Source organism: Sturnira hondurensis, unplaced genomic scaffold (genome assembly GCF_014824575.4).
Source record: "Sturnira hondurensis isolate 20B ecotype Veracruz unplaced genomic scaffold, ASM1482457v3 Scaffold0008196, whole genome shotgun sequence".
NCBI classification, from domain to species: Eukaryota; Metazoa; Chordata; class Mammalia; order Chiroptera; family Phyllostomidae; genus Sturnira; species Sturnira hondurensis.
In genome coordinates, this window is record NW_028080827.1 from 11,462,037 (window position 1) to 11,750,394 (window position 288,358).

Consider the following 288,358-nt stretch of genomic DNA (forward strand, 5'->3'; position numbering starts at 1 on the left):
AAATTTGGGGTAAAATTTAATGACCAAATTCATGACAACCGAGGTTCTGTGTATGTTTGAGTGTTAGGCTGGACCAACCACCCTCCTCCCTGCTTAACATTCCCAGCGACCCTCCTAGGCTCCGAATGAGTGATTCTTTCACGCAGCCCTGTCCCTGTTCTTCACTGCCCCTAGGAAACTACTGGCTTCTCCAGAGGGGATGATTCTCACGCTGCCTTTCATTTCCTACAGCCCAAAGATACTTGGCACATTAAAAATACTCAGTTATAACTTGCAATGTACTTGATACATTTACCATCGAGTAAATAAATAGATGAAAAATAAATGAATGAAAGTGTGCAGTTCTGCTAAGTGGTGTGATTTTTGTTTGTTTGTTTGTTTGTTTGAATTGGCTGAACTGGGGCTCTATTCTGATCCTTATTTCAAATTGGCCTGAATGATATTCCAGGCCCACTGGACTGAGAAGGATTTATTTCAGTTAAGTATTTATAGCGAATAGTGCTTTCCTGTGGAGTTTTAACTCCTGGCATGTTTGCATTTGTTTGTAGCCAATAAAAATAAAATAACCTAATACAAAATAAAAATGCCCACCATCCAATGTAAACATGTTGAACAGAGTCACGTCCGAGGAGGCTGCATGGAAGTCTGCAGGGAAACCCGGAGTTAAACGTGTTCAGTCACGGTGCATCTTCCCCTCCCACCCTCAGAGAGCAGGTGGAAGGTCTCTCTTCCCCCAGGACAGGAAAATGTTCCCTGCTCAATGGGTTTATTGAGGGAGGGGCTGCAGAGGGCGGAAATGGGCTTCCAGTGCGGCATCCTGCCGGGAGGCAGGATGCGGGGGAGCCCAGCACACGGGCCCCCTCTACTCAGGCTGTTTCCTTTTTTCGGAGGTCCGAGTGGTGGCCTGTATGATGCAACAGGGATAATGCATTGTCCCGAGATCTAAACTGGGGAGGAAGGAAACGCCTGGCATTTATGGTTATTTGCCCACTTGTTCCTGGAGAAGGTTATCTGGGGAAGATAATGAACACAGTGATAAAAGGCGGAGACATTGAAGTCATCTGAAGCAGGTCCCACAACCAGGCTAAGCTTCCCGGGTCTTCAGCTCAACTTTCTTCCCTCGATTTTGGGGTCCTCCCAGCTTTCATACTCTGATTGCCACGCCCCCAGCTTCTGGCATCATTTCCCTGCACCCGTCTACACCGCTCAGGGCCAAGGCTCCCCCACAACAGGCCTTCTCACCGCCACAGCTACCCCGGCCTCCTCTTCCCTGACTCCTTCTCCCCTCCCAGAGCTGGGACTGCATGATCCGATCTTCGCTAATCTGTCGGGAAGAAGAGACTACAGGAGACGGCCCCTCTGCTCCTCTTCTTTTAGTAAGTACTTTCCCTGCGCGCGGGTTTTACTTATATCACTCATTTAATCCTAACAACCTAAAAGGCAGTGACGATAACCATTTTTCCCATTTTACAGGTTGAGAACTGAGGCTCTGGGAAGGAAATTAACTACCTCATAATGAGAACCCATGTGATCTCAACTTGGTGTGAGGCAGAGACCTCACTCCTCCTCAGCACATTCCATTTCCTTCCTGCTACTTGTGGGCACTGTGACTGTCTGGGACGACAGGGATGCATCAGGCAGCCCCGCCCTTGATGAGTTCCTCATCACACAGAGAGTAATGACACACTGGCAGAAGCACAGCACCAGCAGGGATGGTGGGGGCGCGGGGGAGTAGGGGACAGTGCTGAGGACACCAGCTGCAGGGAGAGGTGGATGCTGCTGGCTCCCCGGAAGTGCCCAATTTAGGCCTCCTGCCCAGGAGAAGCCGGGCGCAAAGGCCCAGCCTCCTTGCCTCAGTAAGGCACAGCTCTGAAGGGCCACCCCCACTCCAGAGCACCCCACAGGCCCGGCCGAGGACTCAGTGTGACTGTCTCAGGCCAGCCTGCCTCTACCAGTCCCGCTTCCCTCATGGCAGGACCCCTCTGCACACAAGCCGACCTCAGATGTGTGTCCCAAGGAGCCCAGCACACACAGAAGCATGGAGTGAAGGGCGCATAGCATGTTCCAGAGAGTGAAAGTTGTCCGGGGCTGCCAGGCTGTGGGATGCGGCGGGCGCGGAGCAGACTGCGAACGTGCAGGGAAGGACCCGGATCCAGTTTTCTGCACAACGCCGCCTGCACCCCTGCACAGTGCCACAGAGGCCTGACGCATCATCAGAGCAAAAGGCTTACCATTTAGGGGAATGGCAGTTCATAACCCGAGTAATAACCACCAGGAAAAGTTTGGGAATAATTTTTGTTGACTGATGCTTTCAGAATGTCAAAGCTAAAAAGCAGCCTTAGGCGCATCCAGTCCAAAGGCCCTCAGTTATCATGCAAAAATGTGAAACCTCAGAGAGCTGACAATGCCTAATGTCAGAACCACGTAGGAACCCAGTTTCCTGGCCTCCAGTTCCTTGGTCTTTCCACCACTGCTCGGAAGGCCTATTCACGATTCCTGGTAAGAACACACATGTGAGCCCTCGAAGATTCACTCCTCACGGTACTCTGACAACAACTCCCCCGGAGAGTGCAAATGCTCTTGAAGACGGCTCGCCACCCATGCAGCCTCCCCGAGGGCTCTGGCAATTCTCCACAAGGCTCCGCAAAGTGAGTGCATTGCTGGTGCCGGGCACATCCTGGTTCCGTGTTGTTCTAGAGCCTTCCGTACTCCCCCCACCCCCCGTCAGATCAAATCCAGCTGGTCTTCCTCCCACCATGGTTAAGGGAGACGTGGAAGCCCCAGAAATCACAATGACGGCCGCTCTACCTACCTACTGGCGCACCTGTTCAGTGTTTAGTGTGGGCTCCTGCCTGGGGTCAGTGACTTCTCTTTACCACGTTCCCTGAGGGAGCTGGGCCCATCCCTTCTCTAGGGAAAGTGTTATCAGGTATGCTGACCTTCAGCCAGGGCACTTATGATGACCGATGACAGTTCTCAGGTGCAGTACATAAACCTCTGATAAATGGACGACTCCAGACCCATCGCTGGGTTGGAGAGAGCAGTGCTCCATCTTGGCTGCCATGTCTAAAACTGAGACTTTGTCCTTTCATGTGCCTTCAAGGCTTGACAATTATTAACCCACATAATCAGACTCCGTGTGAACTTCTCTTTCCAGATTAAGCATGTTCCAGAAACCTGCCTTAGAGCTGGGTCTCCCCAGCTTGGATCCGCGCTTTGCTAGCTTCCTGCGAGCTCAAATGCATTAGTTATTCCATGGGCTGGGGAGGGTTTTGCAGTTGTTAAAGTTGGAGAAGCATAGTTATTGATCTTTGGAAGGTGCTCCATCTACTTTAGGACCATAAAGCCTATCTTGAACCTGCCTACTCTTGTTTAANAGACTCCGTGTGAACTTCTCTTTCCAGATTAAGCATGTTCCAGAAACCTGCCTTAGAGCTGGGTCTCCGCAGCTTGGATCCGCGCTTTGCTAGCTTCCTGCGAGCTCAAATGCATTAGTTATTCCATGGGCTGGGGAGGGTTTTGCGGTTGTTAAAGTTGGAGAAGCATAGTTATTGATCTTTGGAAGGTGCTCCATCTACTTTAGGACCATAAAGCCTATCTTGAACCTGCCTACTCTTGTTTAACTTAGGTTTTGCCAACTTGATTTGACTACAGAAACTTTTTTCATGTGTGGAACATATTTTGACCTTGAAGGGGCACAACCTTACCTCTTTCTGAGCCCAGTTGCTCTCCTCTGTCCTGGTTCTTACAACTGGGCTTTCGGTCTGTAGCACTCTAGTGGGGTGGTTGTTCAGTGTCTCCCCAGGGTCCCTTCTGCACACTGGGGTCTGGCTTTGTCCTTGTAGCTTGGCTCCCTGCCTCTTGATTCCGCTTCACCTGGGACTAATGGGGTTTCCTGGACACGACACTTCTGATGCTAAAGCTGAGAAAATCCCAGGCAAACCGGGACATGTTGGTCATCTATCCTGAGCCTTGCTTCGTGCCTGAAGTCCCTCAGCTCCCTGGCAGCCACTCTGGTGCTTCCCAGGCCTCTCCTGGGATTCCCTGTTGCTAGGTTCAGCCCACCTGGTAGAATGCACAGCTATTTCACCTTCAACTCCCTGCTTCTGATTAATGGGCTGGGGCTGTGACCACACGTTGATTAAATGCCCACCCCCATCCTCGCCTTTCAACTAACTCAATCTCCTTATCACCCCCCTCCTCTGACTCCTAGGCTCTGACAGGTTTAAGGGGAGCTGAGTGGCTCTCAAGTGGGGTCACAGTGATGGGACCTCAGCTGAGAGGGAGCTGATGGGCAGGGGCGGCCCCGACATGTTTGTGTAGAAGGCAGAGAGATACCACATCTCCTGGGAACAGAAGCTGAGACTCCCAGCCCCTCCCCCAACCTTTGTCCTGTCATCGCCTTAAACAGGGTTTGGGAGATTGGGCCTGGGACCAATGACTGAGGAGGCATCTCTGGGCCACACAGGGGTCTGACTGATGAACGAGCAGTCTCCGACGTCAAGAGGCCCCCTCACAATTGTGGGGGTGACAGAGCGCGGGATCAAATAAATGCAGTCTAGTGTAGGATGTGTCAGAGCACAGTTGGTGGAGTGATTATCTGTCCCTGTTCCAACTGCTGTAAGTATTTTTCCTTATTCTCCGGTCCTTGCTCCAGTCTTTCTATTCCCTCGTTCCAGGGCCTTTTCTGCAGGTCCAAATTAGGAGTTCCTTTTGTTCATTAAAGCCCTAACTTATTGAGAGACCATCGACGTTTATTCTCAAAGGGGCGGGGGGGGGGGCGGGGACCTGTTGCTTGGGGAGGCAGAAACAGCCGTGTCAGGGAGGTCTGGACCAGAGCTAGAGGTGTTTCCAAGCCTGGTGAACAATGGAGCCAACACCAACGCTGCCCAAAGGTGCTGGCGGCTCAGATGAACCGATCTGAGCTGCTGTCACCCTGGGGGCCATAGCAAAGGACCACTCACTCATTCCTTCAAGAATGAGCTACTGGATGTCTATTCTGTGCCAGGCACTGTGATAGACCCCGAGATTAGAGGAATGAGCAAAACAGATGACTACTCCTGCCCTTGTGGATCTTGGATCTTAGTTAGAGTTGATGAACACAGACTAAATGCACAAGACTTGGGCTTTTTCTGAAGAGCTGTGAAGCCATTGGCAGGGCCTATGCAGAGGGATGGGTTTAGAATGACCATGGTAGCCTCTGTATTGTGATTGGCCTCCAGTGGGGCAGGGGCAGGGGCAGGGGCAGGGACAGGGTGACCAGTTAGGAGGCTGTTTCTAGGATCTAGGGAAGAGGTAATAATGGCTTAAAATTGGTGATAGAAAGTGCTTATATTTGAGACATGTTTTGAAAGTGAAGCCGATAAGGAAAATGTAGGGTATGAGATTAAAGGGAAGAATGAAGAATAACTCCAGGATTTGGCCTGAACTACTAGAATGGAGTACCTGCCCATTAACTTAACCAGGGAAGGCTGTGGTAGAAATTTGGGGGAGAGGTCATAGGGGGAGGGGGCATCTTACATGGAACTATCAGAACACCCATGCCCCTGATTCCAGGTGGGGCTGCATTAGCCTATATGGTTGCCTGTGGATTAGAAATGACATCCCTTCCTTTAGAGGATATAGCACCATGCTGGGGTCACAGCTCGGCAAGGGGACACATTAGCTCTTCCAGTTGGAAGCCCTGATGCTGTGAACAACCTTCACAACCACACAGAAAGGTCTGCATGAAGTGACTTTCCGCATATCAGAAAGACCCCTGCAGGCAGAATGGGGCCAGATGGATACTTAGAACAGAACAAACTGAACTTAGAGAAATAATTGTCCATATCCACGTTTAATAGGAAACTTTATACTTGCCTCAGCGGCTATAAAGGAAGCTTGTTTGCATGAGTTCATTAGAGGTATAAAGGCAGAAAAACAATGTTAGGAAGTGTTGTTGGTCTTCATAGGATTAAAAAAATGAATGCTGTTTTGTTTTGAAGTTATATGATCCTCTCCCATTACATGATAAGAGCAGATAAGTTCTTTTAATTAATCTTTTAGCAAAGCAATCAAATACAGGAAAAGGATGGCTTTTATTCTTTTCCAAATGTCATATTAGTATAGAACACAATAAATTTGCTTTGACGAAGTTGTTCCAGGTCTGAAGTGTTCCATCCTCTTTCACACTCAGCTTTACCCCAAATGGCCAGGTAATTCGTGGTTTTCTTTAGAAGCTTCCTCACAACATGCTGTAGTAATATAGTTTATACATTCATTCAAGCTTTACAATGACTCTAAGAGGTGGGATTATTATCTCCCATTTCACAGGTGAGAAGATTAAGGGTTGGAGAGTGGACATGACTTTTCTGGGACTTTCAGTTAATATGTGGAAGAGCCTGAAAGTAAACTCAAGTTAGTTGGGCTCCAAAGCCCCTGAGGTCTATTAAACAATGATCCTCAGACTGACTCCTCTGGTGGGAAACCTAGCATTCCACAATTTCAGGGCCACAGATTCTAGAACTTGTACATAACAAATGCATATATTCTATGCTCCCTCCTCCATCTATACCTGAGTGATCCGTGATGAGATGATCATCTACACCTGAGTGATCTCTCTAGTGATCCGTGATGAGATGCCTTCACCAGTGGTCCCGGGCCCTGGTCATAGTGCAAATGCTGAATGATGGCGTAAGGAAAAAATGGGAAAGCCTATTAGAATGTAGATGTCCGAGTGTTATCCCATGCTCACTAGATGAGGGTGCCGGTGGGTCAGGGCCCAGAAATGTATGGTTAGCAAGTCCCCAGGTGGCTTTGGTGTAGAGCTGGGCTTGGGGACCACTGACAGAGGCACGGTCCAGTGATGGGGAATGCCTCGTCTCCCTCTTGTGTCAACCCTGCCCATCATTTATTTCTATCCTTCTCAATTTTCTTTCTTTATTCCCTCTCCTTGGTTAGCTCTGGCTATTAAACTATTCCCTAGATTGCACTGAACTCCATCTCCCTGTAGTCTTTACCAACTGGGCCCCATTCTACATTTTGGGTTATACAGGTCAAGTCTAACCATTCTGCCACAGTGACGATCCTTCAAGAATTAAAGGCACCTAACACATTCCACAATCTCCTATAGAGACAATATTCCCAATGCTGTCATCAACATCTCCCGTGATTTAGTGTAAAGTTCTTGTACCATCTGTGCCATGTCCTTCTGTACATGGGCCATGTACCATCTGTGGCCCATGTCCTTTTAAACTGGGACATCCAGAACCGAAGGCCCCACTCTGGGCATGGTGGGATCCACACCACATAGTAGGGAGTTTTGCTTTTCTGGTTCCAGACCCTGCCTTCCTCTAAATGCCACTTGAAGTGAGTCACTGAATGGTGGGCTCCTATGATACTACTAAGCTGGGCCCGCTGTACCCTCTGATGGTGCCATCACTGACTTTGGACCCAAGGTTAAGACCTTAACTGTATTCCTGCTGGTTCCCATCTTGTCAGATTCTGCTCCTTGCTCCAGACTCTTACTATTTTTGGACCCTGCTTCCTCCATCAGTAGACTGAGTGTTCCTCTGACTCTTTCAGACTGTCGGTCTTCATACTGTTTTGTGCCAGACTCTCTGAGATACACTGTAGCTTCTGGTCATTCTTGTCCTAGAAATCTTTACTCTGAAAATAAATATTATACAGCCCTTGGTTTCCATGTACATATCCAGATTTTATATAGATACAAAATGGAGATGTAGTGGACACAGCTGGTGCCCACCCAAAGCTCCTCGGGTCCTCTTCTACCAGCTCTGTGTGTCTGTTTCTCAGCTCTTGTGTGATTTGATGCTGATAGTCTGTCCCTGTGACCTTCAGAGGATTTCTCATGGCCAGAGAGGTTCCTTGCCCCTCTGGAGTGCCACAAGTGCCTGGGAGTGGTGCACCTCCCCAGCCCCCCACCCCCCTACCTGGGAACCACTGACTGGTGGGGAAGTACAAACATGCAGCTCTTTTATCTGGAGGTTGGGCTAACTGAGGTGCAACTTATACCCTAAAACTGCCAATAGGATCAGGCTGGACCTGCAACTTGGCCCAAGATGATGCCCTTGGTCACTTCTTCCCCTTCCTGCATCTCCACTCCCTTCCTGGTTTCTCCTGGGAGTGCCTTCTCTATAACCCCTGCACGTGGGTTTTTGACTCAGAGCCTGCCTCTGGGAGAAGCTGACGTAAGATGCTAGTCATAGCATGAAAAGCTACATCAGACATTCTACATGAATAAACTTACATAAATATTTTAGCACTTCAAAAAAATGCCCCAAATCCTTTTTATAGATTAGCTCTTCCATTTCTGGTATAAATCCAAATATATAATGGGGTGGGCAAAAACACCCCAGAATTTATTTATAAAAATGTATGTATTTAATCTTACATGTTTAAACTTCAGTCACCTTCAAAGCACTCTCCATTTGATGCAATATGCCTACTGAAATGTTTTTTTCCACTGCTCAAATGGTTTTTCAACTTGTCAATTTTGATGTCTTTTAGTGCTTCTGCCATTTTTTGTTTCACCTCTTCCAAAACGTTTCCCTTTGAAGAATTTTTTTAACCAAGGAAATAGAAAAAAGTCACTTGGGATGATATTGGGTGAATAGGGAGGGTGGAGCATGGGGGTTGTGACATTTTTGCTCAAAAGCTGTTGAGCACTCAGCACAGTGCGGGCAGGTGTACTCATAAATCACCCATCATGAGATGGGCAAATGCAGTGAAAGAGTCTTCATAAAAAACTTCACTGAAGCTGGAACACAGCCTCTCACAACAACACCAGCTGGCACACTGTACAGATGAGTTCCTACAACACTCACCTAGTGGGAGAAGCCTGTACTACAGGGGCTCACCCTTCAGAAGATAATTCCATTTTGGGGGGTCCCCTCATATGTATTAATTATATTTTAATTGGTCCAAATGGGAATTACTGACCAGTCACCAATCAGTATCTTTCGGAAGGAAGCTCCTAAATTACTCAGGGAAGCACATGGCTGCCAAATGGAGGTGTGTTTTTGTACCATACTGCTCAGGAAGGCCCCAAATTCCTTTAACATTTCTCATCTGACTTACTCCTTCCCTTCTGTGGCTAGTTGTTTATTTTCTTTGACATTGGGTGGAGTCTGCTTCCTCTTCAAGATAGTCACCAGGATGTCTTCCTGAAAAACTAAATACACAGCATTACCGCCTGTGCAATGGCAGTTTTTCTCCTCCTTCAAGCCTATTTATCGACTTGGAAAAGTCAGAAGGATGCCTTGGTCTAGGTGGATGTCCAGATTGGCCCCTCTGTGCTCAATGCATGGCAAAGCCCAAGGCGGAGAAAGGAATCACTCATCCTTTATCTACTTTCTTTACTGCTTCCCTTTCTATCTATGAATCAGTCGACTACTCACTAGGGTGACTTACAATTCACAAAAATCCTCCAGTTTTTGGTTGATTACTAAATTTTGTTGATTTTCCGATTTTGCATTTGTCTCCTCGGAGTGCCCTAGTTCAGAGCCTCTTTGTCTCGTATTAATACTATTTCTGTAGAAGCCAAAATACATGTGACCCTTGAGGAACACAGGTTTGAACTGCATGGGTCCACTCACACATGGATTTTTTCCCAAAAACAACTGTAAATGTATTTTCTTTTCATTATGATTAAAAAAAACATTTTTACTTTAGCCTACATTATTGTAAGAATGCAGTATGTGGTGCATACAACCTAGAAAATATGTGTTAACCGACTCTTTAGTTATTGGTAAGGCTTCCTGCCAACAGTAGGCTATTTGTGGTTAGGTTTTAGGGGAGTCAAAATTTACACACAGATTTCTGGTTGTGCAAAGGGTGAGTAAGTGCCCCCACACCCGCGTTGCTCAGGCGTCAGCATACTTGCCCTGCAGCCTCTGCCTTCCGTCTGTACTCTCCTTCCTGCTGCCTGACCTCGCCACTGCCCTGGTTGCAGGCCTTCCATAGCTATCTACCAAATCAATTCTCAACTTTATTCAAGGCCTTTTGCAATTTTCTTCCACCTACTTTGCCTCTGACCATTCCTCCTGCCCTAAAGTTCAAGCTAACTTGCTAACACACATTTCCCAGGCCCTCTGACCTCACTGTTTCTTGTGACCCCCTCACCCACTAACGCCCTGACATTTCCTTCTCATTTTCCAGGGCCAGCTCCTGTGCTGCCTTTCCCCAGAAGCCTTCCCTGTTCCCTGCTGCTGCAGCAGCTTGGATTCCTCCTCCCATGTCCATCACAATGCTTTGGATGCAGCTCAGGTCTGTGGCTAACCGAGTATAGGAGGTGAAAAGTCAAGTCCACAGACCCTGGAGCCATCTTGCCTGGGGCTGGAACTTAGCTGCACCACTTACAAGTGTTGGAACCATACTCAAGTCACTTCACTTCCCTGTGATGTGATTTTCTCATCTGTAGAATAGAAGACATAATGGCATCTTCCTCGCTGAGTTGCTGGTAAGACTCAATGAGTTGCTGCATTTTCAGCCTTTTGTGCCAAGTGAGTGCCATATAGTGTTAGCTATTATTTTACTAAGTACTTGTCTGTCTTCCCAAACTGTGAACTCTTAAAAAGCAGGGACCATCTTACGTCCACATCCCCAGTGTCTGGCACACAGTAGGCACCTGGTATAAATTTGTTCAATAAGTTGGCTTATTATTACTCTGCCAGTGTTTCATTTGTTTATGGGTTGACTGGTGAGTGCAGGGTTAGTTTCAACAAGTTTATATTCTCTACAGTGGGCCAGCAGCAGGTTCAAACCCTGGTGTCTAGACAGGTTTACAAATGCTGTGAATCTGGGTGACTTGGCCGGGGCCCAGGGTTCCTCTCAGTCTGCTTTCCTTATCTGTAGGCCCTGTTCTCTGCTTCTCAGACACCCTGTGAATATGGGGTGTTTCTTGTTCCACTTTATCCAAAGAGGCTTTGTAATTCAATACCCTTGTCCTTGGATTGGAGCTGTGTCCTTTTTTTTTTTTAATGTGAAAGTTTGGTGTCTATCTGACATTCAGAAGAGGAGAATATGCCAGGACCAGCTGAATGGAAGAGAAAGAACAGGGAAGCCTTAGAAACGTACGGTAAACAGGGCGCAAAATAGCTGGAAGCCTAGCATTGCTTGAGCTCATCTACTCCAGGTCCCTGTCCAGGGGTTCAATTCCTGGTTGTTTCTGCCAAGAAACACCGATCGTCCTTGCTGCTTAGGACTTTGCTGGAGAAATGGGTCCTCAGCTGAAGGTGCCAATGAGAATTTGGAGAGGGCTCAGCAGAGGACAACATGGACAATTCCGAAGGCAGAGGGTGGAAGGATATGAGAAAAATCTAGGAGCAGGATGGGAGAAGGAGGTGCGATTCAGTGGTTGAGTTTAAGAAAACAAAGGGAGTGTATACAGACATCTAGAATTTTCTACGGACCTCTGCTTTAGCTGAGAGATTTCGGACTGCTCTTAGGAATGTGTGGCTATTACTGTGGATACAAAGGGATGGCAGCTAAGACAGTTCTGTCATAGCTCCTGTGCTCTGCAGCCCAAAGAGCGGCAACGCTCTGTCACCAGTGCTCAGCGAGGCCCTAGAGTGTACTGGGGCAATGTTGAAGGGGAACAGGGTGACCTTCCATACCAGAGCTCTGCCCCTGTCCCTCTCATGTCTGCCCCTTCCAAGTCTTAGTTCTGTAGACCAGAGGGAACTTCTGGCCTGGGCAGAAACTCTCAGCCTTTGATTCCTCTTTCGAAAAGAGCCAGTTCTTCCCTTTTATTGTCTCCCAGAACTGTTCATAGAAACCTGTGACTATGAATTCATTTTTGACTTTTTCTTTTCACTCCAGATCCACCTTTCCATTTTCTTAATCCCTGCTTGTCTTTCCATTTTCCTTCCCTCTCCTTCTCCTCCACTTTCTGGGGCTCCTCACTCTCCTCTCTAGTGCAGTACCTTATGTGTTGGTCCGGCAAAGAGGGGCTGTGGCACAAGCCAGAGCCTGGCATTTGCCCAATCCCACCACCCACAGCCCTCAGTGACAGCCAGTATGGGGACCCTTCCTGGCTGGGACCATCCTGGGACTTTGGCTGCTTCAGCTGATAAACTGCTTGGAGACCCTCCTCTATACCTAAAAGCTGGGTTAAAGAGGATCTTGGTTTTCAAATTGTTTGACCATGGGTGGGTTGAAATACGGGTCTGTAACATCATATCTTCATTCACTGAATATTTACAGTGCACTTACAACATGCCAATTACTCTTCTGAGTACTGGGCAGGAAGATAGGTAAACATCCAGTTTCCACAAGGAGCTCGCAAGCAGATGTGCAGTCTGCTTTTGTAATGAACCGTAACATGCTGGGGGAAGTTTTCTATTAACAATATGAAAAAGATGCGGGTAGATGGAGGAGAAATGAACTGGCGGGCCATGCTTCCTCTCAAAAGCTGACTCTGTCCTGTGTGGTCCCTTGGGTGGTTGCCGTAATGTACATAAACATGGATGATGGCATGTTATTTTGACTCCTTCTGAACAGTAGCCCATTTCCTTTCTGCTCATGACAACACAGCAAAACAACAAGAACCATTAGCACCCCCTCTTTTTTTGTTGAGGTAGCCAGGCAGGTATTTCTAACCCATGTTGACTTTCATCAGCCACATTTTTACCACCTTTTATTGAAAGCAGACCCAGATTTTAGTCTTATGAAACTCTCCCCAAAGGAAGAGCCACGTGGAAATACAATGGAAAGACAACTTTCATGAATGATCTCTTTTTACAAGAATGGGTGAATGGGAGGCTATAGTAGACCTGGACTTAGAAGACAAGAGGGTTAGTCCCACCTGTTCACCAGTTAACCTGATGTTCCTGGGCCTCAGTTTCTTCCTTTGCAAACGGGGATGATAACAGTATTCATCTTGTTGGATGATGGTGAGAATTTGATGAGAAAATGTATATAAAACACTTAGAATGCAGGCACAGCGGCAGTGATGATGAAGTCCACACTTCTTCATAAGCAGAAGGAGCAAATGTCTGTTCAGCAACATTTCTTAAGCATCTTCCATATTGGTGCTTCACTGGGGGTTCGGAATGATCCAGAAGCTCACCAATGGGGAAGGACACACACACACACACACACACACACACACACACACACACACGACTCTGTAAGAGAATATACAGTCCCAAAGAGTTGCTAGGTTCACGAGTGTGGGTGTGCAGGGCAGGAGGGCACTGGAGAGCTTGGTGGGGAGGCAGTGTTTGATCTGGGTTAGTCCCTTGCACTGGGGTATTTTCAGTTTCTCAGAAATATAGTATCCCTTCTCTTTCCTTCCACCCATCTTTACACTTGCCAATTTGTTTGACCTGAAACTCCTCCTTTCTCTGCTAGAGGGGTAGCATTGTGGACAAGCAAGTCCCACTAAAAAGGGTCAGATTGTGGAGTCTGACCTAGCTTTGCCATTTACCAGCCACTGGGGCCCCGGCTGAGTTACTAAATCTCTTGGTGAGTCAATGTTCTCACCTGCAAAATGGAGATACAGAATAATAGTGCCTACCTCAAAGGCTGACTGTGAGGATTAAATGAGGTAATACCTGCTGAGTATTTGCCAGCCCCACCCACAGTAATCACTGAATATTAAACAGGAGGAGTTGTGGTGAATCCTCTGTCTGCCATGCTCCGACTTGTATTCTTGGTCTTAGCTTAGTCATCGCCTCGTCTTGGGGGACTTTTCATACACAGGCCAACTCCTAAAGCCAGGTCGAGTGCTCCCATGGGTATTGCATCTCCTCTTCCACCGAACTACCAAAAGCTCTCATCTCTGTGTCTCCACTAGGTTGCAAACTCCACGAAGACAGGGGACAGTTGATTGTAGGCTGCTGGGAGGGACACATGGTAGGCACTCAGTAAATAATGAATGACTTCAAGTGAAGGTGCCAGCGACCGCCGAGGTGTGGCAGAGCCTCCTGGGGCAGTTAGGGTGGGAGTGGGCCGCTAGAGCCCTGTGAAGATGGACAGACAGGTGGGCCTTGACACCACCGAGAGCAGACAGCCTGGGTGCCCGGGGGGGGGGGGGGGGCGGGGGGGGNTGACACCACCGAGAGCAGACAGCCTGGGCACCCTGGGGGGGGGGGGGTCCAGGGCAACTTTACGCCACTGGATGGACCCCGAGCAGACGCGCATCACCATGCAAATTTGGCCGGTCCACGAATTCAGGAGAAACTGCCGCCACTCGACCAGTGGGGTGAGCACGCTCGGCCCCGCCCGTGCTCCTCCCCCGGGCGCGGCCCCGCCCCTCCCGCTCCCGCCCACGGCCCCGCCCTCCTCGCCGCGACCGTGGTGGCAGCTTGCCCGTGGCGCCCCCACGCAGGTGGCCCCGCACGCTTATTCCGCCAAGAGCAGCGCAGCTCAGATCCTCACCAACCTTCGCTGCGGGATGCTGCGCTCCACGTCCACGGTCACCCTGCTCTCAGGCGGCAGTAACAGGACGCCCGGGGCACCCAGCAGGAGGGTGAGTGCCTGGGGCTGGGAGCCGCCGCGATCCCGCTGCCTGGTCCCAGTCGCCCGGCAGTAGGGGTCGGAGGATGGGGATGCGCGGTAGCTGGTCCCTGCCCCTGTTGCTCCACCGTGGGCTCAACTTTTCGACCCTGCCCCAGATTGGGCCCTGACCCTTCTCGACCCCCCGAGTTGCGCCCCAGGCTCGAAGGGTTTAGGGAACTCTCTGGAATTCCCAGAGATTTCCTTTCCTTCCTGATTCCCCTGTCAGGACAAGTTTATAGGCACCAGTTAAAAAAAAAAATAACAAGGAAGGGAGACATTTCTGTAGTATCTCTACCTTGAGATTCAAAGGTAAAGAACGGCTTTAACAGCCAAACTTTCCTCCTTCCAGCGATTCAGAAAAAGGGTTGCTTGTTCCCACTGGTGATAGACTAGCACCACTTGCTACTGGAGTGGGCTTAGCCAAGGTAGGCTTCACCTGACAAAGTAGGGTCAGCAGCTGGAGCCCAGCTGCCTGTGACTTGGGTTTATGCAAACTGTTTTCACTCTGATTTAAATATTAGCACAGAGGTAGCAGAGGCAGCCCTGGTAGCCTTGGGCACCATCTTCAGGGTGGTTGCCCTTTGGAAGTGCTCTGTTTCTCTGTGATCTGTTTTTGCATCTCTTCTCTCCTCTCCAGGCATTCTGGGGAACCCTGCTAGGCACATGCCCTTTGCATCTTTCCCATTCCGTGTCTCTCCCAAGATCAGCACCTCAGAGCACTCTGCCAGGGCCTTGGTTTGAGCTTTTCAGTTATCTGTTCATCGTGATAGTCAGTACTTAACATCTGATGCCTCTTTTCTGATGGCTCTGATGCCTCTTTTCTGTGGTTGAGGCATCTCTAATGTGTTTCCCCAAGGTTTAGCAAAATAAGTCCAAGTAAGGCACCCTTTGATACTCTAATTGTGTTCTAGTTTGTAGATATGTGTGTTTGCGTTTTATATACCTCAGCCAAGTGATTAACAGTTGCCTTATATTCCATCTTTGTTTAGCTCTAGAAGAAAGGCATAATGTTACCTTTGGGTATGGGCCAAGTGATGGGTACTGGGGAGTGTATGCACACACGTGTATGTGCATGAGCACATACACCAAATATTTAGGTTTGACAGAATTCTGGTTGTTCAGTCATTAGCTTCATAAAGCAAGATCTCCATGAGGTCTGAGTGAGTTTCCAGCCAGGGTCCCAGCTGTATCTAGTATTTCTTTGGTTGTACGTATTTTGCTGTGTGGCACAGTGGACACACTATGGAGAAGGCTTTGCCTTTTGAGTAAGACAGCCTACATGCTTTGGAGGGAAGGGGTCAGGACCCTGCATCAAACCATACAGGGCTGTTCCGAGCACATGAGTGCTTGTTTTGAAAAGATATCTAGAGGTTCTAGGATTCCCTTCATGATTTTTTACTCTACTCATGATTTGCAAATGTCACAAGTACTGTCTGTGTGTGTGAGGGGATGTGGTGGGAGGCTGGGCTCCTCTGATTGATTGATTGACTGATTAAACAACATTTACAGATTTCCTTCTGTGTGATACAAGGCTGGGCATTGGGTTCACTCTACCCTAGCCCTGGAGGGAGGCAGGCTACTGCCATACAGTGTGATGGCCATCCAGTGGAGTAGAGCGTTAACAGAGTTGGGTGGGAGCTACGAGACAGGTTCTTCCGAAGCATCTGAGGAGGGCCTCCCTTTGCAGGAGACATCTGAGTTTGGTCTTGCAGGATGAGTAGGGTTCTTGACACTGGGGTACTGAAAAGAGGGAATACCGTTCTTCTAAATGGAACTCTTGACAAAAACTGTGTAATAGTGGCATATTGGACCTGCTTTAGATCAAAACACTTACTTCTTTTTTGGGAAAACAGGAGTAAGATGTCTTGAAAATAAAATTGTAGACCCAACAAGTAATCGTGAAACGTGTTCCCGAAGTTGAACGTTTTTCTGTAAACTCTATTGTTCTATATTTCCTTTGTAATGTTGGACAAGTGACGGACTTGAACAATAAGGTTGGCCATTAAAATAGCACTTCTGTTTCATCCCAATTGCTTCCCAAATTAGGGGGTGCGAGGGGACCAGGCTGTGTTGGTGCGGCTGTTCTAGCTGACCAGAAATGGTGGTGACAGCTGACACTGAGCAGGGACTTCTCTGAGTCAGCGGCCAAGGGTGGTGCAGCCAGACCTGACTGTCACCAGTTCTCCTTCACTCAGTGGCCGCCACCTACAGTTTATACTTCCTCCTTATCTGAAATCATCTCTCAAGACAAAAAGGAACAAACAAACAACAGGTGGAAGAGTAATTTCTGTCAGCTGATAAAACAAATCTCTAAGAGGCATTTCTGGATGCCAACCAGCGGGGGATGTGAAATTTTAAAAAAATCTGCCTCCGAACCAGTTGTGCTCTAAAAATAGTTTTATCTATGGCAACAGCAGGAAGATAAATTGGCTGGAGAATAACCATAGACAGAAAGATGACCTTGAAGAATGGGGAAAACCTTTCTTAAAATGTTGACATTGCTTCATGATTTTGAAAGGAATTTTGAAAATGCAGTTAATCCCACTGAATGAGCCTTTGAAAAGAAAGGTCAGTGGTGTGGCCTGGTTGTGCACTTCCGGGGGCAGGCCTGTTTTGCTTGGCGTAGCCAAATATTTTTGGTTAAGCAGTTCAGCTAGGGTTGTGTGAGACCTGCCGAGGGCTTCCTCCAGCACAATATCTCCTACTGATAATAAAGGGCCGTTTGCTAATGTTACCGTTATCATGGGCCCTCGGCGGCATATAAAAAACAAAACAAAAGTCAACCAGGCCACATTTCTTTCTATGTGGCAAAAGCTTCCTTCTGTTAAATACCAAATGGGTCTGCCAGTCATCACTGCCTACCTAATTAATGCAGCACTCTCCTGGGTCCCATTTCTGTCTGATTGGCTTAGAATAAAGCATTCTCTTTAGCTGGGCAGTGAATGGGTCAGACAAAACTTTACTTCATTTCCTTTTCCTTTTCACAGAAACATTGTGTGGGTAACTTCTGTGTTGTCCTACAGGCTCCAAGGAAGGGACACAGTGTGTTGTGGGACCTCGGTGTCTGGAGAAGGAAGTTGTTGGCAGCATCCACCAGGGAGGGCCTGGGCAGGGGCCCTGCTGCCCCAAGAAACAGGCTGGCCCCTCACTGGAGCCCTCCTGACAGGCCAAGTTGTACGGTTTTGGATCCCTGGCATCCTCAGGGCTGAGCCAAAAAGCATCTGTCACCAAAAATTGACATTTGTATCTCAGGAAAAAAATGCCCCAGCCTCTTTGCTTTGGTTCACCCGTCTTGCTGTGTCAGGTGTAGGATGAATGGCCTTGAGTCCTCGGGACTTGTAAGGAAACTTGAGACCTGGAGGCTCTGGTCCCTTGGGAAACCCTTTCAAGTCAGTCAGCCTCAAAAATGGTCTAATCGGGTTCAGGGAGCCGTGGATCCAGTGCTAACCAACCAGAGACCACATTGAAATGCGCTGATCTAAAATACTTTCAGTGATTCCGTGTGTGTGGGCTTAGAGCTTCCTGTTTCTCAGGCTGAAACAATCCCAGAATTCCCCAAGACACTGAAGAGTAGCACAGTGGTGTTTGCTGCTTTTCCCTTTTTAAATGAGCGATACTTCCTAAATGTCAATCACATTGCTGACTCCTACTTGTTTTTTAAGGCCAGAGTGAACTACAAAATTCAGTCACCTGACTCCTGCTTCAAGAGCCCCTCAATACTGCCAGGACAAAGTACATCCCCCTTAGCTTAGCATCCGGGCCCCTCTGTTTTATCTTGTCTTCCCTGTTCCCCTCTCCATGCATACGCTTTCCAGATATTCCAAACTACTTGCCATTCCCCAAGCTTTCCGTGCTTTCCTTGTCTTTTTGCCTTTTGTGTACCTCTCCTTTGGTGAAGGGTCATCTTCCCCAGGAAGCCTGCCCTGAAGCTTCCTCTTCCATGTTCCCCTAGAGGCCTGTGCACCCCATCATTGCTTGCACCACCTGTGATTAATGACTCTAGGGGCCCTCCCTCCCCAGGCCTGCTGTAATGGGTGCTTAAAAAGAGGAGTGCCACCAGGATCCTGAAGGAGCTGCACTTAACATTGAATTGACAAAGGGGAAACAGGAAGAGAAGCTTGGCGTTAAAGCCAGCCCATCACCTTTGGCCCACCTGGGCAGGAAGCAGGTGACAGATGGGAGTGCTGGTCCAGGTGAAGAGTCTGACATTTCTGGGAAGGCCTCCAAATATTCCAGTTACCTCATCCTGTTGCATACTTGGAGTTTCATTCCTTTGGTGAAGTCAGTGGTTCTCAACCCTGGTTACACATAGCATCCTGAGAAGCCAAAAATATTTATGCTTAGGTCCCACCCCAGACCTTCAGAAAGAACTTCAGAAAGTAGAGAAAATACCTGTGTTGTGTAGGAAGCTCCCCAGGTGACTCTAACATGCAGCCAAGGACCGGAACTCTTCCTCCCAGCTTTGCTTTCCCCTTACAGCTCTTGTGGAAATGCAGACACTCTGGGACCGTGTTCTGGAAGGTCCCTTTGGCCACGTGGAAGGGCAAGGCTTTTGGGAGGGTAGATTGGGGGGGGCGAGTCATAACACTCCAATTCACATTGGTATCTGAACATTCATTTACCTGTGGCTTCTCCTTGATCTTGGCTTCCAGGGCACATTGTGTGCTGGAAGTGTACAGGTCACTGTCCTCCTATGTGGCTTGGGTGCTATGAGTTTTGTCTGGAGTCAGCTTGGACACGGAGGCTGGGAAAAGTGTCCAAATATTTAGATCAGGGGTCAGCAAGCTACTGTCCTGGGCCATATCCAGCCCTCAGCCTGTTTTATATACTTTGAGCTAAGCCTGGTTTTCACACTGGCCTGGGAAACCTAAATGTTTACTCTCTGGCCCTTACAGAAAAAGTTTGCCCCACCCTGATGATAATCAGGCCTCCAAGTTCAGGGCCACATCAGAGATAAGAGGCCTACTCCAGAACAGGCATGCCCTGTTGCACACAGCCTGGCCCGAGATGTCCAGGGATTTTATGCTTGTGCTGAGCAGAGGGAGTGTGCGATCCATCCTCCCGGCCACAACCACAGGGTCCATACCTTCTCTTGTTTGGTGGAGCTGGGCATGGGCCCCACAGTCAAAGCGCTAACCAGGCCTGAGAGAAATGTACATGCATTTGGCTAAATTCCTTAGGAAAATCCATCTTTGTAAACAGATTAGCAACCCCTGTCACCTCTTGGGGTCATCTTTTCCACTCCTTTTTAAGATGGATGGTTTTCCTCAGGTGAGCCCAGGTGCCTGAAGCTGAGAGCATAATGGTATGTGGAGCCCCAGGATGGAGACCAACCCTCTGCTCTCACAAAGGGGGTCAGAAGCAAGCCCCAGAGGGCCTGCTTAGCTCCCTGGTGCCCTGAGTGGTAGACAAGGGCTTGCTTGTGTGTTTTCTTGTGGCAGAGGCTTGAATGCTTGTGGTGGAGGCTTGAATGCTATCTGCCTCTCCCTTGCTTTCCCTCCCATGGGTATTAGTTTGAAGAATGTGGAAGGCTCTCTAGAGAGTTTCAGGTATATTCTCCTTACTGTGTTTTATTTCAACCCCCAAAGAAACCTGTACTGATATTTACTGAGCAAGTACCTATTTTGTGTTGATACTATGTTAAGCCCTGTAAGGGCTACCAGTGCAATTAGGTGCAAAGCTTTCTCCATCTCTCCCTCTATTTTTTCCATTCTTTCCATGTTGTAGCATGTAGAACATAACAGGAGGTATTTAATAATTGCTGTCAAGTCCTTGAATTCAGATTTGAGTGTTAGTCCCTTCCTCCAAAGATGGCTTCTCAGTCTTCCACTAGAGGCCTTGCGTCTGCAGCAGGCATTTATAGATTGTTAGAGGTCGACCTCTGCCTGTTTGTCCATTTTCTCTCTCACTGGAGCTTAGGATGCTGTCCCGCTTACCATTCTTGGATCAGACCAGCTTCTGTGCCTTTGGCCATCCTGGAACAAATACCTTGCCTGGTAGTTGTCTGTTATTTTGACGATGAATTCTCCAAACCTCACTGACCTGAAAAGTTCTTCTGTACTTCTATACCCAGCTCAAACGTCATTGCCAGGAGCCTTCCCATATACTCCCACCTCCAGTTAAAAAAATAATTGTTCTCCTTCCTGTATTCTCATAGTAATAAAGGACACTTACAGAGGGCTGTCTAGAGAAAGGGAATTCTGCTGCAGTCCCTGAGGGCAATGCTAGGTCTATTAGGTAAGAGTTCTGAGGGAGCATGTAGGCTCATTACCAGAAAGTCAGAGGTGAGGTGTAGCAGAATGGGGGGCTTTGGAGGGACGTGATGGTGTATGTGGAAGTGCTAACACATGTCCTGAATGCCTGTGCATGGAAAATGTCCCTCCCAGACTGGGCACCCATCTGCCAGTTACATTGTTAGGTGTGGGGGTTCCTTCATAGTGCTGACCAAATGTAAATGAATCATGAGGCTTTGCTACAATTGAAAATGGCAAAGTTTTATTCAAGGGTCTTAGGATTTGCAAACTGGAGACAACAATTAGGCAATGTCCCAGAGTGTTCTGAAGAAGAAAGGAAAGTTAAGGGTTTTTATGGTAAAAAGTACATTCTTGAGAAGAATCAGCCCTCCATTCTTAGCCTCTGGATTGGTCTGAGATGGTAACCTTCCAGATGTGTGGTAGTCTGCATAAGGGATGGCAGGTGGTCTGGACACGTGAACGCTCTTTCTTAAGTTCTCAGGCAGGTACCCAGAGGGTTATCTATAGGTTATATATCTGTGTCTGTGTCTGTGTCTACATCTGTAGCTGTCTCCAGGCATCAATACACAACTGGAAAGTTCAAAAGTTTAAGGCCTCAGGCTAGTTAAAATAGAGAAAATAAAATGAAATCTATTCCTCATGCCTTTGCCCGTTTGGTCTGAACCAGTTTTGTCAGCTTGACTATACAGACTTCGTTTTAAGTCAGTCTAGCTGTACTAACTTAATCTTCTTTTCTTCACTCATTACCCCCATAGCATGGCAGGTTGGACTTAAAGGGTCTTTTACAATCCCATCCTACCCAGGGCTTCTTGGCTGCAGGGCAGTTTTGCTCAGAGACCACCCTGTGGATCAGTGCAGACCCGTGACCTTGCAAGCCAGGTTGGGGGTATGTTAGTTTCCTAGGCCTGCTGTGAAAAGCACCACAAACCAGGTGAATGAAACAATAGACAGTATTGCCTCACACTTCTGGAGCTAGAAGTCCAAAATCAGGGTGTCAGTAGGGTTGGTTCCTTCTCAGGGCTGTGAGGGAAGAGTCTGTTCCAGGCTTCTGTCTGGGGTGTGTTCACATGGCATTCTCCCAGTATGTGTGTCTGTCTCCAAATTCCCCCTTTTTATAAGGGTGTCAGTCATTTTGGATTAGGGCCTATCCTAATGGCCTCCTTTTAACTTAATACGCGTCTAAAGACCTTGTTTCCAAACAAGGCCACCTTCTGAAGGACTGGGGGTTAGGACTCTCCCATGTGAATCTCAGAGAGACACAGCTCCATCCATAGCGGGGCAGGCAGCACTCCTGTTGAGTCAACGAGCCCATGTAGCTGCGGGCTGGATGCTCTGGGTGCTGATGGAGCCCTCTTTTTTTCTTATGCAGGATCACTTTTCCCTGGAAAATGTCACAGCAGGACCAGGCTGTGACATTAGGGTGAAATAGATATCATGTGGCATTAAGTATATTCTCGTTGTTGTACAAACATTACCACCATCTATCTCTAGAAGTTTTCATCTTCTCAAACTGAAACGTCATGCCCATTACATAATAACTATTCAATCCTCTTTCTTCAGCTCCTGGCAATCGTCATTCTATTCTCTTTCTGTGAATTTGTAGTATTGGCTTAGTGTACTTAGCATAATGTCCTTAAAGTCCATCCATGTTGTAGCATTTGCCAGGATTTTCTTCCTTTTGAAGGTTGTATAATATTCCACTTTACATATTGGGTTGGACAAACAATCCATTTGGTTTTTCCATAAAATAAAGGATACATTTTCACCAATAACTTTATTGATTTGGGTATTTTGAGTATGTTGGCGATCTCCTATGTGGTATAATGTTGATTGTTCTCAATTCATGTCTCAATTTAATTGTCATCAACTTCTAGCCAACCATGGAGCATTGTCCAATGAGAAATCTCTAGCATAAAACTTTGCAAACCACTTTTGACACATTCACTAAGTCCCAGCATCTTCTCTGTACACTATCCAAATCTTCTGTTTTAGTCTTTCAGTTGCATTTTTACCTTTCTTGAAATAATAAAGCATAACATGCCAAAAATGTTGCATATTTTCTTCCATCTTCAGCATTAAAATGGCTACACACAAATTCACCAACTTTGATGCTTTTTTAATGCACACTGATAAGACAGCTGTTAGCATACAATCTAACCAACTTGTTTCAAATGAAGTTAAAGACAAAGTGTTACTAGAGCCAACTTATGGAAAAAACGAAACGGACCTTTGGGGCCCCCAGTCCATGAGGCATTTTATTCCTCCCTTGCCCCTGGGTGGGCAGTTGCACCGCTCCCACCTTTTGGCTGCTGTGAATCATGCTGCTGTGAACATGGGTGTATAGTCTTCAAAACTTTGTGACTGAGCGTGCACGTGTTTATTGTAAAATTGAACATGGAGTCAGGTAGAAAGCACCCTCGCACCCTAGTCACCGCTGTGTGTGTTTGGGCCTCTCTCTCTCCAGCTGTATTTTGGACTATGCATGTGAAATGAGATCATCACATATACACTGTTCTGGAACCCAAGCCATTTAACAAATGTTCGTGGTAGTATGAAATCACTCAGTACTTTCCTTGTCTTGAGCAGCAGTATGTTGAATGTGGGGGAAGGGCCCAGGCCAAGGCTGGCTTATCCTGAAAGTGCCCTGTGCGATTATCCCCATTGCTAAGCAGGCAAACAGGCTCTGAGAAGCACAAGATCACCCAGCTCTTTCTACCCCAAACGTGAGTTCATAACCGACCTCTTTATTCTGTCTCTTGTAGGCAAATGTCTGCAGACTGCGGCTGACTGTACCGCCCGAGAGTCCAGTTTCTGAGGAAAATGAAAAGAAGATTGAAAGAAAAGAGCAAGTAAGGCATTTCTGAGGCAAAGCTCTAACAAGTTCCACTCTTTGTACTCTTTTATGTTAACCCTCCCGTCCTCTACCCAGTCTGTTCACAGAGCCCGAATGTCAGTAACTCTGCTGATGGAAGGCCCTCTCGACCTCGCCACCCCATCTCCTGTCTTCCCAGAAGTCAGACCGCCCAAACCAGCTGGCTCTGCCAGCCCTGTGCCCCCGCTCTTGTTGCATAGTGAACACTGGCTCTGTGTTGGCTTTAGTGACAGGTGCTGTGGCAGCGAACGTGTTTTTCCTGAAAGAACCCAGTCCAGTAAAGTCAAAGGACCCATTGTGAGCCGCCGGTGGGGCTGAGTCTTTCTCAGCAGCAGAAACTGGGGCTCACTCAGGTCAAGCTGTGGAGAGTTTGCCTGCAGAGGAAATGCCCAGCAGGCTCTGGCGTTTCCAGAATTGTGGCAAGGGTAAGGGCACTTGGCTGCAGATAGGAGGTACTGCAGCTGACTTTTCTGTGCCAGCTGCTGTGCTACGTGCTGGGCTGTGAAGATAAGTCTGACCTTGTCCTTGCCTTAGAGGAACTTGCAACGTTTCGAGTGAGGCAGAGGTGACCGTAAACAATGAGGACGTGATGCTTCAAATGTTGGGATCCAGAAGTGTAAGGAGGGCTCTGGGAGCACAGGGAGGGAGTAACAGACTGTTGGGGGGTGGCATGGAAGCAGAGACTTAAAGGGCACATAGCAGATCCTGCTCACCCCTCGGCCTGTGGTCTGAGGGAAGTGGCTTTTCTCATTCACAGACAGTTATGGGGTGCCTGCTTTATTCCAGGCACTGTTCTTGACACTGTGACTATATTAATGAGCAAAGCAGTAAACAAAAAAAAAATGCCTGTCATTCACAGAACTTGATATAAGTCCTATTGGGAGGACAACAAAAATTTAAAAATGAAACACAATTACAGAGTTTAGAAGGTAGTAAGTGCTGATGGAGACAAATAAAGCAAGAGAAGGGGGCAGGAATACCAGGGTGTAGGTGGTGGTTTTTCTTCCGCATGTATTTTACATAAATATAAAATAAAATAATAATATATGATATAATATAAATCTTATATATAAGGCAATACCTTCTCAAAATACAAGTTATGCTATGGAAATAACGAATCATGTGGTCACTTATGTAAAAGGAAGTTTTTCTTTGACTGGTAAATGGTGGCTAATGTCCCCAAATTCACTGTAGGTTTTGGTCTCTCCTTCCCTTGTCTTACACCCATCTTTTCCCCACTTGCTACCAAGGACAAAGAGCTATTGTGCTCATCTAAATGATGAATGACTGGGAAAGGAGGTAGGGAGGAAGGAAAATGAGGTTATGACTGGAGCAAGGTGAGAGAATGTAAAGATGCTTATCTGCTGAGAAGGAGAGGATGAGTCCCACCAAAAGGATCCAGTAACGCAGCTGGTTCCAGGTGGGAGCCGGGAGAGTGGGGTGAGTCTGGGACATGCACTAGAGAGCAGGGTCGCGCTCAGAGGCAAACGGGGTCATATCAACAGGCCCCCGAAGCTGGTGTGAAAGGGCTTTCACTGGCAAAAGTGGAACAATTTGGGCATCTGGTAGAATAATGACAGCAGTGGGTCCTGACACACTGAGCAATGAAAATAGCCCCTGTGGCTGCAGAGTGATAATGAGAGAGAGGCAGGGACAGAGGGAGGGGGCTCTTCTTTAGAGGACGTCAGCTGATAAGTTTAGAAAATCTCTGTGTTGTAATCCTCAGGTTGGGGCATCAATGGATGCAAAAACTAATTTGTGGGTGAGTGTTATGGAGCAGGACATTCACCTGGTGTCAGAGTAATACCTCCCAGTTTAAAAGCACAGTGACACAATCTGAGCGTTTCATAGTGCAGTCAAGTGAGCCAGTGTAGCAACCAGGGCTGGGATGGCCTGATGCTATGTGACTGCTGAGGGGATCTGATTAAGAAGGGCACAGTATTACGTAAGTGGTATTCACATGAAACTTGTTTAACTGAATCCAGTAATAAGCAAGCAGAAAAATCCAAAATGTGGGAATATCTGCAAAACAGTTAGCCAGAATGTTTTAATAAATTCAATGTTTTTTAAAAAGATGAGAATGTTGGAGATAAGAGACTTACATCAAATATAATAGGTGAATCTTGATTAGGGCCTGGATCAAAAAAAATCTATGAAAACACATTTGGATAATTACACAATTTTGAATCTAAACCACATATTAGATGTCGTCGAATAAATATTACTTTTTTACTTGTAATAATGGTATTTTGGTCATATAGATGAACTATTCTTTCAGCTTCTCTGTAGCTTAGAATATTCTCCAAAGAAAACATTCGCAGGTAAAAACTTGTAACCAAAAGAGAATGGGAATGGCCAGGCTTCAGCTACTGGACCCTTGTTGGTGACCAGGATTGCATGGGGCCCTGCGTGGCTGGGGATGTGTTTGTCCCCTTCTGTCCTCACTGACCCTCTTTTTGTTCCTTTTAGAGCTGATAGATTTGTCAGAGAAATGGGCCTGGGCTATGTCCAGGGGCACATGGGCAGCTTAGCACGTGGGGTCTCAGAAGGAGCACTTTTTGAAGAAAAAACCCAAACTGGAGGGAGTGACAGGACAAGGACCGTGGTGGCTGCCCGTGTATGCAGGGTGGAAGATGTGGGGGGTTAGCTGAGTTGGAGTTGACCCAGCTGCGTGCCTGGGGAGAGGTCTGTGACGGGTCCTGGCACGCACAGTGGGGCAGGAGATGCTGTGAAACCCTGGACGGCATGTCACCGCTACCGAAGAACCCCGTATTTCCAAAGAAACAGGCACATGCGTTCTACAGTCAGGTGGGAGTTGGTAACCAAGTTGTGTACCGATTAACCTATTAGTCTTGAACAGTGCTCTTCAAACTTTTTAAAGCAATAGGAGGCTCTCTTTTTTTCTTGATCAAAATGTTACCCTAAACCCTTACATAGGGTTGAGGCAAAAGTGGTGATGGTGGTGGCCAGAGTCCCCTCAGTCTCCCTCGACACTGCTCCCCCCGGCCTCTCTGGCCTGAGGAACTCCAGGAACACAGGGTAGAAACCGCCAGCATAGATTATGTGCCATGATGCTTGTACTGGGTGGACCTGAGTGTCCACCCCGCGTGCAGCCTGAGTGTCCGTCTGTGGTGCATGGGTGACTCACTGCAGAAGAACTGGGGTAGAGAGGAGGAGGGTGGGGCTGGCTCTTTCCCCAGGACTGAAGTCCTTGGGTGGTGGCAGCACTTGAAGGCACTGGTGGTAAATGTGAGGCTGTTCTTCGTGATTTCGTCACTAGCCCTGGAGGGGTTCCTGGTCTTAAGTCACTGGGAGCCAGAGGCAGGCACCAGCGAGTGGGCCCTGGGCGTGCCACCTCCTCTGATGTGCCTTCAGTGTGACTGCCCTCCCTGGGATGTTGTAGTCCACACCATCGCAAGGTGCCAGGAACTCTGGATGACCCTCTCTGGTGAGATGACTTTGGTTTTCTTGAAGGGAGTCTGCCTTGCGCAAAGGCTAGGGACTGAGGCTGGCCGAGACGTGGACGCCAGAAGACATTAAAGGGCCCAAGTGGCTGCTGATGCAGTGGAACTTCTCGGGGGATTCCCAGGGCCCTGTTAGAGCTGCAGCCAGCCCAGAGCAGGGCTGGGCCGTATTCTTTCCCACGGTCATGGCAGATGCTTAGTGTGCTTTGGGGACCTAAGGTGGCAGAAAGCAGCCGACCACACACAGATGCCACTGCCACTGGGCCATTTTTCTGTCCAGTGTTCCCAAATCACTGGAGAGGGGATTTACTCAGAGTGCTGTGGCACTTGAACGTGTTGCCTAGCTTCGTGGTGGTGTGTGGTGTGGGGGGCAGTTACAACAGAAGCAGCCTCTTTTTCTGGACTCATGGGGTTACTGGATGGGTGTGGCGGCTGTCTGCTCCTTTTTCTCTTCCAGATGACATCAGCTGCCCTGAGGCTGGTTTCTGTGGGCCTCAGAGGAGCTCCCAAGTACTTTCTCGGCCTCTCAGTTTCTTCATCTTTCAAGTAGGCACAAAAATGCAAAAAGCAAATGAGCTAATATATGCAAAGGACCTGCTGCAGTGTCTGGCCTATACAATTGATCAGAGAGGTAGTGACTAAATGCCAAATTGCTTCCCTTTGAATGCCCAACCCAGTGATTCTTGTTCTTTGCTTTTCTCCCTGGGATCCTTCTGGGGTCAGTCGGTCAGTCCCCTTCGTGGAACTGCCCATCCTGCGTCTCCTCTGCCCTCTTGGGCTGTGCCTGTTGCATCTTTCTTGGTGTTATTATGTCTTTTCCCATAAATCCAAGTATTCCTCTGCTCGCACCACCAGACTTCCTTGAAACTTCAAATGGAACAAAGGGTCAGAAAACCTTCTGACCCTATCAGAACAGGCAGCCCAGGGCATCTTACCTTCTCATTTCCCTGTTACCAGTGAGAATGGCCATCCTGTCTTATGTTTGTTCATTGTATGTATTTCCTTCAGAGCCATCTGAGTTTCATCTGTTTCCACAGGGATTCTGCTGGAGTCATTTCATGAAACCAACTCATTTCCTGGTTGGTCTGCCCTCACTAGGCAAGTTCACATATTGTCTTCTAAACCCCTGGGGTCTGCTTCGTCCTCAGAACCTTTGCTAAGTAAGACTCAAGCCCAGGCCTGGAGTCTCTTCCCAGCTGCTCTCAGTTTATCCACATCTCCCTAGTTCTTCAGGGCCTGCTTCCCTGAGGCCTTCCCTGACTGCCTGTGCTTTGGTGATTATCTCTCCTGAACCACATGTACCCAGGCTGCCCCTCTTTCCTGGCACCCAATCACCTCCGCCAAGAACTCCCACATGTCTGTTTACCAGTACATATTCCTGTGAAAATCGTGTACAGCATACACTTTTGCATGTGTACACACATATAGAAATGAGGTGGTGTCTGTTTCTCTCGCACCTGCCTTGCACATAGTAGGTGCTTCACGAATGACTGTTGATTATGATGATTCAGTTTTATATTGGTCTCCTAGGCTAGCTGTCATAACAAAGGGCCGCGGACTGGGTAGCTTAAATAACAGAAGTTTACTGGCTCACAGTTTTGGAGGTTGGAAGTCTGGGATGAGGTGTCAGCCAGCAGGGCTGTGCTCTCTCCGAAACCTCTAGGGAACAATCCTTCCTCGCTGCTTCCAGCTTCTGGTAGCCTCTGGCAATCCTTGGCCATATTACGGCAGCATCCCTCTAGTCTTCACGTGGTGTTTTCTGTGTCTGTGTGTGTCTCTCCTTTTTATAAGGACACCAATCATGCTGGAGTAGGGCCCACTTTAATGACTGCATTTAAATTGGACCCAAGGTCCAAATAAGGCCAAATTTTGAGGTCCTAGGGATTAGGATACCAGCATATAGTTATTTGCAGGACACAATTCAACCCATAATAAGCTTCTTTGTAGAATATAATCATCTTAAACTGTACTAACAACTCAGATGAATTAACCATGGACTTTTATTTGTCTACTAAAAAGTCAGTAATAATATGGGAGAGAAAATGTTGGTTATTTTGTAGGCACACATTTCATTTGAGAAATTGATAAATGTGGAATGTGATCTTTATTAAATTGTCAAACATTAAAATTAATGTTGGTAGTAGATAATTTTGAAATTAACCCCATATCATTTTCTAAGAACTTTGTGAATGTAGGTATGTATATTTCTATCCAAATCTGTATGCAAGGTATTCTTAGGTACACACACACACACACCTTTACACATAGAGAAATAAGAGACAGAAGCAACACCAGCTATGAGAGATTTATCATGTTGAATCAGGTTTTTTTCCACATAGTTGAACTTTTGAGAATATAATCTGAGCTTTGCTGATTTTGAGTCTGTGTGGTGGTGAAGCCTTTTACAAATTGACAAAGGAGTTTGGAGCTGATAATCTTTTTTTTTAAGATTTTATTTATTTATCTTTAGAGGGGAAAGGAAGGAGAGAAGGAGGGAAATATCAATGTATGGTTGCCTCTTGTGAGTCCCCTACTGGGAACTAGCCTGCAACCCAGGGATCGAACCGCGATCGTGTGGTTCGGAGGCTCGTGCTCAATCCACTGAGCTACACCAGCCAGGGCTGGAGCTGATAATCTTTATAGTAGCTTTTACATATACCTTTTTTAAAAATTGATTTATTTTTTGAAGAGAAGAAGGGGGAAAGATAAATATTGATTAGCTGTTACACTTATTTATACATTCATTGGTTGATCCTTGTATGTGCCCTGACCAGAAATTAAACCCACAACCTTGCCATATTGGAACGATGCTTTAACCAACTGAGCTGCCTGGCCAAGGCTAGCAGTAGCTTTTTTTTAAAAAAAGATTTTATTTATTTATTTTTAGAGAGAGGGGATGGGAGGGAGAAAGAGAGGGAGAGAAACGTCAATGTGTGGTTGCCACTCACGTGGCCCCCACAGGGGACCTGGCCGCAATCCAGGCATGTGCCCTGACCGGGAATCGAACTGGTAACCCTGTGATTCACAGCCCGCGCTCAATCCACTGAGCCACACCAGCCAGGGCAGCAGTAGCTTTTAATATCCCACCATTGTAGGTGTCCTTCAGTGACCTGTGTTTTTAAAGAATCCGTTTCTTTCTAGACCTTTGAGAACTCTGAGTGAGAGAGAGCAAATATACATATATGTATGAAAAGTTGGAATTTTTATGGCCCAGTAAAATGTTTAAAAGGAGGAAATCCTTGCCCTTGGGTTTTATAGTCTCCTTTCCTTAAAACCCCTGGATGAATAAGCCTGCTGAGTTCCTGTCTTGGCGTGATTGTTTGTAAAACAGCACAGGCCGTTGCCAGGGGAGGGAGTGTGCTGCCTGGCGCAGGTGGGGCTGGGGCTGCCCTGGCCGACAGCACGCAGGTCTCTCTTCCTCCCAGAGGCAGTGGCACCTGGAAGGGGAGCACAGGAAGGGGCTTGGGTCCTAGTCCAGGCCCTGTTTCCAACCTAGAGAGTGTTGGGGCAGTCGGGACATCTCTAAGGGCCTCATTTTCTTCTGGCAAATGGAAACATTAGCCTAGAACCAGGATGTCTCCAGGCTTTGTTAGCTGTGGAACTCCACTCCAATGAACACGTAGGGAAGTGCCACCAATAAGAGGGAGAGTGCGGCAGCTGTGGTGTCTCATGGGTCAGGGCTGTGTGCTGCCCCAGTGGTGTCCGCGCTGCCCTGCAACTCCATCAGACACTGAGGAGGGGAGGGTTTGCGGCTCCCTTGGACCACACAGCTCTTCGTTTTTCTAACCTTCCGGGACTCTGTGATTCTCTCCCCATATGAAGGACCCAAGCAAGTTGAGAGGTTAGTAAATTTGATGACTGTGATGGAAACAATGGGAAAAAAAAAACAAGAAGAGAGAGGTGAACAGACAGAAGCATCCAGACCAATACGTAGACTTTAGTTGGCACCCACATCCTCAGAAATGCAAAGACACCGCCACTGATAATAGAACCCGTCAGTATCTACTAGTGCGCCCAGCAGCCTGCTAAGTGTTTTGTACGTACTACTCTGCATGTTTCTTAGAGCGACCTTCTGAAATATTATCCCTGTTTTGCTCTTCAGGACTCTGAAACTCAGTCAAGTGAAAGGCTGTGCAGGGCCACACAGCTAGTACCCAGTGGATTTGTAATTCCAACTGGTGTCTGTGACTGGGCCATGTTGCCATGGGAACACCAACTTCCAGTTTCTCCTATCAAGAGAAGTCTGTTTAGGGTATTTAATCAGTCCAGGTTACCTAAGGTGTCTACTGTAGCACTGAGTTCCAGAAAAGAAGTTCCTGACCACCTTTCCCCACCCACCTCACCCCAATATTGTCTTTTTCCTTGGGGTCGTGAGGCCTAAGCATCTATTGTCTGCTCAGAGACCCAAAGTTTCATCTTCAAGAAGTAACTTTCTATCAGGATACTATATTTAGAACTGCATTCTCTTTGGGATTTCTGCATGGCTTGAAGTTTTTCTTTTTCTTCTCATATATAAGTATTCAAAGTGACCGTTCCCCCCCCCCCCAAGCATGATTTTATTTAGGAAGGGATCTCTGTCAGTCTGTGAGGTTGTCAGAAGTAAATATCTTAATAAGCCAAAGGTTTCCGTTTCTCTGAGGAGCCTGGGATGCCCATCCCCTCCCTGTTTCTCTAGTAGCCTGTGGCTCAGCTGTTTTGTTCATTGTTGTCATAAGGCCAAACAATGTCAAGTGTCAGTAATGACCAGGGCCTAGTAATTTGCTAAGATGGACACACAGGTCGGACAGGTCAGGGCACATTCTTGAAAGTGACACCCTGCCTGAAGGATGGATAGCGTGCCCAGCGGCCCAGCACTCAGCTCTCCTGGGTCAGCTGCTGCCCTCAGGCTGGAAGACGAGGTCCAAAGCAAGACATTTTAGACATAACTCAGCTTCTAGTTTGCAAGCCATTCAAGTCATGTTATGGTCCATCTTTGTGGTATTGGCAGCCTGGAGGTATGACCGTCTGCCCAGCTTGGCCTCTGGGGCCGAGGCGGGCTGTGGCCAGTTAGCAGGAACAATTTGGATTTATGTTAGATTGTGTTCTGCTGTTCTTCATTCCCCCAGAGCCCTTCTTGTCCTAGGGGCTTCCTTCCTCTGCCCAGATCAGTGTCTGGGGTGACCAGACACTCCAAGTACTCGGGTGCAGACCCACTTCTAAATATTTTGCTGCCTTCCTTCCTTCAAAACATATTTATTGAGCATCTCTTAATGCTGAGTATTGGGGATAGAGCCCCAAATACAGCAGATACTATCTCTTCCCCGATAGAGCTTATCTTGTTGTAAGATCACAGGTTCTGATTTAGGGTTTGGAAGATATGGGCACCTGTCACTGTCCCCGCTAAAGCCCTTATAGCAGGAATTTAGGCTGAGTTGGATTTCCATGGCTTCTCCTTCCTTCTAAGGCACTGGCTGATAAATATCTCTTTAGGGAAAACAGCCATAATGGGAGCCTGTAAGTAAATGTCAAGCTATACCCCAGGGAACGGTCTCTCTCTGTTGTACTGATTATGCCTGTTGTTAATTCTACTGCATTTCACATGGGGATTCTGGGATGGCCTTTCTATTGGTGGTTTCCTTTTCCCCTCGTGGCAGTAACTTTCTTTGCATTCCATGCATTTATGACAGCTTTTGTTTTCAAGGAGATTTTGCCCAGCGTTGTCTCATGACCTGGAGACCATTAGTGGTCCTAGTGTACATTTTTTTAATTTGATTTTTAATACTAAGCAGCATTATAAAGAAGCTTGAGAAAAACTTTATTTTGGAGCATTTCAAACATAGACAAAAGGAGACTAAAGCATGTAATGAGTTGTTGACCCTTCACCCAGCCTCGGCTACCCTGAACTGCAGTCAGTCCTGCCCTGTCTACACGCCATCTACTTCCTCCACCTGGTACCTAGATGCCATAAATGTTTACTTAAGTACATTTCTCTGAGAGATAAAAACTATCTCCTAACATAATCACAGTGCTATTATCATGCCTGAAAAGTTAATATTTATCTTATAGGGAGATATATTAAAGATGTGAGTGCAGGAAAATTCAGCCACAAACATAGTGACAAAAATCACTTTTTTCATTTTTCTCTGTGTTCTCCAGTTTTTGACCAAAAGCGTACTGCCATTTGGTAAAGACGATAGTGCTCTCAGCTCCTTTGCAGCTTTACTGGGTATCAAATTGATGGTTGGGGAAAAACCATCAGCACACCTGCTGCTGCTCCAACACCTAAGAGGAACCAAGGGTGTTCCCTCCTGCGGGAGCCAATGTACGTGTTGTGGGTAATTCCCCAGAACCTCTTCCAACTTCTAAAGCTCCATATTGGTACAGCAAATATTTACTGAGAAACTCACTGCATCTCAATCATTGTTAGATGCCAGGGATTATGGTGGAAAAGAAGACAAACAGGGCCCTAGACTTCTAGGAGTTTCCACTTGATAGGGGAGCAGGGCCTTCATACATAACTCTACTAATAATCACTTCAGTGTGGTTGTAGTGAATGGCAGGAAGCCCAAGCAGGCTGAAGGACCGGGGAAGCCAAGCAAACAGCCTGTGTCAATGCCCAGAGCCAAGAAGGAAGTTGGCTGATGAAGGAACTGAAAGGAGGCAGTGAGGCTGGAGTTGGGTGGAGGCTGAGGGGGAGCTGGATCGTGGGAGGCTGGAGGAGAGCCTCCCCATCCTGGGCCCGCCTCTTCCCGATGGCCCAGGACCCAGAGGACTGACTGCCATGCGGGCACATGAGTTCCAGATCCTCTCCTGACTCTTGGCCATTTTGAAGGCATTGTAGTCAGAGAGCTTATGTTTGGGGACACACAGACAGGCACTCAAATGCTGCCACCTTGGAAGAACTAGTAATAGTTACACAGAAGGTTATTGTGGGGATTAAAAACCATTGCATAATCAAATGGCTAGGCAATAAACATTTCCCCCTTCTTTCTTCATAGATGCTCCTTCCTTTTCCCTGTCACAGCCCCGCAGCTCCTCACGCTGCCTCAAGAATCCCCTCCTTGAGGAGAGGCCCCTGGTGGTGGCCCTGCTCCTGAGCCCAGTCATGAGCTGGGCCCTTCCTTGGGTGGGGGGCAGGGGGGGCTTTCTTTCAGACCCTGATCTTGTAATAGTTTTAGTTCTTTAAAAATTGAAATAAGTCATTAAGTAAAAAATAGTGTCTTTTTGGCCCCCCAAATCAGAGAATATAAAGGAAAAAAAATGAAATCCAATTTGACGGAGGAAACTGGCATGAAAGGTTTGGATTCTATCTTTCTAGATGTTTAATATGCACACACATTTTTAAAACCAAAAAATGGGAATATGACATTACTATTTTTCACTGAGTGGATCTTCAGTGCCTTTCCCTGTGCATAACTTTTAGATCTGCATCTTTAGAGCGGCGTTTCGCAGACCCTGGGTCCCCGGTGGTGTGTGTGATGGCTGGTGGCCCTCATCTCCCCTCGTGCAGGGAGGCAGCGTCCTCTGTGTCTGACCAGCCACACATTTTCCTGGCAGCCAACACACCTGTGAAAGCCTGTGCTCTACAGAGACACAGTTCACCAAAGCTTTCTGTCGTCATTTGCTTGCTTTGCAGGAACCAGGTGGAGGCCAAGACTGAAAGAGTGTGCTTTTGTTTCCGGTACAGGGGGAGTTGCATTAGAGCTTTTCCTCTTTGTAATTACATGCCCAGTAAAGCGGGGATGTCTACCGCCAGCTTGTCACTCACTCCACCAGGACTCATTCCACAGAGCACTCGCCTCAATGTGATGTATAGATTTCAAAAGTTCCATTAGTGTTGTGGGACCCAACTGTAAGAGACTCAAGTGGAAGCACTTTCCAGAATCAAATTTAGAGTGTTCCAGCTCCTCATGTCCCCTGACTCCCCAAGTGCGTGCAGAAGGGTGAGAAGCAACGAACATTCTGTTTTCTTACTATTTAAAATAGCTCACATTGTAAGCAGGTACTACGGAAGGGCATAAAGAAAATAACTGACAGTTATCCTGACCTCTAGCCCCACTGTCCCACCCTGCTGTCCTCTCCCTGCTGTCACCACTATTTCTGGTTTGTCATGGATTTTTCTAAACTTTTCTAAACATTGAATGGATGAGACCATAAGATATTCATTATTCTTCCATAAATGAATGATTCTAAAATACAATTTACAGTTTTGTATGCCAAAATATTTTGCAAGTGCATGGGAAGAAATGATGCAAAGATGATTTAAACATTAGGGGGAAAGCAGAGTGGCCATTATTGAATTCAGGCTTCTGTACAGTGATTGGTAAAGTACTGGGGTCATCCCCCAGGGAAAATTGGGGGTCAGCCAATTTGTTTATGAAGTCTCAGTCCCTGGTCTTGATTTTTTCCTCGCCCCTTCCTTTTAAGGTTGTGGAGGTCCTGACTGTCCTCCTACATGTAACAAAGCCCACAGTGCGGGGAGGGGTACTTCGAGCAGGCAGAATTGGGCTTGAATCCAGCTGCATGACTGTTGTTAGCAAGTTACTTTTCTGAACATTAGTTTCCTCAGTTACAGAGAGGACAATCACTAAGTCACATACTGGCTGTGAAGATTAAATGTGCTAGGAACATTTTTCCAGCTTACAGTATGTGCTCAACAAGTCTTCATTTCTTTTTCTTCTACTTCCTGAGCCTTCATTCTAGGAGGTGTATTAGGACTTGGATGTGTTACCTCTTCCCAAGAGCATTTTTCCTCCAAAACTGATCAAAGCTCTAACTGAAGGAATGAAGGAGCAGAAAGATTCTTTGGCAGTGAAGTCACGCCCCTCTGTCTGGTTTTTCAGCAATATTTCATGAATAGTCATAACAGGTTGGGTACTCACCACATGTCCCTTTCTCAGAGCTGGCCCCAGAGTCAGTCCTAGCCTCAGAGGATAATTTGGCTGCCAGGTGGTGCCAACATTTCCCCTTGAGTGTCTCAATCTCATGTATTTCAGGCCACATATTTAGTGAGGAGGTTGAAGACGTACAGAGGAACTGGTACAAGGGGAGGACCCACGTTACTATGAAGGTTAGAGTTCAGACACTTGCTTTTGGTGTTGGGTTCAAAACAAGTCTATCTGGTCCTTTTATGAGAATTAGAAAAAGGCCCCCCCCTCTGGGAAGATGGGGCCCTGCAGATGCACTTGTACGTAGGTGGAAAAGCCTTAGTAGAAACTAGTGAAGGGTACTTGGCCTCCAGGGTAAAGGCAGACTCTGCCCATGCCAGGTGTACTTGGTGAGCAGAGGCCGGGTTTCTGCTGGCCTCTGCCCGCTGCCTGCCGGGCACCCCAGTGCTGGGCACAGCCTACTCAGCCATGTACATTGGGCCTTTATTACAGTAGTTGTCACTCAGCCTAAAGAGTCACTATTCCTTTCTCTTCTCCTACTTTCTTCCAGCATCCTGGCCCAAGCAATGGGGAGCCAAACAGGAAACTTCCTCAGGGTGTTGTCTATGGCGTGGTGCGAAGGTCAGATCAAAACCAGCAGAAGGAGATGGTGGTGTATGGATGGTCCACCAATCAGCTGAAAGAAGAGATGAACTACATCAAGGACGTGAGTCATTTAAGGATTTTGTTTGTTTCTGGCTTATAAGAGGGTAGAACTGGAAGCTTTGATGTGAATGTAAAAAGGCATTTTGGAAGAATTCTTAGCATTATCATTTTAGATGAAAATGTTTCTACATAACTTTATGCTCTTATTTAGAGTTCAAACGTAATTCTGCAATAGGGCATAGAGTGAGCTTCTGGGTAGTACTAAATAGGGCTACTGGGGAGACTGATGACTTTCTTCTTTAGTGTGGTTTTGCTCTTAAGTGGTTTTGCTTATTATAGTGGACACTCCTAATGCATGAATTTGGACAGCTGTATAAATTGGGATGCTTTTGGACACAGGCAACAGAAAAGCCAACTCAGAAACAAAAATTTGTCTCCTGTGGGGATAAGCCTAGGTGCACGTGGTCTCCAGGCATGGCATGTCCAGACTCCTATTGCTCTGAGTCTCCCTGAGTTCTTTCTGCCTTCAGCCCCAGGCTCATAATATCATGTGAAAGCATGACAGTGTCTAGAGGAAGAAAGGAACCCATTTAATCTCTGGTTACTTTACAAAGGCTTTACGTTAGGCTTCTCATATCTCCCTCACCAGGGCTGAGGCACATGCCCATCCCAAATCCAGCACTGGAGAGGGGAATGGGATGACGGTGGCTGGTTAAGACTAGTTGGGTTGCAACCGAGACTGAGAAGTCAACCACAATAGACATTGTTAAACCCAGGCCAGTCAATGCCATTTCTTTGTGTTTCATATTACATTTTTAATCTTTTTAAATCATGGAGGTTGATTTTTTAGAAAATTTGGAAAATACAAAAATATAATAAGAGGAAAACAAAATCCCCAACCCATAATTCCACCATTATAACCAGAGCAGTTGTTAGCATTTTGGAGATTTTCCTTCTAAATGTTTTCTTTCTTTGTTTCTTTCTTCCTGTCTGTCTATCCATCCATCCATCCTTCATATATCTTCATTTCTCTTTGTTTTATTTTTTAGTCTCTGTAGATTGACCCATGAATGCTTCTATTGACCAAGCCAGAGTGATTACTTAGGAAATGAGCTGCTCTGACACTGATGGTCCTCAGACCCTGACCTGTGGACTAGAGGTGCCCATGGGGAGCAGAGGTTTTGTGGGGCCGTGGAGCACCCATGGACCTTGCTCTCAGATAGGCCCAGCCAAACTTCTGTGCTGGCTAGGTTCAGTTTTCTCCTGCCTAGGTCAAGCGGCTAACTCATGCATAGGAAGGGGCCCCTGAGATCAAAACCTCCAGCTTTGTGTACCCAATTGTATTTGGGGGGTTTGTGGGTAAAACACAAAGTCATGTTGTCAGCTTTTACGTGTTTTAAAAAAAACATTTATTGAATATTGAAAATAATAAATAATTTGGGTGTTTTCTTTAATGGTTCATGAAGGTTTTAGATACTTGCATAATCACAGGGAATTAAAAAAATCTTGTTTTGATGAAAAAAATAATAATACATGCTTAACAGAGAAAATAAAGTTCAGAAAAGCTACCCACTTATACAAATGAACAGGACATGTGGGACAGTCACTCGCATCAACTCTCCAGTTATTCAACTGCCGAAATAGAATTTTTAACCTTCAGAGTATCTTAGTCTTATTTTTCCTGTGTAGGAGAAGCTTGGACACTTTGGGTTTTGGGTATTTTTCTCCTGGAAATACGTAGTCCTTCATTTACGTGCCCCAGATGACATGGCACTGCTTCAGAGGTAAACCTTCCAAGCAGAGAGGAGAGCTGCAAATCACTCAAGACAAGACAGCAGGTTTAGGCTGGCTGTGAACGAGGGTGACATAAGTCCAGCTCACAGGAGCGGTTCTGACCAGAATTGCCCACCTCCATCATTCTCTGCAACTGAAAATTAGTTTCCAGGTCCCCCTTTTGCAACTGGCTTCGAATCTGTCCCTGGACTGCTCATTCCTGTGCAGTTATGGGATTGTTTGTCGTCTCCCACTGTGAGTCATTCTGGTCCAGCTGGCTTCCTGAGTATTTGCCACCAGTTCAAGATCACACCTCCCTGCTCCCCACCCCACCCAGGACAGCAGCATGCGGGCCAGCTCAGGGCCACGATGAAAGGCATGCCCACAGTGAAAAGTAGTGATTTGGGCCTCGTTTTCTCAAAATGTTTGTAGTTAATGGCAAGAAAGTAAACAATTATTAGCTTTTATTTTTCAGTTACATTCAGTATTATTCCATATTAGTTTCAGATGTACAGCAAAGTGGTTAGAAAATTATGTACTTTATAAAGGGGTCCTCCTGCTTCAGATACCACCTGGCCCCATGCATAGCTATTGTCATATTATTGACTATATTTCCTGTGCTATAGTATACATCTCTGTGACTGTTCTGGAACTACCAATTTGTGCTGTTTAATCCCTTCACCATTCTCACCCAGTCCCAACCCCCCTGCCCCTCTGACAACTGTCAGTCTGTTCTCTGTGTCTGTGAGTTTCTATTTTCTTAAAAGTATACTATTATTAGAGTTCATCTGGAGAAGGCTTGGCATCTTAACTGGCCCCCCTAAACCTCCAGCAGTATCCAGACACCCCTAATAAACATACAGTCTAATTTTAAAATGTGCTAATTCTGCAAATGCAGCTTCAAGATTAAGTCCCCCATGCTGTCCCCTATATGCCTTTGGTCATTCTAACCAAACAGCTGCCTTCGCCCTTCCTGTAGTAGAAGTTGCAGAGATTCCCTGTTCCTTTTCTTTTTTTAAATTAAAGATGTCATTTATTTATTTTTAGAGAGGAGAGTAAGTAGGGAGAAAGAGGGGGGGAGAAACATTGATTGGTGGCACACTCCCCGACCGGGGACTGAGCCCGCATCCCAGACATGTGTCCTTACCAGGAACTGACCAGGCGACCTTTTGCTTTGTGGGCCAGTGCCCAACCAACTGAGCCACACTGGTCAGGGTGAGACTTCCTTCCTGTTCTATCTGAAGATTCCTGAGCTCTTTGTCCATCCTGGGTACCAGAAGAAGGGAGAGGACAGGGACTATTTGTAAGTGCCACTGCAGAGAATCTCAAATAGTATTTTGTGAATATGTGTTTGGGAGATCACCTTGACTGCTGTTGTATTTAGTGCCTCGTGTATTATTAGCAGTCATTATTGAGGAGCTGACTTCCAAATTATGGGCTATCCCATAATTATGGGCTATCCAGGGCTCATACTTCCCTGCATTACATTCCAGACATTGGGTTGCTTTTTGGCAGTCAGAGCAGGGATGGGGGAAATTAGAGGTTGCTTTCGTTTTTTGGTCCTCTTACCCATGTTGTGTTTGTAGTCAACTTGTTAAAATTTTTCTGCTTGTAACAAATTTGTGATAGGAAAAGGGGTAAACTTTGCCTGAATTGTGGTTTGAAGGTGATGGGTGAATTTCAACAAAGCATTTTTTTCTTCAGAGTTTATTATTTGAATAATTAATACTTATTAATAACTATACTTATATAATAATGTTTATCATTATTACAAATGTAGTTCCCTTGGCTTCTAATTAGGTATCAAAAGTGATCTTATTCCTTAATTTCCCAAACTGTCTGTTCTTAAGATTTTGTTTTTGTGGAGTCCTTTTTATATTAGGGTTTCTTAAAAGATTTGGAAATCATGCATGGAAAATGTTATAGCTTGATATCTAACTAGTGGTACTCTTTGTGGGCTGCAGGTGAGAGCCACTCTGGAAAAAGTAAGGAAGCGAATGTATGGAGACTATGATGAAATGAGACAGAAAATTCGACAGATCACCCAGCAACTCTCAGTAAGTCAATAGCTTAGTGATGTGGGAATATGAGGGATGATGGTGCTTAGAACTCCCTCCCAGTGGCAAGTGTCTGAAGATATTTGATTTTACAGTGTTATTTATGAATGGAATCATATTTTAAGTGAACTGAGGGAATTTTATTGCAGAATAAAGTTTATTTATTATTTAAAAGACTTTTTTGTAGCAAGAATACCCTTCCTTATATCTAAGCATTCCCTCCAAAGTCAGGAACAAGACAAGGAAGCTGTCTGTCACCATTGTCATTTAACATTGTGTCTGAGGTGATAGCCAATGGAATTAAAGAGAAAAAACTTAGAGGTATAAAAACTGGACAGGTAGATATAAAATATCTATCACTATTTATAAACTATATAATTACTTAACCCCAAAGCCCTAGTGATCCAATGAAACAAAAAACTATAAACAATAAAATAGTTCTGCAAAGTAGCAGGGCAAAAAAGTAACAGATACATACAAAGAGGCTTCGTTGTATAAAAACCCATGAATTAGAAGAAATAACAGCAACAACAACCACAGAACCTCCCAAGCCTCCAGGAGTGGCCTGCAACGAGTGGAAAGATGCACCAGGTGCCTACAAAGGAAGACTCGGAGGCATCGTGAGATGTCAGCGCTGCTGAGCGAGGATACAGACTTCGCACAAGCCCCAGATACCAATGGGTTTTTATTTTATGCTCTTTTTCTACAACTGGACTAGGTGATTTCAAAGTATACAGAAAATAAATACAAAGAGCTGGGGAAATTCGGCGGGGTGGGGGTGGGGCGGGGACCAATGAGGGAAACTAGCCCTATTGCTATTACAAGAAAGTGAAAATGCCTCGGAGATTGAAATAGAGTAGTATTGGCATATAAATCAATTTAAATAGATTTTAAGAATTTAAGTAGGCATCAATTTAGAAAATTCAGAGATGTACCCCAGTGTGTGACAAGTGTAGCATCTCATGTACGGGGAAAAAAATGGACCAGTCAGTGTTTGCTGTCGGGGTGCAGTTATATACGAACAAATGCCAAGTAGATGAGTGCTAAGAAATGAAGCGTGCAAGTGCTTCAAGTGCCAGAAGAAAATATGTGTGAATTCTTTTGTGTTCTTGTGGTGGGAAAAACCTTTTATTATTATTATTATTATTATTATTATTATTATTATGACATGCAGTACCAAAACCAAAAAAGAAAAGGTTGCTAACTGTGACCACACTGAAATAAAAAACTTGTGCTGTCAGAAACATCATGATCCCAGTCAAATGACAAACAGGGAAAAATTAATTGCCCTTCATGGAGATAATAGGCCAATTTTCTGAGTATTTAAAGAGCACCTATGAATAAATAAGAAAAAGCCTGCAATTCATAAAAATAGGCAAAATATTTGTTACTGATAATTGACAGTAAAGGGAAGATGAAGCGCTCTTAGCTGCATGACTAGATGGTCTGCCTCTCTCTCCATGAGAAATTCAGATGAAAAGCATCCTGAGATGTGGTTTTTCTGTCGTGGATCAGCAAAACTGCAGGAGGGGACAAGGCACTGTGTTAGTAGTGCTGTGGAGAAGCAGGCAGGTTACTGGGTGGGGGGTAGTTTGGGGTTTCTCTTACGCACAGCAATGTGCCACTGTTTGCCAGAATTATAGGTGCCTATATCCTCTGACTCAGCAGTTCTATTTCTAAGAATTTATTCTATAGATAAACTCTCACATATGTGAAGTGATGTATGTGTGAACTTGGTCATTACAGCGTTGTCTGCAGTAGTAAAATCATTGGAAACCTGAGTGTCCATTAAGGAGGAGAAAGTGAAAGAAATTATATTTCTACAATAGAATTGTGAAAAAAGAATAAAAAAAGAATAAAAAGAGTAAGCTCCTCAAAAGAAGGCATGGGAAGACTGTGAAGATTGTAGAGTAGATGGTGAAAAGGCAAGATGCAAGAAAATATAATGTGCTACCACTTATATAAAACAGGAGGGGAAATAAATGTATCTACATTGTTTTGTGTGTGCACAAAAAGTTGCTAAAAGGATAATGAAGAAAGTAATTAAGAGATTCTTTAAAAAATGATTTTATAGAGAAGGAGGAAGGGGAAGAGAGAGCAAGAGAGAGAAAAACATCAATTTGTTGTTGCGCTTATTTATGCATTCTTGGTTGATTCTTGTACGTGCCCTGACTAGAGATCGAACAGATTACCTTGGTGTGTTGGGACGATGCTCTGACTAACTGAGCTACCTGGCGAGGGCTGAACAGCCATTCTTAATTGAAGAGCAGAGTGAGAAGGTGGTAGCTGAGCAGATGGCACAGGGAGATTTATTTTAGTTTATACCTTTTAAACTGCTTGAACTCTGTAATTGTATTACCTATTCAAATATTTTAAAAAGACAACCTTCCTCTGGTTTAACCAAACTAATGCTTGTGAGAAAAAAATAAAAAAATATTTGTGATTAGTAATCGTGAAGAAAAAGAGTCCATGTATATATGACATACTCTCCGTAAGGTTTAATAATTGCAGGTCAGAAGCACAGTTCCAACAGCCATACATTACATTAGAGTTTACTTCAAGGCTTGCCGTGAGAGTATCTGCTTAAGCAAGACCTATTGCCTCGATTATAGGGGCAAGGGTTTATAAACATATCCACCCAGCCCATTTGCCCTGGCATGTAGGAAGAGATTTGTGAAATTCTCCCCTACTTATGGAAATTCATTCTGCTATCCACTGACAGACACTAACACCTTTAATTAATGTCAAAGGATTGAATTTGCAAGAGATACATAAACAAGTCTTCGCACACCCTTGTTTCCTCATGCTAGAACTATCACGGGAGCTTGTGTCTCTGCCTACAGCCTCCTCCTCCTCCTGGCCACACCACATACTGCAGCCAGACTGATTGCTAAATTACTGCTGTGTGCACACGCCCCTGGACAAGCACATGCCACCTGTGCTGGGTCCTGGCCTGCTGTTCCAACCGTCTCCCATCCCCGGGGTGCACCTCCTTCTGTATGGGGCCTGACTGCTTTCTGTGGCCCTCACAGGGGTCCACCCCTGAGCCTTCCCAGAACTCTTCCCCCAGCTCTGCTGCCTACCTGCTTCTCTACACGTGGTCCTCCTTTAAGGTCTAGCTCAAGACTGGCCTCCTATGATCTCTCTCAGACACGTCAAATGCACACTACCCAACAAGGACAACACAACAACAGCAGCAGCCATAAAATGACTCTTGAGAATTGGCTGAGCCCAAAGTGTATTCTTTCTGTGGTGGGTAGAGAACGGGAGGGCACAAGGAGATGTTACAACTGAGTTTGCTTCCAGCTGTGCCGCTTCTTAGCTCTGTGTGCAGATCCTTTAAGTCCTCTGATTCTCTTTCTTCCCTATAAAGGGCGGCTTCTGGCTGCTGCACAGTGGTGTTGTGAGGGCCGTGGCCCAGTAGGTGGATGTGTAAAAACCAAAGGAAAAGGATTCTTGTCTTTCTGATCTCTGGGCCATGCAGATGTTGACTGCTTCAGTTTAAAGCTGTACATGACATGTCATTGATGTGGCTGTGGCTTCTATCAGGAGACAGTTCCAGCCTGAACAAAGATTGTTGTAGCTGTGTATGGATTGGCTTTGTGTAACTGTCTCTTCCACCTGTCCAGGTTTCACAGGCGCAGAAGGACTATCTGGAGAGTCACATCCAAACACAGTCGTCAGCCCTGGACAGCTTTAATGCCATGAACGCGGCTTTGGCGTCAGACTCCATTGACCTGCAGGTATTCCTTTGCTCACTGTGCGATGGGGCGCCCTCTGTCGTCGTGCAGGCAAGCTGAGCCTAGAGTGGACCCTGTCCCTTTGTGAAACGCAAGTCACAACAGGATGTCCGCAGCTCAGGACTCGGAATCCTTTAAGTGTGGCCACAGTGAAGCCGTGCCAGGAAGGGGATGCAGGAAGCACTTCCAAGCTGATGCTCTAAGCCTTTGTGTTGTGTTTCTTTTGCCCTTAGTAAAATGGGGGCTTGGGTCCTGGGTTTTGTGATGGAGATGTCACTTGCTCCACTAGATACCCAAGTGGTCTTAAGTGTCAGTGTCTAAAACAACACATCAGCTCCCACCCTCTGCAGCCCTGGTTTCCAGGAAGTTCCACTGAGTCATAGAGAAGACAGACTGGACCAAAGGCAATCTGTGTTCATTTTTGGCAGGTCAAGCACTTTTTCCAAATTCAGCAATTATTTTGCAGTAAAAGAAATCATGTGCATTTTAAAGACTCTTATAGTACCCAACAGGGAACAAGAAAGCTCCAGGATCTTACATTTGTGCAAATGTGTGTTGCCCACCACCTGCAAGGGGCTTGCTGTCTTGATTAATTCAATTTGCTGGGAATTTACCCTTCAGATGCTGCCATTGCTGTTCTTTCCACTGAGCCCTCCCCACTTGAACATGCAAATTAACTTGAAAATGACCAAAACAAAGCGTATATTCACTTGAAACAGTGTCCCTTGGCTTCAGTGTCCAAATATGCAAACAATAGTTTCTGCCCTGCTTCCAACTTTATTTGGCTCTTATCTTTTTACCCTTCTCTTAAAAGTTCCATAAGCTATTTCATATCCTCTCTGGTTTTATATAAATAGTTTATCAGATAAGCAAACAAATGTTCGTGTTCGGGTTATCCACTTCCCCTAGAAGCTAGTGTTCTCTAATAACAACTGTTGGGGCAGCAGGGCCACAAACAAAGCTAGGCCACTGTCCCACAGCAGGCCTGGGTGGGCCCCTTGTTTGGATCTGTCTGGGAGGCCCATTTCTGGCGGGGCCTCTGCGTCCCACCCTTTTCCTGGCCTTCCTGGTGCACGCCAGTTGTGCGCTGGCCGCAGGCCAAGCCCTACCTTTATTCAGTGGCCTTTGTTTTCCCTGACTCCTTCCCCCAGGGGTCTCACCGAGGCTCCCTTTCCTTTCTCCTGTACTTCTTCTCACTCCTGGCCAACTAGGAAATGCAGTACCTCACCTGAGCTCACCCTGGCTGTTGTCCGGGCTAAGTTTCTGGGTTTTCTTACCCATGTTACTTCTGGTTTGCGATGCTACTGACACTCCAGACATTTACTTCAGAGGTCAGCTGTCAGGACAGGCTCCACCATAACCCAGGCCCCTTGACTGATTCCTAGTTATGGTCCAGCCCCTTAGTCCCAGGCAGACAAAAGAACCTTCTAAGGGAAGAGATTAAAAATCATTGTTAAAAAGAAGGAGAAGGAGAAGAACTGGAGGAAGTGGAGGAAGGGGAAGAAGAAGAAAAAAAAGGAGGGAAAAAAGGCAGAAAAGAATGGTACCATCTCAGAGCCAGGAAACTCAATGGAGTCTGAATGCAGTTGGTTTCTTATTTCTGCAAGGCCCCAATGTCTTCCATTGCCCGTGCTACCCCATTTTTTTGTCATTATGTACAGTGAGACCAGACCCTTGGTTTGATTTCATAGAACATCAGAGCTGGAACGGGGGATCCCAACCCCCTTATTTTATGGATACATAGACGGAAGCCAGATGAGGGAAATGACTTTAACAGGTGTCTAGCTAGTGGGAGAGCCAGGACTAGAACCGTGGTCTCCTGGGCCAGAGGTAGGTTCACGAGCACAAGAGAAGTATCGGGAAAGCCGGTGGGGCCCGGAAAGGGGAGGATGAGCCATGTGGTTTCTGTAGCCTCTTGCGGCTTCATTGTATAGTGATTCCATGCTTCCCAATGGCTTCCATATTTATTACCTTTGAAAGTGCTGTCTCTGATTCAAGTATGTTTAGGAGTGAGGCTTTTTATCCAAAGTAGAGGCTAAGGATTTAGGGGAGGGAGCTTTAGACACTGATCCTCTACGAAGAGGACAAAGGTGTTAGACAGTTTGTCCACCACCAGAGTTTCCAAATCTCCTGATTTAAAATAGCGGATGATGGCAGGGAAGTGGTAGAAGGCACCCAGAACCCAGCGTCCAGTGTAGGAATTCTGGGAAGGAAGCGTTTCTCTGTAAGGAGAGTTAAGTAAGTAGAATGTGAGGCATCAGTAGCAACACTCCTCATTTAAACATTCTTACTCCAGTGGGTGGCCGGGACTATAATTAACAGGCTTTTGACACTTGTCAGGCGCTTGTCTGAGTCACCGAGCTCTGTTCCCTGGTACTCCTTCACCCCCACCCTTCTCTGCCCGAGGGAGCAAGGGAAGCGGTTGCAGGCTTTACAGCAGCCTCAGCCAAGTTGTCTCTGTCCTTGCGAGCAGTCTAGAAGCACAGAAAGAAAAATATCTCTATTCTACAAAACATGTATTTTGTTTTGTGATTTCACTGTGTGAATTTGGAAAATAAAGAAAAATCTAAGCCCTGGCTGGTGTAGCTCAGTGGATTGAGCGCGGGCCTGCGAACCACACGATCGTGGTTCGATTCCCAGTCAGGGTACATGCCTGGGTTGCAGGCCAGTTCCCGTCAGGGGACTCACAAGAGGCAACCGTACATTGATATTTTTCTCCTTCTCTCCTTCCTTTCCCCTCTAAAGATAAATAAATAAATTTAAAAAAAAAGAAAATCCAAAGAGGAAAATCAATGTCATCTATAATCCTATCTCATTGGGAAAACCATTATTTGGATTTTGGTGAATTTCTTCCTAGTCTTTTAAAATTTTCTCTATGTAAACACATTTGAACAAGTGCTTGTACATTGTTTTGAATGAGTTTGTTCTGTAGTGACTATTTTTCATGTGAAATGATGTATTATGAACCCTTGTCCTTGGAAGCCTCCGTGTTATTCCATTTCCATTCATCCTAAGCAGTGGGATTGGCAGCAGATGGGAGGTGCTCAGGGGAAGGGTCCCCCCATCCACCTACACAGAGTGGCAGACCTCTTGACCACCGTGGGGCCTGCAGCCCTTCAAACAGCAGGGTCCCCGGTTTGTATCTCTGGTGGCCTGACCTCCACCTCAGATGGTTGATGACCAAGATGCCCTAGTGCATGTGTGACACTGGTTGTGTTTTCTCACACCACGAGATCTGCTGTTGTTTTTATATTCGCCCCATTAGAAAACGCTTGTGGATGTTACTTTGGAAAATAGCAGCATTAAGGATCAAATCAGAAATCTGCAGCAGACGTACGAAGCGTCCATGGACAAGCTGCGGGAAAAGCAGAGGCAGCTGGAGGCAGCACAGGTGGAGAACCAGCTGCTGAAAATGAAGGTAAAGGCGGGGTGGGGTAGGGGTGGGGTGGGGTAGGGGCTGTTTCCTACTAACCTCTCTCCTCCTCTCTCCTTTTTCCTTCTCTTCTGTCTGCTCTCACCTCTGCTGTTCCCTTTTCTCTGTTCTCTTTGTTGAATTTCTCACCCTTTTGTGGCCAACCCTGCAAGGCTTGGCTTGAAGGCACCTTGGAGGTTTCTGTGTTCACAACTGTCAGTCCAGATTGGGGGTGCCCCATAAAACGCCCCACTGGGCACTCCTGCCTCACCCCCAGGACTCAAGGGCTGCTGAGACAGGCACCATGGCATTGCTGTTAAGTACTGAGTGGCACTGGGATGCCCCCGGGCCTGGGACTTCAGCATCTTCACTGTTCAGATTTTCTCTAAGGCCCCAGTCCTGTCTATGTAGCTTGACAATAAAGAGCTGAAGTGCACACACAAAGAAAATTGATGTGTAACCAAGGACTCCGGGCAGTGTCCCTTTTGCCTGCTGGGCTGTGCTTATTCCACTGTGGGGCTTCTGACGCCCTCCCAGATTGAAACAGTGGTAGATTTCCTACCCCATGGCAGGAGCAGGTCCAGGAAGGTCAGACAGAAGGCACTCAACAATTTGTTTCCTGAATGAATTCATCTTCAGTTAAATCTATGGTTTTCACATTGTAATCAAGTCAGCCTTAGGCGACCCTAAAAGAGAGGGCCTTGTTGGAAGTGTATCCAGATAGCTTACTGCTCAAACCAGAATAGATTTGGGAGTGAATGGTGGTGCTATTAAGAACGTAGCTAGGGGAACAGACTGGGATGTGTGGTTCCCTCCCCGCGGCTGCCTCGGGTGGGGAGGAGGGGCTGCCCCACTGCAGTGCGAGTCCCTGTGACGGCTGCCCGTGGGTTGTGATGGCACAGTCCACATGGCCAGGCGCAAGTCCCCTGGGGAGGAGTGGGGACAGGGAGCTCTAGAACATTCAGCTCCTCTTTACTTTCACTTCCAACGCAGCTGCTCTTCTTACTGTTTCACATGTTATATTTCTCAGTGAGAGTTACTTTGAAAAAAAAGGAAAAGGAGGTGTGTTTCTGAAAATGTCTGAAATTACTGTTTTAAGCCTTCTCCGCAGCTCAGGAGCTTTATCTAGTCATTCACTCCACAAATACAGGATGGGCAAAAGTAGGTTTACCATTGTGAGTACATGAAACACAGTTAATTCTTGTGTTATTATTTTTAATGATTTATTAATATACCAGACAAACAACTGCAAACCTACTTTTGCCCCACCCAGTATTGAATGTCTACTATGTGTGTCTGTCCTGGGCATTCCTGTTTGTCCCAGGGGTGGCATCAGGCTGTTACAGAACAGAGGTCCGAGGGGGGCCCATATTTGGACCACCCAGGGACGCCAAAAACTGTTACAGAATGACAGGGGTTCCCCCCAAAGGACGGTATACCAATACTGTCCGGACCACCTACTGGGCTCGTCTGTCCGCCGCCAGAGGAAAGACGTCTCTCAAAATCAGAGATTTGTGGAAAGGAAAGGAAAAGTTTATTTAAAGCTATACAGACTTAAAGTAGTGACCCAGTGTCCCCATGAAAATATCAAAGTCCTTTTGGATACCCACAGATGCCTGTAGTGCTTTCTTCTCCCCCTGCCCTAATTTGGGGTACTGTTTAACTCATGAAAAGAAGCACACATCCGTGTTTCAGGCTCCTGGCACCGTCAGCTGTGTCGCCATCCAGGCAGGATCTCTAATGACTCCAAAGCCATGTGGCACCTTCTCATGGCCTACTGGCAAAGCGTTCTTCCACCCTTCTTCCAGGCAAAGTCTCTCCTGCTTCCCAGGTCACGTGGCCAAAGGGAGCACCCCAAAGCCACATGGTCCTCTTCTACCTGCGGAGAGGGTAGGGTCACCACTCTAGCAAAGCTGAGTGGCGATTCTCTGCAAAGGCTGCATGGTGATTCTCTCTCCCCCCAGCTGTGGGGGTCCCCACTCTGTCTAAAACCGCATGGCTCTCTCTCTGCACTGCCACAGTGGCGTGGTTCCCTCTCCTCTTCTTACATGGCTGTGGGGGTCCCCACTCTGCCAGAAGCACGTGCCTTTCTTCCCTTGCGCTGCCACAGCCGCTTGGTTCACTCTTCTTAAATGGCTGCTGTGTCTGCGTCTAAATCCCCACGCCAGTCCTCCTTTGCAGCCCCATTTCCGACTCCTCCTACAATTGGCTACACTTGCCAGCATTCCTGTATTATTCCAAGTTTACTTGGCTGCCATTGTGAGTCTGGGCAGGTGTGGCCCCATGTCCTGGAGCCAATCATCTCTAAGCTCTCACGCAGGTGCTGTAACTCAGGGGACCTGCCCCCCAGTTCCATCTTGGGGGGACGTGACTTCCATTCCCCTGGATCCAAGCCTGGCCACAGCTATTTAACATATCCAAGTGACCTGCCAAAGGCTATAGATATGTTAAATGACCAGGCCATGGATTAGCTGCAAGGATTAACCTCTGTTAGGATTTTCCATTTTGTGGCCTCTGGGTACCAAAATATGTCTAGTGACAACAAGGGAGAATTAGGGGGCATCTTTTTTTTTAAATTGGTTTGAGAGAGAAAGAGAGAAAGGGAGAAAAAGAAGCAGCAGTTTGTGGTTCTGCATATTTATGCACTCATCAATCGCTTCTTGCATGTGCCTCAACCGGGGATCCAACCTATAAGTTTGGGGCCGGCAAGGGCCTAGATAGAATCTTTGAGTAAACATCATGCAACCTATCAAGGTTGGACTACATCTCACTCATCCAGGGTTAGAGAAACTCAGCATTCTAGAGCAACAAGAAGCTGAAAGTAAGGGTCACAGACATGAAGGTCGCAGACAAAGATGGGGCTGCCTTCACCCTAAGCCCTGCCTGCCCACAACTCCACTGACTTTTTCTCATCTCCTAAACTGGGTCTGCCCAAGCCATGAGGAGCTCCTAGCTTAGTGTTGCCTAAACCAGGTAGGAATGTTTATTCAGCCTGCAACAGAATATACGAGGATTAAAAAAGAATCTTGCTGGGGCCAGCTAGGGTAAGGACCTTTTATTCAGAAGAAAAGATTTATTAAAACTGATAGAATAAAAAATAACCAAAATTCAGGGTCAAAAGAAAAATAAACAGAAAAAGTCATTAAGGAATGGGTTAATAGGATAGTGGAACATGGCCACATTTTGGAGAGAATGCAATTTAAAAATGGTTAAATTTGGGGGGCTGGTTCAATACTTAGGTAAGATCTTGTCTTTTGAAAACTTCACTCATGCAGAACACCTTTTCCTGATAATATCAAATAAATTAGCATAAAGTGCCGTGTTTTCCTTTCTGTGCATCTGTTCACCTCTTTTCCTCCTGTTTTCTGTCCTTTGCCATTAGTTTCTGCTACCTCTTGTCTGCTGCGGGTCCCCCCGGTGGATGGCTCCACTCCTCTGTGTGTCCGCACATGATGGTACATACAGAGTGACAAGAGTTGACGCCCTGGTACCTGCAAAAGCTGTCTCTCTGAAATGCGTCTCTCTGCAGGTGGAGTCCTCCCACGAAGCCAACGCTGAGGTGATGAGGGAGATGACCAGGAAGCTGTACAGCCAGTACGAGGAGAAGCTGTGCGAGGAGCAGCGGAAGCACAATGCGGAGAAAGAGGCGCTCCTGGTATGTCTGTCGTAGCTGCAGAGAGGAGAACAGGGTTGTTGGATCATTATTGTCAGTGAGGTTTAAGTACAGGGGTGGGCAAAAGTAAGTTTACAGTTGTTCATATGGAAAATAATACAATGATTAATAAAAAAGAATGCAAGAGTAAACTCTGTGTTTCCTATATCACCACCATAAACCTACTTTGCCCACCCCTGTAGTAGGGCTTCTTCTTGCAGGTGAGTTAGTGGACTGACTACTGGACAAGGGGTCAAGGAATTTATTGTTTGCTCCTTCATTCCCTCCCCACAGCGAGAGGTATCCCTGCCTTTGGGAAGCCCCACGCTCGTCCTGTTCTTTGCTGTGGCCTTCTGTCGCACCTGTTATTAGAGTGGGGATGTACGTCTCACATTTTGGCTTCTCTAGGACAGTGTAGGTTCCTTGAAGGTACGGACTCCATGTCTCCCATAACCTTACAGGCATAATAAATGTGCTGAATGATTGACTGAGCTGGTGTTTTGCCATAAGGGAGAAAGATGTGGCCATTCTGCATTCAACCCCAGCTGTGGCCTTAATCTCCTTTACATTGTTGGCACATACACTGACATTCTGAGCATCTAGTCAAGGGATAAATGACAATTGCAGGCTCTTTTTAGACATAAGGACTCAAGGGGGGAAATAGGTGTATGAAAAAGCATTGATGTGTCTTTATTTATAGAGGAGAATCAGAATCATGGAAGTTGAGTTCATGATCTGTGAGTTCAAAATCTAGGCCCCAAGATCACACATTTAAAGAGGCATCGTGATTTAGCAAGACCCTAGTTGGTAGCCTAGGGGCTCCACGGCTGCTGAGGACAGTGTGTTGCTTTTTCAGGAAGAAACCAATAGTTTTCTGAAAGCGATTGAAGAAGCCAATAAGAAGATGCAGGCAGCAGAGATCAGCCTAGAAGAGAAAGACCAGAGGATTGGGGAGCTGGACAGGCTGATTGAACGCATGGAAAAGGTAACAGACACAGCTTCTGTCTCTTGCCACGAGGCCAGATGCTGCTGCACTTCCGCAGTTCTCCTGCAGGCCTCTCTGAAGGTCTGAGCTCCCTTCAACACTGACACCTCTCAGCCCTGCAGTATGTGAGTTCCAAAAAAGACAAAACTATAAAATACAGTGTGAAGAAGTCCAAGAAAGTTCTAATGTTTCAATGGCAACTATTTTGATGCTTTAGAAAACATTAAATATTAAATTATTTACAAAAAAAAGAATATTTTAGTGGCCCTGCTTTGACGGGTCCTCAAGCATAAACTTAGTTTATTTGTTGAGTGGTCAAGCCCTATTTAGATATTGTGTCCAGTCCCTAAGCCTGTTGTTTCTGAGGCATGTGTCTGAAGGGTTAGCTTTTCTCTGACATGTCACATCTCAGAGTGAGGGACACCACACTTCTCTGTGGGTAGGGTAGACATGCTGAAGGTGGGGCTAGTGGGATGTGTGGGGAAGGCAGGAGTTCAGCTGAGATAGTGAAACTAGCTGAGAGAAAGGGAGGAGGCCAGAGATTAGGCAGGAAGTGGAGAAAAGGGAAGAAAGGGCAGGGAGTGGAAAGAGCAAAGGAAGGAAGGGAGGGGGGGAAAGACAGGACAGTGACCTTTTGTAGGTGACAGCTGACTCCTGGGGGAGGGGTGGTAGCTGAGGGCCAACATTGGGACTGATTTCTGGAAAATGGCTCTCTAGCTGCATGTGAGTTTGCAGAGCAGTGGTGACTTGCCGAGACGGTGGGACATGTTAGCACCCTGTACTCACGCTGGGTGCTGAGATTCTCCAGGCTGATGGTGGAGGGAGCGGGGATGACAATGGGAGCAAGCTCCACATCTGAGCTTTCTTCTGAGAAGAGACCTCCTTACCCCTGATGTCTGCAGCTTCAGCTCCTCCCCTAACAAGGTGAAGTTTAACCGGAGCGAGACCTACATTGAATTCAGTGCCGTGGAGCTTCAGGGTTTGCTGCAGGTTCCTATGTTAGGGAATATCTTTATTTGGGAAGGATTTGAACAACTAAGGAGTCAATTACCACATCACCTGTAGCCCTTGGGAAAACAGAATCTTCTCTTTTATTGAAAAGGAGATAAATGACGTGGTTAAGACGGTCAGTATTGGTTCCATAACCGAACATAGGTCCCGCTGCCCCCTCTACGAAAGCCAGTACTCGAGAGGCAGGTGCTGATGTAAAGGAAAGTGGCTTATTTGCAGACGCTGACCATCTAGAAGATGAGGGACTCATGTCTCAAAGCCCATCTCCACCTCTTGCTGGAGGCAGAGGTGTTTTATAAGGAGGGAAAGGGGAACAGAGCAAAGAGATCGAGGAAGAAGGTTGCAAAGTTCTCTACGTGCAGGCGAGCACAGTGCATTCCAATAAGGCAGGTGATGGTCCAGTGTGCGTCATCCTGGTTTAGCCATCATGGATTTATAGCACCATGACTTCATGTCATCCTGGCTCCGTGGTTGAAGGTCACCAAAGCTCTCAGAGCGAAGGTGTGTGAAGGTCAGGGCCTGTATCTTTTGAAACTAGTTCCTAGGATTCTTATACAACCATGATGTTCATCTACAAGCTACATATAGTCAGAGTCAGCACTGACAGAAACAACGTCAGAAGAATGGAGGAGTGGGTTCCAGTTTCCCACCCTTGGAGTTGGAGGTGGTGGTAGTGAAGGTCAGGCAACATGGGCATGTTCTGGAACTTGGGAGAGCATTCTCTATATTACCACTCTCCTCCAAGAGCACAAGGTGAGTATTAATACAAATGCTCCCAAAGGGTGACAGGTTGTCTTGCAGGATAAAGAAGCAAGGTGGGCAGGTAGGGGCAGGGGCTGGTTTGGGCTGGGAGCCTCTCTTACAGCGACTCTGTTCCTGTAGTGACTAGGAATGTAGGTTTTCATTTATTTTGTTTTTTAGATTCAGTTGTTGATAGATATGTATTTATTGCCATTTTATTGTTCATATTTTTACCTTTTTTCTTATTCTTAAAGAAGACCCTGAGACAGACTCATAGATACAAAGAATGTTTGATGGTTACCAGGTGGGAGCAGAATTGCAGGGATGGGTGAAAAAGGTAAAGGGATTAGAAAGCACAAGTTGGTAGTTGGTGGTCACCGCATAGCCACAGGGGGTAAAGTACAGCATAGAGAATGCAGTCAGCAATGTTCTGATAACTGTGTGTGGAGCCAGCTGGGTATGAGATTTATCGGGATGATCACTTGGAAATTATATGTGTCATCACCTGAAACTAATACAACATTGTATGTTAACTGTAATTTAAAAATAAAAATGATTTTAAAAAACATTATAGGTTTTACAATCAGACAGTCCTAGGGTCTGAGTCTCGCCTCTCTTTCTAGTTGTGGCTAGTGGCTTGTCTTTTCCAAACTCAGTCTCCTCTTCTGTAAAAGGCTGATAATCACAATTTTTATTCTTAGGGCTTTTGTGAGGAGTGATGAGAAAAATCCATACAAAGTGTTAAGTGCAGCGTCTGGCATGTGCATAGTAGAGGCTCAGACATCGGGGGCTCTGACTTTTATGTTGTTAGACTTGCTTAAGTGTCTGCCCGGAGTCAGTTTTTTTTTTTTTTAAAGCTCGATCTGTTTTATGGCTTATCTTTTTGTACCCTTGGAATTTGGAAAGTTTCCCTCTCTTTCCCGGATTTCCCAGTGGAGGCCCCGTGGTGAGTGTATGGGTAGAGGCCCAGGGTGGGGAGGCGGGGTGGTGGTAAGACCGGCCCTTCCTGCCAGAATTTATGTAATGCAAAGTGTTTCCTGAATCCTGATGGCTTTTTCTTTAGTGATTGAAAAATTTATTGTCCTTTCCCTAAATCTTCTTTTCCATTTAGCCTGGAGAAATCTTTGCTTTATTTAGCTAAGATTAGGGCACCGACTGACTGCTCTTCCCGCTTCAGGGATAAACCTTTGCGAGCAGGAATTGTGCCAAGTCCGTGTCACACACTAATGAGCAGCGTGTCCACAGGCCGGAAGGGAGGCAGTGTGTGTCCTGCTTGCACCGAGTTTTGGAGTTTGCTCAAAGACAAATTGTGTGCCTTTGAATGGCCTCTCTACTATATACCTTAATATTCAGTTTCTCTTTTTGAGCATTGTATTCAGAACACTTTTCTTTGGTCAGTAACAGTCTTTTAAGGAGCATGTTCTCCCAGGACCCTTCTGCAGATTAGATAATATTCGACGCCTAGATCTGGGTAGTGGTTTCACCAGGTTATCAGGTATATGCAAATGTAAGGAATTATTGGGCAGTGTACACTTATGATTTGGTTTACCTCAATTTAGAAACATACTGAATTTTTAAAAAGAGTTTATTTACTTATTTTTTAAAACAGATTGGAAGGGAGGGAGAAAGAGAGGGAGAGAAACATCACTATGTGGTTGCCTCTCATGTGCTCCCTACTGGGGACCTGGCCCGCAACCCAGGCATGTGCCCTGACTGGGAATCAAACCAGTGAACCTTTGCTTCACAGGCCTGTGCTCAATCCACTGAGCTACACCAGCCAGGGCTCGAATTTTTAAAGTATGCTATGAATTAGACCTTGCCTACTTTATGATAACTTTTGGGGGGTACTGAAGGGGAGGCTCACTTGTGAAAGGTTCATCACTAAACTTCTAGCCAATAGCCTACCATGCGGAAGTAAGGGCTGCATTCTGCTCTAGCTGGGCACTAAGAATGTGCATTTGCTGTACAGACTGAGAAATAAAACAGCACCCCACTCAAAGCTGGTCTTCCTTTATGACTCTAATAACATCAATGGTGACACATTCTTCCTGTCAGGGTGAACTGCTCCCACCTCTTGGGTCTGTTCCCTGGTATATCACAGCTTAGAGCTTCAGATGTTGTGGGACTTGACTTTGCAACGATTTGCTTTTAATGATTTGGCAGAAAAGAGGTTTGGAATCTATATAATGAGTAAGAGTTTGTTAGGGGAGTGTTTCTGAGAACAAAGATGAGGCACAGTAGTACTTAAAGGAGGGCCTAAAGTAAAACAATCTCCTCCCAGTTAGTGAGCAGGATTTGGTAGACTTCATTTTAAGGAAATTTATTATACAAACATTGGTAATGTATTTCTAGTACAATTTTGGTTATGAGAGGCCCTATGCTTTTATTACCATTTCCCACTGTCTCCAAAGAAGTAATTGTCCAGATTCTATATTGCTTTTTGAGTACACGTCTAAATTTATATGTAAACAGCAAAGTTTACAAGTCTTAACGTTCAGCTTGATGTATGTATTAGTTTTTCATTGCTGCTGTAACAAATTACCACACTTAGTGGCTTAAAACAATGTGAATTTGTTATCTTATCGTTCTGGAGGTCAGAAGTTGTAAAATCAGTGGGCTGGTGGGGCTGGGTTCCTTTTGGAAGCTCTAGGAGAGAACCATTTCCCAGCCTTCTTTTTCATTTCTTGAGACTGCTTAAATTCCTTGACTCACGGCCCACGCCCCAGCTTTAAAGCATGTAGCATTTTCCAGCCTCTGTTTCTCTCTGACTCTAAGCCTCTTTCCAATAAGGGCCCCCATTAACTTCATCACAGCTGCAGTTCCCTTTCCCATGTAAGGCAACACATTCAGAGGTGTCAGGGAGCAGGACATGGACATAGTTGGGAGCCACTGTTCTTACTGCCACAGCACAGTGTTACCAGGGAACGTGCCTGTGTAAACACCCCAGCTTAGTGTACAGGCTAAGTTCCAGAGCCTCTTTGTTGGTGATAGAGAAAATCATCAAGAATTTTGCTGTGTCACAGGCCACTGATTTAAAGCATTGATTAGCATTATTTAGCACCGTAATTTCACAAGACATCTGAGCCTAGGCTGACAGAATATTTGAATGGCTTTAGCCAAGATGTTCAGCTCTAATTCATAAATATACCTATAAACACACCAATAAATTTGGCATTTTTGAGCTTTGTTTGGGCTCTGGTGAGTGGGTGTGTAAAACCCATGGGGTGTTTTATATGGACTTTAACTCACTAGTGCTGGAAATGATAGAGGTACATATTCTCTGTGCAACTTGGTTTAATCCATTGATGAAAATGGTGTCTGTCTGTTTTAGGAACGCCATCAGCTGCAGCTACAGCTCCTCGAGCATGAAACCGAAATGTCAGGGGAAATAACTGATTCTGACAATGAAAGGTAGGATGCAATGCCCTTTATCTTGTAATGGGATTTGATGGTGGGCGTGCCGTGTGTTTGGGGACTCGCTTGGCCCTTCCATTTTCACTCCTCTGGTCATCTCTTCCTGCAGACCTACACATGCAGAAACGTCGCTTGAGCACTTCCAGTGTGGAGGCTGGTTTCTTGAGGAGCTTAGCAGCCTCATCCCACGGCCTGTGGCTGGTTGTTAGTGCAGTGGGGCACAGTTTCATTTTGCACTGTCACAAGTGCAAGAGTTCGGTCTATCAGGGTTCTCCGGGACCTTGAACTCCGCAGGATGCGCCTTGTGGATGAGAAACATCGCCTGTGATTAATATCATTGTCACGGAAACTAATTTTAAAATGTCTTTCCTTGTTTCTAAACATTGCTTGGTCAAACATCACCTTGTCCCCTGTCTCTGAGCATATAAAGCCTTGCGTGGGAAATGCGGAAGTAGTTCACGGTCTGGTCTCTTTTGGCCGGGAGGCCACACATAGCCCTCTGGTGAAGGAGAACAAGGTTGGGATGCAGTTACTTAACCTCCCTGAGATTCTTTGCCTATCTGGAAAATGGGAATTTTTTTAAAGGAGGAGAGGATTGTGGTGATTGTAACAGTGCCTGTCTCACAGCGCCACTATGAGGGAACTGTTGGGCGTATTGCTGGCCACATAGCACTTGCCGAACAAAAAAATCAACCTCTTTTCCTTCCTCTTATGCAATTTCAGTGTTTGCGAAGTTATAGGCATCTTCCCTGGTCTGTAGGTGGTGCTGAGGAGGGGCCTGGCAGAGGTGGGGCGGGATGAGCTCCCACCACACCCTTGACCCTGTGCTCCAGTCCAGAGGCCCCCAAGGACTGGAGAGTCCCTCTGCTGGTTCCTTCAGGTTCTTTGAAACCAGCAAAGTCAGAGAATAATTTTTGCTTTTTTAAAACCAAAGTGTGAAATGTTTTATGATGTGGTTCGCTCCATTTTGATGCAGGGGGGTCTTTCAACATGTTTCCCATTTTCTCAAAATAATCGTATATAGAACAGTGATAATTCCAGACTTCCCAGGACTCTGTTGGGAGCTCTGATTTTAGATATTTTGTTGTGTTGCTAGATGTCTCTCCTCCTTTGCTCTCCTGATCAGGGTAATTCACTGGATGTTCCGATATTGTATTCACTATAACACAGAGAGCCTCTCATACCTGTAAGTGGTGCCAACAAGTTGTCTCTCAGTGCCAGGGTGGTGTAGTAACTGACCTTCCACAGGGTAACACTTACAAGTGGCAACTTGAAAACGAGTCCTGTATTTCTTCTATGGCGGAGTAGCTGAGGAGTAGTTAGTCAGGTAGGATAGCACAATGTTAAAGTGCATCTTGCAGTTCCCTTCCTTGTTCTCAGCAGTGTTCCTTTCAAGCGGTGACTTCCTGTGCTGCTGCTGCTGCTGCTGCTTTGGTACAGGACTCAGTTGCTGTCTCTTCTGTCTGTGTTAGGTATCAGCAGCTGGAGGAGGCATCCGCCAGCCTCCGGGAGCGGATCAGACACCTAGATGACATGGTGCATTGCCAGCAGAAAAAAGTCAAGCAGATGGTTGAGGAGGTAAGCCCTTGTCAAAGGTCATGGGCCTGGGATTGCTCCCTCAGCCCTAGAGCCAGACCTGAGTCTCAGCTCAGTTTTCTGTGATTCGCAGTGAGCTTGCTCAGGTCACTACCATCTGGTCCCAGAGGGGAATTTTCTCAGATGTCCCGCGTGGTGACTGTCCCTCTAAAGGGGTGCCTTTTCCAGATCAAAAAGTTACACCTGAGGTGCACTACACAGCTCACCCACTTTTAGAGGAGAGTGATGCCCACTGCCCCATGTAGGTGCCTACAGCTCCAGGACCCAAGGGAAGTTCCCCAGGGAAAGTTCAATTCAGCTCTGGTGTCTGCACTCCCCACGGCCCACCTCTCCCCTAGCTGTGGCTCATCCTTTTGGTCCCGGGTGTTTCTCTTTCATTCCCTTTTCCTGTCTGTTGCTCTCTCTCTCCTCTGCCTTCTTCTCTCATTCTCTTCTCCTCCTTCTATTATTCATCTTTTCACTTTTCTACCACCCTTTCTGTCCTTAATGTAGTAGGAGAGAAAGGGTGGTAGAAAAGTGAAAAGGTGTAGTTTATGTAGTGTGAAGCCAAGTTGTAGCTTTACTATGTAGGCTGGGCATAGTTTACTGTTCTATTTTCTAAATTAAAAGAAAAACAGGTAAATTGAGTATTTACATTTCTCTAAGAGGAAGAAATTATTTTAACCTGTGTTAACGTAATCTCTCTCTTGTGATGATTGCCCAATAGAAGAAAGTTTATGCTGCTATAAAGCGAATAACATATTATTGTATTTTTTCTTGCTCAATAAAGAAATCAGTCAGATAAAAGAGCAGTTAGTACTAACAAGACTGTAAGGATTCTCTAGGATCTAATTCTTTAACTCTCAAAGGGAAAAATTTTCAATTTAATTAAACATTTGGTTGGTAGTGGGAAAGAACTGAAAAATAACCCCCCAATTCCCTTATATAAAGCAGTCCTCCGAAAACTTGTCTCTCTTATTAATGAATTACTAAAATTAAAAGTATATCTATTTCTAGTAAATAACTTGCACACAGGACACACATAGAAGTTTAAAGTATATCTCTTATCATAAAATAATTTTATTATTACAAGTGTCAGAGGTATTAGAGTGGGATTAAAGTCAGGGAATTGTGAGGATGGGGAGGGTCACTTTTTCACTGTGTGTAGGATAAGCGTATATATCAGAGAAAACCTGCTTCCCAAAAGGATTCCCAAAAGGAATCCAGTCACGTGGTGTGGAATCCTATGAGTATTATATTGGGTTCTGTGCAAGCCTCGAGGAGCAGGAGAAAAAAGGAAGAGGCAGCAGAGGTTCAGGTGAGGAACCCAGGCACACACCTCGGCAGTCCCTTTGCACACCTGTGTGGGAGCGCTGCCGGCAACAGTGATGGGTAGATCCTGCCCAATGTCGACACTAGTTCCGTGTCGGGAGTGTGTTTCCCTAGGGAAAGCATCATGTTGTCACGATTAGCATCTCAGGGAGCCATGGCTACTGGAGCATAGCTTTCCTGTTTCTGAATTTCACACAGGTGAAGTCTGGGGTAGGGCTAGTCTTCCCTGCCCGCGGGCTCCTTGAATGTGGACGCTGCACTTCCCCCACCTCACCACAGGGTGGTGGTCTGTATTGTTTTCCTATCTGATGTTAAAGAACCAGGGACCAAAGCCTCAGACTGGTGGGCTTCTGATTCAGTTATCTATAATGTTTACGACTGGCACGAAAATCAGAGATACTTTTTAAAAAGACATTTTCAAAGCAGTTTAGGATTCTCTGTTTTCTAATTCACTTCTAGAACATAATGGGCCTACCAATTTGAAGGGAGTGGGGGAAAATCTATGTATGAAAATAAGGAAGCACATAAAGATCACTGCCCATGCCTTGCTTTTCTGCCTGTGACTGATGTTTCCCCAGTGAGCTTCTCTAAATCCTGATGATGTGCCTGGAAAACCCAGGCATTGGAAGGAAATCACAGGCTGCAATTTAGGGTGGTACCATCAGGGAGGGGCCTGCTGGATTTCAACAGTGGATGGAAACTTAGAGAGAGAAAGGGACTTTTTATTCTAAATTTGAAATCTAAATCAGGTAGTAAGAATTAATGTGTTTGTCCAGTACACTGTGTTAACGTACACAACAAAAGGGTGGTTGAACATCTTAATTGCTGTAGCCATTTATGTGGATATATTTTTTTTACCAGTTAGAAACATGGAAAAAGGGATGTTGACAAGTAAGCACAGTCAGAAGAGTAGGATCAGGTTGGAAAGGAGTTGAGGAGTCTAGCAATTCAGGGAATGGCTGAAGGCCTCGGAGAAGAGATGGCCAAGGAGAGCCGTGAGAGCTGAGGCAACTCTTAGGTGACAGTCCTTGAGAAGAGGGAGTGTGTTCTGGTTTTGTACTGCAATGCAAGGCCAGTCGGGAACCACTGGGTGGCACTTGCAAAAAAGAAAATGTCAGCTCCTGGTTCAGCATAACGAAAGCATTGCTAACACTGGCTGCCCTGGGAAGATGTTTAGCCTTTCGCTGTGAGTACATCCTTTTTGAGATAAGAAGTTGCGATCAAAGCTCCTCATAAATAAAGAATTCTCTCTTGCTTACTAGGTGGCGCCTGTGTTATGATCTCAGCATTATTATTACTTTTCACAATGACCAAAATAAGCAAAATTATAACCAAACCACTTTAGGACATTTGGACCAAATTTTGAAAAAACAGACTACTGGATTAGTTACTTGTGGAAACTTGAACTCTGACTTTAGAAGAGAAATATATTTTTATTTATGAGCTCTAGCTACCCAGATATTAAGACAAATTTGACCTAGAAACAGAGGCAGCAAATGTTAAGGGCAGTTTTTGTTCCCTGTTAGGAAGCCCGAAAGCTCGTTGGTGTGATAGCTTCCCATTCACCAACAATGGGACTCCATCCCCATCATTTTAGTCCTAATGTCTATGAAGAAACTCAGTTTACTAAAATGCTGTGCTGCTTTTATCAGTTCATCCAGGCATTATTACTGAGGCTCTTGGAATCCTTAAATGTTAAGTAATATATTTCCTTTCACCTCAGCAGAATGTAATTTCTTAACAACAACAATAATAATCTGAATAAAATGTGACCAGCCTAGGTTTTACAATCCGTAGCTCAATAATGACTTGATTTTCATTGTATGGTACAGAATATTTCAGTGAGGACTTGGGCGTGTAGGAAAACCTTTTTGAAATGAAGGATTAATGTATATGTAATGGGGTCAAGTTCGTTGGAAAAGACAACTCGATGAATTTTGTGTGAGATTTGGGACCAGATACTCTCCCTAGGCTAGATCTTGGTTCTGACTGAAGTCTCCTTTATGAGTGCATGTCAGGGACTGGTTGTCTCCCTCCATCACTTGTTCTAACTGGTTCTAGCTCTGACAAAAAATAGAACAAAACAAGCCCCACATAAGGTCCTTCAGACTTTCAAGTGTTTGCCAGAAAATCTAGAGGGACTGAAAAAAGAGCACCTGTGGGGCATTTCCCTCATTCCCGCTCCCTGGCCGCCCACCTGCACTTGGCCGCTGCAGGGCATGGGGAGCGGAGCAGAGCAGAGCGGCTCTGGGTCTTCCTGGCTGGTGTCAGTTATCCTTGTGCGTGGGTTTCGTGCTCCTCTTGAAAAACCACCCTGGATTAGGCCCTTTGCCTCATCCTTGAGTTTGCCAGCAAAGGAGCCAGGGGCTCAGGGCTGAACTGAGGCCGGAGCAGCGAACACCCTGGCACATCTGTGTTTCCTCAGTCAGCAGGGACGTTCACACCTTTCTACCTGCACTCACCAGGGCCCAGTCCCCGGCCAGCCAAGGCACCTTTTCCGCCAAGGGGAAAATTATCTGGAGGAAAAAACAAATTCTTATTTTTATTTTAATTCTTATTAAAAATGGGCAGACTCACTGTTTTGCCAATGGGCAATGATACTATTCAGCTGAATAAATAGCAATTTAATAAGAGTTCCTTTACTCTTTCATGTCAACCTTAGCATCCTTTTGTTTTATCACTTCCTTCTAATTGCCCATTGTGATTGTGACGGGTAACGTGCTTCTTCTAACAGAAAGTGTCTGGAGAGGTTGCCTTTCTGTTTCAGAGGAGGCATTATTTTTTTAGAATTTTCTTTTGCAGAAAGCAGATGCATCCCCCACCCCGTTCTATAATTTAGATGTTTAATGAGTGCAACGGTGCAACAAATTGGTTTTCTTGTTAGTGCTTCTCCATGCAGGTGGCACATAGAATCATTGGGAAATCTTAAAAATTCTAGAACCCAGCAGATAGGAGTAGGGGGAGGCGCTGGGTATCGGAGGGTTTTTTGGTTGGTTTTTAAAGCCCCACAAGATGCCAGTCTGCAGCCAAGATTGAGAACTGACGTTCTAGATTCTTAGAACAGTGGTATGCGTTTCCATGCTGGGTTTTCAGGTCCAGGTCCTTAAAGAACTTCTGTGCCTGAGGCAGAAAGCTGGTAGTAAACTTGGGGTAGGAAGGGTTCAGGGGAAGAAAGCCAGGAGGCCAGTAAGCAGGGACCAGGCGCACTGAAGTGGGAGGCTGCTCCAGGTGTGTAACCCTCTGAAGGTCAGCCCCATCCAGACAGCTCACTCTCAGTAGCCCTACTGACCTGGTGGTGTCCACATGGTAAACTTCCCAGAGGCTATCCATGTCCATCTGGAGAGAAGTTGTTACTAAGGTGGGTAGTTTTAGGCACACTTGTTAAACAGATAGTAGAGACTTAAAGAGACAGAATCCAATTCCAGTGGAAGCCGAGAACCTACCACTAACAAAGAGGCCAAAAGTGGTTCTCATGGATCCTCTTCCCCCAGTGCTTGTGTGTGCACGTGTCTGGCCATGCCCTGGTTTAAGTCACCCACTTCTTTCTACACAGAAGACCTTAGTCGTGGCCACACTGACCTTCCTTAGAAAGAAAATAATACCTTGTTTAAATAATAGTATTGACAATGACCGCTTCTCAAGTGCAAAACAGGGCAGAACATTTTTGCAATTCCTAAGAAATGGTTTCTAAGTATTTAATTATCATCCCTTAGATTTTTAAAGAGTGACTCTTGTTACAATGCAACAGTTTTTGTGGAGACAAACTGGATGAGGGAGGATAGATGATAAGTAACTTCTGAGAGTTGAGGTTTGAGTTACTAGTTTCTGGTTCTTGAGCCAGTAGCAAAGCAGGGCTTCTCATTTATTTTTTCAAGTCCCCGTGACTCATCTCCCAGACCCAGAATCTGTACGCACCCCCTGTAGTAGAGACCTCAGAAAAGTGCAGTTAGAGAGCCTTCTGTGTATATACAACACAGGTGTGCCTGGAATGGAGACGAGTGTTGATTTTTTAGAAGCAGACATACCTGCATTTACTAGTTGTGGGACCTTCAAACAGTTACTAGTTTCTTGTCTGTAAAGCAGGGTTAATAACAGTCTCTACCCAAAAGGATGTTTTGTTTAGGGTTGAGATGATGTATGGTTGATTCTTGAACAACGTGCTGGTTACCCCATGCATCAAAAATTCATGTATAACTTTTGACTCCCTCAAAACTTAACTACTAAGAGCCTACTGTTGCCTCGGAGCCTTACCAATAACAAGCAATTGATTAACACATATTGTGTTGTAAGTGTTCATGTGTTGTATTATATGCTGTATTCTTATAATAAACTAAACTAGAGAAAATCAAATGTTAGTAAAACAATCATAGAGAACAGAAATAACATTTTAAGTACTTATTGGAAACATACCTGCATATAAGTGGACCTGCACAGTTCAAACCTGCGCTGTTCAAGGATCAGCTTCAGAAAGTACTCGCGCATATTCCTAGAAACACAGGAAATAATAAATCCTAGTTGCTTTTATTATCATTGTTACAGATGTGTGGGTTCCTGCTGTGTATACCCAAAGTAAAGTTAAATGGAATAAAAGCAAAACCCACTGGGCTGCCTTTCTCTCCTTTGGGAGTCTGACTGGACACATGGGATCTTGGGATGAACTTCTTTCCTCCTTCTGTGCTTTGTGCTGTGTTTAGCGTGGCCATCCACCCTTTGAATAGAACATTCATACACAAAGCAGTTTAAAAAATTAACTCTTCTTCTCCTAAGAATCTTCCATTTTTAATGGGTCTTCCCCCATTTAAATCTTCCATTTGTTAGCACACAATTTATTTTGAAATTACTATGCAGTGTGCTGAAATGTACAGCACAAAAGTACGTTTTTGCCAAATGCCCCATGTTTAGAGGATTCAGAGTAATATCCAACACCGACAATTAGCCAAGTGGGGGCAGGGGGAAGGGGCCGTAGCCCTGAGCCCACAACCCTAATCCACTCAATTGAACTGTTTCCAGATCATGTCACACGAGCTCTTCTCCAGATTTAGTTTCCGGCTGTTTGGAAGATGACAAAATGGTAGCCTGCCCTGGGTTGGAAGCAGTTCCTTTTATTGTGATTAGAAGAACTCTTGTACTGTCTCTGCTGGGAAGAGGTGGCATGTATCTGATGAGCTGGTGAACAAAACAGGAAGGACATGCGGTTGAAAGGAAAACTTGGCCATGTAGGGGTCTGGATTGTGAACGCGCCATTTTTGTGTATCCTCAACTCGTACAGCCTCACACTTCCAGAGTCACAAGAACTCCAAGATCCACAGAGTATTTTTAGAAACTTGGGTTCCTAGACATCAAAGAAGGAGCTGTGATGAAAAACAGTGCTAAAAATAGAACTCAGAAAGTACCCAGTGGAGGCTGGTCCTAAGGTCTTGGACAGTGGAGCCTCACGCACGGAAGTGCTGCCAAGTGCACCTGCTCAGGAGACAGGAACTGGGCTTGAAGGCCTCCAGTGTCCCCGGAAGGACGTGCTCCCCACCAGACCGCACCCCAGAAAATGCAGAAGCGGCCGAGTGTCCACGTAGTTTGATTATATTTGTATCTGAGGGGTGGCCCCGTGGATGTCCTCACCGAGTGGAGGTCAACAGCACCAGTCAACCCAGCGCTCTTCTGGACTGTTTAGGAATTTTGGTTGGCTTTATCACCGCACGTGTTTTGCCTGACCAGGTCGTTCAACTAACTTCATGAAAAGGAGAATTGTATCTGATGAAGAAGGAAATAGGTTCACCAAAATATATTGAAGTGAAATACGTATACTTTCTGCCTGCTTTATTTTTCTGCGGGTCTTCTTGAGGCAGCCACAGGGGCCGCTGTCTCCTCAAAACTTAGTGTTGCTGAAATCTAGGTAGTGGTAGCATCACGGGGGTGAGAGTCATTGGGTGGCATTAGCCCACATGGGCTAGTAGACTGGTCTCATCAAGTGAGTTCATTAAGGGGGCAAGAATCAATTAGATGCTGGGTCCTTCTCCGCTCCCACCACTTCTACCTGGCAAGTGGGCGGGCAGATACTTTTTTGTCAATAGTTGTCTTTGGTCTTTCATTGAGTTGCTTCTGTTCAGCTTAAGTAAATAGGCAGAGAATGAGAAAGGAAGCAGATGAATAATTTTCCATATTAGTAGTAAACTGTTAATGTAGTTAACCTGTGTTGGTACTCTGTTTAAGTGAAGGTCCCCAGATGCTTCTGCCAGGGAGATCTGAGTCAGATTTGAGAATTGCTGATCTACATCTCTGTAGTGCCGTGACCTACACCATTTATAGGGATATGTATCTTCACTTTCCTCATATTTTTCTAAGTCTCTGGTGGAAAAGTTCCTGGCATTTGTTCTAGTGGAATCAATTTGTTACCCAGCTTCAAAAATAAATGAAATAGTATGAAATGGAAATGTAAGGACTTGTAGAGGAAGTGGCCATGATGTCAGCCGCTCTCCCAGAACCTTGTGCTCCCCTCCTGCGCTCAGAGACCCATCCCCCTCTTGCGTGATAGGCAGTGAGTGCCTGGAGGCCCGATGGGCTTTGTTCCGGGGTGCAGAGCATGGGTGAGGTGCCCAGCCTTTTGGCAGGCCCCTGAGAGTGCCTCCAAAATTTTATGCCCTTGGCACCTCATGTGCCTCCCTGAGAACTGGCACTGGGTCTAGGCTAGCTGGCAACCTCCTTGATCAGGGTCCCAGCCTTCTGCTCCTCCCTGCCTTTGCCTGTGTTCCTTGGTTCTGCCAGTGTTGTGATACTGTGTGAACTTAAATGATGTTGCTGTTGGGTCCACTGACTCCTAACCGGCATTCATTCTTTATTACTTTTTTTTTAATTGACAACAATTTTAAATACAGGAAATGATAGAGACTGATAAAAACAAAAACCCTGGAACTCTCCTGTAGAATTGACAAATGTTAACATTTTGGCATATTTCAGACTTTGCTAAATAAAAGAAACATTATGAAGAGGAGGCTCTCTTTTTATTCCTCCCTAGTTCTGATATTTTTCCTTCTTCCCCCTTCCTCCGTCTTCAGAGGCAGTTTGGTTTCTATGCAGACCTGGTGTTGATGCTTTTACTACCTACATATGTGTCTATTATCAGTATATAGCTTAGTTTATGTTTAAACATGTATGTAAATTTTTATTCATAATATGTAAATAAGTAAAAAATATATATATATACCAACTTCTTTTCTCAATTTTGTTTTTGATGGTGTTACATGTAGAGATAAATTATTCCTTTTAATGGCTGTCTAGTTATCCATTATATGAATATATTGTAATGTATCCTGTTGATAGACATTTAGGTTTCTTCCTGAGTTTTTATTTTTACAAACAACACCCAGCGTGTCTCTGTGCTTCTCCGACTGGGGACTACACTTAGAGGAGGATGCCAGAGCCTGGGTGTAGGCACCGTTTCACTCTGCTTGGTGCTGCCCAGTTGCTCTCCAGACTGTACAGACACTGCCACTGGTCACGCACGAGAAGGCAGAGTCTCCACGTCACCCCACCTCCCGGCACTGTTGGGCTGTAGTTTTTGCCGTTGCGAAATGGTGTCTCTTCATTTTGATTTTAATCTGCGTCAGCCTGATTCCTACTCATTAGCCTGTCTTTCTAGGCTTATGTTATGGCTGTTCAGGCCTCCAACCTTAGTAATTGGCTCTTCATATCTTTGTTTATTTTTCTCTTTGATTGTTTGTCTTTTTTTCCTGTTGATTTGTAGGAACTCTGTATACTATCAATATTCATTATTTATCAAAAAATATTTCAATGCCATTATCTTCTACAAGTTGGTGTTTTTTTGTTTATGGTGTCTTGTATATTATAGAAGTTTTTAATTTTGACATAAAGTTATTAATGTTTTTATGCTGTGCTGTGTGTCTTGTTTATTTGTCATATGGGTTTTTTTTTGGGGGGGTAATAGTTTTAGAGCTGTGTGTTTAGCTGTAGGTCTTTAGTTACAGCCCTCCCCTCCCCGTGCTCTGCTCATACCGCCATCCTCTTTCTTCTCTTTCTCCACTGCTCTCTATCGCGTTATCTTGCCCTATATCCTACACTTACCTGTTTTGCTTATTTATGAGATGTCTGTTACCATCCACCAGAATGTGAGCTCCCTGCGGGCAGTGGCTTTTGTCTGTTTCATTCCCAGCTGTGTCTCTAACACCTGGAATAGTCACTGGCATATAGGAGCACTCAATAAATGTTTGTTGAACAAATAATAATCCCTGTGGAATTTACTGTCTGCATACGTGATATGAATAGGCCTGCACTTTGGGGGCGGGGTGGGAGATGGTGGAAAGCTTGTTTCTCTCACAGCATGAATCGAATGGTCTTTCCTTGCCCCACTCATTCTTTTTCATGCCGTCACCATTAGGCTGGAGCTGTGTCCCCTGTGCCACCGTCTTTAAATATTTCCGTTCTCCTGGCCCAGTGCCGCAGCCTGCGGGAAACTCTGCCCTCAGGTTTAGGGGTAGGAGTGGGGGTGATGAGCCAGGTCCAGTTTAGGGGCCTCTTCTCTGATTTGTCAGTTACTGAACATTCAAGAAGCACCTTTTAGGAGCCAAATGCCAAAATGGATGTGAGTTTCTGCCAGCATAGGGCTTTCTAATTGACATTAAAACCTGTTTGATCCTGAGGCAGAATGTGGTAAGTCTTGCACAGGGCCGTGAGCTGTGCCCAGGCACGGAGAGTGGAGACAACAGTAAAGCTCACAGACTTTGAGTGGTGAATGGAATCTGAGCTGGCCTCCTGCCTCTGTTCCTGGCTGGGCTCTATATCGTTAGTGAGTTTCTTACTCGTCCCAACACTCAGTTTCCTTATCAGCAAAGTGGAAATAATGATAATAGCACCTGCATCAGAGGTTGTTGTGAGGAGTGACTGACATAATGCATGTTCACTGACTCTGTGTTGGCGGGAGTCTCTAGGGAGGAGGTGGTATTTGACCGAGTCTTGCGGGATGGATTGGATTTTTCTAGGCAGGGATGGCATGGGTGGAAAAGGACATACCAGATAAGATATGGAATAAGCATAAAACAAAAACATAAGTGTGGGTGAGTTAACTAATCTAGTTTGACTGGACTGTGGGAGGGAATTGTGATGAAGAGGCGGGAAGTATAGGCTGAGACCAATTGTGGTGGGTTATCCGCACTAAGCTGAGAAAATGTCCTTTACTACTTTGCTCTCAATTCTTAATGTCTCTTCAGGGCATGCTGAGCAATTAGGAGGGGAAAGGGACAGAAAGGACAGTTAGGCAGCTCCCAGGAGGGTCCTGGCCAGTGAAGGTGAGGATCCATATTCAGGGCACTTGAACTTTTTTTTAGCACCAGCTTGGTGGACCTGGGTACATCTCATTACATAATCTGAAATCATTCCCTCCGTGGATAGTCCTGTGTAGTGTGTGATTTTTGTCCCTGACCCTGCCTCCACCCAGGGAAGCACAGGGACAGAGAAGCTGAGACCACCCTCTTCTCCCTCCCACCTTCCTCCTCGGAAGTCACAGAAGGGCAAAGAACAGCTTCGAAGATGTAGGGCCCCAGAAAATCCTTTGCCACAGAGACTGTCACCTTGTAACTTTGTTCCCAGCCTGGCCTACTTTCTGGGCAGCATGGCAGCAACGGGTTGTCACCCAGGGAGGACGGAGACAGCCCTCTGATCGGTGTGGTGTGAATGGCATTGGATGGCGCAGGTTTAAATCTCAGCCCCACCAGCATCAAGCTCTAGGTGACCACTGTCCTGGTTTGCCTGTGAGCGGGAAGTTCCTAGCACGTGAGACTTAAGTGCTAACATCTGGGAAGACCCAGGCAAGCGGGGATGAGCTGGTCATGAGCCCTCTGGCCTGAACCTTTCCCTCACCCCAACAGCATTCGGCAGGTGCATGCTATATTGAGGGGTACCAAATATCACCCTGCTGGTTCCCTATAGTGCACTTACTTGTGCATTTCCCTGCCCCCTCCATTTGCTGCCTGCCGTCCTCACTGGTACTTTTTTTTTCCTGTGAAGGTGGAGACCAAGTGTTTCTAGCTCACCCCTGTGCTCCCGGTCCCTAACGCTGGGTCCAGTGCATAGGTGACCACGGGTGATCATGGAAGGGTGAAGGGCTGGTGAAGCTCTAGGAACCTCAGTTTTTCTCCTCTTTGGGATGATCCCTCTTAGGGCTGTGCCTGAGGGTGACGAGCTAACCCAGAAAAACCGGATACCCAGTTTTGGGGTGCCCAGTGCCGACCTTCCTTTCTTCCCGGTGAATGCTCACAGGTTGCAAGGCCGGTGTATTCATCCGCGCCCGCTGTTGCCGGAGCCAGGTCCTGCTTAGGCGCCCGGGAGACTCAGGTTGTTGCTCTTCCTCTCCTTCGGGAGAAGTTGGGTTATCTTTAATGTAAGGTAGAAATCAGACCAAATTAGGTTATTTTACCTCAGAAGCCAGTTTCAGCGGATCCTTTTGAATGGTATAGTTCTATTATTATATATTACTTCAAACTTAATAGAAAAAAATTGATTAAAATATGTGCCCCACTCATATCTAGCCTGGCTGAATGCCACAAGACACATTAATTGAAAATGAATTTCTACAAACCCAATCAAGCTCATGAAGATGAAAAATGTACCTTTTTCCCCTCCGTTCCTTCATTGATTTTTCATTTTCCCCACTCACAGCTTCATTTAGCAATTTTTCAGTTTCATTTTGTTGTGGCCTTAATTCATTTCCTTCCCTCCCCCACCCTCCCAAATGAGATAATGCACCCTTTTCCTTGTCCTTTTAAAACTGTTCTTTCATGCTGCATTAGTGCAGGCAAGATTTGGATCTTGCCGTATTTCTCTGTCCTTTATTATTTCTTAGGAAAAGAGGGTAACATTATTTTTAAAATTCCTACTGTGGTGGTTTTTATCACGGAGAATGCACTTTAAAATGCACAATTGTGAAATTACAGTGTTTTAAGACTTCTAAAATAGAATTAAGAGACACTGGCCAAAAATTTTTAAAGCACCTTTTCAGAGGAAGAGTGTGACATATGGGTTATTACCATTTTTCATGGTGGGGCACTTGAAAATCTGACATGTTCCCTGTTTTGTTTAATAAAACGGAGACAACTGTTTGCCAGAGCACAGGAGGTTTGGGTTGAAATCAGGGCCCTGCTGGGACAGGAGGAGGCAGAGGGAGCCAGTGGCTGAAGCCCTGAGTGAGCTCTAGCAAGTTTGTGTCCACTCTGGTCTGGTCAGTTCACTGGTTCACTGCATCTCCAGGGGTCTTGAAAGTAATAATGGGATCATCAAGCTGTTTCCTTGTGATATTTTCAAATAATCTCACAGCATAAATTTCCTGTGAAAAGTCTACAGCGATTTACAATACAGTGTCATGTTGCTTTAATTTGACCTAGAACTCAGAACCCTGATTTATGTCATTTTGATCTGAAGCTATGGTTTGCTTGTTTGTCTTTGATACATTATTCAGTGGGGAAATGATTTCTTTCCTTATCAATGCAGTTTAAAGCAGGAAGTCTTTTCAAGTGAGGATCCCAGGGAAGGCGTAGAAAAGCAGATGTATTAGAGGTAGAGGTTGGGAAACTATTCATGTGTCTAGTGTCATGACAGGCGTGAGCAGACACACACAGCCCTCACACTTGGATTTTGAGTAAAAGTGCCTGTGGGCTTGAATTGGTTATTCTTAAAATTAGAATGAAAACAAAATAAATTTCCAAGAAAATAATATCACAAGTTTCGTTTGAATTTTAAAAATCTAATTTCAAACAATTTGATTCAATGTGCATGTCAGTTTTAGCATACCTGCTGGCATGACACTCTTTCGCAGTGTTTCCAGTTTCATTTGTCATTTTTCCCATAACATGCATGTCATCATTAGCTAGCTGGTAAAAGAAAGCACCCCAACACAGTTTCTTTAAAAGTCATATCAAGCTCTGTCTAGTATTTAGTACTTATTTGCTGATGCCATTTCTGATATTCCTTAATTTTTGTCCACATCCCCAACCTTGATATTGAATTCTCTTTCCTGAGTCTTGCACAATTGGGTACTATTCACGTAGTTCTCACTACTGGGCTGTATCATAGTCTGTCATCTAACACAAGTGACCCCTGTCCTCTGCATCTGTCACTAAAGGTAGAAACCTCCAGGAAGCTGAGAAGCCTTGCAGCTACCAGGGCTGCTGTGAATGCATACATAACAGGACTCTACCCAATTCTGGTACACTTTCATTTTGGTCTGGTTGACACACAAGCTCTTTTTGAAACAGATTGGGAGGAATCCTTTCACTTTAGCGGTTAGCAATCTGTTTCCAAAGCAGCTTATAAAATTGTGTGGATTGATGAGGGTGATTTCCCCTCCTCAGAGAGCTGTTCTTTTCTACGAGGTAGTTGGTACACTGCACACTTGTTCCAGGTGGGTTTGCTGGCTAGTGCAAGGGTAAGATGTAGATAAAGGGTGGTAATGGCAGGTATGTGTCCCAGCCTGTGGGACTTGGGAAGACAGGCGGGAGGTGACCTTCCTGACAGCGGGAAGCTTCCTCGTGGGGAGGCACATCTGGGCAGACACCAGCCAGTGCAAGGGCCCAGGGGCAGGACCGTTGTGTGTCCGCGGAGTGGGACTGTTGTGTGTCCGCGGAGTGCTGAGAGGACAGAGTGGCTTTTCTGTAGGATTCATAGTGAGACAGGACAGGCAAGAAATGAAACTGGGGAGATAGAGTAGGGCCACGGCAGAAGGGCCTGTGTCCACGCCAGGGAGTTTGAATATTTAGAGCGTGGGTGGGTTTTTAAGCAGGGGAGCGATTTACTCAGCATCTCGGGGGCAGAGCCCAGAAGTTGGTGTTTTGTAAGCACCCCCGCCCCCGCAGATGGAGGGAGCCAGGTGACTCCAGAGTGTGGCTCTGGATAGGGGAATCACCAGCTCAGGCTACCTATTCGAGTCTCTCAGTTGTTGCTCATGTGAAGAAAAGCATTATTAGTTTGAAGAAATTTAAAAACCTCCCTTCCCTCCATAAATATTGAACTGGTCTATAGACTTGGAGACCTAATATCCTGCATGAGCAATTAAGTTGCAAAACATATATTCAGTGTGAGTTACCAAAAACATGTCAATGAAGATGAAAGTTAGAAAAATTCTATTAACATCAATTAAAAGCTTTCAGATTTTTACCAAGGTGGGTTTTTTCCCTTCGTTTTATAAGGGGATCTACAATTTGATAATTCAGTTTAACTGTTGCAAAAAGATTATCCTCTTGTATAGATAAAATAGGTTAGGCTTCTAATTTCTAATTTCCTAATGCCCTGACTTAAGCCTGGGGACTTGAGTCATTTACCACCACCTGGTGACAGGTAGACCTAAATGCAGCTTCAGGAAGGGCACATACATCTCTTGAAGGTCAAATTTACAAACTTAAACACGTCAAAAAATGACAGCAAAAGGTACCCAATGGATTTCACTTAGAAGCTGCATGGTATTCTGGATTTGGGGTGGCCCCTGATTTTGGGTGCAGGGTATTTCTGGGGGCTTGTCTACTATGGTTTCTCAAGGTCTCCAAGAGTCTGTTCCAGATAGTTTGCCCCTGAAGTCTAAGGGATGAATTGTTCAGAGATGATGGATTTGTTGATTCATTCATTCATTCATCATCTGAGAATATATATATCACCAAGGTCTTTATTCTCAAGAAGCTCACAGGGAGGGAGAAATTCCGGTAATACCATAGTAGTAGCTAATTTTTTTTAGTGTGCATCATATGCTGGTACTGTAGGAGACAATAGTTCAAGACTCTTTGAAGTGGGGAGTCAAAAATAACACCATTTCCCCACAAACGTGTGATTCAGCCATTGTGGACAGAGAACTAGACTTGGTACCTAGGACCTTATCAAACCCAGAAGCATGTGAGTCAGCTTGTTTTAGAAATTTATCTTCTCACATGGGAGAGGCATGGTGTGTGCTCCCAGGGCAGACTCCAGGGAAGGCGAAGCTGGGATGCAGAGTTGGCACCCTTGGTGGGGCACGAGGGGCCTGCCAACCCCGGTCACAGAATGTACCATGCCAGATGCTTCTGTAAGAAATGCGCAAGGCTGAATGGAAATCCGCACACACAGCATTCATTCAGCACAATAGCACCATCGCTGCTTGAAGCACCGGTGGCTGAAAAACGCCTGCCTTGTTGTCAGAAGCTTCAGCAACCCCCACGTCCTTCCCTCAGCTTCTTCTTTCTCCTGAGAATGAGGTGCTTCTTTGCTCTGGAATCAACCTTCCATCCTCTTGGAATTCCCAGAATTCCCCTCTTAGCTCTCTCCAGACGGTGTCTCTGCCTTGCATTTCTTTCTGTCTTTTTTAAAATTGAAAGTGCTCCTCTGAGCCGTTTGTTAGGACGCCTTTCCTCCTGTTGACTCACAGGCCACTCTGATTACTTCAGGGACAGTGAAATGTGTGTGACGTTACTTTGTATGTTGTTTGATGAAATGTTACCTCTGACCTTCTTAGAACATTTTAGTTAATTTCAGTACCTATTTTGCCTGTCATTTAAAGATTTTAAAAGTCAACTTTTAAAAATCTTAACACAATAGGAAAGAATGAAAAAGGAACAACAGCTATTATAAAGATAATTTTCAAATTTTTTCCTACAAAAGTTGAAGGAAATTTAAATAACTTTTTTGTTTTTGTCTGTAATCCTACCCCAGTCTCAGACCGATTTAGTTTATCTAACTTCTTTTCCAGGTTTTACCTTTATCATTGTAAACTTTTGTATTTTTCTAATCCCTTGAGGCTTTTTGTAAATACTTTCCCATTTTGCAATGTATTTGTTTTTAGTGTTTCTGTAATATATTCCATCAAATTGATATTCCATAATTTATTATCCATTCCTTTAGTGCTGGACATTAAGGTTATTTCCATTTTCTCTATTATAAATAATAGGAGCAAGAACATCTTTGTATATATAGCTTTTCTCTTACATCTGAATTATATGCTTAGGAGAAATTCCCGGGAGTGGGATTAGTGGGTCAAAGGGTATGAACAGCTTTATGGCTCTTAATATTTATTGCTGAATTGCCCAGAGGGTCATTCTAATTTACAATGCCACCTGCAACACAGGAGAGTGGCTGTCCCTCCCAGCTCTTCCAGCACTGATTTCGTCAGTCAATATTTTGGGGCTAATTTAAAAGGTATTAAATGATATCTCATTACTGTTTTTAATTGTTCAGTTCTTTGATTATTTTGAACATTGGACATTTTAAAATCATGTTTATATCTTATATTCTATTTTGTGTGTTTGCCTTCATGTTAGAGGAGTATTTTTGGCACTAGGCAGAATTTAAAATATTTTATAATGAAAATGTCAAATGCACTTAGGACAGAGAGAATAATCGAGTTCTCTAAACTCATTACCCAGATTCAACAAATAGCAAAGTTTAGCTGTATTTGCTTATTTGCCTCTTCCTTTTCTCATTTTTTTGCTTGCTTCATGCAATTATTTTAAAGTAAATCCCAGAAATTTAGCATATGTTTTCTATATACTTCACTGTGCATCTCTAAAACATGTGGACTTTTTCTTGTATAATCATGCCATTGTCACACTTAACAAAATTAATGATAATTCCCGGGTATCACTTAGCCCGGGTATCAGTCTGTAATAAAACATTTTTGAAATGTCTTTAAAATGTCTTTTCCTGATGATTTGTTCCAATCAGCATACAGAGAAGGTCCGTGGCTTTTGGTTGTTGTATTTCCAAAGTCTTTTCATTACAGCGTGCTGCCCTCCGTGTGCCACGCCCTCCCCAGCCAGTTTTGCCCCCACCAGTGCGACGATGCAGGAGCTGGGTCAGCTGGCCGATAAAAGTTCCCACATTCTGGCTTTGACTTCTTCTTGCCTTATTAGCTCTAGAAGCTTTACTAGAATCTGTTTCAACTGTGGGTGCGTGCGTGCGTGCGTGCGTGCGTGTGTGTGTGTGTGTGTGAGGAGAGGCAAGGCTCTTCATGGTGGTGCCATATGATTCATCTTGTACCATTTTGGAGCACAAGTTTGAGCTCCTCCTGCCCTGAGAATACTCCGGCTAATGGTGGATTCGGGTGTGGGGAGCCCAGACTGTCCTGTTGTTGTTCCCCCTCACCTTTGCCCCCCCCCCCCAAATGCTTCCTCCACTCCTGATGGTTCCTGAGTCAGGCACTTCGTGGGGATTGAACAATTTATCATTCTTCCTCCATGTATTAAGTGGAATTCCGAAAAGTAAAACTTTTCCCTTGTAAAGGACTTTTTTTAGTCATTTCAAGATGTAGTTTGTACCAGAAAGATAGAACATATGCTTTATGCTTTCCTCTAAATTGCTAAGTTTGTAAATAAGGGGTTTGTGCCTTTCGATTCTGATGATGTCTAACAAGTTGTTGCTGCTTTGTTTCTGTTTTTGAAGAATCATAAAATACTCAAAAGTTTTGAATATGTACATTCCATTTAATTTCATTAATTATTTGTTTTGATGCTCAAATTGTCCCATTCTTGGCCTAAGGAAAATTCTTTATGTCCTTATTTTCAGGCATAACCTTGTTTTCAGAGTCTGTTTAGCATATTTTTTGCCCCTTGAAATGGGCCATTTTTTCAAGATGTCCTGTGTGCGTTTGCTTTCTTGTTTGTTTTTGGTGAGCAGTGGTGTTTAGAGACCACTGTCCGGATGTATTCTGTGCTTATTGTTATTGTTTCTAAGTTTTCTCAGAGGACAGAGTTAGGAAATGCATATTTAACAAAAGAAAATAAAAGATTGTGAGTTCATACTGATACTTTTCTCTCAAATTTAATAAAGCTTTTTATTTCTTTGATTTCATACTTATATTTCTTTCTCTTAAACTCAAAATCTTGGTTCCAAACATAACACTACAAGATGCCAAATAGTTTCAAAGTAACAATACTGATGTTATTATTATTAACAATATTCCTAGGAAGGAGAGGGTTTTTTTTTTGCAGTTCTATTTTGCAAATACATTCCACTAAAAAGCGTAGTCCAATTACCTTGTTCAAACAACATTTGAGTGAATTCTTTTCACCAATTTGGTATACAGTTAAGTTCCTTTATTTCAGTTTGTTTTCAAGATTTAGGATTCACTTATTTTTTTCATTTTCGTTTAGTTTTATTTTTTGAAACTGCAAAAATTTGCTTTCAAAATTAAACCTGCGTGTACAGAAGTTTTTCATCTGTTCTACCCCTCCTTACTGCTATTTCTTAACAATTAAGATTTTTAATCTTTGCAGTGTTTCCTTTTGCAAACATGTAAGCATTCATCTGTCCTCACCTGTTTTACGCCAAAGCTAGTGTATCATGTGTCCCTTACAACACACCATGTCAGTGTTTTAGAGATCTTGGTTTTTTCTTGAAAGTTAGGTAGATATTCATTGTTAAGATATACCATGGCTATTTAACCAACCACTTTTTGATAGAGTTTTGTTTCCTAAAAAAACAGAGTCCCATGTTCATGTTCAAGTCATTTCATATTTTGGCCAATGTGTGTTTAGGATCTATTCTTAGAAATGGAATTACTGAGTCAAAAAGTAAATGCAATTATATTTTTGTGTTTTTTCTAGCTATTATTAGAGTCCCTTCTATAGGAATTGTGTCATTTTTGCATAGAGAGGGATTTTTTAAAAGATTTTTCAAATGCTCAGACTTAATATACAAGCTTGTTGGAAAATTGGTGCATTCTTCGAAGTCCTAAGTTACCTTGGGAAAGCACACACTGTTTCTCCTCGTACCTGAGACCCGGCCCGGCCCAGAGCGCCCTGGTTCCTGCTCTCAGGGCACCTGCAGTTTGTCTGTGGAGACATGATGCATGTGTGAAAAATGAAGAGTAGTCCGAGATACGATCCACGTATTAGAAAAACAAAGGTGATTGAGCGCGGGCCTGCGAACCAGAGGATCGAGGTTCGATTCCCAGTCAGGGCACATGCCTGGGTTGCAAGCCAGTTCCCTGCAGGCCAACTCCCAGCAGGGGACGCATGAAAGGCAACCATACATTGATGTTTCTCTCCCTCTCCTTCCCCTCTAAAGATAAATAAATAAATAAAATCTTTAAAAAAAAGAAAGAAAGATAAACAAAGGTGAAAGCCCAGCTCAAGTCTGTCTCTTTAGGGGCCCTTCTTTGCTTACCTCTGGCCGCTCGAGTCCCCAGTCCTCTGAACTTCAGGAGCACTCTCAGTGACAGTTACCCTTTCCCCAGACCCAAATTCTTGACACCTGGGAGAAGAGATATGAATGTACTAACAGGAATAACAGAGCCGAACATTTGACAGGGTGCCTCATAAATTTAAACGGAGTAGTTATGTTGCATAGAGTTGTATCTGCATGTCCCAGAGCATGTCCTCTGGGACACCTGTGGGATGGTGACAAGGGTTGCACTGCAAAATCAGTGCAATAGGTTGGGTTGGACAAACCTAAAGACGTGTGACTCCAAATTCTTGCCTGATGTCCCAGGCTTACCTGGGCACAGAATCCCCTTCCCATGAGCATCTCACGTCAGTACTGTTCCAGGAAACACAAAGAACCAAGTTTAGGTTTTGCTGCAATGAAAATCAAAGGCACCTCTTCCAGCTGGTTAACTGGTACAGTTCTGAATTTTTTACTAACAATTTCAATTTTTTTCTTTCTAGATCGAATCATTAAAGAAAAAGGTGCAACAGAAACAGCTCCTAATACTACAACTCTTAGAAAAGATATCCTTCTTAGAAGGAGAGGTAAGAAGCTATGTTTCTTTAAGTGGTGTCTTCCCTACCATTAAATTTTACATTGCTGAGCCTCCCATTGACACTTACTTAAAAATAAGGCTATTTCCTGGCCTTGTAAAATTGATTAAAGGTTAACTGCCAACACTGAAAATGAGGTTCTGACAGCTAGTTTTTCCTTTCCACCTGGCTCTTCTCATCTCAGCCTGTTGCTCACCTCTAATTTTGGCTCTTGTTTTTCTTGTTCAGGAATTTTCTTAGCAAGTCTGATAAGCTTTTGATTAACACTGATAATTGCCCACATTTGTGTAAGTGCTTTATAATTTGTGAAGTATTTTCATATACATTCTTCACATGATTCTCTCAGCAGCTTTAAGAAAAGGCAAGACAAGGATTATTATCTTTGTATTAACAAGTTTTTAAAAAGGAGGCACCGAGAAGGCAGGTGGCTTTGCTCACGATCACCCAGTGCCAGAGCCGGGCTGAGAACCAGACTCCTCATCCGTGTTCTTCCAGGAAACGGAGTCAGCGTGTCTCAGCAGTGACTGCACTTTGCCTGAAACTTTAAAACTATTCAGTATTCCTGACTTTCTGGCTTTTTGAAAGTCATTTTGGAGATTTTGTATAGGTTCCAGAGAAGGAAATTACAGAGCTGGAAGAACCTTAAGGGCTTAGATGGTAACAGAAGGAGAAGCCAGAATTTGCTCTGAAGGGCATTTATTAAGAGCTTGGCACTGAGCCTCTTCCTTCTGAGCCTCCATGAATCTCTCCTTGTCTGTCTCTTCACTGTAGTCCTTTCCCAGGGACAGCCTGCGAGAGAAGGACGAAGTAAGGGGCCAGAAAAAGAGCGACATTTATTAAGCACTGAGTATTCGTTGGGCACTGTTAATTACTCTATATCCTTTGTTTAACATTATAGTTAATAGTGGAGTCAGATTTCTGCTTCTTATTAGCTGGTGGCACTGGGGACATTTCTTTTAAAATGAGTATTTTAATTGCACCTATGTGCATGTGACTATGCAGTGAGAATGCATAGAAAGTGCCCGGCAGGTACTGAGTAATGCTGAACGTGTTAGCATTGTTCTCTCTTCATTCAGAGGGATGCCCAGTGAGCTAGACTACATTTCCCCCATTTTGTTGATGGGCAAATTGAGGTACAGGCACATTATGGAACCTGCCCGATGTGGCAGAAGAGATGGGTAAGTCTGTTCAAAGCCAGAGCTCTTAAACGCCACGTTTGTCAGGGTGCTGAGCTGGGCCTTCATTTACTCTGTTTTTGAGGGACTGCCTGCAAAAGTCATAACCAGAGGTCCTTTGTGGCCCATGGGGCCCTGGCAGCAGATTCAAGGTCCAAGAATCTCCTGATAGCTGAGTAAATAGACACTTGTCCCATGCCATCCCTATCTTCCCCTCCACAGTCACTGGGTCCAGCTCCCACCTTATGAAGGAGCATTTCTGTTTTGAAGGATTGCCCTCTGAAATTATAGCTCCTCATGAGGGGAGTCACCCCTTGCCCAGTGAGAGCCATAGAGGGAGTGTCCCAGTGGAAGCTCATGGGTCTACAGAGAGGGTGGTTACAGCACAGAGTGGGGAGGTGCTGACAGGAGAGACAGAAGGTCACCCAAGAGAGTGCGTGCCACCCCTCCCCTTCCCACCAGCCAGACTACTCAAGCCAGCTCTTGTGCAGGTAGGTTACAGATCATCCTAGGGGATATTGTGCATGGAGAAAGGCCATAGACGTATTTGTGCTTTGTTTAATGCTTGATTTCTTAAACCCATCTCCACTTCTATTTGGGTTGCCCAGACCCTGAGACGTGGATATGAGTCCATAGAGTTTATCTGGGAGCTGATCCCAGGTAGTGCCGGTAGGGGAGTGGGGCAGTGAGACAGGGAAGGGCCACAGGCCAGTCCCGGGTACCTTACTGAGGAGGTTACCACGGTGGGGTCTCTAGGAGACCTGTGCGAATGGCCCTGCATCATCCCTTCCCAAAGTTCAGAAAGCCAGGGTGTCCATCCACTGCCTCCCGTCGGTCATCGGCTGAGGCCTGCTCCCGGGGGTTGGGCAGCTCTGCCCTGTGCAGAGTGGGTTGGACTCCGCTGGTCAGAGGAGGCTGCAGGTGAGGAGACACAGGTGGTGTGTCAGGAAATGGGGAGTGTCTAGAGGGTATGGGGGGGCCGGCAGGGTCTACTGTGTGTGTCTATTAAGCAAGACTTCGGAAACCAGTTTTTCTTGAGCATTTAAAAATTGGTTATAAGTCTGATAGATTAAATTCCCTTCACCTATTTAAACTCCCTTCACCTGTTTAAGTCCACTACAAAGGTAGTGTGGCTAATTCCTTTTGACCACTTCCCAAACATCCACCTTAACCAGCAGACAAAACTGTACAAATAAGTTACTAATGACAAAATTGAATAATACATTACAGTTTAACCTATTCTAAATTTAAATATCGTGGTTCTAATTTATTTCATTGTTTTTGTTCTTGTTTTTCATATCTTCCAAAGACTGTTGTTTTACTTATTTCAGTGTTCCCTTGGACTTACCATCATTCTGGCACTTTCTGGACAGAAGCAGTGGCCTTTCCCATCCAAAGGAGATAGAACCCCTTTCCTGAATAGCTAGGGTCAGAGGGTGCGGGTAGGTGACCCGCTGATTCTTGGGTCACAGGACTAGGTGGCTTTCCAGTGATTCACACTCAACACCCCTTATCACTGTGGTGCATCAACCTGGTTGTTGGCATTATTAGAAATGTATACATTCCTTATTCATAGAAGTGTTTTACTGTACTTATTTGGACCACGTAGAGATGTGATATCCTAGGACAGTGATTTTCAGCCTTTCTGTCTCATGGCACACATCAACTAATTACTAAAACTCTGCAGCACACCCCAAAAATGCCACGTTTGCTGATCTGACCAAAACATAGGTATACTTTTGATTCATTAACACCAGATGGCTATTGTTGTATGGACAATTGTCATTTTTTAAATTTGACAATCTAAGAGAAAAGAGGTCAGTGCCTCCAGCTAGAGTCGGGTATCGCATGTTTAAAAATTTTTGAGGCACACCAGTGGAGAATTGCTGATCTAGGACAGGAGAAATTGAGTTTGAGTACTTGGTTTTCCTTGTTAGGCTGTGTGGCTGGCATCTGAGGTTACAGACACTCTGCCAACTGTGGGTTCCTTGCCCATGGTGTGTGACCAAGCACAGATGCCAGTGAATTGCTGCCCCTCTTTCTACCTGGTTGTGTGGCTGCCAGGGCCAACTCGTCTCTCCATGAGCCCTAAGGTCCTGGGATGACCTTGACTTACAATAATTCCTTTTGTTATTCTTTTCTACTTAACGCAGAAGTTTTACAAACACACATATAATGGATACTCTGCAAAAGAAACTATATTGCCTTATATATCAATGCTTCCCAGTTGCAAAAATTTGTGCAAAGTATTACATGCTCACCCTTTTCTATTAAAACTATATTTTTGTACAGTTTCCATTAACTTTCCTTTTGAGTGACATTATGAACACAAGGCAATTCTCAGACCTTCCTTATTTGCACATAATTGTTTTCTTCTCCTCTTCCTTGTTTTGTTGCTCAAATGGTCACATCTCAGCTGGGGAGTGTTCTCCTACCTTAATTGCTTTGCCTGGGTGGTAGGGTTCCTGAGGACCTTGGAGTCATTCTTGATGCATGGCAATGAGACAGTGTTTCAGACCTGTCCACGTTTCTGTCCTGTCCCGGGACAGGGCATTGGCTTGTCTCTAGGGAACTCGGGCTCATTTCGGTGGAGAGCTACACTGAAGGCTATCTGGGCATGAGAACTGGTAGTAGGCCGAAGTGCTATGCCAATTTTAATAGTGACAGGATTGAGGAAAATGTGTGTTTTTTAAAGATCATGAGGTCACACCAGTGTTCTCCAAATTTACCTAATTATGTCGCTTTACAATACAGGCTCTGTCGGCCACTGGGCATTTCTACTTTGTTGACCTGTCATACTACCAGTAATTTTCACCCCGTGACTTCCCATCCTCTGCCTTAAACCGTACTGATGTCAACAGTGGGGTTTCAGATCTCTCTGACAGGTCCTGATGGACAAATCTGGTAACCTCCTATATTCCATCTTATCTATAAAGTAGCTATTTTCTTTTAAGGGAGCCAGATTGCCCAAGTTCAAATCTCAGCCCTGCCACTTAACTAGTTATGTGATCCCGAGCAAATTGCCGAGTGCTCTGTGCCCCTCAGTTTGCTCATCTGTAAATGGAAGTCCTCCCTTTGAAATGGTATCCTCCCCACAGAGATGTTAGAAAGACTAAATTGGTTAATACTAAGCAATTGGAAAAGTCTATGTGTTCATTATATCTTCAGTTGTCTAGGGGCTAGACTCATTCATTGTCATTGATACGTATTTTCTCTTTTTCCTCCCCCTCTGTCTTCTTCCCCCTTCTTCTTCTTGTAGATATGGACAGTGTTGGGCCCTGAATTCATCATTTGCACTTACTGATGCTTAACCTCATTTAATTTTGCGATTCCTGCCCCGTAGCTCCCCAGACATTTGTCTAGGCTAGCCCCATCAGACTGTTTTCATCAACTGATTCAGAATCTTCCTCATACAAAATGTGCCTTCCTTTTTTCCTTTTTTCCAGATTTTTATTTGCTCACTTCTTAAAATGAAATTACAAGCATATATCTTCATAAGGTTGATAAGCTTCCTGAAATTCTGAATAAATCCCATTTTATTTTCCTCTGCTGAAAATTCTACACATACAACTTAATTTAAAGGTCAGAAGGAAGGATTCAAATGTCTTGGCTTGATCCATCCTCCATTTAATGTGTGCTGTGTGGTCCATAAACTTCTCCACATGTCTGTTGAGCATTCCTGAGACTCTTATTAATTGTCCCGTGTAAAGCTGGGGCGGCAGTCCCTGGCCCTAGGGCTCTGTGTACGCACTTTATTGGACACACATTCTTGTTTCGTGCGTGTGCTGCAGCTCCGCTGCCCCTTCCCTGGGACTAGGGCAGTGGGGGGAGGTGGCGACTGCCATACATCTGTGACATAATTTTCAAAAAACCACCACAAGTTACCATACCAGGTCCTTCCTTCCCGGAAGGCACATAGTCTCCCAAGCCACCAGTACTATGCATTTCACATCGAAACACAAGGTGGTGGTATTTGAAAGCAGGAAAACCCCAGAACTTGGATCTCAATCCTAGAAGCAGTGTTTTACAGAGCACGGGCCAGGCGCTGTCAGAGCTGCTCTGTCAGTCCCCTTTACTCACGTTCTGCAAGACTGGGCGCGGGTAGCCTCTGTTCTCCTATCTCAAGCCCTGTCCATTGTATTTCTTAAAACTTTCCTTTTCCAACTCTCCTTGTACTACCCATGTTCAGGCTCTCACCATCTTTTATTTCTTCCTTGTCAACCTTATTATACATTAACTTATATAAATAAATTGCATCTATTTAACATGCACAGTGATGGGTGTTAACCAGACTTACTGTGGTGATCATTTAGCAGTAGATACAAATATCAAATCATTATGTTGTATATCTGAAACTAATATTATGTATGTCAATTGTACTGTAATAAAAAGTGAAGTGTACAATTTGATGAGTTTCGACTGTCACATGTACGTGTGAAACCACCACCACAATCAATATACGGAACATTTCCATCACTCCCTGTAACTCTCTGTTTCCCTTGGCAACCCTTCTTTCCAGGCAACCCCTTTCTTTTTCCCGGGAGGGGTCACTTTTATTGCTTTTGACACCGTGACCTGTGCATTTTATGTAAGTGGAATCATGTAGTATGTACTCTTTTGTGTCTAGCTTTTTTCACTCAGTGCAGTGATTTCAGATATGCATAATGACTTCAGATGTATTGCAGAGTGGTATTTCATTGTATGAATATATCACAACTGATTTATCCATTCGCTTATTGACATGCATTTGAGTTGTCTCCAGTGTGGTGCTATCTTCAGTAAAGCTGCTATGAACATTAGGATTCAAGTCATTATGTGGACACGTTTTTATTACTCTTGCGTTAATCCCTAGGTGGAATAGCTGCATTGTACTGTAGAGAAACTGTGAAACAGTTTGGTAGAGGGGTTGTGATATTTTATATTCCCACCATCAGTTAGAGACTGTTCCAGTTTTGCCACATCCTCACCCTGACTTAGTGTTGGAAGTTTTTTTAATTTAAGCATTTTAGAGGGTATGAAGTGGTATCTCATTGTGATTTTTTATTTGCATGTTGTGATCACCAGTGATGTTGAGTATCTTTTAAAATGCTTATCGGCCATTTATATTGTTTTTAGAAGTGTCTGTTTAAACCTTTGTCGATTATTTTAATGTGTTTTTAGTTTTCTTATTATTATGTATGTTTTGTATATTCTGGATAATAGTTCCTTGTATTGTGAATATGTTCTTTCCATTTGCTTTTTCACCTTCTTGATATATTTTGAAGCTATTTTTATATAGGTTTTTATTTTTTATGAAGTTCAACTTATCACTTATGATTTATGATTTATGCTTCTTGCATCCTGAGAAGCCTTTGTCTGCTAAACGGTCACAGAGACTTTCTCCTGTGATTTCCTCTAAAATGTTATCATATTTGCTTTTTAATTTAGATCTATGATCCATTTGGAGTTCATTTTTGTGTTTTGTATGAAGACTTGAGGATCCCCCCCCTACCTTACATGGGTATCCAACTGTTTCCTTTCAGTATCTCTTTAATTGTTATGATAATTTGTGCCACCTTCCCTCCCTTCTTTGACCAGTTTAGCTAGGAGGTTACCAATTTTGTTGATTTTTGAAAAATTAAAATGCCATCTGGCTTTATTGACTCTGTTGTTTTCTTATTGAGTTTTGCTCTGATACTCATTATCACCTCCCCACTACTAAGTATTACTTTGCTCTTCTTTTTCTAGCTTCTTGAAGTGGACTTTAGGTCATTGATTTTAGACATTTCTTCTTTTTTTTAATATAAGCCTTTAAAGCTATAAATGTCCCTCTAATCTCTGCTTCAGCCACATCCCATCAGCTTTGATAGGATGCATTTTCGTTATGATCCAGCGCAAAATATGCTCTCACTTCTTTTGAGAGTCGTCTTTGACTAATGGGTTGTTTAGACGTAGGTTATTTTACTTCCAAAGAGTTGAAGGTTTTCTTTTGCGACTTTCTTTTTTTTTTAAAATATATTTTATTGATTATACCATTACAGTTGTTCTATTCCCCCCTTCAATCCCCTCCACCCGCACCCTCCCTCCCCCACCATTCTCCCCCCTTAGTTTATAACCACGTGTCTCAAGTTCTTTGGATTCTATATTTCCCCCACTATTCTCGCCCTCCCCCCATCTATTTTCTGCCTACCATCTATGCTATTTTCTGTGCCTTCTCCCCCCTTCTCCCCCTCCCACCCCCCTGTTTCTAACCCTCCATGAAGGTTTTCTTTAAAAAAGATATCTTATAGTTTTTGATTTTTAATTTAATTGTTATGGTCAGAGAACATACTTTGTATGGTTTTAATTCTTCTAAATTTATTGAGACTTGCTTTATGGCTCACCATATGGTTTCTCTTGGTTTAGTATCATGGAAAGAATATATATCCTGCTGTTATTGTGTGTGTTCTATAAATATTGATTAGATTTAAGTGGTTAATAATGTTGTTTAGATTATTTATGTTTTCCTGGTTTTTATGTAAGTGTCCTATCAGTTGCTGAGAGTGGTGCTGAAATCTGTTACTATGGTTTTAGACTCTGTTTTTTTTAAAAATTCTGTTATTTTTGACATCATGTATTTTGAAGTTTTATTATGAGGTACATATATATTTTTGATTGTTATGTCTTGGCAATAAATTAGCCTGCTCATTATTATGAAGTGTGGGTCACTACCTTTGTTCATACTCTTTGTCTTAAAGTCTATTTTATCTGATATTAATATAGCCTTTGGCACCTTCTTCTGTTTCACATTTGCATGGTATATGTTTTCCACCCACTTATTTTCAACTGATTTATGCCTCTGTATTTAAAGTGTATCTCTTATAGACAATATAAAGTTGGGTCTTGCTCTTTTTAATACATTCTGATAGTCTCTGTCTTTCCATTGGAGTATATAGTCCATTGATCATTAGTCATTGTTGATATTGTTGGATTCAGATCTATCATTTTATCATTGATTTTCTTTTTTTCCCCCCTTTGTTTGTTTTGCTTATTTGTTTTGTTTCCCCTTTCCTTTGGACTAATTCAATGGTTTTTAGAATTATACTTTAATTTATCACTAGGAATTTTGCTGTTTTACTTTTCTCTAATAGTGACCGCTCCAAGTATTACAATGTGCGTCATTGACCATTCACAGTCCACTTAGAGGTAATACTGTACCACTTCACATGAAATGTAGAAGTCTTGCAACGATACAGGTCCATTTACCTCTGCCCCCTGCAGTGGCAGTTATCACACATATTGTATCTGTATGTATATTAGAAACCCACAATACATTGTTACAATTTTCACTTTAAAAATCACATGTATTTTAAAGAAATTAAGAGAAACTATATGCAGCCATTAAAATGTTTATAATAGGAAAGACATATCAATGAAAAGAACAAACTACAAAAGTATTTACAGTATAATCTAATTACATATGTGGGAATGGGGAATAGCAAAAGCCCAGAGGACATATGCCAAATATCAAATGTGGCTTTCTTTGGGGAAAAAAAGAGAAAACTTATTTACTCATAGACATTTACTTCTGATGTTTTTCATTCCTGAACATCTGAGTTTCTGTCTGAGAGCATCTCTCTTCCACCTGAAGAACTTTTATTCAGCATTTTATGTAGAGAGGGTCAGATGCTGACAGATTCACTTAGTTTCTCTCACCTGACAGTAAGGTCTCTGTTTCACCATCATTACTGCAACATATAGAGAGTTCTTGGCTGACAGTGTCTTTCTCTTAGTACTCACTGTCTTCTGGCTTCCATGGATTTGGGTGAGAAATCTTTGGTAATTAAAACGATTGCTCACTTATACAGAGTTGCTCTCAAGATTTTTCTTTAGTTGTGGGTTTTCCTGTGACTGTGAAGTGTCAAGGTGTATATCTCTTATAATTTATCCTCTCTGGGGTTCATTGAAATTCTTGAATTTGTAAGTTTGTCTTTCAAGTTTGGGAAGTTTTTAGCCATTATTTCTTTTAATATTTTTTTCTTTAGATTCTCTTTCTTTTCCTTCTTTGATTCCAGTACACTATGTTAGGCTTTTAAAAATTGTCCCACATTTTCATGAAGTTCCATTAATTATTTTCAACATTTTCCTTTTATTTTATTTTGATTAAATTATTTCTATTAGTGTGTCATCAAACTTACTGATATCTTCCTTTGTCATTGCCTTTCTTTTCTCTTAAGCCACTGTAGTGATTATTTTTTTAAATTTTAGGCATTGCCTTTTTCTGTTCTAAAATTTCCATTTGGTTCTTTTTTATGTTTTCTATTGCTTTCTGTTGATTTCCTAAAACTACTTTATCAATTATAAGCATGTTTTTCCTTTACCTCGTTGAACGTAGTTATAATGGCTGTTTTAAAGTGCTTGTCTGCAAATTTCAACATCTGAGTCAATTCAGGATTGGCATCTGTTGATTCTCTTTTCCCTTGGGAGTGGGTCACATTTTTCTAACTCTTCATGCCAAGTAATGTTGGATTATAACCTGGGCACTGTAAATGTTTTCTTGCGCAGACTTTGGATTCTGTTTTATTGTTCTGAGGAGCATTGAGGCTTTCATTTCAGGAGGCCATGAATCTGGTTATACCCCTTTTCGTGCCTGTAGTGGGTGATGCCTCAGATCTCTGTTCAGTTCTCTTTAAGCTTTGGCTGCAAGCTTTTTTGTGTGCCCTACACATGTGTGGTGCAGGGGTCTGCCAGAGATGAGCTGGGTCTCTATGCAGAATTTAGGGTTTCTGACTTCTTTCTCTCCTTTTTGACTTCCCCCGTCCATTTTGGTAGCCCTGCTCGTCCTGGAATCTCTTCCTTGGTTTATTCTACCAGAAATATGATCTTCCTAGTGAATTGTTATTGTATCTGTGCTGCCAGCACCGTGACTGTGTTGCTCTCAGGCAAAGCTGCGAACAGATAAACAGGCAAAGGAATCACGAAGTAGCCATTCTATGCTTGTCATTTGCCCTAAGTTTTATCTCCCCTCTAAAACTTGCCTGTCCTTATTAGATCTCCAGAGATCTCAATGATTGTTTTTTGTCTTTGTCCAGAGTTTATAGTTGTTCTTTGCAAAAGGATTTGTCTGTGAACTGCTTATTTCTCTGTACTAGAAGTGCACCTCTCTCTCTCTCTTAAATGGAAAATGTTAATCACTTGACTGATCTTCCTTCCTGTAGTCTCATTTCCTTTCAGTACAGTTTTTACTTGGGACCCCTAGTGATTGACATAAAACCAGTGTCGACCTTGGTCTCATAGGATTGGGTGTAAGGTGTTTGTAATAGCATACATAGTCCTTTGTAACTAATTCCTGCCCATCTGTATACTGCAGTAAGGTGCCTTTTCCTAGGCGGAGAGTCCAGGTATTGTTGGTATGTTTCCACAATTCTGGAGCACTCATCCACTTTGTTTCTTTACCTTTGTTTCCCTGCCTAACTCCAGGAGATTTTGCACTTACAGTTCAGTCCTCCCACCATCTCCTCTGAATTTCCCCTTAATATCCTCTGGGTCCCTTTGGCACAGGCTTATCTTTGTTCAGTTATTTTCTGCTTAGTTTTCTGTGGTCCTACAGATGAAGCTCCTCAAGGGTTGCCAATCGTCTTTATTTCCTTTAACTGCCATCTCCCCTCACCTACTTTTATATGCTATGTATCTGTTACATAGTAGATACTCAATTTTTTACTGATCACATTAATTTTTGTAAGTTTTTGGTTTCAGTGCTTTAGTAAGTATCTGATGTGCACACATAGAGTTCCTATGAAGTAGAACAAAGGACCTGGGGCTACCTGTCCATTCTTTTCTGTGCACCAGTTGGGGCATATTTGCTAACTTGTCTTTTATGCTCCCTAACTACAGGCAGCAGTCCTAGCATTCTGGAACATCCAAATGATTAAAGTGTGCACTGAGAAAGGGATAAGATGACGGGATCGCTGGAACTTGTTAGAGGGCAGCCCTTTTCTGCCTTTCTGTGCCTTATGAATGGGAGAGTACAGATATTGTCAGAGAAGCTCGCTCTCTCCCTCTCTCTCTCTCTTTCTCTCTCTCTTTCTCTGTGTGTGTGTGTGTGAGTGTATGTGTGAGTAAGTGAGAGAGGGAGAGAATGCTATGTGCCCCTGGCAGTGAGCCAGCGCCATTCTCCCGTACTGAGAGTCAGGTGATAGAGCTGACGTGACTTGTTAAGGAATCTGAAATGAATTCTCTTCCTTTGCACCATTTCTCATTTGTAGAAAGAATTTGTAGTTCTTTAGATCCTGCAGAACATGAATTTGTACCAGAGCTGCTGCTTCACTCCTGGTATCATCCATTCGGAGCAGGAGCTACTGAGCTCTAGCCCACACTCTTTCTTTCAAACAAATGAGCTTCTGTTTCCATAGAACTTTTAAACTTTTATGTGCTATCTAGTGCCTTATAATAGTGCTTCAGCTACAGCTGCAACCTAAAAAGAAGAAAAGACAAAGACTGTGAAGTTTTTCTAGTTGTATAAATAATATGGCCACTGTAAAAACATTTATACGTTTTTATTTGATAAATATTTATCTTGCATCTCTTATATGCTATGCTCTGAAGATATAACCAGTAAAGTAGATGTGGCCATTGCCTCATGAAAATTTAGTCTAGCATTATAGGAAAATAGTAGAACTTTTCAATAAACATCCGAAAATATCAGTGTAACCACTGTTACTCTCTTTCTGAATGTTCATGTATGTTTTTTGCCCTTTATATTTGAGGCACCGTCACTTCATGTGTTTTCACTCCAGTGTCCGCACTTTTTTGCTCCCTTGTCCTTCATTTCCCCCGTGGGGCAAATTTCCAATTCCTGAGCATGTAATCATCAACCTACGTAATGTTTGGCCCTGGCCTGAAAAAAGAAACTAATTAGAATGCTAATTTTAATCCCAAAGAGCTTGTTCTGTTTTATATGTTTGAGATTCTGAATTTTCCACACCTATGAAATACTAATTATTAAGTTATAGAGGTATTTCCCACTAAATTAAATTAATAGACTTACTCATTTTACAGTTTAATAAGGGAGTATTAAAAGCTGTGCTGTACCATGTTTATAATTGCAAAAAAGCATTACATATCTAAATTCCCATCAATAAGAGACTAGTTAAATAAATAATGTACATCTATACAATGGAATGCTATGAATGCATTAAAATAGTTTGTTGACATAAAAAGAAAACTAATAAATGTGGAAAGGTATTCACAACAAATTGTTAAGTGAAAAAACAGATTTATGTATAGATCAGTATATTTAGTTTGTTTCCATTTATGTAAAATTGGATACATGTGTATGTACATGCACAGAAAGCTATCTGTAAGGATGCAGTCAGTATATTTCTTCAATTTCTACTGTATAAGAGGTGTTCAATAAATACATTGTGATGGGGAAAATCTGATAATATAGGTAAATTGTGCCATGTATATTTGTCAGGGAACATATTTGCTTTACTAAAAATGCTTTTCCCCCTCATTTCTAGAATAATGAACTACAAAGTAAGTTGGATTATTTAACAGAAACCCAGCCCAAGACTGAAGTGGAAACCAGAGAGATCGGAGTGGGCTGTGATCTTCTACCCAGGTATTTAGGAATTTCCTGTTTTTCTGACTCAAATTCTTCTTTGACTTAAGAAAATACTTTCCTGGACTGTTATGACCAGAATTGCATTCTTTCTATCAAAAAATATTTCTGCAGAGATAAGTGGTGGCTGCTGAAGCATCTGACAGGTTTCTGTGGGAGTGGGGACATTGCGTAGGGCAGAGGGGGTGGCGAAGGAGAGGTCTGGGCAGCTAGTTCAGAGGGAAATTAGCCCACCCTCCCTCCCTCCCTCCCTCCATTCCTTCATTCCTTCCTTCCTTCTGCAAACATCTCCCGAGGGCCTTCCCTGTGCCCCACAGTTATGACCTGGAGAAGAATGAGATTTAGTTCCCGTCCCAGAGTGCAGTCTGGAAGGGGAGATAGATATTTAGCAGTAATCCACAGCAGTGTGAGAGGGACCTGCGAGGTGCTTTAGTTGTACAGAGGAGAGAGGGTCTCCATGTTGAATAAATTCTTCGATTTCCCAGCACCGTAACAGACTATTGTCAAGCACTAAATCAGATTCACGAATAAATGATGTACTTCAGTCATGAGCAGATACAGAATAACTACAGCTGCTTCACTCAGCTGTATTTCTGAGCGAGAGGACTGACACAGTCGATGTGAAGCTACATGCGCTCATGCCTGGGTATTTCCCTAGTAAGATTAATGCATGGGAACCAGTAACAACCCATCATCTCTGGGTGCTCAGAACTGTACTTGGCCCAAAGAAGATACAAAAACAGTTTCTAAGAAGGATGCGGATGACATGGGGCTTGTAATGTAGGTAACCAGAATTCAATGTCACATTGTTCCCATTTACGTTGCTTGCTTTCTGCTGAAAACAAGGCAATCTCATCATTCTGATATGATTAACAGAGAAAGAAAGAAAGAAAGAAAGAAAGAAAGAAAGAAAGAAAGAAAGAAAGAAAAGAAGAAAGGAGAGAAAGAGAGAGAGAGAGAAACTAAATGTAAATGGACTCCAGGGCTCATCCGCATGGGGGACAAGTACATGATAAAAAATATAGGCAGAAGGAATGATTGATCATATTCAGAGAATCCTTTTGAAATATAAATAGTTCGGTCATTTCCCTCCTTTTTTATTTTTTTAAGAACCAAGTGGCTTAGTCCACTCTAATTGCCCACATAATAAATCTTGTTTGGCTAGGACAGGTACAAAACTATGTCTGAAACCAATCACTTGTTTGTTTTCTAATTCCCACATTTTGGCTTAAGACAAGGTTTTCAATTTGTGTGCCGAAGGATTGCCTGAAGCAAACTTTTATGGTGAAGTTATGAAACCACAAAGCGGTTTCATAATGGAAGTGCTGACAGACCCTTAACTTATGGCCACGGTGAACTTGGAAGCCACTTCAGTATCTAAAAGCAGCTTTTCCATAAATGTAACATTTGGTTTCCCCCAGGATCCATCTTAGCACTTTAACTACCCAGGTCAATCAGCAAAGGAAATGAAAACTACATATCTGCATTTCCGAAAAGGCAGAATAATATTTCATTTGTTTCCTCACAAATATTTATTAAGTGCCTACTATGTGACAGGCGTCATGCCAGTCCAGGTAGTGAGGACCATGGTGTCTTTAGAGGTAACCCAGGGCAGAAGTTTTCCACCCATGTTACTTGGACCTGCCGTGTTCTGGGCTAGGGGCTCTGGGGTGAGGACTCCCCCACACCTCTACTGCCCACCCCCATCAAAAAATAAATCTGAGAAGAGCTCAGCTTTTAGGTTTTTTTCTATGTTGGATTTCAAGTAAGGTTTTGTTTGAATAAGTGTTGTGTGGTCGAAACAAATTGGGACCCCTTGGTTTAGTTCAACCTCCCTGTTTTATACACGCCAAAATTGAGGCCCAGAAACATAGGGTGAATGACAGGGAGCCACACAGCCAGGATCAGAACCTGGCCTTTGGGTCCTGGTGTGGTATGTTGCTGGTTTGACATTAATAACTTAGGAGTTACCAAGTTGTGTTCTGTATGTTCTAACAAAATTCCTGGTTCTTATTTAGACTTCAAACTTGCATCTAACCAATGAAAGATTCCATAGTGTTTTGCAGAATGTTTTAAAAGCAGGGTCCTCCACAGTGTTTTAGATCAATGAAAGTATTGAATTAAGCCTCCATGATGCAGGCTCACTCCCTGTTCTTCTCCCACCAAGAACTTGGCAGTGTGGTCCAGTTGGGGGACCTCAGGCTTCAGGGGTGCCCTGCTCAGCCGGCTGTCAGCTAAGCACAGCCCTGGGCAAGCTACTCATTCTCTCTTAAGCCTCAATTATTTCAGCCTTAAAATGGGAATGAAGATGGCCATGTCAGATCTCATAGAGTTGCTATGAGGATTACATGAAAACAGGTGTGTAAAGTATTTAGCATGGTAACTAGAGTGAGGTTAAGTGCTTAATAAATAATAGCCATTATTACTATTAACTAAGTAAAAACTCTGACTTTACATATAAGACACTCTATGAAATATAAATGAATTTGCTTGTGCTAAGACAGTTTTATTAATTTTATTTGTGGTTATCAGTGATTTTATTAAATGTGTAAATAGCTTAATCAAGTGTGTAGTACTTTAATAGGCACTGAGCTGTCCAGTTAAACTATCAGGGGACTGAAACCCTCTAGACAGGCCTAGAAGTCTCTGCAGCCGGGACGTCCGAGTGGTCCCAGCATGTTCCAGGCACCAGGCACAACGTCTCACTGTGGAGCCGCCCAGCACCCGTGACTCATTTCTCTTCACACCTGCGGGGTGTGCTCTGTGCTACCGCTGCAGAGTTTCACTGTTAGAGCTTCTCTGTTTTTATGCATTGCTGGAAAAAATTGAAATCAGCCTTTTCTTTACTTATAGAGCCATCAAGCCCACTTACTACCCCCACCCCACTCCATGTTTTCCCTGTCCCCCCTAACACTGGGTGCACCACTGGGCAGGGACCCTAGGCTGCCATCCCCTTGTCTAGCATTTATTTGATGCTCAATAAACATTTCTTGGCTGAATGAATGACCCAGGGATGTCCAACCTGTGGCCCACAGGCCACAAGTAGCTCAAGATGGCTGTGAATGCAGCCCAACACAAAATTGTAAATGTACTTAAAACCTTTTTTTTTTTGCTCATCAATTTTTGTTAGTGTTTGTGTATTTAATGTGTGGCCCAAGACAGTTCTTCTTTCAGTGTGGCCCAGAGATGCCAAAAGGTTGGCCATCACTTGTGGAGATTTAAACAGCTAATCTGTACTATAATATAATTTATTTAATAAAGGACTCAGAAAAACATTTCTTGTTTATATTTTCCATCTTTGTGTTTATTATCTTTCTCTCCCAGCTAGAATGTAAGCTTCATGAGGGCAAGGATTTTCATCCATTTTACTAATTAGAGTCTTTCTATGACTTAGAAAGAGGTACTTAGAATGGTACCTCGCACATAGCAGATGCTTGATACTCGTTGATTGGACCCATCCCTCCTGTCAATGTAAGAAGCGTCCAAACCTTTAAGTTTTATGAGTTAGTTTGAACCAGACTGATGGCAATTGCTGGGAAGCAAAATCTCAACAGATTGAGAAAATGCTCTAGAAAATGGCAATTTTACACTGTGTTTTATACATTGTAATCAAAAGAGGGGGACTAAGGGAGTTGTGGGCTATCATCTACTGGTGATAGGTTAGGGAGGCAGGAGAAAGCAAAGCAGAAAATCTCTGGGATTGGATGAAAAGCAATGAATAGACATATACTTGCTTTACATTCATAGGATAATTAACAGCCTGCAATGAACAGGGTAAAATAGCAATGTGGGGATTTGTGGTTGTGCTGTGAAGGATCCAAGAAAGGAAATGACTTTGACATTCCAAAAGGATGTTATCATAGGTGCAGAAAGACAACAGACAGGCTCAGTTAAGGTAAAGATGGACCTCTGTTAGGGAAAAATATCACCCTAGGACATGACTACCCACCATGAAGGGCTTTTGTAGAAAATATGAATTTCAGACCATCCTGTGTGGTTACTTTATGTCTCTGAGTATGTGAGGCCGCCGTGCAAGCCTCCCCTGAGTTGCTCAGGTTTGGTGTGTGGCCCCTTTTCGTCCACACTCTGTACCTTTTGATCGTTCTTCTCACACAGAAGAATGTCTGCTTCTTACCCTTGGAGGACTTTTCTCTCCTGGTTCTCTCCTACTTCCGTGGCCTGTCCTTCATCTTTTTTGATGGTTCCTCTTTTTCTTCTAAGATCTCCCTGTGGAAACTCCTCATGGTCTATCTTAGTTACGTAGTTCTGCAAAGATGGCATCTAGTCTCCTGTTTTACCTCTTGCCTCCCTGTGGCTCAGCTGTCAAGTAGTTGAACCTCTCTCTAGCATACAAGCCCTCATTTCCAGTTGCCTGCTGGGCACTCCCAGCCAGCATCTGCTAGAGCTTCATATGCATCAGATCCATCACTGAGCCAGTCATTCTTTTCATCAAAGGCAGTTTCTCCTGGTAGTGGTGAACCCTGGCTGGAAGTTAATCTGGGTTTGGGTCCTGCTTCTGCCTCTTCTTGCTACATTGACAGCTTTGGTTGGGCAAATTCCTCACCTTTTTGCAGGTTGCTTTTGTCACCTAGAATAGCAAGATTTTGATAGTAATTCCCTCAGAAGCTTGCTGAGATGAGTGAGACATGGGCATAATGTCCGCAGTGCAGTGACCACATTTTTATATTTTTCTTTTGCTTCCACCACTTTCCCAGTTACCTAAGCCCAGTATGCTGCAGTCACCTTGAAACTTGAATTGTTTGCTCCTAGACTCACTCGCAGGCACAGTACTGTCTTTTTTCTTCATGACTTGCTTCATATCTATCTATTCCCACTGCCACCAACCTGCTGGAGACTAGTGTGGTCTGTCTAATCTAATCAGCGCCATCTCTGCCTTCTCCTCTTTCATTGAACTGTGTGTTACACAAATTCTTGGAGAGCAAAGCTGTCTTAGTAGAGCAAGGAGAGAGGGTAAGAAGGTAATCACTGGGGTTTCTTGGGCTTTTAAACTCTTATTTTTAAAATATAAGATTGAAGAGCTTGATTTGAAAGGTTTGAATTATGTTAATTAAAGAGATTGAGAGCAATTTCAGGTCAGCTGATGTTAATTCAAAAAGAAAAGTGGAAAAACAAAAAACAAACAAAGAAAAAAAAGAGGCATCTTTCTTCAGCCCCAAGTAAAACCTGGTTTCTAGCAAACTCATAAATTATGTCTTAACAGGTACAACTTAATGAAAAATATTCCCTGTGGTCGTAAGTGCCGAGCACACAGTGAGCACTTTAAAGTGCCTACATTTCCGAATTTTTGTTGTAGAGACCAGAACACAAAGTAGCTTTTGTCAAATCTTTAGTTGCTGATTCTGCTGTCATTCCCCCAGGGGAACTGCCTCTTTATGGATTTATAAAAGGTGAACAATAGCCTTAATGTGTTAAAGAAAATGGTCAAATTTCAATTCTGTAGTTGAAAAGTTATTTGTGTTCTTGGAATCTTGTTGTTTCCTAGTGATCAACTAAATAAAATACCTCACCTCTTTTTGGTCAGAGTATAAGAGCCTGTTTTTGAGACCCAGAAGGTCCACCTTTATAAATATTTCTGCACTTTATGGGCTTTTAAGATATTGTCACTGGAGACCGTTTCTGTTATGTGGAATTTTCACAGTAGTTGGCAGAAACTGCCATCTGGCTTCTGCCCCTGGCGCTCCAGAAAACTGCCTGCTGAGGTCCCCGAGGATCCCTGCATTGCCAGATCCTGTGGCTTCCTCTGTAGGGCAGGTGACACTCTGACCACTTCTTGACATCCCTTGTCCTCTGGATCCCTTTGCATGTGTGTGTGAAGTGTGGGCTCTGTGCCTGGCCTGACTGAGTGAGCCTCTGACATCATGAAGGTGACTGAGATATGGTTTTCACCCGTTAATAAAGTATACCCAGCAGAGGGGAAAAACGCCTAGACCAGTGGGTATGATGAGTTGCTTCCAGGGGTGTGTCAGAATCCTGTGCGACAGGGTGGAGAGCATGGAAGGGACATATTGAATCAATTGGGGAGAGACATATGATGTTTAATGTCCCCCACGCCCCCAAGCTTCTGATGGACCCCATTAAGAAGCTGTCTCTTTACTGCTCTTTAGTTGAAAATCACTGCCAAGTAATGGGAGGTGTTAGTGATTGGAAAATTTAGCAAAAGTGTACCTTCGGGAAACAGGAAATTGGACAGCGCCGCTCAGGGAAACTGTGAATGTATAAAGAAAGGAAGGATCGTTTCTATCACTGGTGTGGGGAGTCGGGGAAATTGTCACATAGGAGGTGATGCTTGGTTTGAGTCTTGAAATATAGGCAGGAACTCATCAGATTGATTTGAGTAGGGAAGCATTCAAGGTGGAGAGGTCAGCCGGAGAATGGCAGGCAGGTGTGCAGCAGGGCAGTGAATGGTGGAAACTGTGTGTTGGTTTGCAGGGCCAGCCAGGACATAAAACAGGAGACGGCAGAGGACCTGTAGACCAGGCAGAGGAGTTGGGCTTCACCCAGGAAGTAACGGGGAGACTTTGAACAGTTTTAAGAACAGTAATACGCTCTGATTGTCTTTTTAGGAAGATGTCCTTGACAGTGGATTCAGGGAAGTGGAAGACTTTGCCAACACTGGAGTCAGGGAGACCATTTAGGATACTATTTCAATATTCAAAGATAAATTATGAGAGCCTGAACTAAAGCAGTGGCTGAGGGAATAGAGAAGACAGATGACAAAACAGTATTTTAGGAGGTAGATTTCATGCCACTTGGTAAGTAACTGGACATGGGAAGTTAGGGAAAGGGGGTTGAATCTTATACCTCATAGACACAATTGGTCATTGCATCAATCAGGTTAAGAAATGTCATTGCTGTAATAAACAGTCCGGAGACCTTGGGGGCTGAACACAGTAAAGATTGACTCCCCACCATAGTCTAAGGCAGCTTCGTATGAGCCTTGCTCCACAGGGTTGTTCAGGAGCCCAGGATTCTCCCATCCAGTGACTCTGCCTGGGTTTTGGAGTCCTCTCAGGTCCTTTGCTGTATTCTCTGCACGAAAGGAAAGATCATAGAGATTTGTGTAGGAGATTTTTACAGACTAACCATTGAATAATGCAGGAATTAGGGGCACCAATCCCCATGCAGTGAAAAATCTGAGGGTAGAAAGTAGGCCCTCAGCAAACATGAATTTCCAACTACAGACTGAGGATACCATTGTCCCTAAAAGAACATGAGTCTGAACTATGCAGGCCCCCACTTACATGTGGATTTAGAAACCCATGCTGTAATTCTCCTATGGCCGGTTCAGTTCAAACCCATGTTCTTCAAGGGTCCACTGTAAATGATTTCTCCTCATTTAGTCACATGGCCCACTGAATTATAAGGGAGGCTGGGAAATATAGTTGTATATATGTCCAGGAGGAAAAAATATGGGATATGTCTCTATCTTAGTCAGTAAATCCTATTAATTCTACTTCCCAAACATCTCCCTAACTTTTCCTTGCTACTTCACCTGCAGTGCTACTGTTAGAGTTCATTCTCATGGTCACCTCCTAAATAGCAAAAGTCTCCTAACTAACCTTCAGCCTCCAGACTGACCCCAGGCTGTCAACCCTCAACAGTACCAAAGAATTTTGCTAGAATACAGATATGAGCATATCATGTCCCTAAACCCCTTAGGAGCCTGTGGTGGTTCCCTGTCCCCTTCTGAACTCCTTAGCAGAGCATACCTCCACCTGAAAGCCCTCCTCCACCGGTCTTATCTCCAACAACTTCCCATCATGAAGTCTTTGCTCCATTTGAACCAAGTGTATCTATCTCCTTTCCACACCTGCGGCCTGTGTGTTCATCCTTCTTTGCCTTTGTACATCCTGCCCCTTTTGCCCAGAATTCCCATCTCCTCCTTTGCCCACATGAGGAATGCCTAAAAATCCTTCAAGACTCGTCCTCCTGTGGGAATTTCCAGGTGCCCTCCTAGTGATGTTAACTTGCTCTGCCCTCAGTTTGCCCATAATATGTTAATTGTCAAATTTAGGGGGGTCCTGGCTGGAAGGGAATATTGAAGAGACTTAAATGAAGGGATGATTTGTAGAGATGTGAGCAGCTTTACGGAAAATACCTGAGGGACAGGGGCAGAGACTGGAGCTAGCCACAGTAGAAGCTGTTACCAGCCTGGACCTGAAGAGGCGGGGGTGAAAGCTGGCAGAAGAGACAGAGGGCAGGGCTGCACCTGTAGCCTTTGCCAGAGGAGTATAGCCACTGCAAGCTGCCTCCTGGCCAGAAGGGAACAAATGTGCTCACCTCTCTGTGCTTCTGGCTTTTCATCTTTGGCAACCACACCCCAGTTGATCAAAGCCAGCTGGAAGCTAAAGGGTGAGGGCATCTGTTGGTAGTGACCTTCAGGTCAGCTTCCAGGGCTCAGAATGAGGTGGAGAAGGGGGAGAGTAGATCCGAATGGGCAAATGGAGAACGTGCAGCACGGCTCTTCGTGTCTCTGTTACAGCGGCGCCCTACGTCATATTAAAATTGTTTATGCACGTATCTTTCCTACCACTTTATAAGTTCCTTCAGTGCATGTTTTACATTTTCCTGGATCATTGATGCCTTGTGCGTGCTGAACCTTTAAAAGTTGCTACAAATAATGGTCCCTTATGTAACATTAAAATGAAATATTCAACTGCATTATTGCAGTCTATTTTCCAGTGTTGGAAAACCATTTCCTAGAGTTGTCTCACCCAAGAGCATGGAGAGTTTCGTTTTATCTTCCTGACCAGCCTTTTTTCATTTCTCAGTGAAGCAAATCGGACCCGTGAAATTGCGATGCCTTCCAGGAACTATGCCCCATATGCACGCGTGCTGGAGTTGACCATGAAGAAAAGTCTGACCTAGGCACTCGGAGACGTGCAGCGCACTTTTTACCGGTGGACAAAGGCCCTGGAACCCTGCAGCTTGAAGTCTGGAAAGGGTGACTGTTGCTTCTTCATACACACAGTTTAAGCCAGAATGGAAATTCCTGAGGTTCTGATCCATTTCTTAAAACATGAAGGAAAGTGGAGGGGGAGGGGAAGGGGAGGATAGAGGTTTACAAGGTCATATTTCAAACCCCAAACCAGCCTACCCTGCTGTACTGGGCCATCATTAGTTTTCCAAGTACACACTGAAATCCCGCCAGAAGAATTCTCTTACAATTTATTTTGTTTTACTAGACTTCAGTTGGGAGGAAAAAGGGCATTCGTTTGAAATTTCATGTTACTCATGCCAGGACCATTTGTTACTGCATGGAGGTGTGGTTTACCCGTGAAAGTATTAGAGGCAATACTTCTCTGGTACAGAGAAGCCTGTCCACAAGAGCATGGGCGCCCCTGGAAGCCTGGCCCTGGGAGGGAAGGATTCCCAGCACAGGTGCTGTCTCCTCTCGGTGCCGAGGTGGAGTGCAGGGTTGTGGCGACCACGGGAGATGGTCCCTGAGTGGGCAGACATGCTTCATTCTGACATGCGGGTCCCTCAGTTTAATTCGTGCCTTATGCCTTTATGGAGCCAGCGGACACCACTGTATTTATTACTCAACCCATGATTCTCTCTTCTTTCTCACTGTAACTGAAAGAAAATTTTGTTTGTTGTGGAAATTTGATCATTTCATGTTTTCAGTATTGATTGGTGTTTTTGTTAAATGAATGAGTAACTTGTTCATGCCTTCTCTACTTTGATATTATAATAACCTGTATCACGTCTGTTTAATAAATGCCATATATTTTGTTCTACTGATGCTGTTTCTGTGTTTTACCTGTGACTGTGTACAAGGGCTAGAATGCAGAATCGGACTTTGGAGTGAGTGTCAAAGTCAGGGCATGGTGAGTTTTCAGTCGGAATCCACAGGCGGCCAACACAAGGCCCGTGGTTGAATCCGGCTCTCTAGCTTGTTTTGTTCGGCCCAGCACCTTGTTTCTACCCATGGCAGCACAAAATCTCACTTAACAGTTAAAGAGTAGTTACATTTATACAGTCCTAAAATTACATTTGGCCTTTTGACGGCAACTGTGAGTCTGATGTGGCCCCAGGTGGAATTGAGTTTGACACCCCTGGATAGTCTATAGAAGCATTTGTAAACTGTAAGGTAGGGAATGTGTGTGTGGATTTTTTAACTCTGAAATTGAACTAGTTAACTCACCTTCTGAAAAGAGTAAGATACTGTACGTACATGGTTATGAAATACTAGTTTTTACTTAAAAAAAATCAGTCTCCCTGTTGCCTAGTCTTCCTATGCCCTACCTCCCCACTTCAAAAAAAAAAGTGCCAAAGGAAGAAAACAAAGCAATTCAGTTGGGTAAATCCCTGTGAGTCAGGATAGTATAGAAAGGAAACTGTGTATTGTATTTTGAAACCAGATTTGTATTGAAGTTATGGCTATAGGACCTTGGGCAAGTCATCAAAGCTCTCTGAATGTCACCTTCATCTTCTAAAAACCTGGGATAATCACACCTACCTGATCGGCTGCTGTGAGTGCTTCCTGAGGCGTTCACACAGAGGCACGGCCTGTGGCCCAGTGTGGGGAGCTCTGTGCCCCCTGGCTCCCCTCCCTCATGGAGGTGCTCTGGTGGTGAAAAAGCTTGCCCTGGGCAAACCCTAAAAAGGAGCATCTTGGAGAAAGTCAATGCTTAGGAACAGGAGAGGGAAGCTGGACTCTGAGTGACAGAGTCGGAAGCCCCTAGGCCTCTGGAGAAGCTGATCAGGAAGTCGTTTCCTAATGAAATGCAATGGCATAAAGAATGTCAGTTTTACTGGGACCAAGACAGGGATGGAAACTGCTCCGCAAACACCACCATGTTCCCTCTTTTCTCTTCTTCCTAAAACAAGATAGGAAAACATGTAATGAGTAATTTTACATTCAAAGGGTACTATGGATCATTCCTCAGCATTAACGGGTCTCTATTTGGGCCCTGTGTATTTTTAAATATGTTTTCAACATGAGGAGAATTCTAAACATTATTTGAACTATTCAGAAAGACAAAGTGAAATCCGCAGCAGTACAAACTGAAACTGAACGGAATAGAGAGGATCCTTCTTGATCCTTTGCCAGAATTAACTCTGGCAACTCCAGCCCTCCAGCCCTCCAGCTGAAAGAATTAACCCCAGCCCTCCACCTGAAAGAATGAGAGTCTTCAGCGCCCGAGTACAGGTTGTGTGCTGAATGGCTCCAACACGATGTGGTAAACGTACTCTACTGAGACAAAGAACGGCAGTGTAAATCATTCCCCAGTTAATGCTTTTATTCTGCTCCTTGCAGACTTTTACACACACACTCCCTCCATTTATTTGTTTTGTTCTCACAGCAGATATGACCCACCTCTGAGCTGCAGAATCGAGGTATTTAGAAATGCGGAATCTGGGGTCTCTGGAACCTGGTCGCTTAGTGCATGCCTTGGGCAAGTCACGGAATCTCTTCAATCCGTGTAAAATGGGAATAGGGACAGTCCTTTCCTAACCTGGGGTGGTGTGAAGATTAAAGAAGTTAATATCTGCGAAGTCCTCCGAATAGTGCTTGGCATATAGCAAGCACTCAATAAATGCCACCTATTAACATTACATACTTGTGTAACAAGTCTTCACTTACTATGATAATTCTTTATATATAACTATCTCATTGTTTCTTACGATTAATTGAATTCCATTTTATTGATATACTATGATTTACTCAACCTATTCTGGATTCTTGGAAATTTAAAGGTTCTCTTTACTCCTCTTTGAACAATCTTCTGATGAACTATCTTGTACAATACGACTTTCTACACTTTCCTTATTATTTTCTCAGGATATATTCCTAGAAAAGGAATTGCTGGGTCAAAACTTATGTACACTTAAGTCTTTCAGTGCACATGGTCCAATGTGGCCTGTGGAAGTTTGGATCCACTGAAACTCTCACCAACAAGATAAGAGTGTGGTTTCCCGACTCCTTTGCCAACATTGGAAATGAGAAATGGAGGAGTATATAAAGTTGCTTGCTTCAGGCAGACGCGTCCATCCCCCAAACAGGCAGTGAAAAAAAGTTCTTTCAGGATATTGCCTTTGGATACCTGAGCTCAGGGACTGCAGGTGTGATCTGCAGGCCCGTAGGCTTCCCCAGGGCCCAGAGAGTGTCTGGGCAGCTGACAGGAAACAGGTCTGGGCTCAGAAGGAGCAGGTGTTCCCCAGGACCCTGGAATCAGAGAGGGCCTGCTGCTTAGTGAGCCAGAAGCAAGAGCCAGCTGTGAGACAGAAAAGAATCAGGCCATGGGCCTGACAATGGGGTTTGAGTCTGTCTGGGACATGCCCCAGAGGGCAGCTTTCAGAGCTAGCTAGGGAGGGAACGTGTGGGGAGTGCTTGGAGTTGGGTGATAGGACATGGTCACCCCTTGGAGGGCACACTAACCAAGGATGACCCTGAACTGGTCTGTATGTCTACTCCAGGCACCCATTTTCTCTCCAGCAAATGCTATCTGCCTGCTCTAGGAACTGCGGGGTGGTTCTCAGGCAAGGGGTAGGGAGCTCAGGATACATCGGATCATCCAGACTCGTCAGGGGCCCAATTCAGCTGAACCAGCACGTGCGGGCTGCTGCATGCCAAGTGCTAGGGAAACAAAGGTGTGCACCTCGAGACTCTGTCATCTCCAAAACCTGTCTCGGAGAGTCAGGCTCCTCCTGAACTTTGGCTGTTTCTGTATCCTAAGGGTACTTGTTTTCAAGTACCTTTTCAAAGCTTTTCTATTCTTCCATCTAATGATCAATCCTTACATCCATTTTCTGTGTCTGCAGTGATGTAAGGGCCTTGGGGGCAGTTTCCCATAAAGGACACATAATTTGGAAAGGACCATTGCAAACCTTGATGAGCATGAAGACATCTACAAATGAAATGTATTCCACAAAGAGCCTTGGCTAGAGGATGCAAAGGAGAGCAAGATTGCCAAGATAGCACAGCCTACACATACTGAATCTTCACAACAGTTCTGTGTGGAAGATATTATTACCTTCATTTTGCAGATAAGGCAATCAAAGCTCACAGAAATGAAACTCAAACTCAAAGCCACACTGATGCCAGGACACAGGTGGGAAGCATGGAGTTGGTCGGTCCCAGGTCTGCCAGTGAATGGCGGTACCCCCTTGGTCAGGTCATTTCAGCTCTCAGGGGCTTGGTGCCCCAGGAAGCAGCTTTGCTTAGGAAGTAAATGGAATTGCACTCCCCCCATAGTCTTGCTGTACAGACCATGCAAAAGAGCATGGAAAAATCCAGCCCTGCACCAGAGACATGCCAATTGATACCCGCTATTATCACTAGTAACTACTAGGAAAGAGGTGTTGTATCATGAATATTTGCAAACCCAGGGATTTCCTCTTATTGGACTCATACTAGAGACTTGGATTGTGCAGAAGGGAAAGTGGGGTGGGGAATGTGGCTGGTGGGTAGATAAGCAAGAGATTAAGTAGTTTTTCCTTCATATGCAAACTTGAGAATAACTCATTTGACTTTGTCAGGGAAGGAAAAGCTCGAAATGGAGACTGAAGATGCATTTCTGGAAAGAGAGACCAGAGGCAAAGAGGCCAGAGGTAGATGCTACTAAATTGGGGGCTAATTTGATTACACAGAATCAGATTACTAATAGATGGTGAGAAAGATAAGTGAAAAAAGTTTTTTTGCCCTTAGATATTTAATTGTTTTAGCACCGTTTGTTGAAAAGTCTACCCATTTACCCATTTTCCACTGAATTGCCTTTGTACTATTGTAGAAAGTCAGTTGGCCAGATAGGCATAATTCTATTTCTGTATCCCCTATTTTGTTGTATTGATTCAGTCGCCTTTCTTGACACCAATACCGTGCTGTCTTGATTACTGTAGCTTCATCATAAGCCAGGTAGTGCCCAACTTTGCTCTTCTTTTTCAAAGCTGTTTTGACTATTCTAGGTCCTTGGCATTTCCATATGAACTTTACAGTCTGTCAGTGTCTACAAAGGGGCTGCTGGGATTTTGACTGGGATGGTACTGAGCAGATAGGTCCCCAAAGAGAACACCGAGAGCTTGCTGTGTTAGGCATCGTTGGCAGGGCTGGGTCAGCTCTCAAACGTCAGGAGTGGCTTCTCTCTTCATCAGTTGGGAAGGTACCAGGTAAAAACTTGCATAATGTATTTTGATAAATATACAGTATAATCTTTGTGGAATTCCGAACAAAATTTATAAGAAACGTTAATGTGTGCCCAAGGACCATAAAACTGATGTAATTTGAATGCAATAAAATATAAATAAATGGCAAACAGTTCTTGGGGGTTTTCTCTTAATTTTTCAATACATACTTTCGAGTTTTAACATATAGCATTTACAGCATTCACCTTCCTGAATTAGGGGTAGGAGAGGGGTTGAGAAATAATTAGTAGGCAATTTTTTGGCCCTGGGACTTTTCTTGTAAATGTTTTCTTTGGCAGCCTAACTCTTGAGAACAGGAAGTTACTCTCTTGTTACAGATTTAAGAGTTTTCTGAGCCAAATAACAGAAAGCTGGATTAGTTCTGAAATGAAGGGGGAAAAAACCAACAACTCTAGGCTCTTGCTGGAGATTAATGACATCTTGCAAATATTTTAATTCTCCCCTTTCCTCTTAATTTGCCACCTCCTAAACAAAACACATTCCACCAGAAAAAACTGAACTGGTCACTCTGTGGCCCAACCCTAAAATAAAGTGTCTTTATGGTACCCACAAATTTATTTAAACATTTTGGGGGGCTGAAGGGAAGGAAATTAAGGATTATCTCATGTTAACCTTTTTTCCTTATGAAATTTTCAATATGAATTTAAAGTAGAAAATGAAGTTGTAAAGATGCTAATGTGTCCATGGTGATCATAAAAATTTATAATTTTCTTTGACCTCTTAAAATGTTTTTTTGTTGTAGATAAAAGGGTTATATCGAGCTTTGTAGACAATGCTTATGTTTCGTTTGCCATGCTTGCAGACAGTTCTCTAGGAATCACTCAGAATAACAAGATCAGATGCTTTCGTTAGAGCACTTACCATCCTGACTATAAAATAAGGAAACTGGTCCCCTCCCCCTGAGAAAGGCCGTCCTTTGGGATTATAATTCACTTTTTACACTTGACTCCTGTGGAAACATAAAACAAAACCCTGTATTCTCAATGAAGTTTATAAAATGGGGGGACATTAATTCTGTGAATTATCCGAGAACCATTTGTGGGGATTCTTAAAACACAGAAGTCTTAGGAAGACTGAGAGGTAGAGCTAAGGAGCACTTTTCTGGAACAAGTGTATGTCTCCTGCTAGTGATTTTTCAGGAAATTTCTGTGATATAATTTCTAGCCTCTGTGATAAACAAAGAGTTGGGAAAATTTTTCACTTGTATTTGCATCACACCTCCCAAATCAAATGCCCTGGTGCCCAGAACATTTGTAAGGGGCTGAGCGGCTGGTGGGAGGGCAGCGGCAGGATGCTTGCTTGCCCAGGGGTAAGCACATGCTCCTCTTAAAATCATTCAGATTCGCAGTTCTGAAAATCTCCTAGTGGACAAACAAATTCACATCTGATAGATTGGATATGGCTAAAGACCCACAAGTTGCAACCTTTTATCCACATTGTTTAATGTTTTTTCCCATGCATTATATAAAAAAATACTTACACCTTCATACTAACTTTTCCCCAGTCTGCTCGAAATGATGTTCCTCCCACATCATTAATTACAGTTTGCTTGTCTTCTGCTATTTTGACAACTTCAGTTTTTTAAGAACCTTATAAACAATCTTAAATTACTCAGAGCTGTCATCTAGTAGATATAAAAATTAAATGAAGCCCAAGAATTCTAGGTGATGGAAAACATTATCCAGTCTCATAAGATACAGGCAACTGTGGGAGTCTAGCAAAGGTTGATAAAACCTGAAACTTCATCAGTGTTGGATGAGTATTTATTTAAAGGGAGCTACCTGCTTCCTGGTTTACTGCATACCAAATATTTCTTCTCAACATTTATGAGCTTAAATAGATGCAGATGTTGCCAAAGAATATATTATAACATTAATCATCCTGGAATCATATAATTTAAGTGTTGAAAGGCATCTTGGAGTCTGTCTGGTTCAATACCCTCATTTTAAACAGGAGGAAACTGAGGCCCAGAGAATTTAATTGGCCACAAAGTTGGTGGTATCCAAACCCTCTTCCCCAAAAGTCATAGTAGGGGATTGAAACAAATTTCCCCACCAGCCCTTCATTTTCTGACCTGGATCACCTTTATTGTCCTTTATACTATGTCTGACTGTTGTCTCCTCCAATTTTGGAGGAAGAAAATCAAGGAGGGCATTTTCTTTTCTTAATAATCCCCCAGACTATATTATATGTTCTATGGGCAACCCGTGCTCCTCCCCTTCTACTTCCCCTAGCTGAAGCTTTTCAGAGCTGTGTTCTTTGTTTCACACAAGACAGAAAGTTGAAGGCAACAGACACTGGGTTCTGGCCAGGTGTAGTGAGAGGAGATGAGTGGTTAGTCTTCTCTGACTTCATTCTGCTGCTGATGACCAGTTCCTTTATTTTACGGCCTCGGAGGCACATCATACTCCAAAGGGTGAGACATCTGGTGTGCTGACATTATTGGAGAGACCTGGTTCTTCTTTTCCTCCACTAAAAGTACGGCTCCCACCTCCCTTCCTGATGAAACTTGAAAGAAAATTATGAAATCTCACCCTTCAGTGACTTTGCAAATTACCTCCCTTACCCTCCTTTTCTGTTTTGTGATAAATGTATGTGAAACCATCGTCCCTCAAACATAGAAGTAGTATAAACATATTTATCAGGACATGTTTTACTAATGAGATAATTCTAATAGCCAGACTTATATACTAGATAGATGCCTTATGAAAATTTTAGATGAGGCCCATTTACATACAGGAGGCTCTGCTTCTTAGCATGGAATTGGAAACAAGTCTAAGTAAAGTTTGGTTGTTACAGCCTCCCTTTTCTGCCTGCCCTTCACATTCTCCAAATCCTGGAGAGGAGGTCCTCTAGGGTCTTCCTGCTATCCTAAACTCACTGCTGTGATACTCTCTCTGGTCTAGTCTTCCTTTCCGGTTGCTCAAAATTAATTCCATTTTTCTCCCTTTCCCACCTATCAAATTCTACTCTTTTAGTGCAAGTCATCACCTCAGCTGGGCTTTTGTGAGAAAGCCATTTGGAACAAATTCGCACTCATGTGTAAATGACTTATAGTCCACAACCCTTCTGGAAAGATCTGTGGTCTCAAAGGAAGATCTTTATTAACCAAAAATCTTATTGGTGTAATTTCAGCTAATATGTGAAAGGAAAATGAAGTCAATCAAGGGGAGGGGGAGATATTTCAAATGTTGCTTAATATTCTGTCCCCTACACTGAGAGGAGGGGCCTCAGCTACAATGTCTGAACAGTCTGTACCAAAGATCAGCACATGTGATGTTACAGGACATTCTTTTTTCTGGTTTGTGAGTTTATTCAAATGAAAACTTATGGAAAGATGCTATTCAATCACAGTCACATATCTTCCTCAAAATAAAGTCACTTGGAGCTTTTGAGAATTAAACATTTCACAATTTCTTTTTCCTAAATGATTTCCCACACTATCAAAAAGATCATAAAACACTGTGGTGGCCTTAAATGAGAGATTTGACACCAAACAGCACTCAACCACGGGAAAGCCTGGAGAGGAAACAAAATTTCTCCCCCTTCAACTTGAACCTTGTTTGGCTGGGATTTTCTCACCAGAGTCTTCCTATTTTTTTTTTTTTTCCATGGGCAACTGCCCTCTTGATTAATCCCATTTCCCTCCTCTTCGTTTTTCCAAGCAGCTGAGCAAACAAAGATGCAGGCACCCATTTTAACGCGCTTCCTCCCCCCAGCCCTCTGGGATGGGCTGTCTGTTCATCCTGTTCATGCACCCGGAGCCTGACTGTGCTTGCACGGAGCAACAGGGTCTGCTGTCAGGATTAATTTTAATAGGCCACAGTCTGTCAACTGGGAACCACAGCTCCGGTAAATGGCTTTAAATGACTATTTGCTGATAAAGAGGGAGATATGAGCTGAAAATTTGGTCCCTCGTTTCAAACAGTTTGGATAACTAATGCAAAAATTTACTTTTAGTGTGGAGTACATGCTCTTTACAGCCTAAACTTGTGGGCAGCTGAGGAAAACCTTTCGCTGCAGTGGGATCGCCATGGAATACAAAGAGGGGACATATGACATTTTGTAGACGTGTAGAATTTTAGAGCTGGAAGGGAAATGAATTTATCTGTGAATTCCTCAGCACAAAGCTTCCTGTGAAGCTCTCTGTGTCTGATTCTGTGCAGAGAAATGTCATCCCTCCTGCTGCCACGTCTACTTGTCTCCCTCGTTGCCAGTTCCGTTCCTTTCACTGTGTCGTTCTAATGCTCTCTGTTTCCTCCCTTACTGTCTCTTGAATAACTGGCCAGGGCTCCTGTCAGTGATGTGTGAAGTTCTGCACTGAGGGACAAACAGAAGAGGCGGCAGTGCAAGTCTGGCCCAGAGTTGGAGGGGTCAGGGGGTCGAGCACTCGTCTCTCCCTCTGTGCCCTGAGCACGGTCCCCAGCGCACTGTCTCTCTGCGAATGCAGTTTGGAGAGTGAACGGAAGAGGAGGTTTGGTAAATGGCATGTAGATGTCAGCTCTTATTGTTCAATAAAGTCTTTGGTTTATCATTCTTTATTAAATTTTTATTAGCTATGGCTGCTATGGTTTGTTGGAAAATCCAGCATGTTCCATTACTAAATGGAAGCTTTAAAAAAAACATGGAAGATAATAGAATTTTCTCTGAATTTGTTTCTGACACACTGGTTCCCGTCTCCTCTCCACGTGCCCAGCACATAGCAGGCGCAGGCCAAGAGCTAGCCTTCCTGCTCCTTGGTCAGCTCTCTCACCCTGAAGTCCAGGTATCAATCAAGTCTTGACTTTCCTAACAGATCAATGCTATTGGATTCTGTAAAATGAGTCTCTTATTTTTAGGATTTGGTTCATGTGATTATCACTGCAAGATAGTCCAGAAGCCTGGAGACCCAGGGAGAAGCCCAGTTCAGGTCGGTCGGGTACCTGCTGGCAGAATTCCTTCTTGCTCAGGAGAAGTCAGCCTGTGTTCTAGCAAAGGCTTACCTAGTTGGATGAGGCCCACCATGTTATTGAGGGCAATCTGCTTTACTCAAAGTCCACTGATTTCAATGTGAATCTCAGCCAAAAAAATAACCTTCACAGAACTATCTAGAATAATGTTTGACCTGATATCTGGGCACTATGGCCAAGTTGACGCTTAAAATTAACCATCACAGGCTTCTTTGTTGGTGATCTCTGCTTCTAATGGCCTTGTCTGGTTTCAGTACCTGACCATCCACTCCTTTAAATTCTCTTTGGGACCAGTTTCCCACTAACCATAGTCTGCTGCTCAAGTTTGGCTAAATATTTTATTCTCACTTTCCTCACATGCCAGTGCCACAACGACAATGAGCTTCTGCCACGTTGGCCAACCCTAGGCAGAGAGATTGGCCATGCTGTGCCTGGCCCTGGCCATACCGTCCTCCCCACAAACCCCCAGTAACACCAATGTGGTGGCCAGACCGTCTCTGTGTGCTGAGTGGTCCAATGAGTGTGGAACTGAGCACTTTCAGTCCTTGCTGCCTTGAGACTGGTGTTTTCCACATCAGTATTCCAAGGTGAAGGAAGCAGAGTTAGATTTAAGGAAAACACCTGTCTGGCAGCAGAGGAAAAGGGCAGCTTAGACTACAGGTCGGGAGATCTTTTAGGAGATACTGTTGTGGTTCACTCAAGGGCTTGGACGGAGACAGTGGAGGCAACCACCGGTGTATGGGAAGGTGCTGAGAGGGTGGCAGGAGGGAGAGTGCACAGAGAAAAGGTGTTTGGGCCACAGGATTTCATGACTAGTTGTGTTGAGGGAAAAAGAATAGTCAGATATCAACACCGAGTTTCTGGTTAGGGCAACTAGATGAATGGTATTGCCATTAAACAATGTGAATTTTAGGAAGGAAGAGTGGGCTGGGGGAAGAAAATATGAGTTCAGTTTTAGACAAGTTGAACCTAAGAAATCTTTGGGACATCCAGGTGGTCAGGTCCTTACCCTGACTCTCCTTCCAGTTGCAGAAGAAACTGCAGAGTTGAGAACCCTGGCGAGACTAGTAACATGGGATTTATGGTAGGACAGAGTTTTAAGGAGAAATTCATGAACAGGGTCAGATCCAGCAAGGAGGAGAAAGACTAAAAACTGCTCCTCGGGTTTGGCAGCCAGGACAGGGTTCCTGGCACTGGGGTGAGTGGTGACAATGTGCTGTCAGAGAGAATGGATACGCCATTTGGGAAGCCAAGCTCGAAAAAAGAAGAGGGTGGAAGCTAGAGGGGCGCTTTCAACAGCTCTACTGGGGGTATAACTGACATGCTGTACCCTGGACATATTTAAGTGTATGATGTGATAAGTTGTGTCTTATCAACAATCAAAATATCCATCACCCCCAAACGTTTTCTCCTGCCCCTTTGTAATTTTTGGCTCCAGCCTCTCCCTGCCACCCCACATCGTCAGGCAATCACTGATCTGCTTTCTGTCCCTATAGAATTTCATATAAATGGAATTGTACTGTATGTACTCTTTTTTCCTGGCTTCTTTCATTGAGTATAATTGAGATTAATTGAAGCAGTTACATATATGATAGTATTTAGTCACATGGACATATCATAATTTGTCATTCACCCAGTGATGGACATTGAGTTATTTCCAGTTTTTTAAAACCAGATTTTATTTTTTTATTTTTAGAGAGAAGGGAAAGGGGGGAGAAAGAGAGCGTAATAAACATCAGTGTGAGAGAGAAATATCAGTTGGTTGCCTCCTGCACAGGCTGGAGGACTGAATCCTCAACCCAGGAATGTGCATTGACTGGGAATTGAACCAGTGACCTTTTCACTTTGCAGAACAATGCCCAACCAACTGAGCCACATTGGTCAGGGCTGTTTCCAGTTTGGGGCTATTACAAATAAAGCTGCTGTCAACATCTATGAACAAGTCTTCATATGGACATACTTTCATTTCCCTTGAGTAAAAACCTAGCCGAGGAAGGCTGGGTCATATGGCAGGTTTTAAGAAACTATGAAACTTTTTAAAAGTGGCTGTACTATTTTACATTTGTATTAGTTGCTCCACATCCTTTCCAACACTTGGCATAGTCAGTCTTTCTAAGAGTGGTATCTTAGAAAGAGATAATAATAAGTAGTATCTTATTCTGAGAGTTGTGGAGTGGTATCTCATTGTGTTGTTAATTTGCATTTTCCTGATGGCTAATAACATTAGTCACTTTTCATGTACTTATTTTCCATTTGTTAATCTCCTTTGGTGAAATGTCTGTGCAGATCTTCTATAATCTAATCTCCAGTGATACTTCATCACTTTTACCATTTGTATCACTTTGGCCATATTTTATCTGTCAGAAGCAAGACAGAAAGTCCAGCCCACATTCAATGGGAGGGGATTACACTGGGCCAGACTGCTGGGGGTCACCCTAGATGCTGCCAATGACAGATGGCTTCCTATTTCTCTCGGAATAAAATTTAATCTCCATTTCCTGGTCTACAAAAGCCTGCAAGATCTAGCTCTTTTTGATTCTTGTTTGGCTATGCTGAGCTCTTTTTTCTTGTAGAGCCCTACAGTTGTTCTTCTGTCTACTTGGGATGCTTTGATGTCAGTCTGTTCCCATGGCTAATTGCTTTTTGTCATTCAGGTCTCAGCTTATGAATTACCTCCTCAGAAAAATGAACCTCAATCACCCAATCAATCAAGGTAGCCCCTCAATCACTCCTTATCACATCACCTGACTAGATCTCTATGTGGCCCTTATGCTGTCTAATAGAATGTAGGTTTGAGTGTGGCAGGAAACTGGTCTCATTTATCATTATGTATCCAAACCTAAGTAGAAAGATTGCCTATGGGTGTTGCTACAAAGTCAGATAGTTATTATGACATCTTGAATTCCTGAGCTAGGTTATGTGAAAGAGTCTATCCCATACTACGGAAAATATCTTTACAGTCTTTATAGTTAATACTTCTATAAAAAAGCTTAAGATTTGTATATACAAATGGGACATTTCATTAAGAAGAGGAGTGTGAGGGAAAAGCAGGGAGAAAAATTATGAGAGGGAGATTTAGCCAATATGTGTTAGGGGAGAGAGAAAGTACCAACATAGACTCCTTATAGAATTCTCAGACTTTACAATTTTATTAGAAAGGATAAAGAAATCACCATGCATAACACAATTGGAGAGGCATAATATGCTTTATGTAATGAGGTTCTAACTCAACTAAGCACTGTAGTTATGCTCAAAAAAGAGCAGCGGTTTGGATTGAAATAGTCTAGGGAGGTGGCGAGACTTGAGCTAAGATTAAAAATGGGCCAGGGGAAAGGGGCAGCCTTCCACAAGAGGAAAACAGCTGGGGGCAAAATTCTGAGACTTGACAGAAAGGCATCCTTGCCTCGAAGACACCTGTGGTCCAAGATCAGAAGAAGGGGTTCACTACTGTAGTGAAGGGGTTCACTACACAGCCTTCAGCTATGACCCAGGAAGAAGATGAGGGAGTTTTGGAGTAAATTGCCAAGGGACAGCCACGTAACCGAAGGGTTTTACTCAAGTATTTCTTATTTAGCTAGGGTTATTGAAGTCCTTGAAAGCAGAGTTAATGTTGAGAATTTTGATACGTGAGTTAAATCTTATCAGAATTGACTAGATTGAGAGGATAGAGAAATGGTTTCAACTATGCTCCCTGGAGTAGCTTTAGATTTTATCTAGAGCTTCTGTCTGATTAGGGGGAAATTGCTGTTTTTATTGTTAGCACCTTACATAGCATAGAGAAAACTTACATTTTCTGCGTCAAAGAATGGGGTGGCAGTGTTGGAAATGATGGGAGCATTCAAACCTCCCAAATGATATTTGCTGTGACTCTTGCATGCTTCTATTCTTTCCTTTCAGGTCTGGGAGCTGAACTATTGAGGAAAAGGCAAAAGCTGGGTGTGATGCTTATGACGCTGCCTTCCTCTTCTCCGACAGTCTTTAAAACACTATCAATAATTTTAAACATTTGGAAATAGGCATAAAGTGAAGGAGATGTTCAAATTAGTGTTGTAGGAACAGCAGCTGGGCATTTGAGTGTGAAAGCTGGTGCCGTCACTATTTTGGGCACTGTAAATATTTACTTTGTTTTTTTGTGCTTCTGTTTTCCTATAGGCAAAATCTGAAATCGTTAAAGACAGTTTCTCAAGCCAGACACCTAATGTCTTGTAATAAATGCTAGAGGCAATGCCGCAAAATGAATACAAGTCTGGCTCCAAATGCCACAGAGTCCCATTAAGAAAAGGTGGTCCCTAAGGATCCTTCCAACTGTTAACATTTCAAGACTCCACTTGAGTTAAAGCGCGCCACACCGTAGCCCAGTGACTCCCAACCTCACCAATGGCTAACTGATCACTCAGGTTTTGACTTAACATTTCACTTTTCTGGTGCCCACACCAATCTTTCTATTACATTGTTTTATTATTGTCTGCCTGACCCCTCCATCACTTGCAAACGCCACAAGGGCAGGGTCTGTGGCTATTATCAGGGTCACAGTGGCACAGGGCAAAAACTTTTCGATTCGACAGATGAAGTGCTAATGCACAGAGAAGTGACAAACTCCGCGAGCGAGCGCCCAGTCGTGGGTTGATGCCAACCTTCCGTAACTTCCGCCCCTGCCCGCTCCTCCAGAAGCCCCTTCTCCTTGTCTGTGTTTTGGTTCCGGCGTTTCAATAAAGTTCGATTCGGCTCCCGAAAGACCAGTTCTTCCGGGAAAATGGCGACTCCCTCTCGTGCCCCGGAGTCCCCGCCGGCCGCGGATCTGGCGCCAGCCGCGGGGGCTGCCGAAGAAGCCGATTGCCCGCCGCCTCCCCAGCCTCAGCCCCAGCAAAATGTCCTTGCCGCCCCGCGGCTTCGAGCCCCAAGCTCTCGAGGACTTGGGGCAGCGGAGTTTGGCGGAGCTGCGGGAGATGTTGAAGCGCCAGGAGAGACTTTTGCGCAACGTGTAAGCTTGGGTCCCGCCGAGTCAGCTCCAGGCTCTGGGTTGGGGCTCCCTGGGACGCGCCCCTCCCTTCCCCAGCCCCATTCCCTTCCCTAGAAGGTGACCTCGCCCCAGTCAGCTGCATTTCAGCCCCGGCGCCGAGCGGACGGCCTACTGTCGCAGGGCGGGCCGCGTCCTGGCCTGGCGCTGCTGCCTGTGGGGTTGGCTCGTGTGCGGAGCCGCGGCTTTGCCAGTCCGCTCTTCGTCAGCTCCCTAAATCCTGGCTGGAACAACTTGTCAGTTTCATCTGTAGATTCTGTTTTCCCAGGGACCGTGGGAAATGGAAAGAGTGGGATATTGAGTGGTTTGTTGGGCAGAGAAAGTTTGACTCTTAACTGAGCTTGCAGACTTCATGGACTTGAGCGGGGCGTGATGTAATATGACCGTGATTTTAAAGGAAGCTTAAATTAGCTTGGTGCAGGGTGTTTTGAATGGAATAAGAAGCAGAAGACAGTAGGAGAGTATTTGCAGAGAGTTTCCCGGCAAAGAGGGTGAAAGAAGTGAACTAGAAAAGTAGTTGTGGGGTTGGGGAAACTACATCAGGCTTGGAATACTTTGGATAAGTAGTGGATGGACATGGCTGAAGTTTGCGGGGCGGGGAATAGACCCGAGGTTGATTTTACACAGGGTGTGCTGAGTTGATGGGAGAGTTAATCATATCTAGTTAAAAGCTGGAGAAGTGGACATGAGGCCCAAGAGAGAGTTGAGAAGGCTAGTAAAATGTAGGCATCTCAGCTGGAAGGCCTGTTTTGTTTTGTTTTTTGTTTTTAATTTTATTTATTTATTTATCTTTAGAGGGGAAGGAGAGAGGGAGAGAGACATCAATGTATGGTTGCCTTTTGTGCGTCCCCTGCTGGGAGTTGGCCTGCAGGGAACTGGCCTGCAACCCAAGCATGTGCCCTGACTGGGAATCGAACCGCGATCCTCTGGTTCGCAGGCCTGTGCTCAATCCACTGAGCTACGCCAGCTAGGGCTGGAAGGCCTGTTAATAGTGGAAATTGTGGGAATGAATGTAGTGTCAGAGAACAAATGTAGGGCCTGAGATGTAACCATCCCTCCACATTTATTCTATGGCTAACACGTGGGGTATCAGAAAAGGAACTTTGTTGCTTAGCAAAAGGGGCTAACAATCACTTGGGGGCTTCTTAAAGTATTTTGACTCTGTGAGAGTGGGTTTTTAATCTTTAGCAGCAAGTTAACTTTTTGGTCTCAGGACCTCTTTCTGCTCTTAAGACTTACAGAGTATTCCGAAGAGCTCTTGTATGTTTTATATCTATTGCTGTTTGTCAGTGTAGTAGGAATTGCAAGTGAGAAATCTTAAAAATGCAGGAATACACAAATGCACACATTATATTGCCCAGCAGAGAAATAGAAGTCACACATCTTGTGGCTTCTGGAAAACCTCACTCTCCTCATGGAGGAAATGAGAGTGAAAATGGCAAATAATGCTTTAGCATTATTACGGAACTACTTTGGCCTTGCAGACCCATCCACCTCCCTTCCTCAGGCAGGTCTGGAGATCATACTTTTAAAAGCTGTTGATTTTTAGGATGTCTTATGTAAGTATACGCTTTAAATACTTTTGCTGAAATCTTAATTAACTGAGACAATGAGGCATATTCCCTATCCTCCCTGGATCCCCTTGCTTTTTGGGGAAGGGTGGGTGGGTATTTGGATAATAACATTTCTGCTTCAGGGCAATTGAAAGTCAGATTTTTTTTAACTTAAAGATTGATATTTCTCCCTTTGAAGGTAGTGCTTTTTCTTGGTAGCCCAAGTTTAAAAACAAGGCTCTAATGTACACATGTTCTTTTCCATTTAACAGAAAATTCATTTGCAGATTGCCCGACAACGGTAAAAAGATCTTAGACTCTGTTGCCAAACTGAAAGCTGCCATTGCAGAACGTGAAGAAGTTAGAGGAAGATGTGACCTGTTTCATCCTGTTAGTTTAGACTGTAAGCCAAGGCAAAAAGCAATTGCAGTTGATGTGGACGTAGAAAAGGCCCAGAATTCTGACCAGATACTTGATTCTTCATCACTGGTTCCTGGCTGTTCTTCTGTAGATAACATCGTATCATCTGAAACAACCTCACAAGAACAGGGACTTGCACATTCTACTCACAAAGGCGGTGAAGAGGCTCCCGAGGTTGGAGACACAGTGAACAAGTGCCCAGGATCTAGCAGCAGAGCCAGTGCGCCTTCCTCACCTGAAGCTAGTGAGTGTCTCCCTCAGCATCGTGCATCAGGTCAAACAGAAGATAATTCCAGCAGCCCTGACGACCTATTTGTTGATAGATTACAGAAGGTCACCATTGCAGACCCAGGTGAACACCACTCAGAAGAAAACACGAGGACTGAGACCTTGACAGGCCTTTGTACTGGGACAGAGAAGAAGCCTCATTACATGGAAGTGCTAGACCTGCGAGCCAAAAACCCAGTGCCCCCAGCACGTAAATTTAAACCCAATGCGTAAGTACCATTCAAAACAGACCTGTCGTAGGAACATACTATTTGTTAAAATTAAAAAATTGGGAGCATGCTTTAAGATGAGTGGACTTCGTGTGAGACTTACGTGTAGTTAGGAACGAGCTTACTGTGGGAACAGTAAGACCAGCCTAGCCCGAGTAGAGGATTCCTGTTGAAAAATCCTTCAATATTTTAGCCAAATCATTGAAAAGGTTTTAAATAACAGATGAAGTATTAAATTCCAGGATACTTAGCTAGTATTTCATAATAAACAGATAATTTATTATGACTTTTTTTCAGAACCATTTTCTGGTATATAGCTCCTCTTTTGATTGAACTGTCAGCTAAGGAAAAGGAGATTGCAGGAGCTCATAGACTTTCTCAGCAAAAAATGTGTGCCCCCTGGGTGTAAGCAGTAGGTGCTGTGGTGATACAGAAGTAAAGATGCTCATCAAAGGGTTTAGGACCTAGGTGAGGACCCACGACTTACATTCTTGGACGAACATTAAATATATAACAACTTCAGAGGGAAGGAAACTGAGAGGGGTTTACAAAAACTGAAGACAGATTGAGGCCAGAGGGGGCAAAGTAACTCTGCTTCTAAGTTCCTTTTTATAGTTTCTGAGATCTTCAGAGAAAGGAAATCTGTTTGAGGAGAAAAGAATGTTGGTATGCAAATGTAACTTTCAAGTCAGGCAGCAGCAGCTGGTACAGCCTAGGTTCACAAGGGCATAGCATCGTCGGATACGAAGTAGTTAAAAACACCTACAACCATTTTTATTATACAGAGACGTTAAAGTTTAGTCCTACCCTAATTTAACCTCAAAACATTTTATTTCATGTAGAAAACCAGGATTATGTTACATTGATTTGTATTTAAGAATAAAACTAATCTTTGGTTAAATTTCTTTTTGTGTGCAAAGAGGTATCTTTCTACTAGGAAGACAGAAATGCGTAAGCGTTATTTAGTTAGTAAGTATAACAGAATACCCCATCCCGGTTTTTTGTTATGGTCCTTGAGCTGGAAGGGGTGGAGGGGAGGGAGTAGCAGTGAGAAGTAAGGATGTTGAAAGAGCAGCTCTTCTTGTGCAGTTAGAGCAGAGGAGGGAAGGCTGGGCCTTGACAGTCAGTAGGCGCAGGGGGAGGGGGGCTGAGGGGAGCCTGAACAGCAGCTTGGAGGTCGGAAAGAAGGGTAAAGTAGTGTCCTTTGGCTCCTGTACTGCCCTTCCCTTGGCCTCTTACCTGTTCTGGCTCCATTATCATTGGGATGCTGGAGGCTGCCCCCCCATCTACCTTTAGCCGAGGTCTTTCTAGAACTTGAGATTTACACTGCCACTTACCTATGAAATGTGACTATGTGGGTGTCTGTGGCACCTCAGGTTTATCGTATACAAAGTGGAACTCATTTCTTCCCAAACTGCCTGTCTCCCATGTTCCCTAAGTTATTAGTGTCACCTCCTTGCTTCCCCCCCCCCCCAAGGTGCCTTCCTGTTTCCTCATCTGTGTGTCTTCTAGCCACAAAGACCTACATAATATATTTCCTTGACCTTCATTCCTGATCATGCTTATCTTCATTCTCTCTCTTCAGGGAGGGCTGTCATCTCTCTCTTGGGCTATGACTATGGTCTGTTTAGCCTCAAGTCCTAATGCTTTACCAGTCCATCTTCTCCAGTGCTTCCAGAGCAAAATTTGTAAAATGCAACTCAGAACCTGCTACATGGAGTATTACTCTTCACTGTGGTCTGGACCCAGCCTACTTCCCAGGCTTATCTGGCCGCCTTTTCTGTACCTCCTGTGTGCTGCAGCCACGTGCCTCTCGGCCGGGGTGCCTTCTCCCCTCCTGTGCTCCCCTCCCGGAGCACCTTTTCCAGGACTCCTGAGATTTCACTATTCTGATGTTTTTCTGACAACCTCCCTGTCTCCCATTAGAACTGGCTGTTACTTCTGTACGTTCCCGTGTACAATGCATAGATGTGAGTCATGGTACCTGCAGTATTGTATGTGTGGGGGCAATAGTAGGTTTATAGTTATTTGGGAAATAATACAGTAACACAGGAATAAACTGTGTTTTGCATACTTATAACTGTAAACCTACTTCTGCCCCACAGTAGGTTGTACTGAAAGGGTTGACAATTTTATTTTCCTCTACTGGAGAGTAAGCTCTCTTGCAAATGTTTTTTGAGTGGGGGAAAAATGAAAGAAAAGGCAGCTTCAGTTCAGGTACAGGTTTGAGGAGAAATGGAAAGGGCAAAGAGCTAAGGGTGAAGGCCACTCTTGTGTGCACGAGTGTGTAAATGTATGTAAGATGGCCTAAGGCTCCTCTCCTTCAGGTTACCTTCCAAACAGCACGATTCATCCAGTCACCAGCAGAGAAGCGGGTCTCCTGTTTCCTCCGAGGAAAGACGGCGCAGGGACAAGCAGCATCTCGATGACATCACAGCAGCTCGGCTTCTGCCACTTCACCATATGCCTGCACAGCTGCTCTCCATAGAAGAGTCTTTGGCACTTCAGCAGCAGCAGAAAAAGAGTTATGAGGTATTTAAGAGTACCCGTTGTTTTCTGTCTGTATGTTAGATGCTGCTTACATAAGTCAGAATTTACTTTAGGTAGTTCAAGGAGGACAGCATTTAACAGAGGGACCAGGTGTTAGAGAAATGGTCAGTGAATGCCATTAGCTGTCAGATGTGTACCTCTGCTGTTCAGAGTCTTGAAGTTGCTAGAACTGCAGGAAGCAGCTGGAGGTGATCGCAGCTGTCTGCCACGTCAGACTGGTGTTGGCCGGGAAATTGGAGGAGAGTACCGCGAAATTCACATCTCTGAAAGCCCGTGTCATTAGACTAGTAGTGGTGTCACTTCTCATGTCTTCTAAAAACTTGCGAGAGCTTCTCCGTGGTGGAATCTAACCAAGAGCCCTGCAGAGAGAATCAGGAGAATGTGGTTTCCAGTTTCCGTCTCCTGTGACAACATGGGAGAGTGTGGACGGGGTGGAGGGACAGTATTGGGTTGCCAACAGACAATTGGACACTAAGCTTAAAAGCCTAATTTGCAGACCTCGTGAGGATAGAAAAATCTCAAATGTATGTTGCCTTAATCAAGTTCATATAGGACTGTCTTCAAAGATCTGTATGTTCTACACAGAACTTTAAATGTGCATATTGATGATTTTTGTACAGAATAATGAAATGGGAGAAACAAGTGTGAGAACCATAATGAGAAAAGAAAGTGTTCAATATACTTAGTAGTAATTTGAGCCTCCAGGAAAACAGCAACCTAGCTTCCTAATATTGCTTAGTTAGGTCTTTTTTTATTTTTAACTTTTTTCTTTTAAAGATTTTATTTATTTATTTTTAGAGAGAGGGGAAGGGAAGGAGAAAGAGAGGGAGAGACACATCGGTGTGTGTGGTTGCCTCTTGCATGATCCCCTACTGGGGATCTGGCCTGCAACCCAGGCATGTGCCCTGACTGGGAATCAACCAGTAATCCTTTAGTTTGCAGGTTGGGGCTCTGTCCACTGAGCCACACTAACCAAGTATGCTTAGTTAGATCTTAATCAGTTGTTATACACCAGTTGCTGCAAAACCAGGCTGTTCTTCTGCTTTGGCTTTTCAGACATGCTCAGTTTGCATGGATTAACATTTTCTCTCTCTTTTTTAAAAAGACTTTATTTATCTTTAGAGGAGAAGGGAAGGAGAGAGGGAGAGAAATATCAGTGTATGGTTGTCTCTTGTGCATCCCCTGCCGGGAACTGGCCTGCGTCCCAGCCATGTGCCCTGACTGGGAATCGAAACCCCAAGCTTAATCCACTGAGCTACATCAGCCAGGGCAGGATTAACATTTTCAAGGCACTTCTTCTTAAAGCCATTTTTTCTTCCTGTTAGTGCTTTAAAATTATTGCCTACTTACAGCTATAACATTGGTGAATTGTTCTTAAAGTGATCTATATGGTCCTAATTGTTTATCCTAAGACATTTTTAGGTTGAATAACAAGTACACTTCAGTTCAAAGTTGACCTCTTGGCAGAGTAGTAGTAGTAGCTCCCACTTTAGTTTTACCTTTTCAAAGTTCACGTGTGGGAGAAAGCATGGAAAGCATGAAGAGCTGAACTGGAAATGAGCATTGCCTCCTGCCATCAGTCGGCAGTAGTGTCCTTGGGTGTATACAAGCACATTTCCAGTATCTGGAATTTACTTGGACTTTTGGCTACATAGTAATTTCCAAGGGACTTTGTTTGGAGAAGGATAGGCAGCTTGGTAGTATTAATTTTTTAATTTCCACTGTGGTATTGAAATGTAACTCATAAGCCTAGAAGCTGTGATCTGATTTAGGAAAGATGATTGCCAGTTGGAGAGTCAGCACAGCATGAGTGGTTTTTGACATTTGGTAGCTCAGATTGTTCTGTGAGTTTGTATATGTGTGTGCCCACATACGTAAAAATATATCCGTGCTTGTAACTGTTGTAGTGCTGAGCTGGTTACTCAGTTTGTCCTGTAGAGGTGGGACATTTCCATGCCCTGTTCACTGGTGGACGTCTGTCACTACAACCGAAGCAGACTGGCAGCTCTCACGGCACAGCCCTGCTGTCCGTGTGGCAGACGCAGCTGCCAGGCTCGTTCCATTGCTGTAGGGCCCCGAGTGGAGTGGCATTCCTCTTCATTCCCGATTCTGTTTAAATGGCTTCACCTTGAAAAATTGTAGGGAGAAGATGTGTCTAACTTTTTGCTTTATGTTTTATTTTACAGGAGATGCAAGCCAGGCTCGCAGCACAAAAATTAGCTGAAAGACTGAATATTACAATGCAGAGCTATAATCCAGAAGGGGGGACTGCGAGGAAATACCGGGAAGTGAGGGATGAAGATGACAATCAGTCCTCTGATGATGGACTCTGAAGATGGACACTGGGAGACTCTCCCAGCTCGCTGCCTGCTGAGATGTCATTGGCTTCCACTGGACTTTCTAACAAGTATCGAGATCAGTGTCAGACATTGCTGAGGGAAATAATTTTATAAAGTTACACAAAGGTAGCTGTCAAAACAGTCCAGTTTGTCTTTCAGAAGATAATTTTCATGTGCTTGAAAAGTTTAATATTTGAATATTGTGTTTAACCACCTTGTATGAAAGTTTTGCAGTGTGTTGTGTGGTCTGATACTTTAGTGTATGGTAGAGCACATTTTTTTCTGTAAGCCAGATGAAAGCAGGTATCTGTTTTTTCCCCCTCCTTACCTCTATCAATATCTTACCTTTCAGGGAACTGTTTCGTTGTCCCAATCATCACCTAAATGAATTAGGAAGATATGGTTCCCTCTTTTTTTGAGTAATGAAGGGAGCAGTGTAAAGAATTTTAGGCATGTTTGCATGGGGTTATTGAGGTATTGGATGTGTAATACCTAGGAAGACACTTAGAAAAATGATTAAATGTTTTTTTCCTTCTGTCTTCCCTTGGAAGAATGTTATCTTCTGATTACAAATAAAGAGTACAGTTGACCCTTTAACAGTGTAGGGGTTAGGGCTGCCAACCTGCTTGGTAGAAAATTACAACTACATACTGATAGTTGATGCTGGAGGGTGGATGGTCTTTCTCAGTGACCAGGTGTTTGCAGAGTAACATGAAATACAGAAAAGCCTGGGAGGATTGATGAAGGTGACGGGAGTAGCTGTTCCTATGCTTGACCTGACCGGAGTAATGCTCTTAACAGACGGTAGGTTCAGTTCGGTAAAAAAAAAATCCAGTATTTTTCTTTAAGCTACAATTCAATTATTGTCAGTAAATTGTTTCCCCTCCCCCCCAAGAAGCCTTTATACATAGGCTGCAGAGACCTCAATCTATAAATACATGTTTATGTAACCTGAAAGGATTATATGATTGTTTCCAGAGAAATTAACCCAGTATCAAAGATTTCTTTAATATGTTGTGGCCTTTAAACAGTGTTAAAAGCAAGAATAAAATATTAATTAGAGGAACTTAAAAATGTTAATGGTGTGTTTTACTGGTGCTTACTTTAAAAGAGACTTTTCATATCTGTAATTTGATGGAAATGTATTCAGGGCAGACGTACATGTGAGAGGAGGAAGGTCTCCGTTCTATACTGTGCACTTCCGGGGGTCGCGCCCGCTTCCCATCCCCCTCGTCTGCAGAAAAGCAAACATAAAACTATACTGAGCTAACAATTCCACTGTTTTTAGTTATTAGAACTATTAGAAGATGATTTCATAACATAAAATTATTGGATGTTCGTTACAGAACAAAATAATACATGTTCTTTCTAGGAAGTTGGGAAAATATGAAGGGGTTCACATCACGTACACTTTCCTATACACATCACATACAGTTCTTAGAATTCTACCCAGAGAGAGCTTCTGTGAACATTTGGGTATATGTTCTCTTACATACTTTCCTCTGTGCATATGTACATTTATATTTTCAATAGTGCAGTCATACTATACATTAACTCATGGTTCAGTATGTTGTGAACGTTTCCCATATTAAATATTTTGCATTTTCAACAGCTGCAGAATATCCTATTTTATTGGTACACCATAACTTTTAAAACCAGCTTATTGTTTAATAATTTGATAATTAATTATAATACAACTGTAAATGATATAGTCAACATCTTAAAAGATAGCCACATCTGTACAAAAATGACTTATTTCTAGAAGATCCTTTTCAAGAAGTGAAATTGCTAGATGAAAGAAAAGTAAGTTTTTGAGCATCTTGATATGTGTTGCTCATCGTAGGGATCGTGTCCTACATTCCCACTAGCACTGTGTCAAACTCCCAAGATTGAAAATTACTGTTTAAAATATATGCAAATTGAATAGTTGCAGAAAAGGATCCTTTCAAATTTGTGTTTCTTTGATTACTTAAGGAAGGTTGATTGTTTTTTCATGTGTATCGACCACTTATGTACATTCTTTTAGGCATTGGGTAGTCATATCTTTCCTGTATTCTTGGAGAGCTTTGTGATTTGTGTTGGTTTGAAAGTTACAAATTATTATGTCCATCCTTTGTTGTTACATTATTATTTTAGTGTATTATTTTCTTTTAATTTAGTTCATGGTGTTTCAGTGTGGAAGTTTTCTTCAGGAGTGTACCTTTGAGGTATGTGTGAACATGCCTTTCCCACCCCAAAGATGGATACGTATTTATCCTTACCTTCTGCCAGTGCTTTTTAAAAATTTCACTTTTATAATTACCTTACATTCAAAAGGAAATTTTTGATCAGATCTCAGATTTATTTGGGGATATTGTATGAGGTGAGATTTAATTTTAATTTTCGCCAATAGTTGAAAAATTGGTTTGGTATTATAAACCACCACTTTCCCACTGATTTCTAATGTCATAGGATATTGTTTTGTGTGTTCTGTGTCTTGGACCTGTTTCAGGGCCTTCAGTTTTCCCCACACTTTTTAACAATTATGGCTTTAATTGGCATTAATATTTGGTAATGCAAGTCTCCCCTCATTCTTTTAAATTTTATGAAATACAGCGACAGAAAAGTACATACAACAGGTGTGCAATTTAATGGATGAAACAAAGTTATGTAATCACAAAGCAGATGCAGGAAGGCCACTGCCACTGCACCAGAAGCTCCCTGTGTGTCCCCTCTGGCCCTCCATTTGTCCGCCCAGCAGACACTACTATCTGCCTTTATGGGCATACCTACTTTCTCTTTAAAAATTTGTTTTACCAGTTATATCGGAAAGGCCATGGTTAATTCTGCTCACTTTTGACATAAAAAAAAATGGAATCACTGTTGTATCTGGTGTCTTTTATTCAACATTATTTATAAAGTTCACACCGTGTGTAGTGTGCTTTATTTATTTTCATTGCTATTTTATGTGCAATTCCATTAATACTATTTTATTCTGTGATAATCACTTCCATGGTATTTTCAGTTTGGGGCTGTTACAAGCAATGCTGCAGTGAGCATGCTTGTGCACATACATTTTTTGTGGGGTATTTACCTAGGAGTGGAGATACGAGGTGTGCGCATCTTTAACACTTACTGTTCCCACCACCCCGCATCTGCCATGTGTGAGAGTACCAGTTGACAAACATTGATATTGGCCAGATTTTAATTTTAGCCAGTAGGATATTTTTTATAGTAGTAATTTTGGTTTTATTTTGCATATCCCTAAGTAGTAATGCCATTGAGCATCTTTACATGTTTATTGGCCACTGGATTTCCTTTGAAAGTGCCCATTCAAGTCTTTCCTCCATTTTTCTTTTGTGTGTCAACTTTCTTTTTCTCATTGATTTTTAGGATGTATTCTTGATACGAATCATTATTTGGTTATATTTCTTGTACACATTCTTATCCTATTATGAATTCTCATTCTCTTTCTGGTGTTTTTGATGGACAGAAATTCTAAATTTTAATGGTAAGTCTGTCAATCTTGTAGGTTTAGTATCTTTGTGTCTTGTTTTCAGTAATCTGTTGCTCCCGAAGTTATGAAAATACTGCCCTTTTAAAATCTTTTTAGTTAAAAAATGTTTATAATTTTGCCCTTTCCATTACTTTTTGATTCCACTGGGAACTGGGTGTGGCTGTGCGAGGACGGCTCCTTCCGCAAAGCTGCGTGTCCTGGTGCTAAGCGGTGCCCTTCTGCCCCACGCCAGCGTTCAAATGCTACTCCTGGGTTCTCTCTTTGATTCCTTTTGCATTTTCATATAAATTTTAAAATCAGCTTGCCATAGTCTACAAAAAATATGCTTGATAGTGCAAATCTGCACTGATTTAAAAAAATGTTTGGTATTCTGTCATGAATCGATTAACTTTTTTTCCCTGAGATTGTATATTTTGAAACTTAGGAGATTTGGAACCTTGCCACTTAGAAACTAAAGTATACTTACTCTTTTCAACTAAGATGACTGTTTTTTAGTGTATACAAGTTAAATAGAAAATTCAGAACACTGTTTTAGTGTAAGTATATATTGCATAGTTTTGTCAGAAGTGTTAGCAAGAGCTTTTTAAATATCAAATATATATAGGTTTAAAACAGGAAAATGGAATGAATCATCTCCTCAATTTTCAAGTGATTAGTTTAAGAGAAGGAAGTTGAATGCTAAAGTTTGGGATTTAACCTGAACCATGGAATATATTAACGAGGATTATTACATAGTAGTCATCTATAAGGATAATACTTTTTCATTTTCATAGGACCTGTCTCTAATCTACCTCATATTCTCTGGGCACCCAGGAGCTGTGAGTCAAGGTGGAAGGTAAAGAATTCGTGGAACTATCTCTGTTTCCTGCAACTGCGATGTTGAGGTGATTTGCTCAAGGTCACAAAGAACCCAGCACTTGATTTCTGGGCGCTGGATGCAAGGCCCTGCTCATTAATACCGCAAATCAAAGTTGCCTTCGGCTTTAAAAAGTGCTAATGCTAGGCAAGAGCTCAGATTACTCACAGGGAATTTGTCCTGTCTGTATGATTTACACTACAAAAGAGCTTTTTTTCTTCTGATAACTTTTGTTCTTGGAATGTTTTGTTTTTAATCACCTTAGAACTGTTAGACTATTTGGCCACTGCCGGTATCTTCAGTCTTCCTTTCTCACTTGATAGTTGGCTGCATAAAACTTTTGGAGAAGAGATGCAAGGTGTTACAGGCTTTATTCAGGGGACCCAGTACAATCCGGCAGTTTAATCCTTTGCAGGCGTCATGAGACTGGAACGCTGAAAGAAAGTAAAGTCGTTAGGGAAGGAAAGATCCTGTCTCTGTGCAGAAAAAGTCGAGAGTGCCTGTGCTTAAGTAAATACACGGATTATATAACCAGCTTGTATGGAGAGCATACATAATCATCCAAGAAATATGGCAAATTGCATTATTGACTAGTTCCTTGACAGGGAGGAGAAACTTAAAGCTATTATTTTAATTTCTGGCTAAAGTGAGGAAGCTTTGATACTGGGCCGGTGAAATAAACCTAGTGTTGGATAATACTGAACTGGAGCCAGACCACAAATCAGAAGTGATTCTGAAAGCACAGCATAAAAGCCTGAACAATTAAATATGATCTATTACTTCCCAGATGATTTTAGAAAACTTGGAATGAAAAAAGGGCGAAAAAGAGGGTAAGCCACTGGAATAGCATTAGATTATTAGATTTAGGATTTAAATGCCACTATTTCCTTTGAATCCAGTGGGAAGTCATGTACTCTCACGACGGTTAAGTCTGCAAGATGAGGTCAGTGACCCCTTATCTAATGTATGGGGTATGTTTTGAGAGAACAAAATTTCAAAGTGTGGTCTTTATAGAACACTTTGAGGTCTAAAAGAGATTCTAGATGAAAACCTTATTGTAACAATGGTAACAATTATGACTGGAAGTGGTTTAGGAGGCACCTTTTGGCATACGAAATAAAATGTTCTAAAATCACCACCATATGAAAATTTTAATTTAGTGTTAAAATTAACTGAGAACAATAGAGACTCCCTAAAAAGCTATTTTGACAAGGGGAAATTAGGACATTAAGCTAAAGACAGACCAAGCTTCGCATGGAAAAATTTCACATTATTAAGTCAAAAGAATGAGAGTTGTAAATCAGTCCTTCCTTGGAGCGGGCACAAATGCTCCTTAAAAGATGGAGACTCAGCTTGGTGCTTATAAATTTTGTCTGAAAGTATTGCTAGTAAATGCATCAGTTCTCTTAATCAGTACTATGTATATTTGTATTAAATTAAATAGCTCCTCTCGTGATTGTATTATAAAAATAAAAGCATATCTTCTGTTGATTATTTAGATTTTTAATAAAAAATATTACTCCCCTTTGGCTACATTTAGTAGGGTCAAAATGAAGCACGTTAGGAAACAGCAACTGGCAACTGAAGGCAAATCTTAACTCAAATTAGCATCTTTAGTTCTTAGGGAAGGAAGAAAAGAAGCTTTGATAGCATTTGTTTTGCATCCAGAAATGGGGAAACTGAGGCACTGAGGAACATGGAGACTTGCCTGTGGTTGTGCAGCTGCTTCTGACAGCCAACTCTTTCTGCCTGAGCATTTGTTCTTTGCTTAATGTGGAGTCTACTTAAAATCAGTACTATCACATATTTTTGCACAATTACAGAAAAAGCGTAGGGCAGAAATCTAGTGAAACTAGGTTCAGTTACTACTGAAATAAAAGTGGATAGTGTATAAAGAAATAAAGTGAAATAAAAATGGATAAAAAATTGGATAAAAATGGTTATTATTTATAAGTTTGACCCTATTTTTCTTTTTCACTGCGTGACTGGGTTGGTGTCAAATGTCCCACTTTTATAACACCTCTTCCTTGTGTCTTCAGCAGTTTGACTTCCACTCATTTACCCAGACCTCCCCCACAGCCCTTCTGGGGCTTCTCTGTCTCACCATCCTCACTCATGGTGGGCATTCAGTGTGGATTGACAGGGTCCTTGAGTGGTACTGCTCAAGGCAATGACCTCAATGTTGCCATGATTTCCTCAGTTGTGAAAGTTTATTTCACAAGTTTATTTCAGATTTGCGAACTGTGCAGGTCAAAAGCAGGCATTGGAAAGTGATGGACGTGAGCACAACATGCTGTCCCTGGTTCAGTGTCTTTTGTCTCCTCCAATCCGTGGCTGCCATGATTTCCTCTGGGGAAAAATTTATTTATCTATCAGAGTTCTTTGTTAAAATACACATGATTCTGCAGGCAGCAATACATCAATAAGCTCTTATGGAATCAATCTCTTAGTGTGTATCAGCTTATTAGATTACTTTTTCCTGAAGGAAAGTGGGGCTTAAGGGCATGACATGTTTTGGGGGAGGAGGGGAAGGGGGACTGGAGGAGGAAAAGGACAGGGACAGGAAGTAGGCCCGAATGGACCTGGACAGCCAAGGGCAGCAGGGAACATGACTTGGAAAAATTATCTTTATTTCGCTGTTTTCAGCTCCTTGCATTTTCTCTCAAATTCACTTCAATCTCAAGTATTTTCTCCCCAAAAAACCTCTTGTCAAGATTACCAGTGGCCTTTATGTTGCTAAATTCAGCAGTTAATTCTCTGTCCTACTTTTTCTTCACCTGTCAGAGCATTGACATGGCTGATCACTCCCTCTTTCTTGAAATGCATGTTTTGTTGGTTCCCGGAATGCCATTCTCTCTGGAGACACTCAGTAAACACTTCCTTTTAGTCTGTGTTGCAGGTTCCTTCTCATCTTCCCAATCACTAAACATTAAAATGCCCAGGGACTTCCCCTCGAACCTCTTCTCCACCTTTGCACACTCCTGTGGCACCCTCATCCAGCCTTGTGGTTTTAAATACTGTTGATACATCATGGCTCCTAAGCTTATATCTCCAGCTCTGAATTCTGGATTCACATTCAGCTGCAGCAAAAGTGCTCTGAGGAGAGCCCTGGGCTCTTGGGCTACGAATCAGGATATACTGGTGGTGGTGGCAGTGGCGCCTAAGTTCTTGTTTTGCTTTGAACAAATTGAGTATTCTTGGCCAAGCCATGTAACTTCTTGGAATTTGAGTGTTCCAGTTTCTAAAATGAGGGGATTGAACCTGGTTGGTGTCTCCCAAATGTGTGTCTTAAAGCAGAAATCCCGAGGAACAAGGGATTTGGTGGTCAAAAGAGTTGGCATGCCTTGCTGCCTGGATTGGTGCAGGGGCCCCCACCTGGTTTCCCTGCATTTGCCCTTGCCCACACTGCAGTGGGTCTCCACACCTCAGCCAGCGTGATTTCTTTTAAAGACTCATCAGATCAGATCATTCCTCTGCTCAAAGGCCTCCAGTGGCTCCCATCCCGTTCGGAATAAAACACCACATGACCCTGCCCTAGGCATCTAATGGCAGCACTTCACTCCAGCCATGCAGGCCCCCTGTAACAGGTCTACAGTGCTCCCACTCGGGGCCTGCACCTGGCTGTTCTCCCTGCCTTGGGTGTTCTTCCCCCTCATACCAGTGGGGCTGGCTCCTCATCTCCTCCAAGTACCCATCCAGACGTCACCTTATCAGGGATGTCAATGAATATAAAATAACTCTCCTTAGCTCTTTATTTCTCTCCATAGAATGGTGTAGTTTCCTCTTGGTTTATTGTCTGACTTCTCCCACTACAAGATGAGGGCAGGGATTTTTGTTTATCGCTCTATCCCCAGTGGCCAAGAGCAGTGGCAGACATAGTGAGAGGAGAAGATGAGAAGGAGAAGGGAGCACTTGGGGAGCCATCTTGACACACACCCAGGTGCCTGTTCACTTCTGTGTGTGATCGTAATGCCTCACGCTTACAGATCAATGTGTTACTTAGGACATGATTTCACATCTTACTTCTCCTATGTGCTCTGTGAGGTGGGTATTATTATTCCAGTGTTTTCTGGAGAAGGAAACTGAGGGTCAGTGAAATAGTGACTTTTTCAGTCATATACTGTTAAGACCTGCGTCTGTTTTTCTCTGTCAAATGCCCTTTTCAATTTTCCATGCTGCCTTTCCTATTTGCCCTGTTTGCTTGAATTCCAGACAGCCTGTGTCTGGTTTCACTGGGGGCTGGCAAGAATGGGGTGGTGGAAGAACCCTAAATTGTGTCACCAAAGCCTTGCACTAAGCCCATGGGTGGACCCTCCCCCTGGTGCTGACAGAAGTGCTATGACAGCCCGTGCCTTTCATGGACAGTTTCCTTAATGATAAGAGACAACAGGAGGAAACAGGCTAAAAGCATGAAAACAGCCCAAGGTACAGCCCTTCTCTAGCTGGCTCCCTCCCAGGTCTTTGATTCCAGCTTCTGTGGCCACTGCCCCGTGCCCACAGAGCTGCCAGCACTTAGGTCCCCGAGCCAGCAGCTCAGACCCACTACTTACTCAAGGGTAACATTGGGCAAGGTACCCAACTCTCCAAGCCTCCTCATCTGAAAAGTGGGAACGATAAGGATAGTATCACCATTTCAGGCTTGTTGTGAGGATGAGGTGACCCTAAGTTTACAACAACTGTTAGCAGTGATTCTTCTTGCTTCCCGCCTGGCTCCCTGAGGAGGAGGTTTCCGTTCAACACCTGTGCATCCCTGACCCTGAGTGACTGCCTCCTGCAAGGGAACAGGAGACTCAGGTTGCCAACTAGAGCCCTTCCATGGGGCATAGCTTTGCGGTCCTCAGGAATGATCCTTTTAAAATAAAATATGTATTTATTTCCATTTCATTTATTTATTAGTTTATTCATAGATTAAATGAATATAAAATTTAATATATACAACATATATTAGTTATTCATAATTATTAATATTAAAATTATTCATACACATAATCTATTTATGTATTAAAATTTTATTTATTTTGTTTTATTGTTCAGTTACAGTTGTCCCACCCTTCTCCCGGTTGCTCACCCCTACCCTGTTCCCCTCCACCCCCTGCCCCCATTCCCACAGTCAATCCTTGTCCATTGTCCATGCCCATGAGTCCTCTACTCATGTTCCTTTGTTTGCCCCTTCCTTTTCTTTCCCCCCTTATCCCCTCCCCTGGCTACTGTCAGTTTGTTCTTTATTTCCAAGTCTTTGGTTCTGTTTTGCTTATTTGTTTTGTTGATTAGGTTACACTTATAGGTGAGATCATATGGTATTTCTGTTTTGCCACTTGGCTTATTTCACTTAGTGTAATGCTTTCCAGTTCCATCAATGTTGTCACAAAGGGTAGGAGTTCCTTCTTTCCTTCTGCTGTGTAGTATTCCCTTGTGTAAATGTATCACAGTTTTTTGATCTACTCATTCACAGATGGGCATTCAGGGTGTTTCCAGTATTTACATGTCACAGAGGCAGCAGCATTCAAAGAGTAAGAACTAGACATCCTTTTAGGAATGGGAGTTGTTGTGTCACATTGTGGTTCTTAAACAGGGGAGCCAGGGTTGGAGGGATTGAGGTAAGGAAGAGATCAGGTTTGAGAGATGACAACATGTGCATTAGGTTTGGACTTGGACCTGCAGGGGTCCTGCAGGAGATCTTGCAGACATGTGGGCAGGACCATTGGAAAAGCAAGTCTGACCCTTGGGAGAGGAGTCAGGACTAGAAACCAAGGAGAGGTCCCTCCTTCTAGAGGAAGTAGTTGAAGCCCATACGTTAGAGGCCCAGAGAGAACATACAGCAGGAAGGGAAAGAACCATGGGAAGTATGAGAGAGAGTGGGCAGGCATAGGCCTGACATGTAGCAGACTCAGGCTGGACTCAAATCCCACCCTCGTGGACCCTATAGAGTTGCCACATGCATAACTAATTCTTATCTGAAGTAGACAGTCAAGGAAATAGGAGAGACTAAGGACCTCATTCCCAGGCTTGGAGGTCAGGAAGACTCCACAAAGGTGGGAGGACTTTGAACTAGGATTTGAATCAAGCTTTGAACCATGAGGGGGATGTGGACTAGCAGGATTGGAAGATGGTTCGATACAGCATCAGCAAAGGCAAGGAGGCAGAAAAATTTAGGACATCTGGCAATATTTGGCCAGAGGTACTCACAGAGTAGTGCAGAATTAGATTCGAATTCAAAAGCATTTAAAAAAATTGTGAGCCAAACATTGGGGTTTAGGGAGACTTTGAAATGTCTACTATTTTTGCAGACACTGAGATGGAGAGTAGTGTCAGGACATCTATTAGGGAGAGTCCCTGGAAGAAACAGGGGTGAGCCCCTGAGCTCTTCCAGGGAGAGTCCCTGGAAGCAGGATCAGACATGGAGGAAATTGAGAGGTGCTGAGGTCTCCCTAAAGGCCTCCGGTGACCTCACAGGGAGCTTAGAAGCTCAGATGGCCCCTCAGACCAGTTTCGTTATGGAAGTCCACGGGTTGATCAATGGCCCCAGAAAGATATGTCTAAGCCCTAACCCTTAGTACCTGTGAATGGAATCTTATTTGCAACTATAATTAAAGGTCTTGAGATGAAATCATTCTGCATTTAGGGTGAAGCAATGACCAGTGTCCTTGTAAGAGAAAGGAGAGGGAGATGTGACACTCAGACCACAGGGAGAAAGCCTTGTGAAGACAGAGAAGGAGACTGGAGTGACACATCCACAAGCAAAGCAATGCCAAGGACGGCCTGCAGCCACTAGAGACGGGGAGAGAGCCTGGACTAGATTCTCTCTCTGAGTCTCCAGCAGGAACCAACCTGTTGATCTCAGGCTTCTGGCCTCCAGCACTGTGAGAGAATAGATTTCTGTTGTTTTAAGTGTCTTGTTAACCTGTGGTGATTTGCTATGGCAGTGCTAGAAATGAATATAGGAGGCCGGGCCTTTTCACATGTACAATCGATCAGTCATTGGATGTGGACTGGCCCTGAGAGGAAGCGTGACCTTGGGTGAGCCAGTTTTCTTCAGTGGGGCCAGTCTGCAAAGAGCTCCTCCCAGCAACCTGGGGATTGTGCTCTTCACTTCTAGGGATCTGGACAGTGCGTCATAGTAGTCACTTCTCTGTTCCTTAGTTTTCTCACCTACATAATAGGGATGACAATAAGATCCATCCCTAAGGTTGCTAAGAGACAGAAGTAGATGTTAATACTAGCAGTCCACAGTTATGGAGCACTTACTGTATGTAAGCCAGGCAGGCCTGTATATGAATTCACACTTGTATGCTGCCCAGCATATTGTAAGCACCCAGTAAACAGTAGCTGTTGTCATAGGGGGTGTATCCAAGGTCACACAGCTGCCAGAGACAGAATCAGAGCCCAGATTTCCTAACCCTCAGGCAAAAGACCCTTGGTCTGTAACAGGCTGCCCTGCCTGCATGCACCTAAAGTAATCAGATCTTCTTTCGTGACACTGATAGTGTATTTATGTATGAAACAAAATTTGTGCTTCCTCAAAGAAATATTATTTTGCCTTGTTATCTGAAGGGAAGTGCTTTGGGTTGTCTGAAATTCAGTCACACTCTCTCACACTGACTCTATGTGACCAAAGACATTAATTTGCAAGACAGTCTGGGGCAGGAGGGGCAGCTGGGTCTGGGCACAGGTCCCTGCTGCCTACAGCTAATTGGCTCCACAGGCCCCACACCCCAGCATCTGCTGACATGGCATTCCTGGGACGTGGGGAGAGGCCAGACACTATCGTTTTAAAGAGGACAAAGTGAAGGACAGCGAGATTAGCCGATTTGCCCTCTTAATTATGTGGTGAACTAGAGATGGAGCCAAGAATTGAATCCAGATTTCTGAAGTCCCAGATGGGTTTTTTCAACAGGAGGTCTTGCCACATTCCTTCCCTTGGAACCGCCCCCTCTCTGGATCCCAGAAACATACCTGGGTTGAGTTCAGGGTGTGTGTCTACACGTTACTGCCCCCTTCACATTACACTGATTCTTAAAAAGAAAATGCTCTTACCCTTACAAAGGGTCACTCAATTGAGAATAGCATAGATGATACACAGATTACTTAAATGCTCTTAACCACATCTATTTTTCAAGAATTTTGGCTTGGCACATTGAATGCCCAAACAGAAGGGTGTTGACCCATATATGTCTTCCCAGGATTTTCTTACAGAAGCACTGTGCACATTATTAAAGTTAAAAGGAGTTTTCTCCTCCATTAAAAAATATGAGATAAAATTTGCATTGATACAGTTGGAGACTAGAAAGAGACAGTGGCCATCCAGAAATTTCCATATATACCTCTTTCCACTCACAGGGCACTTTAAGAATAATTCGGTGGGCTTCACCATTAGGGGTCTGGACCTAAATTATACACTTAAAAATGTTTGAGTACAGCTGGTACCCATTTCCAGATTTTCAGGCAAAGTTAGCTTTCTAACAAGGTAATCTGTCACAGATTACTGTTACTGTTGACTTTAGATCAACAGTATGCATTAGATCCATATCCCTGTTATGTGCCCCTCCCCCGACTAAATTCCATATTTTAAAAGTATGGACAACACAAGAAGCGAAACCAGCTTTCTAACTTTTATCTAATTGGCTTCGGTAACTCTTTTTGTGAAACCAACAAGGTGAATGCTATCCCATGAAGCAGCTTGGTGATCATTCTGCCTGATCTCTGTCAGCCCCTCTGTCCCAGCCTGGAAATTCTTTGGAAACAGACATGGTTTCCGCTTTGAGTTTCCTGGTGCTGGTGGGCGGAGGGGTGTTTAGTCATTCTGTCCTTCAAAGAGCTATAAAGTCCTTTAAGACAATAAGCAACTAGTTGGTTCATTCCATTGGCCATCCATTCACACATTCATTTATTCAGCTGATGTTCACTAACACCTGTTATGTACCAGACTCTGAGAAAATGTAGGGCTAATTCCTTGCAATGAACAGTGTGGTGGAGGATACTAATAGTGCTGAACGTAGGAAGTGTGATGGAAAGGTGCTATGGAAGCAAGCTTGAATTTTAATCACCCCCCAAAGTTAACAGCTTCCTTCTCTCTCTTCCACTTAGAAGAGACCACATCTTGTTAAAATTATTACAGCATGCCACCAGGTAATGCTGTGTTATCTCAACTATTGGGTTTAAGAGGGCATTTTTGGGGGGCTCCACTTGAAGGAAAAATAAATATATTAGCAAGAGAGTAATAAAAGTTCTCTGAGAAAGAGTCTTGACCTCTTATATCAAGATATATCTGGTGCCAGGGATGGGGAAGGTGGAAGAGGATAGCGAGAGGGTAGAAAGTTCCTGCTTTGCTGTTAACAAATTGAGGGCTTGGCCAAGTCACATAACTTCTGGGGATTTGAATTGTCCATTTTCTAAAATGGCATTGGACCTGGTCAGCATCTCCCAAAATGTGACTCTTGAAACAGAAATCCTGAGAAAAATGGAATTTGGAGGTCAAATGAGTTGGGGAAATGCGCATAATCTCTGCCCCGCTTCACTCACTTCCCCATGGGGATTCAAAATCACCTTAGTATATTAAAGGTTTTGATAGGCCCTAGAGTAAAAAGCCTGTTTAACTTTATTTAACTCAGCATTTCCCAGATGTATTGGCCTGGAGATCCAATTTTATGTACTACCTATTAATATAGAAATGTTAGACTAGATGGTCATTGAAAAGCCAATAAACATTTATTGAGCGCCTACTTTGTGCTAGGGAGTTACCTCTTGGGCTGTATTACGTGAGTTTATGAATCTTATGATTTAATCAAACAAACAGTGGAGATGGCGATTTTTTCTGTAGATAACACCTTCTAATTAATCTGTCCATAGTCCCCAGGAGTGACTTCTTTCCTTCCAGAGAGCACCATTTAGTATCATTAGTGGTTTTGCACATTAGTCTCATTTTTTCCTTCACATCGTATTGGAATTCAAATCAGATTTAATTCTTTGAAGTTAATAAAGCGAATGGCAGAGAGTAAGTAGTGTTAACCAGGTGCTGGTCTTAACTGTCCATCCGATTGTAGCCCAGAGGCCTGAACCAGCCTTCAGATGCACAAGACCTTTCATGTGAACGTTCACACAAACTTCACTTACTTATGCCGCCTTTCTCTGGGTTCTAGGTGCTTTAATAATTTGGACAAAATTCAGTTAGTTTTGGAGAGGAGGAACTTTTGGCACATGTTTCTTTTGCATCACGATTATCAAAAAAATCTTCATCTGGTCAGATCAAATATCTACTCATCTTGTCTTTCGGCACCTTTGTGCAAAGGAGAAGGGCATTGTATGCCTGAAAATACTCTCCTCATTGTCTTATTCCACAGAAACTTGGGGAAGTGACTTTTAACAGAGAGCCTGGTTTTCTTTATTTTAAAGTCGTCTTACTTTAGGTTTTCAAAAAGAAAAAAAAAGGAAGGATATATGAGACCGAGGGAGAGGCAGGGGTGCACAGGGCTCATAGTGGGAAGTTCTATTGCTTCCATTGCTTGTTGTAACTTTGCCTTATCTAGCTAGAAAAAAAGAATAGGCAGGAAGTTAAAATCTGCAAGTTAGGCATTCTAAAATCTGGATTCTGTATTTTTTTCATTCTCTGAAAATTGATTCTGTGCTGCTGACTGCAATGCCTAAGTGATAGCTGCTGATAAATATTATCTTTGTGGAGATGTAGGGCATCATCATATGTCAAGTCTGCAGACTAATTTTTAATGCAAGCCCAGCAGATTTTTGTGGATATGAGCCAGGAATTTTAATGAAAGAAAACATCAAAGATGCAGAAGAAATGAGAATATTAGTCAAGGAAGATACACAGCGATGCTCTCTGATAACCCTGTTATTGACATAAGAACTCTGTGGGAGCAACTTAAATAAACATCTGGACACCGAGTTTAGACATTTTCAGTGACAAACCCCAGACAGATCTTTTCGACTTGCAATAATAAATATTTCAGAGGCTATATGAATCAACTGAAAATCCTGTTTTCAATTATTCTCGTTTTATAAATAGAGCATAGTTAATTATTCAAGTATAGAATTTCTTTTGAAGATTAGGTGAATTTTATATTTCCTTTGTCCATGTTATACTTCAGTTTTATTATTCATATCAAATTTATGTCTGTGTGTTCAAAAATAATATAGTTGGCTTGCCAGATACTATTAAATCAGAATCCAGCTGAGCTTGATTTTTTTATTGTTTTATTTTCAGCAAAGACTCTTTTACAGCCCCCAGCACCACTGTTCCGTGAACTGGTTCAGCGTGACCAGCCCTGGTGAAGGACACCAGTGGTAATAAAAGGGGAAGATGGACTCCGTAGGTCTTCTTACCACAGTTCTTTGATTGTTGGGAATCATTTGGCCATCAGTTAGTTAGGAGAGAACCAGAAGAACAGTGTGCTGGTAATACATCAAGAGAGCCAAACTTGATGAAAAACCTGACTGAAGTAAAAATAGCTATGGCGTCTGTGAGCAAAGCTACTCCAATGGTCCTGTTGATTGCTATTGTACATTTTGTAATATAAATACAGGCTTTTCCCTACTAGTTGAAAATAAAAAAGAGAGATGTGATGAATTGCATGTATTACCTCCAGAGAGCCTAGACTCTCGTGCATTAAAAGTTAGCATCTGCGGTGGATAGCTCTATATCTTTATGACTCAGTCTGGAGGGCCATCTTGGTGGGAGAAGCTGGCTTAACACCTAGTGAAAGCTTGTTACGTGGCACTTACCAGAGTGTACTTTGTGAAATAGGCACAGACTTGTTCTTCACCCTGACTGGACTGCAGACTGACACACTGGCACTAGCTCATTGGTGGGTTGGGCACAGAGGAAGCCCTTTTAACATGCTTTGATTAAGAGGTGCTAATTTTGCTTCTGGTGATTTGGAAGGAGAAAGCTTTAGGCAAGCCACAATGTCTCCATTTGTTCTGTTTTAGATCTAAAGTGTGATAATTTTAGTCAACACTCATTGAGCTCTTATTCAATACAAAGCTTTGGATTAGGAGCTACACTACAGCCATTCATGTATATAATACAAAAAGTCAGATAGAACTAGGCATATTGTGAAAAACAGCTCTTTCCTCCCCAACCCCATCCTATCCCTAAAGCAACTACTTTAGTTGTTTCTCAGTTAATTTCAGATTTCTAAATAGCATGGTTATAGTGCTATTGTTTAATTTTTAAAATAGACATTATCTACTGATTGAAGAATGTGGTTAAGCCCCTATCCCCCACTCACCCTCTTCCACTCTGCCCCTCTGATCATCCCAATGTTTAATTAAATATTCAGAGTCTAAATTGTAATGACTATAAACAATATTTTCTATTGACAACCTTTTCAAGTATTGTCAGATTACATGTCCTTCTTTGTATAACTTCTGTTTGCTCTGGGGTTCATAATCACTTTATTTGTTTGCCTGACTTTCATATGTGCCTAGAAAAGGAAGTCTCACTTTTCCTGACAGAAACCTAAGGCTCCTCTCCATGTTGTCAAACAAATCAAATAAACATCAGTTTTCTTTTACTTGGAGTCTTTCCTGCTAGAGCCCCTGTCCTGACTGGTCTCTTGAGACTTCTCTTCACTCTCATCCCGAAATTCCCTTCACCTCACTCTTGCATATGATCTGTTTTCTGGATCTGCATCTTTGTCTTCCCTGGCTTCCTCTCTAGCTTTTACGACATACATCTTTTATCCAATGCACAGCAGAGAGGCAGCATAGGAGATAGATTCTGGCTTTGCATGCATGATGGTTTTATGTTTAACCTTACTCTTGATTCACAGTTTGGCTGGGTATAGAATTCTATGTAAGAAATCATCTGATCTTAGGATTTGAAGGCATTAATGACTCTATATTTTATTCTATTTTTTGTTTTGATTTTTAAATTGTTGTTCTATTGCAGTTGTCTCAAGTTTCCCCCATTGCTCTCCCCTGCCCCACCCCCCACCCTTTCCCCCATAGTCAATCCCCACCCTGCTGTCCATGTCCATGGGCCATCCTCACCTACTTGCTGATTAGACCTTTTCCCTTCTTTTCCTCCCATCACCCTCCCCCCTTCCCTCTGGTTGCTGTCAAGTCTGTTTCTTGTCTCCACGCCTCTGGTTCTATTTTGCTTGTGTTTTTTGTTGTTGTTCATTAGGTTTCTCTTATAGGTGAGATCATATGGTATTTGTCTTTCTCTGACTGGCTTATTTCACTTAGTACAATACTCTCGAGTTCCATCCATGCTGTTGTGAAATGTAGAAGTTCCTTCTTTCTTTCTGCTGTGTAGTGTTCCATTGTGTAAATGCACCATAGTTTTTTGATCCACTCATTTATTGATGGGCACTTATGCTGTTTCCAGCACTTGCCTATTGCAGATAATGCTGCTATGAACATAGGTTTTTTTTTGAATTGGTGTTTCAGAGTTCTTAGGGTATAATCCCGGCAATATATTCACTGGGTCAAAAAGCAGTCCTATTTTCAGTTTTTAGAGAAAATTCCACACTGTTTTCCAAAGTGGCTGTACTAATCTGCCTTCCCACCAATAGTGCACTAGGGTTCCCTTTTCTCCCCATCCTTGCCAGCACTTGTTGTTTGTTGATCTTTTAGTGGTGGCCACTCTGACCAGTGTGAGGTGGTGTCTCCTTGTGGTTTTAATTTGCATCTCTCTCATGACAAGCGATGTTGAGTATCCTTTTATATGCTTATGGGCCCTCTGTATGTCCTCCTTGGAGAAGTGTCTGTTCAGATCATTTGCTCATTTTTAATTGGATTGTTTGTCTTCCTGGTGATGAGTTGTATGAGTTCTTCATACATTTTGGAGATCAAACTTTTGTCTGAAGTATCATTGGCAAATATGTTTTCCAATATGGTTGGTTCCCTTTTCATTTTGCCGATGTTTTCTTTAGCTGTGCAGAAGATTTTTAATTTGATACAGTCTCATTTGTTTAGTCTTTCCTTTATTTCCCTTGCTTTAAAGGATATATTGGTAAAAATATTGCTGCATGGGATATCTGAAATTATACAGCCTATGTTTTCCTATAGGATGTTCATGGTGTCATGGTTTATGTTTAAGTTTTTTGTCTATTTGGAGTTTATTCTGGTGTATGGTATAAGTTGGTGGTGTAGTTTCATTTTTTTGTGTGTACCATTCCAGTTCTTTCACTATTTGTTGAAGAGGTCGTTTTTAGACATTCCAAGATGTAGGCATAGGTAGAAATGCTTTGCTTCCTCACCCAGTCAAAAGAAGGATAACAACCAATTTAAAAACAAACAAACAAAAAAAAACCCAACCAGAACTGCCAGAAAATCAAACTGCATGGAAGTCCAACAACCAAGGAATTTCTAAGAAGAAACGTTCATTTAGACTGGCAAGCAGACAGAGATGGGAAGCTGTGGTGGAGAGGACACCTGGCAAGGCAGCTGACTGGGTGGGTGAGGTGGCAGCTGGTGGGTGGGATTTCCATTTGCTTTCAGATAAGCTGGGAAGAACAACTGGGGAGCAAGACAAACCATGCAACCCAGGGTTCCAGTACAGTAAACTAAAGCCTTAAAATCTCTGGCTGTGAAAACCTATGGGTATTGCAGTGGCAGGAAAGACTTCCAGCCTCACAGGAGAATCCACTGAAGAGACTCACGGGGTCCTACAAAATACACAAGACCAACCACCCAGGAATCAGCATCTGAAAGGGAACAATCCACTTATGGGAAGTGAGGGAAGTGACAGAAAGTGGGGAGAGGGCTGAGCAAGAGAGAAAGTGACATTGTTCCCTCTCTGATCCCTCCCACATATACAGTGCCACAATGAGGCAAAGTGGGTTGCCCCACCCTAGCAAATACCTAAGGCTCTGCTCCTTACAATGTAACAAGCCCTACTGAGACAAAGAAATGTGGCCCAAATGAAAAAACAGATCAAAGCTCCAGAAAAAGAACTAAGCAATGAGGAGATAGACAACCTATCAGATGCAGAGTTCAAAATACTGGTGATCAGGATGCTCAGAGAAGTGATTGAGTTTGGCTGCAAAATAAAGGAGCAAGTGGAGGATATACAAAGTGAAATAAAGGAAAATATGCAGGGAACCAACAGTGAAGGGAAGGAAATTGAGACTCAAGTCCAGGATTTGTAGCAAAAGGAAGAAATAAACATCTAACTGGAACAGAATAAAGAAACAAGAATTCAAAAAAATTAGGAGAGGCTTAGGAACCTCTGGACAACTTTAAACATTCCAACATCTGAATCATAGGGGTGCCAAAAGAAGAAGAGGAAGAGCAAGAAATAGAAAATTTATTTGAACAAATAATGAAGGAAAACTTCCTCAATCTGGTAAAGGCACTAGACATGCAACTCCAGGAAGCTCAGAGAATCCCAAAGAATTTGGATCCAAGAAGAAACACACCAAGACACACCATAATTAAGTCACCCAAGATTAAAGATAAGGAAAGAATCTTAAAAGCAGCAAGAGGAAAGGAGGGAGTTACCTACAAAGGAATTCCCATAAGACTATCAGCTGATTTCTCAAAAGAAAACTTGCAGGCAAGAAGGGGCTGGAAAGGAGTATTCAAAGTCATGAAAGGCAAGGCCCTACATCCAAAATTACTCTATCCAGCAAAGCTTTCATTTAGAATGGAAGGACAGATAAAGCGATTCCCTGATAAGGTCAAGTTAGAGGAGTTCATCATCAGCAAGCCCTTATTATATGAAATGTTAGAGGGACTTATCTAATAAAAAGAAGAAGATCAAAACTATGAACAGTAAAATGACAACAAACTCACAACTATCAACAATTGAACCTACAAAACTAAAACAAAAAACTAAGCAAACAACTAGAACAGGAACAGAATCACAGAAATGGAGATCACAAGGAGGATTATCAGTGAGAAAGAGGGAGGGATAGAATGTAGGAAAAGGTACAGAGAATAAGAAGAAAAATTGGTAGATACAAAATAGACAGGGGGAGGTTAAGAATAGTATAGTAAATGGAGAAAACAAAGAACTTATATGTATAACCCATGGACATGAACTAAGCAGGGTGGGGAATGCTGGATTGTGGGCGGGTACAGGGCAGAAAGGAGTAAAGAGAAAAAAATTGGATAACTGTAATAACATAATCAATAAGATGTACTAAAAAAAGAAGAAGTTATTTTTGCTCCATTTTATGCTCCTTTTATTTCACAAAGGTGTGAAATATTAATGGACCATAGAGACATGGGCTTATTTCTGGACTCTCTATTCTGTCCCATTTTCCCCACTTTCTGTCACTTCCCTCACTTCCCATAAGTGGATTGTTCCCTTTTAGATGCTGATTCCTGGGTGGTTGGTCTTGTGTATTTTGTAGGACCCCATGAGTCTCTTCAGTGGATTCTCCTGTGAGGCTGGAAGTCTTTCCTGCCACTGCAATACCCATAGGTTTTCACAGCCAGAGATTTTAAGGCTTTAGTTTACTGTACTGGAACCCTGGGTTGCATGGTTTGTCTTGCTCCCCAGTTGTTCTTCCCAGCTTATCTGAAAGCAAATGGAAATCCCACCCACCAGCTGCCACCTCACCCACCCAGTCAGCTGCCTTGCCAGGTGTCCTCTCCACCACAGCTTCCCATCTCTGTCTGCTTGCCAGTCTAAATGAACGTTTCTTCTTAGAAATTCCTTGGTTGTTGGACTTCCATGCAGTTTGATTTTCTGGCAGTTCTGATTGGGTTTTTGTTTGTTTGTTTGTTTGTTTGATCTATGTGTCTGTTCTTATGCCAGTACCAGACTGTTTTAATTACAGTGTGCTTGTAGTATGGTTTGATATCAGATATTGTGATCCCTCCTACCTTGTTCTTCTTTCTCAAGATTGCTGAGGCCATTTGGGGTTGTTTTTTGTTCCATATACATTTTTGAAATATTTGTTCTAAATCTATGAAGTATGTCATTGCTATTTTGATAACGATTGTATTGAATCTATGGATTGCTTTAGGTAGTATGGACATTTTAATGATGTTAATTCTTCTAATTCATGAATACAGTATATACTTCCATTTATTTATAATTTCCTTAATTTCTTTCTTCAGTGTCCTATAGTTTTCCGAGTATAGGTCTTTTACCTCCTTGGTTAAGTTTATCCCTAGGTACTTTATTTTTCTTGTTGCTAAAGTAAATGGGATTTTTTCCCTAGTTTCTTTTTCTGATATTTTATTATTGGTGTACTAATGACTGTATATTTTAGCTGCTGAGAAATTTGATTGCATTCTTACCCCAAATCCTTTGCTTGTAATCTCTCTTTCTCTCTTTCTTGTTCTCAATCTCTCTCCTGTCAAATTTAGGGTTTTTTAAAAAATCCTAAGATATTGAAGTTTCATGATGAGGTTCTTTGGTATTTGCCCTTTTATTTGTGTGGAGGTGTGAATTGGGTTGCTACTGGTTGGACTTTTTCAATCTAGAAAAACATTTCTTCATTCCTGGGAAATTTTCTTGTATTATTTATTTGATAGTTTACTCCTTTTCATTTTTTATCTTCTCACACTAAAATTTCTATTAGATTGGATCTCTTGGATAGTTATTGTTATATTGTTATTCGTATTCATTACAGTTTTTAAATTTTATTTTGCGGGCACCCAGGCGTTCTTTGGGAGATCCCCAAATCTCAGCATCTGTCCATCTTTCTCTTGTGCTGGTCAGATTCTTCAGAAAGTCTCCTGTCTTTGGGGTATTCCCTAGTGGTGGGCATTCTGGGGAGAGTGCTGGGACTCACCCCACTCAGCCTGCAGTTCCCCTATTGTTAATGAACTCACATCTTCACTGTGCATCCTTAAGTGTCCTGAATCTCTGGTGTCCCTAGAGGGGCCACCACCAGATTCAGGGGTTGGAAGAGGGGTTTGGGGCCCTCCCACCCACTTTGCACATCATCAGTAAATACTCTAGCTTTTAGCCCACCTAGCCCAGGTGGACTTCCTGCTGCCTCCATTTCTGAACCATTGTGGGGTTCAGTGGTGTGAGTTAGCTTGTTCTTTATTGCTTTGTCCCTGCCTGCAGACAGTTATATATCAGCTTTCTGTAATCAAGTAAGTGGGTTGGTGCATGGGTTGGTAAAATTTTTATTCTTCTACTAGGAGAACTTCAGGATAAAATGGATTTAAATGCATGTACTCAATCTACCGTATTTAAATGGAATTCTTAAGCAATCTCTTTAATGACCTTATAATGTAGGAATAATTATTCCCATTTTACAGATGGTGAGACAGGCATGGTTTAGGCCACACAGCCAGGCAGTGATAGAATTTAATATTAAACCCAGCTCTGCTTGACTCTCTGCCTCAGCAGTCTGGGCTTGGTGGTCTTTGAAACAATGCTTCTCAGCCCTGTTTGACATAAGAACAGACCCAGGGAGTTTTTTAAAATGGTAATACCTAGGCCACACTGAAACCACTTAAACCAGATGATGAACTCAAGTACTTATGTTTTTTAAAGCTCCCACGGGAGACTCTAATGTGCATCCTGGATCGAGAACCACTGCTCTGCATTCTCCCCCAGCTCCAGGATTCCTCTACCCTTTCCCTTCAGAGCAGAGGATCACCCTGCGCGGTGACAGCCAGTCTGTCTGTGAAGCTCCTCAGGCTCCGTCCTCAATTGCTCCCCCTCCCTCCCACCCCTGCTCACCACTTCTATGCAGATAGGGTTGCTAGATTTGGCAAATAAGAATACAGGACACCCAGTTAAATTTGAATTTCAGATAAACAACAAACACGGATTTCAGCCTACTGTCCCATGTAATTATTGTGACCTATTTATGCTAACAATTTCTTTGTGGATTCTTTGAAATCCAAATTTAATAGAGTGTCCTACATTTTCCCTGGCACTTCTGTGTTCAGAATGCCAGTTTGCACACACTTGAGGTTTGTGGAACATTCCATCTGGAAGCAGCCTGCCTTCAGGGTCCCAGGTGCCCCTGGGCATTGCCACCCCCTACCAGTAGTGGGCAGTAGAATCCAGTGGGTGGGCAGACCAGAGCCCCCATCATGCCCCCTCTCTTTTATAAATAGCACATTCGTATTTCTCAGTGCCAGCTTACAAACCACCTTCTCTGAATGCATCTTCCCTGTTTTTCCCTCAGTGTCCCCACAGCTTTGTTCGGGACTAATACAGGTTGGGGCTATTGAGTTCATGCTGTGTGTTGTGAGACACTGCATGGCTGTCTCCTCAGTTTGATTGTCTCTAGGACTGAGACCTTGTCTTGTTCACCCTCTAGTCCCTTCAACCTTTGTGTCTCCAAGGTGTGGGAGTGGGGCCTGGAGGCACTTAGAAACTTAATGTTGAGAAGTTGTGTTTGCCAAAGTGAGAGACTCCCTCCTCCCTTAGGCTGGCCCTTATCTGGCAAATCTATTCCAGGCTTGCTAGGCACTAGGTCCTACAATTTCAGGAGGAACTCGCGTGCAGTATTGTGCAAGTCCTGACCCTGTTCTTGCTGATACTGAGAGTTAAGTGCCTCCTTAAATTTTACACCCCAGTGTTTGCTTGCTTCATCCTAGTCTGGTCCTGCCTCTTGGGGAAGGAGAAAAAGAAAACTGGCCTGGAGTCACCCAAGTAGCTGGGTGTGTTCCCCACCACTGTGTTTGAATTGTGTCCCCTTGGCCTCATCCAGAGCATGTGGATGCTGAGGTTCAAGCCTATGGCCCAGTGGCACCCCCAGTACATGGCTACCACATGAAAGCGTGTGTGTGGAACACACTCTAGGTACACAGAGGGGTCTCCAGAACTTTATGAAGTCTGAAGTCTGCAGACAAGTATTTAGGATATATGTAGTAAAAATGAGAATCAGTTTCTGTTCTCAAGGAATTTATGTGTGTGTCTTAAACTAAAAATATATACCTCTCTGTTGATAAAAAATATATTCTGCCAAAAAGAAAAAAAGAATCACAAAACCTTCTGCATTATCTGTAGCAGAAATAGGGTCTTTGAAACCATCAACTGGCTATGTTATTGTAGAAGTCACTTCACCTCGTGGGCCGTGGTTTCTTTATTTGTGAGATGAAGGGGGGTCAGATGAGACAATCTCTAGTCCCCTCTGCATTTTAAGGGGCTCTGTGATTTCTTTTATCTCAGTACCTCACTTTCTACTAAACTGACACTTTTCTCCTACCAAGCGATAGAAATATTTCTCCTTCAGGTATCTTTTTTTGATTTATCCCTTGTCTTAATCTAGTTCCAAATCCTGGCATACTGCTTTGTCTGAAACCTGTATTTTAATTTTTAAATGCAATTTGTCCTTTATAACTCTTTTTCATGTCCCATAAAAATGATGGATAGGGGAAGCTAGATAAAGCTACAGATCAATCATAGATTCTGATAATCTAATAAATGCTTTGAGCACCAATCTTGCAGTTTATGACCTCTTGCCAATTGATTTATGGCCTCGTAGTAAATTTTCTCTCCCACTTATGCAATATTTATTGGAACATCTTGTTCTTAACAGACAAAGTACTGTATAAAACATCTGTCAAAACAAAAGGCAATTCAATTAAATATCTTTTACTTCCAAATTTACTTCTCTGGTTCCCTCCAGCATCCACATTGCAAAACAACAACAAGTGATATTATGTACACATTTGATCAAGGTCTTAGGAACATAAAATGTAGTTGAAAAAAATCATTAAAACAAACATTAATCTGAGAGAAGTGAAATATCCCTATTTACCCCACAGTAGAGGTGGGATCCTGCCCACACTGATGCTGCCCCACCCTGTGCCTCCCAATCTCTTCATCGGTAAAGGCTCTGTTGCTCATTCCCCCCACCCAGGGACCCCACAATCTGAAAGATTTTCTTTAGAAACCAACTTTTCTTAAACCTGACATGAACTAGCTTGGTTACTAACCTAAAGACACGTTAACCACCAGCCCCCCCCCTCCCCCCACCCCGGTGGGTCTGTGATGGCCCACATTCACTCACTCACAGACAGAGCTGATGCGATTCCAGTCAAAAACAAAGGAAAAGAATGGTATGTACAATTTCTTTAGTTTTTTTGGAAAATTAAATAATATCAGGGCCTCCACTTTCTACTCTCTTTGAATGAACCACAAAGTAGGTACAACCTGAGAAATTTTTCACTCCATTAAATCCTCTTTTTCTACTATTAAGTCCATTGAGGGTGGGGGCGGGGTGGCAAAAGCCTCATTCTCCAGGAAGTGCAGTTATGAGAGGGGACCCTGGGCTCTTTGCACAGAGGTTCACACATCTGTACTTGTAATGTTTCCTTTGTGTTAGGACCAGACGTACTCCAGGCAGTGTCCTTGACCCTCTTTCTTAACCTGCAAACCCCTGAGCTCTGCTCTGAAGGCCAGTTTATGGATGGTTTGTGTATATGGCTTAGTGAGCCCCGAGTCACAGCGTCTCCATAGTTTAAATTTCCCCGGAATTCAAGGTTCCAGTTTTGTTGTCGCTGTTAAATTCTCCCCAAATGTAACATAGGTTGATGACATATTGAAAGCATATGCATGTTTACCTCAGTATTGATGTCATTTCCTGTAACACTGGGAATTATATGTGAAGTGCAGGGAGGTGGGGTGTGAGTGGCGGGGGGATCTGATGAGCAGAATAGAGGGCCAAATGCACTCCCAGAGAGGACTTCATAGTATTCTTGGTGTTTAAGTCGAAACCTGAAGTATACTCTCATCTGAAGGGGGAAAAAGCACTTCGTTGATGGACATCAGTGGTACCTGAGCCATTTTCTCTTCTACTTTAAGTCACATGAAATTTTGGAGGTGATCTTATCTATAAACTTTCATATTAATTGTCGCAGCAGCGGCTATTTTTCCTTGGTGCTTAATGCTGCCGTCGTGAGATTCCTGTACTCATAGGGAGTAAGGATAGAATAACAGATAACTCTAATCAGCAGAATCTCAAACTTGCTTCCCAGGCCTCTTACAGAATGGCAAAGAAAGTGGCTCAGGCACCAGGGATGTCCACCAACAAAACGAAGGTTCGTGGAGCCCTTGCTGGGGCTGAAGCCTGGGATACAGCAGCAAGCAAGACAGAGCTGGTTCCTGCTCTCACGGAGCTTCCAGCTGAGCAGGCAGAGAGCAGCCAATGTCGACGCCCAGCAAGGGTCCAGCAGTTTTCTTTCTAGGCCAGGCTGCATGCACTGCCTTTCCCAGGATACTCACTCCCCGGCCACCTCCAGCCTACCCCATCCACCAGAAACTTGGGCCATTTCTCTGTGGTCTTTCGTGACCCCTCACTGTTGGAAGTCCACAGTACACTCAGGTCATGGTCCTGGAGCAGAGCTGTCCACTTACGTAAGTCTTCCTGTACCTGTGGCTGGATGGGACCTGCAGCTGACAAACAGAGAGCAGAGAAAGAAGGCGCTTTGTCCAGCAGGTTCCTCACAAGGGATCTCAGTCTGAAGTCTTCAGGCAGGCCCAATGGGATCAGTGCTGAGAGACGCTTCCTCTGCCTGACATTCCCACTGATTAGTAGTAGTTTCAGTAATTCAGAGAATCCTGATGGAACTTTCGTACGTGAGAAGCAGTGTGCTAAAGATTGGACACCTCCTATCTTACTTAGTGCCCTTAGGAATCTTTGACATCAGCACTATAATTACCCTGATTTTATAGGTGAGGAAACCAAGGCTTACCAAAGCTAAGCAGCGTGCCCAGACCCCAGAGTTTGTCATCTGTGGAGCTGGGGTCTGAACTGTTTTGTATTCTCTTTCCTGTTCCCTGAAGCTTCTGCTAGAGGTGGTGCAGACACTTCTTTCTCAGCCCGAAGCTTGCTGTTTCTGATGTTCAGCTTTTATGCCACCCAAGGGCTTAGGTCTAGTTGACATTCAGGGTCTTCCACAGCCAGAGACCAGTGAGCCCCCTGTAGCCTCCTCTCTTAGTCACTGCAGGTGGCGCTCCATGTCTGCACCACAAACTGGACACCCTTGTCCCTCTTCTGCCAAGACCTCTGCAGCCTCCAAAGCCTGGGTGAAATGGCACTGCCCCCACCACAATCTGCAGGACCTTGACTCCCCGGTTCTCCTGCAACACCCCAAAGGTATCACCTGTCTGAAAGGTCAGCTCTGCAAGCACCAGTTCGTTGTCCTCCTGTGACTCCTAGCACTGAGCATTGCACATTAAAGGTCCTGGGTGTGTGTGTGTGTGTGTGTGTGCAATTTTGCCTCCAGCTGAGTCTGCATTCCCCATTAAGTAGACATGATATGAAAGCTTAACCACAGGTAGGCTGTTAATCTGGCCACTTTTCATTACCACTTGTTTTCTTGTGATTATTATCGCCGTGTTGACTAGTTAGTCAATAAACAATAAGAAATGGCTGGCAATGATGAAATGGGCAACATGTATCTACTTTGTTGCTTGTCTTACCTCTTCCTGTTGTGCCTTCAAGAGCCCAATGACCTGTCACTTATCCTGGACAATGTGCAAAATTTGCTTGCTGAGCGCTCATTCACTCCTAGGCACAGTGCTCTTCCTGGGAGCTGCGACCTATTTTAACTGGAACCAAAGCCTTAAAGTAAAGGAAAGGAGGTTCCATAGAGAGATTATGGGCATCCTCAGACAAGGCGGACCTTGCTCAGTCTCCTGAAATTCCACCTAGACTACGTGACTTCATTCTTCTTCGACATTTTTGCTATTCCCTAAAGGACGATTTTTTTTCTCAAAAAGATCTCAAGGTGGGAAGGCTGGGGCCCTGATGGCGCTGGGAGTTCCTGCCAGCTGATAAGTGTATCTTTCAGCTCCCAAAGAAAGGGGCCCCCTAAACTGACCTTGCTCTTCTCCTCTTACCTCTTGGGCTGCCCCTTCATGGGTGTCTGTCCTTCCTCTTGCTCCCCAACAATGGGCTTCTTTCAGTCCCTGCCCCTTCTCTTTGCCACGCTGCTCACTGTGAGCTCATCTATTCTCATGGTTTCATTAACACCTCTTTCTAGATGACGTGCAAGTCGACCTTTGCAGCCGTGACCCTTTCCCGTGCCCCAGACTGCATTTCCACCTGCTGACAGGATATCTCCACTCACGGATCCCAGAGCCCCTCAGCCTCAGTGCGCCCAGAGCACAGCTCTCCATCTGCTCACGCCCTTTAAGACACGCAGGTGCCTCATCCAGGCATCCATTTCAATCAAGGCTCCTGCCAGGCTTTCAAGACTTCTGGGCTAGAAATTTTGGAGTCAGTTATCAAAAGTCTACTGAAGGTCTGTTGTGTATCAGGCAGCATGCTGAGCTCAGGGTGGAGAGATGAATAAAAGTCACTGAGAGACCTGAAGGTGCTCAGTCTAGAGAAGAGGAGGTAGGCATAAAGAATTCGGGGCAATCCTAGGGAGAGAGTGTGCCGGGAGCCACGCACGGCAGCATTCAATCGAGGCCGTGAGGGGGATGTCAGTCTTGGTTGGTCTTGACTTTCCTTTCCACCCCCCACTGCCACCATCTTGGTTCAATCCTAACATCACTCACACCTGAATTACTTCAACTGTCTCCTCTTTGTCTCCGTGGTCGTGAATTTCTCTGTCACCAGCTAGTTTTTCTACAACACCACTCTCATCAGTTTACTCCAGTTCTCAAGGGAACAACATCAGCCCGGTGCCACACCCCTCCTCTGCAGCCTTATTTCAGCACAGAGGTCGGTTCCTGGTGTCAGATGTGCTGTGCTCAAATTTTAGCGGAGCTACTCATGCTGTGTGACATTTGGCAAATTATCTGACCTCCCTGTGTCTGTTTCCTCACGTGTAAAGTGGGGATTACTAATGATACCTACTTTATGGAGCTGTAAGGTCAGGGTGAGTTAATATAGGCAGAAGTTATAGTAAGCACTGAATAAGTGGTAGCAGTTCTTATTATGCTTTCCTAGTGCTTTCAAATAGTAGGGTCCTTCAGTTCCTTTGAGGCCTCTTCACAGGCCCTGGACATCTCTGTCTCCCATGATGACACCCTTCCCTGAAACACCAGGCTTTCCTGGTCATGTCCCTCCTGCCCACCTGTCAGACTCAGCTCAGTTCCCTGGGTTGTCCCCAGCTTCCTCAGCTCTTGGTGATCTCTCTGTCATCTGGGCTTAAAGTCAAGATATAATAGAGACCCTTAAATAAAGTGGACTTCTCCTAGATAAACTGCCCTTCCTTCAAACAAGTCAAGTCACTGCCTGGAAGGTTAAAACCGGCAGCAGTGAACATGAAAACACTATCATCTCCTACCCAGAGTGCGGGAGCAACTTTCCACCTGCCATTTGCACCTTCTCTGCTCAGCGGTTGGCAAACCTGTCCCGTGTAGGACCACACAGTAGCGATTGGAGACACTGCAGGCCCTGTGCCTACAACTCAACTCTCAGCTATCAACGCTGTGGTGGTCCTGCGAGAGTAGCCAGAGCCAGCATGCGGCTGTGCTCCTGTCCAAGTTTCTTTGTGAAAATAGGTGGTGGGCCCGATCTGGCACACGAGCTGGAGTTTGCCGGCCCTCTCTAACTGAGGCCAGTTTGCCGGACAAACCCCTGTGCGCAGCCAGCCTCCCCGAACTTTCCTCCCCTTAGCAGATTACTTCCTCACTGTTTGGACGCAGCCAGCCTCAGCAAGTGTTTAAGTGGGCCGGGGTGACCAGGAGTGTTCCCTGTCTGACAGCCTCGTTCCTGAGATCAGCCAGAGCGAGGGAGGACGGGCCCAGGGGACTGAAGACGGTTAAGCAAAAGGAAGCCCGAGGTTTCCCCCCTCCCCTTCTTCCTCCCTAACCCACACTCCACTGCCCTCTGCCTCATTCCCAGAGGTAAATAAATATACATTTTATAACCACCGCAGACAGATTTTTATTATCAAGAAAGGAAATTAAAAGTCTCTAAAGTGTAGATAATATGCGTTTGCTAGACAAATTGACAATAGCCAGGAAATTTGAAGCTGAGGGTTCCAATCTCCTCCAGTGAAGTGCCTTCGGCCCGTCCTGTCTTTGGGCTGGACGGGTGTCAGGAGCAGTGGGGCAGCCTCACGGGACGATTGTCAGGCCGCAGTGGACCGGGGCTTTATCTATGGGCCGGCCACTTCGCCCATTATTGATTTGGCATTTGGGGGACCCCTCTGCCGCAGGGTCGGTGAGGAAGGCAGTCAACTGTCCAAAAAAAGTCCCAACTTCCAAACCCTGGGTTACCTCTGTTAATGCGATCTTTCTGTGAGGGAGACAGAAACGTCTCTCCAGAACCGCCTGGCTTACACTCTCCGTCACCCCTTTGGTTGTCACCAGGGGAGTAATTATAGTTTAAATAGATGGGCACTTGAGAGAAGGTGAACAGTTTGCCCTCCCCCAGCACTTGACATTTTGAACATAGGACAATGAAAGGTGACTTTGTTTATTTATTAAAGCTCTTATGGCTTCGCGCTAAAAGGGTTTCCTGCCAACAGCAGAAAGAAATCTCCTTTTTGGGATTAAATCTTTAGGCACAGATTGCTTTGTTACTGGTCAATATTTGGGGGGAAAATCCAGTAAAAGCTATATTCAGTCGATAGTGCATACATTTTTTTACATCTCACTGGGTCCGTCGAAAGTAAATGCTTTCTCCAGTATTTCCAACATCTGGTCTTAATATGTGAAAGTCTTTGTTTCACGCACTTTTGATAGACAACATTTTTTGTGTGTGGAGCATTTTGTTATTAGACTCCATGAAATGTTGATATTAATCTGAGCTGCTCTGGTCTTCATGGAAAACAAGGCCAGCCTGAAACTACCCTTCAGTGCATCTTTGGGAGAGTATTTTGAGGATCATGCAACATATTTTGACATCCTTCCAAGGGCATCTGAATGTTTTGTGAAAACACTGTGTGTGCTTTTAACCCGGAGGGCCCCTGGGCAGGGTCACTGCTTACTTCAGATCTCCCCAACCAGTGCATTGGGTGCTGTTACAAGGAACATTGGCAAGTTAAAAGGTCGCAGGTCAGGATTTATCTCCTCCACTCGGTGTTCCTGGATCCAAAGCAATGAAGGGCTCTGTGAGAAGAGTGAGTTGTACTTCCAAGGGGCCTCCGACATTTTCTGGATCTGAATGGACTTGGAAACTGAGGCCTGTGTTTGAGAAGGCGTTTTCCAGCTCAGAGGACAAGCTGTTCTCCAGACTTGGCCAGACCTGCGTGCAAATGGGCATGCATGACCCGGTCACACGCAGAGTGATGCCACTGTTACCATCAGCGTCCTGTTTAGAAAAAACTTTTTTATCCTCACCCGAGAACTTTTCTTCATTGCTTTTTTTGAAAGAGAGGAAGGGAGAGAGAGAGGGAAATCTGCGTGAGAAAGAAACATTGATCAGCTGCCCCCTGTACGCTCCTGGACCCAGGATCACACGTGACCGAACCACCCCGACCCTCAGCCTTCTGGGAAGATATTCCACCAGCCGAGCCACACCGATGGGGGCACCATCAGCATCTTTAAGGAGAAAAACATGTGCTAATGAAAGTAAAATTTAGGTTTGTTGACGTGTAGGGTGGTGGCACAATTTTCATGGAAGAATTTAGAATGAGGAGGTATGGTGAAGTAGAGGCAAGGTGATTTGCAGACACTAGCATCTTGGACCTGGGGAGTTTGGTCCTGGCTGGGGGCAAGTTAGTGTGAAGAGCAGGACTGTGTCACGAGTCCAGGGCTGGGTGTCCCCACTTAGGAATCTCCATTCTGTATTCTGGGGATGGAATGGAGAGGAGCTAAAACTAGTACACTAAGAACCTTAGGGATATAGTGATGTGTGGACTGCCCCAGAATGACCCCCCGAAGCTGCTCCCTTCTCGAGCCTTTTTCAACAGGACCCATCTCACCCCAAGAGAATGCCAGGGGCTTTCATTTTCAAACCCATGTAATTCTACTTTGAACTAAACATCCGTACTGGGTGTTGATTCACAGATGCTCTCGAGTTCACTGAAAAAAAAATTAAAGAGAAATGCACGCAACACAACAGAAATTTATCATCCCACCTAATAAATTGTGGTAGAATTAGAAACCCTGGATAAGAAAAATCTCAGCACATCCCAGGCCAAATGTTAGTGGTGGCTCAAAAGAGAAAAAGATCCTTTAATCCCCGGGATGAACATTCATTTTGGCAATCACTCATAAAGACTTATAAAGTTACAGGGTGCTCTCAGAGTCGTGGTGGGTGGCCAAATTTGCTTCAATTGCACTTATTGGAAGAAGGATCTTTAAGATGCGTTGTCCAGAGAAATGACTGAAGGGAGAGTGATGTGCGCAGTAAGTTACCGTACATTAAAAGATTAAAAAGCATAATTGTATCTGTATAGAATATGTCTGGAAGGATGTATAAAAGCTGGCAAGTCTGCACTCTGAAGATGCACTGGGTGGCCAGGGTCCAAGCAGGAGAGGGCCGAGCTTCTCACTGTGTCGCCTGGTGTGTCCTCTGGAACCTGGATCACGTACATGCATCACCTATTGCTCCCTCCCCGTGAATAACCATTTGCTGAGCTCTCGGTCTACTCTGTGTAGTACTTCAAAACCCAGCTTTCTAGAAGAAAATAAAATTCCCCAACCTAACTTACACAAACAAAAATTCCTGTTCTAGCTCCTCTCTATCCCACTGACCAATCCACAGACACTCCAGTGCCATGATTTTTAATAAAGAAAAATCTTTTAAGTGTTTATATCCTCCCCCTTTTATTTTAGCAGTCATGGCCCAGAAAAACTGTGAACAGGATGCCACACGTCAGAAACGGTTTTGCCTTTAGGCTGATAGCCTCTGACGGGTACAAGCAGGTGGCTGTAAGTGGAAACGGGGCGGTGCCTGATGGTTAGCAATCCACCTGCGGAGGGATACACTTATTCACAGACGAGCACACCCAGGGACCGGCTGTGCACTGAAGGCCAGGGTTAATGATCAAATAAACAGAGGTGACTTTCTAAAAATGTCATATGGGAGAAGGAAACGAGAGTGCGGGGGAAACTGACATTTATAATCCCTTAATATTCCAAATACAATGGCCACCTGACTCAGAGCTTTTCAGAGGTTATGGTGCATTGGGCATTGTTTTAGTGGCACATCTTTGTCACTAACAAAATAATAACTCGGAGGAAAAGGCTGTAATGCTGTCACCGCAGAGTTTAAATTCCTTGGTTACGGTCTCATTTTCTTCCATAGACCCACAGGGATCTCCTAGGAATGAGGCAGGTCAAATGCATTTCCCAGGGTTGGGATTTTTAGGTGTTGCTCCTTTGGGGGCCAGGAAGTGCAGAATGGGAGTGGGGCTGGAGCTGGGCTTCCTGTTCTGCCTGCTTCCTAGCTGTATAGCTTTAGACAAGCCATGCACGGTGTTTGGATTTTAGTTTTCACATCTGTACGATGGGGCTCATAATACCAACCTGGACGGGCTGCTATGAGAACTAAGAGTGGAAGTCGCTATGCAGCTCCCGCACACACTCAACACTGAGAAATGTTGGCTCTCTTTCCCTTGTAGAGAGCCCTGGGTTAGAAACCGCTGTCCCCTCGTCGTGGAGACCCATTCTTTTTTGCAAGCTGCCTGGGTAAGCGTTCTGGAGCCTGACCTTCCACTGAAATCAGTGAGTGCTTGCTGGAAGGCCCGTGATGTGCTACAGATGGCACTACCTGTTGGAGACGCAGCTCTCTCCAGAGGAGCCTGCATTTCCTGCGCGTGGAGAAATGCTATTCCACAGTCCCTCAGTAGGTGTCAGCAGCACAGCAAACATCTCCCTGTCACCGTGGGAGCAGACTGGTTTAAAAACAACTTTTCCAATTAAAAAATTAAAAGAAAAATACCAGTGCTCCCCTTTGCCATTCTCTTCAGAAATCCCAGAACCAGAACAGTAAGATCTACTAGATCTCAGTAGATTCTTGACCGGATTACCAAGGGTGCACTTGCATGTTCAAGACAACCCTTCCTTCTTGGTAGGGAAAACTTCAGCCCCGAAATGGTTAGGGATTAAAGCAAACTTTTTAGAATTTTCTGCAAGTTCGTCTTGCATTTACCCTCCAGGCAAGAGTGAAATAATAGAAGATGTCCAATGTTTTGCTTCTTTCTGTGAAGTAAATCAAAACCGTGGGAATATTTTCCCCTAATTGAATTTACTGCTGTCTCCTCAAATATATCTTTTATTGCATTCAATTAATCCTCTGATTGCGACCACAGACAACTGCAATGAGGTCAAAGAAAAAGGCAAAATTTTCAGAAAGAACAGGGATGATTAGGGTCTGTGGCCATGTAATATTTGGATGTGGATATCAACCCAGGGTTTTGCTAATGCCGTTTAATATATAAACTGACTCTCCTTCCACTCTCTTGTCTATTCTTGCCTGCCCCACCCCCAGGTATGACTGAAGTGGGTCAGTACTGCTAAGGGGTGGGAATGTCTCCATTATTAACAGACCCTTTCATCCCTAATAGAAGGTAACTGTGCCACCAAACTTGACTTCATACTAGCTTGGCTTTGGGATTTTGTATTTACTTTGCTGCTGTTCCTCACATCTTTTTATCGAGGCTCCCATCTGTGGTTTCCTGCCAGTCCTATCATGGCCTATGCTTTGGTTGAAGGGAAATAAATAATGCCCTGGGTTTGAGAATTTACAGCTGCGTCTTTAGGTAGTGAGCTCCCTGTCACTGGAAGTATTTATTCATCAGTGTTTCTCAACCATGGCTGCACACTTCGATCATCTGAGAAGCAGACAGCTAGAGTGACCAATCTCATCAGTTTGCCAGGGACTGTCTCAGTTTTATTACTGACCTTCTCACGTCCTGGGGAGCTTTTTTGTTGTGGGCAAAGCAAGATGCTTGGTCACCTTACCGCTGCTTTCCCTTTCCAGAGATTCTGGCTTAAAGGAGCATTGGGATTAAAAAACAAAACAAAACAAAAAACCTCTATCCCAGGTGATTCCAATATGCAGCTAAGGTTTAGAACCATTGACCTTGAAACCGAATGACTGTGGTCAGAAATACTATGAAGGGCTCTTGGATAAGCTGTAGGGAGAGTGGCTTTGTGGGTTTCTGTCGCCGTCAGAGCCTTGAGCAGGGATGTAGCAGTGCAACTAACACCGCTAGCCACGATACCCTCAACTAGAAAGGGCGAGGGCTGGGGGTGGGGCATGGCAGGGGGGCCGCTTGCCTCGTGCACAAAACTTAGGGGCACCCCAAACACAGTAATTAATGTAGATAAAAATATTTTAATACAGTACTTTAAAAATCAAAATTCATGCAAAAATTTGATGCTGAACAAAATATTAAGCTCTTAAATAAAGGGAAGATCAGTAATTGTGCTGTGCAAAGCCGTTATTGGCGCCTGGGGCAAAAGGAAATTTTTGATCTTTTATTTATTATGTTTTTTGCATGAATTTTGATTTCTTGATGTATATTTTATATTGTGAAGACTGAGGTTTTAGGTGCCCCTTAAATTTTATACTTGAGGAGAGTGGTTCCCTTGCCTTACTCTACTGATGGCCCTGGAAAGAGTGAACCCCCAGTTCATCCAACCAGAGAGGGGCCCAGTGGGTTCACAGGTGGGCAGAGCTGTCTTAGTCCACTGTCTTCAGAAGGACGTAGGCATCCTAGAAGTGGTGGCGGGTGGGTCTGAGAGAGCGCAACTCTCAAGGGCTGTGGGAGGTAGCCAAGGCCTGCGGTCCTCAGCACACTAGCCAGACCTGGGCTGGCGCAGCCCACTCGGAACCCCATCTAAGGCAACGTTGCTGCCTTCTCACAGTCTGTGCTCTTCCTATTTACCTTGCTTACCTAATTAATTGCTTACTTCAATATGTATGTTAGAGCCTGCTGTGTGCAGCAGGCAGGTGCAATAGATAATACTGTGAGCAGATAAAGTATTTTCCCACTAAGTGTCTACAGGGGTGTCAAACTCATTTTCACCAGGGGCCACATCCGCCTTCAAAGGGCCGAATGTAATTTTAGGACTATATAAATGTAACCACTCCTTAATAGTTAAGTGAGGGCTCGGCACTGCTGCTGGGTGGAAACAAAGTGGAGGTTGGATTCGACCTGCGGGCCTTGTGTTTGCCACCCGTGGTCTAGTAGGAGACAGGATAATACACAGAAAGCTGTGAGGCACAATAGGAGCTATGAGCAGGAAAGGAGCAGTTTCTCTGGCTGGAGGAATCCTCGAGGATCTCATACAGAGGTAATATTAGAGAGGGGCAGTGAGAAAGGCTGGGCATTTGCCGAGCTGGGGGAACAAGGCATTTGACTGGAAGGCACAGAGGTTGGGGGTTTGTTGAGACGTGTATGGGAAAAACAGAGGCATTTCTTTGGCTGGACTATGGGGTATATGAAGGGAACTGTGGGCCAAAGTCTGAAAAGATATGCAGTGGCTGGATGGGTGGGGACAGTATGGACTCCATCACTTGAGCAGCTTTGTCCCTGAGAGAGTTTGAGTGGGGGAGTGGCATGATCACAGGTACAGGTTCAGTCAGCTGTGAGTAGAACATAGGCCCTCTGCAGGCTTGTCCACAGCCCGACCATTGTTTCCCAGCTGACCGGTGAGGCCCCAGTGAGGGCAGCCAACCAGCTTCAGGTAAGAAGTCTCTTTATCTTTTCTCCTTGGGATTTGAACAATTCAGTACGTTTATGTGGAACACGCTTTCTGTTCCAGGCATTGGGCCAGGCCTGGGGTCCAGTGTGAACTAGATTTCATGCCTGTCCCCAGTCTAGTGGGAGAAAGCGTCGGGGGTTTTGGCTGTGCTACAGTGTGGTCATCCCAGTGTGTGGGTGCACAGCTGGTCCCTCACTAGGGCTGGAGATACAGATGCAGGGGGAAAGGTCAGGAAGGATTTGGAGAAAAGAGGCTAACTACTTAGCTAAGACCCAGAGACTGAGCAGAGTTATTCAGCTAAGGTAGTGGGGAAGGAAAGGGCCAGGCAGCCAGGCAGAAGGACCAAGCAGTATAAGCCAGGCGCTGAGAGGGCAGGACATGTGGGAACCTGCAAGCAGCTGAGTGGAGATGGAGCCCAGTGTCCAGGATGGATGCTGAGTCTTATCTCCAGGCCAAGAGTTCCCCTTTCTCCTGAGGGCACGGGGTCTGTTGGTAGGTTTAAGTTTGGGAGAGACTTGATCAGACTTGTGTTTTGGAATGAGGACCTTGGGTAGGGTGATGATTGCTTGGGTTGGAGGAAGTGGCTGAAGCCAGTGCCTTTTTCCAGGCCAGAGACAATAGTGGTTAGAGCCAGGGCAGAAAGGCTGGGGCTGGGGTGCAGGCAGAAGCATCAGGGCTTGCCCTGGGGCTGAGGGGAAGGCAGAGGGAAAGCCGGAGCCCGACACCTACTAAATTTAATATGAGACCTCTGTATTGAAATGTTTTCTTTGAGGATTTTATTTATTGATTTATTTAAAAATTTTATTTATTTATTTTGAGAGAGGGGAAGGGAGGAGAAAGAGAGGGAGGGAAACATCTGTGTGAGAGAGAAGCACCGATTGGTTGCCTTTTGTACACGCCCCAACCGGGGCCTGAACTCCCAACCCAGGCAAGTGCCCTAACTGGGAATACAATTGGCAACCTTAGCGTTGTGGGGTGATGCCCAGCCGACTGAGTCACACCAGTCAGGGTGTTTTCTTTGAGGATTTTAGAACAATTTAAAATCAATCCTCTGCTCCTTCCAAACCTATTGAGTCTTCAAAGTGCACCCAGGTGATCTGTCCCCAAATTGCGATTTTGCTGCTTGCTGGTTCTGGTGTTGGACACGCCCACCACAACACTATCAGTGCTATAGAAGGGACATTGGAAAGCAGTGCCAACCTCCTTGTGTGGGTGAATGCATTTACAATCTTGTGCAAACACTGTTATTACCATTTCCAGAACTTTTTCATCATCTCAAATGGAAACTGTATACCCACTAAACAATATGGGCAATAGAATTTTCCGGAGCTTCAGAGCTGAGTCCAAATGCACTCATCTAGACCACTTGCTCACTACATTTAATGTCCCATCAGAACTCTGAGCCCTCCTAAGGTGAAGCCTGACTTTGGCCCCTGAAAGGCCCTTGTATCACTACTTCCGTGTCACTTGCCACCCAGCAACAAAGGAATTGTAGGCTTTTAGCCCTGAAATAGTTTTTGAGGATGAGAGAAACAAATAGTAAAATATTGAAACTTCGCAGTGGCCCTCTGTTTTCACAGCTCAGTAGGGAGCAGTCTTGGGCCCAGTTATTACAACGATGGAGTTCAACTCTCTGAGGCCTTGTCAGCTGTGCATTCTCAAGCAAATCAAATTCTTAGGGTCTCAGTTTCTTCACCCGAAGCCAGGTAATTTAAAAAGGGTATATGTACATCCATAAATGTCTGCATTAGAACACAGAACGTTTTCCCGGATCTCACTTCTTTCAGGGGGTTACCAAGGCTTCGTTCATTTCACACTCCTGTGCTTTGCTAAGTCACTGAGCTACCAGGCACCAGAATAAGTGCACCTGCCCTCCTCTGTCCCTCTCCCCTCCCCTCTCCCCCCACGCAGGGCCTCATCCCCTGCCTGAAGGACCTGACATGTGGTCAACACCACGAGCAATCATGCTCTTGTTCCCACAGATATCCGTTAAATAAAAAATCTTTCCATTGCCCTCTCCATTTACTCTGAACTCTCAACCAAGTGCAGATCTTTCCTAAACCAGGATCGATTTTGTTTGGGCTGAGATGATTCTGGTAATTTATACACAGTCTGAACCTCCAGGAGGAAATGTCAGCATGTTACTAATACATTCAAAATATATACCGTCACATACATTTTCCAACTTATAATAGCATATGTCAGCTTATTAAATCGCTGTGTGGCACACGGGGCTGCATTTGCACTCATGCGAGTTTTTACTGTATTAGAGTTGAGATAAATTTTGCTTGAAGACTTATAGATACTTTTTGTTCGTGGTGGTCTAGCTTTGATTTACATCAAAATGAGTTTGGTTACGTGATTAAACCAAATGCTTTTTTTCTTATGGGGATTTTGGAATGTATAATGCTGATAAATACCAGTAATATAAGATTGAGCATCAGGCTATTATTTCTATTTTGTAGCTAGATGTTCCATTTATGGGACATCAGTGAGAAGATGGAGTCACATTACTAAATATACTTCAAAATTGCTGAATATATGATATATGTGTGGGGAAGCAAATGTGAGGGGTCCACAGGGATAATGTCCTGAAGGGCTTGAAGTCCCAGGCCAAATATTGGTGCTTTATTCCCTGGACCAGGGGGCACAGACTGCAACACCTACTGTGGCTCGGCAGCAGTGGGTGAGGCGGCAGCAAATAAAGGGGTCTGATATAAGAAATGGCAGCTTTGATTGTGTTTTTCAAATCTGACACAATTTTCCTATAAAAGTTATAGAAAAAAGTCACGGTTATGAAGAGCTATGCATTCTCACGTTTTTCTTTAATGTGTGGCCTTTGTCCTGGCTGGGTGGCTCAGTTGGTTGGAGTGTGATCCTACATACCAAAAGGTTGTGGGTTCGATCCTTGGTCAGGGCGCATGAGGGAGGCAATTGACTGATGCTTTTTTCTCTCCCACACTGATGTTTCTCTCTCTCTAAAATCAATAAACAAATCTTTGGGAGAGGATTAATAAATAATAAATGTGGCCCTCATAAACTCTTTATTTGTTCTACTCCTTAAAAACATTTTATTGAATTTATTGGGGTGACATTGGTTAATAAAATTATATAGGTTTCAAGTGTGTAATTCTCGAATACATCATCTGTGTATTGTGCTGTGTGCTCACCATTCAAAGTCAAGTCTCCTTCCATCTCCGTTTATCCCTGCGTTACCCTCTTCTAGCTGTCCTCACCGCCTTTCCCTCTTGTAACCACCATGCAGTTGTCTGTGCCTGTGAGTATTTTTTCTTAATCCCCTCACATTTGTCACCTAGCGCCCCTCCAATTGGCCTCCTCTCTGATGGACATCAGTCTGTTTTCTGTACTTATGAGTCTGTTTCTATTTTGTTTGTTAGTTTATTTTATTCATTAGATTCTCCATGCAAGTGAAATCATATGGCATTTGTTTTTCTCTGACTGGCTTATTTCACTTAGCATAATATCTCCAGGTCCATTCATGCTGTTACAGAAGATAAAATTTCCTTCTTTTTATGACCAAGTAGTATTCCATTATGTAAATGTAACATACAACATAATAAAGGCCGTATACGACAAACCCACAGCCAATATCATATTCAATGGGCAAAAACTAAAAGCATTTCCTTTAAGATTAGGAACAAGGCAGGGATGTCCACCTTCATCACTCTTGTTCAACATAGTACTAGAATCAGACGAGAAGAAATAAAAGGCATCCATATTGGGAAGAAGGAAGTAAAGTTGTCACTTTTGGCAGATGACATGATATTGGATATAGAGAACCTTCAAGATTCTACCAAGAGACTGCTGTAACTGACCAATGAGTTCGGTGAAGCAGCTGGAGACAAAATATGTATCCAGAAATCAGTTGCATTTTTGCACATGAATAATGAACAATCAGAAAGGGAAACTAAGAAAACAGTCCCATTTACAATTGCATCAAAAAATACCTAGGGATAAATTTAACTAAGAATGTAAAAGACTTGTACTTGAAAAATTATTTGTTCTCCTCTTGATTGAGGTAAAGAGAAATACATTTCTACTATAAGACAATCAGTGTACGTGGGATCATATATAGCAATTCACTCTCACTTTGGTGTGAGGAGGGCTGTGGGGAGGGGTGGTCACTGTGGCTGATAACCATCCAGTCCCCGCCTAAAGGGGACCTGTCTCTGTTTAGCTCCATTTGACGGTATAGTTCCAGGGAACATATGCTCCACGTGGATAACTCTGAATTTTTAAGAAATGTCAGAAATTCACTTTCCATGACATCTTTTGTTTTAAATATTGGCCCAGTAGCAAATGAAAAAAGTACATGCAAAACACACACAAACAGAATACACTTGTGTAGGCTGGATGCCATCTGGAAACTCCATTTTTAGAGCTCTGCCAACACCCAAGAGCTTTGACAGTGTAAGAGATGTGACCAGTCACATTTCAGGAAGATTCATATTCAGTTGCATATTAATAGCAAGGGTGCTAATTGGTTAAAGTAGTCTCACTGGCCTCTTTATTTTTAAACATCTTTAACAGATTGCCACATAGTGTTAACTATACCCCTGAAGGTATTTTAAATGTTTTGCAAGCATTACTCATTCTAATATATATATGATTTTATATATATATATATATATATATATATATGTATATATATATATATATATATACTATTACTATCCTAATTTCATAGATAAAAACGGAGACATAGAGTCACAAGCCTATTGAGAAACAAGGCTGGGTTAAGAACTCAGACAGTCTGGTTCCAGAATGTGGCATTTAACCATTGTGCTCTCTTGCCTGTCAAGAATCACTAAAACTTGTTAATATATATTCAGAAGATTGTGTGGGGGCAAGAGGTAAAAAAGAGAGACACACACAGAGAGAGAATGGTGGGTATAACTTCTTGACAAATAATTAGATTGTGGTTGAGAAAAACATGGAGAAAAGGAATCGGTGTTGGTTAAACAGCATTGCTAGAGGACAAAAATTTCTCTGTGGATAATCCAAGCTATTTGAGAAAACCTGTAAGTAATAATGTAGTCTGTGAGGACTCTGAAGGAAGGGAGAATGAAAATCCTAGAGATTTTCCTCAGATCTGGTAGCCTCCATTGAACCCTTGGTGGTGGTTCACTCTCCTGCAGTGTGGTGTGGGAGTCGGGAGAGACAAATGAGTTGTCGCTTTGGTTTTCATAGGGAAGAGTGTCCCAAATGCCCATGGGCTCTGTGGCCTCCTTCTTCAGCACTCACCTCCCCCACCAAGATCAGAGCTTCTCCCCGGCCAACGCCCAGGCAAGCAGAATGTTTACTTTCCTTGGGGCCCCAGAGTGAGAGACGGGTGCAAACACTGGCTCTGAAATGCTAAGTAGACATGACAGCTGAATGCAACATGGGACCTAGGACTGGTTCCTCGGCCAGCAAATGACAGCTAGTGGGAGAACTGATGGAATTTGAATGAGGTGTGTGGTGTACACAGTAAACATTGAGGTGATGTGAGTGTTCTGATTTGATCCTTGTACTGGGGTTGTGTAAGGTGTTCACTTTTAGGGAATCCAGATGAAAGGTACACGTGTATTATTGTCAAAGATTTTTGCAAGTCTAAAATTATTGTAAATGAAAATTTTCAAAAATAAAACACAGTGTAAAATAACAGGCTCTTGCGAGGGGTAACTGTCCGAGTGAAGGGCGGCCATCGGCGGTGCATGGGGAGCTGGCCCTGGGAAAGCTCTGCAGCAGCTGGACCATGAGCCCTGTTTGCAGGGGCCCAGGTGCTGTGCTGTTGTCCTGATGTTTCCAAAGGGCTTTGGTTTACGTGAGAGTGATTCAGGGAACTCATTTTGCTCTGATTTAACTTACACGTTGATGAAGACTATTAAGAGGATCCACCCTTGGACCCTGTGGTGAAGCAGCGGGGCAGAGACGTGGGAAGGCTCTGGGGGCTGGACATGAAGGCTCAGGTGGCCTGGGCCAAGGCAAAGTACATCTGTCTCGGTTGGCTAATGGTGTGCGCACTCCACAATCTAATAACTGGGTCACCACAGACAGATTTCAAATGTGCCAAGAATTCAAATACAAGGAAATACACTTAGCATTACACAAGTAAACTAAACACACTCTAAGTTTTCCTTAATGATTCAGAAGGCCTTCCAGATTGTATAGCATCAGCATAATCGGCATCAGTGGATGTGAATAATCCCCAGAAGTCTTGGCTCTCATCCTTTTCTACAAAGAACAGAGTGTCTCAGTTCCTTCTGACCATGCTGTTCTTTTCCATGTGCAAATACCTCAGGAAGTAAAAACCCATCTGGGGACTTTTAGTCCAAAGGGGATGATAGTGACTAAAAGGTGTAGTAGTCTCAAACCTTACACAGATGGTCCTCAACTTACGATTGGCTAGGTTCCAATAAACCCATCTAAATTGAAAATACAGTGAGTCGGAAATGTGTTTGGTACACCTAAACTACTGAGCGCCGTAGCTTAGCCTAGCCGACCTTGAATGTGCTCAGAACACTTACATTCACCTTCAGCTGGGCAAAGCCGTCTGGCTGCTGCCACCCAGCATCACGAGGGGGTATCTCACCATAGGATTGCTAAATTCAAAGTATAGTTTCTACCGTATATGCATTGCTTTTACAGCATTCTAGAGTTGAAAAGTTGGAAGTTGAACCATTGTAAGTCAGGGACCATCAGTATTTATTAATTGCTTTGTATAATTTGGAAGAATTTGTATATGTAAATTACTAGGAGTATAGATCAAAAGGGTAGTAATAGAGTCCTCAGCAGAATAGGTTAGGACAGAAAAGATTAAATACTTGGACTTCTACAGGTGTTGGGAAAGGTCCCGGTTAACTTTACCTGGGAGCAAGAGAAGGATGAGGTCCCTGGGACACCCGGCCCACTCAGGGTCCTGAAGTCTGGTTCAGGCAGATTTGTCCTCTTGCACAAGAGTCAAGAGAATAGGGGGAGAGGGGCAGAGAGAGTCCCCTCTCTTACACAATCTCACAACTTTCTAATTATACTTTTGCTTTAAGTCCCCTACCAAGTGGCTTGTTGTTTATTTGCAATATGGTTGCTCCTGATAATTTTTCAAGTTGGACCATAGCTTCTAGCTTTGGTGGGTCACAGATCAGCTGCCCCAGTGCTACGTGGGGTGTGTGTCTTTGGTCCTATTGGCTGGGGCCAGGGTGCAGGGTTACATGCATCCTAACTACCTTAGAAAAGAGTTCCCCTGTTTCCCCAGTGGTCCTCTTGCCAGGAAAAGTGCTCCCAGCTTCTAGCCTTGGAGCTTTTCTTACGAGAATCCCCCCTGGATGATGTATTTCCTCCTTGTTATTCATTTCAGTCCCTTCAAAATGAATTAAATCATCCTGCCTTTACATTTTTAAATGTTAAATTTATTTTACCAAATCACTTTCTGGCATTTATAGGGTATTTTTTCCTCTAGAGAAAAATTGGGGCATCCTTGGAGTGCACATGTAAAATAATCCCTCTCTTAGGCTTCACCAATCTGAGTGAAAATTAAGTCACATTAATGTCAATAACACTGACTTCCTGTTCTTTCTCCCCTTATGCTCATAAGAGTCCCCCAGTTTCCTACAAAGCCTCTCCAAATATTTTTGTGACTTACAAAGGAAGCCCCTTGAGACCAAAAACCAGCTGGCAGTTTACAGTCACCGTGTGGCTCCTGCCCTGGCCGTCTCCCTGCTGCTCCTCACTCAGTGTCTTTGGTTGGCCGGTGGCAATTCCAGCCTCTGCACCCAGAGCCCTTCTGCTCCCAGAGCCCCCCTCAGGCAGTTTGCACGTGAAAGAGGGAGAAGAGCTCTTTCCCCTGCTTGGTGCTACTTTGTCATCCGGATCCCCAAGTGGCTCTGCTTTTGTTATGTCTCAGGCAACAGCTTCTTTTCTCTTCTGTCCTAACTTCTTTCTCCCCCTGGACTTACGAGAGACCTGATAGGGAATGGGCCCCTTGTGACAATCCTTGTTCTTGTCTCTCTCCTTTCTCTTCGGATGCCCTGCCTTTAGCAACAGTAAAAGCTTCCTTCCTCCTGCTCCAGCCCCAAACCAGAACTCTCCACTGCTGTGAGGTTGTGCACACTCACATGGGGTCCCCTGGCTCAGCAGGACCACGAAGGGCAAACCTTGGAATTCCTGACCGAATGACCTAGAATACTCTTCTCTCATCTAATGAGCCAGAGATCCCATAAATGTAGAGAGATTCTTGAGTTGAAGTATGAGACGTCGTGAAGTAACATTTTTATTGATTTAGAACTAAAGATCTAATCAAATGAAGATTTTCTTTTCCTTTTTTGAAACTCACTAAGAGTCCTTTTAGCTAACTCTATTCTTTTTATTTTCCTTTTGTTTTTTTTTTGTATTTCGGTAAAACATACATAACATAAAACTTACCTTTTTAACCATTTATAGTGTACAGTTTAGCAACATCAAGACCTTTGCATTGTCGTGCAACCATCTGTCACCAGAACTTTTCCTCTTCCCAAACTGAAATACCATTCCCAACAAACAACAGCTTCTCTCCCCTTTCCTCCCAGTACCTGGCAGCCACCGCCCTGCGCTCTGTCTCTACGCTTGGCTACTTCACCCAGCGTAATGTCTTCGAAGCTCATCTACATTGTAGCCTGTGTGAGAACTTCCTTCCCTTTTAAGGCTGAACAACACCCCATTCTCTGGGCGCACTTCCTTTGTACACCTGTTCACCTGTCCAGGGACCTTGGAGGTGCTGCCACCTTTCGGCTGTTTTGAATCACATCCGTAATTTAAAAATTTCTAGTAGCAACATTAAAACAGTAAGAAAAAAGGAAGATTAGCGAAAATATATGCTTTATTTAACTGAGTGCAGCTAAAATTTTATCGTTTCAGCATATAATCAATGTGAAACATCTACTAACACGTTAAACTTTTTTTTCATATGGAGTCCTTGGTGTCTGATGTGTATTTTGCACTTACAGCCCAGCTCCATTTAGACTGATTACATTTCGAATGCCACATGTGGCCACTGGCTCCTCTATTAGACAGCCACTGAGCACTCCTGGCTCTCCACAGGAGTAGAGTCTGGGGGTCCTAACAGTACCCTCGTTCCACGTCCTTGGATCGTCTCTGAGGGAGCCAGTATCTCAAATGAGTCCTTGGCAAAGAATAGATTGCTGCCGTTCTCAGCTGGCTGCCCAGACAAGCGCCCGGAGTCCTGAAGTTCCGTGGTTCCAAATGTTTTAGCTCCGCGTTTGAGCAGCTGAGCTGACATTTCGAGAATGGAGATTGATTAGCATTCTCCCAGGCGGATGGATACGTGCTATCATTTATATACTTCAAGTATGTTGTGTACTCAACACATTTGAGGCACCAAATATATTTTATTTTTATATATGATCCAACATACTGATTCTACTTCATATGGATGTGTGTGTGCACCTGAAAATAATATTGAACCACAAGCACTTGTTTATTCATGAATTCATTGACTATTTATTGAGCTCCTTTGATGGGCCAAGCCCACATGAGGCACTAGGGGTTCATCCACAAGGAGATGTACACAATCTTGGTTCTTAAGGGCCTCGAACAGCAGGTCACGATAATCCCTCCCTGCCAGCATGCTTGAAATTGGCTGACATGGAAAGAGGATTCTCATCCCTCTCCAGAGGCAAACCTCTGGAGTCCTTTTCTCCCTTCCAGCCTGAGAGAGGATCCTATTCTCTGGATTGATCAACCCAGTGGAAAAAGTAAAACTTACTCTTTGGAACCTCATGAGTTACTGTGTCACGTAAGTGATGTGGGAACTAGGGAACTTACGCTGATAAATATAAAAGTAAATTGCTACAAAAATTACTAAAAACTAAAGCCCACTCAATGACAGTTGGGTGGCCAGCGCAGGTTTTCTCCTCATCACCCAACTCCCCCAATAGGAGGCCTGGGTTTTATTTCACACGAGTCTTCTTTCTGCAGCTAATGAGGACCCAAGTGGCATATTCTATGTCATGATATGCGTGGTTCCCGCAGAGAGGTTCGCCAATCTGTGGTGTACAGGCGCCAGTGGATTCTGAGTCTGATTTCTTCCCTTTGTTTATACAAAAAACACGGACACGATGCCTGAAAATGCCTTCAGTCCTCTCCTTCATCCCACTGTTTACATTCACAAGAGCGTCAGACTGTTGGGAACTTCAACACATGGGCTGTTCCTGAGCATGGATTTCTCAGTGCCCCCTTTGATGGAAGTTGTGGAGCTGTACCCCACATTACCCTAGGGAAAATTCCTTAAAATCAGTGGGTCTTTGCCAGCTACCTCACTGTAAGAGCAATGTTTCCATCCAGCTAATTTCTAGAGTTGGAGATGAAACTGTGTGGATCTGGATGGAGGGTATCGTCCTTCCCCTCAGGGCACAGTGCTGGGGACTTCAGGTCAGAATTCAGTCGTGGTTCCAGCTTCTTCGTTGGTCCCTGTTATATCCAGGAGGCCAATTCAGGGCACTAGTCCTGCAGGTGGCCTGAGAAAAGCCACATTCGCCTCCACTGTGGGTTTTTCCCATCACCACCGGCCAGCTCAAAGAACCGGCCCCTCTTCTCTTTGCCCAACCAAGAAGCCTCTCCTGTTGCCCACACACGGCATTGGCCACCCAGGCCTTTTCTGCACAATTTTCTTTGTTCACAAGTTTTCCTGTTTCCCAAAGCCGGATCCTCCACCACCACCTTCAGGAAGCCTCTGCCCCTCACCCCCACCTTGTTGTGGTGCCATCCCCAGACCCTCAGAGTCACTTGTGGAATTTGGCTTGTCAAACTTGTTCTTTCATTTCAATCCTACCCACCCTCCCACCAAAAAAATAAAAAAGAAGGCAGAAAGATGAGAAAGAGAGATTCTGTTTCCTTCTATACTGGGAAATGTAACTCTTTTTCATCCTGAAGCAAACTGTTTTTCTCTGAGGACTCTCCCCTCCCAGCCCTCTCTCTTTCAGATGTGAACCTAGGTCATTTCTAATGTGCAATTCTGATTGTCTAGCTGTTGGAACGTTACATAAGTTAACTTATTCAGTGTCCCAAAGGTGTCAATCTTATTATCAACTGATTTTTAGAAGGAGGGATCCCAGCTGTGAGATGAAGTGGTTTGCTACTGGGTAGGCAGTGCACAGGCAGTGACTGGCCCCAGGGCTGGTGACAGTCAGCATAGACGCAGTTCTGCTGCTGGGTCCAGGCTCGGTGAGTGAAGGACAGGCCCCCGTGTGCTCCTCCAGCTGGGCACAAGCGCACACAACCCTCCGTTCTCATCCCAGTCTGCTGTCTGCATCCTGTGCTTCCTTTGTTCTTTCTCATTACAGCAAAGTATCTCCACTTCCTGGGACAATGACAGGAGGGAGGGACATGGGCAGGAGCCATTGCTCTTTCTGAGAAAGGTCAGGCTTCTAGACCGGCAGCAGAGGCTGTTGGCTCTTTCAGGTGGTGTTAGGAACATGGGAACCTTCCCTGCCTGCTGGCGATTTCACTACGAAGTGTGAGGTTTGATTAGGGATCCACTGTGGACTTTGGGCTGTGCCTTTCAGGTGTGCAAGTCTTCGGTCATCTCTCCATCCTTCTAGATTTAAGTTTTCTCAGCTGAAAAATGAAAAAGGTCGATGAAGTCACCATGTTTTTAAAAATTGCGAATGTAACTCACATACTATGAAATGCACTGTTTTACAATAAAAGTACAGTTTAGTCAGTTTAGTGGCTTTGAGTATCTTTACAATGCTGGGGAACTGTCACCACTACTTAAACCTGACAGATTCTCATCACCCCCAAAAGGACTCTTGTGCCTGTTAGCAGTCATTCTCAATCCCCAACTCCTCACAACAGCTGACCTGTGGATTTGCCTATTTCATTTCATATAAATGAAATTACATGATATGTGGTCTTTTGTGTCTGATTTCACTTAGGATATATTTTCAAGATCGATTCATGGTATAACACTGATCGCTGATTTTTAAACTTTCTTTTGCAAAGCAAAGTCCTAGGAACGGAAATTGTGGGTGGAACCCCAATATGTAACAGACAGAAGCAGAGGTGACCTGATGGAAGCTGGGCAGAACCTCCTGCCTCCTTGACAGCCCTCTCTGCGTGGCGTTCCCAGCCCCAGAGCACCTCTGCAGAACCCCGGGGCTTCAGTGAACACAGGTGGGAAGGCTCTGAACTAGACCATCTCTCAAGTACTTTTTGGTTCAAAGACCTTGTTTCTCTAAGGGATGTACTTCAAGAATGCAAATCATCCTATGGGCCATTTTGACCTGAATTAGTTCACAACACCCCTCTGTGAAATAATTCTCAGAGAGCAGAACATTGAGCAAATGGAAGTCTGGTGAGAGAAAAGCACAAGATGGCTTTGCAGCTTTGACACTGCCTTGGAGAGGCAGCGGGAGGAGTAGGAGCTCTGGATGTCCTGGCGAGGGGTCGGCACCTGGAAAGAGAAAAACCATATGGAAAGGAAAAGACTAAAGACAGCAAAGGAGGTTGCTTTTTAATATTGCTGTGACCTGGCCCCCAGTGATGGACTTCTCTGAGAAATGTCCTTTCCTCTGAGCCTAAATGGATTGTATGGTTTGCAGCTGACCAGAGCTCTTTCCCCCCGCGTCCCCACCCCGGAACATGATTGCCTTTCTGGGCAAGGGAAAAAAAATCTCTGTCCAAAGTCAATTATGTGAGATGTAGAGCAGTGCAGCCTGCCAATGGAAACTGCCGGTCATTTGTATGGGGCCTGGTGTGCAGGGCGCCTCGGACAGCTCTCTGGCTCATCCCCCCATCCTCCCAGGAGACCTCAGGCAGCTGTGGCTGCCTCTTCACCTGTGGTCCGCCTGGAGCTCGCCCTGAGCAGGGTTAATATCTCCGAATCAGTGTCAGCCGTCTTGGCAATGATGTGAAGCTGGCAGGGACCTCGCCTCCTTCTTCCTCACCATGGTCCCTGAGCCCAGCATAGGCTCTAGAAGGTAAAAAGAGCCCTGAGCGGTAATCAGGAGACCCAGTGCTGACCAAGAAAGGAGTCATGGGTTTTAGTGTGGGCCCTTCCTTTTCTTAAGCAAGTGATAATATGCAGGTCACGTTGTTTCCATGAGCCCTAATTTTCTCTTCTGTGAAATAATGCATCGGTTTCCCATCTTGCTCCAAAAAAGATTGAAGGCAACTCCTCTATAAAAGTAAGAGGTTCGACCAGAAGACTTCTTATTAGGTCCCTTTTTGGTTGTTGTTGTACAGGTTGTAAAGACTCTTCTGTAAAGTGGGTGCTGATTTGCGATTTAGAGCCTTTTAACGGTCCCAACAGTCTCCCCCGCATATCCGATCAGCCACTTGTCACTTGTCACCTTTGAGCCCTATTCACCCAGTGGGACCAGATTCCTACCGATTAATTTAAGTCCTCTTTAAAATGCCTGCCAGATGGGAAGACTGTTCCAGATGAAAGGAGAATGAAGAGCTGTAAGCACCAAACACAATGTGTTCCTTAACAGACTCTAGGGTCAATAAAATAAGATAAAACAAAACAACAATGAAACCAAAACCAGTCACCTACAATGTGTGTTTTGGAAACAACTGAGGTCTGAGGCCAAGAGCTCCCTGGTGTCCCAGAATGCCTTCTTCGCTCTCCTTGCCCCTTCCAGTTCTCGCTCATCCGCCAGGGCCTCACGCAAATCTTCACTCCACTGTCCTTCCCCAGGTTCTCTGCCCCTCTCACCCCTCTGTCCTCTTGGCCACTGCACCCACTTCTACTGAACTCTCTCTTCCCACTTCCCCTTAGCTGTAGCATCCCTGATAAAGGGAATTGCTTTGTCTGTGCACATGTGTAGGAGTGGAAGCTGGTAGAGACCACAGGGCCTGCCTTCTGTGCCATCCCCAGGCACCACATTCAATACATAGTTTTGCCATTGAACTTTGAGTTATTCAAATTCAAATTTTGCTGTGTATTTTTTGCTGAAGGCAAAGTTTCATTATTCAGAGGTGAGGGCAACGTGGCCAGGATCAGAGGATCAGCCTGCATCCTGACAAAGCCCAGTCTCCTCCAAGCTCGGAGCCCCATGTTTATTTTACAAGAATTAGACACAAACAGGCTCCTTCCCAGGCAGGCTAATATATCAGGCCAACTTGAGGGAAGCCCCTGTTCAAACGTGCCTAGTGCAAGGACCTTGAGCACAGCTTAAAAAATTACCCTGGTGCCCTGGCTGGTGTAGCTCAGTGGATTGAGCGGGGGCCTGCGAACCACACGATCGCAGTTCAATTCCCAGTCAGGGCACATGCCTGGGTTGCAGGCCGGTTCCCAGTAGGGGACACACAAGAGGCAACCATACATTGATCTTTCTCTCTCCTTCCTTTCCCCTCTAAAAAATAAATAAATAAAATCTTTAAAAAAATATTAAAAAAAAATTTACCCTGGTAACAGGATGTTGAGAGGTACTTTCCTTGTTTCTCTAGAAATGGTCACCAGGGTCCCAATCAGGGGGATGGGAGGGGGTTCGCAGAAAGATCTGATCACCTCCCACTCAGAAGAAAGCCCCCTGAGAACCAGGGTCCAATAGCCCTTCAGGGCCAACCTATCACAATCAACCAGCCCTTCCTCTCCTCACCCCCAAGCAGAGACTGGAGGGGATGGGAGAGAGCTCTTCAGAGCTGTGACTTAGCTTAGTGGGATGCTATGGTTTGTACCCCTCCCCTGGTCTCCTGGCCCCCCTAAGCAAAGTGTGAGGGGCTGCACAATGTCACAAGTAAAGACTAGCTCTGCTTGCAAGGAGAGAGTGGCATCCTGTTATCCACTGGATGCCTGCTTCGGCAATAGATTCATCCACTGGGGATCATTTGTAAGCGTCTGTAGACATTTTTGTCAGAAGTGAGAAGGTGTTACTGGCATCTAGTGGACAGAGGCCAGGGATGCTGCTAAACACCCTGCCATGCACAGAACAGTCCCCCTTCCCTCCCAAAGAAATATCCAGTCCAATATGTCCATAGTGCCACTGTTGAGAAACCCTGGTATAAAATAGCTATTGGTCAAAAGGGAGGGGATGTCATTGTTCCTGGGGCCACCCTGGAAGTTGCATCATATCCTCGTGTCCTCAGTCGTGGGCCAGCACGCCCACTGCCTTTCCATGCCCCGGCATGTACTGCAGTTGTATACTCTTGTTCGGATCTGGCCCACTTCCCTGAGAACCCCCATGCTCTTATGTGTGCCCCAGGTGTTACGGACTATTAACTGTGTGACTCTACACAGGCACTTTTGAAAGGGAAGCTTCTCTATTAAATATTTTTTAAAAATTGCTACACATTAGAATCATCTGGGGAGCTTTCACAGCTCCCATTTTAACAGCTGCATCCATGTCAATTAAATCAGAATCTCTGGGGGAGGAATCCGGGAGGCTGAATTTTCTAACTGCCAAGTTATTCCAAGCACAGCCAAGTTTGAGATCTGCTGCTGTGCGTAAGCCTTACTCTCCTGGTGCATGGCCTCCCGAGAGTCCTTCATCCTGTTGGAAATTTGTAGCAGGGCCTGGAAGACTTGGCTGTGGTGGTCGCAGCCCAGATGCCAGTGGGCTGACACCGGGAAGGTTGCTTTGGTCCACCCATTTCAGGCACTGGCTCTCCCATAATAGGTGAATTTATTACTTAGCTCGAGTATCTACATGTATATTATGAATGACTTACGGATTTATGCACACTGTATTACATATCCTTGTTCCACCACTCGTCCCTCCTCACTAAGAATTGGGCAGGTGTCTGTGGCCCTCAGGGGCTATGAGTTAGCCCTTGGGAACAGGCTTCTGTTTTGTCTGATTAATCACACTGGCTTTTGCTGTATTGACTGTGCTCTCCCCCAGGGCTTCTGTGTGTTACTGGGCCCTTAGTCCTTTCCTGTGTCTGCCTGAATTGTTACCACTGGTTTCCTCTTTCTCTCATCGCTGCTTCTTCCTTTCTGCATTGACCCTTTACAATGGCCTCAAACTCTTTAACACCCAAACCAATAATTCTGGGTGCTCAAAGTGCTGAGGCATTGGGAGGATTTGTAAAAATGATTTTTAATTAAGTAATATTATATGCATAAGACGAAAGTACAATAATCCATGGAATTATTGTGGAAGGACAATAATGCACGGAATACCTGTGAACTAGCCTGTTCCCTAATCCAAGAACTAGATTGCTGCCCATACGTGGCGCACCCTGCTGCCCCTCATCTCTGTGATTTGCCACCAGACTCAGCAACATTGCAAATGTTGTTTATTCCTTAAAAAAAGGATTTCTGAACAATGCATTATTTGATTTTGTTTGTGTCTAAGCTATATTAAAAATGGTATACTATCTATAGTCTTCTGTGACTTGCTTTTTGTTTTTCTTAATTTTTGGCTAAGCTTCATCTTTATGCCATGCCAGAGGACTTCACTCATGTACAAGGCTGGATGATGCTCCATTGTGTGCTATGCAACATTTATTTTCCATTTTACCATTGAAGGGCACTAGTGTTATTCTTACTTTTTTGTTCTGATTAGTACTGAAAACATTACCTTGCTTTCTATACAGAAGCAAGCATTTCTTTAGACCAGGAATTCTTACACTTTAATTGGCCTACGGATCACCTGTGGACCTTGTGAAAATGCAGATTCTGGTTCAGTTTGTCTGAGGGGAGGCCTCACAGTGACACCAGTGCTGTGAGTTCATGGACTACAGCTCTCAGGAGGCAAGCACAAAGCCTGCGGGCGAATCCAGCCCTCCACCTTATTTCTGTCTGGTAGCAGTGCCAAGCTCCTAGCCCCTAGTGAAGGAGTAGGTACATTTATACAGTCCTACAATTACATCCGGCCCTTCGAATTCAGGTGACTGCGAGGCTGATGTGGCCCCCGGTGAAGAAGAGTTTGACACCCCTGGACTACACTTGGAGTGGCAAAGCCCTGCTATGTGATTGACATGATGGGCCGACTTGACTGGAGGAGGCCACACAGGCTTCTGAAGTAGGGAGGCACATTTACAGTCCCACTGCAGTAAATTGTATAGCTTCCCAGGATTTGCCATTGTTGCTCTTGAGGTCTGAATTTGCATTTCCCTGTCTATCAATTAGGTTGATCAATATTTATGTTTATTGGCTACACACATGTATCTCTTTTGTGAAATGCCTATTCATTTTTTTACCCATTTTTCTTTTAGGTTGTTTATCTTTTCATTAAGTAGGAGCTTGTCTGTACTTCTTATGTTCTGACTCAAATCCTTCATTGGGTGCATGTGTGAGATGTTGACACCCAGTTTGCTTCTCTTCTTTTACCTCTTTTTATGATGTGTTTTGATGAATGTAAGTTCTGAATTATTTTAGGTGGTAGATTTGACATTACATTCTCTTTTTTTAATCCTCACCCAAGGACATTTTTTTCAATTGATGAGAGAGAGAGGGAGAGAGAGAGAAACAATCAGTTACTTCCTGTGCTGCCCCAACTAGGGATTGAACACTCAACCTTGGTATGTGCTCTGACCGGAGATTGAACCCACAACCTTTGGTGTACGGGATGGCTCTCCAATCAGCTTAGCCACCCATACAGGGTGATGTTACATTTTGTAAATGTAAGGTGTACAATGTTTACTTTGATATATTAATATATTATAATGCTTGCCATTGAAGCAATATTTATCCAATTACATCATTATAGCATATTATTGTCTATATTTATTATATGGTGCATTAGATATTGATGGCTTATTTTCTACTCATTATAAGTTTGTATCTATAAACTGCCCACCTTCCATCTATCCCCTGGTAACTACCTCTGTTTTTTATTTTTGTAAACATTTTATTTATTTATTTTTAGAAAGGGGAAGGGAGGGAGAAAGAGGGAGAGAAACATCAGTGTGTGGTTGCCTCTCAGGTGCCCCCTATTGGGGACCCAGCCCACAACACAGGCATGTACCCTGACTGGGAATTGAACTGTCGACCTTTTGGTTTGTAGGCCAGCACTCAATACACTGAGCCACATCAGCCAGGGCATGATTTTCTAAAAAAAAAAATAGGGTTGACTTTTTTATTGTATAATGCAATAAAAGTACTGTATTAGTTCATACATAAGTGATGTAATACAGTACTTGTCTTTCTTTCTCTGACTTACCTCATTTAGTAGAGTATGTCCAGGGTCCACTAATGTAGTTGCAAATATCGAGATATCATTCCTTCTCCTGTCTGAATAATATTCTATTGTGTACATATGCACTAGGTCTTTTGAAACCTTCCCCTGTTGAAAGGCATTTAGGTTGTTTCCATATCTTGGCTCTTGTGAATAATGGTGCAATAAACATGGATATGCATGCACACGCACATGGCTAAAATCCTGCTTTCATTTCCTCTAGTTATATACCCAGAAGTGGAATTGCTACATCCTATGGTAGATCTATTTCCAATTTTTTGAGGCCCCTCATACTGTTTTTCACAGTGGGTGGGCTGATTTACATTTCCACTAGAACCATATGCGCTATATTCTCACCAGTACTTGTCATCTCTTTCTTATTGATGATGGCCATTCTGACAGGTGTGAGGTGATAACTAATTGTGGTTTTTATTTTGCATTTCCATGATGATTAGTGATGTCCATCATCTTTTCATGTGTCCGTTGGCTGTTTTGATATTCTTTTTGAAAAATGTCTATTTAGTTCTTCTCTCCATTTTTAAATCAAATTCCCTGCTTTTTTTGTTGTGTTAATTCTTTATGTATTATGGATATTAGCCCCCAATCTGATACATGGTCTGCAGAAATTTTATTCCATTCTGTAGGCTGATGTTCCATTTTGTGGGTTTTTTGCCTTTTAAAAAAAGTCTGTCTTTAATTCAAGTATTTTCATTAATAGTATTATACCAATGTTAGTTTCTTAGTTTTGATACCACAGTTTTGTAAGCTGTTAACCTCACAGGAAGCTGGGTGAAGAATCTAAACAAGCTTTCTGTACCATTTTTGAAACTCCTCTGTTAGTCTAAAATTTTTGCAAACTAAATTTTTTTTCAAAGTCCATCAATGTCTCTAAGGCTATAAAGATATTTTGTGGTAATGAATTTTAAAGTTTTGCTTTTTGTATTTAGAGCCTTGGTCCATCGGGAATGGGTTTGTGTGAAGTATAGATCTAATCCCATGTTTCCCTAAGTGAATTGTCAATTGTCCCACCATCAGTTTTGAATCTTCTTGCCTGGAGCTCTGCAGTGCCATCTTGGTCATGTGACAAGTACCCTCAGCAGAGTGGGTCTTTATAGACCTTCAAGCTGTATGGGAAAAAGTAGAATGGCTTCTGTGAACATGCCCCTAGAACACTGAACCATCCTCTCCCCAAACCCTCATGCCCTTTCCTCTAGGGTGGATCTTCCCTGAGCAGCAGAGAGGGACCACTCACTCTTGGTTTGCAGCTCATTCTGGGCTTTCAGTTAAACCCTGCTTAACTTCGTGTTTTTGACCTCTAGACTTTGTCTTGCTCACGTTCTGTCTTTTGAAAAGCACACTGTTCAAGATAGGCTGAAACCTGGGGTCAAGTTTTTCAGCCTTTTTAGTTTCTAGTTGAAAAATCTTAAAGTGAGTCAAGTAATGTATCCAAAGTCAGATGCTTGGCTGATGGAAGAGCTGAGATTAGAGCCAATCTTTCAACTCCCAGATTTTTTTCCCCTCCTTTGTTTCTCATTCTAATTCATGGCATCACTGTCTACACATTTTTTATTAAGCTAAACATGTGGAGGTGCTCTTGACTGGTCCTTTCTCGCTTCTCTGTACTTTCTCTCATGGCCACATTCTTGTAATTCTGCCTCTGAAATATTTTTCAAATATATTCTATCTCATTCATTCCCACATCCACAGCCCCACTGCATGCCCTTGTCAATGCTCAAGTGGATTACAAGAGCCCCCTTACTGGCCTTCCTGTTTCTCGTCATTCCGCTCTACAGTCCTCTCACTTGCTAGACTGCTCTAAAAATTGTACATTTGAAAACACACATGTGGCTATTTAACTGCCCTGCTGCTTTGCTTGAAGACCTCTGTATCTCCTTGCCAAGGGAAGAAGTTATAAGTTTTATCATCTGCTCCCAATTTACCTTCTCCGGTTCATCTTTTATCACCTTTTCCCTCCCCTGTAGGTAGCAGCACTGTATCCACACCGAACTATCAGATATTCTTGAGAAATTGTACGCGTTTGTGTCTCTGATACTCAGCACATGCTGTCTCTGCCTGCAGCATTTTTTACACCTTTTCCCACCTATTATACTTTCATTCCCTCCTTAAGATTCAGAAAAGAGCTGTCTCCTCCGCGAAGCTGTCCTGAATGCCCTAATTGTAGCTAATCACCGTCACAGCACTTTGTATGATCTTAGGAAACCATGTTATAACAAGAGGCTTATTTATGTGTCTGTTCCCTACCAGTCTGTGAGCCCCTTGAGGTCTGTAACCATATTTTAATCATCTTTGTACCTCAAATGTCTGGCCAAGTGTAAACACATAATATATTATTATTGATTCTATCTATCTATCTATCTATTATTAGGCAATACATTCTTAACATTATTAATTTCTTATTCAGCCAACTCATCCTTATTTGTATCACTTACCATTGTCATTATATTACTGAGGATTCTTGTGGTGGCAAGTACAGAAATTTTGTTTGTATAAACTTAAGTCAAACAAGAAGCAAGTGTTGGGTTGCATAATCTGCTGCAGCAAGAGCAGAACAAGAGCTGGCTTTCTGGGCAGCTGGAACCAGGGATTCAAATGTGTTCATAGCTCTCTACTTCAGGTTTGGGTCTCTGGGTTTCTCTGCATAATGGCTTTATTCCCTCCCATGGGTTCTATTTCTCCCATGGGAAACTCTGAACCAATAGTAATAGCGACATGACAGAGAGACAGTGTCTCCTCTTCTAAGTCCAGGGCGAAGCATTCTGGAGAGCTCTGATTAACCAGACTTTGGGTCAAGCACCTACCTCTGACTCATCTGGGGAAGTAGAGTCGGCTAAGGACAGGCCACACTCGGCTAAAACAAGGTAGAAGAAGCAGGTCTGTCAAAGATGAAAGTGGTAACGCCGACAGGTCATGACTGGACAATCCCTCCCCTTAAATTTACATTCACTTAGAGGGTAGGAGAGAAGACAGAAAATGACTTTGTTTTGTTCAGTTATAGTGTTTGGACAAGAAAAGAGCACAGTATTTGCACACTCAGCTGAAATACTTGACAAAGTGAGTGTGTCTCCCCATAATGAAGTTATTGCATCTTTTGGGCAATGTCTTCATGTTTGACAAGTACCAGGGACTTTAATTGAAAATTACTTTGGGAATCTTGCCAGACATTACAAATTAAAAATATGAAAACCCTTCTCCTGGGTCAGGAGTGTTACAAGCCCCATGTCAAATGTCATTACCCCACGTGCATTCTAGGACTGTGCAGGTGGGAAGCTAAGTGTTGATTGCATATTTTAGCCCAAGAATAATTTCCTGAATGGCAATTTGCTCCTTTATTTGATGAAACTGAGGTTTTCAACAGCAGTAAAATGCAATCTTTCCAGAGTGTATTTCCATGGGTTATGAAGATTGATTATGCTGCTTAGTGAGAGATTCATTATTTGGTTATTTAGACCATGATTTATTTTTAAAAAAGTAATAAGCTAATGATTTCCAGTTAGGAAGGTTCGCCCCGTGAACAGTGGTATTTAGCTCAGTGGTATTTGCTTCTAATTGATAGTCCTGGGAGTGGGGGCTGGGGGGCAGAGGGGAGTCTGGAGACAAGGTCTGTTTTAAACCAAGCCATTGCCCCTTTCTGGAACCAGAAAAGGGGCCTCTGGATCTCAGGACTGCATCCTCCCTCCCCACTGCCCCTTGCTTGATGGGACTGGAATTTTGATTGTGCCCTAGAACAAGGGAGGAGGGGGGCAGGGCAAAGGCATGGCTGGAGGCAAAACTGAGGCCCAGAGGGAACACAGAACCTAAGAAAGACCCAGTGAAAGGCAAAAGGGAAAGAGCTGTGAGGAAGAAAAATGAGGAAAGAACTGAGAGAGTAAAGCATGAGTGAGTGAATGAGAGAGAGAGATGGAGATGGCAAGTTATAGGCAAGAGTTCAGACCCAGGTGGAAGACTGTGAGAAGTCAGAGATCAAAGGGAGAATAGGGCCCCCTCCCCTTTCCAGCAGGCCCCAGTGCTGTGTGTGGTGCTCAGCTCTGTGCACCCCCAGGCGCCTGTGCAGACCTGCCTGGGGGAGAGAAGGGCAGCCTCTGTCCCGGCACAGACTGGTCAGCAGAACGTTCCAGCTCTGCCTCTGAAGCCTTTCTTCAGGAAAACAAACAAGCCAAGCTGTCTTTGGTTTTGAGGATAAGAAAAAGAGGGGAGTCTTTTCTTACCCTCTGGGAGGGGTATTGTTCAGATTGAGGAGGAGACGCAGAGAAAGGAGAAAGGACACAGGGAGAGTGGAAACGTATTCTCCAGTCGCCCTTCTGTGTCCATAACTGTCTCTGTGCATGGTAGTCACACTCCAGACCACTGTTTTCCAGAGCCTTCTCTTGGGAGGAACCCACAGTAGTGAGAATACAGTGGTAGACAGGAAGTCTTTTTTTTAATCCTCACCCGAGGATATGTTTATTGATTTTAGAGAAACAGAGAGAGAGAGGCAGAGAGAGACACGGGGAGAAACAGAGAAAGACATACACACACAGAGAAACACTGTGAGAAACATTGATCGGTTGCCTCCCCTGTGCGCCTCCGAAGGGGGATCTCGTCCACAACCTAGGTGCGTGTGCCCTGACCAGGGATCAAATTCAAAATCTTCTGGTGCATGGGACAATGCTCCAACCAACTGAGCCACCCGAGGGCAGGAAGTCTTTTGTTTTATGTCAGGAGCCTACACTTGAGCCTAGAAAAATTGCCAGAAAAATCCCAGGCCAACAGCTGAGATGACGACAACCTTGACTACTCAGGTTGATGCCAAAGTGCCTGGGACCTAACACCATGATCTCCTTCAAACCTTGTATGGACACTGTGGGGAAAGGTGCGTGCTGTCACTGCTACTTTTTGTGCTTTAAAGAGAGGTGTTACCTTTACTCTTCTACTGAGAAGAAAACTGGGGCTCCAGAGAGCCAGCTGTCTTGTCCAAAGCCTCTACTCTGAGACGTGATGAGCCAGGTTGGCTCTAAAGCCCCCACTCTCTTCTTCACACCTGGCCGTCCCCCAGGCCGTCCATGGGCCAATTGCAGCCCTTGGACTCCGGAGGGCACGTGTAAACACAGCCCCCTGTGTTTGTGTCAGACTTTGAAACACTTACCAAGGGCATTCACATCCATCACTTTGGTTCACTTTATGGTCCCAGGAGAAGCAACCCAGGCATCCTGGAGCAGAGAGTAGGAGTGGCTTTGGAGAGGAGGAGATTGGGAATATCTTCTAACTGGGGTCTCTTGAGTTTGGAAACCCAGTATCACTGACCCTCTGAGTCATGAATGCTAACCTTCAGTTTAGGACTTTACTATGTGCCTCTGCCCCTATCCCAGGTCAAAGAGCCAGGGTACATTGAGGAGGGGTGTCTTTTTTGCCAGGCTGCAGGAGAGCAAAGAACCCCATCACTGTGGTCAGGGAGGAAGGGAAATGGCACATTCAATGGAGCCCTGCCAAGGACAACTCCCTGTGTGAACCTCAAAGGAATCCAGGCTAGGAGAAGCACAGACAGAACATCCTTTGTTGCTCTGAGATGGTCCCAACCCAGTTTCCACAAAGCCATGCTTCGAATTCCTTCAGCATTCTTACATTTCCTCATTATTGTGTCTCCAGGGAAAACCCTCTCATCACTCAGGGATCTCATTTCCAAAGATACAACTGCAAAGTCCATTCAAGTGATTCTTTTAAAAAATCATTTTAAAAAAGTATTGCCCTGCAGTGACAAATTTCACAACTAGCGTTTTTGCCACATGTTTCATTTAAGATTTGCATTAACTGACTTCTTTTCAAGTCCACATGGGATGGGCAGATTGTTTTCCTGTGCTTTCTACATATCATAGTTTACTGTGGAGGAAAAGAAAATTTGATGAGGTTTTTTTTTTTCTTGTTTGATCTGGAAAATGTTAAGTGGATTTTTATGGTGCGTCTCCAACTAGCAACCCTTGGGACTGGATACCAAGGAGAGGCCGGCAGGAGTAACGAGACTTTGCTGTGCGGTCGCAGCCCTGCCAGGTTTCACTGACTGAGCTGAAATGAGAAATTCAAATTTAGAAACATGATCAGAGAAAAAGTGCAGAATAGGAGAGAACACATTGGTCGTGGTATCCAAAAATACGTGCTACTGTTCCTTATGGCCTTTGTTAGCTGAGTGCTTATCAACTTCTGAAGGTCAAAACCGTGCCCTTCTTGATCCATTGTGTATCCCCAAGACCTAGGGCCAGGGTCTTCATGTGTGAATGGACCATGGGCCCTGCACAAGCAGCCAGCCCAAAGGGCTGAGAGCCCTGCAGTGTGGCCAGCTCTCAACTTGCCAAACTCAGAGGCCTGAGCCTTTCTTCTCCGCCCTAACTCATACTGCCTGGCTTCATGGAAGCTCTGTCTGGCAGAGCACAGTGTCTGGCACTTCAATTAAAAAAAAAAAGAATGCAACTGGCTGATCTTGTGTAAGTCACAAAAACTCTCCAACTCTGTTTCTTCATCAATAAAGGGTATGGAGACGGAGTTTGTGGAACAGTCGTGAGGTTGACATAAAAACAGAGAGCACTTTGGAAAGTCCTGCATGACTATAAGGTGTTATTCTTTTGGTGGTGCAGGCCGTGCCAGGCTTCTGTCACATTGGCCCCTAGTCTGTCATCCGTACAGCCTCAGGATTCACAGCTCCACTTTTATATGGCAACAGTTTCGGTTTTTGACAAAAAAAAAAACAACATTCTCAATGCACCTTTCTTTCTCATTAACTAAGCCCATAGAACACGGTTATTATTCTCTACTCAGTGGAAGTCTTAAGAGCAGGATCTCTGAAATAATTGCCCTTTTGCAATATTAGAAATATTTCAATAGAGACAGCTTGGAAATGCTTTAACTTTTAAATACTTAAACCAAATAATAAATAAACCCTGGTGATGAATGTTTCCAGAAGGGACGATTAACATTATCCTTACAGCTGTTCATGATATAATATCAAAATGAAAAACATACACGAGAATAACAGCGAGCCCATGCTGACTTCATGCCACATTTTTTTTTTTTTTTTTTGCAAACAGCTCTAATGTGAAGACATCCTCGGTAAGACTTAACCAACGACATTTCATCTGATCATCATTTAGCCAAACCACAACAATACTCCTGAGGCCTCTTCAGTTTCACTGACAGCATCTGTCATTTCAGTTTCTGCAAATGTGATCTCTTGCGATGACGCTAGTGGGGTGCTCTGTGGCCTGAAAGGAGCGTGAAGCTCTCTCTTTCGCATTTTTCAAGTTCTGTTTTTGAGATAGGACTCACTAGTAGCTCAGAAAGAGGTTTGTTGTCATTATTGTTGTTATTTTGTTTGTTTGTTTATTTGTTTGTTTGGGGGGGCTTTAAAACAAAACATGGAGCTGGGCAAATGCATATGTTTCTGATTTAACTGTGTACCTGAGCTTCTAAATAGCAAGAATTCTTGTTTACATCAAAGGTGGTTTAAAGGAACAGACGGTTGAACTGTAACTTTTAAAAATCTATAATCTTCCTGGTCAATAATTTATTGGCAGAACTCCACACTAACTTATAACTTTATGAGAATAATAATAATTACCATATGTGGCGGGCTTGCTGCGGGCCAGACGCTGTGCCGGTAGCCTTGAATACTTTATCTGACTTGGTCTTCGCGGCACCCCTCCGTAGTGCGTATGGTTCCTCTCATTTCGAAGTGGAAGAAACCGAGGCTCAGGCAGGTCTCTAGAGTGGCAGCGTTACCTTACTCCTCGGATTGTTCTTGCCCACCTGGAAGTTCCTGCCCCACCTTTCTGCTGGTGAAGGAATCGGTGAGGAGGTGGTCACCCAGGGCTGTCAGGAGCCTTTCAGATTGTAAAGAAGAATTCCGCTCCTCAGCCCCCTATACCCCTTTGCTGTCTTTTCCAATGGGACTTTTTGTGTGGTGGTGGTGTGGGGGGAGGGGGAGTGCTCTCCTGAAGACTTGGTGGTCGTGTCTCACCTTTCCAGGTCTATCAGAATGGTCACTGTCCTGGGTTGACACACCCTCCCCCGGGAGTCTGCCCGTTGCCTTGCTCTGATCAGCCAGCTAACAAATCCCTGATCATCTGGGAATGCGTCAAGCTGTGTTAATGAAGGTCTTTGACTTTGGACAAATGCCCCGTGAACGACTGGCTCTGGCTGACACACTTTCCCCACTGGGGCTCTGAAGTGAGAGGAGCCTTCCGAAGGAAGACTGGAGGTCCCTGCTCTGGCTGACACACTTTCCCCACTGGGGCTCTGAAGTGAGAGGAGCCTTCCGAAGGAAGACTGGAGGTGCCTGCTCTGGGGGAATGGGGAAGCCGACTGTTAGCTCCTGCCCAGCACTTAGGTGTGGCAGGGCAGGCTGCCTTTGACCTGCCCATAAAACAAGGGCTGTGCAGCTGCCAGGGCCCTTCCTCGTGACTCCTTCTATGAGCTACAAGCTAATAGCTTCCTCTGGGAAGGTGTGACAGGCACTGAGTTTGGGTCCCACTACCTGAGCTACAGATTTTCTTGTCCATGTAAGAGAAAATGTTCCCACATCATTCTAGTCCAACTGATCTCCAAAGTGAGGCTGGGCTTCAGTCACTACAGAGCTGAAATGAAAGCAGTTGTGGTGAAAAAGTTCATGAAATGCAGCATTTGTAGGCAGCTGGGCTCTGCAGGCTCCAAGTTATGCTGTTTTGTGCTTCTAGAATTTATCTCAAACTTTCTGTTTTAAGGAATCTTTCATTTGAATAGTAAAATACTTGAATTCTGGATCCTCTAAATTTTCTTCATTGAGTAGCTCAGTCAAACTATATTTTGGTCTCAGCTTAAACATAATTCCCTCCAGGAAACCTTTTTCGACACCCCCAATTTTGGTTGAGTTTCCCCAGTGCGAGCTTCTACAGCAACCCGTGCTTATACTTAGATGTTTGTAGCAAAGTTGTCTGTTTAATCTCCACTTTCTGACTAGAGGGAAGGCACCAGGTCTTGTTTGCATTTTTGCACAGTATCACTGCAGCACAACATTGAAAGTGATGAGGGTCATCAGAGAGACACAGAAAACCATTCAAGTTGCTCTGAGGATGGTAGTACATGTTAAAAATAATTCACACAGCCTTCACCAAGGAACAGATCATTCTTAGGATGTTTATACATTCATGATATCATCAAATTTCTATTGATGATTGCTTTTCTTTCCTTAAGTTATAATTTCTACACCTAAAGATCACTGATTGCTCTTCTCTTATCATTAGAGTTGTCAGCATCTGGTTTGAGGGGCTTAGTTTTGGTGAAATCAGTACCTTGGGGGTATTTTTGAGCAGGGGATCCATTAAGCAACCATAGTGAACATACCTACTTGTCACCTAAGGTGGTTTTTTCTGGTTTTTCAGAAACACAGTGATGATATTACTTGTTGGGACCCTCACTGCGGTCTTGTCAGGTCCAATGGCTTTCACTAATTGGTTATGAATTGGTTTGTAGACACACAAGTCACCAGGCAGGGCTCAGACCACATGAGTCTTCTAAGTCCTAGTCAGCGTTCGCTTCCAATTGGTCACAAAAGCTCCCTTTTGTTCCAGAATTCACTCAGTGTATTAGTTACCTCAGGGTGTGGATGGACCCGTGGTGAGGATAAAGAGGGGATGGGTGAAAGTCAGAGTCCCCTAAAGACCCTCACATTGGAGGAGCAGGATGGAGACATAGGCAGCAGTGAGAAGGAGGCCCCAGCAGCCTGGGGAGAGCTGTGAGAGCTGTGAGAGCTCTGAGAGCTGTGAGAGCTGTGAGAGCTGCTGTGAGAGCCCAGGCACGGCTACAGCTCTCAGAAAACGGGAGCCATGTGGTACCTGCAGGGCCTTCTAGCTCGTGCACCACAGAGTGTAAAGGCTGCAAGCTCAGGTCTTAAACACAATGACAAGAATGAACCAAGACTCGGAGTTTTGCCCTCCAGATCTTCCGCTGTCATCTGCCCCCCAAGTGTGGCAGGGAAGGCAGACCCCTGGAGGACACGGTCTGTTCCCCTCGGTATTGATTTACATGTGTGCATTGGAGCGGGGACCTCCCTGTCTTTTTCTCTTCAACATTATATAAAACATTTCTTGTCACCTCATGCATAGTATTATATCATTTTTTCCTGTCACAAAAGACACCCTGAAATAGAAATAATATATACTGAGGACAATTCTCAAATACATAAAAGAAACAATAAAATCCATCCATAACACAACCAGAGGAAATGATTATTAACTTCTTACATGTGCATATATGACTAAATATTTGTAATACATAAAACTAAAAATTCGTTTCCTTACTTTATTTATATGATCGTGAAATTTGCTGTTTTCACTTGAACTTAGGGCAAAACCCTTTTTATTTTCATGAATGCCTACCTACTACACATTTCAAATGGCGTCACAGTGGCATGATTGACTTCTCCAGACACCTATGTCTAAATGTCCAATAATATTTTGCCCAAATAAACAACATTGGCACAAACATTCTCCCTAAGTCCCCTGGAGGCCTTGTCATCTGGGTTCTGGGAAATGGCTGTGGTGGGTGACTGCAGGGCAGGAAACCGAAGCCCCAAACGGTGGCGCCCTGCTGATCTCAGACGCCATCTGTGGGCCTTGGGGAAACAGCTCTGAGACCAAACTGCGAGTCTCACTCAGCACTGGAGGGGCCCTGACTGGTGTTCCAACTGCTCTTACCTTCAGGGAACCTGAAGAGAGGGATGGCCCAAAACTAGGGCATACTTGCTGGAATGGTATCTCTAAAGAGATGCTTTCAAAGAATAGATTATCCACCGAGAGAACAGAATGACTAAAGCCATACTTTGAGAATGCCTTACATCGTAACACAAGTGTGCATTAGTGTCTGGAGCCGGTCAGAGTCTTGCTCAAGCCGGAACGGTCAGGGGTGAGAGGGGTGTGGAGAAGAGAAGGCAGGACCAGGAGGCTCGGCCTCAGTAGGAGAAGCTGCTGTAGGTAGGTGGTACCGCACAGACTAAGGAGAGGAAACTGGCATTATTTGAACATTCTGGTAGTTTAGGACCATTCTCTTCCTGAATCCACACATCAACCCTTGGGATAATTCTCCTGCTTATGGATGAGGAAAGAGAAGTGAGAAAAACCAGGTCATTTTTCCAAAGTCAGCTCACAACGACAGAGCTGAGGTATACTTGACCCTTGCCTTTCTGGTGCTTTCTGTCAGACCAGGCCAGGGAGTTTGAGAATGGCCCACAACCACATGGAGTGAAAATTAATATCAATTTTGCAAGTGATGTGTTAATAACATGTGTAAGATAGCCGAAAATAATGACAACAAGGTGAGGCGCCATGTCAGGCTCTGTCCCACGTGCCAGCCACTCTGCCTGCAGAACAGAAACATGAGTGAGTGTCTTGAGAGCGTGGCCGACAATGCAGCTGGGCTGGGATCTGCCTCCCATGGAAGCCTCACCCTCTCCTCTGTGCTCAGCAGCTTCACAATAACTACCAGCTCTGCTCTGGGCTAGGCCTAGGGAGTGAGGGTGAGTGCAGAACGGCTCACACATTCTTAAAGTTACCACTAGTCCATCTGCCCTTGTGGCTGAAGGCCTGGAGAGTGGGGCGGCCCTGCAGTCACGGGGCCTCTGCTGTTGGGTCCATTCACTTTCCCCTTATTGTCCCAGTTCAGGGTCAGCAACTATTTTTTGTAGAAGGCCATATAGCAAATAATTCAGGCTTTGGTTAACTCTGTTGTTGAAGGGCGAAAGCAGCCATAGACAACACATGAGCAAATGAACATGGCTGTGGTCGAGTAAACCTGAAGTTAGCCTGTGGGCTGTGGTTTGCCAGCTTCTTCCCTTCCTCAAGATAATGCTTCAAAACACAAGTTTTCTCCAGTTTGCTGGCCACAGGGCACAACAGTGTATACAGGAAGGGCATTGGCATTTCCCCCCTCTTGTCAGTAACAACGCTAAATGATAGCAAATGACCATGCAACTGAGTAAGGAGCCGGGTCTTTACAGCAGATTTTCTTTGGCTGCTGCTCACATCTAGTGGTCACAGGTGTTCTGAAGATTGACCCTCTTACCTACAGAAAAATAAGCTTAATACATGCTTCTGGCACAGTGGCTGGCTGACTCCACTCAGATCAAAACCTGCCAGCCCCGGCGTTTCGTGGTCTTTCCCCAGCTGTTTCTAATGTGACACACACAGTAAAGCCCAGGCTCACTTGCTCCTGCTCCAAATACAATAAAAAATGGGCAAAGAACTTAAATAGACACTTCTCCAAATACAAATGACCAGTAAGCATATGAAAAAATGTTGAACCTCACTGATCGCAACATAAATGCAAATCAAGATCTCAGTGAGATACTAGCACACACTCATGGGAATGGCTACTATCAAAAAATGGAAAATAACAAGTGTCGGTGAGGATGTGGAGAAACTGGAACCCTGGCGGCCTATTGGTGGGAATGTGAAATAGGGCAGCTGCTTTAGGAAACAATGTGGTACTTGCTCAAAACATTAAACAGAATTACCATGTGATTCAGCACTTCCACTTCTGGGTATAGATCCAGAAGAATTGAAAGCAGGATCAAAAATATACTTGTGCCCCCATGGTCATAGCAGAGCCCGATGGTGGAAGCAGCCCAAATGTCCATTGACAAATGAATGGGCACACAAAATGTGGTTTATCCATATGATAGAATATTATTCAAACTTCAGAATGCATGAAGACCACTGACCTGTGCACTTAAAAATGCTTAAGATAGTAAATTGTATACATGTGTATTTTACCCCAATTACAATTTCTGTTAAATGGTTTAAAAGGGTCAAGTTTAAATGACTACCAAGGTCCCTTCTGCTCTAAATTTCTGTATTTCACCATGGGCATTTGAAGGGGTCTTTGAGGCTACCAGTGCTGGTATAAAGCAGGGGTTGTCCCCTGGGCTCCTGAACACAGTCGCATTCATCCTATGGCTCTTCACAAGGACAACACATTTTCAGATACCTTGACTCATTCAAGCCAGCTTGTCTTATTGTGTCCACTTTACAGAGGAAAAAACTGAGGCCCAGGGGTTTCACTGACTGGTTCAGGGCATTGAGTTTAATTCAGGGCCATGCAGGGCTGAGTCCAGCTTTCCTCATTACACTTCTTGGAAGCCTTAAGGGATGGCTCTCGAAGCTATTGTCGCCACCACACCCAGCAGCGGTGCCAGGGCGGTGAGCCCTATTAGCAGCTAGAGTTTCTCCCCAAGCACCTTGACCCTCTCTCTCACTTAGTGATTTCCTCTCCTTTCTTAAAGAACTTAAAGTCTTCAGGGCTTCTTGCAGAGTGGTTGAAGGAAAAGAAAGGAAATGAGAGTTCAGTGAGCACCCCCATAGGCCACTTCTCCCACCCAGGGACTCTACTAGAGAAGAGACACTGCCTTTTTGAGAAAGAAAATGTGGGCCTTAGGGCAGCAGGATCATGGCCAAGGAGTGAGTTCAGACTACAGAGGACGAGTTAGTCACCCTCTCTGTGTCACCTTCTCCAGAAACTGGGCAGTGATGGGGAGGGGCTGGTGTTAGGATGCTCCACGTACTGGTGCTAAGAAGCTGAGCAGAAGAGCCAAACGGGTAGACTTTCTCTCGGGATAGACAAGACTGACCGCTTACCTCAATAGCTCTCTTAGGAAACACCCACAGAGCTGATGAGAAGCCTCAGGTGTGGTGCGCGGACTGAGATGCACAGAGTTTGGATTTTATTCTGGGAATAATCAGCATTTGTAAAGACCGTGTGTGGGAGGGTGGTTCTGCCATGGAGGCCCCCAATATCCCAAACCTGATGGAGGCAGCTGGGGACGGTTCCCCCCAGCTGCTCTGCGTATCCACACAACCCACCCTATCACCTCCATAATCTATTCCTACTACCTATGTGGAAAAGTCTAGACAACATATTTTGGGAGTTATAAGATGCATACATTCTTCAGTGTTTCTTTTAGGGACCATAAACCTTCAGTTTTATGATGACTTGATATTGATGTTGAACCTTAATAATGATGTTGAACCTACACAGAACTAGGCCAGTTTGGTTAGGAAAGTGGCCACATCATGCCAACCAGGCAGTTTTTTTTTCCAAGCATGCTCCACTCTAACGCTTGGAGCAGAGAATCTGGCTCTCTCTTGGATACCGGCTGTGTCCTTTGGAGCCCAACTCCTGACATCAGAGACAGACCCCCCACTTGACAGTGGCCTTCACCTGTAGGAAGCATGTCACGCTGCAGGAAGCACAGCCCATTGCAGATGTCTTGCAGAGTGCCTTGGGCAGGTAAAAACTGCAAAAACAGCCAACAAATTAGGTAATCACACCCGCTTCCCCCACCTCCCCGGCAGCTCTCCAGTGATATAATATTTATAGGGACCGGCAACAGGAAGGCAGAAAGGCCCATGGTGCAAGAACTTGAGGAGAGAAAAGACAATGAAAAACAACTTCCAGAAGAAATAAAGTCATATTTTGAATAGAAGCAGTATTTAAAGAAACACAAAGCCCAAATCCCAAACATCCCATCCTATAGGAAATCATCAGTGTTAAGAAATTCCAGGGAGGGCATCCTGGGACAGGTGAAAAATCAGCACGTGGACATCAGTTGGGCTGAGGAGGAGCTGAGGGTGGGCTGACCAGTTCCCTAAACACCCGGGGCGTGCTTGGTGTCCTGACACTCCCCCAATGCCCTGGGGGGGCAGAGGTGTCAGTGCTGGGAAAGAGGAGCCAGGCAAGGAGGGGTGGACACCTGTCACTTTTGCTCTGTGCCTGTGGCAGTTAATCATGCACATCCTAGGTGCCTGTACCCTTCAAGGCCCTGGGGGCACACAGTGAACAGCCTGAGTTTCTGCTCTCGAGGAGCACACATCTGTTGCTTTGGGAACATTCTGTTTCCCATTTGGAGTTTCATGAGACTCTGGATCAGAGTGAGGTGTCCTTCCCTAGTATGGGGGCAGGAAAGTGACCCAAACCAGGTCAACAGATGTGCTCTTCATGAAATTTACATCATCAGAAAAGGAACCAAAATACAGGGGGAAACATAGATTGGTCCATGTTCTGCTAGACTCTCCTAATGTGAATGCCACGTGGAGCCTCAGAGCTGCCTCTTGGGCTTCCACTGGCTTCTGTGAGCTGCTGCGTAGCCACCTGATGAGCGCCAGGTCTGCTTAGGTCACCAGTGTTTGTGTCTGTGGCTGGCCAGCCGTGCTCCTTAACTATCAGAAGGTGGCCAAGAGGAAGGAGTTGAAGACAGATGATTGCCTCTGCAATTTAGATCAAAGCTCAGAACTATCGGGTCTGAATCTCTATTTATTACCAGCAAAACCTTGTTTTTATACCTCAGATCCGGTTGCCTAAATTATCGAAATAGCCTTCTTCTGGTCTCCTTGCCTTCAATTTCTTCCATTGCCTCTAGTTATTGTCACCAGAATGGTCATTTGAAAATGTTTTCCCATGCTTCCAGAAACATCAGTGTCCTCATCCTGGTAGGCAAGGCCAGGCAAAATCTGACTCCAGAAACTGCCTTTGAAGCCTGTTCCAGACATTCTTACATATCCACCATTAAGGTCGTGCAAGATAACTAGTCATTCCCTAGCACTCGATGCAATGGCCTACCTCAGTTCCTTCGCCCAAGCTTTTTCCTCAACCCGGAATGTCTCTCCAGGTTTCAGTGCTCTTTCTAAATTCTACTTTGTCCTGAAAAACTCAATTCAGATGTTATTTTTGGTAGAAAGCCATCCCTGAACACCAAAAGGAATTAATCACATTTCCCTCCCCATTCCCACAACCCTTAGCTTGTCCTGCTACTGTGTCCCTCTGGCTCAACCCTGAGTTAGCTAAATACATTGCCACGTGCCTCTCTAGATTTGACATCATGGGGGGCGGGGGGGCTTGTGCCTCTGGTGTCCCAAAGGTTAGTACAGTGCCAGGCTAAATACAATGCAAGTTTATTGAATTAATTTAGTTGCTAGTCAAAGGCCTCAAGAAGTTATTCATTAGTTCAATTTGAGCTGAACATACAGAGTTAGGTTCTGATCACCCATTCAAAAACCAATCTCCCAACTGCCATCTCCTTCCTGACACACTGACTGGGAGCTGTCATTTTGCCACTGCGTGGCTTTCCTCATCCAGCCACTGCTGCCTCCCCTGTGGGCCAGACTATAGCCATCTCATTCACTATGTCATACCCAATGGCACAGTAGTTAGCACATGCCAGGAGTCAACAAAGTTATGGCTGAATGAATGAATATGAATGAATACACTTGATCTTAGCATTGTAATTCTGGGTACAAAACTAGTAAGAGATCCCACATACTTGTACTTGAGTATTTGAAAGTTACGAAGCAAGCTAAAATACAGCTAAATGAATATTTGGTGTCCTTTTACCTTGCCAAATGGGCCTCTGTGACTAGACTTCACATTCTGCACAGAAATGAGCTGGTGCAGGGAAGGCTGGCTCTCAACCTGCAGCCCAGGGTCTGCTTGCTTCTCTGCCTCCCCAGGCTCTGCCTCATCCCTTGAGAGGCCTTGCACATCCCAGCAGTATCCACACGACTCTACACATTGCTGCCCTTGACCACCCTTGGCATTTCCTAGTCTCGGAGGATAGATGCAGGGATGAGGCCCAGCATTGCCTGAAAGCAGGCTCAGTGACTTTTGAGCAGGGAATTTGGGGGTCCCAATCACCACAGCATAGTCTAGAAAAGGAGGTATGGGCTCTAGGTGGGTAAGTCCCTGAAACCTTAATGCTTGTCACTTCACAGGGACAGTGGCTGGGGAAGGGCCAGGGTGGACCAAGGGGAGAAACCCATCATGCCTAGGTCTAATGAAAGTACTGCTATGGCCTTATTCTTCTTAGGAGAATTACCAGTCAAGGAACCAAGTTAGAAATACTCTTGCCCCATAGAGGCTGCTACACTGGTTTACCCTTGTGGTCTGCAAATGCATCATTATCCCAGAAAGAGCCAGAATACAGTGCACCTGGACATGCTATGGCTGGGAATGAAGCCTGGTCCACAATACAACCTCTTTCAAGGTGATGGTGGGAATACCCCTCAGACCACAAGGGTGCTTGATCATGGAGGTCTAGAAGCTTCTGTTCCTGAATGCAATTCTTGTCATTTAGTAGGGTTGCTTAGACATCCTCCTGGACAGACCCAGGTTGGCGAGGTGGGGGCAAGGGCGACAGCATGACTGCAGTTGTCTGAGCTGAGCGAAACCAGTGGCTGGCACTTTAAAGAGAGAAGGGGCTTTTCTGTAGGAAGCCTTTCAAATGGGCTCCTGCAGACAGCTGTGGCCAAGCTTTTGAAATATTTCTAGCCTCTGCTTTCCTGCTGTGAAGTCTTTGGAGAAACAGCTTAGGAGCGATGAGCTGTTTGCTATTCTGGGGCAGTGGGTGTGCAGATGAAAGGGCAGATGGGTTGGGGAGGAATAATTCCCTAAGCGCCCATAAAATTTTTGATCTTTGGTCCCTGCTGTAAAGTGATTTTGGGAATGCTGGTTAGATAGGAGAGCTGAGCTCTGTGGATCTGGAGCTTCCTGTGACCTCTGTCTGGATACCTGGGACACAGTCTCTGTCACCCAGGGCACAAAGATGGGGAACTCTCATGGCTCCTTGAGGCTCCAAAGTCCTGCTGGAAATCAGAAAGATCTCAGGCCAGATGGAGAACCAGGGAAGTGGGATGAGACAGGTGGAGCACTGTCTAGGTTGTTGATTCAAAGAAGTAAATACTCCACCAGGAAGGCAAACATTGCCTGTAGATGCGTTTTGGCTAATGGTCCAATTCTTTTGGGCTCAGGTGAGTCAGGGCTTTGTGGTTTATTGAGCTGAGCACTCGACTGAGAGTTAGCTCTGGGATCTGTCACCATCTGGCTGGGGAGAAGTCACATGACTCCCCCCCACACCCCCACTGAGCTTTTTCCCTAGGTAAAAAACTTGGCATTACCTTTCTAGGAGTGGTCAATTTCAGGGGGCAGCCTTAGGGATGTCTTTTATGTATTCCTCACATTTAACTGATTTCCATCTTTCTTCAGATGATTGTATCACTTAATTTGGACTGGGAGTTTGAGTTTAGGAATTAGGTTAGATCTAAATTCAGTCCCAGCTTAGTCTCAGATAGGTATGTAACTCTGAGTGTGTGTTGATCATCTCTTTGAGCCTCAATTTCCTTAACTTACTTCCTCAGTTGCTGGGGAATTAAATGAGATAATGCCTTCGGATGTTGGTTCTGGCTTAAAGTCCTCCACATCTGCAGGGCAGCCTTGGGATTGACAAGGGTGGGCAGGCTCACCGAGGGTCCCACAGGAGTGACTTCCCTGCTTTCTGACTGGGTCCTACAGAGTCCATTCCTGAAGTGGGTGCAGGCTTTCTTCACACAGGGTGTTGTTTTTCTGGTGGGAACTCTATGGTCAGCACTGCGTGAAGGGAAGGCACATGGCCTACAGCAGGGTTTCCTGAGGCAGGGTCCGCTGTGATCCTGGGGAAAGCCTCGTGTGAGGCCAAGTAACAGGTTAAAAGGCTTATCCAGAATGGGAGGCTCTTCAGTTCAGGGGAAGGGTCCAAGTTTTGGAGGGAACTGGTCTGGGACTCTGTTTAATGACTTTATGTCCCTAGTACTTAGTAACATAACTATCATTTAGCTGGGGCTTAAAAGATGCATAATTAATGAATAGATGAAAGAAGGAGGAAGATGAGGGAGAAACAGAGGAAGGGAGGGATTGAGGGAGGGCATGAAGGAAGGCAAGAAGGAAGGAAGGGCTAAACTTGGATTGTTGCTCTGTTACGTAAAACCTGGAGCCTTAGTGTTCTCATTCATAGAATGTGGATGCTATTTACCATAGAGGTTCATTACCAGGACTCACCATGACACAGGCATTTTGATCTGTAAAGTACTATCTATCTATCTATCTATCTATCTATCTATCTATCTATCTATCCATCTGTCCATTCATCCACCCATCTATCATCTACCATGCTGGCAGTAACAATAAAATTAGAGCTGACAGTTGTAGGCAATGATATGAGAAAGGACACGTGGAAATTGGGAAGGGTGTCAGTCAGGTGAAAAACAATGAGAACCACTGCCTAATACAATAAAGATTTTAAAGAATTAAATCATTAAAAATAAAAATAAAAACCATGAGAACCACTGCCTTGAGAGCGACACCATTTTCATGCTGACTGGACCAGTCAGGAAAGAAGCCGCCCACTGCATCTCAGCTCAGCCCAGACATCAGCTCATTGGGTGTATTTTCTTGTCCTCAAATCTTTGGGGGGAAAAGAGGCAAATCATAATAAAATAAACTCACTTAGCAACTATTTCTTTATCATCTGGGTTTTATCTAAACTATAGTAACTCCACCCAATGACTCTCATTTTGTGCAATAAAGCTGTCGAGATTCATACTCATTAGCAGCATCCTTACTCGTGAAGAAAATATTCAAGCTCATTTCACAGAATTTATGTCCCAAGGCAAGACATTTAGCAGTTTTGTTCTCCTAAGTGAGAGAGATGCAAATCTGGTGTTCTTGACAGCACTGCCTTACTTCTTTTTGTCTCCTCATTTCCATGTTTAGTTATAATGTGCCTACTGTGTGCCAGGCTGCATTGTTTCAAGAACAAGACAGGCCTTGCCCTCAAGAACTTATAGCCTAGTAAGGTAGACAGGAAAATAAAAAGGCAATTAAAATAGTAGTAATTTCTCACATGCTAATTGCTTCATTGCTTTTCATCAATCATTGAAAGGAAACTCTCTGGACTAGCTATGAAAAAACCCAGAAATGCAATGACTCAGGCCACATGCAGAACAGAAGAGGAATAAAATAATGCTGAGCTCATATTCTGTGCTTATGTGAATGTGTTACACAGATTATTTTAGGCACCCTGCTACCCAAAGCTATGACAGGTACCATATTCTCATTTTGCAACAGAGATCATTGAAACACAGAGAAGGCAAGTAGTTAAGTCAGGGTCTTAAAATGATTAAGTGCATCTCGTCTATCTTATACCCAAATCACACACTTTCAAGTGCAACACGTCACACTGTGAGTCAAGTGTATGGCCTTCCAAGCATCACTTAAGATGAAATGAATGTTCTGCGTGGGTCTTGGCAACAGGGAAAGTGGTTAATGGCATATTTGGCCCCAACGGTCTGGGGTCTGAATTCCAAATCTGCCTTTATATCTTTGTGAGTCAGAGCAAATTCCTCATCTGTAAAGTGAAAATAATAACAGTACTTTATAGGGTTGTGTGAAATCAGATCATGTCTAAAAAGTGTGTATTAAGCAGGAGTTCTGGCAATGGCTACTAGCTTTTTTTCCCCCTAGACATTTTCAAAGATGGAGTGAGATGCCATAGGATCATTTGGAAAGATTTGGTGCAGAGTGGACTTAAGCATTGGATTTGTAAGTTCTGAGGGGTTTAATACACCAAATCCTCAGGCCTGTGCATGAGTCTTTTGGAAGTTCTAGGACCCTTGCAGGCCATCTCTAGGTTTTCTTAGTTTGCATTTCACGGTTCCTAGCAGAATGGTAAGGTGCTACTAGTAACTGAATGGTTAAGAGCATGTAGTACTAACAAAGTATACACTGGAAGTGAAAGCCACACCACCTCCAATATCACAGTTTATTAAGTCCCATTTCTTTATCACCTACAACACTGCCAAGAAGGTGCTCTGGCTAGGTATCCAAGGGAATGTCCTTTGAATGTGAAGTAAGTTCTCCATTGTTTCTATTTTATACTGGACTCTCACCCAGTCGAAGCCAACATCCTGACTCCAAAAAAGATCCTTGCAGATGTTAACTGTCCTAATTCCTCTGTCAGTTCTGTTCTCTGTGGCTCTTGGGCTTTGCGTGGACTGAGGAGGGACCTTCAGCCACTTCATCAGTTCTGAGACATCTGGAATGCCTCTAGGGGGCCAATTAATTAAAAGCATGCCTCACATGCAAATATCTCCAATCAGTTGTTCTGTGTTTGAAGAAGTAAACAAAGTAGGTTTTGTCATTATTGCTTGGTAAAATCAAGTTTTTAGTCTTATTCTCTAAACTTTTTGTCCCCCCTCCACTGACATAGATACTTGTTTTTAGATGGTAGCATGTTTTAAGGGAAGTTATATTCCTCAGCGTGATTTGGATGAACAGACCATGTTAATGTCATGCTGGTTTAAACAATTTGGAAATGTACTATCTCACAGAACAAGAAGTTGAGGCGTAGGGGAGGCTCCAGGATGAATCCAGCAGTTGGGGGACGTGATCGAGGAGCCTGGTTCTCTGGGACTCTGCTTCACCAGCCTCCACGTCAGCTTGGCTCTCACTCTGGTTCTCCTCATCCAGACAAGAGAGTGTTCAGAGGAAGGAAGAGATGTCCCTCTTGTGTCTATATTTTTAGAATTGTGTCTATATTTCAGCCACTGGCAGGCTTCCCCTCACACATTATTGGCCACAATAAGGTCCCATGCCTATTCCCAAACATACCCCCAGGCAAGGCGAAGGAACCCTTTGGGGTAGAATGGGTACTGGGCTGGGAACCATGATGGCTACACTAGTCACAGGCACTATTTTAAATCTGCATTTTTCAGATTGGTGCCTGCCCCAGCACTGTGAAAGCAACATGCTCTTTGCCCACAGCTGACAGTGATGGCATAATAGATTTAGGTTTTAGCATTCAAACTTGTTTAATCCTGCTGCTGCTTGAGATTCCCTAGCACCACAGTCTAGCTAAGCACAGCATAGACAAATTGCAAGGACTCTGTACTGCCTGGAAACCCATGATGCCTATCAGTGCTGAGCACACCAGCAGGAACTTGGGAGTGGCCGAAAGCCCCGCTCTGTGGTTTGGCAGGTCTGTTGAGGCTCCTGTCCACATCCCTCCCTGAAGGCAGGATGGGTGATTAGTGCAGAGCTGGCTTCCTCCACGCAGCTCATGCAGAGAGAGAGGAATTCCCAAAATGCATTGCTCTGAGCAGGCCTCTCTGATTTCTGTGGCTTCATTCACTTTGCTCACTGATATTCCCTGATTAGCTGTGAATGTCAGATGAGGCCTAGACAGTATCACCATGGCCATTTAAAGAATATAGTCAAGTTATGCCATCATTTCACTTTTCCTTGGGGGGTGGGGAAGTTTGGAATACAAGACCCATCAAGACCTTTCTTGTTTCTGATGTCTCTATCACAGACTTGGCTCCAAAGGTTAAAATGTTTGGATTACAAAATGTACATTATATGGGGGTCTTCCTATAAATCAACAAGGCAGGTATGTTAAACACAGAAAAATATCTACAGCTGTTCTCTTACTCATCCTGCTTGTTATTTAACTCAGCCTGGGCCCTAAGGAACATTTTTAGTTGCACTGTCAACAGTTTCAAAACAAAGAAGAAACTGCGACTGGCAAATGAGGAACCCAGCTGGCCCTCTGTTTAGGCTCCCACTGCATATACTTTAATCCTGACACCTGCAAGCTATTTAATCAGGATTTACAATTGAACATGAAGGATGAGGGGTCCGCAGGGCTGTGTTCTTAGTGTTTGGATTGCAAATGATGGAGAAAAACTTTGTTATCGGATGTTGTAGTTATTTGAAGTTGGGTGCCCTCTAACCCACGGGGACCCAGCATCATTTATCACTCCCCAGAACAAACTCAGCTCAGGCGGACACTGCCCCTCATAGCCTAACATTCTATTTTTGCTTCTCCTGTATTCCAGAGTAAACAAACTTGGAATTTATGAATAATGAAAAAATAATTTCTAGGGAGCATATGGCAGGAGGAAGTTCTCAGTGAAATAATGAAGGCGCAATCTTGATTTGGACTTAAAATAAAATGCAGAGAAGGGAATTAGCCTACAATCTGCCCATGGCTTGTGGTATACAGAAGGTTCTCTACTTACAAACGTACTGACTCTCATGAAAAGGAACAAAGTCTTGAGCCAGAGCAAGAGTAGGCCATTTCCCCCACAACACAACAGAGAATTTAAAGTTGTTTGTAAAGGAGCAAATGATCCAAATGGATAAAGAAAATGCACTAATTCTGGACTTGCAAAAATTGCCTTGTGAATAGCCCTTTAGAAGGGAGACTTTCTGCAGGTTGAGGAGCTTCTATAATAAGGTATCGGGAATGAGCCTAGAGAAAAGGAGACTGGTCATGACTTACTGAAGCCCCATTGGGCTGAATGCTTGGGAGTGATGAAGAAGCAGGAAACAGGGCCTCTGCCTTCACCGAGCTCCCATTTTACTAGAGGGGAAGAAAAGACCCCAGTGGAGAAAATTAAAAACAAACAGGATAGAACAGTGTGCAATAAAAGAATTTCAGAGAAGGAACAACAATTGCCCACTGGAGTAGTCAAAGACAACTTTCTAAAGAACGTGGAGATTAAGTGGTGAGTGCAAGTGGATGAGGCAGTGGTTCTCAACCTATTTCGTCCAAAGAGCCACAAATGATAGTCACTGGGCATTCACATTTTAAATCCATTAATTGAGAAATATTTAACACAAAAAAAAGCTGCTGTGAATTTATTCCCATTAAAAATGTGTTTGTATTTTTTGCCATAGCAATATTCACGTGCATTTGGAAAACAGTACAAATAGGTGCAATATAGTATTTGCCCAATCAATGTACAAGGTATGGTTTCCATATGGCTTCATATCTCTTCCTTGTCATCTGCTATTTCACCCCAGGGCTCTGAAGCCTGCAGGCTAGTAAATGCTGGCTTAGAATAATATGTTTGAATACTTATGAAACTGCCCTCAGAGTGACTGCCTAATCAATTGGGAAGATAATCTTGCCGATGACTTCAGAAACACTTCAGGAGTATAGCCGGGCTTGGTTGTGACGTGACTGTGGCAACCAGCCTTCAACCTCCCGACCAATAATTCAGCACCTTCAGTGACTCGTTTCTCCCCATTCCCCTGTTTTGATGTTCCCAGGTTGGTAAGTTGTGTAAATTTAAAGGAACCTAGAGAGTCAAGGCTGGGAATGATGGACCACGTCATTTATTGCCTTCCACTGGACTGGATCACCTTATACAAAAAACTCCTTGACTGTCAAAAACCTATGTGTGTTTTAAAGACTACCAAACAACAAGATTTCATATCTCTCAGAAATTCCTTATGCAAATAAATTTTAAAGGTGCACTATTTTTTTTTTTTTGGTCCTGGATGCTGATGTAATATTTGTTTGCTTATTTTAGAAACATTCAAAATACAGAAAAACACAAAAGAAAACTCATCTAGTATTCTAGTGTGACCGTTTTGGTGTATATCTTTTTAGTCTTTTTTCCTCTAAGGGAATACAATTTCAATTTGATTAAATGTCTTGAATTCTGTAGTTTAATCCCCGATTCTACCATCTCATTTTGGCTTCCTCCCAATTTCACATTGTTTGGGATCTTCATTTGACCATTGGCTAAAGTCCACAAAATACAAGTGAGTGAGAAGGCTGCTTCCCAGATCCATTGGAAAAGTCAGAGAAAGTACAAACCTTCTCCTCATCCCCCTGTTCTGGAAGGTTGAAGAGGTGGCACACTTTGTAACACGTATGTGCTTGGTGGGAGAGGAATTTGGGGTAGAAACTCCCTGCCTGGACAGCAAGAAAAGCTCAGGGCAGGACACAGTGCTTAGACTCTGGCCTGAAGGAGGAAGCTCGGGCTAAGCTCATCGTTGAAGTCTTCATTGCTAGCCAGAGGTAGTGGGTTTGGATCCCAAGGATGGCGATGGCGCTTTTCTCACTTTCATCTCCTTCTATAGCCTTCTTCACTACAGAACTGACATCTTCAGGTGGGCACTGTCCAAGGAAGTGTTATTCATGACCCATGTTAAAAACACCAAGGAAGACTTTTTACAAAGGTGGGGGTCAGTGACTACAATGGGGTTTTGCAGTAGGGGAGAGAGTTTGGACTCAACTCCAAATACAGTAAAGAAAAGTAGGGATTTATAACCCAGAAGCAGGGTTGGGGGTCCATGGTTGGAAACTTATCAAGAGACAGGGAAATTATTTGCTAAACTGACCTAGTAGGATTTTTGCTGAAGGCAGAGCAGGGTGATAACATACTGAGAGCGGGGGATGACGGACTTGACTAGCTATCCAGGGTGATCAGGCCAAGAGTGAGGGATTTTCACTACTGACTCAGTGGGATTCTTGCTAAGACTGAAATAAGAAGGCCAAGGGCAGAGCCCAAGGTTGGGGCCTAGTCAGAAAGTGGACTCAGAAAAGCCTGACTCAACTTTGGTCAAGGAGAGGCAGCATCTCTATCTCTGGAAGTATCTAACCTCTCATATTGATGCTTGTTGGCTTTTGTTTTATTTTTTTATCAGGGAAATCATGAATGTGAGCTCAACTTTTAGGAAGAAATTTAAATTCCCTGTTTTTCAGTTTCATATTTCCCCTTCTCTGTTTCTCTACTGTCACCACTCCTTACCCTAGTCACTTCTTCCCCCTCCTCGCCTCCCCGCCCTGTGCCCTCTTCACCTGCACCCCCAGCCCCCATACCCACTCTTTCCTACACATCTTTAAGCACAGAATTCATGGAATCATCTGCTCACTCTGTCACAGTGCTGCTCCTTTCTCTGGCACCTCTGTGCTGGATGAAGGATTTGCATCTGATTAGACCATGGATATCAAAGAATCTGCTGTCCTTGTGGGGTCTTTTCTCTTCAGTTTACAGTTTATGCACCCAACCTGCTGGATTAACCTAAGCCTCCTATTTAGAAAAAGGTTTGTTATTCTGACCACATTGTCTTACCACGTCTGATGATGTGACTTGTCTAAAAAAGGCGCTTCGAGAGCAAAAGGAGGTGCTGCTATTAATTATGTGCCAGGACAACAGCGTAAGTTGAGACTGTTCCCAGCAAGTTGGATATATAGTCACTTGATCTTAATTTTGCTCTTACTTTCATTTCTAGTCTCTCCACAAGTTCTATGTCAAACAGCATCAAGTGTAGATTACAGTCCTAAGAATTTCGAGTACAACATTTTGGAATTTTGATAAATTAGTCAGAGATTGGGCTAAATCAGGTTAGCATTGTGCTATCAACGAAGAAAAGGTTTGTCAAACAAAAAGCATAATACAGAGACTTGTGGGGAAAAATCAAGGCAGGATATTTATATAGTGATTTAAGCAGATAACCCAAGGGCTTTGAGACATCAATACTGTGTTACTGTCCTTTAAGTTTATTGATTTTATTTGTTCTTTTTTATTTCTATTCCAGATGTTTTTTCTTTCTTTGGATGGTCTTTTTGCCTATCAAACAAATTTGGTTTTATAATAGTCTACCTCAACTGGTATGGCTGTTTAGGTCTAATTATGGAAATTGGCCATTGATAGATACTCATTATTTAGGGCAATTCAAAACGAATCAGACTATGGTAGCCCTGATTTGAGACAAAGAAAATTAAAGAAACAGAATTCTTTTTAAGGACATACTAGCTTATTATATCTTGGATTCATAAAAAACTTCCTATATTTCAAGCACCCTCTAAAATATTTATTTTACTTTTTTCTCTAGCAGCTTGACATTTGCATGCTGATAACTCTCTTTCAAAATACTCTCCCAGCCCATAAATAGGAAACCTAACTACATAAAAAACTGTAGAAGAAAAAGAAATATATTGCTAAATAATTACCTCCCTAAAGCATACTAAGCCAACAGTTTGTCAAATTTCTAAGAGTCAAAAAAATCCCTGTGGTATAACATTCTTCCAGCAAAAAGGAAATCTGAGAGCACTTGAAAATTCCCTTAAAATCAGCATAATCCTAATATAAAAATTTGACAAAGATAACATTCAAAAAACTTATAGCCCAATCTAACATGTCATAAGACATGCAAAAAATGTTACCTAGTGGTATTGAGAGAATAATATGAAAAATGTATATTATGTTATCCAGAAATTCATGGGTGGTTTGCAGTAGAGAAATCCAGGAATGTAAATTATGTATTAATAGGTCAAAGTACAAAAGGCATTATTATTACCTCAATATATAATCAAAAGTCGTAAGACTCAATAGACTCCTTGTTTAAAACTTTCAACAAAGTTGGTATAGATTGAAATGGAATCCAATCTTAAAATCTCTCTCTCTCTCTCTTACATACATACACACACACACACACACATACCCTCTCTTCCAAATCAATAGCCATGCAACATCATTCTTAACCATGAAACACTAAAGGCAATCTAAGTAAAAGAAGAAATAGATATGATAATATCACCTCTATATTTATATTCACAATGTATTATGAATGTTCTAGACAATACTGTATACTTCAAACAGAAAAATAGGTATTGTTACTTCCAAATGATATGATTATTTTTTTGGATTAGGGGTTGGTAAACTATGGCCCAAGGGCCAAATCTAGCCAGTGGACTGCTTTTATAAATAAAGTTTTATTGGAACATAGCCATACCCTGTCATTGACATATTGCGTAATAGCTGCTTTTAAACCAGAACAACAGAATTTAATAGTTGGGACAGAGACTACATATAGCTCACAAAGTTTCAATTATTTATTACCTGTTTTTCTCCTAGAGAAAGGTTGCCAGCCCCCAATCTAGAGTACCTCTCAAAATCAATTAATAAGCCATTAAGATCATCAGATATAAAACACTCCAAAGATAATTACATAACATGACAATAGCAACAACTTATATAAAATAAAAATTCCACAAAAATAACATATTTAAGCATACATAATAGGCAGGCTCTCTACAAAGAAAATTACCCAATTTTAATGAAGGATATAAAATAGCATGTCAATAAATGTAAAGCACAGTATGTTTTTGAATTTGAAGATTGAATATCATATACACGACAATTCTTCAAATACTATTTTAGAACTTGAATGCAATTTCAATAAGATTGCAACCTAGGAGAGAACCAATATGATTCTTAAATTAATATTCAAGAATTGTAAAAAAGAATTGGCTAACATAATGGACCCTCAAATATATAATGCTAGATATAATAGAAGTTGATCTCTCAGGCACATAAAGTCCAAAAATAGACACTTCAGACAGGCAATCAGCTTTTTTCCAAGGAGAGATTCAGCAGCCCAGGCTCCTTCCACCTTGTAGATGCTCCATCCTCCACAGGCTTCTGAGGGGGTCCTGGGGTCCTCTCACACAGCTGAGAGGGGCTATGTGAGGGGTTTGTTTTTCCATAGGCCCTTTTGTAAGTGCCACATATTACTCCCCTCAAACTCCATCAGCCCTATGACTACAACTAACTGCAAGGGAGCCTGGGAAATGCAGTCTAGTTGTGTGCCCTGAAAGAATTAAAAGAATGTGTTTGGTGAACAGTTTGCAAATTTGTTAGAGTACCAGATGAGGAAGTCCAGAAACACACCACAGCATATGTCAGAATTTATAATGTGATAAATAGGGTGTTTCAAATCAGTGAGGAAATTACAGTCAATTAACAGAACCAGGGCAATTACTGGTAACATCTTTCACACTTCACAATGAAATAAATGTCAGATGTGCTACACTTAAGTATATATAAAAAATGAAACCCTTAAAAATCTAGAGTAAATATAATTTGCTTGATATTTTGGCAGAACAGGCCTTCCTAAGCATAAAAATGAAGAAACCATGGAGGAAAACTGATAATGTAGTACCTAAAAATTAATAACCCCTGCATGTTAAAATTAGAAAAAAGTGAAAAAGACAAGTGGCAAAAGCAAGAAAACATTTTCTATTTGACTGCAAAAAAGTCAATATCCTGAATATACAAAATTTCTTGATATCAATGAGAAAAAAATTCCTCAACTGGAAAACAAGAAATAAAACGAGATGTGGTGGGTTAATAAACATATAAAAAGGCCTGGCTGGTGTAGCTCAGTGGATTCAGTGCAGGCCTGTGAACCACACGATCGCGGTTCGATTCCCGGTCAGGCCACATGCCTGGGCTGCAGGCCAGTTACCAGCAGGGAACTCACAAGAAGCAAACATACATTGATATTTCTCTCCTTCTCTCCTTCCCTTCCTCTCTAAAGACAAATAAATAAAATCTTTAAAAAAAATAAAAACAAATGTATAAAAAATAGCCCTCAGTAACAATCAGGGCGAGCCCAGAGGTGCTATCATTTTACAAGCCCTCTCCGAGCCCCAGCTTCTCCACCTGTGGGATTAGAATAATCGTAGAAACTACTCCTAGAATCCTATCTAATTAAATGAAATAATCCATGTAAAGCATGCAATAAGCACTCAACAAATATGAGCTCTTGCCACTTTTATTATTTTAAGTGTTTATGGTGTAATTTTAAGTGAAAAAGGAAAGATTCAAAGTCCGTATTCAATATGACGTCATTTATTAAAACACACACATACACAAAGGAATGAAACCCACTAGAATTTTAGCAGGGGTTGTCTCTTGGTTGTAACCTTAGAAATAATTGTGATTTTTCTCCTTCGTGCATTGCCGCAGTTCCCAAAATTTCCACAATAAACATGTATTGTTATATTTATAATAAAAAAATTAAGTGCTCATCTTTGAATAATACTTGCATGACCCCAAGTGTTTTCTTAAATTTGTCTGGGGCTCATTAGTTTCTGACACCAGAATCCACTTTTAAACCACTATCTGGGCTCTGAGCAAGGAAAAAAAAAAATCTCCAAATATGCTTTGCTTCATTTTCAGCCCAACTACAGAATCTCCTTTTTGCTGGTCCAAATTAAGTGTGAAATCGTTACCCAGGAAGGATTCCATTACCAAATGGAAACACGGAAAAAAATGGATGTTACAGACAGAATTGCAAGTGGGACAAATGATACAAACAGAGCAATGGCTGTGGAGACAGGGCAGTTGGTGCGGGGTACCCTGCTCATCTCAGTCCTGGTGCTTTTTCTTGCTTTTTCTCGGTGTGGTGTCCAGCCTCCCTTCCTTCAGTGATTCCCCCCTTTATCTCCCATTTTCTCTTGTGGGCTTCCCTTTGCTCACTGTTCTGTTTCTTGGGAAAATCACTGAACCTGAGTCTCAGTTTCCTCATCTGCAAATGGGTTGCATACTACCCTGCTAAAGAGATTGTACTATAGAAAACATTTTTTTATAATGGCGGGACAGAATAGGTGCTCAATAAATGGATGTTAATATTCTTCAAATGACATTGTGTGTGTTCTCCAAATGTCAACATAAACAATCCTATGTTCACTTTTTCTGCCTTGTTCCTTGGATGGGAATTGGAGAAGAGATACTGGGGCTTGGGTGAAGTTCATCTCTGCTCATGCCTGGATAGGTCATTTGTAAAGAACTTCAATTAAACAAGTTTTCATTATGCATTTATTATAGCTTGTCCTTGAAATGAACAAATCAAGAGTGTATCTTTAAAATGTCCACTCGTGGCAGCATGCCCACCTGGGGTACCTCCTGCTCACAGTCCCTTCTAAGAGAAGGGGCCTCACCCAAAGCCCCTCCTATAGGCGTAGGGGGATCACCTGTTATCTCTGGACAGCCACTTCCCCACTTGCCCACAGATCCAGCACAGGCTCCTGACGAGGGCCACCAAATGAACTATGGTGACTCAATGGTCTTTGGAGATGTTAGAGGGAGACTTTTTTCACTCCATTCCTGCTGTTCTAGAAATAACTCCTGGCGCACCTCTGCCCCAGGGAGAGGCTTATCTGATCATTTTGGGAGGAGGCTGCCTCCAGGGAACCCTGCATTCTGCTCCTCCTTCAGGGTGGTCCTTGGGTGGCTGAAGGAGAGGGTGGGGGAGAAAGGAGCCTGTCCCAGTCCTCGGCTGCCAGTGACAGGTGCTGGTCGGCCCAGGCAAGGGTTTGCCTAGAAGAGCCATGTGGCTGTCCGTGGTCTATGGGCTCTGTCGCCGGTGAAGGTATTCTGTTGGTTTCTGTTGTCTGTGTGTTTTATTTTTAGCTTGTAAAAACTTGAGTGGGAAAGAGGAGTGCTCTTTATTGGAAGCCCTATGATCCCGACAGATCTGTTATGAAAAAGCAGTTGGGCTAATCATCTCTCAGACATAGAGAGTGAATTAACTACCTGGCAGAAAACTCTCCACCATGTGCAGAAGGGGTCACAGGTGAGCAAATTCACTACAGAGTCAAAAAATTGGAAACTGATCACATTTCCATCAAAGGGGATGCACAAAGAAAATGTGTTTTTATGTGCTTTTATTTTATTCTATTCATGTCCTTGATGAAATATATACAGTGGTTAAAAAGGGTAAACTGGGCTTTTATGTTTCAAAATGGACATAGATAAATATCATTATGTTGAATGAAAAAGGAGAGTTATATCATGTATAATAGTCACGGAAATGAAAACACACATACAGAAGTAGAGACCATATATTGTTTGTGGATATGTGTGTGAGAGAGCGAACTAGAAGACTTCACCTCAAAACAGAGACGGTGGTTGGTACAGGAAATCAAAAGAGGAGGAAAATAGAACTTGGTTGGCTTGAAAGAATTTTGTCTATAGTATTTTACTTTTTTAAAGAAAATGTGAGCATGTATTGCATAATTCTGGAACAGCGTACATGTAGGGAAAAATTTAGGAAGAAAGCGTTTGCCACTAGCAAACATGACAAAATGCCAATGAATCCTGCATGGTAGGGAAATGGGTGTGCTATGTCATTTGTTTTATTTTTCTGTAAATACGCTTTTCCAAAACAAAAGAAAGAAAATAAAATGAAGGGTCTCACACAGTCGTGTCAGAGGTGATAGCTGGAAGGCTGTCTTGAGATGGAGGAGAGGCCGGGGCAGACGAAGCCACAGGCAAGCTGGTCGGGAGAGATGGGGGCTGGAAGGGGCAGCCAGCACACAGAGGGCAGAAAACCTCAGAGGGACTGGGCCTAGGGAAAGAGACCTGGTGGCCCCCAGGAGAGGGGGTGTTCTCCACTCCTGACTGAGTTCCCATTTCAGTCCATATTCTTAAGTTAGATCCCTTTGTTTGATGATGGCTTAAATCCAACCAAACGACTCATACTGAGCTGCTGTTTCTGTGCTTCGAGTTCTCTTACAACAATACTAAAGATGCCACACTTGCCCATGTCTGCTGATATGAGGGGGGACCCCCCAAACCCTGGAATTTATTTGTGAAAAATTTTGTATTTATCCTTACATATTTAAACTTCAATCACCTTCAAAGTGCAACACACCTGTTGAGATGGTCTTTCCGCTGCTCAAAGTGGTTTTGGAACATGTTGATTTTAATGCCTTTTAAAAGTGCTTCTGCCATTTTTTTGTTTCACCTCTTCCACATCCGCAAAACGTTTCCCTTTGAGGACTTTTTTCATCTGGGGAAACAAAAAAAAGTCACTCGGGGTGAAATTGGGTGAATAGGGAGGATGGGTCAAGGGGTCATGACATTTTTGGTCAAAAACTGCAGAACACTCAACATAGTGTGGGTAGGTGTGCTCGTAAATCACCCATCATGAATGGGGGAAACCTGGTGAAAGAGTCTTTAAAAAAATTCACTGAAGCTGAACACAGCCTCTCACAACAACTCCAGCTGGTACACTGATACAGATGGGTTCCTAGAATACTCATTTAATGAAGGGAGCCTGCACTACAAGGGGCCTTCCCTCCAGAAGATAATTCCAGGTGTTTTTTGGGCCCCACCTTATGCTTCTGTGTCCTGACCATTTCCAACCTGTGCTGAACTGATGTGAGGACAAATGCTATAGCATCTGTGGGTTTTTCTTTCTCCTGGTCTATATTTTTACAATAAACTTTTAATTTAATTTCATATTTATTATTTTTCAATTATAGTTGGCCTTCAATATTGTGTTAGTTTTAGGTATATAGCATAGTGGTTGGACATTTATATAACTTCCAGTCAACTTCTAATTTTAGAACAGTTCTATTTTAATTTTTCAAAAGATTTTATTTATTTATTTTTAGAGAAGGGAAGGGAGGGAGAAAGAGAGAGAGAGAAATATCAATGTGTAGTTGCCTCTCTCGTGCCCCCTACTAGGGGACCTGAAAGCCAGGCATGTGCCATTACTGGGAATTGAACCGAGACCATTTGGTTCGCAGGCTTGCACTCAATCTACTGTGCCACACCAGCCAGGGCTAGAACAGCTTTAGAAAAATGGCCAAGAAGTATTGCATTCCCACACACCCACAGCCAGTTTCCCCTGTTATTCACACTTGGGTATGGATGGTGTATTTGTCATAATTAATGAATCAGTACTGATGCATTCGTATGAACTAAACCCATAGTTTATTCACCATCCATCAGATTTCCTTAGTTTTTAGTGGTTTTTTTTTTTTTTTTTGGTGCAGGATCCCATCCAGGACAGCACATTATGTTTGGTCGTTATGTCTCTGCAAGGCCCTTTGGGCTGTGACAGTGTCTCACTTTTCTTGTTTTTGTTGACATTTGTGAGGAGGATGCCCATCTATTGGGATTGGCTGGTGTTTTCCTCATACTTAGACTGGGGTTATATATTCTCAGGAGGATGAACGCAGAGCTAAAGTGCCTTTCTCATCCCACCACTTCAAGGGAACTGCCAATCAACAAGATTCGCCACTGTAGGTCACCTGGCAGGTTACATTTTAAAAGTTGTTTTTCTTGGCACTCTCTTGGCCCAAGGAGTGACTAAGAGACGACTCCCGTCATCTCCATTACAGGGCGCACCAGATAGGCTGCCTGGGTCCCAGGGGTAGAAAGGTCTGGCTCAGTCTGCAGGCTCCTTTTTGCTACATCCTCCCAGAGGGCAGCTAGGACTCAGTGCAGTGCCTGTGCTCCCAGCCTTTGTCCCTGCAAGTTCACTTCCCAGGATGGCAAACTTCCCAGGATTGGTTACAGCTCCCAGAGCACAGAGAAAACCCACTAGTGGAAACGGCATTCTCCTTTCCTAGGTGGGGAAGGGTATCTCAAAAGCACTTGCACTGACATTAATAAATATTTAAAGAAAAGAACACACTTCATCTCCCATAGATGATAAAGGCCCTAGGAAATATTTGCATCCTTGCTACTTGCAGCTGTTCTTGAATGCATTCTAGTTGAGCCCTTATCACAGGCCCTGCGCCTGCTATTTCGAAACTTTTTCTGCTTTCATTCACCCTCAGCCACACCCGGAGTGATCTTCTTAATCTCGGGAAGTTATTTGCTTTCTCTCTCATTGGGAGGATGAAAGCAGGAGCCCTCAGCTGTCCCCATGGCACCTTGCCAGACCCTGTGCTCACCTGCTTCTCCCTTCCCTCTGTTGCCAGGGATTGAGGTCAATGACGACTCTTCTGACCAACCCTACAGATAAATTCACCTCCTTTAATCTGCCTCTCCCCGCTGCCTCTTCTCATCCAGCTCACCACACCCCACCTTAGTTACTTCTCCCTGAAACTGGTGTTCTCTCAAACTGCCATCTCATCCCTCTCTTTTCTGTAAACGTTCCTTAATGATCTGACCCCTGTGGCTCATCCATCCTCATCTCTGCATTTCCTACTTTTAAACTCCAGCCAAACCAACCATCTATAGTTCTCTGAATGTGTCAGGCTCCGTCTTTCTTCGGGGACTCTAAACCTGCTGTGTCCATGGCCTGAAATACCGTATCTCCCTGCTCCCCTCCACCCTATGTCATTGCCTGGCCCACTCCCTTGCTTCCTGTCTCACATCCCGGCAGACCCAGCTTTCAGAGAACTTCCTCCAGGAAGCCTTCCCTGACTCCCAGGAGCCAAAACAGGGACTCTGTGTGTACTCACAAAGCAACTTGGGCACTTGTCTTAGCACTTACACATGGTACTAAAATTGCCTGTTTATTTTTCTGTTTACCAACTCCCCTACACCTTCAACTGGAGATTATAAGCTCCTTGAGGGAGAGGAGCACATTTTCCTCCTCATTTTGTTTCTCAGCTACTATGCCTGACAATCAAAAATATCTGCTGAGTTAAAAGAACAGTCTAGTCAGCTGCTTCTACTTTGAACAAAAAGTCTTGGGCTCCTGCCATTGATGACACTCTCATCACCCACACCCTGTCCTTCGTTTTGCCTTCTGCATCAGAGGCCTTGTGAAACCGTGTTCCAAATAACCGCCTAAATGTACCAGCCTTGTCAGTCCTTGGCCTATTCCACCTCTGTGCAGGCTGTAACACCCTCGTCCAATTTTTCCTCTCTTGTAATTCCCCCTTCCTTTGATTTCTGGAATATTTCACTCTCCTGCTTCTCCCAACACTTCCGTGACTTCTCTTTCTCACCATCCTTCACTCTCTTCCCTTTCTTCCCCTACTGTAGTGGATACAAATTACTTTTGCCGTTTTTCCCTCCTAGATTTGCTCCTTGCCCTTGGTTCCCTGTTTCTGTGAACAGCATCAGCATGTTCTATGACATGAAGCTGGAAATCTCAACCTCATTTTCAACTTCTCACTCCATTTATGAGATTTTCTAATTAGGAGCAGCCACATCAAATAAATTCTGCTTCCTAAGTGTCACTACACATCTATCGCCCTTGCTCTATTTCACGCCCACATTGCTTCCTGCCTGGATCACTGGTGATTGTTATCACCTCTTACTGTTCCCACTCAGGCCCCATTTCAGGGTCTCCTGATCTAACCTTCTATTTACACTGTTCTGGTTGATACACCACTGCTTAGAACCTCCAGTTACCGTTTGCAGCTTCTGGAATAAAGATAAAACCTCTAAGGAAGGGTTCAAGACCTCCTTAAGTGGCACAACCAACATTTCCAGCCTTATCTCTCAACCCAGCATCACTCTCTGTACTTGAACTACTTTCTGCCCTTCCCTGCCTGCAGCCTCCATGCCCCTGCCCACCATTCTTTTCTTCACGTGGAAATCTCACCAAGTGTTTATGCTTTGTATAAATGTCTCTTTTCCAGGGATGTCTTTTCTGATCTCTTGCCTTTGTGCTCTGTTTTAGTCACGATAGTGTCACGCTCTGCCACCTTAATAAATAGACCCTGAAATCTCAGGGTCTCAACCCAGGTATTTCTCATACACGTTAGAGTCTGATGGGAGTCAAGGAGCTCTCCTGAGTGCTCTTCCCCAAGAGCCATCCAGGGACTCCAGCTGCTTCCATCTGTCACCTCTGCCGTTTCAGAATTGTCGGCTTCCAGTGGCGGGGAGGAAAAGGCAAAGCCTGAAGAATGCATACCCACCCTCAATTGTCTCAAAACGGAACCAGCCCATCACTTCCACTCACATTTCTGCTGATGAGAGCTCAGTCATACGGGAGGCTGGGAGATACAGGAAGCACATGGACATTTGGTTAGCGCTACTGTTTTGTCGGTCCTCCAGCAAGGGCAACCATCCAATCCACCTGGAAACACTTGATTCCTGGGAAAACCTTCAGTCCTGGGAGAACTCAGAAGGTGGGTCACCCTACCTCTAGCCCTAGGCTTATACAACCTGTGCCATATTTTCCTGTTTCCACGTTATCTGGATCTAGATTACAGACACTTGGAGATCAGAGACTGAATCACATAGATCTTTTTTATGCCTGGAAGTCAAGAACATGATCTGTACCTAGTAGATAACCATAAATTGTATAGAGGTGTAAAATAATTTTTGGTTTTTGATTATGTGAATAACATATATTCAGTGTAAAATAAAAAGCCAAGTAAGCTTAAAGGAAGAAGACTATTAAAAAAATTAGAAGACTAAAAATTAGAAGACTAAAAAAATTACCTTATTACTGGCCCTCCTTAGAAATGACTATTTAGCTTTTGGAGTGTGTGTATGTACACACAGACACACATACTCTCAAGTGTGTGCACATGTGAACTATAAAGAAAAACTGGGTCATATTTCACTGGCTGTTCTCTGAGTTTTTTTCCTTACTGAGCAATATGCTCATAAATGTCTACGAAATTAAATTAAAAATGATATAATTAAATAACTTGCCTTTATTGGGCCCAAATTGTAATATACCTGGGAATGCTGATATGATTAGCAGCAGTATCATGTTCTATAACTTGGCATACTAACCATTTTGTATAATTGACTGGTTATATTTCCTCTTTTTGAAGTAAATGCAAGTAATATAAATTGTTCCAGGACATTGCAAAAGATGGGCGGCTACCCAGGTCATTACATAAAACAAACATAACCTTGGTACCCAAAATTGATCAGGATATCATTAAAAGAAAGAAAAACTACAGACCAAGCTCACTTAGAAATATAGATCCTAAAAGAAATGCAAGCAGGTAGACTGTGAGAAGATAGCAAATAAATTAATAATAATGACGACAACAATAACAATACACACTAGACCTTATAGAGCTCTCTCTCTGTGCCAGCCACAGGCCCGCACACTTTACACACCCTGACTCACCAGCCCTCCTCGCGCCCTGTACCATTCACAGATGAAGAAGCTGAGGTGCAGAGAATGTAACTTGTTCACAGCCACGCTGCTATTTACTGTACAGCAGGACCGCCTAGGGCTTTTATACCAGCAATGCGTGAATGGATAATTACTCAAAAACCTACTGACATAATAGAGTACAGAAATTGGTTTAGTAAATAAGAAAAGATAATCTTTTTAGGCTAAACATTCACTCATGAAAAGGTGATGCCTCTTTTAATAAAAATATTATTGCAAAATAGGAGCAGAAGGGACTTTGTTTGTACTAAAGTGTATTATATTTCAAACCAATGCATTTCTGTTAAAAATCAGCCTCAACCTACAGATTCCTCGTTTCTTTCTGCTAGCAAGAAAAATATAAGTTGCCCAGGAAAACTTTATAGGACATATAAAATTTTTTGTCTTTCTACGAAAAGTATTTGTTCTTTGTTTGAAAATTTTCATGGAAAAGCCTAGAAATTAAAATGAAGAGAATAGAAACTTCCCATATATCTTTGTTCTGAGATAACTCTAACTTTATGTGCACGTATACTTTTTCCTTACTAATTAGGATGATGCAGTTATACTGTTTTATGACTTGCTTTCTTCTTTCAACATGTACTGTGGGTAATATCCTTTGTCATTAAACACTCTGTCAAACCTAAATTTAAACGGCCGCATAGTACTCCATCAGAAGGATCTACCATACTTTAACCTCTACTGTTGAACACTTAGGAGGTTTCCATTTGAGGGGGGGCTATTATTAAATAATAATGCCATTAACATCCTTGTCCCTAAACCCTTTTTCACAGCCCTTTCACAGCTCCAGAACTTTTGATGTATCTCGCCATAGTACTTTCTTAGAATATTTACACTAATTTATACTTTACCAGTAATGTTAGAAGACTGCCATTTCCTCCACACTCTCATCTACCAATAATTCAATGAGATTATTGAATTGCTTAATTCAATAACTAATCAATTACTATTGATTCATAATAATAAATGTATTTATTTATTTTAAATAATCACAACCCTCGGTAAGGTTTCCACAATTTCTTCATCTACATCACACACCTGTCTCACTCGGGTTATTGGCAGATGAGAGAGTGGAGGAAAGGGCCCTGTCCTACGTGACCCCCAGGAGTATGAATGAGTGCAGATATTCTGGGCAGGTAACACCTCATCATCCTGAATGGAAGGAATATATGCCATGAAGCTGTAAGTGCTTCCCAAACTAATTTACAAATTTAATGCAAGTCCGATAAGAATTGTCTTAAAACCTGTCTCAATGATTCTACAAGTTATCTGAAAGAATATGCAAAGGTGAATATCAACAAATACTGTACAACAGAAAAGTAAAGAGGGGGGACTATCTTCACTGAATTTTTGAAAAGCAAGTTAGTTCAAGCAATAATCATGCAGACCCAAGCACACTCCTTCTCCTTTGTGCCAAACTACTTACCCTTCCACACAGACTAGCTGGTGGGGAATGGGGTTTTCTCACCAGCTGATAAAACTGTGGAACCTGAGATTGCAGCAACCACTTCATTCCCTAGTGTCTATAATTAAATAAGAGCAGAGAAATATCCAAATGTGTTTCTTATTTTTCACAAGGCTTTGCTTTCCATGAGTAAGGGGCCCCAATAATAACTGGGTCTGCTATAATTGGACCTAATCACCTCTCTCCTACCTCACAGCTTATTTAATATGATAAAGACAACTATGTTTATATCACATTTTTGCCTTTTTAAATAATTTTCTAGCACACAAATTGAATGCACAGGCAGGAGTAGGAGGCACAACTGTATCTCCAGATGGTAGGCCGTGAAACTTGGAGAATTCCCGTGCTCGTGGAGGAGTGGGGGATGTGGTCACACACTGGCTGCTCTTGGCCGTATGAGAGCCTGCTGATTGAAAGATGAGAAAATGGAGCTGTTTGTACCCCCAAACCCAGATTTTTTTTAAATACTAAGTAATAGATTCTTTTCCTGTCTACTTTTGTTAAAAACAGGGTCTGCTGAGAACTCTCTTTATATAAACACAAGTTCATTTGCTTAAACCCATCTATGGGAAAATTTTTCATACAATGTTGTTCCACAGGCCTTTCCACTTAAAGAATAATTTTTAAAAAGGACACCAATAACATGTAATGTATTTAGAGAGAAAGGCACCCACAGTCCCCCATCCTGTCCACCCAGCCACATGTGCTCACATACAGCGAAGTTGAACCAGTTGGCATTGACACCCAAGCCCTCTGAGTTCAAAGCAAGAGCCACCTCAGAGTTCCCACCATCTGAAGAGGACCTTGGCTTTTTCCTTTGAAGTGTTTCCTTTGAAGGTCAAGGTAAAGGGGCCATGCTGACTCAAGACCTTGCTAATCTATAGAAGGATGTGGCCTCTGCTCCATCGCACATTTGTAATGTTCACATGAGGTTAACAAAACAAATGGTTTGATTAATGCATGAGTAGAGGCCAGCTTTTCTCCTCAAACTGTCCCCATCCCAGGAATATTCCTCAGGATAAGAAGATACCCAGGCAAAGAAAGAACTGACTCGGATCTAAAACCAGTTGCTGAGTTCATTTCAAGTCTCTTGAATCTCTGAAGTCATTCCATGAGAGCTGGCGTCCTGCAGTTGGCTACTGTTTGCCGAGACCATGAAGACCAGACTTCGGAGTCAGAGGACCTGGATCCAAACCCTGACCCCTCTGTCCCTCAGTGAGCCGTGCCGTCCCTGACAAGTCTCTTCCCAGGGTTTCTTCTAGGCCAACCACATGCTAATCCTGATGAAGAATTCCTTAGAACAAGCTGAAAAATTTTAGAGCCAACTATTTCTGGACAGAGTTTTTGAGCACAGAATCCAGAAGTAAGTAGGACTTACAAGTTGAATTCTAAGAAGTAGATATCTTGTCACACAAGAGAAACTTCATCACTGAGATACCCTGAGCCTGGGTAGAATTTTGCCTGTAGAAGTGAGTGGGTAGCAAATAATGGCATGTGTTAGCAAGCTCCTTTATACTCAGAAAAAAAACCCTTTCAATAATGCAGACAATCATCTCTAGAAGATTTGCACCAGATGTATTATTTATTTTGATATTTTCAGTACCTAGCACAGACCTGAGCACACAATATTAGTCAAATTCAATTTATTAGGAAATGTAGCATGTTCTCTCCATACTCATCCTTACCCTCATTGAAGCAAATATTTGATCTACATTGTAAGTGTATTACATACTACATACACTTGATCTTAGCCAAAAGGCCGAGAAGTGATACATTGTAAGTATATTAGAAATGATGTGCATCACAAATCAAATCTAAAAGCATTTCTCCATCTGGAGAAAATTGGTTGTCTGGCAGGGTAAAAAAAAAAAACAAACTGAAGATATCAGGTAACTACAAGAAACTTTGATCAAATATATTGTTTTGAAGTTGATGCAGGTAACACACCTCCCCCTTCCCAAGCCCTCACCAATAATATCACTCTTGGGGTTTAGAATGGATGTTGCATATGCCAGCCACCAAATGGTCTGCCTCGGAGCCCCAAAGGGTTGTATGTTTGGATAAAGTCCCTTCAGTCTCTCTGTTGTTGTTTATCCCTAGTCCTAATTCAAGTGGTTTCTTCCATCACGTTTTTTTGTTTCCCAGGGATACCACCTAGAGAGTCAGGAGATCAACAACTGAGTGTTTAAGGTGGATGGGGATAGATTATATTCACTTAAAAAGGTAAAACAACAGGCATGCTTGGAGCTAAAAGAGTGATGTTGGCCACCCCAAGTAAGGATTTTACATATAAAATCAATACAAATAAATCCATATATAAATCTATGAAATCTATCTGTCTATCTATCTGTCTATCTATCTATGTGTCTGTCTGTCTGTCTGTCTATCTATCTATCTGTCTGTCTGTCTATCTATCTATCTATCATACACCCAGGTCAGGTGTCCCTGTATCTGCAACTAGTTATATAGGGTATAAATTACATTTTTCTAGCTATGTTAGTGCTGGGGCAAAAAGAAGCCCGTTTTCTCCATATCCATAGCATTTTGTATCTTTCCTATGAACTAAGTTTACTGACTCTTCATTAAAACACTGTAAGGTAGGAAGGGTGAAAATAATTTTTTCTATGTGAAGGTAAGATGTTTGCTGAGGTCACTGAAAGGCTAAATCTCTTCTCACTCAGGAACCGCACTAACCCCAAGCCAGCCAGGATGCTCCCCCCACCCCCTCAGTGGTCTGGATCCTAGAGGAGGGTCACGGATGTCCTTTGTCCCATTCCTCCAGATGTTCTCCTAGGTGGGTGGTGGGCTTGTCACCCTGCAGCCCTCAGGCGACCATGTGAATGAAGGCCCCCACGTGGCACTCTGAGGAAACCTGTCAGGAGAAGATGGCTGAAATCCAAGTGTGGACACTGGGTGTGCCAGTGATGTGTCCACCATTTGGTCTCCTCAAAAGATGTTGCTTCAGCTGCTTTGGTAGGGATGGGAATGATATTTGCGGATGCAGGGCCGGAGGCCCAGATTCTCTCTGAGGGTCGGCTTGATGGTTGTGATTAATTGGGGAAATCGAAGTGGAACCGTTTTGTAGGAGTTAAAAGGGCTCGTGTCTTAGAGACCCAGGAAGGCGGAACCATGAATTTTGTTGATAATAAGCAGTTGTTCAAACTTTCAACTCAAAAAATAAGCGCTTGCAATAATTGTTTTATATTCAAGTCCCTTTCAGTCTATTTTCCCCATTGCTTCCAGAAGCGAACCAGGTGTTGCGTGTGTGTGGCCTTGATTAGAACCCTCCAGTGGGGAAGGACAGTAACAGGAGTTTCTTTAGGTAGTAGAGACCTAGGTCATTTTTCCCCTTCTTCTTTTTACTTCTCTATGTTTTTTTTCATACTGTCAACAAACAAGTATTCCTTCAGAACATTTGAAAAGTATTTTAAAAGAAATCCTACATGTGTTCCTTTGTCCTTAAGATGCAGTAAATATTTGCCCTGATGACAGGACCTTCCATCTCAGGTTCCTGTTTTCCTGCTGAGGGAATGTCCAGCCCTGGGCTACACATGTACTCCACCCACTCCCTGCTCTCTAGCCACCAAAATACTCCCACCTCTCTCCCCTCCCCCCTCCCCTTGTGCCCTTGCCCATATCTTTCTGCACAAGGCCCTCATCCTCTTTGTCTCCCTGGCTAAACCTAACTCAACACACCAATCAACTTTAAAAAATAAAAGGAAGACAAAAAGATGGTAAAACTTAAATAGTGATAGGTAGTCTATCACACCCCCCAGTTTTTAATTATTTTAATACAAATATTGGTTTTTACAACCATCATATGCTTATTTTACAATCAGGAATAAAAAGAAAAAAAGAGAAATAAATTTAAAAAATAAGATCAATGGCTAATACTGTGGAAAACCCAGACTTATAAAAGTATTAGAGGCAATAGATAAATGGGAAAAGGGCCAAAAATGTACATTAAAGGGAGTTAACAATGTACATGGTAGAAGTTGTTCATATTCAGACTTGCTGGTAATGAAAGAAATCCAAATTAAGAACCAATACATGACTAAGTTTAAATTAAAAACATAAAATAATTTCCATTGTGGAACATGTTAGAGTGAAATCAACTACACTGTTAAAGAGATGGGGCAGATCAAATTAATCTAATAGCTCTAGAAAAGCAATTTGGCTTGGCACATCAAGAATGGTAATGTTCACATCCTTTGAAATATGAATTCCTTATTGGGATATGTTTGTAAGGAAATTGTTCAAGAGGGAAAGGAAAGATAAAGATATCTACTGCAGTTTCACTTAAAATATTAAACCAGGATATATAGTAGAGAACAAGGTACATCATGGCACATCAGTCCAATAGGCTTCTTGTGATGTTATAAAAATAAAGTGTATGATTACTGTCTTAAGTGGGGAATGAATGCAGAAGGAAAAATTGTATGTAGACTGTTTATGACATTAAAAAGTAGTCATTATGAATACATATTTTTGTAATTCAATTTCATCTTGATTAAACCTTGTTTTCAACAATGCCCAAAAACCAGAGGTAAAAAGTATCAGGATGGATGAAGGGGAAAAATATTTATACACTAATTACTTATACATTTAAACATTTATTGGTGACAAGGACCTTGTTACACATGCACTTGCAATGTAAGCATTATCTTCATTCTTAAATGAGTAAAACTGCAGCCCTAAGAGGCGAGCAACTTGCTTGAGGTTACATACTCTTACATTTTAGAATGAAGATTTAATCCTTCTTCCGACTCCACTAGGCCACTTGCCTCTAAATGTGTATGTGCTACTGGCTGTTGACCTTTATGTCACAGACCTCTTTGAGTATGATGGAAATTATGAACCATCTTTCCCAGAAAATCTCACATAAACACACACAAATTTGCATGTTCAGCACCTTCTGAGGGTAGGGTCATCAAACATCCTGCCCTTAGGGTGGTTTATGCCTGTTGTTCTGGAAAAATTCTTAATAGAGCCACCTCTCACTTTCACAATTGTACTAGTAGGGACCATGAATGACACAGGCAGGCGTATTCTTACCTTTTTTCTCTTCTCCCCAGTCTCACTGGTTTACTTTTACGAGTCACCACCAGCGTGACTCCTTTAAGTAAAGCAGCCAAAAGGGGGCGTTTTCTCCACTTACACAATGTGGGCAGGAAACTGGTGCCCTAGTGACTGGCCATCTACTAGCGACTCACACCTTATCTTGCACTGTGTAAGTAGCCTTCACCTTGGGAAGTTGAAAGCAGAGCCTGGAAAATTGGACAGCAGGCAGTGGGTAAGGTTTGGGTTGGGTAAGGGGCAGTCCTGGGCAGGACTGCAGCCTCTGGTCAGGACTCACTAGCAGCCGGCAGTTGGGATCCCGAAAACCCAGTAGGGGTTAGGAGGTCAGCCACCACGAGGTTATGTCTTAGCAGATACCCCAGTCATGCTCCATGGCTACCCCTGTTTTGCCTTTCAAGTTGTTGATTTAAGATAAAGATATTTAAGCAAATACCAACGCACAGTACACCGAAATGGGTAGGGGTCTGGAAAGTCAAATGGAGTGAGCTGCTTCCCGAAAAGCCAGTGCTGAGCACCCTTGGGCTTGCTGGGTGGAGGAACAGGGATCCAGGACGTGTGGCTGCTGAGATTCCCACAGGGAAAAAGACAGATGAGCATCCTATTCCTTACAACTCTCTCCTCCAGCACAGAGGGCATGGGAAACGCCAGCTCCAGTGGCAGAGAACAAGGGCTTCGAGGAGGTCTGTTGCTGGACCAGACCGGCACCACTTGTCCACAGCCGACGAAGCAGGAGAAACAGATTAGATACTGGCTGCAGAGCAACTGTGGCCATTGCTTCCTTCAGGCTGGTGTCAGAGGGGCTTTGCCTGTCCTTGCAGCAAAAAGGACATTGAGGGAAATCAGGAAGGGTGTCAGGGAGAAGCACTGACCACCGTGAGGATGGAAAGAATCATAATGGACAAGCACATGGTGAAGAAATGCCTACTTGTTTCTGACTTAATTTATCCAAAGCAAGACTTCTTGACCTGGAGTCTGTGGATTCAGATAAGAAAATAATAATCTCTTTCTTTAATCTCTTCTAATTTTTTTCCTCCCCCTGTCTATTTTGTACCTACCATTTATGCTTCTTATTCCCTGTATCTTTTTCCCCATTCTGCCCCTCTGTTTCCATCCCCACTGATAACCTTCCACGTGATCTCCATTTCTGTGATTCTGTTCCTGTTCTAGTTGTTTGCTTAGTTTTTGTTTTCTTTTGTTTTGTAAGTTCAGTTGTTGGTAGTTGTGAGTTTGTTGTCGTTTTACTATTCGTAGTTTTGATCTTCTTTTTCTTACATAAGTCTGTTTAACATTTCATATAATAAGGGCTTGGTGATAATGAACTCCTTTAACTTGACCTTATCTGGGAAGCACTTTATCTGCCCTTCCATTGTAAATGATAGCTTTGCTGGGTAGAGTAATCTTAGATGTAGGTCCTTGCCTTTCATGGCTTCAAACACTTCTTTCTAGCTCCTTCTTGCCTATAAGGTTTCTTTTTAGAAATCAGTCGATAGTTTTATAGGAACTCCTTTGTAGGTAACTGTCTCCTTTTCTCTTGATTCTTTTAAGATTCTTTCCTTATCTTTCATCTTGGGTAATGTAATTATGATGTGCCTTGATGTGTGTTTCCTTGGGTCCAACTTCTTTGGGACTCCCTGGGCTCCTGGACTTCCTGGAAGTCTATTTCCTTTGCCAGATTAGGGAAGTTTTCCTTCATTATTTGTTCAAATAAATTTTCAATTTGTCTCTCTTCCTCTTCTCTTTCTGGCACCCCTGTGATTCAGATGTCAGATGTTTAAAGTTGTCCCAGAGGTTCCTAAGCCTCTCCTCATTTTTTTGAATTCTATTTTCTTTGTTCTATTCTGGTTGAATGTTTATTTCTTTCTTTTGTTCCAAATTGTTGATTTGAGTCCTGGCTGCCTTCCTATCACTGTTGGTTCCCTGTATATTTTCCTTTATTTCACTTTGCATAGCCTTCACTCTTTCCTCAAATTTGTGACCATACTCAGGCATTTCTGTGAGCATCCTGATTACCAGTGTTTTGAACTCTGCATCTGATGGGTTGGCTATTTCTTCATCCCTTAATTGTATTTTTTCTGGAGCTTTGCTCTGTTCTTTCATTTGGGTCTTTTTTTTTTTTTGTCTTGGCACACCTGTTATATAGTAAGGGATGGAGCCTTAGGTATTCTCCAGCGTGGGGCAACCCACATCTCTGGGTTGTGGTGCTGTATGTAGGTGAGGGGTCAGAGAGGGAACAATGCTACTTGCTCGGCTCTTGTCCTACTTTCAGTCACCTCCCCTGCTACTCACAAGCTAACTGGGCCCCTCTGATGCTGATTCCTGGGTGGATGGGTTTGTGTATATTCTAGGACCCTGTGGGTCTCTCCAATGAACTCTCTTGTGAGGCTGGGAGTCTCTCCCACCTCTGCAACCCCTACAGGTTTTTTTAGTTAGAGGTTTTGAGGCTTTATTTCCCCACACTAGAACCCTGGGTTGCACAGTCCATCTCACTCCTCAGTGTTCCTCCCAGTTTATCTGCTGGCAAATGTGGACCACCCACTCTGCCATCTGCTCCACCACCCTGCCACAAGTTCTTCTGCCCTGGCTGCCTATCTCCGCCCCTCCGACTGGTCTGGATGAATATTTCTTCCTTAACTCCTTAGTTGTCTGACTTCTATACAGTTCAATTTTCTAGCAGATCTGATTGTTTTTTGTTTTTAAATTTGTTGTTGTCTGTCTTTTGGTTGTGCAAGGAGGCACAGTGTGTCTACCTATGCCTCTATCTTGGCTGGAACCCAAAGGTTTTTAAATTGATTGGTTTTCTGTAAGCTCTGGACTACGCTGCCAAGATCAGGGATGGTCTTAGGACCATCTATTTCTCCAAAACTTTGCCTTGTATTTGGTTGATTCCCAGCACATGTGAGTTTTAATTGAACTGCGGTCCTTGTTCAAGGGTTACTATAGCTGTACGTTTCACATTGAGCATTGAGAGGGTGCTCTGTGGGTATGCTTCTCTGGGTATGACAATGCCCTTGGTTCCTTCCATTCTTTCTCCTACCCTCTTCCCAGGTCAGGAACTATAGCTCACTTGCCTGTGTGTGCATAGTGCCTAGCATGGTGCCTGGCCTGGAGTAGGAGTGAGGTACACTTTGGAGATCCCTGAGTACACACTGGAAGGAATAAGCCCACGAGTCAAGATGCATTAGGCCTGTTTATCCCAGGATCCAGGTCCAGAGTCAAGATCACAATGGAAAGCTAGATGCATGACACATTAGAAAACAAAATACTACAAGTAGCTCTTTTATGTCTGAACTTGAAAAGTTAAAATAAAAGATAAAATGTATAAAATTATGCCCTGGCTTGTATTATGTACAATGGATTACTCAGTCACTTAAGCATCATATAAAGCAGCATGCACTGCCCTGACCACAGTATGATTCCAGTGCCATCTTTGCTCCCTTCTTTAGGTTATTGGTGAAAACTTATCAGGAAGTGACTGGGAGGGTATTTTTCTTGTTCTGGCTCCATTCTTCTCTTTCTTTGTTGCTGAATTCTTCATGATTTTCTAATCTGCATCCTACATTGGTTTGCATGTCCACTGTCCCTCATAATAAATTTCTTTTTTAAAAAGATTTTATTTATTTATCTTTAGAAAGGAAGGGAAGGAGAGAGGGAGTGAAATTATCAATGTATGGTTGTCTCTCGTGTGTCCCCTGCTGGGAACTGGCCTGCAACCCAGGCATGTGCCCTGACTGGGAATTGAACCATGATCCTCTGGTTCATAGGCCCGTGCTCAATCCACTGAGCTACACCAGCCAGGGCTCATAATAAATTTCTTAATTAATAATGAATAAGTCATGACCTCAGATTTTCCACCCAGAGTCTTCATCACCTGTATTTCTTCATATGGATCAGCTCAGAGCTTTTCACACACGAGGGTGTTGGTTCAAAGTGCAGACTTGGGGGCCTTACTTTCAGAAACTATGACTTAGGGTGTTTGTACGGATGGCCAACGAGTTCCACTTTGTGAAGCACTGCTCTACCTTTGACCGTTGCTAACATGCACCTGTAGTTATCTCTGTAACAACAAAATGTGAAGATTCCTCTCCTCCCATACAGTCTCTGAGGAAATTTCCTGACACAGCTGATTTTACCTGAGGAAAAGCTTTGTTCATGTCAGTCAGCTTCTACTATAAGCAGTGTTTATGGGCTGCCGTAACGAAATTCCATGGACTAAGTGGCTAAACCAAAATAAATTCATTTCTCTCAGTCTGGAGGCTGAAACATCCAAGGTCAGGGTGCCAGCTGAGTTGGCTCCTGGTGAGAACTGTCTTCCTGGCTTGCAGTGGCTGCCTCGCTGTGTTTTCACACAGTGGAAAGGGAGCCAGCTTCCTGGTGTCTCCTCTTATGAGGATAATCATCCTGTTGGGTCGGGGCTCCATCCTTATGACTTTCTATTCACTTCATTATTTCTTTAGTCTAAATATAGCCACATTAGGGGATGGGAGGCTGGAGCTTCAACCTCCCCTGAGGTTGAATTTGGGATATTGTGGGACACAATTTGGCTCTTTGCAAAAGATCACCTTCAACGTTGGTGTAAATAGAACCTTCACATGTTGGAGTTACCTGGCAAAGGTTATCCTTAGTACTGAGAAACAAAACCCAAATCAGGTATTATGAAGTAACCCAAGAGTAGAGAGACACAGACTAATTGTGGGCACTACAATAAACTGAGAGAAGTTTCTTGGCCCACTTTGTCTTTCTGCACATGAGCAGGTCTGACTGGGTCATTGTCCTCTCCGCTCAGACACACAGAGGATGGACTAAGGATGAGATGTGCAAAGAGCTGTAGGGGAGCAAAGAAGAACCTGACCATCCCTGCCCTCAGGAAAGCTTAGTTGGTAGCTATTAGGAATAACGGGGGTATATACTAAATTAGTCTGCTAAGTAATTCACAGTTGCCCAATGCTGTGTAAGCAGTCATTGCTGGAGGGATAGGGACAATGACAAAAGACAAGGCATCCAAGTGGGTTTAAGAAGAATCAGGGTAGATTTTGACAGGCAAAGACTCAGGCATGGCAGCGAGAAAAGGGAAAAGGGGGAAGGTTTTGTAGAGAAGAAAAAATGTTTGAGAAAAGGCCAAGGTGGCTACATACTTTGCAGGGTCCAGTGCAAAACGAAAATGCAGGCCTCTTGTGGAAAAAGCAGAAAGAAAAAGCACCAGTGAAGGTACTGAAGTATAAAATTCCTTCCTTCTGCAGTTGCTCTCTTGACTTGGCATGGTGTTTTGTTGTTTGTTTTTTTTTACTTGCTATTTGATGTTATTTAAGTGTTATTCCTAAGTGAAGGAAATTGCAATTTTAAATTACTAGCATGAATTTTATGCTTCATTTTTATGATGCACAATGCCAGTTTTAAATGCAAATGTAAGAGCATTACCTTGTGTGCAAGAGCACCAAAATTATAGGATTTTTATTTCATGGATTGCACATACGTACACATTTTGTTCTCACCAGAACAATGGAGATACTGCCCAAAACTTACTCAGCTTTTTATTTCACTTCTTGAGAATCACTCATTTCACTAGCACTCTGCACTCCAGCTTACTGATAAGTAGGAAAGACTAGAAGGAAACAAAATGATGGGTTGCCTTATCTTTCCTTTTGCTTCTATGTCCTCATTTGCAGCATACACAGTCGGCTCATCCAGGGAAGTCATGTGAGCAAGAAAGAATATGACAGGGTTCCTCAATCATTAGTGTTTCTTAGAACTCTATTGTGTTCTTTCTGTATGTGAAGCAAGTTCTTGTTCAAATAAAAAGCATGGTCTCTGAGGGCGATTAGATATCCGCAGGCTTAGTCATAAGGGTGACACACTGACCTTGGACTGGCTGTGGGTCTCTGTGCTGCCCCCCCCACCCCCCCGACCTGCCCAAACAGTGAGCCCATCAGAGCCCTGTGCTCAGGTGCCGTCACGAACCCTATAAGCAAATGTTAGGAAATCAACCCATGTGAAGTGTGTCTCCTCTGCTTGTGTGCACTTAATAAACACAACTCGAAGATAAAATCTTTAAGAATTTAAACGTGGCAACAATAGGTGATTAAAGCAAGTTCTAGGCCCTTGAGCAAAGAGACTTGTGTGATCGCACCCAGGAAGCTGGCCCTGGCAAAGGCAGAGAAGTAGGGAAGTAGATTTCTAGTTTAGAGGAAGTTGAGGAATATCATTTGTCTTGAATATAAGGCATAAGGTAAAACAGACAAAAAAACAAAACAAAACAAAACAACAACAACAAAACACCCTAGATCTCAGAGAGCCTTGAACGCCACAGCTAATAGTTTGGGCTTCATCTTGTATGCAGCTGTGCAGATGGAAGTTTCGACTGGAAGAGAGGCATTACCTGGAATGTGCTTTAGGAAGAAAACAACAGCAGCAGCAGCAGCAGCAGCAACAAGAGCGCTTAAAGTGAGTCAGAGCTGGTAGCAGCGGTAGGTGGGAAGGGACCAGCTGCAAAGTCATTACATGGGTGCAAGTGAGGCCCCGAATTCAGGCCGAGGCTGGGAGTGCGGAGGCACCTCCAGACAAAAGACACACTTTGAAATTCAATTTAGAACAGTTCTTTCTGCGCTGCTTGTCTGGTTTTGTTTTCAAACTTAAAAGTTTATTTTAAAAATAAAACTTTCTTTTCCCTTTGGAATTCTGAAGTTTCACATGTCTGCAAAGAAATTACTGGGGTTTTAGAAATTTACTTTGGAAGCTTAAGGCTGTCAATCAATTTATAAGCTCTGCCCAAAGACCTTGCAGCTCTCAATGCTGCCCTCCCCCAAAGCAGTGCTGGTAAGGTCCCAATGTCGCGCTGCGTGAACCGTTAGAAAACCACGCTTCAGGCAAGTAAGGTTTAAGTGCCTTCCACCTTGAGTAAATTCCTTTTGTCTGTTTCGGACCATACAGAAATGATGTAGCAAGAGTAAAACAAAAATCTAACTGAAAACATCCTTTTTGGGAATTAGAGGATTAGGCTCCACCTTCAACTAGTCTTACAAAAAACCTTTGGAGGCCAGCGAATGAAAAAAGACCCGTGGCGGCCCACGGGGACAAAGTGTGTGCTGGTGAGCTGTGTCCAAGTTGGATGAAATTTAGCCCTGGCCTTGATCTCACTCCCCGTCCTAGATAAGGCAAAGCCACATCTGTATTTATTTAATGCGTCCAAAAGACCAGTACAAGGGAGGAGGGAGGCAGGATTTTCTAGTTCACACCTTGTTAGGAATATTCTTTGACAATGGCTGGGTGTAAACAAAGGTTGCGCTCAGCCGTCAAAGGCTTGGTTTGCTTTTGCCTTTATAAACTCAAAAATGTTTGCCGAGGTCCGTGTGCCAGATACTTTTCAATAGGAAAATGATTTATTATTTTGATAGAAGCAAAATTTTGCCTTGGCTTTGAGGAAGAGAAGTTTTTAAATATTTCATCCACCACTTCAAACAAGGGCAACAAGCCCGACCCAGGGTTTCAAAATTCTTCTCACAAGGAATTCTGACTCTAAACACACCATAAATGTATCAATACTTTTGTTTCTCCAAAGACCTTGAATTGCATTATGTCATTTCTTGTCTCTCCTGTTCAAGGATGATCTCGGGCGTTCTGATTTCTTCGTGCATGAGAACATGGCTACAGACTGTTGTGGGGCCACGAGCCCTTCCACGCAGGTGGACTTCTTTTTGTCATAGGATGGCTTAGTGCTCTAAGCAGACTAGCACTTTGAGCTGAAACAGAGCAGGTCAGTGCCTAAGAATGAGGAGTATCTAGAAGGACAAAATGTAGCAAGTTCAAGGCTGTCATTATAGTATCTAGCAAAACATCAAAGTTCTCAGGCCTGGCAATATGTGAAAGTATATTTATTTATCTTGGTGCAATAGTAATTTTCAACGGGAGCAAATTTTGTCTCCAGGGGATATTCTGCAGTGGCTGAAGGTAATTTTGATTGTCAGTACTGGGGTTGGGAGGGTGGCCCTACTGGCATCCAGTGCGTGGGGGTTGGGAACTCTGCTAACTGTCCTGCAATGCACACAGCAGCCCCTCACAACAAAGACGCATCCAGTGCGAGATGTTAATAGTGCATTGTTGAGAAACCCTGGGGTAAAATAATTACTGATTAAAGGGAAAATCTGTCAATATTCCTGGGGCAGGGGTACTCTAACCATGCATCAATCCCAACAGATGCCACGTCTGAAGAAGCTGGCAGTCTAGGTACAAGAAGGAAACCGGCATGGGGGGAGGGGTGATGAGTCTCGGGAATGCCTTCCTCCCATTACAGGGGAATGCATCCTTAACTGGCACCATGTGTCCCTGTAGCAGACATCTGCTGTTTTTGTCTGTCCAATGTCCATTTCCTTTCCATCTGGGGAGAGCACCTTGATTTTCCTTTGAGGAGTTACCCTTCCCTCAGCCACTGGGAGAAACATGGAGCCTAAGCTCAGCCTCTCAGCATCTCTGTCCCAAAAGGAATGACACAAAGGTGGCCAATGGCTGGGCCAATTCATTCTTTGTGATGCTGTACCAAGACCTCCAGGGCAGCTCCAGTTTCTTCCTTTTCCAAGTCTGGTAGCTTAATTTTATTTGTCCCCATGTATTTCAAGTGCATTCTTTTGCTGGCTCTTTCAACTAGCACAAGTAGACTGCACACGAAACAAAATGCCTTTGGCTCACTCTTCTGAGCACCTGGGTGATATGGATTTGAATGATACCAGATTCATGAGCTGCTTCACGACTGGTGTCTAGGTCCTAGAGCTTCATGGAAACTAACTGCAAACTCTCCAGCCCAGTGCCCACCTCTGATAAGGGGCTACGGGGTCCCCTAGGAAGAGCAGCAATGACTTTGTGCACATTCTGACCTTAAAGCACCTGGCCCCATGAGCAGGTAGATCCAGTAACAATGCTGAGGGAGTCATTGGCTCAGAAAAACAATGCCAACAAAAGCATGAAAAAAACTGAGAAGTACAGTCTGAAGAATGTCGGATCTTCCCACTTGATCACCAGACAACCGCCCATTTCACTAAACCTGTGTGACGACTGGTGGAGGAAATGCCCTGAGTCTACGTTTGATACATACAGATACCTCACAGAGAATCCCCCTAACTGAATAAAACATCATGAAATCTCTTTCAACAACTTTGTCTCCATTCTATTTAGCTTTTTTTTAACTACAAAAGAAACTTCTCAGGATAAAAAATGTAAAAGCAGACCTCCTCTTTCCCTCCTCCCATTTCTTATTCATTCTTTAGAAAACTAACCACAGCAAAGAGGTGGCATATGATATGCTCTGTGTCATTCCAGACGCACAGACAGCATTTTGTTGCCTCCCTTGTGAGCTGTAAAATCAGGATCACACTATACATTGTTTTTCAGCACTTTTCTTCTTCTTTTTTCATGTATCTTACACACCCTTCCAGGTCAATACATTTAAATTTTATTTCATTGCATTTTTATTTGTATGTTATACAGAGTATTAGCACATTACTGGTTAATTTCTGAAACATTTAGAAAAACTGATTAAAAAATAATGGTGATTCTAGGAGCACCTCTGGCTAATCTGTGTTTTTGTCCTATGTGATGATCTCCTGGCCTGCTGCCCATGATATATTATTGCTGTTGTTACAAAAGAGCAGAAATATGCCTAGAGTAATTCCTCCGACCATCAGACTTTTCGGGTAAGAGGAAGGACCTGAATGAACTGCTGAGCTGAGAAAGGTAGAATGTCCTGGAAATGCATTCCCAGACCAAACAGGACCCTATGAAACAGAGCAGCCAATTTCTCCCACGCATCCCCTCCCCCAAACCTGCAATCAGCCATAATTTTGGAGAAATAAAGCAAATGGATTGCCACATTCCTACACGTCCATTACACTTGACTGTTTTTTGCAGGAGCTACTCAGGACCAAATGTTTGGAAAGGAAGTTGGCTGGCCAGAGTGTCTTTTTTTTTTTTAAACTTATTCTGCTGCAGCTGCAAAATAGAAAAAGAAGAAAAAAAATCCATCCTCACTCTACCAAAGGCCTTTTTGGGGAAATTCTCCCAACTTCATTTATTTATTTTATTTTTTTGAAAAGCACTCACACATTACACATTTGTGCTTACATATGCTGAATCTCCTGATAATCCACTGAGGCCTTTTAAATTTTTTTTTAAGTTAAGAATTTCGAGATGCATTTTCTCGCAAACAAGTGAGTCCTTTGAGTCAGGATTAACTGTTGAATTCCTTGGCTTCTATGTAGCCCTAACTGAGCTCTAAAGACAGCTTGTTTTTTTAAGGGCTATTCCCGTGTGGACCAACAAAACAACAATTAATATTGATTATGACAAAGTGCTTTCCACCATCTGCCTCAGTGTTTGTGTTTAGCATGTGAAACCTTTGCTTCTCTTCAGTCTGTATCATTGCTGGCCTCTATTCTAGCAAATAGTAGCAAGCATCATATTACAAGGGAATTTATTCGCTGTCTTGGTGTGGCACTGCAAACCCTTGGGTCCTTCCAAATCTGCCTCCCTGGCCTGCAGCCTCACCTAGCACGCTCCGAGAACACTGGGCCAATGTGCAATTGCTTCTGTTGTCACAGCATTGGGCCTCCTCTGCCTGCGGGGCCCCCTTACCTTCTCCCCTGACACCTGGCAAAGGTGTCCTGGTCCTTCCAGGTCCAGATCAAGGGCCACTTCCTTTTTGACATTTTTCTTACCCCCTTCTTCCTCTTGCCTTCCTTAGGCAGCATTAAGCCCCCACAGTTAGGAGGCATTTTGCACACAGCCTTACCACATGTGTAGTGCAATTGTAGTTATCAATACTATTACTATTATTATGATAACAGCAGCCACCTTCAAGTACTCACTAGGGTGAGAAATTGAGCTAACTGAGCTTAACTGAGGTCATTTGAGTCTCCTTTAATTTTGCCTCATTTAAAAGAGGAGGAAATTAGTGTCCAGAGATATTAAGTTGCTGAAAAACATACGCCAAGCAAGTGACAGAGCCAAGCTCCTCCAGTTTAATTCCAGAGCCTGCGGTCTGCACCCCTGGGCTACACGGCTCACTCGCACCTGTCCCCTTCTCTTTGTTGGTGTGGGAGTTTCAGGGGAAGTTCTCTCTCTCATCCCCACTTGTGTTCCTTGCTCCAGGTATAGCAGGCATTGAATAGTGCAGCATTTTCCTCTTTAAGTGGGTTTTCATCCAGATGTGAAGGCCTGATGAGCAAATGGGACCAGGATGCTCGCTGGTGGGGCGGCTGAGACCTCCAACATTGCCAGCAGCTCTAGGGACACAACGCTGCTATTCCCACAGAGATGTGGGGGAGGGGTGCAGCGGAGCAAAGGAGGACCCACTGCCTTGGGTGGCAGCCCAGGAGGGAGAGAGATTAAGTATGAGGACCCACAATATAGGTGGGGTGCTGGTGCCCAGCTTGTTGAATTTTGCTTTACACTTCTTTCCATTCAATCTCTTGTTTCCCATTTTCAGGGGGAAAACAGAGACTCAGATAGGGCTAAATGATTTGTCCAATGTTACATGGCACGTAAGCAGCCAAGATTCCTATCCAGGCATGGGGCCAAAGCCCATGCCACTGGTAGAAAGTATGCTCATGTTAGTCTCTGCACAAAGGAAGAGCACAAACCTCATTGTGCTGTTCCTTCATGGGACCATGGCTCTGCATATAATGTGCCTCGTGGAAAAGGAGCCCATCCGCTTCACATGGTGCAGCAATATTTAATGCACTGCTTAGCAACAGGGGGGGTGGGAATGCCTCGCTCTGGCATGGGGGGATGCCACTGAACTTTGACCTGGCACACTTAACCAGCATGCAGAGAAAATGGGCTGCAAAATGTAGACAGCTGACTCTACTTGACATGGGGAGTCTGTGGTTGAATCCTGCAGCGAGTGCTCTACAAATACCCAGGATGGGGAGTGACTGTGTAGAGAACAATCATTCTTTGAAGTACATCCAATCCGCAGCGGCACTTTGATGGGGCATGGGGGAAACTCCAGGGGTGGAAGAATGGTGATGTCACCCCTCAGCCTCACCTCCCACAGCTTTGAAGGTCTAAGTCTTCCTTCACGTTTGCAGGGCTCACATACCATGTGTCTAAATATTTAAAAGTTATAAATCAAACCAACTAACTGTTAAATAAAATATGTCCTATCCTCCTACCTTGACAAATCTAACTCCATAACAACGTGGAAAGCCAGGCTGGATTTACAGTTCTCAGGCTTTTGGAGTTCTCTGCTGGAACAAGGTGGTACAGGGAGGGGTGGCCCCTGGGTGGAGGCCCGCTCACCTTCACTTTCCATCCCCCGCCACGGAGGCCTTGAATGCACATGTGTGGATACCCCAGCCCAAGCTTTCACATTCTGTCCATATACCCAGCATACAGATATTTTGTGGCCATTCTGAAAGTAAAGTTTCACAGTTTGAGCAAGGTCATTTGAGTAGGAAATACTAGAGTGCCAAGCACCTGGAATGAGGCCTGGATGGGATTTGTGGGCCCCGTGCTCCTTCAGTGGGGGCAAGGCTGGAGGAGAGCCAGAGGTGGGCCACCCAGGGCAATGAACCTGGGTAGGGGTATCTCTTGCCTGCATTTACTCTGAAGCAACAAAAGCTGATAATGAAGAAATTGCATTTGTGAACAGAAGCCAAAGGCGGACACCTGGCCAGTTTGGATCATCACTGTAGACCTTGCCCCCAGCACGGTGCCTAGCAGAGTGCATGCTGTCAATCATGACTGAGTGAACTGCAATCATAGCGTCCAAGACGGGCTTTAAGTCACTGGTTGTTAGAATACCAAGGTCACCATATACTTTGAATGTTTTCTGAAGTAAAGTTGGATTTGAGCGCTGATTGATTCTTACTCTCTGTGTCAGGGTTCAATCTCTCCTACTCCCCACCCTTGGGCAACTCAAAATACTAAAGATAAATAACTTATACTGCATTTTATTGAAACCTATAATGGAAACATTGAGGAAAAAGGTGTTTTCTTTAGGAAAGGTGACAATTTTCTATTATCTTTACGCAGAAAAAGCTTTCTATCTTCTATCACTCCCCAGCTGGAAAAAGGGTGATGGGATCATGCCTGGACTTCTTCAGGTCTGCACAACTATCCTCACCCCGTTATTTTCTTCAGAGTAGCATTTCCTTTTAGTGCCGGGCCTCCCATTTCATTCAGAGTTGCCACCTTGTGCCCTGCTTTCTGGGGTCATAGTTCTGCCTGTGTACAAATGATGTGGAGCCCATATTGGTTCTATCCCAGTTGTGATAGCATCCTTCCTTATGTCACTCAGGAGCCCAATTTCATTTTATTGACATCACCATGACCCACCTTGTGTACTTGGAATTTCATTCCTTAAATAATTGATGACAAATTTGAGTGGCTGTCAACAAAGCAGATAGCTGAATCTGTACAAACTTCACAGGAGGGGATGCCATACCGGTGAATTTAGTTGTTCACAGTTTCTCTTCTATTTTCTGGCCAAACATCATTAGTCTTCCCATTTCCTTGCCTTTTTTTTTTTGCCAAGGTACATGTAAAATAATTAAGGTTTTGGCAACTTACAACGTGGTGATCCCAACCAAAGCCTTAAGAGATAGGGAAGGATAGGTCAAATAAGTTTAAAAAATGGAGAACAGTGAATTACTTTTGCTGACATCAACTTTAAATTTGGAAGTTTGAGGGTTCAGTTCTTCTCCCACTCCATGTCTGAAGAATATTGCTGTCAGGATGGAAGACTTTGACATATTAAATAGAATGTGTGTGGTTTGAAAGGTTTTCTCCAATTTTTGGCTGGACACCCCACAACTGTCTTCACGGCCCTCCCCTTCCTCCTACTCAAAATGTTCTGTCAAGCTAGAGCGTTCTCCAGGTGACTGCTGCCCTCCTACTAAACAGAAAAGGCAATGCCACCAAGAAACTAGGGCTCTCCTAACCCCCCAAAGGTCCCCAGAGTTTTAGACTCCTCTGTCCAAGAACCTCAGAACGACTTCCCACGTGGTAGAGAATTATTCTTTATTCCCAGATAAGTAAGACTCCAGCTAAGGAATGTGTTTCTCCTACCTGATCAAGCTCAGGTTCTGCCTTCAGGGCCATTCCCAGGGTTTTTCTTTGTCCAGAGGGAGAGCTGTGTTGATGTCTAGCAATCAGCCCTAGTTAGTTTTTTCAAATTTTCATAATAGTTTCTACCCAGACATCTATGACAGCTTCCTATTTTGCCTCAAGGGTGGCGTGTATATGTGATGCAGACTTTTACTTTGAAAAATGTTTCAGGAGTCTATAATGTTCTTCAATAAACAAATATGGCATGTTATACAAGGTTTTCTTCTTATTATTAACAGATGAATTGTGTGCTTGGTTGTAGATGTTCCTTAGAACTAAGTAAGGTGCCTACCATGTAGTTCTTAGGAAGTGTTTGCAAAATCAGCCAAGTATGGTTTTTGTGAAGATCAATATGGCAAAAGAATAGCTGGTACAGGTGAAGACCTGTTTTCTTAGTAATACTCTAGGGAGAAGGGAAGGTAAAGGCAAAATTCTTTGAATGAGAAAATGCTTTGAATGGGATAGAAAGAAAGAAAAGGGGTGAAACTATTTGAGATGAGCTTATATAGAAACTCAGGCTCAGACTCCAAGTTGAAGATGATAGACCGAGTTCAAAGTCACCCCCCAAATCACTTTGAAATCACAGGGAAAAACATAAATAGTGCTGGAAAACAGAAATAAGTGTCACCAGAAATTGAATTTCTAAGCAATAGTGAAGATGGAATACTGTTAATGGCAGAGAAAAAGGAAACACCGTATCCTAAGCTTTTGAAGGAGAAAGCTCAGGTAACGGTGACTTTTCCCAAGTTTGGCCAAACCCCCAAAAGTGAACAGTTGCACAAATCTGCCCCAGAAGTGGTATGATCAGGAAGACTGAGGCCTGCTAGTGACCAAGTCATCATACTCTGTCTTCACACTGACCTTCCTCCCACTCCCCTATTTTCTAAGTGGTTGGCTGGACCATTGGAAAAAACAATTCTTTAAATAAGAACATTTGTGTGTACTCTCAGCATGGGAAAAAGTGTGGTTTCTAGCTGGACATTGAAGCAGTGAATAAACCCAAACAAAGAAAACAAGCCCAGAGTGTGTGTGAGTTCTGTGTGCATGTGTAGATAGGGTGCACAGAATGGGTATCCACTGGGGGAAAAGAAAGTCAGTGGGTGTTTGGAAGGGATTTTAAGAAAACTCTGTTCTTCAATCTGCATTGTAATACTTTCTTTGTTTTCTAACAAAACTTTAGGAAATGCTCAATATTCTTCAACTGGAATTTATGTGTTTAGGGAAGAGGAAGGTGAAGATAGTAGCCTCAACTCCAATAAGGGGAGGAGAGATCAAGAAGAACAGAACTGAAAAAAAAAACCCAACCCTGAAACAATTGTTTCCAGGATATTAGAGAAGACATTGTAGGCATAAAACAGAGAGAAGCCATCAAGTGACTAGAAATTTTTAAATGTTACTCAATGTATAAGCCTAATGTACATGGGGCTGGAGAAAGAATTAATAATTTGAAAAATAAAGTCAAAGGTGTCTACTGGAACAGAAAACAAAAATTCTGAGATGATGCCAGAACTTTAGAGATTACACAGAAAGTCCTAAACACTTTCAGAATGAAGATAAACAATTTAAAGAAAAATAAACAGAAAAAGAATAAGAAAAAAGAAATCAAAACTAAGGAAAAAGAAATCTAAAAGTCTCAGAATCAAACTGTACAAAAAAACAAAACACATGGTCAGTTTGACCACAGGCAGTAAAATGAGAAATTATTAAAAGAATGAAGAAAACATATGAATTTTAAAAGTCTAGATAACTATTGGGTTAAATGAGGTATAAAATAAAAATTAGACCGTAGATAGCATTAAATGCAAACCAAGCTGGGACTTTCAATAAGCCAGGGGAAACACCCTTCTGGAAAGCATTGAAGAGCCCAGGGAGTAACGAAGACACCCTACTGAGCAGTGGTGTGAGTGTGAAGGGAATTGTTTTAAAGATGTGGTGAGTAAGTACAATTTTCATTCAAATATTTGAAGTCTGGATAAAATAAATGATTTTCCACAAGAAAAAAATGACCATAACTGGTTTGAGAAGATATTGGAATACATCACATTTACTCCCATCAGTGTTCACAGGCTTAACCATACGAGTGATTTGCGTAAAACCTTTAAAGAACGTTTAATTGCTTACTTACGAAGCCCCTCCATGGCAGTAACACACACGGGCATAGCTTCTAACTCATAGTGTGCCACCACTGTAAAATCAAAATAAATATCAAATAAGATAGATCATTCAAACTACATCACATATGAGCCATTTTTAAGAACTCAAAGTAAATTTTTAGCAAATTCAACCATATAGAGTATTGAGAAAATAGTACATCATAACCAAGTAGGTTGTTTTCTAGAAAAGTAAGGATGATCCCACATTAGCAAGTCTCTATTAAGTTAATAAGATAGCAACAACTGGCACTTTCCAAAAATGCTGGAAGGCATTTGATAAAATTCAACCACCATTGCCAATTACAAAAAGAAATTAGGCTAGAAAACTTGGACCTAGTCCATCATCTTTATTTTATGAGATGAGGGAACTTCAATCTTTCCTATAGCTAGCTATTTGGGAACCATAAAAAGGGTTAGATGTTTTCCTCTTTTAAGCTTGCAAATGATTTCTAGGAAAAGAAATATAGGTTTCGAACTCAAGTAATATTCTGGTCCAGTTTAGAACATGTTCATAGCCATCTTGGCCTTCAGAAGTGGTAGGTTAATTGAAAACTCACAGATTTCTAAACAGATTTCACCAAATGGGAATTTCAAATTATACTTCGAAGGTACCCAATTCTGGCATCCCCGTCAAAATAACATCAGATGAAACATTCAATGGTTCAAGGTTAATGCATGATTTAAGAGACATGTCGAGGGCTGGGGGGTGGGCTGGGGTGGGAGTAAAAGGCAGAAAACTGTACTTGAACAACAATTAAAATTAAATTAAATTAAATTTAAAAAAAAGAGACATGTCAAGGTCACCTCCCTTGTAGAAATTATTTCAAAGCCCAGCTAGCCATTCTGTTTTCAGTTTAGAGACAAGCAATTCTGGGTAATTGGTAATTCCATTTTTTACTCTTACTCATGGGAGTACTCATGATGCATGGGACATTGATCAACTAACATTACCATATTTGGAGAGATGGCTTTAGCCTTAATGCAGTGTCTCTTCAGTGTAATAAAGTAGAATCAAACTATATTCTATGTGATAGACCCACAGGTGGTATCTCAGCTGCTTAGCAATCACCATGGTAAGGGCACAACCCACCAGAATGGATCTCCCGCGCTGCCCGGGCCATCCAGACCTGCGCTATGAAGGCAACATGCAGAAGGTTCAGAAATCTAGAGGAGCTAAACAAATAGAAGGTAATGAGAGCTATAGGGAGGAGGGCTTCCCAACTTTTCTGACTGGTTGTTACCTTCACTGCCAAGTAGGGCCTATAGATAACATGATTTCTGTTATAATGTAAATATGTAACTAATTATTTCAAGAGTCATAGCCACTTGTGTTCAGAGGTTTCAGATAAACAATCTCAGGAAAAGCTAAACAGGCCGGTGGCTTTTGTTGCTCACAGAACTCAAAGCTCAGGGATCAATGATATTTCTCATAGGTGGGGAGAAGGCAGAAAGGAATGGTTAGAAATAGACCCTCACCCAGATGGTCAGATTTTGTTCCTCTTGCTTTGTGATTGGCTAAGACTCAAGGAAGTCATCTGGAATCTTTGTACATACATGGGAGGCAGTGGATTGGAAGGATGATCCAGGTGCTTGGTGAGAAAGCACCTCGTTATTGGAAATGAGGGTAAGGGAATCAAACTCAGAATAGGCTCCAGTTTGGGGCTCTGATAAACAGGAGTCCTTGCTCCGAAGTGCTGCATGGCTGCCATCAAGGAACGAATTGTGGGTCTGCTGCTCCCCGTGGCCATCCTTAATGTTAGAAAGCAAGGTTTGTGAGAAGTGGTGTGTGGGTGAGCAGGGACTAAGTACTAAGAAATTAAGGGTGATACTGGGGCTGTAAGATGCTAGCTCATTATTAAAAGTTGTGGAAATAACACGGGTTTGGAGGCTCTTTGAGGACAGGTCTTTCATCTGCTTCAGTCTCCATTGCATTCCCACCACCCTGCACACTACCCGGCCCCTGGTGGTGCTCTGTAACTATTTGTTGAATAAACAAGTGGTGACCTGCATTTAAATCTCGGCTCTGCGCCTTACTAACTGTGTGAACTTGACAAGTCTTTAAAACTCTCTGAGAGTCGTTTTTATTTTTACCATTAAGAATGAAATACCACATGCACAAAGCACACAATAAGTGCTTAGTAAATGGTTGTTGGAATTGTTAGTTGTCGTGCCCTGTCTCCTTTCCTGACTAGAAGCTCCTTGAAAAGAAGAACTTGCCCTATACATCTTTGCAGACTGTGGATTCAACACACTGGTTTCACTCCATAAAGACTCAGCAAATATTTCTTTGCTGAGTAGCTAAGTACATGGTGCTTACATGAAGAGCAGCCCAATGTTGTGTTAGCAGCAGGGACTCCAGGGCCAGGCGCTGATGGCCAGATCCCGCATCCACTGCAAAGGAGGTATGTGACTTTGGGAAATTGACTTAGCTTTTTCGTGCCTCAATTTTCTCAGCTGAAAAATAGAAATAACGCAGCACCTTTCTCACATAGTTATAGTAAGGTTTAAATGAGATAATATGTATGTAAAGCACTTAAGACAATGGCAGACATATGGTATGTGCTGTTTAAGTATTTCCTAATTCTTAATTTGAACCCAGTTTTTAAAATTTTAATTTTGAAATAAGAGTTTACTTATACCCTTACTCTAATATCAACCACATATATAATATTATATAACCACAATGTAATGACTGATACAAGGAAATTACTACTAGTTAGTAGTTAATTGCAGTTAGTTAATGTAAGTTACTATTGAATCAAAACTACTAAATACTATACACACTTTATTTGAATTTCACCAGTTTTCCCACCGATGTCATTTTTTTTTTTGTCTAATGCTGGATGTGACATTGCAGGTAGTTGTCACAGCTCTTTAATATCACCCAATGTGTAACAGTTCCTCTTTTTTTCATGTCACTTTGAAGAATACTAGCCAACTTTTTTTCACAAATTCTTCAGTTGGGATTAGTCTTGTGATTCCTCAGGGTTTAAGCTAAGGGCGTGTGTGCAAAAGCACAACAGATGTGATGTTGGGTCCTTCTCTGTATCAGAGTGGGAGGTATGAATGGTGATATGTCTTAGGATGGATGTGGCCTTTGATCGCTTGGTAATGGTGGTATCCAGATTTCTCCATTGCAAAGCCCAGTTTTTCCCTTTATAAATGTGTCTTTTGGAGAGATACGTTGAGACTGTGCAAATATCCAGTTTCTTATTAAATTTTTACCTACTAATTTTAGCAATCCTTGATGGTTCTGACCAGTAATAACTATTACTATGGTATTTACCTAATGGCGATTTTTCTATTTCCATTATTCTTTCTTCATTTATTAATTGGAATTGTGTATACTATAAGAAGAACTGTTTCTTCTCCCCTCTGACTTATTTATTTGATTGTTTATTATACCAGTTAAATTCATGATTATTTATTCATTTTTTTTACCACTACTATATATTTTGTTGCACAGATGGTCCCAGCTTTGGAGCTGGGAGCTCCTTCAAGCTGACTGGTCATAATTTTTTTTGAAATGCTTCCATACTCTATAATATCATAAACTGTCCTAAGGTTGTATTTTTCCCTGCTGTTAGCCCTGGGATCAATTATTTCTCTAAGGAGTTTTGTCTTCTTTTATTGGAGAATGGTGTTTAGAAACCAAGATCTGGGTGCTAGGTGTGCTTGTGGATATTGGGATGTCATTGCTTCTAGGTCTTCTTAGTGGACAGAATCAAGAAAGAAAGGCATACATACTCACATACAGATATACACATTTCTTTTTATTTAGTTTTAATTAGTTAAGAAAACATACATTTTCTGTTCTCTTCTGAGACATTTACCAAACAGACACAGACCATGGACCATCAGCTTATTTTTAATTCTGCATATTTGCACATTTACTTGTTGCTCCAGTAGGTAACACAATATGAATGCTGGCTCAACAGAATCAACCCTCTTGATTTGAGAAAAAGGAAACAAAAAGGCTTTGTGCCCTCTAGCGGTCAAACTGAGCAACTGGTATTTCACAGCCTTGGAAGAAAACTTGAATATATGGATGAGATAATGGAGGGACAAGAAATTTGTTAAGAATATTGACCAATAGGGGAACAAATATAATCAGATAGAATCAGAAAGTGGCTATCCTGTAGCATGAATGAACCTAGTAGGTGTAATTTATAGGTAATACTTGGCTGCAATTAAAACTGCCATTTTACACAAGGCTTTTGTGCAGATCAATCTCAGTGGAACTTCACAACAATCTTGTCAGGCAGGTAGAGCAGATTTTTAGTATCCTCACTTTTCAAATAAGGAACCAATTTCCGAAAGGTTAAATTGTATGCTGGAGATTGGATTGAACTTGTACAGTAAGGAAACATTCATCTGTTTTGTCATTGCTAGACCTCTGCTCTTTCTGCTAAAGGACTTTTAAAAAGTGTTACACATCTCATTACAAGTGAAAAAAATACAAAACATGAACCCCAAAATTTGACCCAATAATTCAAAAAAGAAAGGAAGGAAGGGAAAAAGGGAGGGGAGGAGGGAAGGCGAGAGGGCAGAAGGAAGGAAGGGAAGAAAAAACATCTTCTGTATTTTGACTCTTGCAAACATTTTTAGCAGTTCATAAAAGTGAGAAAAAGACAATCCTCACTATCAGTGAAGTTCTTTATCAAGTTAACACCCAGTTAAAACAGGTAATGGAAGCTTTATAAATACGAAAGCCAGACTCTCAATAAACTTCCTACCACCAGATGTGGGCTGAGATATGCACCAGTCTGGGAAGCTGGCCACCATAAACCTTCTGAGAGTCATATAACCATCCTGCTCCACGTGACCACTGGTCTTTGTAGTGTTACTGCTTTGGCTGAAGAGAGATCCCACCATAAACCCTCTCCTAAGTAAAAGGATGCACTTTCTCATTTTCAGCTATACAGATTTGAAAACAGGGAAGAGATTGATCAACATGCTCATCATTCTGCAATCATCTAAGGGGCCAAAATGGCCTTAGGGATGATGTATGACACTCACAATGTGAAGCCCTAAGAGCTCTGGCCTCTAAAGGTTATTATGGAGCCCACCATGGGAAGTAATAAAGCCGTGTCATTTATTTAAAGTGAGGGCCTTCATCTCGTCTCTCTTGGTACTTCCTCTCCTTTCTCTACATCCGAAGTGCTGACTGCACCACATGAAGAGAAGGAAAGGGGCCTATTTCCAACCATCAGGACGTCCATTTGGCCAGCTGATTCTAGGAAGGTAAAATCTCCCGCATATTTCACAAATAAAAGTTGATGTTGGGTTAACTTTCAAACTGATGCCAGGTTGAAGCTTTAGGATGTGTCATTTTTGCCTGAGAAACAATGCAGGGATGACGCAGAAGGACTCTCCTTCCTGTCCACTGGGACTAATGGAATTCCAAGTAGAGCTGCATTATTTGGGTCTGAGAGAGCTAGCTGTTTGTGTGAAGTTCAATGGAACTGTTTACATCTCTGATGTACTGTGAAATGTAATTGCTAAATCTGGTTTGGCAAATCAAAACGGGCAAAATGTACTGTGAAATAGAATTTCCAAGTCTAGTTGGAAAAATAAATCAAGAAAAAAAAACCTGCGAAAATGCATGTATTAGATACTCTTTGAGGTCAGGGTATACAGGGAAACCACAGGTTCTATAAAATTCTTATTGTCTTTTCTCCCCTTGTCCTCACCAGCCACTGAAAAGGCAAAGGGTAGCTGTGTCAATATCTGGCTAGTGTGTAAACAGGAGCCATAATGCTTTTCTCCCACACACAGGTGTCACTGTGTGATGTCTGACCACCACATGGCAGAGCCCAAGGGAGGGAATGCTGGGAACAGGGTGTATGTGCCTTGTGTTCTCGTCCAACGCTCCCATGGACAATATGCTCAGTGACGCATGAAATACAGGAATCCTCATTTTCATCCAGTTCTATGCAGTAGGGAACACAAAGACCATGGCAATTACTCCTGCCTCCCTGTCCCCAGGAGAAGGAGGGTATCTTCAGTATATAGCCATCTGAATCCTGCTGATCAGTCATGGAAAAGTTATCTTCTGGGACTAAACCATCTAAATGGGAGGAGGGGACCCTCCTACAAAGTGACTGACCTTATAAGATGACTTATAAACATATTTGGGTGCCACATAGCAGTTCAGACTTGCTCACTCTTCCAGCCACCTCTCTCACCACTCCACACAACACTGGTGCTTCAGCCTCATTGGCTCTCTTCCCAGTAAGTTCTAGGCATTCTGTTTCCTCAGCCTGGAATGTATGGGCCAAGTTGCTACTACGCTGTGGCTCTGCTCAGGCGTCCTTCCTGCAGGAAGTCTCTGAATCCCCATGTCCTCCCTCACCTTCTTCTCATTTAGCCAAGTGAGCTCTTCCTTCTCTTTCCCTGTGTGATTTGTGCAACTCCTATGGTGCTGTAGTGCTCATCACATTAGTGTGGTCTCACCCCAAGTCCAGATTATTCATCTTGGTATCATAGTGACAATCTCAGTGTTTGAGACTCAGTGATAATTAAATAAATCTCTGCTGATTGCATGAAAAATTGATGAGGAGACGTGAGAAACAGTCATGTTGATTGGGTCATATCCAAGTCTAAAATGCAACTGAAGGAAGTTCTAGTCCAACCTAGTGTTTCCTGAAGTGTGGTCGGTGAAACATACGCCCCTTGGCTGTGCTCTGCTTCCTTTCCCCCACCGAAGACTAGAAATTTTTTAAAGTATTCTGTCATCAACTAAGTTTGGGAAATGCTGCATACTGTATGTTCCTCCTAAAGAATTATGTGTACATGAGCTTTATAAAGGCCCTGGGAAGACCTACAGTTATCCAAGCTCTTAAAAGTTGAGTTCATCTAGTGTTGAGCAAACCAATTCTTTATAAGCCAGATCTGGCAATTACGTACTTTTTTATGAACTAACTCTGATCTGTTGATGGTCAATTGGAGGAAAATTTCAAACAGAGGGGCTTCCATTACAGCAGTGGTTCTCAAAGTGTGGTCTCCAGACCACCGGCAGCAGCATCTGGGATCTCGCTGAAAATACAAAGTTAGGTCTCTCCCCAGACCTTCTTATTCAGAGCCTGGGAACAAGGTTGCAGCAATCTGTGTTTTAACACACCCTCCATACTATGAAGTGTGAGGACCACTGCACTCGGGAAACACTGCTAAATCTTGGGGGCTCCCTTACTCTCTCTGAGGGGTGAGTCTGAAGAAGGAACCTCCTGTGTGACTCAGCCCCTTTTTAGTTCCTGTTGTCAGAACTGTTGTCTGCGGTGAGGGTGCGTTCTGGTTGGCTTTACTGATAGGCTATAAGCTCAGTGAGCCAGAACCTGCTGTGGGGAAGGCCTATGGGGAAGGCCTGCACCTTCCAGTGCAGCCAGTGACTAGATGGGACACTGTCTAATCCAGAGACAAAGTGTGAACAGGGCTTTTGCTCACAATTTGGAAACCCCACTTACAAGCTTACCTTTATTACAACATTTTGATCACTGTTTGCCTATCTCCTGTGTCTTATTTCTATTTTGTAAATCTTCATCCAAGGACATATTTCTTGATTTTAGAGAGCAAGAAAGGGGAAAAGAAAGAGAGGGGGAGAAATATTAATTTGAGAGAGAAACATTGATCTGGTGTCTCCTGTATGTACCCTGACCAAGGATTGATCTCACAACCTAGGTATGTGCCCTGAACGAGGACCAGACCCGCAGCATTTTGGCGTATGGGATGATGCTGCAACTGGCTGAGCCACCTGGCTAGGGCCTGTGTCGTATTTCCTCATTGGTCTGAATTTGGGTGGGAGAGAAGAGGGGGTTTTCAGGGATGCTATGATGCACAGCACAAAAATCAGTGTGCCTAGTGCTCTCGAAGGTGTACATGCAGAAGTCCCCAAAGTATGTTAACCCCATTGAACCCCGAATTTCTTGGCCATTTAGAGTGCTAGTTGAGAAAGATCCTGCGACTGGCTCTGGCTTTAGTGAGAAGCAGTGCTGAGATCAGGTGAGGAAGTCTACACAGGCCTGGGAAAGAAAGTGGTGTGTTGGTCAAATGTCCGCTGTTCTAGGAATGGTTGTCATCCCAGCAGTTCCACAGCTGAGTATAGAGTTTGGGACAAGAGTGGCAATGCCGAACTTTGCCACTCTTCCCCTTCTTCTCTAAGCAGCCCTCTAGTCCTAAATGGACTAGCGTGTCAGGAGGGATTACCCTGAGCCAAGGACCAGCTACAGGTAACTCACTAGACCATTCTTTCATAGAAAGTAACAAATCAGCCTTTGGGTTTATCTCTAAGTCTTTTGGGTTGCTTAGTACAGGTCCAAGTGCCGGAGCCCAGCCACCTCTAGTGCACTGAGAAAGCAGGATTTATGTGCTAGGAAGCTGAACCAAGGTTCTGACTACTACAGGCCTTGTATGGGATCGCCTGAGCTCTCTGAGGACGTTTTTCATCATAAATGGTAGCTGGGCCAAATGGACTTTCTCTCAACTCATGCTTTTCATTTCAAGAGGCAAAACATTTGGGCAAAGGGAATTGAAGACGAGGGGATTATATAGAGAATTTGATATTTGTGGTAATTTTTCAAAATGTTCCATCCGTTCCTTTCTTCAAGAGAAAGAATTTGGTACCTGCATTATCTAGATCATGACATTACTTCTTTTGGCATTTGAAAAGAAATTTGTTTTGTTTGTCTGTGAAAAAGAGATTTAATGTATTTATCTTCCTTTGATGCCTGCTTCCTCTTCGAGTTTCTATTACTATAACCAATGCTGCCCTTGCATGTAGTTTTGTAATGTGAACCCCCCACCCACAGTTTTGGGGGGGCAAAATTACTTTTCTGAAATTACTTCAGAGCTGCCAGTCCTGAAAAGTAGACTTTATTGAATTAATTTTGAACAACAACAACCTCAATTTAGTTAAGGTAGAAGAAAGCTGAGAGGTACGGTCACTACCGGAGTTTTCACAGCTAATCTCCTACATATCCCCACAACTAGAATTCATCAAGAGGCTGTTGCTGTGTAAAAGAACGAACATTTAGGAGGGAATTGGGAGGAATGTTTAGGTGCTGAATTTTATCAAATGCTTTTTCTGCATCTATTGATATGATATGTGGTTCTTACCCTTCATTTTGTTTCTGTGGTGAATCACATTTATTTGCAAAGTGTTGTACCAACCTTACATCCCCAGAATAAATTCTACTTCATCACGGTGCATGATCTTTTTGATGCTTTGCTGTAGTTGATTTGCTAATGTTTTCTTGAGGATTTTAGTATCTATGTTCATCAAGAATATTGGCCTATAATTTTCTTTCTTTGTAGTGTTTTTGTCTGGTTTGGAAGCAGAATAATGTTGGCCTCATAAAATGAATTTGGGAGCCTTTCTCCTCTTGAATTTTATGAAACAGTTTGAGAAGGGGAAGTATTAGAGGATATAACCCTTTATAACTAGTGTTACACCCTGCTGTGGGAATGTTTGGTAAAATTCACCCGTGAAGCCATCTGTTGCAGGGCTTTTGTTGGGAGTTTTTTGATTACTGCTTCAGTTTCACTAGGTGTCTTCTGTCTATTCGGCTTCTTTGATTCTTCCTGATTTGGTTTTGGAAGATTGTGTGTTTCTAGGAATTTACCCATTTTTTCCAGGTTGTCCAGGTTGTAGGCATTTAGTTGTTCACAGGATTTTCTTATAATCTTTTGTGTTTCTTTGGTGTCATTGTTATTTCTTCCCTTTCATTTCTGATTTTATTTATTTCAGTCTTCTCTCTCTCTTTTTTTTCTTGGTAAATCTGGTTAAAGTTTTGTCAATCTTTTCAATCTTGTTTATCTTTTCAAAGAACCAGTTCTGGGATTCATTAATCTTCGTATCATTTTTTTAGACTCTATTTTGCTTGTTTCTGTTCTGATCTTTATTATTTCCTTTCTTCTACTCAATTTGGGCTTTGTTGTTTTTTTTTCAAGCCTCCCTTAAGTGCAAAGTTACATTGTTTATTTGAGCTTTTTCTCTTTTTTTTTTGAGGTAGGGCTGTGATGCTATGAATTTCCCTGTTAGGATTCCTTTCCTAGTGTCCCACAGATTTTTGGATTGTTGTGTCCTCATTATCATTTGTTTCAAGGTATCTTTTGATTTCTTCCTTGATCTTGTTGTTTACTCATTTATTATTTAATAACACATCTTCGTGTGTTTTTAAGTGTTCTCCTTGTGATTGGTTTTTAGTTACATAGCATTGTGGTCAGAGAAAATGCTTGATATAATTTCAATCTTCTGGAACTTCAGGTTCCTTCCATGGGAGCCCAGCCAGCCCTCTTGCACCTCCTCCACACTGCCTACTAGTCTCGTTGTGGTGGGGAGGTTTCTTCTGTCTGTTTGTGGTTATAAGGCTTCTCTCCAGCTAGTGTTCAGGTGTTTATTTAGGATGATTTCTCTACAATTTGGTTATAATTCCATATTGTTCCTAGGAGGAGGTTCATGTAGCTTCCACTCACTCTTCCACCATTTTGGATCTCCTGAATTTATTATTTTCTACTGTGATGTGCTTTGATTTCCTTTTCTTTATCTTTTGTGTATCTACAATAGGTTTTTGCTTTGTGATTACCATGAGGCTTAACTAACATATCTTATAGTTATAACAGTGTGTTGTAAACTATTAGTAACTTCAGTTTTATAGAAAAACACTGCCCCTTTACTCTCCCCCATGTTTTACTTTTTGACGTCATAATTTACATCTTTTTATATTGTGTATCCATTAATAAAGTATTTAGCTATAGTTATTGTTAATGCTTTTGTCCTTTTAGCTTTATACTAGAATGAAGTGGTTAAAAAACCTTCATACTCTGGTTCATTTTTCTGAATTTGACTGTGTACTTACCTGTACCAGTGTGTTGTACATTTTCATATGTTTTCATTTTACTAATTACTGTCCTTTTATTTCAGCTTGAAGAACTCCTTTTAGCATTTCTTGTAAGGAAGGTCTAGTGGTCTTGAAGTCCCTCAGTTTTTGTTTCTTTGGGGAAATATCTTAGATTCCTTTCTAAAGGACATCTGTGCTAGGTAAAGTATTCTTGGTTGGCAGGTTTTCTTTCTGTTAGTGTTTCATGTCATCCCACTCCCTCTTGTCTTCAAAGTTTCTGCTGAAAAACTCACTAATAGCCTTATGGAAGTTTCCTTGAATGTGTGTTTTTTTCTTGCTGCTTTAAAATTATCTTTTTGTCTTTGACTTTAGACAGTTTTATTATAATGTGTCTTGGAAAAGATTGTTTTAAGTTAAAATTTTGCTGTGACCTATTAGCTCATAAACTTGGATGTCCAAATCTCAGATTTGGGAAGTTCTAGCTCATTATTTCTTTAAATAATTGCCTGCCTCTTTCTCTTTTTCTTTTCCTTCTGGAACTCTAATCACATGTAGATTGAGTCTCTTAATGGTATCCCATTGTTTATTTTATTTAGGCTTTCTTCACTATTTTTAATTCTTTTTTTTTTTGGTCTGACTGAATAATTTCATATGTACTGTCTTTTACTTCACAGATCCTTTTTTATGCTTAATCTAACCTGACATTGAGGCTCTCTACCATACATTTTATTTTATTCTTTGTATTCTTCAGCTCCAGAATTTCTGTTTGGTTCTGTTTTATGATTGCTATCTCTCTGCATTTTGTTCATATATTATTTTTCTGATACCATTGAATTTTCTTTTTATGTTTTCTTGCCGCTCTCTGAGCTGTCTTAAACAGCTATGTTGAATTCTTTATCAGGCACATACATCATGGATCTCCATTTCCTTTGGTCTGTTACTGGAAAACTATGGTATTCCTTTGGTGGTGTCATGTTTCCTTGCATTTTATATTTCTGGAGTCTGAGGTGATTTTGATGTGCAGTCAAATGTGGGAACCACTGTTAGGCAGGTCTCTGGAATCTTACCTGTGATCATGGCAGAGCCCTATCCACTTCAGTAATCTATGCCCCTCTCCCCCACACATCTCCCTTTCTTCCTGAGGCCAGTGGAGAAAGAGGCCCCAACCCACACTGATTTTCACAGAATGTTTTAATGTCAGCCATTAGGTCAAAAGGTTGCACAATGGCCCCTGGTCTTCACAGCAAACCATGGAGACTTTGGGGTTTAGGCTTTCCTGGTGGAACTGTCTCTCTAGAACTGTCTTTCAAACCATCTGTGGCAAAGAACCAGGTTTTCTCCTCAAGCTTTTGCAGACCAATGCTTTTGTAAGATACAATAAAATTTTATTATAAAATACAAAAACCAATACAAATGTAGAAATGCAAGCCTTAATTTTCCCCCAAAGTTAATATGTAAATTTTAAAACATACAGACATGTTGAAAGAATTTCACAGCAAACCCCCATGTGCCTACCACTTAGGGTCTACTATTGAGATTTTGTTATATTTGTTTTATCACTTATGTACTCATTCATTCACTGATCCAAATTATTTTTGACACATTCAGAGTAAGTTGCAGACATTAGTACACTTTATCCTAGACAGTTCAGTATGCATATCTTTAATTAGGTTTCAACATCTATTTGTGGTTCTTTTTGAGGTAAAATTTATGTTTAGTAAAGTGTGAAAATCTTAAATATACCACTCAAAGAGTCTTAAGAAGTACATGCACTTCTATAACCCAAAACTATATCAAGATATAGAATATTTCCATCATCACAGAAAGTTTTATTGTGCTTCTTCCCAGCTAATTTTCACAATGTATCAATCATGTATTAATCTTTTATTATTAGGTTCAACAAAAATAAAATTACTTTGTCAAAACTGTGGTTGAAGTATGAAGTTTAATTTTTAAGTGAACTGAAAATGTGAATTACTGAGCTGAGACTGCTTTTATTACCTGTAAGGGACCACTAAACTCATGAGACTTGTCTTACATTTGATCTAGGAGCAGAAGAGAAAAAAATATAACAGAATAAACTTAAAGAAGTAGAGGGAACAATGGAAAAAAGGACTCTTCATGATTACACTCCATATGCCATGATAATTGGAGGTAATGGTTATACTATTATTTGTTACCATGATCCTGGTAGGGAGATGTTACTGAGAGAATAGTGCTCACTCACGGAGGGCAAATACAGAGGTTAAGGGTGTTGGGAAAATCCATAGAGCAGGTAGGTGGCAGATCCAAGGACTGAGTCCTGATTTCTTTCTCTACAGTCTTCCTTGTCAACAGAACATTTAAAATTCCAGCCTTGCAAAAGTGTCACAGCTCCTGCCACCCTCTATCAGGCTCCCAGGATCTACCCCATTTAGAACTTTCTATGTGGAATACCCTACCCCTTAGCTTCTTAGTGGTCCTGCTGGGTTGAATCTCTTTTTGAATGACTCAAAGCAAAACATTCCTAGTCTGGTTTGCAGCTCTTTTTGCACGATTCTGTCTGTGTCTTGGACCTCCCATTAGCCTCTTTTCTTTTAAAAATATATTTTATTGATTATGCCATTACGGTTGTCCTATACCCCCCTTCATACCCCTCTACCCTGCACAACCCTCCCCCACCATCCCCCCTTTCATTTATGTCTGTGTGTCACACGTTCTTTAGATTCTATATTCCCCATACTAATCTTGCCCTCCCCTCTGTCTATTTTCTACCCACCGTCTATGCTACTTATTCTCTGTACCTTCTCCCCCCTTCTCCTCCTCCCACTCCCCTGTTACTAACCCTCCATGTGATCTCCATTTCTATGGTTCCGCTCCTGATCTATCTGTCCTCTTGGTTTGCTTTTGTTTTAGGTGTGGTTGTTAATAACTATGAGTTTATTGTCCTTCCACTGTTCATATTTTTTATCTTCTTTTTCTTAGATAAGTCCTTTTATCTGAGGATCTATCAGACCTGTGCAGACCCAGTGTAAATGTGCCCCAAAATTTAGAGGGTACAAAGCACACTTTCCAATGATTACATTGAAGCCCTCTCTGGGCAAAGGATGCAAAGGAGCTAGACCCTTCCTTCACTCCAACTCCTACTAACCAGGTGACAGCAGCTCTCCTAAGAGATACTCCTGCCAAGTTCATGCTCCATCCCTACACTTCAGCTTGTTTATACTCTTCTTGTGATCCTATATCTGGTCAAGTTGCTACACTTTCTTATGAGCCTTAATAGTTTTATTCTCCTGTTGATATATTGGTTTCCCCAGGAATTTCACAATATTTGCAAATAATGACCATGTTATGTCTTCACGTTCAAACGTCTTACTTTTCCCCACTTCATTTCTTACACATTGACAAGGTCCTTCATTATTGTGTAAACTACCAACATTCCTGACTTTTTCCCAACCTTAAAGGAATATCCATGCAGCCTTATTGCACCCCAGACCAGCTTCTGAGGCTGTCCACAACCTCTGCAGTCACACAGGCCCCTCGTTCAGTTTAGTGCTTTGCTGTTGTTGTCTTGAGACCATAACAATTTTTGAACGAGGGGCTCTGCATTTTTACTTTGCATTGGGAACTTCAAATTGTGTAGCTAGTACCATCCAGAGAATAGTCAGGGACATAAGAAAACCTGCAACAATCAAGTGTGAACAAAGTGGAATTTTCACTCAGGAGCTTTGTCTTATTTGGCTAGCAAAGTGCCCTTTTGTTAACATGCCAGAGTTGTATTTTCTTTTTCTTTTTTTGCTAGGTAGATTTTGAATTAATAGGCTAAAACAGAGTGGGGCCATGAGAAAGCAGTTTTTCTAATTGCTTCAGAAGTCAAGTCATTGCAGTTTGGGTTATCAGAAAAGGAAAACCAAAATGATTAACGTGGAAACCATTACAGGAAACTATTGGTCAGATTCCCTTCTCAAGTGGGAAGACCTTGCTGACATTCACTGGGAGTTAATCATGTTTTGTTTTGTTTTTTTCTTGGAAGCCAATGGGTTTAACCAAGTGTGACTCTTGTCCTAATCCTCCGGGCCATCACACTAAGCTCTGAGTGCCCTTCCCTGTGCATGTTCACATGTTTTTGTGAAAAGTCACTCCTGGTACAGGAATTGTGTTTACTTCAGTGAATGAGAAACTGGGGTGGGGAGGCAGGGTTGCCAGGCCCTTGCTGGTTTCAATGAGGTAAGGGGCAGTGCCCCAGGAGAAGGGCATACAGAGGGTCTAAGCTCCTCCCCTGAAGAACTGGTTTCCAGGCCCAGCCTTGGAGCTTGGCTGTGGGTGGTGGGCCAGCCTCTCTGGGTCCCCACTTTACTTAAAGGAGACTGCTCTTGATCCATGACTTCTTGGCTGATCAAAGCATTCCCACCTTTGGTGGAGGGCTGAAACTGGAATACCGCCTCCAGTGAAAAATGAGGTAAAACAAACAAAACACTGACTGGCTGACAAGATCAGTTTAAGGCCTTTCCCAGAGAAGGGAGTTGTCTCTGTGTCTGGTGGTTCTAGAACAGAAGCTCTGTCTCACATCAAGGGAGACTGAAGAAGGGGATATGTTTAGCCCAGAAACAAATACTTAGGAGGACCTGAGGGTATGGGGGGACGTGTCTGTGGCCTGCTAAGGGCAGAACCAAGACAGGGGGTTGCAGTGGCAGCGAGTCAGCTTTGAATCAATACAGGGAACCACTTTGTACCTGGAGCCCACCTTAAGCCCAGCTACTGACATAGGGCAACTGCAGAGGGGTTTGGAGGACTAAAGCTTTTCAAAACTGAAAGATATCAAATATTCACAGCAATGTGCACATTAATAAACAACTCTTTTAAATTTAACATACTCCCCACAACTACGCAACAGCACCCACATTGCTCCAGCTCTCTGAGACCCCTTCCAGTCAACACCCTTCCCCAAGAGTGACCATTAGTCCAAATTCTAACAGCTCCTTTAGTTTCACCTGTGCTGTCTTTTTATAAATGAAATCAGAAATTCAGATCTATGTTTTATGCTTGGTTCTTTAGCTCATCATTGATTGGATTTGTGAAATTCAGCTGTATGTTGCTGACGGTTGTAGATGATTCATGCCATTATGTTAACATAGTAGTATTTAATATAACCAATGTACTTACTGATGGACATTTGAGTAGTTTCTAGTCTGGGTCTGTTATAAAGACAGCTGCTCTCAATATTTGGGTACATGTCTTTTGGTTGGCAGACTTGCTCTTCTTTGGCAGAGTCAATTGCTGGGTTGCAGGGCATGTGTTTTAGTAGATAAAGCAAACAGCTTCACAGTTTGTGCCAATTTACCCTCCCACCAGAAGTGTAGAAGAGTTTCAAGGCTTTGTCACTCCCTCAAATGTTTTCCCTCCTCCTCGTTATCCTTATGAGAAAGGCCTGAAATGTCACCATTAGCGGTGCATCGCTGGGGGAGAGCCCCGCCCTTCTGATCAGTCACTTACACTGACTGGGGATGAGTCCCTCACTAGAAAACTGAGAGATTTTGACAAGAGTCAAGATCAGAGCAGGATAATGTGGTGCACTGGGCAGGAGTGAGAGTAGATTGGGGGCAGCAGAAAGGCCTATGTTCCTGCACTGCAGCTGCGGCCCTGAGGTTGTCTCTCTGGCTGTAAGGTCTGTATCTGGCCTCAGCTGCCACCCAATGAGAACCACAGGTTTGGCACTTGACTCTCAGGTTTCGTTCAGCCATTGAGGAGATACTGAGGCCCTACATTCCCTGGGGAGGAAGAGAGCACAGGATTGGGTCCCCATGCTCCTGGGAGCAGTGGACCCCGCCAGCAGTGCATTCACTCGAGTCCCTAGCTTCTCTGACCTGGTCCACATGCCTTTGACCATACCCTCTTCTCACCCCTCCCCAGTAGCATTCTTCTCTACATTTCTCCAAAACGGAAATTATTTTTCACATTTTCTTTTTGAGTGCAAAACTAGGAAAAAGAAGAGAATGGCTAATCTGGTCCAGCTTCTGATTTTGCTACTTAATACAGATTTATTTTTATAATAATTATCTTTCTGGTTTTCCCTCACATCTGCACTGCCCCTTCCTCCAATATATACATGCCCTTTATAAAACCAACCCTGTAAAATGCAGAAAGCATTTCTTTCTCAGTGTGTCCAGAACTGGTATCCCCCCAACTGAAGGCCTCCTCCTCAGTATGCCACGCCCCCACACTGGGATTTTCACCTCTTGCCTTGTGCACATATATTCTGGTTGAATCTTTCTGTTATTAAACACATCTCACTCTAGGTGATGTCCTGGCCTACTGGCATCACAATCTTACCCTTTGAAAAGTTTGGTGCATGGGCAGAGATGACAAGAAGACCCCCACTGTGGCAGCCTCAGTGAACAGGCAAACTGCAAAGTGATTCTCATTGCTTTGTGAATTACAATATGCTAAACTGAACTTACACATTCAATTCATTGATTCAACTTGCAGCTCCAGAGCACCTAACTTATGGCAGGCTTGGTGTGAGATGCCAGGGTGGGTGTGGGCAGGTACTTGCTACGCTGCTCGCAGTGAGGAAGTTCGTTCTAGAAGCCGGTATATGTGGAAATTTAGGACTTACCACAAACTGGGGCTCTTGTGACCATGGAAAGAGCCTTTAATAATATGTCAGCACAGCAAGCACAAACTGGAATGATCTTGGGCAAATTGGAACCAATGTGCACCTTATCTGCAGGGGAAAGCATTTTGCCTATAACTTAGGGCACTGGCTTTAACCAGCTATTTCATTTGGGTTATTAGTGGAAAAGGAAGTACTAATTCCCCCAGGATTCATTTGTAGGGACCCCTTTTCCAGTGCAGTTTCCTACTTTAGTCAAATCCATAACCATTGAGGAATAGGTTTCTGGTCCTAGCAATGCCTCACTCTATCTTCCCCAGAAGCAAGTACAACCTCACCTTCCATCCCTCTCCTCTTGCCTGCCTCCATTGTAGATTGGTGGAGGTGGGGCTCCCTCCAGGTTACAGACTCCACTCTCTTATTAAGCCATTCCACCCTTATCTTTTATAGCATCTCAAGTCAGATACAGAAATTCAGACAGGAATGTAGATAGAATATTTGTTCCCAGACACTACATGGGTCTACAATTTAAAACACCATGTTTTGTCTAAAAATGTGGACATTTTTCAATGCAATTTCTGAAGTTACTTCTAGGAGGCAGTTGTAAAAGTCATACTTGGCTAAGCAATTGGAGAAGAAATCATCACATCCAGATCCAGGTTACATTTCCTTGGAAAGCTTATGGGAAGGGATTTTCATTAAGAGAACAGAAACAAATTATCTCATTTTTTGGTTAAGAGAACCCAGTAGCAGTCAAGAGGGAAGTGTAAATAGACATGGCTTGCTTCCTTGCAAAACCACAGCAAAAATTATAACTAAACTATAGAACAACTACCACCCAGAATCATCAGAAAATCAAGCTGCATGGAAGTCAGAAAACCAAGAATTAAAGAAGTCACATTCATTCAGATAGGTGAGGGGGGGTGAAGATATGGAGACTTGGAGACTTGGAATGGGCAGCCCCACACGCATGTGTGGTAGATAAAAATTGGGAGGGGCATTTTGGGAGCAAGGGATCCCAGCCCCACATCAGACCCCCAAGTCCAGGATTCCAGTGTCAGGAAGATAAGTCCCCATAACTTCTGGCCATAAAAACCAGTGGGGTTTGGGAGGCTGGAAGAAACTGTGGGATTCTCAGATGTCTCTTCTTAAAGGGTCCACAATGAACTTGGGACTTCTGCAGACTCACTCCCTCTGGGCTTTAACACTGGAACAGCAGCTTGAGGGACACCAGTGGCATATAGGGAAAAACTGAAGAGTCCAGCATCAGGGCAAATGCCAAGTGACAGCTTCCCCCTGGACAAAACTCCAGAGGCCAGGCAGTGGCCATTTTCCCTTTTCTGAGCCCTACCTGACACAGAGCCATAGAACAGTGACATCATATCTGAGACTCCATCAATCTGGTTCACACAGGTTGTCCCACCCTAGTAATTACCTAAAGCTCCACCCCATCCAACTTATGAGTGTGTTCTTCTACATTAGGCCAGTCTACTAAGATAGAAATTCAAAGCAGCTCTACCTAATATATAGAAACAAACACAGGGAGGCTGCCAAAATGAGGAAACAAAGAAATGTGGCCCAAATGAAAAAACAGATCAAAATGAACATAAGATGCAGAGTTTAAAACACTGGTTATTACAATACTCAAGGAACTCATTAGGTACTTCAACAGCATAGAAAAGACCCAGGCAGAAATAAAGGTTACACTAGGTGTAATAAAGAAAAATTTACAGGGAGTTAATACTGGAATGGATGAAGCAGAGAATCATATCAATGATTTGGAACAGAAGGTAGAAAAAAATTCAATCAGAACAGCAAGGAGAAAAAAGAATTTTTAAAAATGAGGATAGGGTAAGGAGCCTCTGGGACACCTTCAAATGTACGAACTCCGAATCATAGAGATGCCAGAAGGAAAAAAGAAAGAGCAAGAAATTGAAAACTGATTTGAAAAAACAATGAAAGAAAACTACCCTAATTTGGCAAAGGAAATTGACATACAAGACCAGGAAGCACAGAGAGTCCCAAATAAGTTGGAACCAAAGGGACCCACACCAAGACACATAATTAAAAAGCCACAGGTTAAAGAAAGAGAGAGAATCTTAAAAGCAACAAGAAAAAGGCAGAGTTATCTACAAAGGAGTAATAATAAACACAATCATCTTATTTCTGGAAAGAAAACTTTGCAGGCTAGAAGGGACTGGCAAAAGGTATTCAAAGTGATAAAAAGCAAGGACCTACAGCCTAGATTACTCTATCCAGCAAAGCTATCATTTAGAGAAAAGGTAGATAAAATACTTCTGAGAGAAGGAAAAGCTAAAAGACTTCATAATCACCAAGGCATTATTATACAAACTGTCAAAGGGACTTATTTAAGAAAAAGAAGAATGTCAAAACTATGAACCTTAAAATGGCAATAAATTCACAACGATCAACAATTGAGTCTAAAAACCAAACTGAGCAAACAAGCAGAATAGAAACAGAATCACAGATATGGAGATAATGTGGATGGTCACCAGTTGTGAAGAGGAGGTTTGGAGAATGGCAGAAAAGATGCAAGGATTAAGAGGTACAAATTAGAAGGTATACATTAGGCAGGGGGGTGTTAAGAACAGTAAAGGAAGTGGAGTAGGCAAAGAACTTATATGCACGACACATGGACATGAACTAAGGGGGCATTGCTGGAGATAATGGGAAGTACTGGGTAGAGGAGGAAAAGGGAGGAAATGGGACAACTGTAATAGCATAGTCAATAAAATGTATTTTTTAAAAAGAACCCAGTGACACGATTTTTCACATTCTCTGCGTAAAGACTCTACCCACTTATGAAGCTTCTAATTTCCATCTCCTGTAGGTTTCTGCTCCAGAATTGGGAGGAAATAGGAACTCGGAAAGAAGAGGAAATTGCATCCAAGGTGAATTACTGAGGCAGCAGGTATTGAAAGAGGGTAGTATGCTTTATCTATGTAGGTATCTCCAACTAACAGCATCATCAGCATTCAGTATAAATGCTTTTCAAATGAGTACATAAATCAATGAGTGAATGAAAGAATGAAAAAATTAGATTATTGTGCTTGAATTAGAGAAGCAACAAAAAGAAAGAATAAATCTTTAAAAAATACCTACCATGATGACATTTTCAGAGCAAATGTGGTCACCATGATTCCTTGGGTTGGCCACAAACCTGAGTGCTTCCACATATCTCTACAAATTGGTGAGGCTGGAAGCTGTTGGTGATGGAATGTGGATTCAGGCCTCTTTGTAGCACACACAGCTGGTGACTGAGAAGCTCTTGTGGGGGCAGCTATCATCTTTGCCTGCCCAGCACCCATTCCCCTTCTATTGCTAGGGACTCATAAGTTTTCCTTTGGTGGATCCATCTCTTATCCACTCCCAATCCACGTGGTTCATGTGGGGCTTACTATACCCCCTGTATCCCGTGATGGCCACATGACTTAGATGTGTACAATCTAAGTCACAGTGATTGACTTAGAGGTGGGGACATGACCAAAGCTGGCCCAATAAGAGTCAATTCCTATACTTTTGCTAGAACTATCAGACAAGAGTAGGGGCTGTCATTGTGCTAAGCTGAAAGATTTCCAGCCTGTTATTGTCAGTGACCGTGTTTGCCACTCAGTAAGGAGATGACATAAGCTAATAACAATTTTTCTGCACTAAGTAAGAATAGGTTGACTTTTTGTCACTTACAGCTGAAAAAGCCAGGATTAGGGCTTGCTCTCTGTGCCCAGAGGTTCCAAAACCACCCAAGTCCTCTGGCCCTCAGTAAGACATTACTAATTTTCTGTTGTCCACATTGGATGATGAAATTGAGGGCAAAAGTTCACAAGTTTAGGGCTACCATGTTTTCATTAGACTGCCCCTTTGTGTTTGGGCTTCCTGACAGGTCCACACTGAGCTTTTCTTGGTGGCCAACACATCTTCCTGTGGACAATGCATCAGCATTCTGAGAATGCGGCACACTTTCCCTGGTGGGGCTCAGCTTCCAGGTTGGCCTCAGCTGTTCCACAAATCAGTGGCGGAACTTCACTGTCTAGGGGACCCTTGAAGGGGTCCCTTCATGCTTGGGTAGCTGGTCCGAACAAGCACTATTCAAAGTGCTCATCCACAAACTAGTGTTACTGGCCCATGATGAGGTAAGGGGCTTGCACCAGAACATACATCAATGCACTGTTTATTGCACAGGGAAAGTCTAGCTGCACACACACACATACTCACATACAACTTTAATGATGTGATTCTTTCACATGATTGTGCAACCTCTTTGAGGACCAGTAATGAAATAATTCATGGACTGGCAGTGGTCTGCAGATCATACTATGAGTAACAGTGGCCTGGACCACCCCCAGGTCACAGTCACACAGGGCAGTCACTCTCAACCGCTAAGTCCTAGATGTGATCATCTTGGAACAAGGAACACTTCCCATCTTCTAAGTATGATGGACCTAGTGCAGTGGTTCTCAACCTTGGTTGCACATTAGAATCCCCTGAGGAACTCTCAAAATATGGACTCCACCCCACATATTTTGATTTGATTGGGCCAAAGAGTGGCCCGGATATTTGGGAATTTTAGAAGTCCTCCAAGAGACTCTAAATGTGCAGCCAAGCTTGAGAACCTCTTCTCTAGCTCTAGTTTCATGGTTGTTCAATGTTAATATACTTAAGTATCACTTAGGGCTTGTGTAAAATACATTTCTGAGCACCAAGGCCAAAAAATCTGGTTCAGTAGGATTGTGGAAATTGTACTTTTTTAAAGTAACCCAGAGAGATTTTGAAGTAGGTGTCCACAGACCACAACACTTTGAGTAGCACTGGACAGGTTAGATCAAGGTAGGCTGGAGTAAGCAAGGATTTGAAGAAAGTTTTCTTTTTAAAAAATTGTATTTTATTGATTATGCTATTACAGTTGTCCCAATTCTCTCCCCTTTGTCCCCTCTACCCAACACCCTGCACTCCCTCAGGCAATTCCTACACCATTGTTCATGTCCATAGGTCATGAGTATAAGTTCTTTGGCTACTCCACTTCCTATACTGTACCTTACATCCTCCTGGCTATTCTGTAACTACCATTTTGTACTTCTTCATTCCCTTAATTGTACAACCTTGAAGAGAGTTTTTGGTGCTTGAAATGTTGAAGCCTCACCAGGTGCATTTGTTTGCTTTCCTTTCCTGAGGCTCTCAACTGCATGGACTGTTGTAGCAGACAAGTGGGGAATGAGCAGCTAACTGTGTCCAGTGAAAACCAGGAGTCTTAGAGCTGGACAATCTATTGCTCATAATAGACTGTCTTATTTCATGTCTCTGCTCCTGAGCTCTTAAACCATGTTTCTTTAGCCTGAAAGAAAGTGCTACGATAATAGACCCAAGATAGCCAAAGCCAGGCTTATGGGTGGTCAGGCTAAAAAAAATAAGTCACAAAGGCACTCTGACTGAGCAGCATCCATGCCATCAATCTTTGTACAGAATAGGAACATTTCACTAGGTGAATGGCTTTATAATGGCAACAAGGTGAAAGACATTTTTTTGTTAGGATGAGGTTGTATATCCATTCAAAGATTCATATGAGCCAGTCTTGATCAGTATGTCCAGGAGGCTGAAAGTCAGAAGAGAGCAATCAGTCTCAAAGATAAACACACTAAAGTCTGGGGTGTCTTGAAACAGGAAGCACATACATCTTTCCACCTCCTTCTAATCAGTCTACCTCCTCAGGTGAATACCTATGTGGCTGTGAGAGGCTCTAAATTCGGGCCCAGAATGACGATATGGCTTGTGTTTAGAGGAGCGTGGGCCCTGGAAACCAGTTCTATGAGGCAGTTCCACTACTGAATGGCGGGCTGCTTCTGCTGGCCTAAGGCACCTGAAGTCTGAATATTTGTCCAGGATTCTCTGAGCATGGGAGAAGAGTGGTTATTAACAGAGGGTCTTTTTGATGATTTCTGAAATGGGTTTTTGATGATCTCGAGGCCCTAAGTCAACTGAACCTTAGGTTATTGAGCTAAATTCAATATACATTTTCTGTCTACAGGGAGCCCCTGTTCCTCCTAAAACCTGGGTATGTGTGCTTCAGAGGCTCTAATTATTTCAATTTCCCCTAGACATGTTCTGATTACCCAGAGCCAGTTTACATAGATTGTCCTTGCATGATTAGTAAGTGTCCCCTTCAATCAAAAGGGTCTCTGTTTGGGTGACAAATGGTATGACCAACCCATTCATGGAGATTTTTAAAATTAGTAAATCAATCAATGTGTTTTGTCGAGGGAGGGGGGAGCACCGGGGGGTAGGATGGGATGGGAGTAATAGACAGAAAACTGTACTTGAAATATAATTAAATGAATTTTTAAAAAGAACTTAAAAAAAAGAAATGTTTGTATTTAATGAAGTGCAGAATCTAGATTAGGAAATGGAAATTGAAGAAATATTTGTTTAAAAATAACTATTTCAACATTTGCAAAGTTTTCTATGATGAATTCAATAAGAATCCAACAAGAATTTTTAAAAAATCTCTCAGGCCTTAGAAACTTTTTGATGGAAACAGTTGACTCTTCTCTGCCACAATGCCCTTTCACCTGAGGAATCTATGCTTGCTAAAGGGCATCAGATAAAAAATGTAATTGCATTAAAAAAACAGAATTGTTTTTGAATCTTACAATGGACATGTAGGAGGTTAGCTACAAAAGAAAAGAGAATCAACTCTTTTGTTGCAGGGAGAAACCTCAGGAAATGAGGAGATATAAACAAAATGTTCTGCCATGAAACTATTTTCTCTTGAACAGTGTCTGATTTTTAAAAAAATGTGTATGTCTTCAGACTCAAGTGGATCTGAAACAGAGTTGCCAGGCCCTGACACCCAGCTTCTTCACTCTTTCTGTGTCATCACTGGGCTCAGTTTCTAGCTTATTTCTAGGTCAACCCCATCTAATGTGGGGAATGATGACTCTATGAGCAGCTTCTATATCAGTGGAACCTAAAACTTCCCTCCTCTAGTGCTTCAGGTGCTCCGAGAGTTGTGGAAATGTGGCTGGTCAATCACATCATTATCATCTTTATCATCAGCTCTGCTTTACCTGAGTTTTTACCATATGCCAAGAATGGTTTCAAACGTTTTACATCAAGCAACTTATTCTTTACAGCCTTCTAAGGAGGTACTACTGTAACCTTCATGTAGCAGATGGAGAAACTTAGGTACAGATGGGCTAAGTGACTTTCCCAACTTCACACAAGTAGTAAGATGCGAAGCTAGGATTCATAATGAGGAAATCTGATTCCAGGGCCTGTGCTCCTAACCTCTTTCTCTACCGCCACTCTAGCATAAATGACAATCTGGATTTCTCTGACACCATTTCCCTCTCTGCTACGCCCTCCTTCCCTTTTATAGCAAAATTTCTTGAATTCCTCAAACTACATGACTAGATTTGCTATCTCCAATTTCTCTGCTCCCTTTCCTTCTTGGATCCCTTCCAGTCAGGCATTTATCCCACCACTCCACTAAAATTGTTCCATCGAAGTAACCACTGGCCTTCATGGTTAGAGATCCAATGGGAATTCGTAAGTTCTCCTCTTCTTTCATGAACCAATAGCTAACAAGCTGGTAACTCCCAACACCTTAAAGAACCCTCTTCATTGGCTGCCAGGCTGCAGCCCGTTCAAGCCTTCAGATGACAGCAGCCCAGCTGTCGTCTTGATTGCAATCTCACGAAAGACTCCAACCCAGGACCACCAAGCTATGCTGCTCGTGAACTCGCAACCCCAAGAAATTGTGAAATAACAAATGTTTGTTATTTTATACCACTAAATTCTGTGATAATTTGTTACTCAGAAAAAGATAACCAAATAACACAGCTGGATACCCTATTTAACAATGCAGCCTCTCTCTTCCCAATATTGTCTATCCCCCTTTTCTGATGTACTTTTCTCCACCACATTTATTACCACTTAATATACTACATATTTCACTAATTTATCTTAATTACTGACCTCCCTCCTGCCCCCTACTAGAATGTAAGCTCTATAAGGATAGAAATGTTTGCTTGTTTAACTCATTGCAAATCTCCCAGGCACATAGACAGCACTCAATAAACATGTGTTGCAATGGATAAATCTCACATGCTACTCTGATTGATTGGTCATGGCTGCCATAACCAATCATGGTGAAACATAGTTGTTAATGAAACATGGTGTTAATAACAAAGGCTGCCTTAGCTTAGCAGGAACAGTGCCACAATCAATTAGTGATGTCTGCAAGTAGCAGTAGCACCATCCTTGCCATGTTCTCTCTCTGCATCTTTTTCTTCATGCACAATTCATATTCAGCCTGGACCAATGATAACAGAGTCTATGCCTTTTCAAGGGCTCCAGATAAAGCAACTCATTCTACAGTTTAACTTTCATAACATTAGGAAAATATTTCTTTTCTAACTCAGTAGAAATGCCAAGATTCAGTTTGTCTGTTGGCTCTTAATTATCTTCTGAGGAGGCAAAGAATAACCAGTTACTATCATCTTTGAACTAATTCTACATAAAACAAAAAAAATAAACATTAAGAAATGAAAACTATAAGGCTTACAGTGGGGGAATTTTAACCTTGAAAACTGTCCAACAGTAGAATTCAGAGTTTATGTAGGAGTTTGAAAGTAATTTGCAAAATGGGTAAAATATTTGTGTAGCCCACGAGAATACCAGCAGCCTTGCTGTAAATTTCAGGATGGAATATGATATTCATAAAAATCAAATCTGCAGCGTTGCTTGTGGACTTAGTGGCCCTCTTTGAAAACATGATCCTCCTTCATTCATTCAAAACATATTTTTCTGACCGCCTACTATGTTCTTGGCATTGCTTTAGGTATGAGGAACTTAGTAGGGAATTTAACAGAGTCCTTGACTCAAACACCTTACTATATTCTCTTCCTCAGAGAGCATGATTTGGTGGCTGGCTCTGCTCACCCCTAGTGAGACAGTCAGAACCCAAGTGTCTAACCAATATCTTTGTTCAACATCAGCTCTTTGCTCTTTATCACACGGGATGTAAGATATAGAGTGGGAGAACCATGAGGTTCTACTCAGCCTATCAGTTTTCCATTGGTTTTCTTCATATCCAAAACCTTTTTTCTTTCATAAAACAAAAGACAGAATTTCAGTTTCATCTTCCAAGCCCAAATATGACTTTTGTAGGATTGTGGTTATATTTAAGGTAATGATTGTCTGCGTTCCCCTGGGGAGTCTGGAGAAGTCCAGTGTGGGAAAGGCACCCAGAAGCACAGTGGGCACCATTGAAGACCTACTCGTCAGTCTGAACCTCAGATGCATCATAGGTGCACAAAGCAAGTCTGGGTAGGGGTGTCAGTAATGTAATGGGTTTTCAATTAATTGGGAAATGCGAGAGAGGCCTATTAGCAGGAAATAAAGCCAATGCCATTTAGTAGTGTATCATTATACTGGTGACAGTTGACATGCAGGAACTATAGACCAAGAAAAAGGGGGCTGAGGATGGGGCACAATGTTTTACATACATTATCTTATTTGACCATCACCATAGCCATTGGGGTAAGTAAAATAGAAATAATTTTTATCTTTTTCATAGATGAGAGGTGAGAAGCTCTGAGAGACTGGGGTTTGCTCGAGGTCTCACAGAGCCAAGTCAAGAACAGGACTTGTGGGACCCTCTTCAGCAACATCACTGCTTTGTGACATGACTCTCTAGAGAAAAATAAAGTATTACTATTATCCAACTTTTTTCTTCATTTTTGACTATTACTCTGGCAGCTTCCTCCTAATGGATGGGAAAGGAAGAAGAGGTTGCTGCAGCTGGACTCTTTTCTCCACTGCAGAGGAAACAGAAGACTAGAGCCTAAGCGTCTTGGATTTCTCCTGTCACCCTGCCTGCAGCTGACAGCCCCACATCTCCAAACACATCTCTGTTTTTCCCCATGAAAATCTGAGCTGGGGAAATGTGGCTTAAAGTCTCATAATCTTTGTGTTTTTGTAGCACAGTGGTTCAGACAAAGATGAACAGATTTAAGCAAAAAAGTTGTCTTTAGTAAAACAAGCTAAAGTAATTTCTTGCAAATGCCAAACTTCACCTTTGTGTGCCTTGAAATTCCTTGGCAAAGCACTTAATTTTGGGGAATCTGAGTTTATGAGAGGAATGCTGGGAGGAAGCAAGCAGCCTGCCCTCCCAGTTTAGTGTTAGATTTAGTGTATCTGCACAGATTTGCTGGAGGGTGTTAGGACTATAAGACACAGGGATGGTTTGAGTCTCTCTCCTGCGTACCTGGAATGAGGAAGAGGGAGTTTGCTTGGCTCTGTTTTACAGCAATATCTAGGTGGTAGGTGAGCAGATCATGAATTATAGTGATTTTTGAGAAGAATAGTATGAGCTTATCTCATCCTCCCTCCATCTGCTAACAAATCTCCAGGAACTTCAAGGGAAGAAGGGTAGCCCACGACCTCCCTTGAAATGTTCAGTGGAGGATATAGAGGCTGTTTTTCTTGATGAGGTATTACCCATGGGAATTTCATTTACTAAGAAGTGTACCTCTTGAACAGAATAATAGAAACTATCCCTACTGTTTTATCAAGCAATTTATCTGGGTACTGGGCTACAATGTTATAACACCACCTCATTTAATATTTGCAGAACACCAGTGAGAAGTCTCATTTTCTCCATTTTACAGATAGAAAAAAATCCCGAGATTCAGAGCTACCACTCAACTTGCAGAGGATCACAAAGCTGATTAGGAGGTGGACCAATGAGTGTCTGACTCAAATGGTTGAAGTCTGGCACTCCCCGGGTGGGGACTCTGTCCTTAGGCCTGCAGCCCTTTGGGAGGGAGTTCATTTCAAATTTGGCTGGGTACTTTCTGGGTCACTCTGCCCCCTTGGATGGGACTCATGCAGCCCCTGATCACATCACACTGCAGTACAGTGGGGTTGGAGAGCTTGCAAAGAGTGGGAGCTGGGTTGCCAGATTTGGCCAATAAAAATTTGAATTCCAGATAAATAACAAATCATTTCTTGGTGTCAGTGTGTCCCAGATATTACACATGCTGTGTGTGAATGTGAGTGTGAGTGTGTGTGTATGTGGGGTTTATCTGAAACGGAAATGTAATGGGCACACTGTATCGGGTCTGGCAGTGTGAAATGGGAAGGGAGAGCCACTCCGGCCTTCACCAGGGCAGTGCTGGCCTCTGCTCTCCTTCCCAGCTTGGTTCTTCAGGCAGCCCTTTCCTCCCCCAGATTTTCTAAATCTCCAGAGACTCAGCCTGCTTTGTTCTCTCCTTTCACAGATGCTACTTCGCTCTCCCAAACGAAAGACATCCAGTGCCCTCATGGTGCCCGGATTCCATCTGCTGGCCTTCAAAATAAACACGCACGCCCGCTTGCTTCTTCTTCGGGGTGTTTCATCTACCCGGTATAAGCACATGAACTGGGTGGTAACAGGAGTACTAAGTATGGAGAAATCACAAAGCTTCCAAAATGATTACAAAGTTCTCTTGGTATTCATTTCCTGCTTTCTCAGCAGCAGCCCCTCCACCCCCATCTCTTCCTTTGCTGGTTCTAGAAGTCTCCCCAGGGTGGTGCCAGAATCCCTGGGCCCACAGCCTTCAGGCTATGTCTTTTCATTCCAAGAGGGAGAGTCATTCGCTGATCATCTCCCTCCTCCGCCCCTTAACTGAAGAAAGGCCATCTGCCTTTGCCCCAGGCCACTGCACTGACTCTGTTCCTGCCTGGAAGCCTTTTCTTTTCTGCGCACCACGCGCACACGCTGGGAGCCCACCACTCCCGGCACAGCCAGTACCACAGTCTACTCTCAAGTCCTGCTGATCCGGATCTCACACTGTTAGACACTTAAGGATGAGCCATCGCCATCTGGCAGCCCACTGGCTGACTCTGGGCCACAGATTTTGGGGGAGATTGGACAGTGTACTAAATAATTAGCTGACATTAGATTTTCTCATTGTAACTCATGCCTCTGGTTTCTCTTTAAAAATCAGAAGACCTGATGCTACCAGGCCCTTACTCCTGCACATTCCATGATGCCGGCACTCCCTGGTTCCCCACCTCCCTTCTCCAGTTTCCTGCCAGGCTTCTGTCAGGACCAAGGGCCAGCCCTTCACTGGAGGATTAGAGGTTTTCCACATGGAGGTGGCAGGCAACGAATGGACTCCCAATAAGCTCACCACATAGCTGGTGGAGAACCCATAGAAGTATAGTATTTATGTAGTTAAAGCAGTTCCACAGGAAATCATCTATTTCCACCTATGACTGGATGTGCTAACTTGAGGAATATTAAAGTATGACATATGAATGTGGTTATTTTGATTGTTCTTTACAGATTTAGAATCAATTTCATTTAGTAGAATAAAAACACTTAGATATAAAATTGTTACATTAACCCTGGCCGGTGTGGCTCAGTGGACTGGAGCATCGTTTGGTAGCCCAAGTGCTGCAGGTTCAGTTCCCCATCAGGGCACGTACTTGCTTGTGGGTTCCATCCCAGGTTGGAGTGTGTATGAATCCTGGTTCAAGAGTGCACAGGAGGGAACCAATCAATGCTTCTCTCTCACATCGATGTTTCTCTCTCTCCCTTTCTCTCTCTCTAAAAGCAATGAAAAAATGTCTCCGGGTAAGGATTAAAAAATTGTTTTTAATTGTTACATTAAATTGAAAAAGAAAAGTTTATTGGTCAATAAGTATATATGTGTTCATTGCATTTACTTTAAAATACTTTTAATGTTATAAGTGGAGCTACAATCTGCCAAATTACATGGAATTCAGTGTCTCTTCATTTTTGCCAATATATTAGCAATAGTCAAAAAAAAAAAAACCAAACCAACCCATGGACAAACTAACAGAACATGGAACTTTACTCTTCTTCTGCTAAGACCCAGAAAAAAAACAACAGAAGCAAAGGTCATATTGGATCCCTTTATTGCTTCTAGAAGCAAAAAAACCATCTTGTGCTGACTTTTAAGAACAGTATTGCTTTGCTCAAAGTTCAGGACCTGGCATCATTTGCTACAGCTGAGCGTTTCACCTAAAAAGTGACCCTATTGAATGACTTAAGAATATCTTTTCTTTCAAGCATTTGAAAATCATTTGGGGAAATAAAACTTCCCTAGTATACTTATCACCTAAACATATGCAAAATATTAATATGTCCATTATATAATTATTATATTAATCACATTATAGAGTACATCTTAATACAGAAATTTTCTTTTTTGTTGAAAAATCAGACATTTTTCCCCACTAATGCAAATTTGGCCCATATTAGAAGATCACAGAACTATGGAGTCACAGATTTTAAAGCTTCAAGGTACCTTGGTGCCTTGGGGGATGCATTTTAATCTGTTTCCATCATCAGAGTTAATTGGAGGAAATTCAGAACAGTACTGGCTCACAGAGAGGGAGCTGGAAGTGGACCCCACCTGGGCAGAGCATATGTCCACATTTTGTCCACATTTTGAATATGAAGGAGCTGAGTCCAAAGAAGGGGGGGATAGGTCCAACGTCTTATGGCTGGTTGGGTGAAGGGGCAGAAGCGCTGGAGCAAGGTCTCTTCATTCACTATCCTTCCGAACACGGCCTCCTCAGATAATGCAAAATGGCAGTGAGGGCCCTCTCTACAAAATGTCATGGGGCGTATTGTACACTGTAGAAGGTTTTCATTAAAATCATGGAATACACAATATTTTTACTTAAAGAAAGAAAAGGATATCTATATGTATGACTGTAAGAATACTCACATATACCTTGATGTTAACTGTGGTTAATGTTAACACTGGAATAGAAGCTCCCCAGAGCAGAGATGTTTGCCTTTTTGCTCTCTGCTGTCTCCACAACACCAACCATTTGGGGGCATAGTAGCTGTTCAATAAAAAGGGAGACCATGTGTGCTGGCTTGTCCGGGACAGTCCCACTTGTCCTGCAGTCCTATCCCTGAGTGCTCCCTTTCTCAAACATGTCACCTAGATGTTACTATTTTGAATGGCTAGTTTATGAAGGAGAGGATTATGGATTTGTTTTTATTTTCTTCTTTCAATTTGCATGCATTTACTGAATTGTTCATAATGATACATGTATTTGCATAATAGAAAAAATATTTCTAGATTAAAAGTAAAAAACTTGGCTCCTGAATAAATCAGTTTCAATTGTTCAAGATATTTAGTTACACGAATCATTTCATTTCCTGATAATAATCTAAACATTATGATAAATTTCCAAAGCACAGGGTTAAAGAACATACAATTTACATATATAACGTTTAAAAACTCTAGAACACTAGAGTAAAATTAAAAATCATAAGTTAAAAAAATTCAAATACAAAAAAGTGTGGTTTTCAAATCAAAACACTCTATTTTAAATAATTCAACAATTGGGCCTCTATAATTAATAAATAATGAGGCTTTGAAGATGTGTTAATTTTTTTAGTTTTTTTAAGCTTTTATTCATTTATCTTTAGAGGGGAAGGGAAGGAGAGAGGGAGAGAAATATCAATGTATGGTTGCCTCTCGTGTGTCCCCCACTAGGAACTGGCCTGCAACCCAGGCATGTGCCCTGACTGGGAATCAAACTTCGATCCTCTGGTTCGAAGGCCCGCGCTCAATCCACTAAGCTATACCAGCCAGGGCCCAATTTTTTTAGGTTTTAAAAATGAATTTTTGTTGATTTCTCTCTAGGAGTGTTTTGTCTCTACATCGTGTTAAGAATGCCCACTTGTCTCCATTTTTATGAACGATGGGTATTCATAAAAACTTAATGACCATCTATCTGCCTGTCCATAGCTATGTTAAAATGTAACTTTTCTTATTCTATTCAGTTGAGGGAACAAAGTTGATTTTGTTTTCTTTACAAGACCAGTGCTCTAACCCCTGAGCTATGGAGCCAACCTTTTTTTTAAACGAAGTTAGTATTGTAGAAATACACTTGAAAATTTAGAAGATGGAGTGAGAGAGAAAGGGATGGTGGCTGCTGAGGGAAATCCCGCCCCCTTTCGACAAAGAAACTGAATATAACAGGAGAGTGAGGGCAGCAGGACCTCTGATAGGGGAAGAGACACTTCTGAGCACTGTTGCCCAGAACATCATTCCCCTCCTGGCGCTCCCACTGCCTGGTTTCGAAGACACTCCAACTCTGCAGACTTGGGTTCTGTCCCTTTCACCATCCCCCGGGCTCAGTCCCTGGCACTCTGCTGTGGCTCCCCTTAATGTGTGCTGCACTGTGGTGTTGGCCTCCCACTCTTACACCAAGAAATGTCCGTCTCACCCAGCATCACCCTAAGAGCACACATGTCATGTGGCTTTCAGATCACTTTCCTTGAGATACCTTGTCATCACTGGAATATAAATGAATGAATGTGAAAGAGCACCTACTATGTGCAAGCTCCTGTGATGGATGCATTTTAATCATTTTACATCATCAGAGTTAATTGAAGGAAGTGCAGAACAGTACTGGCTCACAGAAAGGGAGCTGGAAGTGGACCCCACCTGGGCAGAGCATATGTGCATGGGACCCATTTACTGCTTTCATCACTTGCCTTCATGGGACGGAGCCACATCTGGTTCCCATTACAATTATGAAAGGTGCAGGCTTCATGCTTGCTCCAAAGCCCAGCTCTGATTTCACAACCAGCCTGGAGAAGCAGGAGGTGAGTAAATACTTCCTGTTCCATTTGTAATCAACATGCACTTGACATCAATAAAGTGGGATAATTACATTATCATTATCATTACCATCATTATTATTGGACACAATCGAGGAGACATTAATAGAAGTTTCTGCAGAATCTTCCTGGGACAGATGGAACTAACATTGGTATACAGGGTGAAAGAGGTACCATTTGTTGATTTCCTTAGCCAGGTAGACCACTCTTTTAATGCTCTGAAAAGATGTGAAGATTTCAGCAATAAGATAGTTATCAATTGCTTTCATTGTTTATTCTACACAAAAATGACAAGATATGTAGGCCTTTAATATTTCCTATAACCCTAGAACATTAGAGGAGGAGGTACTTTAAAGATAGTCAAGTCCAAGCTCTATCTCTTTGTATTGTATTGTATTGTATTGTATTGTATTGTATTCTATTCTATTCTATTCTATTCTATTCTATTCTATTCCTGTTGAAAACATGTAGGCCAAAGGACTTACCAGCATATTAGTTTTGCAGAACTCAAATAGAACTCTGGCCCTGGCCTCCTTCCTTCCTCCATTGGTTAAGAAGAGTTTAACCAGACCATCTTCACACTCTTTAAGGACAATTTCAGGGATCAGACTTTCTAATGGCAAATGAATCTTCATTTTGTCCCTTAGGTCTTCTATAGCCCAGTATCTACAGTCACATAAATATTTAGAAAACAGCTACATGGCCTCTCTTCCAAAGACAGAAATAGGATGCATAAACTTTAAAGCAGATTAGTTCTGCTGAAAATTCTCTGGGTTAGACACTGGCAAGAATCGTTATGAGATTATTCCTTTCCAAAAATAGCTCTATATTGGTGATATGTATAATCTACTCTCTCCTGGATAATTTCCTTGTCATCAGATGAAGCCTGAGGGAATAGGGCTGGTGGTAGAAAGAGAAAAACATGATTTCGTTCTCCACTGTTTTGCATGGTATCACACCTATGATTCTGCTGTGTTTTTAAAATTGTTCATGTGAACAATGGCTAAGTTACCTAGTGATGAAACTACTTTGTACACTCAGCCTCACAAATATGATGAGCACCTACACACATAAATACTACCTCTTTTATCTTCATCTTCATTACCTTTCACCCCATCATCAAAAATGTACAAAGTGAAACAAAACCACCTAGAACCTATATACTCACAGCATTGTCTGATGTCCCAGTGCACAGGTGGAAATTACCAAATGGGATCGTCCTTGAATGTATCCCTAACCTTAGGAGTCTTTGATTCTAAAAGTATTTTAATTATGATTAAACAAAATATGATTAATGAATAAGTATTTGCCCACAGGTACCTCCCAAGTCATTTCTTTGGTGAGCATGTAAAAAATTAGAGAATAACTCTTAGCAGAAATGATCAATCATGTCCAAGTGAAGGACTTTTCAAAGGCAGCTTTTCTGTTCAGAAAAAGGGGCAAAGGAGCCAGTTCAGGGTGAATATTCCCAAGAAGTGGCTGGGCATACACAGTGAGGTGTAGTCTTCCAAATCTGGGCCTTGGGCTCATTCCATTTAATTAGCCCACCTTTCTCGTATGAAATGACCTTCTGATTTTCCTCAACATCTTGATGATTTATTGTAACTAAGGGTTATTTATAAGAAATCTTCTTGGAGGAATAGGAGAGTTATGTAATGGCTTCCCAAGAGGCCAGCTTAGCACTGCAACTCCCCTCACTACAATTCAGGGCAGAAACAAGAAAATAAAACTTCATTTAACTGTTTATTCAACCCAAATAAATTTGGTTCCAGGGCCTGCCAAGATTTTACAGTGCCAGAGGCAAGGGGCTGAGAAGCCAGAAAAGGAAAAGGGGAAAGAGATTTGTAAAATGTGGGCAAGCGAGGGAGGAAAACAGCTCACAGCGCATGAGCTTCCTGCCCCCTCAAACCCTGTTCATGAAATCTGAGCTCCTGGGTCTCCAGCACATGGAGGCAGGATACCAAACGGATGGAAAATGAGAAAACCTCAAGCCATTTCCTGACTTCTCCAGTGTGTTCTCACCTTTTACCAACTGGACCCAGACTGAATAGGTATAAACACCCCTTCACACTGGGTCCCTGTTCCCTAGTCCTTCTTCCTTGGCGTTCAGAGGGGCTGCAAACTAGCAGGCACCTCTGAAACTCATCCCGCTGATCCCTCTCACTATTAAAGATTGCATACTTTGTTTTGGAATATTCTATAGTCCCTGTTGCTCATCTGCTTCAAGGTAGAACCACTCCCTTTCCAAAATGTTTTCTACTTAGAAGCAAGAGATAAGGGAGTGTTATAAGAAACAAATGCTGGCTTCTATTCCTTCCACATGCTCCTCTGTCTATTCCCTTCTGTCCTATGTGGCAGGAAGGGCAAGGAGGTTATCTTTTTTAGAGTAAGATTAGGGCACTAAACCCTCAATCAGCATACCTGAACTGAACCTCTTGATTTAGATCTCACAGATCACTGATGACTTAGCCCAGGCCCTCCTCATTTCATTATACCCACTGACCTCTAGAAACCTATTAGGAGAGAATGCAAGTCCCTGTTTATCTGAGAAGGGAGGAGAGATAAGTGGGAGCGGAGCTCCAAGAACAATGCTGCCTAACTTGAGGCCTCAGACCTAGAGTGGTGAACTTCAGGGGAAAAGCAAGAGCAGGACAATAGGCTGCTTTCCAGCAGGTGATGGCTAAGGGTTTAGTCTAAAGAAGAAGAGGTGTCTGTCATTTGTTGAGAGAAACATTTTGTCATCTTGAAGGACTTGCTTTTAAAGTTTAGAGGTCCTTTTTAGTGTCACTATTCTAATTTATAGTGGTTGAAGCTAAAAAGAACCTCAGTGTGGTCATCCAGAAGAAAAGTTAGGAGAGTGGATAATAAAGTCAGGTTCATAGATTTGAAATATGTTTCTGCACTGTGTAACCCTGGGTAACTTATTCAAGCTCTGTATGCCTAGAGTAAGGTAAGAGTAAAACAGTGCTTTCCACATAGGGCCACTGGGAGGATTGAATTAATTAATAGGGGTGAAGCCCTTAGATCAGTGCCTTGTACAAAATAAATGCTTAAGTTCATAAACATGGAAGCTTAAGAAAAGGGCTTGAGATGACTTGATGAAGTCCCACAACTTCATATCAGCATTATTGAAACCAGAAATCAGACCTGAGGCCCTTACAGCACTTATCTTTCTATAGCATCCAGATACTGAGAAGTGGATGGAAGATTAAAATGCAGAAGCAGTGAGTACAAAGAACGACTTTTAAAATATTAGCCATGAAGAGATGCTAATTTTCATGGTATAAAAGATGCCCAAGACTTAAGAGAGACTATTTATTTATTTTACTTAAGAAGAGAAGATATTTGATTGTGTTTATGGGGTAAGAGAATGGAGACATTGAAGAGGGTGTGATCGAATGATGAGGGAGGAGAGGATTTTTAAAGGGAAAAATAATGAATGGAACTAGAACCAGGAGGAGATAAGGAGATTTGGGGTATGAATTCAGCCAGAGGAATTAGCCTCAGACTTTGCCTCCTCTGAGAGGATGAAAACAAGGTGAAATTATTCTGGGTGCAGATAGCTTGTAGATGGAAATGCAGGCAGCCTTCCTCATAGCAGAGGTCAAAGTCTGCAGCTCAGTGAGAGAAGCAGGGGTCAATAGCAGTTTTGAGGAGAGCACTAAGGATTTTTAGTGGCCACTGTGGGAGTGGGAGAAAGTATTACCGAGGGAATGAGAAGCTTTGCAGGAAAGAAAGGAAGGTACTGATGAGTGGTAGTTTGTATCCAAAGTTGTAGGATTTTTTTTCTAGCATTGCTCGGGTTCAGAAGCCCAGATCCAGGCTTGTTAGGACAACCCAGAGTTGGAGGTTTGCACAAAGGCGTGTGTAGGAGGCTGAGGGATGAAAGTTGCAGTTGCTGATAAGAAGGATCTAGATTCAAGGGAAAAGAAAGAGCCAGGAGGAGACTGAATGATGGGGGGAAATGGAGGAGTTAGAAGCTGGATGTCATGGGGAAGTTGTGGAATTGAAGGCCTGGAAGTGAGAATGTTGGACTCAGACACTGAGACACTGATGTGGAGCAGGTCTGGGAAATAACAAGGTTTCCAGGATGGCCTTGAAAGTGGGTAGCTAGAGGTGAGTGTAATGTGAGACCAATCTACCCACAGCTTATTCTTTGGGTAGGGAAACTGGGGCCCCTGCCCAGATCCCACTGGGTGGTGGTGGGTACATAGTGGCCCTACCTCTTATTCCTCTTTCCTGACCACAATTTATACTCAAAATTTCTATCACAAATGTCATCCTGGAGACCCTATAAAAGATGCTGACAGTTGATACAGCCTCTGCAGGCACTATATGCTTGGCTCAGCTCTGTACTTCATGGCGGGTTGACCCCGGGCCTCATCCAACCATGCTAGTCTAAATTGACCCTTTTCATCTAACCTGGACTGAGTTTTCTGATAGAGGCACTGACAAAGATTCTTTCCTTGATCGAACGTTAGTTAAGCTGCTGAAACTTCTCCTAGGCCCATCTGTGCACTTCTTCATAAAATCCAGTTTTAGCAAGAACCCTGTTAAGTCAGTTTAAGTAGAACCCCCAGTGCTCAGTCTCTAATAGGGCTCCTCATCCTCTACATCTGCCAGGTGGTGTCTGATCATTCTGCTCTGTCTTCAGCCTGAGTTAATGCTGCTGGGCAGGGCTGGTCGGACTCTCCCCCTACCTCTGGTATTACCTCTTCGCAGTTTCCCACCCACTGACCACCATCCTGCTCCTTGGCTATAAACACCCATGTGCCCGTGCTGTCTTTGGAAGTGAAGCTTCATATTCCCTCTTGCAACAATCCCGAATAAAATCTCTTTTACCACTTTACTGCCCAGCTCTGGTTCTTCTTAGGCTGTACTAAAGGGTTTGAGGAGTCTTTTGGATTTCAATATTGAAGGCTTAGGGATATATATCAAAGAATCATAGCAGCTCCTAGTCATTCCTTAATTATTTCCTATAAATTAATCTGAAGTCCTTTGAACCCATTTGTATTTGGGGCATGTACCCTACTCTGGGATGTGTCACATAAATTTATGATCTACTCTGGAAAGTAACAGGCTCTATTACTTGCCCTGATATTTGTCCTTTTTAAATTTAAAAGGTATTTTGTAACTTAAGAATTCTGGATTCACATACTTGATGAGTTTAGAGACCATTTTTCCTCAGTCTTCCCCTTTGTAGAGTTGAGTTCTAATCTACTTGTCTGTTCACGTTCGGTCCAACTCCCTTGTCATTTGTCCAACCCTGAGAGTACCAATACTTAGGATGGTGATTACTATTTGATTGGCTTTTCATCTTTCAAAGCATTTTCTCACAACTAATCTTGTTTGAGTCTCAGTGTACTCCTGAAAGGAGAAGAATCTTTTCCATCATACAGATCAGAGAAAGGACAGACCTGATTTATGACTCTAAGTTCGGCGGTCTCTCCATCCCCCGCACTGAAGCACAGTATGAGCATGACTTTCGGGGTTCTAGGTTCACATCTTCACCCTGTCATTTTCCCTGAGCTTGAGCAAATTATTTCATTTCTACTAGTTTGAATATCTTCATCAAATAAAACAAGAGTAAATGTTCTTTTTCAAAAAGGCCATTAAGTGGAGTAAATAAAATAATATCTATAAGGATCCTGTCTACTTCAGCGACAATTCCAAATCCTCTATGTCTTTCCTGAGGACAAAATATCTGGTCTTTTTCCTGAATTATAATAGAGAACTTGTCATTCATCCTTTATAATTATAGTTTGAAAAATTCTTCCATTGTTGCACTGCTTGATACTTTGTCCAATTTAAGCTCATTTGCACGTTTTATTCACTCACATGCCATTGACACAGCCCAACAACAGCAACAGTTACATGTTTTTAAGTGCACAAGAAACATGCACAAATACAGAGCCTATTCTGGGTCATTAAACAAGTTTCAGTAAATTTAGAAGGATTAAAACCATATAAAGTTTATTGCCTGACCACAATGAAATTAATAGCAAATAACAAGTAGATAACTAGAAAATCCAAAAATATTTAGAAATGAAATAATATACTTCTGAATAGTCCATGGGTCCATAGATCAAAGGAGAAATTAAAAAAGAAATTAGAAAGTATTTTGAGCTGAACGAAAATAAAAGCAAAGCATATCAAACTTTGTGGTATATATGGCAAAATCAGTACTTAAAGGGAGATTTATATGCTAATAAGATAAGCTAATATGCATATATTAGAAGATTTCAAACCTAAACTTTCATATTAAGAAGCTAGATATATGTCAAATGTATTTTAATAAAGAACAGTAAAAATATAATTTTAAAAAGGAGTAAATAATAATAAAGATAAGAGCAGAAGTCAGTGAAAGGGAAAACCATAAAGAAAATCAATGAAACAAAAGTTGGTTCTCTAAGAAAGTCAATAAAATTAATAACTGCCTACCCCAATTGATTAAAAGATAAAATATATAACAAAAATTAAGAATATCAGGAATGAAGGATGTATATCACTACTGGTCTTAAATATAGTTAAAGGATAACAATAATTTGAATAAATTTATGCTAACACTTTCGACAGCTTTGCTGAAATGGACAAACTCTTTGAAGAACACGACCTGAAAATCCTTATCTATGTGTTAAAGAAATAGAGCTTGAAGTTATAAACTTTTCCACCCCAGAAAAAATATATGTATACAAAAAGTGTACTATATCGTGGAAAAATGGGATTTATTTAAGGAATGCCAGATAGGTCTAAAATTCAAAAATGAATGCAACTAACCATCTTAACAGAGTAAAAAAAGGAAAACCATATAATTATCTAAGTGGATGCAAAAAATTTACAAAATACAACATGCATTTATGATTTTAAAAACTACCAAGAATTTAGAAATAGAAAATAACTTTCTCCACCTGATAAAGGCTAACTGTGGAAAAACCAATAGCAAATATCTTACTCAATACTCAAAGACTGATGTTTTCCCCCTCAGATTAGGAACAGGGTGTGTATGTCTGCTTCCAACACTCCTATTCAAATGGTACTGGAGGTGCAATAAGGTAAATAAATAAATAAAAGGCATCTGGATAGGAAACTGTATTTTAAGAGTCAGGAGAGCTAATAAGTGAGTTTATAATAGCAAGATTCAGAGAAATTAAATTTACCAAAATCTACAATCAGCAAGTGGTGAAATCGGAATTCAAGTCTAGTTCTGTCTGCCGTAGGCTCCTCTGTTTGTGTTCTTATCCACCATGACAGAAGCGGAGGCACTCGCATGTGATGGCTAAGGAGACCCTGTGTGTTCCACTTGGCCCCTCCACAAAACAGCAGAGCCTCTGTCACCAGGGTTCCTTCACGCCTATGTGGAATATAAACTTGTGCACGTTAAGCCACAGATTGTGGGACTGTTCCTTACTAGAGTATAACATATCCTGTTCTAACTGATACAACCAACAGGCTACACTCCCCAGTAACTTCCTTTTGTAAAACCCGAGGATCTGTGTAAGAGTTTCAGGTTACAGCAGAGGAGAGAAAGTTGTTGATGGCCTTGAATCCCAGTCTTAGAAATGTAGACTCCACTGAGTATGTGATTGGAACTCTCACACAGCTGGACAGCCTGGACTCAGTGCTGAGAAACCATGAAATGCAGTTGGTGGCCCAGCTGCAAAGCTTTGCCGACTCTGTGTCTTGGCCCGTAGGGCTCTGCCTAGAAGCCATTTTCCTTGGTATCGAAAAGCTAACTGTTTCACTGGCAACCTCTCCAAAGGCTCAGCCCTGTGGGCACCAGGAACATCCAGACCCTTCCTGTTTGGGATTAGTGCCCTGGCTGGCTCCTGCACTGGAGGGCAAAATTTGCCTGTGCAGATTGCAATATTCTGTGGAAAATGAGAAGCAGAAATTGTTGTGATAAGCCCGGAGCTCAGGGCCCTCTGAGGAGCAGCCCTGGTGAGCTGGGTCACCTCATTTCATGAGGGCCAGCCCTGGGGGAGGCTCCGCAGGCTTAATTAAAGCCAGCAGGGGCCTGTTTGAAACAAGAGGAGCAAAAGAGTGAGGGCAGCAAAGAGCAGATGAAGCCACACCCAACTCCTCCCTCTAGAAACCAGCTTGGGGAGCCCCATAGGCTGGAGTCCAGTCAAAACCAGAGCACAGGATGAGTGAGGGGCAGCACAGGGAATGTTGGGGGCATCAGCAGGGCAGGTGAGGAGGCCTGGGCAGGCAAGCAAGATGGTTTAACTAGGGCCAGGGCAGGGTGGCACGAACAAGAGATCACAGCTCTACTTTTGGAAAATTGCCCAGGGCAGAGCTGCTGGTTATTACCAGGATGACCAAATGGGGGTGTGGGGTCAGGGGACACAGGAATCCCAAGCAAAAGTTCTCATCATGGGGCCAGGAAGACACGTTAAAGCCAGACACTGCCATTGTACCTCCTTTTGGTAGGTTTGCTCTTGTGCCCCAGGCCAGAGAAATCTCTCCCGTCTGCAGAGGGTCTCCTTCTCCTCACTATTCGTTGACCCCTGCATGGGTACGTGTGGGCAGTGGTGGCTCCAGCTTCTATCCTCAGGTGTCCCTAACCATAGCTACCCTGGGCCCTATCCGCAGACAGGGCAGGTGCTGCTTCTGGCTCCTGGGTCCCATGCTATGCTTTGGTCCAAAAAGCAATGGACAGCGTTTTCCTTTCATACCAACGAGCTTTGGGGTTGTTTTGTAGGAACTGGACTTCTGAACCAGTAGAAATGATAAAGGGGTTAACAGCAGTCCCAAACATGTCTTTGTATGTTCTCACAGCAACTTAAGAGTTTGCAAAGCCTTTCCACGGATCTTGTTTCATTTCCCCCCTGATTAACTATGAGGCTGTTAGAGCAGGAATTCTTATTCCCTTGTCACACAGGAGGGGGTAGAGTCCCAAGGAAAATTACATGACTCTCTAAAGTCACAGGAATAGACTCAGGAGGTTACTGCTTCACCTGTGAAAGTTCTGGGGTTTGTTTGTTTTTTCTATCACGTTGAGGTATTGGTAAAAGATTTCTCTTGCTTAAAACATACTGTTTAAAATAGTCATGAAAATTTGGAAGATCAGGGTTCTGTTTTTTATTGAGGAAACAGAGGCCCAAAGAGGGGAAATTATTTGCCCAACTTTACCCTGAGTAAGTGGTCAATGGGGGCCAGACCACATTTCTCCTGTTTCCAGGACATTTTCTTTTTCACCCTAAGTATGGTCCTAGGCTGGAACTGTGTGGTGTGGTTACTCTCTCCTAAGTCCAGGCATGGCCATCCTTTCTTACAAGGGTCCAGACAGAATCTCAGAATTGAGGGCAGGAAGGAGACTCAGTCCCAGTGTGAGGAATGGGGTTTTACATTTGACAAAGGCTGGGCAAAAGTGACATTTCCCTCATCTCACGGTAAGTTAGAGGCAGAAACCGGATGAACCCAGAGCTCATGGGTCTATAGGGCAGCATCCTCCCATTTCACCGTGAATCTGTCTCCTCCCTACCCTCTGAATTGTCCTCCTGAAGTTGCCTCCTCCCAGCCTAGGCCCCGAGAGATTCCTGACTCTTTCCTCACTTACAACCAATTACCTCCCAACTTGGCCTGTGATAGGCCCACCCCTCAGAACCAGGAGAGCCCACTTTCCAACCCACTGGGCCATTAGTGGTTTTCCCTCTCCATCCCTGTCCTCCCCCTATGACTCCATGCAAGGCAACACATTTAAGACTATCTGTGTCCAAGAGAAAAAAAGGCATCATCTAATACAGAGTAGAAATGGTGGAGGTGAAGGAAGGAGGTGTCCTTCTGCCCAGTTCCCCAATTCTGGAAAACTTTTCGGATTTCTCCCCTGGAAAGTCTTAACGCTACTGACCACAATGCTGGCACAGGACCCAGAACAGCCTCCACGAGGGAGTTCCAGCTCAACCATTAAGCGTGGGTCCTGGTAGATTCACACTCTCCTCTTGCCTTAGACATGTCTGACTCTCAATTGCATCTCAGCCTGTGTGGGCTCACTCAGCTTCGTGTTCTCATTACATGCACACAACATTAGGAACAGTGCTTTGCACATAGTAGATATTTGCTTACTCTTTATTATATATAATCCTATTGTATTACATTATCGTAATATTTATTAACATATTTATATATTATTTGCATAAATAATGTTGTTTATGTCTGATAAATATATACTCATTAACACATTATTATATTTATTATTATATATAGTTATGTAACACATGGTAATATGTAATGTTATATAATGTAGTAAAATAATATATTATGTTATTATATATTAAATAATGCATCATAATATGTGATATGATGTAATGTATTATATAATATACAACAAAACATTATTATACTAAATATTATTGACTAATTAATAATTAATACATCTCTGTATATTTGTACAGGACCAAACCCCAAGGGACACAGAAAAGGATTCTGAACAGTGTATTTCATTAGTCAGAAAAACAAAAGCTCAATCCCAAATACATCTCCCAAAATACTTTTCTTGTAAATTTCCAATATCTTTAAAGATTCCTTAGAACCTCAGTTCTCATTAGTTTTCACCACCTGATCTGATGTTCTAAGACTGACGCTCCTGACATGCTATGAAATTCCTTGATGGTTACCAACAGGATACTGCGTCCCAGCCAAACCAAACAGACGCCTCGTCTAGTGGTCTGGGGTTGGCTAGGAACGCACAGTCTGCAAGTTCTGCAAGAGTTCTAGATCTGGGAAATGCCCACAGGTGTCTGAGGGTTGGAAGGGCCAATCAGTCGCACGTTCTGGCCTCCTGTGTCGCCGCCTTCACGGCCCTCAGTTTACTCACCTGCAGCGAGGTTGAGTGAGGGGCTGGAATAATGATGCCTCAGACAGGCTGTGAGAAACAATTAGAGAAATACTGTGAAGTGTTTGAATGAACAAATTCATCTGAAAAACCATTTGACTGAGTCTCTGGGGAGCCACAAGCAAACTTTTACAAGTTCACAGTTACTTAGCTTAGATCAGGTGATGATATTTTATTTCAGGAAAAAGAAAACACCATGTGCTAGCAGAGTTGCTCATGCTTGTGCCGAGCGAGGGCCTCTGGGAGGCGGGAGGTGACGGCTGCCCTGGTCCGGCAACAGGCCCAGGGGGAGTCATCACCCTTTCCAGCCATACGATGGCAGGGTCTTCACAGACACCCTGGGACCTGCCATCTCCCTGCCCAGATGGCTTTTCCTGACATCCCCTTCCATGGCACGCTTTTAGCTTTATGTCTTCCTGGGTTTTCCTTTTCTTTGCTTTTGTGTCCTTTTAGAGAACTAACAGACTAAAATGCCCCATAGAAATTTCAGTATTGAGCTTTGACATATGGTGGGAGCTGCCTTAAAGCCTCTGTTTTCTTTACCTCCCTATTTTCCATACTACTCTGTAAGAATAAGAGGGTCATATGTCTTATTTCGTAAATATATTCTTTCCCTTCCCTTCCTTTCCCTTCCCTTCCCTTCCCTTCCCTTCCCTTCCCTTCCCTTCCCTTCCCTTCCCTTCCCTTCCCTTCCCTTCCCTTCTCTTTTCTTTCCTCTCCTTTCCTTTTTCCTTCCTTCCTTCCTTCCTTCCTTCCTTCCTTCCTTCCTTCCTTCCTTCCTTCCTTCCTTCCTTCCCTTTCCAGGGTTCTAGGCTCTGTGGATAAGGGAGCTCAGTAGATAACTATGTATAATCTGTGAGGCAGCATAAGTAGCTTTACCAATACCCACAACTCAGGGAAATATTGGTCATGCTTTATCTCCAAGTCCTACAGACTTGTCTGCTCTAGACCTGAAAAGGCACACATTTATGTTCTTGGGAAATCAATGGGGCCTTCTGGGCCTCAGCTCCCACCTGGAGTAACTGCAGCATGGAGGGCCTCTCTGGGAGGATGGAGATGGACAAATCCATGCACATCAGCCTTGCCTGTGCATGTGGCCCCGTTCCTCCTCCTTTAGGGTCACAGGGAAATTAGCTTAAGGCAGGAGACCCAAGGCTGGGCTGGCTATGCAGTTACTGCCATAGTATTTGGGCTCATCACCTAACTTTTCTGGGGTTTAGTTTATTCACAAATAAACAGGAGATGCTTGGACTAAATCACTGGATATCAAAATCTTACTTCTTTTTTTTTCAGCCATGGAATACTTTGCCCCAAATCTTGCATCTGCCTCATTATAGGAAACAGGTAAAAGTGAAGCTGGTTGAAGACTAGGAGAGGACTTGCTCGTCATCCAGGGTCCAGGGAGGGGCCAGTGGAGGAGATGTGCACTCTGGTTCCTTTCAGTCCCGGTGCTCCACGATCCTGGTGCCTCAGCCCCTGACTCCGGCTGAGGGTGCAGGAGAGGGGGCAGGATCCTCAGCACCACCTTCTCTCCTTGCCTTCCTTCCACAGTTCACAATACCTAGTTGAAAATAGAATCTTTTGGTTGCGGCATGACATTGTAGAAAAACAGCCAGCCCACTCCCCTCCACAGCGCCACAGCCCACTGATGCCTTCTTCCTCAGCCTCCCAGTTTCTGAGGCCCTGGCAGCCGCAAAGGCTGACCTGAGACCTGGGAGAAGGCCTCGGGCAGGGGGGTGGGTCGCTGGTGACCTCACAGGGGAGGAGATCAAAGGAGGCTGAGCTCATCTGACCCAGGCCACAGCGTCCAGTCCAGGACAGCTGTGAGAGCAGAGGGAGGGCACCAAGCGCTCCAGGCGGGGAGGAAGGAGGCTCCTGAGCCTTCTCTGACTTCCAGGTGGTACCTGCTTTCCCCTGCAGGTATTTTTGTGGGGACAGTTGGAGAGGGAGAGAGTGGGCCAGTAGAATTCCTGGTTGTTTCATTTCTTTTAACTAATTCCTCATCCTGTACTTCTCTCCCATCTCCTCAGACTTTATAGGAATTTTCAGTTACTCAACACACCCTCTTTTCTGTCAGATGATATTTCATTTCTCACATTCCGAGCAGGGCCTAGGCTAGCAGAGCCCAGCTGCCCCAGTTAACCTAGGTGAGATATTAAACCCCACCCGCCCTAGGAGTCACCCATCATCCTCCCGAGGCCGTGGTTTCTCTCCCTGGTGAAACAGAGGTGATAACAGTTCTCATGGTATTTTCAATTAAAAATTCCTGAAATGTGTCCAACATCAGCCAGCCAGAAAGGAGGGCGATAGAGAACAAATGGTGACAAGGAAGAAAGAGAGAGAAGGAGCGAGCGAGGGGTGGGGAAGTGGAGGAGGGGGAGACAAATCTGTGAGCAGCCAGAAGTCAGCAAGGGAGAAGCGAGACCTGCGAACCGAGACCCACAAACTGAGGGAGAGAAAGAGAAGCCACACAGAAGAGAGATGAAGGAAGGGAGCAGATTAAGCCACTAACATGGCCTGGGAGGCCTGGGAGTGAAAGCAGAACCTGCATGTGGAAAAACTGAAATAGCCAAAAGATAAAGTGCTTTGGCTCTAAGTCAAAAAAGTGTAACAAAGGTAGCTGGCACTTAGTTGGCATTCTTTTGCCAAGTTTTAGGTACCATTCTTAATTATTTTCCCTTTATTATTCTTTATCATTTCCTTCATTACACCCCCCCAGAAGGAGCCATCCCAAGAATGTACCTGAGGTCACAGGGAAGGGAGCCACAGACATCTAAACTCTTAAGGAAGGAGGACACTTTTATCCCAAAGCCTTGTTGGCTTTTGAGTGATTCCAGAGAACTAAGCCCAGCCCTGACCTCTGAGGCAGGCACTTGGCAAATTCATTTTGTTGAAACCGAGGTGGTCACCCATCCTGTTGGGGAGGGAGGTGCACAGGCAAAGATAAATATGAGAGAGATGGGGAAGGGCCGTTATGCAACATTCCCAAACACACCACTTCAGAGGGCGTGCGGAGGAGGAAATGAGAACCAGTCGTTTCAAAAGCAAAAAAGTAAACAAAAAAACCCACAGGCCCCCACTTCCACACCACGCTGTGTAGAAGAGGGAAGTCACTGGGTCAACAGGAACCCCAGCCACCAGGAAAAAGCCGCATAAATGGGTTCTTCCAAAGAGTGTGGGATCCTCGCCCAGTGCCCCCCAGCCCAGGCAGTGACGTTGCCCACAATCTAGTTTGTGGCAGTCAGGAACCCTGGTGTAAGCTGCCTACCTCCTCTACCTCTTCACCCTCCAGTATACTTCATTATATACACATTATATGTGTCTGGAAATCCCTCTTCCCTCCGTCTTCTGTGGAACCACCCGGTCACACCTCCACTCCTTCTCACCTGTGGTACAGAAGTAGCTCCCCAATGCCCCTCCCCTGCATCATCTCTTGCTCCCTCTAATCCCCCATCACCCATAGCCAAGGTGATCTAATCATTCAACTCTCATGGCATTCACTTCTGAGAGTTTGCTGATGCTTCTCATTGACCTTGAATCAAGTTCAAAAGATCAAGCACAGGCTGTAACGTCTGCCGGGGCTGGTCTCTGATCCTCTCTACCCTGCACAGTGTGGAGTGCCTAGACTTCTTTCTGTTCTGTGAACGTACAAAATTCCTTTCTGCCTGGTGTTCTTAGCATTCTAACCGATACATAAGGTCTCTCCTTTCTTTGGCACCTACTGAGGGAAAGGAAATATCAAAGGAAGGGGCTGAATAGTCTCCCGGCTTACAGGGTCCTCTGCTGGTCGGTAGTCTTTGCCCACCAAGGAATTGCAGGGTGTGCACAAGGTGACCTTATTAGGCAATCAGGTCCTTCTCACTTCTAACACCACTAGGGTCTGTTTCCACGGACAGATCACGTGCTAACTCCAAATCAGTCATAAGTAGTTGTTTTCCTGAAGGTTTAAGAGAACATCCCCAAATTGTAGTTAGTGGGCAAAATGGGAGTTCTGACTTACTGGGCTAGTAGGTCGCTTGGGCTGAAATGAAGGTCAGGTTGGAAAGCTTTGCATAGCTCTCTGAGTCGTTGGTGCCCCTACTCCACACTCACTGTCTCCCCAAGCATCCTTGGACTCACTTTGGGCCTCTCTTTGAACTCTCCACATTCAAAGCTGGTATGGACTGAACGGTTGTGTCCATCCCCCCCGCCAAATTCATATGGGGAAACCCTACTCCCCAGTGTGATGGTATCAAAAGGGGGAGCTGCTGGGAGGTAATCAAGTTTAGAATAGTTCCTGAGGGCGGAGCTCTCACAATGAAACGAATGTCCCTATAAGAAAAGGAAAAGACACCAGAGCTTGCTCTCCATGCCCACCAAGGAAAGACCATGCAAGGGCACAGTGAGAAGGTGGCCAACTGTAACCCAGGAACAGGGCTCTCACAGGCATCGAATTTGCCTGTGCCTTGATCTTGGACTTCTAGCCTCCAGGACTGTGAGAAATAGATGTCTGTTGTTTAAGCCACTCAGTCTGTGGTATTTTCTATAGCAGCATGAGCTAAGACTAAAGTTCAGTCCCCATTCCTCAGGATACTCACCACCCTCAACAGAAACCAGAGCCCTGTTTCTGTCCACTGTGCTGCTGGCTCAGACGCTGGTAGATGCTAATGGGGCATTCCCCTGCTCAGGCTGCTCCCTGCACAGAAGGCAGAGGACACACCTGCTTTGAAGGCAGAATGATAGTGATTTCTATATCTACAGTGGTGTTTATACTTGGGGAATGCCCACCACTGGTTTCTTTCTGGATAATCTTGGAGCACGTGTCCCTGTGCAAATTCATTTTTCTCTGAAGATGCTATAGTCTAGTCTATGAAGAAAACATGCTTTTTCTCTCTACTCAATTCAACCTTGTGAAATAAATTGGATCTTTTTCTCTCTATATAAATTTGCCTCCTTCTTGAACTATGCTCATTACAAATAGTCCCTGGTCTCCATCCCCAACCCTGCATTACCTGAGACTACATGTCTGTCCATGGTGGACGGCACTATCTTTATATAGTTTCCTCCTAATGCCCCCTGTTTCTTCCTGGGAAGTGAAGGAGAGTCTATTTCAGTTTCTTTACACCAGCATGCTTTTTCTTCACACTAGAATGTTCCTTCCTCCCTAGACCCCTTCTCTAAATGGACTCTGTTTGTCTTTCACTTTTCAGCTCCAACTTCCTCAGGAAGTTTGTTTATTCATTCACTCATTCATTCATTCATTCTCTAGCTACTCCATGCCCAGCCCTGGGCCAGATGTCAGAGATACAATGATGAACAAAGCAAATATATCCCTTATGGAGCTCACAGCCTTGTGGGAGTATAAAATCCAGTAGATAGACAGGAGAGTCCCACCAGGATGTGCTCCAAGAATGCATTATTGGGGAATTGGACCTAGTTAGGGAGGTCAGGGAAAGCTGTTAAAGAAATGAAGGAGACTTATGAGCATTATGGGCAGAGGAAAACCCTGTGGAAAGGTCGTTCATCCGGACGGAGCAAAATACATATCAGGTCCTGAAAGAGGGCTGAGATGGCTGGAGCAGAGAGTGAGGGCTATTTCACTGAGCATGGGAGAGAGGGAAGTACAGAATATCCAGGACTTCAGAGGATATGCTCTGCAATTTATCTTGATACTAAGAGCAAAGAGATTAAGATTTTAAGTGGGAGTACTGAAGAATAGAGGGAAAGGGGTTAGGGATAAAGTATGGCATAATTAGTTTTTCCTTTCAGAAGATCTGTTTGGTTGCATAATGTAGAGTGGACTGCAGGGCTGTGTGTGGGTGGGAGTGGACCTGGCCAATGTACTACTGTGTTGCAGGCAAGAGATGATGGTTCTACTGGAGACCATGGCAGTGAAGATGGAGAGAGGTACAACATTCCAGAGGACACTTGGGAGCGAAATCAAGAGGATTTGGTAAGGAACTGGTAATAGGAACTGAGAGGGATTGGGGATGACTCCTGGGTTGTTGGCTTCCTCACTGGGGAGTTGGAGGCGAGAGTGTTATGCTTTGAGATGGGTAGGAATAAAATAGGGCCTTATTTAAGTTCTACTATGCCAACCCTGTACAAAACCAACCAGCACTCAGAACCATTGTAATTCATCATTATTTGGGTAGTTATGTGTTTAC

The 288,358-nt window shown here is 43.4% G+C and overlaps 2 protein-coding genes across 3 annotated transcripts; both read left to right on the plus strand.

The window, feature by feature from the left end:
* The first annotated feature begins 14,283 nt into the window (after window positions 1–14,283).
* MYZAP (myocardial zonula adherens protein) lies at window positions 14,284–101,529 on the plus strand. Of its 2 annotated transcripts, XM_037053979.1 has the most exons (13): window positions 14,284–14,473; window positions 23,519–23,605; window positions 36,510–36,665; window positions 40,342–40,434; window positions 44,064–44,177; window positions 47,440–47,592; window positions 51,116–51,241; window positions 52,095–52,223; window positions 57,307–57,386; window positions 58,862–58,967; window positions 78,920–79,003; window positions 91,668–91,768; window positions 100,561–101,529. In XM_037053979.1, the coding sequence occupies exons 1-13, from the start codon at window positions 14,399–14,401 to the stop codon at window positions 100,655–100,657; spliced, it is 1,401 nt and encodes a 466-aa protein (XP_036909874.1). In that variant the 5' UTR covers window positions 14,284–14,398; the 3' UTR covers window positions 100,658–101,529. The 2 variants fall into 2 exon arrangements, with proteins under 2 accessions (XP_036909874.1, XP_036909875.1); XM_037053980.1 differs by lacking the exons at window positions 78,920–79,003; window positions 91,668–91,768; window positions 100,561–101,529 and adding an exon at window positions 65,307–66,693.
* A 14,075-nt stretch (window positions 101,530–115,604) lies between these two features.
* Window positions 115,605–124,092, plus strand: POLR2M (RNA polymerase II subunit M). The gene is made up of 4 exons (XM_037053981.1): window positions 115,605–115,867; window positions 117,729–118,373; window positions 120,701–120,905; window positions 123,110–124,092. Exons 1-4 carry the CDS (start codon window positions 115,755–115,757, stop codon window positions 123,254–123,256), a joined length of 1,110 nt encoding a protein of 369 aa, XP_036909876.1. The 5' UTR covers window positions 115,605–115,754; the 3' UTR covers window positions 123,257–124,092.
* Window positions 124,093–288,358: the final 164,266 nt, after the last annotated feature.

Excerpts from the sequence above, each read along its gene's own strand:
- MYZAP (XM_037053979.1), top strand. The coding sequence starts at position 14,399 with ATGCTGCGCTCCACGTCCACGGTCACCCTGCTCTCAGGCGGCAGTAAC. Across the intron at positions 36,666-40,341 it reads AGATGAACTACATCAAGGAC|GTGAGAGCCACTCTGGAAAA; the intron begins GTGAGTCATTTA and ends TGTGGGCTGCAG. Across the intron at positions 91,769-100,560 it reads GGCTGTGATCTTCTACCCAG|TGAAGCAAATCGGACCCGTG; the intron begins GTATTTAGGAAT and ends TTCATTTCTCAG.
- POLR2M (XM_037053981.1), top strand. The coding sequence starts at position 115,755 with ATGTCCTTGCCGCCCCGCGGCTTCGAGCCCCAAGCTCTCGAGGACTTG. Across the intron at positions 115,868-117,728 it reads GAGAGACTTTTGCGCAACGT|AAAATTCATTTGCAGATTGC; the intron begins GTAAGCTTGGGT and ends TCCATTTAACAG. Across the intron at positions 120,906-123,109 it reads AGCAGAAAAAGAGTTATGAG|GAGATGCAAGCCAGGCTCGC; the intron begins GTATTTAAGAGT and ends TTTATTTTACAG.